We start from the raw sequence: 288,358 nt of genomic DNA on the forward strand, positions 1-288,358 counted from the left end.
GTCAGGCATCAGCACTTGTGCAGGCAACCTAGATGGGATGCTAAGATACCTCTCAAGTCTTCCTCCTTCTGCACAGAAGGATAAGCACTTTCAAGATTCAAGGCTGAAGACTCAGACTGAACTGTCTGCAAAGGCTGTTACAAGCATGTGATACTGTCCGGAATGCCCTCCACTCCTGCATTCCTATCCCTATACACATTCTGTATTTCCTTTCCCTATCTCAGCAGCAGCCCTGTCCTCAGACGTGGGTTCAGATATTCCAAGGGTGGTACCTACCAGTTGTTTTTTTTTTTTTTTTTTCCTCAGTATTTACCCTTTCATTCTTTGTGCAAACATTCCCAATCAGTTCTTTTCACGCTGGCTTTATATCTTTGTTACAGGGTGGTGATGGATCAAATGAACTTCCCGCCTCTGAGCTGCCAAGAAATAGATGTTACGTCTCAGTCTCCTCATTGTGCTGCCCCATGCGTGCATGTGAGTAACGTGCCAGAGACAGGAAGTAAAGCTCAGGGGCATTTCAACAGAAATATATTTCAGCAATCCTTAGAGAAGAAAAAGAGTTATTAGATACAGTACTAGTGACTAGTACCAGACCCACTGGCAGAATTATTAGCACAGTTGCTAACTTCTAAATGAGCATGTGCTACATGAAAAAATCCAACACAAAAAACCTTACCCAAACCACTATAGTTAGTGTAAATGTATAATGGGCCTGAAGGTACTGGAAAACAGGGACAATTTACAGAGTATTAGGAAATAGTTCCCAGGACCCTTGTCAAGTACTGAGCCTTGATTTTCAAAGCCTTATTTTCTCTCTTCCCTAGGAAATTACTGAGAGTTAATACATCAAATAAATTGATGAATAAATTGAGTTCAATAGCAGACCTTAAATTCAGATATTTATAACGTACAAAAAGGTTTAAACTCCATTAGTGTCTGCTGTATATTTGGATACACTGCTCCTCTATATTTTAGGCCCAGATCATGTGTGCCCCCTCGGTCAACATCTAGGCTCAGCTCTGCCCTTGTTTCCCAGTTCACTGCAGTCTCTGACTCACAGCTCACTCATTTTATAATCAACATTCCCACAAGTTCTGTGGTATATTAGATTTAAGTCATGCAATGGAATAGGACAGAGAAAGGAATGGACCTTGTATAACCAGAGAAAATATTTCAAATAAAAATAATTATATTTAAACCACATTGGCAGCAGAGCTGTTGTAATTAAAGTAAGGTTGATTTTGCACATTAAAACCCCTGCTCTTTATTTTCATTGCAGGAGACCATCTACTCTGAACATTAATAATACCTTTCAGCTACTGACCTGGATGGAAACCAACATGCAGCCAACCTCCACAAGCAGTGAGCGCTTGGCTCAAGAACTTTCACCAGAGTAGTACTCTGCTGCTCAGCAGATAGTGAACCTGAAGACAGACAGGGGATTATCATAAGGAGCGGGACCTCCAAACAAAGCAAGGGTTGGATTCTGGGAATTTATTAGAAGCAGTACAATACACCATCACCTGCCTGAATGCATTCTTCTGACAGTTCTGCTGCACACAGAAAACAACTAGTGAAAACAGTAAATAGTGCCAAAAGTCCTTTAAGAGTAGAAGTGGTCACAGGAGATGACAAATTTTCATTTTAAATGCTTATAAGATATCCATACTCTGTGTTGCTCAGACACACATACCTGCCTAGGCAGAGAGAAAGAACAGGTCTGGTTATGTAATTTTTGTTGTTTAGGTACCCATGACAATGGTAAATTGAAAAACAAACAAACAAAACCAAGACATAGAAGTGTTATGTCAAACTGATTTTGAAACATTCAAAAATAAGCACCAAAAAAGATGCTATGCTCTAATTTAAGACAAAGTTGGGCATATTTACGGCATCACTGAACTGCTACATCTTCTCTAGAAAGAGCAGGAGGTTCGTTTCCCAAGCCTGTCTTTAGGGTGTCATTTCAGCAGCTAAACCGCTGTTCTGCCTTCTATCAATTTTTCAAACGATAAGGTCCAAACAAACCTATTCACTGTTTGCGATGGGCTTTAAGAAACATGTCACAGAATCAAATTTGAGTGCTGTAGCTAACTTGAGAGGGTACAAAAAAATCCATACAGCAGGCAGCCTCCCTCCAGGATTGAGGGAGGCCTTCTCATGTTTCTGCGTGCCCCGTGAGATACCGCTGGGACCTCCTCACACCCACAGCCCTGCCAACCGCCCGCCTTCGGCAGTCTGTGACCGCAGCACTTCCACCTCCATCGCATCCCCCCTTACTGCCCCTTTGGAAAGGCAGTCACCCCTGCCCTGCAGAAAAGAGGGAGGCACCCAGGGCTTCTAGGGACACCGTGCAGCCACAGTTACCTACCTCCCACCCCCAGCGACGGGAAGTTGCTAAAGAGCCTGGAGACACTGGGCGGGCAGCTTGGAGAGGACAGCTCCTTGCCCGCCTTCCCCAGGACACGCTCTGCTTCCCGCGTGTGCAAGTGCGAATCACGGGCTCTGCAGGGCCAGAGCTGCTCCTCCTGGGAGAGCTCGTATGCAACCTTCCTCCGCAGTGCCAGATCCAACACTCTCTCCTTGCCTACACCTGTGGCCGGCACGTGCCGAGTGCCAGTGCAAGAGCCAGCAAGGGCAGCAAGGTGGATTTCACGTAGCCGCAGCAGAAGCGGCATGCACTCAGTGGGAGGGCAGCACGACCGAGCGCTCGCCACCACCTTGCTGCCTTCCTCAGAACTGGCATTTGCCTCTCCTGTGCTGCCTTGCAGATCCGGGAAGATACTGTGCAGTACTAAACCCAGAAAGTCTGAATGGGATCAAAATAGCTTTGACATATCTGCCTAAGCCTGATGAATGCCATTTCAACTCATTTCCATAAGATTAGTATCTTGCTCTATAAACGACTTTTCAGCGTTGGAAAAATAGTTTCTACCAACAGTGTGTAGTGCTACAGATAACTAACATGAAAAATGTCATGCAACGCAGGCACCGAATAACAAAATAATCAGTTTTTCCACTCAGATGCTTTCTAATATTGCTTATGCTTTTTTGTGAGATGTGGTGTTCATAATAAATAATTTAAAGACTTGATGTTCACTGGCTCCTTTGTCATCGGCAACTCTTGAATTGCCAAATAAAAATATTTCATTTTTTGGCATTCTGTAAAAAGACCATATATTTGTCAACAGTTTTATAACTCTTAGCAGTGCTCCATGAATATCATCAGCATTGGATCCTCTCTCAAAGGCCCACTATATTAAAAAAAAAAAAATTAAAAAAGCAAGTCTGATGATTCTCTTTTTCTCTTTATTACAGCAGCACTATTTGTGCTGCTATCATTAAGGGTCTGTCAGCGTTTTTATTAGAAACCACTACTCCAGGGGTTTATAACTCAGCAGTAAAAATTCATTCCAGAATGAAACTTGTCATGCAAGGGAGCTCTTATTTAAGCACAAATGTCAGAAGATTATATTTATACATTTTTAAAGTTATCTGAAAGCACTTTCAACTGTTCAGGCAGTTGGACTACATCACTGACTGATAATTTGAGCCCCAGCATCACAAAAGAACTTGCTGAACATGACATTCAGAAATCATTTCCTAAAGCTTGTGGCCACCATATGACTACAAGACCAAAAGCTATGTGTGTCCATTTTTAAGGAGTGCCTTAAGACAGACAGTATATTAACAACAGTACTTAAATCTCTCACCAACTTCAGTTGCTGTCTACTCAGAGCTAAAGCCAATCCTTCATATCGTTCTGGTTATATCAAAGACGACCATTCAGCACAGTTTCACACTGTTCAGAATTTCAGAGCCTCTTAGGGAATTCAGCACTCAGGTCCTATTGCATTTCAGCACAGGCTGCAGCAGATGCCCAGCTTTCTAGCTTCTTTGCAGCCCCTAGCCTAAGCTATCCAAATACATATTTTCAGAGTGCTACAGAAAGCAGGGCTAAATCTTCCATAACCTTGAATCACTCCATGTTTTCTTTATTCTTCTTCACAAAACAGAGAAAATAAAAAAAAAAAGCAACTAATTGCAACACACAGAGTAAGCTATACTTCGAGAGCTACAAATGGTCAGATCAAAATTATTTCAGTGTGTAAGTTCTGAACAGCAATAAAATCCCCCTGCCAATAGCATCTGTCACCTTGGGAGGCCTGCAGAATGAAAATTTCTGTAACTCAGTGGCCAAACTCTGGTCCATAACATACACACAGCTTTCAAGCAGTGTAAGTATAGTTCAGCCAGTGGTGCACTCCACACCTCGGTCCTCCTCCTTGACGTGGCTCTGACATACCATGTTATGTGACAAGGAGGGGACATGATGCTAGCTAGGTCGAGGTCCACCACACAATCCTGTCAAGTAACTACAACATTCCCAGCACCAGCTAAACCCTCAAACTACTCGCACCCTCCTCCACAGCCCCCACTGCTCGGCACAGTCTGCAAAGGACGATGGAGCAAGGAATCACTGCAGGCAGAAGAGACTGGAGCACTGCAAATGTGCAAGTTGTGGCCGAAAGTGCAGAGAAGAGATCTCACTCCCAGGCCAAGGTTGGAAACCACTATACTCAGCAAAAGCCATGGTAACACTTGAAGCTGAATAAAGTCAGGGTAAGAATGAATGAATCGAGGTGAGAGCAGGAAATACAGCAGGAGAGGAGATGTGGGATCCCAGGCTCAGCCGTTTGCGAGTGCTACACAAAGATGCAGGGTAATCCTGGAGATACAGGGGCAAAGCAAGTTTTCTGAAAATGAGGAGTAAAGATCTGAAAATAGAAAAACTGGAAAATGGGAATGTGCACCTTGTTTGGGAAAATTTAGGGATGGAGTAAAGGAATACTCCTTGCCATATTGGGATTTTGAAATGTGGGTCGTGGATTACAGAAGTATGGTCACTCTGTATTATGTGGGATAGACTGGGCAGACAGGGGTTTTGCTGGACAGAACAGTCAAACAAGAGAAACAGAATGACAGGGCAACACTGAAATACTGCTAGTCAAAGAGGCACATAACTTCCTTAAGAGGACTAGTTAATAGTTCTGTAGCTCTACTGCGAAATTTCAATATTCAAACTGCTAACTGCATTCCCTAACCTTCACTCTGAAGGCAGCAGGACACACTTGACAAAAACTTCAGATGGCTCCCATTTCATGCAATAACGTCTATTTGATGAGCTCATATTGCACACTAAGCTCTGTATTATCTCTAACGTGCTTTATGCAAGTGAATCATTCCAGTTGGACTGTTAGAAGGGAGATTGCAAATTATGGAACAACTACATTTAATACAAAATGCCAGTTCAGCCAAGGTCAGGTTTTGGAGGGTAATGGAAGAACTGGCTTCTTAAAAGATGCCTGATTTTGAAAGGTGGCCAATGACATTCATTTGCACAAATCCTCCAGAAAAGCTTTTTGCTCTTTTCAAGAACACCAGTTTCTTTCTCAGAGTTGCACCACCTGTGACTTAATTAATTCTCTTTATTGCTCATTAGACTAAAATCTAGTAATTTTAAGTGGAAGTGGGCTTTGAGCAAACTATCACCTTTTTAGAGCAATTCCTGATTTGTCTTTGACCAAGACTGTTTCTTATGCAGCTGTAATCTACAGTAACTGTTGTCTGACAAGAGCCTTTTAACTGAAATTGCTCCTGTTACAGCTGTAATAAAATCAGTTTAGAAGATGAAGCGGCTGGCTTTATGGGTTCATCCTTCACTCCCCCCTCTTTAGGTGAGATTTCTATCATTTATCATACTTTGTAACACATTAAAATATTCAAAATCATCAGAGGTTTTTATGCTAGCTACCACAGAATCAGGCACCACCTCTGAAAGTAGACAAGGTGTGTGAAGAAGCAGCAGCTCAGGGTTATAACACAATGCCCAAAACATACAAGGCAAGAAGGCTGGACGCAGTATTTAGCTGAGGGAACACCGGTGAAGTGAAACACTCATTTTTAAAACTCAGACCTAGGAAATAATTCAGGAAAAGTAAGCACTGCGGCAGCTTTCACTTGTGTTCTTACTTTTTTAACACAAACTAAAACATGGGCTTGAAGGACAGTAACCCAGAGCACTACTGTCTTGAGAACAGAGCGGGATCCTTTATTCCTAGCTGTCCATGTTCAGAGGAAGACTCCAGAATACCACTGGGATGGTCAGGAATTGCATTTCTGGCTGAATTTGTAAGACACTAAATGTCATTTAAGTCATTGGCACTCATTTTATGGGGCAAACGGATTGGCCTCCTAACACTGATTATAATTATTGTGGTACCTCTATTGTTGCTAACCAGTTTAGCATTTCAGTCACTTCAACAAGTCTGCTCACGGTATGCCTATGAGCATCATTAAAGCTCTCCCATTCTTCTCAGATTTGTGGCCTTCTAGCGCCAGCATTTATGCCAAAAAGAGAAACACAGATGTGGGTTTCCCACTTCTAGAGCACGGTCATGCAGCACGGTGGAAATTACACACCAGCATGACACAATCTCTTTTGGGAGGGTGGATGGTTTTCCTAAGACTCTAGAACAGCATATGGAGAAGCCCAAGCCCATTCAGATAAAATCATCTGAGCCATAGCTCCAGTCTTGAACACAACTAAAACTTTAAAAGAATGAAACGCCTTGTTGTTTAACCCCAGCCAGCAACTGAGTGCCACACAGCTCCTCTCTCATTCCTCCCCCCTCCCAGTGGCAGGGGGGGAAGAGAATCAGAAAACGTAAAAGTTGCGGGTTGAGATAAGAACAGCTTAATAACTAAAATAAAATAAAGTAATATAATAATGATGATAATAATAATAATAATGAAAAGGAATATAACAGAAAGAGAAATAAAACCCAAGAAAAGACAAGTGATGTACAGCGCAGTTGCTCACTGCTGACTGATGTCCCAGCAGCGATCCGCCCCTCCAGCCAACTCCCTCCAGTTTATATACTGGGCATGACGTGCTATGGTATGGAATAGCCCTGTGGCTAGTTGGAGTCAGCTCTCCTGGCCAGGCTGCTTCCCAGCTTCTTGCACCCCCCTCGCTGGCAGAGAACGAGAAACTGAGAAATCCTTAATTTAGAATAAGCCCTGCGTAGCATCAGCTAAAACAGCTGTGTGTTATCAACATTATTCTCACACTGAATCCAAAACACAGCACTGTATCAGCTACTAGGAAGAAAAATAACTCTATCCCAGCCAGAACCAGGACATACTTCTATCACAAGGAAGCTAAGCACATGTTATAGCTTTAGGTATATGCTCAAAACTCTCTAGCATTGGTTTAATTGCTAGATTTAACAAAATTGATTTCAGTACATACTTAAATATTTTACTGAACTGGGAATTTCACAGATCTCATTTAACATGAACAGGTTTTAGAAATGAGCCAGGTGTACAGTAGTTATGAGCTTCCGAAACTTTTACCTACTGATGTGGAATTTACAAGAATGAGATTAAGATTGCTACAACCCTAACCCGCCTTTGACTTCCACTGAAAATTCAACCCTTAATAAACTCACTCACCCAATTCACCACTTTGACAATGACTTCCATAATCTAGAACTTGGCAAATGAAAACAGAGTCTAGAGATCTTCCACCTCCCTACAGAGCTGCAAAGCTTATTAGTCTGTGGGTGGTATCCTAACAGACCTCACAAAGAAGTGCATTATTAAAACATTTTGAAAAAAATTATTTGCAACAAATGCTACAGATTAAGAGCAAGTCTCAGACAAATGTTCAAACCCACAGTGTCCTCACTGAAACAACTAAGTCTTCTGAAAATTATCCTTACTAGGTGGTCTATGCCTTTTTCACAGACAAACTGTCAAGTATCTAATTATTTGGGTATGTATTTGAGGATCTGCCTTTTAATCCATGAAGCAGCTCTGTGTTCTTACAATGGTGAGATGTAATAGTTGTCCCTGTCCCATAAATCAAATAAAAGCTTCCCAGGTGTCCACTTAACGAAAGCCTTCCCGCAGTAAATTCTTCCACTATGCCAATTAAACTCCTTGTAAACAGCAGCGCTGCTGATTTGCCACTTCAGGTATCTTAAAGCATTACAATAAAAAGGAGGTAAACATGACAACCCACCCAAGTTCTCACAGTCACAGGTCTGGGTGGGCACTGCTATTTCTCTGGAACTCTTCCGCAGGGGCTTGCCCAGCAGCAGTATGAGCTACTGTTTTTTTCACTGATCCCTTTCCACTGGAGCGGGTTGTACCTGACTGGGTCACTTCAGACAGTCCCATTGCCTGTGGGTGAGGTATTTATTCTGTTGTGCTTGTGGCTCTGTCCCAACAAAGGAATGGCTACCTGCTTTTTTTTGCACTGAGATGGTGATAGGAAAAAGCTAAGAAGAAACTCCAAAGGCAGAGTAGTTAAAATCGCTGGTGTTGGCAACATGCTCCTAGACACTATATTCCTTCTGCCCTTCCCTGCTCAGGATTAATGTTTTGGAAGAACATATAATGTACAACAGGCTGCCAACATTGAGTGATTTCAGCAGGCCCACAAAACGTTCCTGGGCTGGAACAGAAAGAAATCCCCAGTGCTCACCAGTCCTAATTCAGACAAAACTCCCTTTCACATCCCTGGGAAGACAGCCAGAGGGAAAGCTGAACACTGACATCCACTCCCGGGGCAGTAAATGTCCCAGAGGAGCTTGTCCATTGCTGTTGGTGATTTCCCTGGGCTCTGGATCAGATCCTGAACACAGTGAAAGCACTGCAGCTCTGCATATCATGCAATAGCTCTTTTCACAGCAAGCCAAAAAGGGAAAGCATGAGCAGGCAACAAGCTTCAGAGTGCCTGGCCAAAGTCCACTTGGCTACAACCAAAGCTCCTCCTGTACTCCAGAGCACCATGAAAGAGGTCCGTGCATTCTGGCTCCTAGCAGCTGTAGCCATCCAGAAAACTCATCTGCTCTCCTCTGGTTACAAATTATTTCAGTTTTGAAAAAATACTTCACCTTAATTTATATATAATAAAATTATTTTTTGTGTTATATATACACTATCTATTATTATGTATATTGTATTATTATAACTATTTTGACCATTTACATATCATATATATAAAAATGGTTAAAGAAAACCACCCATTTATCATACAGAGGTATTCAATGACAAGCAATTTTTTCTTCCAAAAATATTAAAAACTGCCCTTTTCTTTCACTGATCTATAAGTCAGACATTTCAAAAATATCAGTAATTAGGGTTTGTCTCCTTACTGGTAGAGCTAGCCACCTACTATAATTTTTTTGTTTTTTAATATTAGCAAGTAGGTCATCAAGTAGTTTTATTTTTAGACATATTTTTAAACAGTCACAAGGGGCTCAGCAGTTCCGCACCTATAAAAATTCCTGACACTTCCATGTTACTGCTATCAATTAGAGACATTTTCCAAGTGCATAAGATAATTATAATTATTAGCATTTATAATAAAATGACTAAGCTGGAGATATTTTTGGAAGGGTGCAAACTACAATTGATCAGTTATCTCTTCTCTGATCACTCAAAGCGTGTGTGAAATGGGAACATCCAGAAAGGCTGATAACTGTGTGTTACAAAGATATATAATCATCTTTTTGTTTGACCGATCTACAAATGACAGTGCCAGAATGCCTGCAGATGCATGTTCCTGTTCTGACACCGTGTTGCAGACAGTGGCTCAAGGAGAACATTTCTGTGACCAAACTGAAATTGGACAATCTGAATTCAAAGCCCAGCTCAGCTGAAATGCCAGCTTTTTCCTGTGACCTTGTAATACCAATTATTTAGTAAAACAGTAAATAATTACCTACACTAGATCTGCTTTGTCTGCGTAGGGTCTGATCCAAAGTGGATGAAGAGAGTTTGATGAAATTGGGATTAGGCCCTTTGACCAGACTGCTTGAGGTCAGTAATTTATTCTGCACTGGCAGAGTACCTTGTACAACAAAACCTGCACCAAAAGGTGGTTTGAGAGTCTAAATGCTGCCTTTCTGGTGTGGAAGAATGAGATGGCGACCCTCCTGCTCGCATCTCATTCATTTCATCCATTCTTTCCCCACGGATATGGTGAGAAAGATAAGAGGATAAACAAAATCCTGCAGAGAGCTACAAGCAGAAAATCCAAAATTCTCATACAAAGTTAGTTCCCATACTTAATATTTACTTCATTTGAACTCTCTTCCCACCAAGATTGGGACTTCCACACGTGTAAGCCCTATACTAACTACTTCTTACAGAATAATAGATAGAAAAATGAGCACCAAGTATTTAGGATGCTTATTCAGAATATATGATGCCATAAATATTTTGATTAAACAGTCCTGGAAAGTCCTATATTAAGAACATCTTACTGAAGTTAGGTCAATAGTCGATCTTTTCATTCTCCCTCACACATGTCTATCTGACAGTGGTGTCTATTAACAGCATGCACAGCAGTCAGCCATCCTCATGCTCTGATACAGGCATACCCGAAGACACAAGCTTGCAATTTGGAGTGGAGGTACGTTTTCTTTGTGCTGTATATTTTTCAATTATTAATTTTTCCTAACTGCTCCCTCTTTTTAGAATATGCTAGACAGTGTCAAGAAAATGCATTGCTCCCACAGTTCATGGTAACAAGCAGATGGAACATTAGTAGGCTAAAACCTCAAAATTTAAAACTATGAAGAGAGATGCATCTGTTCTTATTTTTTGCTCCTATAAAACATGAGGAGAATGGGAGGAATTTGGAGGATGAGAACCAGAATCATATGGCATCCATCAAAATGCATATGGTTTCTCTCTTATCTTTGTCTCTACAGTACATAAATAAATAAAATCGATCCCAGTACTGCTGCATATAAATAACTGTAGGATGACATTATTAAGCCAATTCCTATGACCAGTTACAAACTAAAAGAAGGTGGCATTTTTCTTGTTATGTCCTTCGGCTCTCCAGTAATAATACTGGCTCATATCCAGCCTTTTTCAGTTACAGTTATATCACCAGGCGAGATGTTGGGTGGTATGTAACACTTGCATCATTCTTCTAACAGGATGTTGATCTTGTTATTTCAACACAGTCAGCTTTGCTCCTAAACCTGCTTTTTCCTTCAAGTGTTTGTGTGCCTGTTCAACCTCACGCTACATCAAGGGCTGAATACCTTGTGAGTTTAAATGAATTCAGCAGTTACACTGGGCCTGTCCAAGTGAACTGACATTTTCATTCCTAATGATCACCTTTACAACTAAGACAACAAGCAAGTTTTCATTAGAGGTACTCTGTCACACTGGGAGGTGGCCTGAGCTCCCACCTTGAGTTACTCTGCATTGAGTTTCATTTACAAATTTGCTGGATTCATTTACCCCCTTTTGTGCTTTAGCTCACTCAACTCTAGGAAATGCTAAAATCAAAGGGATAACAAAACATTACATAATCTCGATACTTCCTTCCCTTCCTATCCCCCAAAGTTTGGAATGAGCTCAATGTAAACTCAAATCTTTTCCTCAAATGTAGTCCAATGTAATTAGATATAAGTGTTCACAGGATGGTACAAAGAATTTCTACACATCTCTGGGAAATCCTTTACTGAACTAGAATTCAGTGTTTGGTTTGCTATGTGACCCCTGCCTTTGTCCTCCTGTTGTAATTGCCTCCCTAGTCAATGTAAATTTAGTTCAGTTTTGAGTTAGTTACTAAGAAAAATCCAATTACCTAAGTTACGACTGCATCCCGATTCGTATTGAAAACCTGATCACACTAGAAACACCAAGTTCCTAAAGATACTTTCACTAAATATTTTCAGTAAAATGAAAATATCTGAGAGGGAAGTTCAAGGTTGTCAGGGAAGAACTGCTAAGTAATGTGAATCTACAGTAAGTGCTTGGGACTGGCAGAAGAAAAATCAGAGTCCATTACCCAGCTTTGCTATGCTACTAGCTTCTGCTTCTCCATTTCAAAAGCAGTCCCGAGGTGCTTTCGCAGAATCTATACTCATCATCACAATGACACAGGTTAATGAAGGTATCCCACTATGGGGAACTAACAAGTTTTTAAAAAGTAGATTCACCTGTTGATCTCTGCTTTCTTGTCCATGTTTGTCTCCTACTCAACCATCACTCATCAGAACATTTTTCTTGTACATATGACAACACTTTTCGGTGCTGGCCTCCAAGGAATCTTTAACAGTGGAGCAAGACTGCAGGATTAAAGAAAAAAGATTATTGCAGTTTTAACCCCTATTCTTCTTCCTCATCCACCCTGAAATATGACTTGTTTATGCATAAGTTTAAGTTACTGCAGAAGTTCGAGTTTCATTTATTCCAGAATATACTTGTGGGAACACTAGTTGAAACCTGGTAATTCCAGCTAACAACTCAGCTTTGGATCAGAGCTCTGTGTTTGTTTCTCACTCTGCTCAACTGTCAGAGTCCAACAGATGAGCCGATACAACCTGTCTTCCCTGGAACTGCCGCGAGGGCGAGGATCACAGGATTTTCATTACAGAAACCTGCACTTGTGGCAGTATGACACCCTTGAAATTAGTACTCCATCTGAAAGTTTCCAATAAATTCTTCCCCACTGAGCAGCTTGGAGACTGCAAGAAAATTCCCTAGAGAAGTGAAAAGTCCTTAGGGGAAGGTTTTATTCACAGAATATCTGATTTGAACCAGTGGCATCCTTCTCCAGCTTCACCCTCTAATAGCATTACTTACCACAGAAGGGGCCTTTTACAGTTTAAGCAGTAGAGTTGTATTAGGGAAGGAGTTTGGACTCTCTATGTCCTTCAAATATTTAGCGTTTCAATATTATATATCACACTTTTCAGTCATGCTTTTAAATCTTTCATTATCAGAAAACTCTATATATCTTCCAAATTCACTCCCACTGCTAAAATTAAGCATATGTTTTTGGGTAAGAGAGCAGATTTGCACAGTTTTTACATGTTTAATTATTCCAAAAGGCAAATTAGAAGACTCCAAGGGATTGCTAATTTTTTTCCATACACAAACATTTGGGTGCCCAAACAGAAATCCAGGGTCCTCCTGTGCTGAAGGCTGCAACATATTCAGTATTCTGATAGTGTCTCAGTATAACCCTACTACAGCAGAGAATCTAATACCTGATCTTTCACAGCCTTCCACATGACAAAAATTTTAATGTAAGACTATGCAAAAATTGAAGATTAAAACATTCAGCATATTCATAGACACACTTTACCTATCTCTGCTAACCAACAGTAAAAATAGAGGTCAGTACTTTGGCCTGGGCAGGACTACACCAATTATTGCCTTATTAGCGTTTACAAAGAAAGGATAAGGCCAAGATGAAAGAACATCAATAACAAGGAGGAAAACTGAAAAGAAGGAGAATTGCAGTGAGAGGCTCATATTCCACTACATGCTGAGCTAGCTATTGAGCTACATTCAGCTTTGGTGAATCCCATTAAACTGAACTGTGTTTTCCTAGGAAGGGTTGCAATAAATGTATTTCTGCTTTGGTAAACCTAAAATATAGTTTCATAATGCCTAAAGTACTTGGTCCATTATCCATGCATTGTAATTCTGACTCATACGAACATGCAGAAGTCTAATAACCAAACATGCAAAATGTCAGCAGTTTTATACTGATAAAATCAGGGCAATCTGGTATATGAAAAACTGAGGGGAAGCCATCCCCGTTACACTAAGGGTGTTCTGTGAGCTGGGCTCTCCACCCCACTACATCAGTGTTACTGCATTTGACTTGCAGGTAATGTAGAACTAATGTCAGTGCAACAGGAAACCTGGGATTTACTTGGGCTCCTCTCAAGGGAGAATTTGGTTCTGCTAATTTGCTTATTCCATGGTAAAGCTTTTCAAGTAATCCAAAATGCCTTCAGATTTTCTTAACAGCACAAACTAAAAAGCTTCAGATTCTTAGACACATAGTCTTTTAGTTTCACTTTCAGCAAGCAGCACTTGGAAAACTTGTGATCCAGTGCTCAAGGTCCCACACCTGCACCCCGGTGTGATAGGCACTAATAGACCCTGTCCTGCTTCAGCCCTGTTCCTGTTCTCAATTCATGCAGTTTAATCTGAGGCCATCTCAAATAATTTCCTGAAGAACTTCCTGTACAAGTTACTGACACTCACTTTTATGGGTTAAGAAAGTAAAGGAGATCCTTCAAGGACACAGCATTAAAATCTCTCCTAATCACCCCACAGCAAGTGTACCCAGAGTACTGAAAGTATTTCCATATCCTCACACTTTAAAAAAACAAACAAACAAACAAACAAAAAAAAAAAAAAACCAAAAACCAAAAAGAGTCAAAAATAAAAACCAAACATGCTTAAAGGTAGCTTCTAACAAAACATATGTGAGAAGGCATGAGGCCCTTGTAAGTGCTTCTACCACCCTCAGTATAAGACAGCAATTAAAGGCTGTGCCATCATACAGCATAATTACAACATGACAGCTAATGTTTATTTTATTGACACTGCAGAATATGCAGACAATTCTCTACAGGCACGCATACAGAGCCATAAATTAATGTCACAAATTAAAAGCAAAATCAAAACAAGAATATTTAGAGAATTCAATCAACTGCACTGAAGGAACTAAACCCTCCCCCCAGACTTTTTACCTGTTCATAAACAAAAAGCTTTACTTTAAAAAAAGCATCATGTAACATGGCCGAATGGCCAAGAATCCCACTACAAGCAAAATCAAAGGGAGAAATTAATTCTGTAGACAACAAATCTCCACTGAACGTGCTACGTCCAAGCTGGATATTCAGTGACAGTTTCCTTCTTGCATCTCAGACACAAGAAATAGGCTCAGATGTAAACCAGACATCATTTATAAGCTAGCTATTGCCCAATAAAATAAGAGGCTATTGTAAAGTGATGCATGAACCCCATGAAAGAAGTACTTCAGTAGATGCTCACATTTGACATCAAGGCACCTTAGGAAGAAAGCAACATATAAGCAAGCATTACAAAGCCACTCTAAGAGACCTAGCAATAGATAGCTTTCTTCAAACAAATCCTCCTGAGGTATGGGAAATATACTTATTTGCAGAAATAACAGAGAAGGTCATAAAGAGTCAAATTCAGCAAGACCTTTCACCCAGGCTTAATTGTGAGGCTGTGCTAGAGTTTTCACTGATTCCCTAGTGTTACTAAAGCTCTGACAGAAAAGCAGAATTTTCAGCTCTACAGTTGGGATTAGCATTTTGAAGAATAACAAGACAATAGTTTTCTGCTGGAAAAGCCATCGGTTTAGATCTCCAATAAGAATTGCATTTTGCTTGTACAGTGTATCTTACCTCAGACATTCTTGTCAAGAAAAAGAACTCATCTTGTTTTCAGACAATCTGTAGGGTTACCAAAGAGTTATTTGAAAAACAGATTTTTAGTTGTGAAGTAGTATGGGAAAAAAAAAAAAAAAACAAAACAAACCCAAACACATCAGTGAATGAAAACAGGAAAAGTCTGGAATTCCATTATGACACTTTTACAGTCATTCAAACTACAGCTGCACTGATTAGTATTTATGATCAGATTATCTTTCTCCTCCAAAACAGTATATTTTGCAAAAATTCCAGAAGACAATATGCAGATACCATATGGTCCCGTGAACATCTGCAGCCCAGAGTCATCTCTGTCAGAAGCACAGAATGTCAGTGTGAGATTGCCCAGGAGTTTCCATCTGATCTGCTGCCTCAGGGTTTGAAAGAGCAATAACAATAAAGGGAACCGTGAGCGTTGTTTAATGTTTTCCAATGGATCGTGCACATTAAAAACAGTAATTAATGATTTGGTTTATAATGCTTCAGGGAATTACTGTCCAACAAAATAATGTAAGTAATTTGAATTTGCAATAAAGTTTAAGCGTGCAGGCATTTCATGGCAGCGTACAGCACTGATTTGCCAGAGGAAAAACACACTGTTATTGCAGCCACATCCAGATAGTCCACAGAAAAAGCCATATCAACCCCTTAAGTGATTTGATTATACTCTCTTACTGTGCAACAGTCCTCAAAGGCATATTCAAAACCAAATACACCTCAGGAGCAAAAACCCAGCACAAAATTAAACAGCTCTTTTTTCACTCTTTTAAGATATAACTGCAGTCCTCTCCTCCAAAAATTTATCTCCCAGCACCTGCAATTGTCATTATTATTCTATTTTTTAAAATGCCTGTATCACTTAACCCATGGAACCATAAGAAATTAAAAATCAGTTTAATGAAATAACCTATATAAGAAATAGTCACCTTTGCCCAAACTTCCTCTGGCCATTTCCTATAAGGGTAAGAATACTTCAGAGCTGCTAGTAAAAATTCCAGATTAAAACCTCTCTGTCTGCAGCCCTAAAACTCTTAATCTTTCCCTCCTAAAAATGCTTGCAAAGACAATATTGTACATCATGCCCTGCAAGTCAATACATCCAGGCTTCGTCAAAACCAGTGAATAAATGAGTTCTGGAGGGAAAGACCTCTAAAACAGACCTACTCTATTACAGCAGAACTAATCTAGGTTTGCTCAAGTTGCTGCATCTGCCAATTAGTAAGTTGAAGGGAGAGCATAGGTAGGCAGCATCCCTTACTCAGACTTGTACTTTGACTCAGTAGGTTAAATACACCTTTATGGATTCCATTTACACTGATCAGAAACTTGGGGAGATACCAGAGCATGGCAGGGCTTCACTTCTCTGACGGTGACTTCCCAAGCAAGCATCTTCATCCTGAACATTCAGGCTTCTGAGACACAGGCCCATGGCATGCTATGCTCCCAGGTAAGGTAAGTCACTACCTTTAAGTGAGAAGCTGTGCTGTCAGAAGCAGAAGCCTTTCACAACTGCCTCCGAAATCCTGATCAGCAGCTCCTCTGGCCCATGGCAAAGACACCCAAGCACCGCAGCAATCTTCATTTCAGCCCATTCATTACTGCTTCATCAGCAAAGCACATCTGCTCTAGTCCCTGGGCTTCACAAAGGCTGTTTCCCTTGCTCAGGTTTGGCTTCTAGTAACCCAGGCAGAAGAGCTGTTAAAAGTAAGTGCTAGCTCAGTGGAACCACCTTCCCCCCTTATCCCCACGCAGAGGGCACGTCCCGGCCCAGCTGAGCGCTCCGGAAATCCCCAGCATCGGTTCGTCCGAGTCTGCTCCTCTCCTGCCACTCTGGGCAGTGCATTTCCAGGCCTGCCAACATTTGGCATAGCAATTATAAAAGTGATCCTCGTAACTAGCTGGTGATTATCAGGCATCCTTCTTACTGGTTTTGCCCTTAGGTTGAGCAATGGAAAGGCATTTACACCAAACACTTTTTCAGGATCTTAAGCTTTACACCACTGAAGGGATGTTGTCAAGTTTGGCTGTAAACACGCAATGATTTCTTTAAAATACCTACCCAAACACAAAACATAGGTACTTCATCTCAACATCTCAGATCGATGTGTAATTTAGTGTTTCACATTTCTACTCCACATTCATGTTGCTTTTTTGTTTTGTAGTTTGTTTGGGTTTTTTTCCCCACTGCGTTTCTTCTGACCCGACCAGGAAAGTCCCTCAATATAGCTGTTTAGAAATGGGTAAGCATAATCTGAAATATTTTTAGAGGAAACTAAATATTTTTCAGTCATGTGTAAGAATTTTATTGGAATGTGTTTATGCAAGCTTGGTCAAATTATTTTTAAACGTCAGGTAGATATTAATATTTTTATTGAAAAAATAACATGAGTTTTAGTGAAAAGTTTAAAACCTGCAGAAAATTCTTAAGCACCTTGAAGGGGCTTCTATTTGTCAACACCATCAGAGGTGACATACTCAGACCTGCTTTCTTCTGATAGTACAGTGATATTTTCAAGAGATCTCTGAATAAAATTACCCTAGTGTCTCGAAAAGCTGGTAAAAATGCACTGATAGATTAAAAAACCTAAGTATTTCTCTCTCTCAGGGTAATCAACAGGAAAGTTACTCTTCCTGGCATGCCTTGCCTGCAGCAAAAGAGCTTTCATCTGGTTCAGCTTTGTTGGAAGAGTCCTCATCATCCTGCAATATGAAGTCATTCCCATATTTCATGTGATACTTCTGTCTCCAGCAATTTCCTCAAAGTCAATTCATCGAGCTGCACTATTTCAGTGATAGTTATCTAGGCAACTGCACTTACATGCCAAGAGGCATCACATACTTCTCCAGGGTCTCGTCCTCCCAATGTCCACACATGCAACATCATTCTCTTCAACAGCTCCAGGCAGGACATGGCCACGCTCCCCTGACCAGCACATCTGCCCCGTGAAATAGGCAGCGTGATTCTACAACTAATATGCAAAATGATAGATAATTGGAAAACACTGCTGGCAAAAGCAAAACTACTTTTGCATTGTCCTCTATGGCAAATGGCATTAAAAAACCTCTTCTTCCACGCTGCAAGCCCCAGGAGCAGGAACACCTTCCATGGCTGTATTTAATGAGTAACCTTGGGAGCTACAGTGAAATCAAGCAAACAAGTCTTTACCCTAAATTCGGGCATTTCTGAAAAATCAGTATCACTGAGTTGAATGCATAAATTAGAACCCTGAGCACAGACAGAAATTCACTTTGCTCGTTCCCATGTTCCAATTGCAGTGACTTGCATCCTGCTCCAGAACAGCAAAAGCTGAGCTACGTGAACACACTGAGCCATAGTGCACGTACCTGCAGCCTTCTTCACTCAACTCTCAGCTTTCTGCTGTGATGGGCATCAAGGTATTAGCCTGATACAACACATTTTATAGCCTAAGTCCTAGCAGGAGAATAAGATCTATCTCAAATTCAAATAAAGTCAAAGGAAGTTTTCTCATTTGTATAAACAGGACAACACTGCCGATATTAACGTTATAGGGATTGTGGGTCTACTTAACACCACAGAAACTCAGCCATATGTAAGCAGAACATAACTACTATTATATACAATAGGCACCTATGGACAGGCGATCAAGCATATTTTAACCTTTAATAGCACAAGGAAGTTTAGTCAGTAAAAAACCCCAGTAGTAGCAGGAAACAGCACCGACACAAGGGCAACATTATTACAATAATGCGCCCAAGGACCGTTAGTGGCCTAGTTCTCATTTTAAAAGGTATGCACTGCAGGAGTGGGGGGGCAGAATTTTCTCCTCCTTGATTCTTGAGAGAGAATCACTTATCAGAAATGAAGAAATGCCTGGTCCCTGGAGATCCCCATTGTAGTGCACAGAAGAAGCATCTGTCTGTGTTATCCCATACATCCAGTATCTTCTTCCTGAACTTGGATGAGCAAACCAGAGCGCAGCAGCTTGCCAATAAATGCAACAGACAGTTAAACTTTGCTGCCTCACATGTATCCTGCTCTGCCTATAAATCTGATGTTGCAGGGGATGTATTTCTGGAGACTTCTTGCAAATCACTGCAGAGGATCCTGCTTCTTTCTTGTGTCAATGAATAATTGTGAACATCCATCAAAAATTAGATGGTATGGGAGCTAATCAGGCATTACTATCACTCAGATAGTAGCAATTCACTTTTGTTTCTTAAAAATCTTTGCTTTATAAAGTATGTATATTTTTGTGCTTTATGTCTACAACCAATATGCACATGAATTATTAATGTGCCATAAAATAAGTATATTTTTTGGGGAAAAAATGAACTACCTAAGGCATTTTCATATAAATGACTACAATTTAACATTCAAAAACATTTCCTTTTTCAACACTCCGCCCACTTCAAATTGAAGTCTGTACATCGGATTTGGCCAAGCATGTCACAAGAAACCTCACCCTTATAAATTATTAACCCCTGAAGATCCAGCATGGATTAAATATAAAAGAAGCAGCCATGCAACACCAGGTAGATAGCACTCACCCTCCTGAGTTTTTAACAAGTTTTTGCATGAGTAGCTCCAGAAAGGTGAAGTCAATTCCCTTAATGCTTGGATGGTGTGTTTAGCACAAGTACATCACTGCTCTTCCATACCACCGCTCTAAGCTGAGCACGAGGAAAACTGCCCGAACACGATGTGCGTACGCATTGCCCGCGTGCTGTCACTACGGGAAGGCAAGGGTGGCTCAACTGGGCTGACAACTGCAACTCCCTCTGTTCTGTTGCGTTCAGCTCCCAGCACCAAACAGTTTACCTTGATTTGGGGGAAAGGATTTCAGTATCTGAAGCACCCTCGCATTCCCGAGACACTATTGTAGGTGACATGTTCTTCTTCTGGCCCTCCTTATGTCCATGCAGGTTCAGCAACCCCATGAATCTCAGAGGAAGAGGAATCTAACCTTTCCTCAAAAAAAGCCCCAAATCACCAACTTTGTTAAAGACTACTGTATATGTAATAGGAAGACTCTTGTTGGATACTAGGTAAACTAATTCTCTTCCTCATCTTGCCTTGCTTCTTTCAGCTGAAAGCTGGACTGGGTAACTGATGACAAAGTATCACCACGTGCTGTCAAGAAAGCAAGCACAATAGGAAAAAAAAAGAAGTCACAATAAATAATTGCAGATTAGTCTATAGAGAAGTACTGAAAATGGATTAAACTAACTCATGCAAAATTCACACACTACACTTGCAGGTGAATGCTCTAATTCAAAACTGAAGTAAATCAAACCTAAAGAAAAACTATGTCTGCAACAGCAGGAACTGAGCTGTCCAATCTTAGAGGTTCTTCAAAGAATTTGTTTCAGATAGAAGGTGCAACAGTGCTCCAGACACCTCCACTTTATTCAGTTAAGATTTCCTGCAGATTATTCTGCTCAGTTCCCACAACAGGCTTCTTCCTTCAGCAATCTGTTATTCCTGTGGATGCCATTCCCAAGATCCAAAGATGTGATGCACATCTGATCACAGCTGTGTGAGATGGAAGCATCCTCTTTTAAGGCTTTAAAACACTCCTCTGATAGAGGAAACATGCAAAACTACATAAGCAAGAAGTTACTTCAAGCAAGTTGCTGTCACCAGAATGAGTATTCAACAAGTAGGAAGCACTTCAGCTTCCACAATGCAGCTGGTTGGGGAAATAAATGAAAAAAAAACCCAAACTCACTTGAAAAGTCTAGTTGTTAGAAAATTCACTGAATGAAATTTAGTGGTTAAAAAAAAATCAAGACATGATTCAGTAATAATGGTGACATAAAAATTTTATAGGCAGCTTTAGCCGTCAGAAGAATTCCTACATTATAAAATCAATGTTCAGTGGGATTTTCAGCAGATAAAGTAACACTTCTTCTATCTATAGGGAAATCTTTGTCCAGTTCAATTTTTTAACTAGTTCAGCTTACAGCTCTCACTGTATTTCTTCTCTGCCCTTTAGCCTCCAACACAGAACCACTATGTACATATAAATGATCTATCCCTCAACCCCAAATTATTAATGTTTTAAAAAGGTAAAGCCTGTATCTACGTAAGCCTCTAAAACATTAAAACTCCTGTCTTCTGAGAACATCATATATACAAAGCCAAGCTATGAATGTAGAAGATTAAACAAAGTCAGAGAAATTGTGATTCTATGATTAAAAATATGCAAAACTATCAATCTCCACTCTGCTGTTTTTTACACATTAAATCAAAGGACTGTAAAATGTGAACTGCTTCTGACTGAATGTTTACAGCCAAATACAAAACTTTGCACCAACACCAACGTGAACTGTGAGTAATTCCTTATCAGAAAAAGAAACCCCCAATGCAGTCAGGAACATCCCAGTAAGCACCCTATTTGCACAGAAAATAAAGTATTACCAAGTCAAAAGCACTATTTTCAGAGGCTGAAGAAAATACATTTTCTGTTTGCATGTCCTCTTTTCTCTACACATTCAAACAACCTTTTTATTTTGCTGTTTGACCTTCACAGCCACGGAGGCAGGGATCATTTTACACATACACACAGCAGTCAGTACAACTAAACCTGATTTGATCAAGACAGTATGCAAAAGTTCTACACAAGTTATCATATATGAAATATGTCCATTTTTTCCGGGGGGGGGGGGGGGGGGGGGGAAGTAAGAAGACAATTCACTATTGCAATTCGTCTGCTCAGGAAAGAGGAAAAGAGGAAGGAAATGTGGCTTTCATGATTTTCCCCCCAGCAACAACTGGGGACACAAGGGGCGTCATATCAGCATTTCCCCACAAAAGACAGAGCTGGTCTAATATACTGCTGCACAACTCAGCAGAGCACAGAAGCTAAAGCTGTCTGTACTCCCAGCAAAGGGCTGGTGATCATTCATCTAATCCTCAAAGGGTGACAAATCTGTAGATTTCCTCTTGAAAAGGAAACAAACTGTTCTGAGGAGCAACTGCTAAGTGATAGGTATGGGAATACTTTGATTTCTGCAGGTGAGAAAAAGAGAAATCAAGCATTGTTAGAGTGAAATAACCTTGTGGCTCACCGGTAAACCAAGAACGCTGTGATATTTCTGACTGAGGCTTGCCAAAGGAACGTGTAACACCACGTGCTGAGGAGAGGCAAATTCAGCCAAAAGGGGTGTGCTGAAAGCAACCAAAACTCCCAGGGCCACAGAAGAGCTGAAAGTCCATTTGTATCCTGCTTTGTGTGTCAAGTTGCATCATCTTTTTCGAATGCTTTGATACTTTTAAAATCCGCTGTCTTACCAACAAAGCTTTCTCCTTGCCAGTGTCAGACATTAACTTCTCAAGGGAACTTGAACTTCTGACTGCAAATCGGCTCCTTAGTTCTCCTAAGTAGCCACGGGGATCTACACTGCTCTCCTACCTTAGTGATGCAAACCCCAAGGGCTCTTGCTGTTCGCAGCGATGCACCTGAAGTAGGTAACACCTTCTTACCATGGGAAGATACAGAAGATACGTGCAGAAAGACAGCAGCTCACGGTTCACTCCTCCAACCTGAACCGAGCCCACCGGGACGAGCAACCAGCGTGTGCGCAGAGGTGGCGGGGGCTCTCAGCAAGGAGGGGGACGGCGCAATGGAAGTGTTACCAATTCCAAGTTTTCCTTTGAGTGACATTAACAATGTGCATGGCATGCTTGGTCACCCTCAGTGAGCCGAGTTTAATTTCATGAAATTATTTCTCATTTTAATCGAATGCAGCAGTCTATGATCAGTAAAGGAAAGTGTTATCTTAACTGCTGATCACTAATTCATAAAAACACTAGTCTCCTCCCAATAATAGTGATGGGCTGGTTTGTCTGATTGCTTTTAATGTATGCTAAAAAATGGAAATTGAACAAAGCTCTTTCTCCATACCTTGAAATAAGCTGTTAGATGACTTCCATTCGTATCTATGCACCACGGTACATCCAGATCTATTTGGAGATTGTGTAACTGTGTAAGAAATTCCACACTGAGAACAGCTCCCACAGAGACACAGGGTAAAATGTGTGCTACAACATGCATAACTCCGTATTAGAGCTTCATTCAGCAATCTCCAAGTTCGATTCAGAACACAAAGTTTCACAGGATTTAGAGACTGCGATATCAAACTGTCATTCTAGGAGAGAGTAAATGAAGTTACAGATACCTAGTATGAAATCAGAAAGCTCTGGAGTCACAGATGCAAAGCACAGAATTGGCATGGTTCCATTCTGCCAGTTCACATAAAAAAAAAAAAAAAAAAAAAATTATTTTAAAGAGTAACTTTATACCAACTTTATATCCAGTCCAGCACAAAACAATTTAACATAAACTTTGTCAGAAGAAACACCATCAGCTGCTTTGAATAACCTCACAGAAATATGATAATATACCCAATACCTAAACTAGAGAAAGTCAGTACTGTTGAGTGAACTGCTATCACACAAATACGGTAAAAATAGCAGAATTATCGTTTCAGAAAAACAAAATTAGGTGCTAACTACTAACTCTGCTAGATAAAGATTACTAGGCAAAATGCATGGAAGACTCAGGACTCGATGAAACTGTACTGCATGATCTAAGGTGGCTTCTAACTCACTTCTCCTAGCTCCTTCAGCATAACATAAGCAAGGCTGATGTAGCACGGAGCCCAAACAAAAAATAAACACCAGCAAGACTGGCACACGTTGAATCTTCCATTCATGGTGACTGGACTTAATGCGCACCACTCTCATAGATGAGTTAAGTATGTTTTTCTCTCAGATATCCTCCCTCAGGGGCTCTTCATCTTGTGTGTGGTTCAGAGAAAATGTTCTGAATGCATTTGAGAAATACTGATTTGAAGAGTATTTACAAATATAGGACTGAATTCAACTGGAAACAAAGTCAAAACTTTCCCGTGGGGACTGGATTTAGCTAGTCCTTGTCAACAATAACATTTCCTATCCCTTTTTTCTCATTTGTTATAAATTTCAATTCATGTCTGTATACTGTAAATAGAAAGATTTGGAATTAAGAAGATGAAATAAAATAGGATCTTTTAAATATGCAATATTGAGTTAATTTTTTTTTTTTTCCCCCCTCTGGCATCTTGTCAACATAAAATAAAAAGGCTCAGGAAATCTAAATGAGAAAAGCCTCACTCATACTTTATCAGTGAAGAATTTCCATGGCAATACTGCTTTGAAACTAAATGGTTTTATTTATAGACGAAGCAGTTTTCGTAGTTCATTTGCATTTTCTCCAGATTACCATAACCATACATGATCAGTTGTTAAGATCTACAGATATTATCTGTGCAGTGCCAGCAATTCACTTAAATATTTAAAATATGAAATGATAAATAAATTAAACGCTCATGCAACTTGCCATATTCACAATAGACTACAAGGGAATGCAGTCATCTCCACAGCAGGGTACAGCGCAGTGTAATAGCACAGACTGAACTATTACGGTCACTTTGTAAAAATAATGTAATAGAAATGTTGAGATCAGTATGAATGGGGAATGAATAGGAAGGCACAGTGTGGAAGCACCAGAAGGAACAGCAGAAGGAGGAATGTAAGGGTGGTGGGTGCTGACAGCAGGTCATGATGCAACAAATCTACGATCAGTTTCTCAGGGATTCCCAGATGAGAAAAATAAAGGATACTGAAAGAGAGACTAAACCCATTAAGAGATAGTGGTGGGAAGACACAGAATAGGGGAAGAGCCAAGACAATGCCCAGATAAGGTGTTCCTAATGATGGAGAGAAGCAAGACACAACAGACAAAAGGATCGCATTTACCACGAGCTGCTGAAGGATGCAGAAGAGGCACATTCAAAACCAGCACATGCTCAACCAAGCTTGGAAGGATGCAGGATACATAACAAGCACTAGATAGCCAGCATACCTTGTCCTCCGCTTTGTCTCCAGGAATCCTGGCCAGGCCACACGGGAAACATGCCTTGGTGCCTGGATGCTGGCCTGCCCGTTTGGACACGTGCATCTTGGTGCTTATGAGAGTGTGAGTGAACTTTGTTTTAAAATAAAATCACTTTATTATCCCATTGATAATTATTACATTATTATAACATTAATTGCTACACCATCCCTTGGAGAACGATAGAAGGTAGTTCCAGTTTTTGCCTTTTACCTTGATATGGGGGAAAGCAGGAAAGAAGGAAGAACAGTCAACAAGTACTCCCTCCCATTGAAAACAAAAGCAATAAAGATGTCGAAGTCTAGCAAGGAATGTGTTTTCAGTGTTTATTTCCTGGCAGCACCACTGTCAGTTGCTCTAGCAGAGGCAAAGAACATGTAGTGTTTTATTTGCAGAGACCTGTAATTTAGCTCAGATATTTGACTGTTGCTTGAAGCTTTGCAGGAAAGTTCTTTGCTAGTAGTCCTAATAAATATCCACACATAGTTAATCTCTCATCAGGATAACTCTGTCACTGAAGCCCACAAACAGACGATTTTTTTTCAGGAATACTCTGCCCCCCAAAAAATGAAGAAGGCTCAAGAGCAAAAGGCATCAGCTTCCCCTGAGCTGGACCACAGACTGGGCCACCCGGGAGAGGTGGAAACGCAGCATACTCCAGTCTTTACTCCGTAAAAGCCAGGACTACAAACTCCACCAGCCACAGTGGAAAGGCAGTTGTCACCAGGAATACATACTCCGAACAGGACTCACCAGGAAGGACACAGCTACAGCAGCTGAGCTACAAATGTACAAATGTTACCGCTAGCATCAAGCAAACTGGGATGCCTCACGGAGCAGCCCAGTCCCACGCAGAGACACTCAGTGCAGATCCCACGGTAGCCTGCTCTAAGTGATCAGGCAGTCATACTCCATTAACATTAATTTCTCTTTGCTTGCTGCAGGTCCCCCAGACAGAAACGCTGGAGTCATCCAAGTGCAAAATTAACATTTTGCCCCAGCCAGCCAGCAGCACAGCTGGCAGACAGCTCTTTGAACAAGGCAGAAAACTAAGAAGAATTCTTGGGCAACCTCTTGTTTACTACCAGCATAGATACCACTTACGACAACTCCTGGTTAAGTGCTCCCTCTTTTACAGCAGCTGTAACACACTTCAAGCATTTGCTTATGGAGTTTAAAACCACAGCTGCCTTCTATTTGCCACAAAGAGGCAACAAGAGAGTGAGAATAACAGTAGTATTCTGGGTATCTCAACAAGAGAGCAGCCAAATGGCGGGACAGTTAGCCCCCATCAAATCAGAACACACAAATACCATTTTCTCCTCCCTGCAATACACAACTTTCAGTCTCTGGTGTTTTACCCTTGATTTGTTAATGGAGGAAAGGTTGATGCTGCTGACTTTCTGAGATCAATGATTCTCCCACGGGTATTAGACATGTCAGAAGAGGCAACTTGGACTGTGACTCTTGATGGACATGACAAACACAACTACCTTTCTTATAGGCAGCATATGGGACCATTCAGGGTAGTAACAGCTACTTTGTTTACTGTATTTAAAGCAGTATCCAAGAATCAAAGAGCTGCTTTCGGTTTTACCAAAGAGCCAAGGATCACACATCTAAAGATTAAGTGAAAAACATCAACTGCAGAAATCGTACAATAATTTAATGCACACCACAGGGCCATCCAAAATCTCACAAAAACAACACATACTCTTTAGCTCCAGTAACCATATTACTGGAAATAGATTTTGCACAATCCTCCTTCAAACAGCCATTTAAACCCCAGGTTTAAAGGAGATTATGCTGTTTGCTGATTTAAGCTGAAAGGGAAGCTTGTTCCAGTCATCTGGGGGCTCCAGAGGCAAAAACTCATCTGCCAAATTCCCTCTTTATCCTAGTACAATGTACAGCATCTAAATTGTGATGATAATCTTGAAGCAAAATGACTTTCATTTCAAAGATAATGTTTAAGTCAGTTTCTGAAGCTTTTCAGGCTTTTCTAGGGATTGTTTCAACTTTGGTCTACAGTGATATGATGTTGCCTGATCTGCCTGATCTATGAAAGGCGATTTACTTCAGTATCAGTAGAGATAACCCTTCTGGAAATGTTCATCTTATACCCAAAATACAAAGGACAGTCAGCTTCTTACAGGTATAAGCTGCAGACAAGGAAAAAAAATGAAAGCACAGTCTAATGAGGTATTGCTGTGGGACATAAATTCAGCATTTATCTCTAGTTCTGCCGCCCACTCCTTGCATTTCCCCAGTCACATCTTCCCCCCAGCTTGCAGAGAAGTGGCTCGGCCCAGGCATCGCAGCTCCCTGTGATGGATTTTGGTACTTATGCAGCCACGGTGGTCCAGTTGCTGCCGTTCGCTCCAGAAAAGCTGAAAGACCACCATGGTTCCACATAGCAGAGGTGGCCAAGTCAGCTGGAGCTGCCCTGGTCGTACTTCTACAAGCACCAGCCCAGTTTGATGGCCACAGACCAGTTTTCTGCATCATGCCCTGTCTATTAATTTGGGAGGCAAAACCTTTTGCTTTCAGGCAAATTAAGGTAGCTCCGCACTGCTGAGTATAGCAGAGCCCAGGACTCACGCAGGTTCTCCTCCTGCTAGTGTCACAGAAAGGAAATGAGACAAAACCCATATGAATCCCAAGGGCTGATGGACACCAAGAACTGTTGAGACAGACTAAAGTGGGAACTACAGCCTACATTGTGCCTCACACCACTTTTAAGCAATTTCCTCTGTTATTTTTGCGATTTAATACTGTGAAAATTAAAAAGCTAAGGAGAGATTATATAGTGAATCTTAACAAGTTCACTTCTCAAAATATTTCAGATACCATATATTTAGCCACTGCCATACCAACTAGGGTCTACAGTGACACACATGATTTTCCTTGCTGTTATCGCAGTTGGGATATTTCCTTTTCCAGACTCTAACCTTTATTTTCCACAATTATTAACACTTGATGAAAAGGCAACAAGAATGTATAATACACTACATGAGAACTTAAAAGGCAATGCAGTGGAAAACTGTTAATGGTTAAATGCATCATTATGCCCAGCAATATTATACAATTAACAAATTTAATCATTTAGCACTCTAACACTTCAAACTTCCATTAAATGTGTAATTTCATATATGAAATAATTATTCATTTATCAATAGGAGATGACTCTACTTCAGTACAGAAGTAAAAAATACAATTAGATGCAGCAGGGCAGAACGAATTTCTGGTAGCAAGATGGGATGGAGCCGTGTGCGCAACTCTTCCATAAGGCCTCACAGTCAAACTCATAATTCTCATAGGACAATGCCTCTAAATATCTTGGGTCATTAGCAAAATTACATAGCTAATGAAGGGCAAATTAATGGAGCTCTGGAACATTTTATAAGCCTGTAAGAACAGCTACTTGTTATACATCACTAAGAAATAATTGCAGCAGAGTCAATCTCATGAACTCATTAAGTTTTAACAATACAAACTGGGCAAGCTATTTCCCAAGGAGACTCTTCTCTGACTGTGGCTGGTATGTCCCCAGGCTCGGGAGGTGATTGGAAGACGGGTTAGGAAGATAAGATTTCAAGTTTGCAGTACAGGCCAGCTTTGGGCTAACAGTCCCCACTGTTCAGGGCAGGGAATCTGAGAAACCCAAGTTGCCTGCCTTAGGGCAAAACATTCAGAGCCTGTCAAATGGCTCCACACAAATGCTGAATGATATCTCAAGAAATCAATCATTTTCCTACAGAGAAAGTGCAGGAGATAACTTGAGGGGATGACACTGATACAGAAGAAGTAACTGGAGATATTTATGAGGCTTTGACATATTCCCCACTAGGTCAATTTTGGGAAGGCTGTTTGCAGTAAAGGTCTGCAATAGAGACCATCCTGTGGTTGACATGGTGCACACTTCAATTAAGCATATGTTCAAGAGCAGGAGGTCCTGAGTCATATTCATTCAGAACAAGCACTGCATGTGTCAGCAGTAAGAAAGTTTGGTAGAAAGAGTAACAAAGGAGCTGACAGTTACTGCTCTGTAACTGCTCCTGAAATAAATAGTTTCAGTATCAATTCAAGAAGCAATATACAAGTAGATGAAAGTGTAAACACAGAACTTCCATCTAAAAATAATTTTGTTCGATTCCCCCTTCCCCCCCCCCCCTCCCCCCCAGCCTGTTTCGCTACAGCTAATTCTAGAGGGGGCTCATTTTTTCGCACAGTTCTTGGCTGGGGTGGTGGTGTTCGCCACTGAAGTTAGCATTTTCATGATTTTAAACTCACTTAAGCACCTAAAAAAGCGGATCTTCATCTGACATACTCCCCTATGAGCCCATTGTAGAGAGTGATAAAAGTAGAGTTCAAAACCCTGCTGTGTTGTTTTGAACCCAAATGAAAGCCAAGCTCTTGAAATTGCGACCCACAAAACCCGATCCACTAAGATCCATTCAAAACGTGTTTGGATTAGAGCTGTACTGCAGAATAAGTATAACTGCCAAACTCAAACTTCCTACAATATTTGCCTTTTCTCATTATCCTAACATCCAAGCTGCATCATTGCTATTACCGCAAACACCTGGTCAAAGCAGCCTCACAAACATAAAGTAAAATATCTTCTAAGTATTTTTTTAGTGTTCTCCTGCAAGTGTTTTCACATGTGGCCCCTACAAATGTATTTTTCCAAATATCCTCTATTAAACCTAGTGGTTCTCAGAAATATATACCCTCAAAAAACATTAGTAGAGAATTCATTTTTTTCCATTTCAGAAAACCAAACCAAAAACACTAGCCACTGCTAGTGACAGCAGAGTCTGACAAACAAATATCACTCTGAGGAACACTTATTATTTCGCTCCTGGAAGAAATACAGGCTGTCAGTATAAACCATTAAAGTGATCACTAAAGCTGATCCAAATTTCTTCTAGATTTGAGATACGGTTATACTTCTAAAGGGAAAAAAGGAAAAAAATATTAATTTATGCCATTCAATCTAGCAGGAGGTTGGAACAAACTGCTGGATTGCACAGCCTCCTCGCGTACCAAAACTGATGCTTATGGATACAGGAAAAAGTACGCTTCATGTTCACTGCCTCATGACACTCCAGTGAAACTGCAGTAGACTGGCAGATGGTCAATAAAGTTGAAAAAAAACAGGTGAAATGGCGAAAGTCTTAAGAGTTTCAAGAAAAACAAGAGATTTTCACAGGACGAATATGTAACATACCACGTGTGTCAAATGCAGCACTGTCTAACTAGACTAGATCTAAATGTCTCAGAGGCCCCTACTGGAGTCCTCTGAAGAAAATGTAAGAAATTTCAACTGGAAAACGAGGAATCTTTTGCTTTCTCCATATATGTCTACCAATTCACATATATCCATTAAAATCCCCGGTATGTAGCCTAATAGCCCTCTTAAAAAAATTAACACCACAAGCGAATATATTCTGCAATCCACATCAATGGCCTATCTCTAGAGCTCCCAGCTTCAACAGCTCCCTGTGGCAATAAGTTTCATAGTCTAATTCAATACTATGTTGTCTTTACTAATTTCATTAAAGCTCCTTATTGAGTTCATACCAAAACTGCCACCTCCTGCTCTCAGCACTCCTCCTGAATCTCATGCTGCTTTTAAATGTTAGACATTACATAATTTCATCTTAACCACATAATGAACTGTAAAGGACTCCTATATAAAACAGTCCTCTGCGACTAAGGAAAGACTCCATAGGACCATTAAACAGGAACCATGGAAAATAATGATTCATTTTTCAGCTTCCAGAAACATTGCTGGTTTCACTGCAGTCCACAGAGGAGTCATACACGCTGCTTTGCTAAATTCCTGACTGACTCCGCAGTTAAATATATCACAGTGGGCAAAGGTGAATTCCAGCAACATCACTGGATGCCTTTGCTTGACGCACTGTCATTTCCAATTGCAACTTGAGGTGGTTTCTACCAGCCTATTTTTTCACATTGCATTGTATTTTATTAGCTGCAATTGAGAATAATGCTTTTCACATACTGTGACAAAGAGTTGCAGAGAATGAATGAATAATTTTCTTGCTGGGCCAATATCAGTACATCTCAATTCAGTTGGGACTCATAACATTTATAACAGAATTGAGTAGTTCAAGATCTACTACTCATATAGTGTGGCAAGAAGGTCAATGTCTGGTTTCATGCTCTCTCTCTAAGGCATATATTAGATCTGGAATTTCCTAGTCCCTTTATCTTGGCCCCATTATGTGCTGGCTGCTTTTGTTCCTGCATATGCAGTATAGAAACACAACATGGGGCTAACATACACCTGTTAAGTCCATGATCTATTTCCAAGGTTTGTAATGCTATCTATTGGTATATAGCACACTGTCACCTTAAAGGATGACTCGGTGAATAGAGGCAGTACATGGAGTTGAGTTTAAGACTCAAACCTTACATGCTGGAGAGCTGTCTCAACTCCTGGAGTAACTAGAGTGTAAGTGACCACTCAAGTTATTGACCTGGACCAGGTTCTTTAAAAAGCCTATACTTTTTTGTCTATTCCCTTTTATGCTGTATTCTAATAATCTTTTCAGTGCAAGGATTGTCTCCTATCACATATTCTCTGATAGAGGTAATTCATGTGGCATTACTTCAAGCATTAACCCTGAAAAATTAAGTTGAGTGCCTGGTCTCTCTGCATAAAGGATGGAGAGCAGCAGACTGCTCTAGGGGGCAAATTTGATTTTGACCAGACAATAGGTACTTTATCTCTGTCTCCACACATCACGTTTCTTCAAATGAAGAGTCAGATTTTCAGTGAGACTTAATTACAAATTGAAATTTGCTTTTTATTAATACAGACAGTGCAAGATTAAGTTAAATTAGCTGTTTTGTTGAACACTTATGCTAGCAAATTCTTTTTTTTTTTTTAGAAATATATTAAGAGAAGATTACAATCAAAGCTGAATTAATTTCAAAGATGAATGCCACTTTTCATACATCAAGTATTAATCTATTAGTAGTTCCTGTGAAATCAGTTGGGCTTCTTGTAAGGTATAGCAATACTCTGCAGAGTGTGATAAGTATAGCTGGATCCTTTTAAACTGAGTACGTATTTGTGAAGAATATTTTATGCTGCTATACAGTTATACTAAGCTATTTACACAATTAGTAAGAAACTCAATGGGAATTTTTTTTTTCCCAGCTGCAGGATACTGAGGAACTTTCAAATATATCCAAATGTAAATATAAGAACCAATCTTATCAATAAAAATCCAAACCTACCACTGATTGTGCAAAATATTTGGTATACATACTGACATCTTAGCAGTATTCCCTTTTCCAGATTGCAGCAGCTATTGCAAACACCATTAGCAGGCTCAAATTAATTTCACTGCACAAACACTGTAACAGAAACCTAACAAAGCCTGCTAGACTGCAGTTGTTAAAAGCAGCTCCTGAATGCCCCTAGAGCGCCTGAGCTGAAAGCACTCCAAGTTCTCTGCTTCCAGCACAGATTCTCTGACCACTATGTTCATCCACTCCTATGTGCCTTAAAAGGTTGGTGACTTCTGTATTTTGTCTGTTATTTTCAATCCGTGAGGCTGGCATCCCTAAAATGACAACATAATTGGTGGAGCAGAATCCTAGCCAAATATAAATCAAAATAAATCTATTCAGATGAGCTGAGAGAGAACATGGCTGGGAAGTACAAACCTTCTTTCTCATGGAGGTTGCATTCACTTTGCAGAAGGAACCCCAGCAGCAGAGAAATGCCAAAGGCATGTAAGAAACCACTACATTTCTAAATCTCTGCACCTCCCCATAAAGCTACCAGCACACAAGCAGATGCAGCTGCCCCTCAAAACTAGGCCCACTTGATCATTATGAAAACTCTTGTCCAACAAGATGAAACACTTCCTCCCTTCTATTTTTCAATATATCATGATCTTCAAAGCCCTTTTAAGAATCTACCCAGCCCTTATAGCAGCCTTCTGTAAAGAATGGTTAGAAGAACCCCAAACTGAAGGAAACTGCCACAAATAGCTAAAAGAAAAAACAAAGACACAAACAAAACAAAACAACAAAACAAAAACAGAAAAAAACAACCAACCAACCAAACAAACAAACAAAAACCAAAAAAAAACCATAATGAGCTGAAGTGACACATATCATGGAGAGGTTTATTGCAAGACTGGGCACAGAACTGAAAGATCCTGATTATGGGCAGTGTCTAACATCCCTCTGTATCACAGAAGCTATTCTGACCTGACCATAATAGTTGTATGAAGCTGCATTTTTAGACCTAGGTAACCATTACTACATGTGAGGTATATCTTTCAGACAGGGGAAAACAAAACAAAACAAAAACAAAACAAAACACCAAAAAACAAACAAACAAAAACAGCAACAACAAAAAAAGAAAACAAACAAACAAAACAAAACCACATCCAGCTTTAAGGCCTGAAATCCTGTAACAAGCCTAAATGCAGACTTGTAAGACAAACTAGTTCCAGGGACTGTTTCCCCGCTTTGAAAGCAAGGCAGACTGAGTAGATACCTGCTTATGCACAGCACACTTATTCCGTGGACCACGATCTGCACACTCAAAACACAGCAAAACAACTGGGCTTTTTAAAAAAAAAAAAAAAAAAGATTGTATGAAAATATAGAGAAGAGGCTTGTTTCCAAGTCAGTAAGAGAATGTTTTTTCCAGTCCTGACACAGAATTCCCATCTGACACTGGGTAAGTTTCTTGTATAGTGACACACTTCCCATTTTAAAAATGTGTATCTTTGTCTGGTCTATAAAAATCAAGGTTCCAGGACAGGTTATGATCTAAAATGTGTCCGTGAGCGTCACTCTTCCTCCCCATGGCCCAGGTAACCTTGAGTTTGGATTGTTTGTTATCTTATAGTTATCTCCACTGGCAGTGCTCTGACTTGAGATAAGTAGTCATAACGTGTTCTTATGATGTACAGGGTGTTCTGAACGGTCAGCAAAAATGTTATGCTGATACAAGGTTTTTCTAGAATAGCACTAGGCATTTAAATGCTGGTTCAGGAAATCTGAGCATGAATTCAATTTTAGAAAGCAACTCTAAAATCAGTGCCTCCTTACACAACACGTCTGTCAAGTGTTCCAGAGTTATTTTTTTGACAAGAATAAACTGGGGGGGATATCTTCTGCTCCTGTCACTGCTGTGCAAAGCTTTGGGAGAGAGTCAAATGTCACCTTCTGCCAAACAGTTTGCAAATGTGTAGTTCTGTCACAGCAGATAATAAGGGAATCACCCAGGATATCACAACAACTTCATAAGCCATCTGGGAGAAAATATAACTCAGTGAGATGTGGCAGTAGCTTTCTGCAGAGCAGCTGTATTGGAATAGGTGTGGTGCTTCCACTGGGTTCTACGCTTCTGTGGTGACAAGATACCACTATACTGTAGCAGCCCCAGCCACATCTTGACCTGGTCCCTACCTCGGGCTGCCCTTGCACCTCGAAAGCAGCTCTGCTGTCTCCAGCAATGATCGGACCTGGCCTCAGCAGCTTGCTGTTTGTTTTTGGCAAACAGGCCACTCACCTGCTTCTTGTCCTGAGCAGGGCCTTTGTGACCAAACATGTCAAAGGGATTCCTTCACTCCATGAAATTTCTTCCCAGCTTGGACTACACCAGAGGCAGATTTAGGACATTAAGCTGCCACCTCTGTTTCAACAGGGAGACAGGGTAACTTAATGGGGGCTGGACCATAGCCCAAGGCACCTAGTCATTTATATAGGATGGGCTCTTCCTATATAAATAAGATGTTTTATATAGGCTCTAGCTACAGAAGTATAAGTCTCTAGGGTTGGCACCAGATGGTTTAACTATTAACTTTAATCATTAGTGCACCCTCTAAACTGTCCAGATACAAGATGGGGACAAAAACTCACATTCAACATGGGTGACTTCAGACAAATATCACTGGACTTCACAAGGAGACACACACACACAGAGCAAATAAATTTAAAAAAAAAGACCAGAGGCAGGCCTGTCTCACAGTCCTGACAAAGGAATACCATCCATCTCCAGAGAGACATGAGGTGCTGCCATCTCTCTGCCCCAGTTCTGACAGTGCATCAGACCACTCCTAAGGTAGTTTTATTTATTTCTTATCTCTTACCAGCAGTCTCCAGTCCCACGTAACTGTGATGGTATCTGCAAAATCACCAAGCTATGCAGGAACTACAGCAGCAACACGGAGCCCCTTTAGGGGCTTCTCCTGTGGTACTGTGTGAGCCAGTCCTGTCAGAAAGGTTAGCAAGAAGTAAGAAAGACATTTACCCAAGGTACACCATTAGGTGCAATAGACAGGATTCGGCCAAAAATCTTGTGTAAAGTAGGTAAATGTACCTGCCTTGTTCCAGGACAAGCACTGGGAATTGGTAAACTCCACTTCACCTAAACAAAAAGCAGTAAACTGTTTATCTGTGCTGAAACTGCAGCTGCTCAGTAAGTGTTGACTATGCTTGTGGGGACAGGCTGAGCAAGCGCTAATGAATGGAAGAAAAAGCCGTCTGAGAAATTCCCCACATGCAAGTGTCTCACTGGAGTGTGGAGCAGCTTTGCTCTTCAGCAGCCCAATATCCCTGGCAAGCAGGTTGCTTCCTGCTAGATCACTCCAAATTCTCACCCGGTGAGATAGTTAAACCTGCTCCCTGAGTTGCAGTAGTGCCCACCTTAAAGCCTGGTACTTGCACAGTACCAACTTAGCTTCTGTGTTGCAGTCATCTGATCTATTTTGCTATCTTTCAGCTGAGAGAACAACTCCAAGAAACAAGGCTTTTGCCTGAAGGTACCAACTCAAAGAACCACTGCAAATCACTGCACCTTCTTTACTTTCTCCTGTATGGGAATAAATAGCCAGTTGTGTCCCTCAAAAATTCTTCTGTGTATCCCGATCATCAATTTATAGACAAGAGAAGTTCCTTCAATGTAACCGGAGCTGCACTGCCACGTCAGGGGTAAGTAAGAGAGTCAGGTCCACTGCTTTCTGTTCTGTACAGAACTGAGGGTGGCTGACTGTGGTGTAAGGTACATATCGTCACCTATGCTGGCTTGCTTCATCTTTTTGCAGTATTTAACTCTGGCTGAACCAGAAAGAAATATTGGTGAGGGTACTTCTGCATGCTGGGATAATACAGAGAAAAGGAACTGTAAACAAGGCAACAGGGTTCAAATGTGTAGCTTTTCTGACAAATGCCAGATCCATTCCAAGGACTGGTAAGCATGACTATCTAGCCATCTGGAAAGTCGGCACCCAAAAGTAAAGCAGATCTCCCAGGGTATGCCTGTCACAGCATTCTCAGGCAGACTTGTTCACTGTGTCCATATTCTAAGTAAGCTGGACATGAATCAAGGCCTGAAGGTATAAGGTTTACAGACGCAGATAATCAATGCAGAGCCTTGATTAACAACTGTTGGATCTATCTGCCTGGCATGGCATTGTGTTGATATGGCTTCATGACTTCTGGGCAAGTTTGGCTCCAAGTAAAGCAAACTCATAGCTATCTGCAGAGCACTGTGCAAATCCCACAGCAGTGACAAGAGCAAGCAGTTTTCTGCTTCAATGCACTATAGTGCCCAGAAAAGCAAAGGTCCATTCTCTCCCAGCCTGAAATTACTCAAGATCCTTCTTGCAAACAACCATAGTTCTATTATTTTAAAGAGAATTTGCTGCAAATTTTGCTGTGCGGTTCTCCTAGAAATGAAATAAAACATGTAAAAGCAATTTCTCCTGCGTGGGAGATCTCACCTAGCTGTCAGTTTTATTCATTTCTGAACCATCTAGCCTCTTCAAAAAGTCAAGTTCAACACTAGAGTAACACCACACTTACGTGTCTGCAGGATTTGTTCATAACTATGAAATTCAGAGAGCAAATGTGAAAGGCAGTTTATTGCCTAAATAGGCAGTTATATGCCTACTTAGCATCTATTTAGTGCATGACTTCAGCTGTATTACCATGCTTTTAGTGTATTGGTTGCCAATTTGTAGCAATTGTCATAATAGGAAAAAAACAAAACAAAACAAAACAAAACAACAGGAAAGAATTAATAGCTACAAGAGCTGGCTCAGAAGAAAGATTCTCACCGGACAATGTAGTTATCAGAAACCATTTAAATTAAAATGGTTTCAAGTGGGCTTTTATCCTTTTAACTTCTTACATCTTCCTGCATCCCATTGTTAATTCAGAAACCCACACTGCAAGGCTGTTTACAATTACATACAATTTATTTTGCTAACACATTAAATGAAGTGTCTGAAATAAGCTTCTAAATTAGTTTCAATAGAATAGTTGTTATATTATCATTAAATTTCAGCATATTCCATAGCAGAAAATTTGCTTGATATTTTGACTATTATCCCCAGCATAATTTGCAAAAGAAATGGAGGTGTGACTTGATTAAACACATTTAAATAGCTAAGATGTTTCTGCACTTAATTTCATTAAAGAAAATAGCTGTTAGATATTAATTAGCATATCTACTACATGCCATTGTTTGACTCAACGATCATCCTTTACCCAAATGCATTTGCTTTTGGCAGCAAAGCACAAATCCAATAGAACTTAAATTACAACTGAAGCATAGATGAACTACAATACAGTCCTTGCAGCTGCTAAATTTGCAATGTCCAGCATGACTATAAAAGTCTGTCAAAGAAAACTATCATACACTGCTTCCTACAGAATGGAGAGTGCTAAAGGTGTGTTGAGGGAGAGCACAAGTTGGGAACAACCCTGAAAGAACTCTGTTAAAAGCCTTGTTAAAGGTTTGCCCCTCTAGAACACTTTATAAGCATCTCTGGGAACAAATTTTCCAGAGGTCAGCTGTCATTCAACTATCTAACAAACTTTTTGTTTCTAAAGCTTCACAGCAGCAGCCTAAAATAAAAACCAGATCAGATGAAGTTATCATGCCAGACTCTTGGGTAGAAGCAGAATATCAGTTCAGAAGCAGGTCTGGGAGAGAAGAGTTAAAGTCAACCCCAAATACTCACAAAAATCCCATCTGTTTTATTGTCACCCTCATAATAGGGCTCTTACTCCCACAGCTTTCTCTCTCTAGTCCTGTTGACCTCATCTCCAATAGAGGGGTAGAAATATTTGGCAGCCCTTGTGGAATAAATTGGAGATGTTCAGCTCCAGACCTCCACCACTGGATACACATACAGTACAAGCCTTCTGCACTGATCACTGAACAAAAGTATTGATGTGGCATCAAAAGTTGTTCTACAAAGCTGACGGCCATAGCATACACAGCAGTTGTAAGCAAAACCCATACATCAACAGAACTAACAATGCAGTCTGCACGTATAAGGCTGAGAAAGTGTCTACTCTGGCCATGACATACACAGATCTCCCCTAGTTGTACAGGATCATTAAATGAAAGAAGTTAAACCAGGGTTTGGCCAGGCCAGGAGTCATGATTGGCTGTGTGCAATACATAATTCAGGTAGCTTGGCAGCAAATTGAAGCTTGCTGTATTGTTTCAGTTGCTGGACGGCTGAAATGTTAGAACAACATGGAACTGGGAGGCAGCACTGCCCAGCAGATTGAGCGCTGATGTGGAAGTTTGAGCAGGAAAGCTGGCTACTTACCCTGGGTTTTTCCAATAGAGGGAAGCTTTTGCCATGTCTCTTCCCCAGGGCTACAGACCAAAACAGTTTCCAATTTACTTCATATGGGCTTCACAGGTACCCCATGTTCTCCTTGCTATCTGTAATCTGCCTTTTACACCTCAACTCTTTCCTTCTATTTGCATTTCAACTATTACCTCTTTACCCGGTCATGGAAGAAACAGGACAAAAACAGCCTGTCCATACCACTGTTTATCCCTGTCTTCCCCTCAGCCAGAGCTAAAGCCAAATCTACTGGCCCTGCACTGACCTTCTTTCCAATTCACTTGCAATGAGAGACAAGAGAATGGCCCAAAGAAGAGGGGAAGGATGGAATATGGGGCAAAAATCCCCTTGCAAAAGAATTAAGATCCAGCAAAAAGTTAGTGTTCCAAATTCCCATCAACGTCAGCATGAGAAGGGACCCAGCCCAGCACAGAACCAACTCCTTGATTAAGACCATACCATCACAAGCCACATCAAACCTACTTTACAATGCTGCAAATGAAAGAGTAAAAGCAAGTTTTCAAGTTCCAGCCAACTCTAACTCCAAGTGTGATTATAAAATAATCACCTTCATAGTAACTAATATGGCAAAAGAAGTGGTGAGGGAATGAGCAAACCCCTCCACATCAGAGAGAAAGTAGGTCCTCTGGCTGGAATTAACCATCCAGTAGAATAATGCACACCATTTACCAAAGCATCAGGTTGAGCTGCTATTTTCACAGATAGTTTCACAGCGATAAGAAAATCGCACTGATTATATCCCTGCACCATTTTCTAGACAATAATATTCACATTTGCTTAATACCAACTGTGCTACTTAATTGTCAGGGAGCATCATTCCATACAGCTAAATCGTAACCACCACAAGGCATCTACAGCAGCCAACAACCTGGCAGCATCTTTTGCTGCTCACTGATCACGGAAATGGGGCCAGGCTATTTGCACCATCTGCTGCAGAGGGGAGGTGAGCACTTGGGACTGTTGGTTCAAAGCACCGTTAGAAGACATGCAATTCAGATGTAAGGAAATAAATCAACTTTAAAAATGATCATAATGGGAAATGGAAGTCAAGAGAAATCTTCACTCCAAATTCAAGATCTTCCAGTCTCACAGAACAAGTCCTGACTTTTCTTAACAAAGCACTACTTTCGGTTACTTGTACTCATTTTTATTGTACGAGGGATTGCCAACACTAATTGCCAATATTAAGAAATGAGCTTTAACTGGAGCTGAGTGGGAAATCAGAAGTATTTTTGTTTTTACATCAGATTAAAATGAAATTCTTTCAACAGGTAGCGTGAAGCCCAGAAAATCAAATAGTCTGAAGCCTTTGATTCCAAGCCAGACTTGAACATAGGCTTCTACTATCATGCAATAGACATCACTAGTTAGCAGCTATTCTCCACATCACTCTTGTTATCCCCTACTCTTAACCTTCACAGGAATGTTTCTCAGGACATCTCAGCACTAACTGTGTTTCCACTAATGGCAGGGGCAAAGCTGTTGTTTTCCGTGGGAATAGCACAGAAGTCAAACCTCAGCAGCTTCAGTAGCAGTAAAATGCTACTCTGTTTCCTTATATGGGTTTATCCTCTATGCAGTTCTACATCTAAAAGCAAATCCAGGCAGCTGTTGCTCATAAAAGGCCCATCTTCTACAGACAGACCTTGGGATGATGTTGACAGGTTGTAGCTGCACTTGTCAATAAACTGAACAGGACCATTTCCAGTAGCATCATTTGGTCATGCCCATACAGTCTCACTCAAGACCTTCTAAATAAGAGTAAGATAGCAGGCATTTTAATTTGACCCTAAAGAAACTTGGCTCCTGGCTTCATTTACAGTCTCTATTAAATATACAAATAGTACATATAATGTAACTAACTTGTTTGCCTGTCTTCCATGCCAACTCTCAGCATAGAATTAATGTTTTGATGCAATAATAAACCTCTCAAAATCTGAGCTGATAATGGACAGTCACGTTAGATGCTTAAATTATAGCAGCATGAACAGCCTTGCAATAATCAACCCTGCAACTGCCAAAATGTTTTCATTGTTCATTAACTGGAACCTTTTTTGCATTGCTAATCCTAATGAACTGCCATTCTCATTACCATTCTAAGCACTGTCTGTAGCACATCTCTGGATTTCTTTTCCACCCAAACATACAATCTTATTCAACTGGCAGCCTGTTAATGCATTAAAAGGAAAGAAATGGCTGCTTTAACGCAACTGTAATAAATCCATGGTGCAAGCACCTTTAGGGGGAAGTTCAGTTCAGTCTTCAAGAACTTTCATTTAAGTAGAGAAACAGAAGGTCTTTTATTAAAGAGACTGCATAGTGGAGTTTAAGTTCCAAATCCAAAATCCACTGATGTTAATGGGAGTCTCTCCACTGACTTCTGTGTACACTGAGCAGCTTTAACTCTCTCCCTTCCCCTTCTGCTCCTCCCAAAGCATGAATAAGTGAATCCACTGACAGTGGTGAGATACAGAAATTTCTCGCAGGGAGCACGAACCATGTCTGTGTAGGAAAGGTTCTGTACTTTAATGTACTGCATTACCAATGGCATTTCCTCTACTCTGTACTCCACAGTAGCGGAGTTCAAAGCATCCAGTAAACCTTCTTAGTCCATAAGCCAGGATCTTCCTTTGCTAAACTGGTAATAAGAATTTTGCACAAAGTTTACCACAGGCTTTGAAAAGCTGCAGTTTACTTCTCCAAATGTACCTTGTTTGCAAGAAAGAAGGAGCAGCCCAAAGCCACTTGCTTACATAGCATCCATTTTCTGTGGATAAAAAAACATTCAGAAAGCATCTTCTATAGCAACATACCTCAGTTCAGGATCTAAGTAGCTTATTCACTAAAAGAGAGCAGAAAACACAGACTTTCACTTCGCGCTCAATCGAGTAAGTAAAAAAATGAGTCACTAACTTCTTTATGTTGGACAGCTCACTCACGTAACCTATAAGAGAAGTTTTATGAAAGAAAAGCCAGATGTGCAACCTGGTTTATTTTCAGTGTCACACTCTTGTTTTCAAGTATAACAGCCCTGAAACAGAGGAGGTTAATAAAGGATCAAGCATCTTCAAGGGATTTCAGCCCTGAACCACTGTTTTGTTCTAGAGACACAGTTGTTTCCTTCAGCTGTAAAGCAGAGAAAATTTCTCTCCCCTTCTCAGAGACTGCATCTCCAGAGAACACCACATGTGAAGAAGCTGTATGTGTTGTTCAGAGACTGAGCATTTTCTAAATTGTTCTTTGACAAAAACCTTCACCATTAAAACAGCTCCAAATGGATGTATGAACCCCGAGTTCTCATATTAAGCAGAAGCAAACACATAGGTGTAACATTTCAGCTTCTCTTCTTCAACATCGTTTCATAATCAACTAAATACACATTCCACATTGACAAAGTATTTCCACACTCACAAAGACTCTGAACTCACTAATTAAGGAGGAGTTTTATATTTGGAGACAGCTAAACTGTATTTCACTAAAGCCCACATTATTTATTTTATTTCATCTGATGACTCTTAAAGCAGCAAGAAATGTTCTACACAAGCACAGAGAATAATCTTTGGTTCTTGTTCTCACTTCTCTCACCTCCAGGGCTCAACTGAAGTGTTTCTTTATAGTTTCCAATACACAATTCTTGGAACAATGCAGCACACTGAGTATCATACATACACTGTCCCTGGAAAATCAAAGAATAGCAGGTCCCAGGGACAGAAGGGTGAAAGGCAGTTACGGAATATTCCTTTCCTAAAAAAGCTCTTTAATTTTTTTTAGGCTATGACACAAGGCACTGGCTTATGAAATAGCTATTTGCAAGAAATCAGTGAGCAGTTGGATTCACACACCAAAATTCCAATTACAAGAATTGTTGCACAAAAGCAGCTAATGTCAGTAAGAGAGGCACAAAGTACTTCCTCTGCACTGATCACCTCCAACTTGTACAAATTCCATTAGTGCCAATACTCAAGAAAAATCTTTTTAAAAGAGAATTGCACTTTTAAGCTGGATAAAGAGAAAAGAATTCCCCTCTGTAAGTCAGTATGACTAAACCAGAAGAAGTCACCCAGAAAGTCCCATAAAACCTCACCCCAAATCCTCATCAACTCCCACAGACTTTGTATGAGACATTTTGGCACTTAAACTATTTAGAAATTTTCTAACCTAGTCCGCCCATTTCAGTACCCCTCAAATAGCATGTATGAAGAAACAGCAGAAGATATTTATCTAGAAAACTCTCTGTTACTGCCAAGGTCTGAAACACTGGTGATGACCCAGTCTTATCCTTTTGAAGCAACCCATCCTTTGTACTACAATCTTAAGTTCCTTGGCACAGTCTTCCTAAAATAAATCTAACAGATTTTCTACCACCTTACTATAAAACCTCAAAAAAACAGGAAAGTTGGTTTTGAACTAGTCAGAAGACAGACACTTTGAGACCAGGCTAAAACTTGCATGAAAGAGAATTTTCAAGCAGCCTCAAAACCACATGCAGAGAATGGTTTATATTCTCTTCCCCAGAGATCTTTTAGCTTAAACAGGCAAAAGTAAGGTTTGACTTTGATTTGGCCAAGGCCAGACAGACATTAAACACAACTTTCAAGAATGTATGCTTATGAAATTAATTATGAGAATGTATGGAATCTTTCAAGGCCTTAAGAAATTCTCTAGCCCAGTTCAATTTCAGACCAGTTTCTACCCATTCACATCTAAGTTAGTTTGTTATGCAAACCTGATAACACGTCCATAGCAGTACCAATATAACCTTAACAAAACAATATTGCTACTAAGTATTCATCATATTCCCACACATAAGCACAAAATTGTATCATCTTTAACCTGCACTACACTTCCGTAGTTAGTTAGATTGCGGTTTAAGTGAGGACAAGACTAGCCCTTAGCAATGCTATACTCTTTAACTGGTAGTTATATATTTCCTAGATGCTAAAGAAACAGGTCAACATTGGGTGTAATTCATTAAAATACTTTGGAGACCTTTATTTTCAGACAAAGGATTAAACCATACTCTCCAGAAATACTATGGACGCTGGCTGTTGAGAAATACAGGACTTAACAAACTGTAATTATCTTTATGTTTGTTTAGGGTTTGGGTTCTGCCCACCCCTTCCCCCCCCTTTTTTTTAACCAGTTACTTAAATGAATTCTAGAAGAACTGAAAATACAGTGATTCCAGAATATAAAATCTGTGGACATTTTGTTTATGCTGTCAAGGGTAGACAAAGCCTGGCCGCACTGCAGCAAAAAAACTACTCATTGAAGCAGAAGGTTCCATCTCAGTGAAACTCAGATGATTATAGGCCTGAATAAACCCTGTAATAACAGAGTTGTATGACAAGCACAGGGTAGGCCGGGCAGAGTCCACCTTGACCTTCACTAACTGAAATCCAATAGTCAATTATCCATCCTTTTCTGCTCATCTGATGCAGTCGCTCAGGGAGAAGATGGGACAAGAACTGATGAGACATCTCTTGGAAAAGTTTGACCATCAAACTCGGGGAGAGAGCCTATAGAAGGGAGAGGAAAATGACTCATTCCACTCTTTAATTGGTCAGAAGTGATACATGTAGTAACACTACTTTTTCAAATAGTTTCAGTGCTTGTCCCAAGTTTCCCAGGGTTTTTTCCAACTAATTTCCTGTCAATAAGCCTGACATAAAAATTTCTGCCAAGTAATTAATACAGCTTTTGGATGCCCAGCTTTAAGTGTGTAGCCAGTACATATGGGAAATGAATACTTTCTGTACTTGAACCAGCTGCTCAGAAGTGGGGAGCAATCCAGTATACATAGTCCCTTACACTTCTAATTTAAACATCAACCTCACTGCTGCTAATCTTCTGTCTCTGGCTCTTATAACATAATCATGAAAAGGCTATGCCTGGCTTCCTCAGTTAAGTATTTCAATTCCCAGTCATATTAAAAATACAGCCATTTTCCATGGCATCGTAGCACAAGCAAAATTGACAATTACACTAATGTTCTGTTTATCATACAGACATAACCCCTAAGATCTGCAGTTGAGAAAGGAATATTTTGTTTCTCATGCAGAGATGGAAAGCGTATCATTAGACAATTTATGGCTATTGACAGATACTATATGTATTAATCTTTTGCTAAAAACACTGAAATACACACTCACAAAATAAAGGAGAAATCCTGCCAGCTCTTGAAATAGGTGTTTCATTCACATTATTTAGACAATAATTCAGATCTCAGTTGGGGAATGAACACCGATTTGTGAATTTAAGCATACATTTCCCTTGTCATTTTATTCAGCAAAATGTTTTATTATTGGAACATTAATAGAGGGAAAGAAAGAAAGAAAGAAAAAAAAAAAAAAAGAGAGACAATTATTTAAATAAAAGCAGGACAAAGTGTATAAGATGTGATTGTCTAAATGCAACATGTTGTCAGCTTTGTTCTGACATATTTTAAGGATTCTTCTTCCGTAGCTCTCTAGTCAGAATTACACGACCTCATTAAAAGAGTAAATGGGGGAGGTATGCCTTTTTTAGTTATACTGTTCCCATATCTAGAAAACTTTCACACATTTTTTTTTTTTAAATCAAGAATATAACCTCCCCTATACCATACATGCAGTTTCAAAGAAGAAACCAAGCACATAGCAAAATGCAATGTGATAATTACCTAAGGGTTTTGGCAAAGGATGTCTTAGGATATCTTCATAAACACTCAGCATCCAGTGAGATCACATAAATCTCTGTAGAAATACAGAAGCTACTTGAGCAGGTCCGGAGGAGGCCACAAAGATGATCAGGGGCTGGAGCACCTCCCTGATGAGGCCAGGCTGAAAGAATTGGGGGGCTTCAGCCTGGAGAAGAGAAGGCTCCGGGGAGACCTTCGAGCGGCCTCCCAGGGCTTAAAGGGGGGACAGGAAAGGTGGGGAGGGACTCTGGGTCAGGGGGTGTGGGGGTAGGATGAGGGGTAACAGTTTTAAACTGAAAGAGGGCAGATTTAGACTAGATCTAGGGAAGAAATCCTTCCCTGTGCGGGTGGTGAGGCGCTGGCCCAGGGTGCCCAGAGCAGCTGTGGCTGCCCCCTCCCTGGAAGGGTTCAAGGCCAGGTTGGACGGGGCTGGGAGCACCCTGGGCTGGGGGAAGGGGGCCTGTCCTGGACTGGGTGACCTTAAAGGTCCCTTCTAACCCAAACCGTTCTGTGATTCTAATAAATAAAAGTCTTCTAAGTACAAATGAGTAAGTTATTTTTTTCTCATTCCACCGAGAGATCTCAGAGAGGCCTCGCAGGTCAGTGATAAGAGACCTGAACTACGTCTTAACTTTCTACATTGGATCCTCTTTCTTTCTGGTTTCTCTGGTTCAAGGTACTTGCTCTCTCTCATTCCACCTATATTTTTTAGTTTAGGCTGAAGCAGATTCATCTGCACAGCTACCAGAAACTCCTGGATTTCTACACAGTGTTTATAACAAAAACACTAAATCTACTGTCTAGACTTTTCATGTAAACGCTAATAGCATCAGGTTACAGTTATATAAAGGGTTCGTGGGCCTACATATCTCTTGTCACTAGGTTTGAAAGAATGCTAAAGTGAGCTTATAATCAACACACTGAGATTCAAGCCTTTCTACCTTGCCCTCAGTTTGATACAGAGCCAAACAAAAAAATTCCCAAACCAAAAAACTGCTGGAAGTCAAATAAAAGTTGCAAAGGGTGGAGTCCTCTTCTTATTTTCATCATTAAAGGCAACACAACAGAAGATGCACATGATTTCATTGTGGCAGAAGCCATGTATGTGTCTACTACTAGCTCTGATCTGTACTCTTCAGCACTTAGAAAACTCACTAGAAACTTTATGCCTATGCAAAATGTTGAATAGGTAATATATATCTTTAGGCAACGCAGACAACAGTAAGGGGAGTTGTTGGACTCTCATCACAGCAGCTGCATGTGAATTTAACGATACAGTGAACAGAATAGAATTCACAAATCATATTGAGTTGCTTCTCATGTTTACAGCCCTGGGCACCAAGATGCAACTTGAAGCAACTGTGCTCATGTTAATAAGTTGTTTGACTTTGGAGGACTTCAGAAAGCATTGAATTCTAATGCACAAGGATAAGGAAGAAGCACTGGCTTTAAAAAGTCACGTTGTATGCCAAAAGTAGCACGCACTGACCTAAACCTTTAAGACAGGAGCATATATCTGAAAACAAATTAGTGTCACTCCAATTTACACTGAAGTTATGACAAGTCCTATCAATATCAACCAGGGAAGCAAGAATCTTCTTCAGGGTCAAGGGAAACTACATACCTCCTTGAGCACAATTTGCTTTCAAGCACTGCAAATGCAAAACACCAAAGGTGGACAAAGAACAAGCTTGGACAAAAAACGAAGCAAACAAATTCCATCCATAAGCTTGGAGATACCAGATTATCTGGAAGGGAGAACAATTGTGTCCTATAAAGGAACTCCTCAAAACCAACATGGAATGGGCTCATATCTGGACAGGGCTCCAATTCATAAATTGTGATAGCAGTGGCTAGATGAGACTGAGAAATTTGTTTGCAGTCAATACAGTTTTCTTCCATTAAAAAACACAGCAAATTCATGTTTCTATATAAATGTGCTAACTCACAGCACAGAGAACTACAACCTCAAATACCATTGGGTAAAACATACTCCAGAGTTTTGTTTTGCCTTTCTTTGTTACTTCCAAGTGCACCTCTCAAAAAGCAGGCTTTAGACACCATACTACAGAGTAACAGGCAGACAGAAGCTCCCAATGGTTAAATACTGCAGAAGAACCAGGACCAGACTGAGGAAGAGGGATTCAGAAACAAGATGTAGAGAAAGCAGAAGTAATCACAAGCCTAACAGCAACAGGCTGCCGTTTTAGAAGGCATAGTAGCCTTGGTGGGGCAGCTGTTGAATTTCCTGTAACACCAAGTCTAGGGACAGCTGCTCAGATGGAAAGGGTACATTACTGCCCACAGAACTTCAAAGCTTTCCCAGACAAAGGTGATGAGCATTCTGGTCACAGTGTGTGCTGGGGAGGGAATGGGAAAAGGGGTGCTGCCTACTCACTTTCACATCCATAGCGCTAAGAACAAACACAAGCACACAATTTCTTTCCCATTCAGCTGCTGAACTCTAGTAGTTAAAATTACTTCCACATCAGTACCCAACACGACCAAATTCTCTCCTGTTCTACCTGATCCGGCAGCTAACACCCAGAAATCTGCTCATGGGATACCTCAATCAGGTGGCTAAGAGATCAGCACAGAAGTCTCTGCATAACCCATGGCATTCAAAAGTGTTAGATGAGAATGTAGCATGTATTTGTTGCATACATTACTATATAGAAAAGGTGTACAGATGCACAGCTAGATGCCTCCAGGCAGAAGACATGTGGATCTCAGGATGCACAAATGGGCCACACATTCTCAAACAATTAAAAATCTTCATACCACCAGCCTATAATTGTCTCCTCTGATTATGAAACTCACTCATCCATGCTTTTTCTCCTTTAGATGAGTTCAAACTTTAAAAAAAGGACCTCTCTGTAACTATGTAACACTTATACAGGAAGATTTAGGTCTGTCTTGATTAACAGGAAGATACTGTGGGATATACTAGGAACTGGTTATTTTTAAGAAACATCAAGACAAAACTACACCTTTAGGACCTGACTATTAGTCTTTTTCAGCAGTTTTATAGGCAGTGCACTTCCACTATTTGATATCAGAAGCAGGGAATCCCACATTATATACCATGCAAGGAATATAATCAATTAAAAGCGTAAGAGCAATGGTTTGGTTTTGCTTGAGATTAAATAACTTTGCAAGTAAAGTTCTAGAGATCTGAGGAATATGAAATAGCTCCTAATCTACCAGTAGCTGTATTTTTCAGTTACTGTCAGTTCTCCTCAAATCCCAGCGAAATGAGACACTGACACAACTGCAAATTATGACAGAAGTTCTCATACAGCTAAAATCATTCAGAGACCTCCTCAAGTGCTTTTTTCTCCAAGTTAAAACATTGTGTTCTACCAGTCAGCTAGAATGAAAAAACAAGGAGCATACCATATGTCTGTAATGTAGCCCTGTGTACAGAGCTTCCCGTGGAGGCAGGTCCAGCTGGAGGGGATAACTCCATAACAGACTCTCCCAAAATATAAGGATCACCATACCTGCCAGCAGAGCGTTTGTCTAACTGAGTGATGCTGCTCTGAGGGAATGCAGAACCCTAGCCACCGTCTACAGCTGTGAACATCTGCATCACTAACAGCAGAAACAGGCCCTCACCATAGCTATAGCAGAGGGCAAACTGAGAAGAAAACCTACCAGCCTTAAATCCAGGTTCCTTGCATGCTTTTGAGTACTGATACCACTGTTCAATTACAATGCACAATGAGTGCTGCTTAAAAATTATGCTGGAAAAAAAGACATCCATTGAGGGACCTGACCTAAACATGATGAAAGCAGAGCATTCCAAATCTAATCTCCATTTCAGAAGCTGTCCAGATTAGGCATGTAAATCTTGTTTTCACGGTAGTTACAAGTGGCCCCACGTCAATCTGAGTTCTACAAGTTTTCTATTAAAGACATGGTAAATGAGTTAATTTGGCATTTAGAGCAAATACTTGTCAGAACTCAGGCACTATGCAAACTTTCCCCTCTTCCCCATCCAGGGCTTTTGATTGCTTCTGTTCTCAAGTTTAGACTCTCTCTTCCCCAACTGCCTGCTCCAGGAGAGTGTCCCATTAAACACTCTTGGAGGTCAAAGACATTTTACTAACAATTTGAAACTAGGTCTCATATCTCAAGATGTGGCAAAGTTGCATAGTGCTACTCATGAAGCTTGAAAGCATGGCCTTAAAGCTCATGTATGTATAATGATTAAGATAGACAAGGTACAGAAAATCCAAAATTCTGAGTGAAATTAGGGTCTACCTTATCTAATATTCCAAGAACAGACAGGACCAGGCACTTCATATGATCTGCTTTAAAAAGGTGTAACTCTAAAGTCAGTTTTATCTGTCAAATAATGTGTGATGGTAGAAAATGACACTCTCGACTGGAAAGACTGGACTTAATGAATTGCCAATAGTAAGACTACTTAACAAGAATGGAATTCTTTTCCCTCTGACATTGTCGCAAATAAAAGAATTACTGTTTTCACAATCATTGGAAAAGTAGACTTCATTATTCAATGTATAGAATTGGAGCGCTTACTTTGTTGGGAAACATATGATGGGATTCAGAGTCATCACGTGGATAATGTGTTTTAGAAATTCTTGTTACAGTTACCCTAACATTAGAATCAATATCTAGTCAGGGTAAACTATAAAACTTCTTATTTATGTTTGCCTTTTTTTTTTTCCTTGTTTTCTACGCACATTTTAAAAATTCTAACATTTAGATACACGTCTTGCTTCAAACAAACTCCGGGTCCTTCCAAAGCAGAATAATACTTTAAAAAGCACTTCAAGTTACCACAGAACACTTACATTCAAATGTAGCATCTGTTTTTTAAGTAGGGGTCCAGCTTTGTAACTGAGTTTGCCAGCTGTGTTAAATCAAGTGACAGGAGTCAGATTCCCCCTAGTTTTCAAAGAACATTTCAAATGACCCTGCACGTCCAACATTAAGAGTGTGCATAAGTTTAAAGGACAAATTATTCACAGCAACATTAGGAATGCCAAGCACCGTAAGCAGTTCATTTCCCAATTTACAACCAGATGGTGTCTTCAGGCCACCACAAGGAAGAGGCTGCAAGGCACCAAGAGCCCCACTTGGAACCCAAATTGGCCGGGGGACCCCAGGGACCATATGCTACAACAGCAGCCTTTTAGAGAAGTTTGTGTGTGCTCTGTCTGATTCCCCCCACCCCACCTCAGTTTCACATACTGTTGAAACTGACATTAAGTAGCATTGGCAGCCTAGAATTTTGAGGTTTCTTCCCTGTTCTGCTATTCAGTCCATTCCATGGAACTCCAATTTCCACACTGATAAGGTAGCATCCCTCATTTCACACAGAGGTTAGTGGCTTCTTTATTTCAAACTTCGGTGGAAAACTCAGAGTCCTTTTATACTTAAGCAAACAGTTGCACGTCTGGAGGTCACAAAGTGTCCATTTCTCCAAATAAAATGGATGGCAGCTCAGGATTTCTCAATTTAATCTTAGGACTGGGGCAAGTGATTTAATCTAGTGGCAAACACCACTGGCAAAATAGCTCCTAAAAAATACAATCATGGAAGGATCGGCTAAGACATTATGTGCCTCCCTTTAGTAGGCTAAGCCTCTCCCTCCTTTAAGCATTGGGTACAGACTTCAACCTGTTACCTGTACTATTCAGACCAGAGAGATTATTGTGAGTCAGATGTGCTGCCACAGAACAGGACTCCTTAGTCACTGCCAAGCAAAGCACCTCTCCCGAGTATCAACGCAAACAGCAGCACTCAGTTTGAAGCTTCCTCATGAGCCCCGAGGCACACGTCCAGAGAACAGGTCCCCTCTGAGCTTGCACTTCTCAGTCTCTCTAGGCAGAGCTAGTGGCCTCACTTCGGGCACTTGCACTTACTTGTTCAGAACCAGTTGTGGATCTCTGTGCAGCACTCCACTGTGCAGCTTGTGGTCAGGCAGCTGGACTAGATGGTCGCTGTAGGTCCCTTCCAGCTGGAACAATTCTATCCTGCATCCACCAGCCTTTGCTGAGGTTGTATTCAGACCTTGCAGGAACTTATTCAGCTTCTTTGGTTGAGCTTTAAAATCAAGGTGTTTGCAAAAGACAGCAATTCAGTTGCACTTGCACCTTTGATAAAAGAACATTTTGTTTTCAGCCTAACTCAAAGTAAACTGACGTGTAAGTGAAACAGTGACATTGTACAGATCCTGATGGTCACATCCATTCAGGCCACCTGACAGTTCTATCAAGTAATTACTCTGATTTGCATAATACCTGCTCTGCAATAAATCCTTAGACCTTTAACAGCTCGTTGACTTTCTCCTGTCCCACATCAAACACTGCAGCCTTGTGGAATCCATTCCGTGAGACTCTTACTTCATGAGAGAGAAGAGAGGAGAGATGGATCACCTCTATTCAGTGGAGCTCCCAGTATCATGTTTGGCCTACCTACCATATTTTCCCATTCAAAACCAAACTAGAATTCCACAGTGAACAGAACACAACACACTTGCCTTGGGCTCTTTCACCACCTTATTCCGCAGGCATGCTGTTAGTGTTCTTTTGGAGGTTCTGCACACCTGTGTAGGTGGCCAAAGTATTTACCCTAAAAACACACATTATATCACACCCAGATCTAATCTGTCTTAATCCAGGAAATCACTGACTAACAGCAGATCCAGAGCACAACACAGGAGGCTTTGACTTTAGCCTTTTTGGCAAATGGACTGAACCTTTGCAATTAAGCTGAACATCCATGAGCAGGTTAGTGTTTCTAAAAGGATAACATTGTCTTAGCTGGCATATTTAGCACAGTTGCCGAAAAAAGACTGCTGTTTACTGTCTTTTGAAATGCTGAACTGCAGATCTATTTTGGTGTGGAATATATTATGCTTTCCTCAGTTCAGCAGGTAGAAAGCAACAACATCAACTTTCCAAACAATGTTCAAAATGGAAATTTAGCCATCAACATGCTTTGGCTTCCTAAGGCTGTATCTCTAGACTTTGAAGTGGTGATTACTTTTGCAAAACCTCATTTTATAGGCTTGCCAACAGATCTCCACATAGATTGCAAATTAACTAGCACAGAAAGCTGCTACTAGGGTCCTCATTAGCACACAGTCATTTCCAGTACTTCTCTCCAGCTTCCTAGATCATTACTTCAGCTCTGAACTAAATCCAGCATCATAATTAAGCTCCCTCTTTTAACTTGAGACCCTATAAAATTGTGGTCTAGTTTATTTCAGCAATCTGTTTGTGCCTTATGTTCTGACTGAAGGACAGATTTGGTTTTTCTAAGACTTTGTTATTTGAATTTTGTTTTTACGACTCAAACTCAGCAAAGTGTTTCGTTTCATTTTATCCTAGACTGAGCTTAGCTTTAGTCCTTTGATTTTCAGTGTCAAATATGGCAAGACTGTCCTTACGGATTATCAGAACCAAGTCAACAGACATTTACTAGAGGAAGAGGAAGGAAGAGAAACAAAGATAAAGTGCAAACACCAAATGCAGCACCTTCTTCTATGTAAGGAGTCTGAATCTAGATCTCCCATTTTCTGGAAAAGGAGGACAAGCTCCTGGATGTCTAATGAGTGTCTGGAATCAAACTCCAAAACACTTCATGTGAGTGAAAAAGAACCACCACACAAAGAGTAAATATATTAAAACCACATTTTCAGCAGCTGAACTGAAACTTGCCATATTCCATAGCACCACATCAAACTGCTCTAAATGCTTTCAAGTTCTGGTTAGCACAATCCACAAGACGGTTCAAATACCTGCCAAGGTAAGAAATTGCCGAGTCCAGAGTAGCAGTTCCAAAGGTCACACACAAGCTTGTAGATGCCTTCATATCTCACACAAAGCTATCACTTGGTGATCCATAACATAGGCCAAGCAGCATCAACTTCTTTCCTGTTTCCTCTCAAAGTTATGTAGTCTGCTCCTTTAAAAGTTTTTGTCCAGCTCTGCAGAAAAAAAAAAAAAAAGGCAAAAAAAAAAAGCTGGATTTGGCTCATACTGAAATGATGCTTCCAATCAGTCAGTGAAAATCTTTAACTCTTGAATCTGGCTCATAACAGGGCACTAGTTATAAAACAACATGTTGTGTAGTCAGAAGGTAAAAATAGGAGCTATAGAAAAAGCAACTTCTAGCATATGCAGAGAAATCTCAGGGCATGGTTTTGGAGGCTACTGCTGGGGTAAACAAAGGTTTTGTTTCTGCATCATCTCATTTTTACCACTTCCCATATTGGAGGTAGCAGATGGAAAGTGAGCCAAGCATTAAAATGCTACCTAAGTCAGGATTTTATGCTTTCATGTAGTGTCTAAATTAATCAAAGTTTTGCTATAAAATTCAAGCGGCAATGCTCAAAGCCAAGACAAGTCATAGAATACGAGCTGATTAATTTTCCTCTAATTTGTATGATAATTAAAATTCCAACTTTTAATTCTGTTAATTGTCCTCCCACAAGGAGGTTGATTGGGCTTTGCTAATACATGCTGTGAAAATGCACTTCCCACAGGTCTGTCTTTGTTTCCTTTAAAACGTAATGCTTTTACATAATTATCCCCTAACTTCTATAGATAAATGTAAGCTTATCTCTGGACTGTTTTGACACAAGGCCCTGTGTAACTTGAGCTGTGTCCATAAATCAAATGCTGAAAGTCATTAGGTTTTTCATCAGAACATTGTGCCAGTGTGTGGTTCTCTGTGCCTTTTAATGAGTAATTGGACTTGCAAAAGACAGAGGGGGGAAAAAATGTGGAGTAAAAAATAGACACACATCCTCCCCCAGAAGTCAAGTATCTCTGAAATGAACCGGAAAAAGACAAAATACATGGTATAAAACATTCTGCTTTCCACAATCCCAACCTGCATAAAAGAGCAGTCAGAGGAGAGGTGAGCAGAGCCGGCACCTGCACACAACCCAAATGCTCACTGGGAAAGAAAGTTGAAGTGCTAAAGCTGCAGTCAACCTACATTGTTTGTGTTTCCCTGTCTGGCTACAAAATAACCTACTCCTTTATTTGATATTCCTGAATGGAAAGTCTTACCAGTCCCTTCCTTGGGGTACAATAGTTATCTGTGCACAGGACACACCTGACATGTTGGCTGCCATGAATGAGTATAATATGGCCATTGCAGAGAAGTCAAAAAACTCTAGGGTCACCTGTGGCCACTGTTTAGCTTTGGACACATTTAAAAGTCTAATCTGCAATAAACTAAAACATACAAATACACAATCAGCACATTCTAAAAATCTCAGCACACTGGCTTCAGTAAATGTTCTAAAGCCATGCACCTAAGGAAAAAAAAAATACATTATTGTTGAATGTGAGAGTATTCAACAGATTTCAAGATTGACAGTCATATCCTTTACTTGCACTTCTTCCTAGCTACAATGTTATGATTATTTTCCATTTCATTTAGCACTGACTCACAGTTGCATTGAGATTAGAGACAGCTAAATAATAGGAAAAGTATTAGATAAGTATGCACTGCCCATCAGCAGAGTATTTGGGCAGTTATAACACTGACTAAATACAAAAAAGGAATTGTCAAATAGAGCAGCATTTTTTTAAAAATACCTTATAGAACTAAAAGGTTTTAATCAGTTCTTTATATAAACGTTTTGCATAAACAAAGACTGAGATGAGGCTAGTAAATCCATCATCATTTGCAATTTAACAGTTTTGCCTCGCTATCAGTGTTCACGCAAACTCTTTTTGCTCCTCAGAATAAGAAATAACAAACCACCTTCTGGCTTTTCATGTGCCTTGAATTTTTTTTCTTTACTCTTTCCCTGGCTTATGCCCTTTACTGTATAAATGGACATCACATCATATTGACACCAGATCAAAAAGCTTCCAAAAAGTTGTCTGGATTTTCACTGCCAGGATAGATGCTTAAACTTCCATTCACAAAGGGGACACATCTCTGTTCCTGAGTCGTTCCTCCACTCTGTAAAGCCCCCAATTACTATATTTCTAACAGAACCACCAGTGAAGGTGGGGCTCAGGTGATGGATGCCAGACATGGAGAAGCAGAGCCAAAGCCCTTCCTTCCTCTCTGCCTTCTCCATGCAGCAGACGGCACACAGCAATCCTCCTTTCTCTTCAACCTCAGTAGTATTGCACTTTTATATTGTCTAAGAGATCTAAACAGCTTTTAGGCCTGAAATCCTTATCTGGGACTTTTTCTGTCTTCCACGGACATTCTTTTCACAATGCAAAATCTATTAAATCTTATTTTCCATTGAGAATTACACTTTCTGTACACTAATTTACCCTCCATTTAACATATCATGCGGGTCAACAATATCAAGACAAAGCAAAAAGATAAAAGGGGCCAAGGAAGCTCTTGCATTTATTACCCTTTGACTCAAGCTAATATAGGAATATGCTAAGTGCATTACACTAATCATATGGCCCAAACCTTAATAGATAAGACAAGAAAATCAATTGTAATTTCTTTGGCTGTTTTCTCATATATTTTCAACTTGTTAGCAACCATTTCTTTTTAGAGAGCAGTCAATGAATATTTAATGTTGGAGCACACTGCCAGTTTTATCTGCCAGCTAATAAAAAGCTGCTTGGTCATGGGTGTAAGAGAAGAGGTTTATTTTAGCCTGTGTGGCTGGCTGGCTGTAATAAGAAGGATGACAATTTTAAATTGGGAGATTAATGGATAATTTGGAATCACTGTCATTCTGACACAGCCAGTGACCTTTTCAAATTGACAGATAGCTCCATTTCACCCCAACCAGCTACAACAAGAGATTGTTTCAAACAATTGGACCTAAATGCCAGGCTTAGAGGAGGCCAGGCATAGGGATATGGCAGGGCAGTTTATAAGTAAAATAGGCCTCCCACAGATTAATAAAATAGTTAGGAGGGCCATCCATCCAGCAGTTCCAATTCTTAGGTTTTAGCTACTGCAGAATTAGCAAGGTAAAAGGGACTGATTCTAGAAAGAAGAATGCTCAGCATTATCTTTTTCCAGCAAGGAAAAGGCTACAGCTGAAACACTGAACCGTCTAGGGTCTGTCTAAAATTATATTACAAAAAGATCTGAAATAAGTGAAAGAAAAATTTGGCCAACATCTGTACCCATCCTGTGATATTGGGCAGTATTGCTTCAAAAGTAGCACATAGAGACATATAAATCACTTGTGAAAAAAACAAACAAACAAACAAACAAAAAAAAAAACACAAACAAAACCAGAAAAACTCATTTCCTGCTAGAGGTGATATTTGCTCAAGAGTCGTGAAAAAATGGACATTAGAAATAAGTTACTGCTAAACACCAAAAAACTCTTTTATGCAAAGTTGTGAGACCTATCTCTCACTATGTTTTCTCCCTGAACCTTTCACAGATTGATTCAGTGTTAAAGTCAGGTCTTACAACATGATTTTGGAAGGGAAGTCATGTTTATAAAAAAGAAAGCCCCAAATGAGTTAACTCTTGACGAACTTGGCATGCCACTGTGCATTAAGTACACAACATGAGCATTAATTTATTCAAAGGGTGCACTCTCACATTAATTTAGAAATCTAATTTTTAAATTGTTTCTGTAGGTAAGGCTTTATTTTAGCTTACAGAAGTCTGCTAGATGTGGATTATCACTTGCTTTCAGTGATACATCAGTTGTCACACACCATCACCTACTAATTTTTTTAGTAAGAGGAATAGGTGGCATCTCAGGCCAGCCAGTCCACCTTTCCAGTGATCACTGCCAAGAGATCTACACTCAGCTCTCAATTTTCTCCAGCCTCTCACCCTTATTGTCACAAGTTTCTGAGCAGTGATTTTAAAACACTGAAAACTTATTAGCCATTTTCTAAATGCAGTATGCCACAGAGCACTGCTCATAGAGGGAAACTGAAAGCCTGACTTGGAAGCAAGATGGGGATGTTGCAAAGGAATATACTCACTTTCCAGCTGATGGAAAAGGATGTGTGAGGTGGATGCGTGCCAGCACCCATACTGACAAAAGGTCTCACAGTAATTCCAAAGTCAGCAGTGGTCATCATCTTGTTAACAGCTAATTTCAGTTTGTGTCCTCCAATCAGGACACAAGTCCCAAATGCGGTACAAGATAAAACTCATAATACCATGCAGATTACATTGTGCACCCCAAAACCCCTTATTCAGTTCAGTAATGGGGTTAACCTGAGATGTTGCAGGCTGCAGCATACTTTAGATTCACTGGAAAAGTTAAGTTTAATAATAGACACTGCAACATACTCCAAGTGCTAAAATAGAATAGACTATTTCAGTTGGAAGGGACCTACAGTGATCACATCTAGTCCAACTGCCTGACCACTTCAGGGCTGACCAAGTTAAAGCATGTAGTTAAGGGCATCCTCCAAATGCCTCTTAAACACTGACAGGCTTAGGGAATTGACCTCCTCTTCCAGGAAGCCCATTCCCAGTGCTTGACCACCCTCATGGTAAAGAAATGCTTCCTCATGTCCAGTCTAAACTACTCTTGGTGCAACCATTCCCATTCACCCTAAACCTGGATCCCAGGGAGAAGAGCTCAGCACCTCCTCCTCCACTTTCCCTCTTCAGGAAGCTGCAAAGAGCAATGAGGTCTCCCCTCAGCCTCTTTTTCTCCAAACTAGACAAACCCAAAGTCCTCAGCCACTCCTCATAGGATAAATAAGCCTTCTAGACCTTCACCAGTTTGGTTGTCCTCCTCTGGACATATTCAACAACCTTCACATCCTTCTCAAATTGTGGGGTCCCTCTTAAATTGTGGAAAATCCCCTCTCTTGGCAGGCTGGCCATGCTGTGTTTGATGTACCCCAGGATGCGGTTTGCCCTCTCGGCTGCCAGGGCACACTCCTGGCTCAGATCGAGCCTGCTGCCCATCAGCAGCCCCAAACCCCTTTCTGCAGGGCTGCTCTCCAGCTGCTCCTCTTCCAGTTTATCCTTGTGCCCAGCATTACTTGGTCCCAGGTGCAGAAATAAGCTAAATGACCGTAAGAAGGTAAAGCAGCCATCCCATCCTTTCAGATAGGGGAAAAAATGCCAGCAAACCTGCAACGAGATCAGCACATTTGAAAAGTCAAACTACTTATTTACTAGTGCAAATATGGAATGAAGCGCCTGTGCACAAGCAGTATTTCTCCCCCAAAAAAAACCTTTAAAAATTGATAATGCGCTTATGAAATATACATAGCAGATTCCTAGCTAGCTATATAACATTTCATCTGGCTACTACAGAACAGTGATCAAGTGTAATATTTATTAGATTGAGTCAAAAAGGACAAGTGATGCACATGTAGTTCTGCAATTAAGCATGCCAAGTCTACTCTGCTGTATTTATCAAAGTCATTATTATCCATTATTTGTGAGCACACTAGGAAATACCAGCTAACAGACTGGAAGTCTTGTAGTTTTTCAGAATTATCAGAGTATTTTAAAATTTCAGCATCATTTCTGGAAGTAGGAAATGTTTCATAGACAAATAAGGGACTATGGGGTAAATCCATCACAACATTGTGATGAATGAGTTACATACTCAGTATGCACTAAATCTTGTAGGTAAGCTAGGGATGAGTAAGTGCAGTAATTATGAGGAACAGAAGTGGGAAAACTGCAAATTCTTGATTGTGACAAGCTCTGTAGTACACAGATGAGTAATCAGAAAGTTGCACTGGAATTGCACCATGCTAGATCTCAAAATAGAACAACATATCCCATAGAAGAAATATCATGGAAAACACTCGGAGCCAATGCATTTGGCATTGCTGCTGTCAGAATTAAACAGAAATCACTATGTTTTGTCTCACTGATACTATCCTGCCTGTACACCTGGGAACGGAACCCACACAAGGCACCTATAGAAAGCCTGAAATAAAACAACTGAGTTTGTCATTTCAATACTTGTATTTAAATGACAGTCTTATATTTACTAAAGACTGATAATTCTGAAATCAGAAACAGTCAAAACTGATGATTTTGTTTTCATCTCACAACTAAAAGCAGGGAATTATTTTCAAATTTATACTGAAAAAAAAAAAAAAGATGAGTAGTCATGACACTCCAGTGTTGTGCCACTAGAAGCATTTATTCAAAGTCAGGCAACTAGAAAGTAGGCCACTACAGCCAAACAGCTTCTTTTAGAAACATAATGGTTTGGAGACAGTTGGCTGCTAGTAGGCTATAGAATTACACTTTTCATTTTATTTTAATGAGACTGGAAACTCTCTACTTTGCTGTTTCTGTAATTCATTAAAGCATTTTTACAATTTCAACTGAAGTAACTTTTGCATGAGAGCTCTATGGCATAAAATTACTTCAGATTGTGAGGATTCTTTCATTTGATGGTCACTGAAAATAATCCTGTCTCAAATAGGCTGGATTACCTTGAAAGTTTGATTTTCTGTTATCAAAGTACCAAAACAGGTTTGGATGCAGAAAAAGTTGAATGAATACTCCAGGTCAGACAGATTTCACTGTATTTACAAAAGAAAAAGGGAAAAGTAAAAAAGAACAAATGAAAAACCAAAACAAAAAATGCAAACAAACAAACAAACAAACAAAAAACCAACAAAACAATCAAAAAACCCTCCCACTAGGGAATACTGGTAACTGTCTGGGATCTACCGAGCTCCATCAGCGTCCAAGCCAATGCTATAGCACAGGGCAAAACTGTAACTTGTATCACACAAACACAAATCCATGCTCACAGGGTAATAGCCCCAAGTTTTTAAATGTCATAACATTGTTACTAAAGAATTAGTTGATCTTAAATGCTCTGACAAGATCATACAGCAAGCGGAATTTTTTTTTTCCCATAGGATTTCTTTCCTCCTGTTTTGCATGAACCTCACAGACCATCTGGGTCAAGGGCTGAAACAAACTCATGCCTTTTAAACTAGGATAATTTCTTCCACTCCCCTCCCCCCCTCCACTGCTTGGGGACCAAGAACACTTATGTATTTGGCAAGACCACTGCCTAGAATTTTAAATTGGGTATCCAAAATCAGAGGAAGTGGAATATTTTGGCTTTTGTCTAATCCTGTCTGTAAAATGGAGAAAATCAGCACATAATCAAATTAGCCCCTGCCAAATTTAACAATGTAAGCTGAAGTACTCCTATGAAAACAGCACTACATGAACTCACATAACAGTGGGTTAATTCTGTATTATGTCTCCTCAAGTGAGCAGAAAGAAAGGCTATGCAAAAGTTAGATGTGATGATGGCAACTGCATATCATTTATTTTGACCCACTTCCTCAGGCACGTTATATCTGCATTGGCAATCCAGAAAGTGCCATGTTCAAACCTGACTGTGTGATGTTGCAATTTCACTTTCAGGTGCCATGTTAGCATGCAACAACTCTTCTCCGGAAGTCCACAGCTAAAAGACATGTGGCTTTTCCTTTCCAGTACTTGATGTAAAGAAAACAGCATGTGAGAAGTATCACACTGCTAATCAAGCAGCTGCTTTCATACCCTGGGCACACCTCTTTGCTATGTGAATATAATTCCTCAGATAGGAAAACCAGTTTTTCCTAACAGACTAAAATAATGGAGTTGGATGTAAAATTAATTCCACCATAAATGTACCTAAGAGATTCTATACATATATTAAAGTACAGCAGCATTTTAAAAAATATAAAACAACAAAAGGAGAAATTAATTTGTTTTGTTTTTTGTTTGGTTTTTTTTTTGTAATTTTTGAAAGCAGAGAACCATGAGATTTGTTTCAGATCTCACTTTTCATGGGATGTTACCAGGGTTTTAGCAATGGATTTGAACCCAATCAGTTATCATTCCAAGGGAAGGCAATCCAGGATCTACTAATCTTTAATTAACATTCAGTTGTGAAACACAGCAAAACAATTTACTTCATGGGTAAAAGAACAACTTGCTAAGTCTTAGAACACAATAAAATGTTTTCCTAGAGAATTAAAAAATTGTATATGATTTCACTTACACAAAAGAACAAAAAAGAAAACAAGAATATTAAAAATGGTTCAAAAGGTTTTTTTTTTCCCCTTCCAATATTTCATAGGTATTTTTATTGCCACACTGAATATATGTCACTCTCTGGACACATGTGACAGCATGTTCAATTATATGTTGCTAGAAGATGAAGCTTCTGACTTAGAAATCATAAAAAGGAAGGTTTTCAGCACTTCTGTGTGGTATTTTATCATAATATTCCAAAAGTAGACTTTTTCTTCTATATGGCAAAATCACCATCTATTTAGGAATCAAGTACAAGCCTCAATTTAATGACAAATCAGGAAGGCTTAAATGTTTCAGACACTATATTTGGTCTAAACTTTGGCTCAGATGAAGCAAGCAAGGACAAAGTTCTGGAAAGCAATTGAAAAAAATCTCACTTTCATTTTGAAAGGTGAATTAGGCAGTAATAAGCCTCCATAAAACTTTCACAAGGTTCACTGGCCAATTTCCAGAGGAAAGCTAAGGTAATATCCTTAGTAGAACAGGGCAGTAAAATGGAGGACTCCAAGGAAAAGTAGCTCTTTTATAATGCTACTCCCCTTCCGCCCTTAATCTTAAATATTAGCAAGGCTAATGCACCTTTTTCCCACCAAAAACCCAAGTCTGACACTCAGCCTGTCATTGAGGATTTATGTTTTTAAGTTGTTCATTGACAGTATTTTTCTTCTTGTGTAGAAACTTCTCATTCAACTCCTGGCTAAACCCAGATCATGGCAGGTGAAGCCCCGGGGAGCTCTTTTCAGCTCGGGGACCTGCTCACTCCTCTACAGCCTCCGCACTGCCGAGAGAGGAAACAACATGTCCTACTCAGGACAGGCTGCTTTATTTGAAAGGCAAAAAAGAGAATCCAGCTGAGCACCAGTAAATTAATATCTGATTTGCCTTTGTCATTGCAGTTTTCATGTAACAACTCTGCTTTATAATGAAAAACTTCCATAGATAATAAGAAATGCAACTAAGCAATTAATAATTTTATTATTATACATATTATTTAATTAGCATTTTACAAGGATTGTTTGTTAAGAACAAGAAACATCTTTCTGCCCCTCTCAGAATGAACTATGCTTTCATGTGGGATTTGGAAACACAAGCGAATCCCTCAGCATTTTCAATGGCAATCCGTAAGCGCCACGCCAGGGTTCCCTCCCAGCCTGGCTAAACTGCTTTGTGTTCTAGGGGCTTGAGTAAAAACCTGAATCAAGTCAGAAGCACATTAGATCCTAATTTCAGCTGGCAGTTTGCAAGACTTGGATAAGTCATTTGACCTCTTCATGCCTCACAACACAGCTTGAAAGATTCTTGGAAAGCCAAGGTTTCAATGTAAAGCAGATGTTTCACGTAAACAGGTTTCTCCTGGGTAGGTATGTGTGCCCATTAAGACTCATTCATTAACTGAGAGACTATACTGGTGGGAACCAGCTTTGTAAGCTCTAAAGTCAAAGTGCAGGATTTCACATTCTACCACAGTAATTTAAAACAAAAAAAAAAAAAAAAAAAAAAGAAAAGAAAAAGCACTCTGGCTGGACAGATTTATTACTTTCAATTAAATGAATTACAATCACATAGTTTTTGTACAGTAGCTAATACATATGTAAATAACAACTTTAGAATTTTCAATCAAAACTATGTCCATGCCATCACACAACACAAGTCATATTAAAGTCAACAGGCTATACCCTCAGAAATCCCTTTTACTTTGGCCACATTAGATTCTTCTCATGAGATTCTTACTTTTGTAATCCCAGGACACTTTACTGTCTATTTAAAATATTCTCCAATGGAAGTCCTCTTAAAGCAATTCTAGAAGCATGCGTTTTCCTGACCATTAGAGAGAACATGTCCAGCAAAGAGGGAAAGAAGTAAAAGCTATATTAAGGGGAATAAATTGGGAACACTAAGTTTTAATGCATGTAAAATTTTTTAAGCTATATGGAAAATTAATTGACAGAAATAAGGTAGTCTACCAGGAACCAATGATGAAGTTAGCAAAGGCCAAATCAAATTTGGCCCAGTTGCTGGCTAATACTGTGTGCCCTTTTGCAATGGATAATAATAGTCTTGGTGGTATGTAGGAACCCTTGCTTAACATTTCTTCCTAAAGGCCTTCCCACACTTCATAGAATCAAAGGAGACAATCATATTGATAACATGTATTGGAACAAAGCCTGTAGCAAAAAACCTCTCACCAGATGGAGTGGAAGTAGGATGGGTATATAGCCCATTGAGACGGAATATGCATCAAAACTGACCAATAAAAGTGACCAAGGGCCAGTTTAGAAACTAGAATACATAAAGCAAAAAAAACAAAAAAAAACAAAAAAAAAAAACCAAAACCAAACCAAACAAAACAACAAACAAACAAAACCAAACCAAACCAAAAAAACCCACCACTCACAAAACAGGACCCCAAACAGTCATCAGTTTAAAGATACCAAGGAGCTGACCATCTAAACAGCTTTGTGGTTTGGCCTTTACATTCCTGGCTGCCTGTACCAAACCCACTGATTTCCAAGCACAGAAGAAACTTTCCCAAATAGGTTACAGAGCAGAAGAGCAGTAACAGAATTCTGGCCTCTCTTGCATCAGCCCCATATTGGACAATAAATCAGCATGTTGGAGCCCAGAAAGCTTCCATAACCCTGGTGACTGACTCTGCAGGCAGTGAGCCCCCCCCCCGAGTTTGCAGGGTCACCTTCATCTCAGGAACTAATTTGTGCCAGACATTCTGGAAGAGTCACCGAGATCACAGACAAACAAACAGACAAACCCACAGAGCACAAGGACTGCCTTCGAGGTGAGGACTCTGCTGTCCAAGGAGATGTTAGACCAGAGCTAGCAGCTCTTGCCAGAACAGAGTTGACCACAGCATGGACCCTTCACCGCATGTACCAGAGGCACCGACAGTGCTAACTGACTGTGCTTCAGTGCAAGATCATTACGGACACTGAGCTTATTAATCAAAAGATATTACTTGGCAAACCATGCAGCTTTATCCCAGTTATAGCAGTACTATCTGTAAAATCAAGATGACCATCTTTAATCAAATATACAAATACATTTTAAGTACACAGTCACCTTGTAATCTAATCGGAGTAGATGTAGCAGAATCAAACAAAAAAAAAAAAAAAAAAACAAACAAAACAAAACCCAACACATAAATAACAGAGCAGAATCCATCAGCTTTCAATAAAATACAACTCCCAGATCCTACTGTCAGAACTAGTTGCAGCAGATGTTATCATGTTCATTAGAAAAGAAATAAATTAGAAATCACTACCTTATCCCAGTTATTTTAAAAACAGTTATATTTTTAGCAGGGGACTTCAAGCTTATTGGAGGAGGTCAGGAATTTTACTGCCTCTGACAAAGTATTCACCATTTTCTCACTGCCTTAGTTCTAATTATCAGCTGAAGAACAACCGGGGCTAAAATTATTATAACTATACCCACTAGTGAATTCTCTCTGCTGACTCATGAGAGATGCCTGCACTCATTCCACTCTTCATGCAAACATAAGTCCAAAACCAGACCAAAATACACTCTGGATCTGAGACTTTTGCCCCAGGAGCCTCATGACATGCTAATGAAATCAGTGAGAAATTCACCACTAACTTCAAACAAATCTAAGATCAAGTACAAAATTTTCTAAGACTTCATACTCATATAGAAACTTGCAGAAGATCTGAAATTGCTTTACGACCTTTAGTAAATTAAGCCCTACATTATTCCTATGAACTTGGACATATCCCATCTGAGTGATAAGGAAGCAGGATTTCAAAAATATTTTTCAAAAGCAGCTACTAATTCAGTACCTGATTGTGCATAAGACTTTTGCAACAACATAGACTTCATTTTTAATAGCACTGGCACACAGAAGATGATTGTGACATAGTGGTTTCCAAAAGATCAAGTCCAAATTTTCTAAAACTGTGTCCTCTATAACTACGTATGTCAACCTAGAAGAAAAATCAATGGTCACACTTGGAAATGCAGTTGTTTTCAACTTCACCAAATCATGCACAAAAATATTTATGGCAGATGTCAGACATGGCAATTACTATGCTCTCTGTAGAGGTCATTTTTCCTTCTGATACAATGGAATTTGTGGTTGTTACTTTGCATTTGCACTGTATTATAGCAAATTCAGGACTGCCTGTTTTTATAGGGTTTTTCCTCCCCTAAGGTATGCCTCTCTGTTGTTCAACCAGCTTCCATGGCACTGTAATGATTTGGGGTCATTCTGTACATTCTTGTGCTAATAAGATTCAATTCATTGTCTCATAAAATAATATTTGACACCGAATTTTATAAGCCCCAAATGGGATGCTTAATAGTAGATATTATCTATCTGTCAAGTTTTACATCATACCTGTCATTAACTATTGCCCCCAATATTGTAGTGGAATAGTGGAAGGGCCATGGAAAAGGATAGACTCAAGATAGGTGCTTCGTAAAGTAGATCAAGATCCAATTCCTTCAACTGAGATAAAAGCTTTTCACATAATCTCCATAGGATTTGTTTATCACTTGGACTATACAAGAATTAAGGCAGAAATCATAGTTAAAGTGTAAGAAATGATCCAGCATGAAACTGAGGCATTTGCCAAGGAGAGCTTTACTGACAAGGTTCCAAACTATGAGGACAGATGTTAGAGACCATGATAAATGTCACAGGGCCACATATAAATAAGATGAAATTTGCAGGTATTTTGCCAGACACTGCTCGTTCCCAATTTACTTTTTTATAACTTCAATGACAGGTTGCTCCTCTTCAGAACAGAGTTAAGAGCTCTGTCATATTACTAATGCGCATGGTGCTAATGTCAAATCTGGTGTTTAAATTTTTGTCCAACGCTTCACAGTGCTTAGCAAGCTTAGATAAAATCCTCTCAGCCCACCTTCAGGAATACACCTGCATCTGTTGGGCCCTGAAAATACAAGGCATCTAGCAATAAAAAGAGCAAGGAGAGCCCCAGAAGACCTAGAACCATCAAGGGCAGCCAGAGCAGCATCATACCAGCAGATCTCTGCAGCCATACGCAGGTTATTGCAGGACTGCTGGGCAGCCCACCAGCACAACTGTACATATCATCCAGCTATTGCCAGCTGGGAGTCCTAACAACATGACACATCCCTCACCTGATTTGTTCACCAGTGTAGAGACTGAGCAATGAGCCAGGCAGGAAACTGTGGAATCACACATGCTCACACCCTTCTGTGTGCACAAACTACCTGCAGCCTCCCGTGCTGGCACAGGCTCCACACTCATACCATTTTCATCAAGCGCTAGTGCACTTCAAATGTCCCAAACACAATGATACACTGGGATTAACATTATCAAATACCTCCAACAGCCCGGACAATGAGGCAGAGCACACTGTCAGCATGTTTGCAGATGATGCCAAATTGGAGGGATGGCTCATGGACTGCAGATCAGAGCTGCTGCTCAGAGGGGCCTTGGCAGACAGGAGAAATGAGCTTATGAGCATCACGCACTTCAGGAAAGTCAAAGGCAAAATGCTGAATTTAAGATATAACCCCAGGTACTGCTACAGGTTAGAGATGGGCTGGCTAGGTAACAGCAGTGCAGAAAAGGACATGGGGGACCAGCAGTCGAGCTATCAACACTTCAATACATACAAAATGTAAAATACTTTCTCCATAAAACATATTCTTTAGCAAATGATAAGCAGGTGGCCAGGTCACTGTGAAGAAAAAGTTTCCAGCAGCAAACAAGATTTTGCTGCTGATAAATAACTATCACCTAAAGTCAGCAAAATCTCATAGAAAATTTTCTGTTTCATATAAAACTAATGGAAAGTCCTAGTTTTTTGCTTATCTTTTGGAATTTCTTATATACAGCTCCTAGACAAGGCTCACAACAAGACAAGAAATATCCTGCCTCAGAAAAGTGAAGCAGGCTTTCCTTTTGTCGAAACCATGCTTACTGTTTGCTTTGATAATCCACCCCCACAGTCCCTCTTTGCCATCTCTCAGTTAAACAGTGCCAGAATAGGAGTTCTAGCTTCAACTAACCAAAGCTCTTCCATCTTTCAAACACATAAAACACCAGTGCAGCAACAGTTGTGCACAAGTAGCCTGTTTGTAGCATGAGTAGCCCAAGGTGATCATTGGCAGCATGCTCCCATCCCAGGTATCGTACTCACTTCAGCAGAGTCACAGGCACTTCCTGAGGTGGCCTGCAACCTTTCCAAAACAAAGGCTTGTAACATCCTAAAGCTGGAATCTCCAGATAAGAAAAAAAAACAGAAGGAAAAGGAAAAAAATAAAACCAAAACAGTCAATCAACTATTATTTTTTTTTTTTACCATCTAAGGAAGAATTACATGAATCATCACATAAATCATAATTTCAAATAAGAAATGAAACACTGTAGGAATTAATAGGAAATCTAGCTGCATGTGCATATTTGACATCTGCCATTTGTTATATAGAAGGAAAAAAGAATGACGGTATTTCAGACTATACAGAAGAGTACATACTCCACTAGCCAGATTTTGAACAACTATTAGCTGATAATCTGAAAGAAACACTACCATATATGGATAATTGGACAAAAGTTCAATGTCACAATATTAAATTAAGCCATGTGCATCAGAAAAACATTTGATTATAATTAAATAGAGCTAAAGTGCAGAGAGGTGATTTCCTTCAGCTCAAGAAATCATCAGGTCCACTACATTTATAAGACATAGATATCATCTACTAGAAATAAATATGCATAATTTAGCAGCTATATATTTTGAGGGCATGCCTTCCTATGCCATTTTATGCAACTACAGAAATGAAGTAACAGTTCTGAACACATATACTATACTGGAAATATCTGAAGAACAGGAGAAGCAAATAAAAAAACGAAACAAAACCAACCAAACAAAAGACTACCAAAAACCAAAACAGCAGAGTGAAGCAGCTTAGTATGCTTGCTGACTTGAAAGCCTTGGTTCAGCAGAGAAAGAACCATCACCAGCTTTCACTATGAGAGATGTCCATAATGCTCCAGTGCAAGACAAATTGGGGCAGTTAAGACTCAGTAGAAATAACAGTCAACTGCACATTAATTCAAGAGGTAAGAACACTAGATTTAGGTTGAAGTATTTTTGCTGCAGGGTAGGGAGAAGGATGGGTTTAGTCTGTAGGCAGGGAACATCACTTTTCTGTTCTGTAGACTCTTTTATTCCTATATTGATAGGGAATGTAATACTGAAAGACCCAGCCATTTTGCCTTCTGTTCAGAGATAATCCTAGACCACTGCTTCGGATCATCTTGTCTGAGCTTACACAAGACAGACCACAGGACTTGTCCAAATTACTTTTTTTAAATCTCAAATACATTGTTAGATTTTGCATTTTACAGCTGCCAGCAATTAACATCATGTCAACATTTTTAAGGTATATTAATTTGCTATCAATTATTTTTTTGCAATAGTATGCAACCATAAGAAGTCTCAACCTAACTACAATTAATTTTAATGTGACTTAGTTGAACACAGCACTGCTGATGAAGCTTCGAGGTACTTCTGGAGAAACAAACTTCTATTTTTGTAAAAATGCATTTTCTTCAAATGATCCCTGCCAGGTTCTGTAACATTTCAGGTCATCTGTCAGCAGGGAGTACAGGCTTGGGGAAAACAGAAGTCCTGTGGTGGGGGAAGTCTTTCCCTAGGTAAGTCAAAATGAACTGAAAAAATACTTAAAAAGAAAGTGTCCTGGATAACAGTGCTGCTCTTCAGCATTTTTAGCTGTTTTCTGTATTTAATTGCACCTATAAAAAGCTATAAAATATCTGCAAAACTACAGTAAGAGCTGATTCATGTGGAAAAGATAAGCTACATCTCATAATGGAAATTCTCTCCTTTTGCAGCACAGAATACGAAGTTGGTACTGTGGGCTTGGATGTGGCAGTCCTAGCTCTAGCTCCTGAACTGGTGACAGATTATCCTCCCTGTGCCACTCAATACATTACTCAGTAAACTGGACACTCTTCTCATTTCTCCTCCTAGTTTCTCATGTCTTCAGTTAGGAGATTGTGCTGTGGGGTTCCTAAACCTTCTACGATCTACCATGGCACAAATATACATATACACCTTCTATTCTCTATATAGTTACCTTCACTTAGTAGTCATCTCTTTATAGTAGATAAAGTATGACACATTATCACTACTTGCCTACCAGTCAATACCATGTGTTCTTACCAGAATGCTGAAGCACTCTGTTGCACTTATATGCTAAACTTTCTATTTTCAATGTCAAATTGGGATTTGAATTTCAGGTCTACAGAATAATGGGATCTGTGGGATATATCCTTGAAATAGCTATTTCATTGATTTCTCAGGAGAGAAAATATCTTTCAGTTTGAGAAAGATAAGAAAAAGGCTCCCTACTTCCCCCAGCACCACAATTCCTACTTTGAGAATAACATGAAAATTCATTACTGCAAGTTTCCACTGATTCTCTCACTCAGGAAGTAAAGCCTGAACCATACACTGCAATACGTCTTGTCCTTTCAGTCTTCCTGTAAAGATTTACTGGATTATTTTTTCATTCTGTCCTACCGTTGCCATATCATCCCAGAATTCAGTAGAAGAGTGCACATGACATACCAAACTGTCTCTTTCCAGTTTGGGATTAGATGTGCTTAAAGGCTTATATTTTTCACTAGTGGAAATACATCATGTTCCAGTTGTGCCCAATGAAATGCTACATAAACATACAGAAGATTGATGGAGATCCAGCACTAACAAAGTCCAAAAGAACAAATAAATGATCTTTATATTTGGATGGAAAAAAACTCTCGGGAGAGGAGACTTGGACTGTCATTCTTGGTTGATCTCAGATATCTTATATTCCAGTGTTATTCCCTTACCAAATAAACATATTTTAGCACATTTAACAGCACATCAGGGTAATAACCTCATCCCAAGTTTTTCTGAACAGAAAAATTAAGTGTTCTTCAACTCAGAAGAATGCTTTTGCCCCCCTCATTTCCTATTTGGCAAGGATCATGCCTACCAAACCAACTTTCCACTAATTCTGCTGCCTCAAGACATCTTGAGGCTTCTCACTCCTTCAAATACTAGGTTCAGAGAAACACACGGACATAAACTGAAAAAAAAATCATATTACAGAACTGACAATCAGCTGAACTGAGGGTTTGTCTCTGGTTAAGAGCAGTATGGAACAATATAAATTAACCCAAGTGATCTGATATACTTTAAGACTGCATATCAGTACTTGTGCAGGATGAAGTAACCATGCTTTCTACATTCCTCCGAACTCAGTTACCTAAAGGGTCTTTGGTTTCACATTTTTCCATGCTCAGCAGTCAAAAATCTCTCTCTCATCTGCAAGCTCAAAGCTAAGACTGATGCACTTCAGCTTGCTTTCTGCCATATGTTTCAGTTTCACAAGTTTGGTCTTCTATTTACAGAGTCTGAGTGTGGGGCTTGCTATTCTTAGCACTTCTGCCTGATGAAAAGCTTGTTTGCTGTTGAGTTGTAGCAGAAAGATCAGAAAAGCTCCAAGACTGTCAGATTACAAATTCTGCAGCTTGCACTCCTCCGATGACTTTTAGCTTTGTATAGCTCAAAAGTGCAGATCAGGCTGTGGGTGCACATGCTGCACTGACCCAGAGCTTCACATATGCACTGAAATGAGCTCGCTCTTCTGCTTGACAACAATAAATAATCTAATAAAAAAGACACAGCAACTTTTAAACAGATAGCTATACTTTCGCTGAACTCCCCAAGGGCCAGCAAATTTTGACCTAGCAGACTGACATCTCCAGGCTTAGCAAATTTTAAAATAAAATATCCAGCACCTCTATCAAAATATAGATCACTGCCTTACACAAACCACATGCCACCTCAGCCATTTCAGAGCACTCTCAACCCCAAGTCCACCCAAATGAGAATGTAGATGTTCTGAGGTGGCCAGTGGCAGGGTGACAAGGGGCAACTTTAAATGAGGCCGCACTGTGGTTGCCAACGGGAAAATAGAATGAATTTATGTGTTTTAAAGCAGACTCAACTGCTGTATTTGTTTTCTATTTGCATAAAATTGCATATACAAGTAGAAAAAAAAAAAATTTCCAAATAGAAAAAAATATGTAGAGGAGTATGACAAAATTAAAAGCAGTATAAAAGAATAGGGACCAGTTGTTCGCAGTCTCTCCCAGTGCAAGAGAAGAGGGACACCAAATGAAGCTACATGCTACAAGTTAAAATAATCAAGTGAGGGGAATATTTAGACAACATGCAATCTAACTTAGATAAAAGTTACATTAATACAACCTATCTCAACCATTCATTCTTGTGCTTTTATCCAATTGTACTAGTGCAAGTCCATTAAGTTAACTAGGTTTACAAAACCAAGAGCATCTCACTTCCAGATGAATCCAATGAACCCATGTTGAAATATCTTCAGGGATCAGCCTTCTGTGCATTTGGATGATTGTCTTTGGCCAGTGCAGGATCTTTCCCCAAAGCATTCAGACTCCCTAACTATTATGCAGTACCCCTTCACAAAACAAAATATTCATAAACTGCAATTATGTACTGTAACTCATGACCCAGCGATGTTAGTTATTTTTTCAATTTCCGAGAGTTTCTAAAATCAGTAAATTTCCCAGCTTCGTCATGACAGTTGCTTTGTTTTGTTAGACCTGTAATTTCAGAACAGAGCCCAGAATCTCTACCCCTTTCATGCCTCAGAGAGGTCTGATACCTTCCTGTTCAATGGCATTATGCCCCCTTTAAAACAAATGAAAACCATGCAGAGCTGCCAAGTTGCCTTCTCATATTACAAATTCAGTTCCAGATTTCTGTCCTTCATCATATCCAGCTCTTAACATTAGTGATTATAGGTCTCTCTCCTCTCCTTTCTCCTGCTGTTGAAAGTATGTTTCAGATTATTTTCCCTATAAAAGTGTTAGCTGTAGAAGAAAATACAAACTAAAATTTTCATCCCCAATTTCTAATTACCGGAGACATTTCTAAACAATGTGGTAGAAAAGTACATTTGAAATAAGAAAGAGAGGTTGCTTGCATTCAGATTACCATTTGCAACTTTGAGTTACTTTTACAACTCGCTTCACCAACATGCTGCAGCTGCAGAACACACCTATGCAATTGTTACACTGTAGAATCTAAAAATCCAGCTGTATACATCAAGACCCAGGTGTCAAGACATATTTAGAAGGACAGCAACTATTGGAATTGATGGAGTTGCACACTGAAATACTGCAGTGAAACTGGGGTCAAATTTTAGACATGAATTAAGACAATGCAGAGGCTAAAACCACTCAAGAGGAAAGTTTTCTATGGTCTTGGCTCCACTGCCACAGTGCTGTGACCCTTTGGATGTTGTCAATGCTTGAGAATGTCAGGATAAGACTCATTACAGAGCAATCTGCATGGAATTCAGTGACCTGTGACACCAAGTGGATCAGACTAGACAAGCTGATTATGTCTTCTGTGAACCTCCTAAGAGAGATGGATTAGATTCTCCAATGAAAAAGGCTTGACAGGGCCCCCCACTGCTTTTAGACCAGAGGTCTTGCCATCAGTGCTTCCCAGAGATAAATGGAAGTCAACCTCTTTCGGTTCTCAGTATTTTCACTCTTGAACAGTAAGGATCAGAAGGAAGCTTGGAATTTTTGTTCTTTGTAATTCTGCTGGAATCAAGGAGTGAAGAAGCTGGAAATTTGTGTTACCTGAAATTTAGGCATGAATCAGCAAAGGTGGGATACTGCACTTGGCAGAGTGGCCTTGAATTAGAGGGAACCTGTAAAAGGAGTATTTTGCACAGGTCAGGTTTGTGCCCCAATTCTGCACAGCCAGGAGACGCACATTTTGCTTCACAATTAACAGATGGTGCTAGTGATCCTTGGTTCTCCCATCATTAAGTTTTATCCATCACAAACAGAGAAGTTTCTACATGCAGCCCTATTTTTATTGCAAGCAATATAAAAGAATCTTCCTGAAAACAGAAATAGTGGAACAACATTTGCTACATTTGGCACACTGGAAAGATGTGACTACACAGATATGATTTCAAATGCATTCAAAGCAGAAAGAGATAGGCCAGTACACTAAAGCATTTAAAGGACAACAAAGTATGAATGATCCATAGAGCAGAAGCTGTGACTTAGGACAACCACCTAGTTTTAAAACACTCGCATGAAAGAGATGCATGAGTTTTCTAGGATTCTCTAAAAATTAAAGCTCAGCAAAACAAAATAACCTGTATTTCTATGAGACAGAAAAATTATCCTGTTCCACTTAGACTGGTTCTTTTTTAGAAAAAAAAAAAAAAAAAAAACACTGAAAATGAGGTCTGGAATCAGGCTACTTTACAACTACAAATCCAACTCTGCATACAGCAGTAACCTGTAGGGGACGGAGGACTTTACACTGGGCAGTGGGCCTCAGGCAGAGGAGAGAAACTGTTGCTAGATGAAAATAAAGCTTCTAGTATTTCACAAGGAAATCCACAATAAAGTGTGGCTGCACAGACAAAATTCCTAATGCAGCCTTTCTTTCAACAGACGATAACTGCACACATCTGACATGATTGGGGATCCACCCAACAAACTGCTCCTGCAATCTGGGTTAATTCCACCACTTTTAATGGAGCAATAGAACAGTTCAGAGCTCACAGACTCTCTTCAGTCAAGTTGTCTGGAAACAACTTGACTGAAGGCAATCAAGAATAGTTTTACAGACAATAACTGATTACAGGGTCCCTCAGATCTCATTTAGCCTGCCTACAAGGATTGGTGGTCAACAAACCTGTTTCTCCCGCCAGAAAAATTCTAAGGTTGCATATCCAGTTAACTGTACAAACACAAACATAACGAGGCAATATATTTCATAGGGGGAGTAATGTGCAAAATTTTTTCTCTGTGACCAAGCTGAACGTGCATGAACAGCCTTTTCTTTTGGTAGCAAAAGAGAAAAGGGAAAACTATCCCAGCTCAATGAATAAGGCAGCCCAGTTGACTGTGCCTATGCTGGTACTTTGCCAAGTGCTGTCAGGTGCTCGCCACACTGATGCTCTGAGTCACCACAAGCCAACCATTCTCAAGGCTGTTCCCGCCTGTGACAAGCAGGGCAATTTATCAGTGTGAGTCCAGCTGTGCTCTAAAGTTCTTGTTTCATCATCATGGACTACCAGGGAGTACCAGGCCCAGCTGTCGCACCTACCTCCCAGGTCCAGGCCCACCAGGAATCAAACCAGGCCTCTGAACACTGCAGGAGAAGCATGAAACTGCTCTGACTTACTGCTGCTTGAAGTTCCTGTCTCCCCATCTTCTTGAGATTATTGTTCTAAGTGATGCTCCTACCCATCCCTAACTCCTGAGAAGCGGTGAGGTACTCAATGCTAAAAGCAGCTCTGTGTGTGTTCCAATTTAGCTGTGGTGCAAGCTGACCAGACGAGGACATGGTGACCAGGCCCAACAATCCACATCCAAACCAAAGTTCAATTTATGGCTTGGATTCTCTGCCCTTTAAAGTATTTTCCTGTATCACTGTGCACCAAGAAAATGAGTGAGCAAACGGAGAAAGGCAAACAGTGGAAGCACTAATTACAAAAGTCTATTTCTGATATTCCTAATGTGCTTAGTGACATCATCCATCACAGCCAGATGTTAGAGATTTAAGTTGAACAAATTAAAAGCCTGCTTTTTGCCCTAGGCATATTTTGCTTTGTAGCGCATCTCATTAGTGTGTTTTCCTTTAATGGCTCATTTAGTTTTTGGACTGAAAATCAGAAATTAAGCAAAAGCTAATTTAAGCAAACATTTTTGTACAGCCACTTGCTGGCACCTCAGAATTTAGGGGACCTGAGAAGGGTAGGGAAATAAGGGCTTTCTGTTTATCAACCTTACCACAAGCTTTTTGATGATAAAGTGTTTAGGTTCTAAATACTGCAAAAGGAATATTTATTTTCTTAAGAAATACTTCCATGAGAATTTAGAGGTCTGAAGTTGACATATCTACCCTTGGTGGCCAATTTTAATTGGCAATATCCCTTTAAAAACAAAGGGCCCTAGCTCCAAAGAGGTGCTTTGAATGAGAAAACCAATTTGGTTTTGGGAAGTCCAGATGTCTGGAACCTGACATCTTCAAAGCAAAAAGCTTTCCCCAAGAGAATAAGCTTCCAAAGTAATTGAAAGAAAGGCCAACAGAGTGTGGGGAGGGAATCTCAAGAACTGAACAGAAAGCTTCAAAGGTCTGCCTACTTGAGAGAATCAAGACTCAGGATTATGAAACAATATTGTCATATAAAAAAAAAAAAACCCATACATTTTCCTCTGTGAAGCTAATCAAGCCTTAAACTGAAGATGCAGAAAATGCTAAGTGTTTGGGTTAAGCAATGAAACAAAGCTCTCACCGTTCTGTGACAGACAGACACTAGCAACTACATTCTATATATTTCACTCTTACATTAACATCATATGATCCTACATCCCAAAGATGCTCGATAGGACTTAAGTGTTTAATGCTGCCATTGCAGAAATTTTTATCTCATTAACAGTTTAAATGATAAAAGCAGCAATTTTGGAGGTGGACACCAAACTATAATCCTCTTAAATACAAGTTACACAAGTTGTTCCAAGTTCCTTATACTATCCAGTAAATTCCACAATATTATGGAAATCCAGTACAGGGCCGATGCTCTGGAGGATCAATTAAAAACAAAACAGTTAATTGCACAGAGTGATGTTTTCCAATCCACAGCTTCCTTAAATATGTAAAATTGTTTCAACTCCTTCCTACCGAAAGTCATATGTGAAAAAAACATTTTCACAGTGGTGCAAAGTTCAGAGGTATCTCTCACTGTGCACAACGGATGTTGCTCATTTGGGTGTGCATTACAACATTTTCAATCTGCATGAATTCATCCAAATCAGGAAGCTACCTGTAAGTGGTCATAGCTATCAGCTCTCCTCCTCTGCCTCACAAATCTATCTTGGTGAAAAGCAATTACTCACTTCAGCAGAAAACTCCTTCAAAGAGACACTCCTGCAGCTGAAATCCTACTTGCACAATCTCCCACTTCTTCAAAAAAGGCTCAAACACTTGGCAGATTCTAAGTCACACAGAGGAACAGAAAAGATTAAGTCAAAAGCCTTTAACTGCTGACTACCTTTAACACAGAGGTATTGCAGATACAAGAAAGGACTGATTTACAAAGGCTTTTACACAGTATCAGTGCAGTATTGATGAAACATCTTCCCACACATCACATGCCTAGAGGCACCATGGATTGTTTTGTAATAGGCTGAAAGGATGCTATCAAATTTCATAGCTGTGAGTTATTCTTGAGTTGCCAAAGGGTCCTCTCCCAGAAAATAAACTGTGCATCACCCTGAGCTGGTATGAAACTTCACTAAGGAGAGTGGAACTTAAGGAACCCCTGATGAGGAGCTGGGCCCATTAACCTATCAACGTGTCAGCTTCCTTCTCAGAACTCCACGTACTGAACACAGGAAGTGATCTGCAACAAATTCAGTCTTGAACTTTTTAAGGGGTAGCTCTTTCAAGCCAGATTTAGGTATCAGGGGTCTGCAACATTCTCCCAAAATTCCATTTTAAGCTGCAGAGGGCATTTCTATGCACAATCTGAGAAAATCAGGATCCACAGATGAGCAAAATAAGTTTAGATCACTTTTTGTCCAAATTTTCTCTGCTATGCTCAAAGGCATAAGACAAGTAGAGCTTGCCAAGATTTTTTCCTTATTATATTTGCTTTAAAACCCCATAGTTTGATATATAAATTATTTACATATTTGGACTAAACACAGAGAGTTTGAGAAAAAAAATACAGTTTAGAAGTTGTGGGGTTTTTTCCCTAAATAAAACATTTTGCATATTTTCCTCAAAGCTGTTTATACCTTAAAAACATAAAAGGAAATGTTTTTATTTTAAAAATATTTCTTTAATGTCTGAACATTTTGGATTAACTAGAAAGAACTATCCACCAATTTTATAGCCAAATAATAACAAAAACCCCTGCTATTTCAATAGCTCTAAAGAATGTGGATTAGAAAGACAGATCATGTACAGTACTTTATAATTTTTGGAAACATGTTATGAGAAAAGCTGTAGGAGAGCTACCTACAAGTAAAGCCATAAATAGGACTGGCAACTTATCCATCACTGCTGTCACAGACTGACAGGCTGTTTTCACGGGTCCCTGTGAGTAACACTTCATAACACTCAGGTTTTGAGCAGGGAAGTCACTGCACTGAAGCCATCTCAGAGAAAAAGGTACTTTCTGAACATTTCATGCAACAAGTTTCCCATCACAGAAGGGATTTTATTTTTTTTGATGGTTCCAACATTTTGGTAGCTTCCTACAGGCACTGACAGACTAAATCAAAAGGCTCAAAGTAAATAAACGATGGAAATAGAGTCTGAGAATTGATTCAGGAGTCTTGTTGGTTTTGTGGTTTGGAAAAGTATTTTAGAGGTTCCAGGCAAAGTGCCCATTGACTGAAACTTGCAAGTTAAACTCTGTAAATCCAGATCTTGTGCTGAACACACAAATGCTCTTTAAAACATACTCCTGTAACTGGAATAGTGTTTAGGTATAAGCAGCGAGTTCCCCAAAGGCTGTTTGATTTATTATGACTGTATCAGTTGCATAAAAAGACTCTCCCTAAAACGTTTTGTCATCTTTAAGTTTGAGACATGCCTCTACTCAAGGTAGCTACATGAGGAAAAAAAAAAAACAAAAACCCACAATAAAAAAATTAGGTCACATTATTCACAAGTTTGAATTAAATTCAGTTCTGTGTTTGCTGTGGGATTTAGTTGTAAAGTTCCCATTAACAGTAATGTGAGCTATGGGGATAGCACAGCACATTGAAAATTTATCAGCCACTGTATCAGCAGAGATGCTGGAAAATACGGGTGTGCATGACATCCCAGTCTGAACCAAAACCCCAAATCTGCCAGTTGCAAAGTAACTGCATGGATGACAGTACAAACAGCAGCAGCAAACTGTACGGCTGTTCCAGATTCAAGGTTAGGCTTGTGTGCTACAGTTCAAAGCTAGTGCCACAGAGCCCCTTTGCCTTATTCTTCTCCTCACATGGTTAAGTCTTCTTCATTAATATATTTGTTGCCAATAATGCCACATAACTCTGAATGTTCCTCTCCAGCATCTCCAAGTTGCACAGGGCAGAAACAAATAAATGCCAACAGCTGGTAAACTGACTTTCATTTATACTGGTGAAAAACAGGGGTAAAGTTTTAATGTGGAACAAGAACAACTAAGAGCAGAATTACATCCAGTGTCTCCAGTGCCTAACTCCTCCAGAGTAGTGCCACGTGTGGTGAATGGTTTTGCTACAAATTTGTTGTGGTATTGTGTGAAGATAAATTTATAGGAATAGCAGTACTTTAGAAAGGTTTTTTAATACCTGTTTTCAGAAAGTGTTCTTTTAATTCATTTTGGTCTATATCTTAGGAATCTGCAATTTTACACACGGAGCTATTTAAAACTCATAAACAAGCTATTAATCTTAATTCCACTGAACAGAAGGGAGACAACTTCATGTTAGATCAAGGAGATGGACCTATAAACACTAAGCAGCTGAAGTTGGGTGTTGTTTTTTTTTTTTTTTTAGAAACATCTCTTCTGTTTACAGCTCACAGCTTCCTCTAAAAACATATCCCAGCTCAATTCCCAGTCTGACTGACTTCTAAAGTCAGTTACATTAAAGGTTCAGATTTAGTTAATCAAGCAGAGAGCATCACTGTCCCAGTAGCCCTTCTAACTTCTAATCAAAGCCATTCCATCTTCATCTAGATACAGAAGAAAATGATCAGATTTCTACAAAACCAGAAAAAAACCTCAGCAGCTGTTAGTTTCTAGATTAGTAAAATGTAATTGGAAGGTAGGTGCTGATCCTAACTCATAAGCAGAACATGCGCAAATACTGTGGATGTCTGCCTGATGTGCTCCTCAGTGCAAATGTACTATTAAAGAAACACTTTCTGAAGACCAGAGATAACAGAGGTCACTAGCATTAGGATCAAGGTTCCAGATAATCTCCAGATTAAAGGCCTCCAGGTGCAATCAAGTCCAGCTGGCACACATCTGAGTGATAATCTAAACATAATCCACAAACTTGCAAACTGAATGCTGAATTAATTATAACACCAAGGGACTATGTAAAAGAACCAAGATTACTGAACTCCTAATTACTGAATTTGATTACCCTGGAAACAGGGTAGCTATTCACTTAATCTTATCACCTTCAATTCTGCTTTGGACAGACACCATTTTGTTGAACGGGTGCTGTATCTCAAATTAAGCCTCTGCAAGATTTGGCATGTGGTAACAACATTGGCTGAAAAGCCTGGAAAATTGACAGCTAAGTAAACTACCCAAAACTTTTAGTTCCTCAAAATATCAATTTCTCACAATAGGCTGCCTCACAAGTATGCTGCCATGCTTCACAAAGTGCTACATAATGGAAGAGTAGTCACATTCTTACAGTGCTCTGGGTTTTTTATTACTAGCTCCACCTTAAACAGACAGTATTAGAAAAGAATAAGCAAAATCAGCAATTTAAATAAAAATCTAGGAAGACTCAGGTTTGATTAACAATTTATTTCGTTTATCACAAGTGGTTTACCCAGGCCTAATGCAACTAAATTACCCTATCAGAACGTTACCCAGTTTCCTGCTAGTGAAATTCTCTACATCTCCAAATACAAAGACTGTTGCTCGTGCATTCCAGAAATTGAGAAGCACACTGCTTAGAAAGAAGTGATCCAAAAATACAGCAATGTTCTGTTCACTTTTGTAAGTTAATTTGTTTCAAAGAAACTCGTTAATATATTTAAAATAAACCCACATTTGATTCATGACATTTATGACTTGTAATATAGAACTATGCAGACAAAAATGTTTTGTGAACACATTACAGTGATGCATTAATCCTCATTCTTCCATCAGAAATTGAAGTGGAGCCCTCCATTGAAAATTTCTCATTGCATACTGTATTGGGATTTACTGTTCTGATCATACTCTCCTCTTCCAATAGAGAATTTTTAAAAAACAATTTGCTCCCCAAAACACAGCAACATACCATGATATCTCCAAGTCCTCTGGGCAACAGCATGGCAAACACATCAGCTGATCTCCAGAAACTTAATCATTTCCTGCATGTTTGACAGGAACATTTCATTAAACAAAGATAGAAATCTGCCTTGATTTGTTACCCAAGCAGTTCTTTTGCAGGAAACATTGATGAGGACTTTATTAGCAATACATCTTCGTTTGAAGCACAAGGTGAGCAACACTGAAGTACTATCTTGCTACACCATTTCAACTCAACATTTTTCCCTAGTTCCAATCTCAGTTCCCACTGATTTAAAGCACCTCCTTCATCATAGACAATATGAAACACTGTCACAAAAAGTACACTGGAAGAGCTGAGGGATGAAAATGGGACTTCCTAATCAGGTCCCAGGGATGATGAAAAGTCCTACATTCAAATGCAAGAGATTAGGACTAAGATTTTGGTGGAGCTGCACTTGCACATTTTTTTCAAGAGTACTATGAACTGTGGTGTTCATATTCTGCTCATTTCAAGGCATCCTCCCTGCAATTTTTTCAGAATAGTAGCAAACTGGTTGATATTAAGAAGCAGCTTTATTAAAGTCTGAAAGTTTTCGTCTGAAATCACCGATTTTCAAAATTCATTCAAGGCAGAATCTGAAAAGTGCATTAAGTGCCATAGAAATGTACAGTTAGAAAGTCTCCCTCTCAAAAGTTTATTGTCTTAAAAAAAGACCAAGGAGGTATCGTTTCTCAGAAATCTACAATTATTCTTTTCACAAGCAAGGAATATGAGCATGAAGAAACCATGACTTGTCTGAGACTATGAGAGGTTTTAGAACAGAGTCAAGAAAACAAGTCAAATCTCCCGAGACCTAATTCACCAATGAATTGTCAGGAAACATGTTGGTAATATACACAAACACATATTTTAAAAACACTTCAGAAGACCATTATGGTCTACAGCCTTCAAAGGAAAAAACAGTGAAGATGCTCCCTGGCATGGCAACCCACTTTTTTTTTTCCCCACCCTGTTTATTAAATTCAGGAATTATCCAATTTGAGTATTGTTCACTATTTAAGGAGAGAGAAAACTTGGTCACAGTAAGTATTCTCAGAAGGAATCTCACATACTTTCAAACTAGAACAGTTCATAAAGTCCCCAGGGCATAAACATGGAAATAAAATGCACTTTAAGCAAACAAAAATACAAATGCGCTATAAAATGAGCATGCCTTTGCAACAATTGTGCACATAAAATTAAAAAAAAAAAAAGTGAGTGCCATCACCAGATTCATCTCCCTCACCTGATAAAAGACTCCGCAGCTCTGAACTAACAGTCAAGAATTCACAGCCCATCTCTGAACTCCATGCTGATCCCTTCAACTTCCTTTGCTGATATTCAATACCCTTCACAACAACTATAGGCCTGAGGCTCCAACATCTACCTACCACCCTCAGCAAGGGAAATCCTGGCAGGGGACCTGCAGGCCAGGCAATTCACCTCAGTCTACCACAGCTACAAGTGGGACAGATGACAGGAGATGTGTACGCACACAAGGGCTGTAGCCTTACCCTTTTCCTCTATAAGAAGAGCACGTGCAAGTCACAGAGGTCCCTGGAGGTTAGTCCTGGTAAGGTATAGCAAATTTCTGAATCCAAGAAAAAACGCCCTCTGGGTTCAAACCCTGTTTCTTTCTCCCCTGACCCTAGGGGTCCTGTTGGACATGAAGCTGAACGTGAGGCAGTGATGGGCTCTTGCCACCAAGGCCAAAGGCGTCCTGGGCTGCATTAGGCAGAGTACTGCCAGCAAAGCGAGGGAGGTGATCCTTCCCTTCTGCTCAGCACTGGTGAGGCCACAGCTGGAGTGCTGGGTCCAGATCTGGGCTCCACAGTACAAGAGACATGAACATACCGGAAAGAGTCCAACATAGGGCTGTTAAGATGATTAAGGGACTGCGGGACCTCACGTATCAGGAAAGGCTGAGAAAGCTGGGACTGTTCTTCCTGGAAAAGAGAAGGCCCAGGGGGATCTTACTAACATACATAAATACCTGAATGGAAGATGTTGAGAAGATGAAGCCAGACTCTTTTCAGCGGTGCCCAGTGAAAGGACAAGTGTCAGTGGGCACAAATGGAAACGCAGGAGGTGCTGAACATAAGGAAACACTTCTTTACTGTGAGGGTGACCAAGGGTGACTGGCACAGGTTGCCCATGGAGGGTGTGGAGTCTCAATCACTGGAGGTAATCAAAAGTCATCTGGACATGGTTCTGGGCAACCAGCATTAGGTGGCCTTGCTTGAATCCCCTGCTTGAGCCCCCTGCTCAGAGACGAGACGACCTCCAGAAATCCCTTCTGGCCTCAGGCACTCTGCGATACACCTCAGTATCCCTGCTCATTCCAAAGCTGAAAAAAGGAAATCACACCCTCAGACACTTCACACTGAATTACTTCAAGAAAAAAACAATTTTGGTGCCTGATGCCAAGAGCTGTTGCATGTATTTGAAGCTCTGTTGAGGACAACAAAAGGTTATGTGGGTGCAACAACCCACTTTCACTGACCTACAAGCTTGAGGCCTCACCCACAAAAGTGCAATTAGGAACTGCACAAGCCTTAATAAATGGAAAGGAAGGACAAGGTCCTGCCTTGGGCTCTTGCACAACCATGTTAGGCAGTGAGAAGTTGACAGCTAGTTAGACCCAAGATATGCACCATGAGTCCTACACAGGGGAAGCAGTTCACTGCCTGAGGCTGGTCTAACGATCTAGGAGTATCAGAACTCAAAAGAGAACCAGCCAGACTGCAGACTACTCTGGCCTATCTGGAAGAACTTGCCTTTCCTACACTAGGCAACTTAAATGAAATCACATGTAACTCACATAGAGCAATGTCCTTTACCACAGAACTTCACAGATATTAAAAGTGTCAAAGTGTTTAAAATTATAAATTCCAGAAACAGTGTAAGGCATTATATATTCCAGAAACTGTGTAAAGCATTTTGCATGAAAAGGCAAAATTTTTCATTGTCTTGCATGTCCAGCAGCTACTTAAGCCAGGACAAAATAGAAGTATCTATACTAACTTCATATATGAATATACATTACAAATTGAGTCCAGTAAGGAAAGGACTGTAAGGCAGTAATGATCAGTCTGAACAATACATTGTTTGTGCTCAATGCTCATTTTGTCCCCATTTGTCATTTACATGCTTACGCAACCAGTGATAGCAACATATCTGAGTTCTCATTAAACAGGAGCAACATCCTCTTCAAACCTGAGCAAGATGAAATGTCAACAGGCTAGTGAAATAAATAGAGACTGCAAAGAAACACACCCCTATATACACACACTGCCCCTAAGTATTGGTTAAAAAGAGTTTTTAAAATGCAAATTAGATCTCCAGATAGTAACAAATCATTACAAATAGAAAACCTTTCAGCCCAGTACTTTAATTTGAAGATGACATATAGTTTAATGTTGGTGCCATAAAACATCAGTGCTGTTTTTAACTTGCCGTTCTGCTTTCCCATCAGATTTACTGCAACGGAACAGAACCAGGGTTATAAACAGCATGAGTAGTTAAAGAAATTCTATTTGATCCTGGAAACAGTTTCAGAATGGACAATTAAACCCATATTTCCAGCAACCTAGATAGTCTCAGCAGTCAGTGTTGTAATTTGTTGTAAAGTCTACCACACATGAAATATCATGGCTATCAGCTTCTAGCTTTTTAATGGTGTGATGCCAACCACAAGAGCTTTTTAATAAAGCAAAGCATAAAAAGACCAGAGAACATTTTTCTTCATTTTTCAAAACTGAAAAATCCTTAGACTCTTGAGATGAAAGGCACCACTAAGAAGACTTTTATATTAATTGTCTATGATATGCAATTCAAACATTCTGACAGGAAAATGCTAATCTCAGAGTGACACTAATATAGGCATGACTTAATGACACCAAGTAGGACTGCATACAGCTCAAACGACTTTCAAAGAAGTCTTCTTCTGTGGTTTGGGGATGGGAATGGGACAAAATCATCTGACACTTGTTTGGTTTTTTAAATCTGGAAAAAGCATTTTGTTCCTCCCTGACATAACCTCTGCTCTCCTAACAAGGGGTTGTATTTCTTTTCTTGCATATTTTCTTTTACCTGGAGTAAACTCAAGACATACTGTGAATTCCTGTACGCTATCCAGTGCAGAGAGCTCCTGATCTCAGTTGCCATGTGTTCATACTATGACAATGAAAAATAGGAAGAAATATTCTAAAAGGGAAACACAAAACTTAGTGTATGAGGAAGTAAAATCTCACTCATATATATACACACACGGACACTTATAGAATCATAGAATCATTTAGGTTGGAAAAGACCTTTAAGATTATCGAGTCCAACCATTAATCTAGCACTGCCAAGTCCACCACCAAACTATGTCCATAAGTGCCACATCTACATGTCTTTTAAATACCTCCAGGGATGGTGACTCCACCACTTCCCTGGGCAGCCTGTTCCAGTGAAAAAATTTTTCCTAATATCCAATCTAAATCTTCCCTGGCACAACTTGAGGCCATTTCCCCTTGTCCTATCACTTGTTACTTGGGAGAAAAGAAATACATCCACCTCTCCACAATCAACCACCTGAAAGGTCTCCCCTCAGCCTCCTTTTCTCCAGGCTTAACAACCCCAGTTCCTTCAGCTGCTCCTCGTAAGACTTGTGCTCCAGACCCTTCACCAGCTTCAGTGCCCTTCTCTAGATACGCTCCAGCCCCTCAATGTTTTTCTTGTAGTGAGGGGCCCAATTCTAATTCACTGTCCTATTTCAGAATACTGGAACATCTATTTTTAAAACTAACAAACTAACCGCACAGATTCAAAAACTCTAATTTACTGTGTCATAAAAATGCCAGGATCTACTCAGGCTTAGATTCTAGTGCTCTACAGACCATACAAACAGTGGCCAGAGTACTGAAAACTGTGGGCAAACAAAAAGATGAGGAGGAATCAAGGAATGGGGAAAACTACAGCAGCCAGTCTGACACAGCAACCTACAAGCCAAAGCATTGCCAAGAAAATTTTTTAGGCATTGAGTTTTTCAAGGCCAGAACTCAGAAAGTGTCTAAACGAGGTTGTATTTGGATGAGCTACTAGAAAAACTGTTTGACAGAGAATGTGCAAGGGATACTTTTGTCAAGTTCATAGTTTTGCTGGAGGATGAAACTTTGCAATGACTATGTGACTTGAGTACTGTTCACAGTGGTGCTGGGGAAGCTGAGATGACACTTTACTAATTTTATGCATTAAATTTAATCTTTGCAAAACTCTTCCATTCAGAGTATTTGTTCTTTACAAACCCCTCCCCCTGTATGGATAAAGATTTCTGTCGAAGGCTGAGTTTGTTCTGTAAGTTGGCAATAAAACGTTGGCTGCCTTGTATCACGTGCAACAAAGATACATGCTTAGGCTGTGAAGCATGAGAAAATTTCCATCAGAGACAGGGCCTCATCTTACTAGACACAGCAGAAAATGTTTAAACAGTCCCTCGCTTGCTGCTTCAATGTGCTCCATAACTGAATTCCCCTTCCTCCCACTTTACATTCACTGCTCATTTTCTTTCGAAGCTGATCACATTAATGATGTTTGAAGTCATATCACGTTTTTCACCCTTGTCTGTTTGTGTGGGTTTGAAATTGGACAAAGAATCTCTCATACCTACTTTAAGAATATTTTATTTCTCTTATCGTAGTAGCATGCATTAGGAGTGTGATAAAGTAGTCTCTACTATCAGCACTTTCCTTAATATTTAGATGAGATCATTTTGACTGACAAGGCAGAAGCAGAACTTCCAGATGAGATCATTAAAAACGATGTTGTTGAATGCCAAGGAAATCCATTCTAAACAGGTCTCATTATCACACAGGCTATGGACTATGAGCAAATCTAAACTATATACATTGCCAGGTTTGCTTTTTAGTAACCTAGATACTGACTTGTCCCTTTGCTTATCCCTTCCTACCAAAGTGCTCTATTTTCCAATGAAATCCTACCTTATCCCAGAATTCTTCCCATTTCTGGCCTCAGTCCATTATTACTTTTAGTGAGTTTAGCAACCTGCAATGTGTTAGACTGACAGTCCTGGAGAATCAGCCTAATACATCATTGTTTAGGTGCACGATAAGCAAATAATCATTACAGCCAGGTTTAGCCTCAGCTATATTCCAAAATATTATCTTCTGGGCCATGTTCTCTACAGGTCTTCTGTTAGGTGGATTCTCAGAAACCCACAGAAACAATGTAAACAGAGTAAAAGCAAAGCAAAACGCAGATAGTGTGCAGTCTTTAGTGTTGGAGTCCAGTTTGTGCATGTCAAATATAAATTGAACTACAAAAAAGTCCATGCAAATTGATGCTATAGAGCAAGGCACTCACAAGACAAGAAACTAAAAACTAAGGTCAGACTTAACCCTAAGTATGTAAGTCACAGCACTCATCATTAGGATTCTATATCCACATTTGGCTGCCAGGCCAATACTGAGCCAAAAAGGGACTTCACTGAGGTACTACATTAGGCACAGACTACTATTGTGTTTGCCTGGATTGTGTTCTATTTGAAGACTGCACAATTCCTTCACCTTCTTAAACCCAACAGAGGTGAGCAGCTGCCATTCTCACCGAGGTCACTGAAAACCACTTGTACACACACGTGCAAAACAGCACCACATCCAGCAGACATCGTTTTGTGCGTTAGCATCACAGCTGCAGTATGAGGTTATCTAGGATGATGGGGAGAAATATCATGTGAGAAAATGTAATATTGTCAGGTACAGCAGGGACCAGGGCAGAGATTACAAACTCAGCCTTACCTTTGCCACTTACCCAGTGCTTTTGACAATCCTTAAAATAGCAGTCTTTGGTGAAACGTGTAAGTCTTTACCTCTACAGAAAGAAAAGCACTGGTATTTTATTACCAATGTGCTTTCCCACAAAAGGTGAAGGAATGTCATGGTAGATCTAAATACATTCTGCATGTAACATAATAGCTGTGCCATTGTACATTTTATAATTTAAAGAACAATTTTCAGCAAAATTACACCTTAACTATTCCACTTTTTCTTTATAAGGAAAGAGCTCCAAACCGTGTGCCTGCTTTTACAGAAGTAGTTGATATCAAATACTGTATACAGAAAAGAATTTGTTGAAAAAATTTAAAACACTTTAAAATATAAATGCCATTAAAGTATGATCCTTTGTCTTACTTTGTAGTGGTATGATTGTGTCAGAGAAGATTAATTCCTTTCCAAATTATTTACTAGTACCTTAGCAGATTTTAATTTTGTTGACACCTGCACCTAAAAATGATAAAAGCATATCTATTCTGTTTCTCACGGTAGCTTATTCTAATGCATATGAGGGCAATTACTTCTTGACAACTCTCTGATGAATAACTGTGCTCTTTGCTAAGCTTGTCACATTGATCACCGGCCAGCAATACAATTAATAAAGTATTGCTGTCCAGATAGCACATTAATAACTAGCCTGAACTAGAGGTGGCAAGTCTCATAGATCCAGTTCATTTTAATCTTTCATACCCTGCCAGCACAGAAGATTAAAGGAAATCTCCAAGACAATCTCCACATGCCAACACTGGGTTCCATGACATCCCAGCCAGGGTTACAAACTTGAGACCTAGTATTTCATTAATGCAACTCAGTTGGACATTTCAAGCTTAATTTCCAAACATTGCACTGCCTTGTGGCCAAAGCATTACTTATTTATTTCTCCTTCCTATTTATATATCTGAAAGGTAGAACTGATTAAAATTGTCAGTTCAACCAGAATTCATTAGAAAATAATGGCCATAAATTCAGTGCACTCTGAAGCGTTGCTTAATAATTCCATAACATTTAAAATGGAAACAAACAGTCTAGGAAAGGTCCCACCTCTTCGATACAGGAAAGGATGAATTAAATCTTGGTCATGAGCAGCAAGTCTGGAGCTTTCCCCCAACAATTTATGCTAATTTTAATTGCTGCTTTTAAAGTTGTGCCAACAAACAGGCTTCAAGCAGAGTATTTTTTGATTTCTAGGATGTATTGTGATCTGTACTTTTAGTCGTGTCCTCAGAAGAGAGCAAGCTCATTTGCTAGAAAAATATTTTAAACAATCCCAAGAAGCTGCTCTGTCATCCTTGGAAATATCTGTGCTTCCATTTTACATTATGAGAAAATTCCAATTACATCTCAGACCTTGGACCAACACCCACAATACCCACATCAGGTTCTCTCCTATTGTCTGTCCTTAGCTTTGCCTAGCTTCCACTCACTTGAGGCTGATCTAACAGCCACAAGGAAATATGACACAGTAGAGATTCTCCACTAAGATCAAATAAGCATCCTTCAATTATATTAGCTTTACTAAGCAGAAACAATACAGGGGAGTCAAAACAACATAAGAAAAAAGAATGCGCTGTCTCTTTTCTTTTAGAGATATGAAAGACAGGGAAAATGCTTGAAAGCACCTCACTAGTCCTAATCACTAGTTGTCAGCCGAAACTAGTTAAAGTATGAATAAGTGCCATAAGGATCCATATCTCTACCAAAGCCCACCATGCGTAAGAGCACTGATTCACACACTTCCTGGTACAAAGAAACAGGTTGTCCCACAACTAAGACTCTTCCCCTTCAAAGGGCACTTCGTATCTTTTGCATTTCCTTTCCAACTTTAGAGATTTTGTAATACCAATACCTGGCATGGTCTTATCCACACTGTTCTACAGAGAAACACAAGGATCTTAATAGCTTATGAGTCAGTAAAAGAAATACCAGAGGCCGCAAAAAAAATACTAGTGAGATTCAGAATGTCTAATCAATCTACTTTGTTGAAATTCCTCCTTAATTGTTTTGCTAATGTGAAGCAATAAAACTTACTATGAGAATATCAATTCCAGAGAAAATACATAGCCACTTAAAGATTACAAAAATAATAAATGTCAGAAGACATTTTCTTTCACAGAAAGATATGCCAAATATTTGGAACTGTTTGGTAGGAATTAGACAAAGTGGTCATTGCCTCTGGAAAAACAAGGATATCATATTCAATATGGACTAAGGACTGTTCCCAATATACTCACTCAGTACTTCAAAGGTGCATTTTTCAAAGCTGAAGAAAAAAAAAAATAGTGCAATGACGAAAAGAGAACATGCAAGCACAAGGCTAACTCGGACCTCTAAGTCATTACTATAATCCAAAGATTAGAATTCCACGCTCAAAAGGATGAGTTTGCCCAAAAGACAGAAAAAGCAACAAAATAGGACAAAAATAAATGGGTGTGTGTATGTAGTAAGATATGTTAAGTCTTACACTGGAATACTTGCAGCCTACCAGAAACACTTATAGGAACTTGACAACCGTATATCAATACCGTACCTACAACACCACACCAAGCACTAGGTTAAAAACTCTTCAGTGGAGGAAAATTAGAGCAGGAAAATAGGGGAAGGGAAGGTGAGTCCAAGGAGGAAACAATTTATTCCAACAGTCTGAGTAAGAAGTCACTGACACAAGTTACCAGTTGGAAACTCTTGTTTATCTGGTATAAAACCACGAGTGGTCCCTGTGCCTGGCGTGCTTCAGCTGGTCCCAGTGCAGATCCCACACGATGCTGGCTGGGCACAAGTGTGACACCAAGGCAGTATCCTCATGTGCACTGAGCTGATTAGCTCTTGCAAGCACTGGCAGTTTGACCCCTCAAGTAAATTAAGATGCAGAGAGGACACCTAGGGAGGCGTAATTAAACCCACTGTAGCGTTTCGCTAATGCAACCATCATGCTTCCAGAAACTGAGGTAGCCCCCTTGCTTGGCACTGCACTGTATGATGCAGACCATGCATTACTTAGATCTCTACACAAGTCCCAGGTGAGTTAGACCTGCACTGTCCTTCATCACAGATACTCTCTTATTGCTCTCCGAGTTACAAGTGGTCTGCCTGGAGGGCCAGTGGTCCCTGTGAAGACAGGTGGAGGGGGCTATCTGACATGCCACTGCAGGCAAACTTTCCAACTTTCCCTCAAGCATTTCATAAGAGCACCAGGACTGTTCAACACACCACCTCAGGCAAAGACCAGATCACCACTGAAGTCTCTGTTCCAGCTGATAAGCACAGACCTACTGAAGAACCTCCTCCTACTTCAGTTGTCAAGGTACAGAAAGCCTTAGGATAAAGCTTCCTAGGCAACCTGAAGTGCTGCAGCCCTGTCTCAAGGTTATGGCTGACAGCAACCTGTTCAGCTGGAGAGAGAGATTTGCCGTCTATTAGACTACCTCATTGTGAGCTAAGACCAGCTCACAGCCCTGGAATATATTATAGCCATAGGCAGCTTGCTAAAGATGTTCTCAGCCTCCTAATAGCCCTTCAGTTTTCAATACCTTGCTTCACATTGCCAGGAATGGAAGCTGTGCCATTGGGCTGTCTTGCTATGAGATTTTTAATTATGCTTTATTTTGTCTTTGGTTCCAAGGGCATGTTTAACACCCTTAGGCTAACACAAGGGGCTATCTTATTTGTCTATTTACATTACATTAGAATAAAAGTGACATAGCAGAAGCAGTGTGGATTTTGGAAGCTTCTTCACATTCGGTTTTAATAGAAAAGTTTAATAAGGGAATCTTGACTTTCAATAATGAAATGAAAGTTTATCAAAGTGGCATAATATACTGGCAGTGGATTGGATCACAGTTTGCACTTAATTACAAAGGTGGCTTTCATAAGATTACCCATGCAAATTAGTTGCTTCTTCTCTATATGTTTAAGGACTGAAGGAACAAAGGACATTTGTAGTGTAAATTGTGAACAGAAAGACAGCAGCACCCAGTCGTAACACCAGTTAAAATCATCTGTTAGGAGTGTGCCTAAAAGCATTTTCCTTATAACACACCACTTTCCCAGCTTAATGTACCAGTTCAGCTGTAGAGATTCATTCTACCATGAAATTTAACATGCAGCAAACTCATTTGGGGAAAATAGTATGCATGTAAAATGTCACCAGGACGGACATCATGGGAAGCAATCTTATAATGGCCCACTGAGGATGGACAGATAGGAGCCGGCAGAAGGTATATCCGAACTGACATTTCTCTAACATGGCAGAAGCCTCGGGAAAAAGGTATAGAAATACCTGGAATTTAATGCCTAGAGATTGTGCTATCAGTGCTCTCAGCAGAAGCAATATAAGGCCAGCAGGAACTAGTGAGACAGCTCAATGATAAATGCTGGAGTTAAGAAAGAGGAAACTGTTGGTAGGAACCATTTATCCATCTGCCTGAGAGTTATACCATCAAATGAAAAGTGGCAAAGACCCATATCCAGTTTTATATAGTCTATTCACATTTTTTGGCCAATTTTCTTCCCAAAGGAAGAGGAAGAACATTTTACTTTAGGGAACTAAGCACTAAAAGCAACATTTAATAACTTTTTCAAGGAAGCAGTTAAAACAAGCTCTTTCCAAACACATTTGTTCTTTCAGTTTACCGAAAACTCTGTTGAAGGCAGTTGTCACAGCAGGAAAGTCTCAAAAACACTGTCTAGCAGTCACCCTTCGAAAAGTCAGAGGAAGAATTTTTTCAATAAAGACTTCAGAGTGAGAAAAAGGTATGATGCAGTGATGACAAGTGAGACTGAACTGAAGGGTGGTGTTCTACCTTCCATCAACATGGTCACTGCAAGCCCCAACATAAATGGCTCCTATCAGCTCTTAGGGGGTTTACTGCACTGTCCCACTCAAGATGTTGGGGTTTTTTTGTAGGCACACAGTTTTTAATCAATGAAATATGCTCACAGAAACCAAAACCAACCCACTATTACTGGGAAGGCATGCTCTTGAAAGGAGTTTATAGGCATTTTCCAGAATGATTGTGACCAACTTGAGTTAAAGCAGGCAATGAAGGAGTGGGAATATATGTTCTGCGTTGATTTAGCTCTTCGTTTGAATCAGTTACCATTTGTTCCAAATGAAAATACTCAGGAAAACAGGGTAATTTAATAGCAGAACCTTTGTCAAACATCCTCTCTGTGCAGGGAAGTAACAGATCACAGCAACAACACTGATTCCCACTGAGCCACTTGTCCTGTCAGTTCTGTGGTTTGAAACCGATGCCTGAGGCACCTCCATGTCTGAGGTAGCTTCGACACTGTTAGGCATTCTGGTGGAGCTGCTACAAAAAGCATATTTTCACGGCTGCTGCCATATGCAAAGAACTGAGAGGCAAAAGGTACCTATTCCTTGACTGGGACCTGCAGTCGCTAAGGGCCACATTCACAGAAAGTATTAAAATGCAGATTAGAGTCCAGCATATTTACCGCCATGGGACTTGGTTCCCAAATGGCTAGACTAGTCTCAATTTCAGCAGGGCTTAGTGAAGCCTGATATGAGGGATGACTGACAGGACCAGAGACAATATCCAATAAAATGAAGGTGTCTGGATGCAGCTGGGATGAGAGCAGCATGTGAAAGGAAAACAAATTTTTCAGATAACATGCTTTTAATAATCAGCTGAAGTAAATTGGTGCTAGCCTCCAAGGGTTCATTCAAGTGATTTTTGGTTGAGCAAATGCTCATGTAGATGACAGGAAGTCTTCTGTCTGGAAGAATTCCTCTCTGGAGAGGTCACTGGAAAAAGGTCTTCAGGAGTCTGTTGCAATTCCTACTCTGGGACACTTTGGTGGTGGCCTGAACAGCCAGGCATGTTAGCTCAGCACCCAGAACATGAAAAAATGGGAGCAAAACCCAGGGTCAGTCAGGCAGACTCTGCCTGAAATCACTGCCTTGGTGTCTTGGGAGGAGGGAGGCTATGGGTAATGTTCGGAACAGATAACATTTCTGAAAGGAGAGGAAAGTGATGGCAGCCAGTTACTCAAAAGCAGTAACATCAAGTGGGTGTCTCACCCTGTGATGTGTACCATTCACCAAACCTCTGTTAATGACTGGGGAATGAAGAAGAAAACTAAACCAATATGACACAAAAGCCACAGTTTCCAAGAAAAAGGGGCATGTGGTGGTTCAGATACCTAAAAAGAACACAGCACTCACGCTAAGGACTGGAATTGCCTATTCAGTCATCCAAATTTAGCTCAGCATCAGCTAGAAGCAGTAAATAAATGCTTTATATTTAGTGCCAATGACTCACTATAAATTGTGATACATTTGTTTATGTACACTGCTCACTGTTTTATAGAGTTGCCTTGAAAGTTGTCCCTACACACACTAAGATACCTCTGCAGGAAATCTGGCTTAGTTAAAGAAAAAATATATACCAATATACAGGCAGACTGCCCTTGGTGCACCAACACTCCACCTCCCCTCCTCTCCCAGTCCATTCTCAGGAGTCTGGGAGACCCTGGCACACATCCTTTCCAACATCACTAGCTTGTCTGTCTTGTCCCAGAGAGTACACCACTGTGTCGCAGGGACCTTTTCAGTACACAGCCCAGAACATCACAGCACCTCACTGCAATGAATCAGGTCAAGGCCATGACTGACTCTGTTTTTTTCCACTGCTTTGCTCATGCTGCCCTGTTTTATACCTTTGCTTAAAAAGCCTAAGGCACTATGGAAGCACTGCAGTCAGGAACAAAATCTCTACTACAGATAAATTTTCTTTCAAACAAATTGAATGCAGTACTATCTTCAAGAATGTTGGGGTAAAAAACAGAGCAAAACTTTTTGGCTGTTTGAAAAAAAAAAAAAAAACAAACAAACAAACAAAAAACGACAAACCCGAACAACTTAAAAATGCATACAGTATAGGTATTGTTTAGAACAACCCAGCAGCTGCAAGTTGACTGCAGGCAGACAGCAGCTGATCCCATTTCTTTGCTTGTGTCCTGAAAGTCAAAGTACAAAAAAACCCCAAAACAAACCATAAATAAGAAACTGAAAACAACTCTAAAAAGCTCCTTTGATAGTCTAGACAGCTATCCAAGCACACTCTTAGAGTGACAGGGTGTATAAGCATCCATTTAAGTGCACAGTCTGCCCAATACTTACAATTCAGTAGAAAAATAGAACAATGAAAGTATAGTATGTAGAACATGAGCACGGATAACTACATTATTAAGGAGGATAATTAAAGTAGAAAAAAATGCCAGAAAACAAGGTACATATACTGGGAAGACTGTAGTAGAAAAGTATCCACTTCACTTTCTTAAAAGACTTTGGTATTTGGACAGAATGTTCAAGCATCACTGCTGACAGGCAGTATGGGTTTGCAGCTGGTACAGCAGGCTCCTGCCCCCTGCACTCTGGCTTAACAGCATTTGTTAGTGAAGGGCTGGACACTTCACCTACAGAGAGATGCATGTGAAGGGTACTGCAAGGATGCTGGTTACACAGCAAGACAGTGTCCTTGAAAACTTACGGGATATTTGTTTTTCTCTAAGTGAAAAACTAGGATTTAATTCCCAGGGTTCTTGCAAATCAGCATAACTGACTCATACCTTAACCTAAAAATCTTGGTCTTTGACAAATTTTAGATACTTGCATTTTGGGATGGACCATCTGCCAAGACAATGAAATTTAAGTAATTAAATATGAAGTTACAGATCTCTCTCATTTGACAATAACATCATAAATATGAAATTAGTGGAAGCAAAACAGAATGAGGAGTGAAACAAGTCAGTCACAACTACTGATGGCTAAGATCTAGCACTTCATTCTGCTGCACTATTAATCATTTAATTAACAACTGTTTAGTCTTTGCAATAGCTGGAATCACCTCTACCTGCCAGTGTGCCACAGCCCAGCAACCCCCAAAATATTAATGCCCAGCCCAGAGCCACAGATTATTGCTGCTCACTCTGCATGTAGAGATGGCAAGGAAAGCACATGTCATGGATGGAGCCTTTGTCCTTTATCCAAATGGAGCAAGTCCAGTGCCCAGAATCTACTATCAGTTTAGAGCATTTTCTATCACTATTTTTAACACTTGTTCCCTATAAATACATTCACAGGCACTATTTAAAAATCACTTCTTTGTTCAAAAAAGTGGAACACAACAGCAGGAAGACATTATGCAGTAATGCACTAGGGCAAACTATATGTAAAAGAAGCCTGCCAAAACTAGTTTTTCCTCCTTTTCTGTAAGGTAGCGATTTTTTTCTTAAGCTGTCTCACTTGAGGGCTTACACGAATATACAGTAAAGAAACAAAAATCTTCATTTTATTTTCCACTCTTTCAGGCTGTCATCAGCTTCATTGCCATGGCATCAAGCCTCTTTTTACGCTGCTTTGTGAAGACACAACTGTGTCATACACTTAAGGCCTGAGTGGCAAGGCACAGCATTCCAGCATTATTTCCATGGCTTCGAGCTCTGGTGCTCTTTGTGAGGAATGGAGACCTGACTGCATCAATGCAGAAGACATTTTCCCTCCTCTTTCCCAGGGCTGTAGCCATCAGAATTCACAAGTTTTACTTTGTGTCTCTTCCATATGTGGATTTCCTCTCCAATTTATCATTCATATAATAGAAGCATGCTCCCAAACTAAATACCTCAAGTCAGATAAGGTAATACAATACCATACAAATACAAGTTGTCTTTATCTTCCCAGGACCACACAATGTATAAAAAGTTTTTATAGATCCAGATGCCTATATTATTGAATTTTAAATAAAAGCAGCATTATTTCTAGTTCCACTGGACAACTGACTTTATGTGATGTATCCTCACAGGAAACACTGGTTTTCAAAAAGAACATTTTCACTTCAGTCTTAAATTAAAAAAAAAAAAAAAAAAAAAGGCAAAGACAACAACAAAAAACCCATCACACTGATAAAAATCTGTTTTGAGGCTCTGCAACATAAATTAAGTTAGCACAGCAGGGGTTTCACTGTAATAATTTAACTCATCAGTTCACATCACTGACTGACTTGAAGAATTCATGGGGCTTAACTGATCAATATTATAAATGGTTTGGATGGCTCTGCAGGAATAGCCCAGTCTTAATTTGAGGTTAGTTTTTTTCCTTTTAAGTCTCATTAGCAGGAGCCAACATAAATCCAGAGATGGGAGGACAAGAGCGGAAAGCTTTGTATCAGCAGCAAGGCCAGCATGACAAAGCAAAAGAATGCTGTGTTCAGTTGAATTGTACACATCCAACTGCATTCTCTTCCAGGTCTTTGACAAGGAACAAAAAAGCCTGTGCAATCACTGGCGATAAGGAGGAAGAGTCCTAGTTTCTAAGAATTATATATTTTCTTTAGTTTGAATTGAAAATGAATATCAACCACAGGTGTACCAGACCAGACTCTCAGCTGGCACAGAAAGGCTTCATTCTAATGAATTTTGCAGAGAAGGCCAATTTCCATCAACTGAGGTGTTGAAACAGCACACTTAAACAACTGCTGCCCTCCACCTTTCATTCTCTCAAGCAAGTCCCTGAATGCCTGTCCCATCTCGTGACTTTGTACAACACACTGCAGAGACACAAGCCAATTTTGTGTGAGATGACTACCACCAGGAGCAGCAGAGCAAGACCAGCTTTGGCACAGAGCCCCTGGCAAGCCCTGTCTCTGTAAGTCCAGCCATGCAGACCTATCTCTGGTGTCCCAGCCTCACATGCTGAAAGGCAGTGAAGCTTTAGGGAAGCCAGAGCTACACAGACGGTGTGAACTGGGGCCCACTGCCCTCTTAGCAGCTTAGAAGTTACCTTCAGAAGAGGGGCAGTTTCTCCCGAAGTCCCTTTAAATACCGATCTATTTATCCAGTGTGCAAAAGACTGAAGAGTGCTGCTTTAATCTGTACTGTCTCCTTCGAAACAGCTATATTTAATCATTCCCAAAGGAAATGAACTCCCCAGGCCAAAATGTCTAATGGCTTGCTGAATAACTGAGCAGAGTAGCAACATGAGAACTGAACTAAAATTGGTGAGAAAATGGAAGCTGTGGGGTAATTAGTGACTGTTCTTCTCCCTCTGCCTAAGATGTCAGAAGCACCTCTGGCTGGAAACACTCTTAGAGCTAGAACTGATAGCCTACTACCTTTACCCACACCATGCAATCATCCTTAAATGGAGTCCAGCCAAAAGGAAACCAACATACCAACTAGTTGTGAATGGTGACTTGTAGGAAAACCTTACTGCGTATCCAGAGGAAACAGTACCACATGCACCCAGGAATCAAGTTCAGGTAGGGTCATCAGCCTGTGGACAGATTCTTCCGTAGCAGAGTATAAATGTAAGAAACATGCACAGCACTTCTATTTGAGGAGCCACTTGGGGGCCAAGTCTGTAGGCTAAAGCAGCTGTAAAAAAAAATAAAAAAAAAAAAAAAAAAAAAAGAACTGAACTCCATATAAATTCAAAGACATTGTTATCTCTAGGGGGAGGCAGTAAAAAGCAATAGGGCACAGTAGTGACAACATCATGTTAGAAAACTGAATGTATCCAACAATCCTCTTATTTTCCCCATTTACTTGCTCTGTCAATCTACGTGAAATAAAAGATCTGCCTCACAGCTGAGACAGCTCCTGAGAGAAAACGTCCTGAGCCTGATTAAAATACAGTTGAACAGGCTGGAAAGGATGACTTCCATGGACCATTATCAGGTGCACAGGCAGTATTAAGTGACGGTTACAAAAGTGGCTGAGCTTCAAAGGAAGAGAGATTCCTAAAAAACGTAACAGGACATCAGCTGCAGCCACTCAAATCCAAGAGAATACTGTAAGCATCATTGTATCCCAGCTCTTGATTTTCCAGTGCCCAAGATTGAGTTAACATTTTAACAGGAAGGCCACGGAAGCATTCAAAAAAAATCTTCTAACTTTTGTAATTCCATATGTATCAGAATCAGAAGCACATTCAAGATATGCTTCAAGGTGCCTGCTTCCAATTTCAACTATGATAGACTGTTTACTCTGTTTCATCTGTTGCAGACCAACTGTCAAGCTACAGAAAGATTGCTGAAGCCAGTTCTGAAATATCACTTTGCCCAGCTAAATCAAACATCATTTGTTTTCTGAAGTAAGGCTGATGAAATCATTTTGATGATCAGAGTGGCTAGTGCTGTAAATGAGCATAGTTTCAGTCCTTGACATTACAAATGTGGCTTCACCCCACAACAGTATTCACAGCCAAAGAGTGTGTGATTTTTCAACTACACAAGGACAAAGAACAAAGCACACAGCTTAGAGGTGGTGCAGAAAAAAAAACTTCTGAGAAAGCCAGATCTTCATAACATTCAGACAGGTACCATTTTCACTCAGGTAAAAATCAATGCTTTGATAATTAACTTTGGATCATCACTACATCCATATACTTAGAAATGCCAGTTGCTATTCTAAACTGTTTTCCTTTTTAACATGATGTCTACATCTGACAATCTATTTCCTCTCTGTTTATCACCACAAAGGCCATTCCAGTCACAGCTCATCCATACTGCACTCTCAGCCCCCACTGATACCTGTACACAAACTCTTATCTTCATACAACATATTCACAAAAACATGTATTATTCCCCCCTGCCAAGTGTTAAGACAGTTGCTCCAAATTTTGAACAAAGTATACCAAACTCAGTGCCTCAGCTCTCCTATAAATTCACATGCAATACAGGCATAATATGACATGGACTGTCACTTAAACATTTAGCAATACGTGCAACAAGAAAAGTGCATGGGGATCTCATCATAAATCTCTCATGATTAAGATGGAGAAAAAGGCATGCAGTAACCTCTTATACATCCACTTTTCAGGTTAAACAGTTCTGTAATGTGCAGATTTCTACTCTTCCACATAAATCTAGGGCAGCATAAAGTATTTAACTTCTAGTTAACATTACAGAATAGAAAGTTCATTTGAAATCACCATTCAAAGCCAAGTTTTTGTGAGGTATTTTGCTCCCAAGGAAAAAGGCTTCTCCCGGTAAACAGTGCTTTCCTCTGAAATTCATTTCTCCTGAACTGTACATTGCTCTTAGAAAAGAAATCAGAACAAGGTATCTGGGAAGAAGTTATAACTTCTCAATATGAAAGCTCCTAGATACACCATTTAAGACACAGAACCACGACTCCTAGGGTGTAGGCACCTCTACAGAAATAAAACAACTTGCACATGGCCAATTTTCACTGTCTGACTTGGTTCAGAAAACCTCTATTGCGGAAAGACCCACCAACACATACCTGCTGTGATGTCTTTTGTAATGGGGTGGGTGGGAGGGGGAAGGTGACTTTTTCATTAGAAATATCCCATATCCATAGCTTTCATCTTGATTTTTATTCCATCAGTACTAGAGAATGACTCAAAGGAGACATGTTATGATGTAAAACAGGGGAGTATCTCCTGACTAGTACTCCCAAAACTACAGGACAACTCTAATATTAAGACTGCTTGCAGTTTCAAAGCAGTGTGAATATATGGATCAAGTGTAATCAAATCCCTGGCAGTACAATTTTCATTCCGAACCACTTCAAGCCCAGACACTGCTTCTTTTTCAAGATACTGTACTATCCATCAAGCACTAATGTGTTCTGCCTGATGTTCTCAGTCCTTGTATATGGCTAGCACTAATGCATTCCTAGATCACTAGCATGTATGGACAGACTCATTCATGCAGGTGTCAATATTTACACAATCATCTCCACATAATGCTGCTGACAGCTTTATTCACTGTCAATACTGTTTACACAAATTCCTTTTCAATGAATAATATCTCTTTTGCAAGTTCCTATTCAGCACCCTTAAAGTCATAACACAGAGGAGGTAACAAATCAATAGCATCTAACTTAAGTATGGCTCAGTTTTGTGCTTTTGGTTAGAGGAAAACGAACTAGTTACCAGCCATTTAGTTTTAGATATGCTATCAAACATGGCTAAACAGAGTTTATCTTTCAATACAGTAAACCAGTCCCAATAAAACACTTAGAAAAAAATATGATAGTACAAAAAATAAAAATTCTATTCATTATATTCTATGGTATAATCCGAAAATAAAGTAGTTCTACACATAATTACCAAATTTCCATATTTATAAGAAGATGGCACATATGGGGATAATAGCAAAAATGGAAGTACCACTTTTCTATTAATATGGAAATTCAGAAATTATTGGAGTTATCTGTTATAAATCAACCTTCTCATTTTTTGCTGATGGAAATGCCATTTATGCACTACATTAAATTCCAAAATTCCTTATGCAACTCCCCTTTTACTTTGATAAATCAGTGTAATGGTCGCCATGCTTATCCTCAATTTTGGCAGGAGTTCTGCCCTTGGATTAAAATGGGCCAAATCAATACTTGGTGCAATACCACTAAAGGTTTTATAATTAGAGCGAGGAAGGATTTTCTCTCACAACCTTCTTATTTGCTTAGTTCAGCAGCCCAGAACAGACTCTGAAGGGCCACAAGGTAGCTGCATTATTCACTTAAACAGACCAAAGCATGCCATGGGATTCTGAAGCAAAATTTCATGTGTTTGCACTATAGGAACAACTTAGTGGAAACTGTCAAGAACATGTGATTTTTTTTAAGGATTTGTTTTTATAACAAGAATCGCACATTCCTTGATATTCAGGGTAATGGTAGCCTATCTTCTTCTATAGAGGAGTGCAGCAGTGGATGCCTTTTGTGGAGCAGAAGAGCTGTCTGCCATTATCCAGCAACCAGTTGGTACATGTTGAAATCAGTGTATTTTCAAGTGTTGGCCCCTTAAAGACACTTCCTCTTTCCCAGAAGTTCTGTAACACCTCTAGAAGACATGGCAGTTGAACCTGAGATAAATTGCTTATATCAGGACCTGACACAGGTCTCCTGATTGTCAATTAAGTTAATGTAAAAAATTCTCTTTAACAGAAAGGGTAATCATTTTGACACTTAGTGTTGTTCCCCTAAGTTTCTCTATGTGTAGAATTTTTGCTTTCTCAAATGAACATCAGAACCTATCTGGCTTATTAATTTGCTGCTCTAAATTAAGGTGGATACTCAGCCTACTGACATCATGCTTGTATTTAGCTATTCATAAGGTAAACCAAAAATAGGGCAACAAAAATTTTCAAGCTTCCTAATGGGTTTTCACATACATGTAAATAACATACCTCCTGAGATGATGCTACTTTAGTGAAATCTCAGAAGAGAATCCCATCAGGCCTTTCAGGTACCAGTTGCTTGCTGCACAGTATGTAAGTCACTTAGCTGAACTGACATTACAAAAGTGCTGCACTGTTGGAAGCAGCAGCAACCAAATGTGAGCAATAATGCCCTTCCCCATTTTTCCATAGCACTAATTCACACATAAATGGTGAAATGCTGAAGCTGCATCCATCAACATCAGCTCCACATGTCTCTATGGGGGACTTTTTCACCTTGAAAAAGCCAAATAGCATGCTGCTTGACTACTTAGCAGTAAGGCCTTGGTAAGCATGAATGAAGAAAGATGGCTTTCAACTGTTACGAGGATAAATTTATTCTCATTTCTAAGTGCATCCCAAGATCTTTACAGGACCCTCAGTCTACCTTGTGATGAACAGAGCTTTCCATCAACACTTCCTTCTCCTTGCAGACTCCACAGTCTCTTCTGCATAGTCCACATGGCACAGTGCAGGTGGATGGGACAGGTGGCCTGAGAGCACTTTACAGCACTGTACAGATACGTTTCCCCAACTAAGCCAGTTCCACAGGTAAGGCTGCAAACAGTACTAAAGCCCAACCAGCCACATGGTTGTCACCACTCCATACCTTGGTCAATAATCCTGTAAGTACCCTTTATACTCTTGCTTGTCACTCTGGGTCTCTTTCAACTGTATGACTTGGTGTTCAACCATTACCTTTCCCCAAAGTCACTTCAAATGCTTTTAAATCCATGTTCACCTTTGAAGCAGGGGAGATTTAGAAAATCACCCATGGACAGGTTAATGAGGAGCCATAAGCCCTGCTGATACCTCCTGCTCACTGTGCTGCTCTGCGTCCTGAGCTAGAGAGAACACTCAGCCACAATTAACATGGCTTCCCCTCCTACCACCGCACTCTACAGAAAAGCGTATGACAGAGCTTAAAGGTCAAACAGAAAAAATTGCAGGATGATGACATGAATAATTTGTTTCAGTAATTTAGTAACATTGGTTTGTTGTGATTATTGCTACAAACTCCTTTCATATTTACAACTGTGATCTTTTTAACATCTGAATAATTTATATCCAGTGATCAGTGATGCGTGTGTCAGAGAAAATCAGGAAAATTAGCTCCTCTAGTGTTCCCTGACGTTAAGAGGACATATTTTCCTATCCAATTACATTATTTCTCTGTGGTTTGCATTTTGAATAAACAGAATTACCATGCCAAGAGATTTTGAACATCCATCTTGAATGGAAGCAGCAAGATGATCCGCACTTAAGATGTAGCCGTAAAGACACATCCGTAAGACATGCCAATAGATGCCACCTTCCTCACAAGAATCCAGAAAATGTCAAGAACAACTGAATTTTTCACCACAGTACCAATTCACAATGTGCTGCAGTTAAAAAAAAAAAACAAAAAAACAAAACAAAAATAAACACCACAACAAACCCAACAAAGAAACCCCAACAAACAATACCACCAAAACCACACACAAAGAAACAACCAAAAACACAAATAAAAAAACACAGAGACTTTGCATATACACACAACAGCTCTTTAGCACATTATACAACAGACTGAAGAAAGAAAAGAAACTGAGGAAGAAAAAAATTACTCCTTGGGATACTCACTTAACTCAGCCATTATAAGCAACAGGGATCCTGGAGAAGAATTTCAAGGGAAGACTTGTAAATTCACAGATCCCGAAGTAAGTGACATTCTATGAATATTGCAAGACAAACCCGTAGGCAGATGGGAAATTGGTAGTATTAAAACTGAAAAAAAGTAGAAAATTTGGGAAGTTTTATAAAAGTGCATTAAAGCCTAAGGCAAATACCAAACGATCTTCCACTAGCCATCCCATGGGCTGACATGCTCCTATAAACTCTCTTCAGCAGAGATGAATATGCCCAATGCTTCCAAGTAACTGCACTCTACGAGTCCAATACAGTTTGAAGACAAGATAACAGAAATCAGTGATTTCGATTTAACATGAGGCTTGTCTGACAGACTCACTTTTGCACAGGAAAGGTGATCTACCAAATCAGGGACAAATTTAATCAAGCTGCAGTCATAGCAAGCAAGGCTGGAGGGGATCTTTCTTAAGAAATGGCAATATCTGGAATGAAGTTGACAGCAATGTGCTTCAGGGACTCAGCAAAAATGCCTATTCCAGCCTGTAATATTAAGGCTTCCACTAAACAGCTAAAATGCAGTGTGTGCACTGCATTACAATTTAGCTCCTGCGAGATCAAGATAGGTACAGAGACAAATTGACCTCCAGGGAACTCTTGCAGGCACAGTGCCTCAGACAGGGTAGAATCTTCCAAGATCCATCAAGGTGTTTAAAAAGAAAAAACAATTAAAAGATCCCAGGTCTGCTTCCCTCTCTACCCATGCAGAAAACTAGATCAAGGTTTACGAATCATACCTCAGAAAACAACGACCTCAGCAAAAAGGTTGCACAATATTCCCCACTCACAACCAAGTGAGAGATCTGATCCTGTGCCAATCCCCTCCTTTCATGAAAGGCAGAGACAAGAGACAACAGTTGCACTGAGCAGGCCCATGACCCTCTCAAAGTCAAGATGAAGCATACAACTGCCTTTTGACTTGAGCCTCGCACATATTCCTGGAGTCTGTTCCTCTCTCCCAGGCTTAGGTCAAACCTCAGTTGCAGATTCTGGAAGGCACTTGTCCGGTTAACACAAAATTGCTTTGAAACAACAACGCATTACGAAGGGGCCAATCCAGCTCCTACAAGCACCATTTCCAGAGACTAACGAACTGGAGAAGGTGCTCTCAGAAATTCCTTATACAGATATAGTAGAGGAAGCATTAAGGTATGATCCTGCAACATTTGCAAAACAGGAGAGTGTTAGCATATTGCAAAGAAAGCAGATTAAGATGCTTATGCTTTAACGGATGAAAATTGGAAAAAATACACTGATCCTACATAATCTGCAATATAACAAATAGAAAAGCAAAATACAAGATGTGTGGCCTAACAGCTGCAGTACTTTGAGCTGCCAGAGCCAAAACTTATAGAATATTCCTTTTGCTGATTGAAATCTGTAAAACACACTTCAACATCTGTTAGAACAAGATGTTTGTTTACCACATTCCCCTACAAAATGGAATGATGTTTCTTACCTAATGTACTGAAGAATTTTTAGATGAAAGAGGGATGTTTATGAGATCCATGCAGGCTATAATTGAAAGAATATTTCCGGATAAAGATACCATATGTTTTGTATTTCCATTGAACCTATAAATATCTCTATAACAGTTTGGGGCCATAAATACCATGATTGGGAAGAGTTTTATGCATTTGCTTAAGGCTTTTATTACTTTCAATTATCAGTTTGCTAACAGCGTCTCATTTTCCTCCCCCTACATAGCAGTATTCCCAAGGATAAATTCTGAGATGCCAATAAGATCACTGAAATGTGTACAGAACTGAGCAGTGCTGGGGCTCATGAAACAATCTGGCTTCCACAGGGCACAGAGAATAATCCCTCCCCCACACCCAAATGTCATGTGTTCTCTACAGTATGTGACCAGCAAGATTTATTTGCTGCCTCAGTTGCAGGGTATGATGGGGAAAGCCTTAAAAGTGCAAACCTCCAGGAAGTCCCAGCTGCACAGCAGATCTATGTAATGTAATTCTTCCTGCACAGCACATTAGCAGGAATAGTGGAATGCGAGCATGAAGAAATCTAAGGTCCTAGAGAGACAGAAATTATGGTACCTTACCAGTGACCACATAAGAAACTCTTATTTGCTTTATAGAAAATAAAATAAAGATATTGAAATGTTTTCCAGATCTTACCATTAGAAGAAAAATTTTTTCCTCCCTGTGAACAAGGGAAACCATCAGTATTTTAGGGAAAGATGCCATTTTCACTATCTTTTCTTTTTTTTTTTTTTTTTTTTTGCATTGTGCTAGTACAAGAGCTGTCTGCCCTTCCTTCAAGAAAAAGTATTTTACTGTCAGTCTTGTTAAAAACTGATTTCTGCCTTACATTCCTGTTCCCTCAGAAAGATGCTCATAAGGAACCTTTTCAGCCTTTGCCTATTACTCTTTCAGCTTAACTTACAACAAGATGGTTTTATTTTACTGATGTTTGAAAATTGTTAAAAAATTAGAGAATGACTGCACAATTAATACAAGCCTTGCAATTTATATGTGCATTGTTCCATGATGCCCATATTATTCAGATACATGTACATTAAAACAGGGTTTAAAAGTTGAAGAATTCAACAATATGCATCTGCCCGATACAGAAGCTATTGAAGTCAGCTGAAAGAGTGCACAGTTGTGTGCTTCACTGAGATTTTACTAATGCCACTATAATTTGAAGTCTTTGGAGTCCTGCTGATCTCTCTATTTTGCACAAACATCACCACATGGCTCAGACCTTTACCAGATGAAAACCAAAAGCATAGTGGCACTCCACCAGCTGACAGCTCTGAGTGAAATCAAGAACTCTGCCAGTCACATGTTCCTGTTTGGGAACAATATGTTGTTCCCAAGCAGTTTCATGATCAGAGTTTTACAGTAATTTTCCTTAAGCTATGAAGGAAGAAAAAAAAAAAAAAAAAAAAAAAGGTAAGAAAAAAATTTCTGGAATTGAAGCCCAGGTTAAACAAATTCTTCAGCCAAAATCATTGGCAAGTGAGGAATTTAAATAGGATTCAGAGTTTAAGAACAAAATTTTCTGAGCCTGTGCACTACAGTACCAGTTGAAGTATTCAGAAACTCATGACTGAATATGCAAGCTCTTTTCCCAAACAGTGCAAAACTATGTGCAATGTCTTGGTTTTTCTTTCTTCAGTAATGCTTTTTTTCAGGTAATAGTGTAGCCCTACAACAGGGATCACGCAATTTATACACATATGTGTTTCTAATATAACAATTATTAAACAGTTACTCCCTTAATGTCCTGCCACCAATGCTCAGACAAAAAAGCAACTTTGTAATTAGATGTTAATTTGTTACTGCTCAAAGGAGTACTGATCCTGAGGACACTGTATTTCCACCTCACCATTTTAATTATATTTTTATCAAATGTTTAGGTCCCATTAAAACAGAGCTCCCCTACAATCTGAGTTTTGCAGGGTTATGATGCCACTGCCAAGCAATAATCAGTATCCTAGCCTAGGGTGTCCACCTTTCTGGAGTCCAGAGGAGCTATCAAAGCAAGACAAATGCCAGTGGGGTGTTTTGAAGAAGACTGCAAAGTCCCTGCAATGGAGAAATAGCATCCATTTTAGGACAGAACTCTTTTCTCCCTGGTTTACAAGAAACTTACAATTACTGCACAAAAAGCAGAAAAGCCCTTTAGAATAGTGATTCTCCAGAATAGCCAAAGCTTCCTAGGAAAAATCAACTTCACTAAACTGACCTGATAGCAGTAAATTAGAACTGGGTTATTGCTGAGCTCAGTGAGGTCCCCACTGGGGCATGGGAGCAGCTCACTCTCTGCACCTTTTGACTCACAGCTTCCAAGGAATTAGATCTGCAAGGTCTAGAAAAGACTGCTATCGGAGTGTAAGGCAATCCCCACAGCAGACCAGGTCCTACAGCTTTCAGTGAGTCAACATCCTCCAAGCTCTCAGAGAGCAAGTAGGAATCATCTGTGTAAATCAGCACTTCTGGTAGAGTCAAAAAGGACAGTCATACAAAGGGTGAGGAAGCGGGGCAAGAAGTGTAAATGGGCTGTGCTTTATCTTGTTAGATGCACAACTACAGTGCAGTGGGCCAAGATGGAGACACATGTACAGAAATGACTGAATGTGAAAAATTCAGGAGAGCAAAGTCAGCACAGCAGGCTGGACCCACACAGGTTAGAAAACAGACTCTTCACAGATCTCGGGCTAAAGTTACACAGCTACTCTTGGTCTCTTCCCACATCTGAAGGCACTTCTGGAACTACTTGCACCAGCAGTGAAGCAGTGGACTTTTTCTATTTTCTAACTGCTCACTTCACATGACTGCTGCAACAAAAACACCTGGAGACTATTTGCTCTCACAGGAAAGAATGACACCAGCAAAGAGACTCAGAAAAAGCCCTTCCTAAATGAGGTGTTTCTGACATTTTCCCAGTGGCCTAGACCAAATGGGAGAGTTATGAGAACACAAGTGACAGCCCTGTTGCCTAGCAAATGGATTTCAGGGGACTGGAAACCACCACCAGCAGCTAGATACATTCTAGACATGTGTGCGACAGCTGCCTTAGCTAAACACCATTCCACTCAGCCCTTCCCTGTACAAGCTTGCATACAGGCTAAAACTAACAGGATCTTTTCAATTCACAGACAATTCTGAAGAGGAAACGAGTCTTGGACACCTACAGCCAGGCAGAGCTCACACAAAGGTCAAGGTCTAGCGCAGCTCTGAGCCACTGAGCTGATTTGCTGTATTTTGGTTTCTCAGACACAATATTAAAGAAGAGTTTTTATACTCTGCTTTATATTAAGCCCACCTCAAGGGATTACAGTCTTTTGAAGTAGGCTGTTTCAGTGTAATATTTCAGAAAATTTTCCCTCAATGCTTAGATCTACTTCATGTTCCTCCTCTGCCATATTTTCTAAGCTTTTTTCCCGCCATGAGTTGTTGCAGTCCCTTATTACAAAGTCCTGTATTCATACCATTATATTATGCACCAAACTTACAGCTCCTCTATGCTCAAAGGACACAAGCAATACTACATACTTGATCAGCATCTATGAACAGATATACCTACCTTATATAAAAGAAACCCAAGTCTACATTAATCAAACTGCAGGTGATGAAGTGTTTATCAAGAACTGGTCCTTTTAAGAAAAGGTAAGTTATTAAGAACACAGCTAAGAACCTTGGTCTTCAGGCCCTTAAAAGGAGCCCCAAATGACTCGGCACCCCAGAAAGCGAGTACCACTCACTGCACAGGATTGTAAATTAGCCAGGTGCAGAGTGGTAACAATTCAACAGGATAAGAAGGAGGCTTACATAGAAAGGTATGAACAACAGAGAAAAAGACTAAAAAAAATTATACTCACATACTATTATAACTGTCCATCCCTTACAGTTAAAAAATACCTTTTTTCCTTATGTGGATTGCTATTTAGAAAAAAATAAAAGATAAACTCAGTGCTATTTTCCTTCATTTTAATTTTGGGCAACAGCCATACACACACACCTCCTAGAAACCTCCCCACTGTGGCAAGGGGAGAAAAAACATAGTGAATTATTTCCTTTGGAAACAGCACAGCAGATGGGAAGGGAGGCAGCCTGGGTACTGTAGAGACTAGCTAATTTTCTCATCAGTGGAGTTATCATTTAGGTTTGCTACTTTAACTTTTCTAAGCTACTGAATAGCTGTTATATTAGGAACATACACATGTATAAATTGTTTTATCCCTGTTATAGGTAGATATTCTCTTCCTCAGTATAGAAAAGATGGCCTAACACATATTCAACATTAGCTGCAAAGCTAACTTTCTATATTCCCTAAGTAGAGGTCTACCAATCAACACATATCATAGACGGATCAACAGCAGGTTTGTCAAGTTCATTTGTCTATGGGCTTTTTCTCTCCCAAAATCATTTGCTACATACAGTCTTCTTTCATTAGATATCATTGGGCAACAGAGATGTCATCTTCTACAGGCAGAATGCAGAGGAACTTCTGAAGCATTAGTAAGCCAGGTTACAACTGGATCATAGACTGGTTAAGGCAGGTTTTCTATGTACCTATGGTCATATATCATTAAATGCTCGGTGTGTACAGGATTGGTGTACGTAGACGAAATACCTCTCCTTTCAGTTACTTGTCCCAGGACTGATAATTGGTGGTATGTGCATGCAAGGATTGAGCCTGGAACTTCCATCTCAAAATTTTATCTTTACTTCTCAAGCTCAAAAACAAACAAACAAACAAACTCACTATGCCAAAAAAATCACAGAAGTTTGTAGAACTTGGACATATCAACAAGCTATTAGAAAACAGATATTTTGAGTACCCAAAGGTTACTCTGTCTAGCTAAATAGGACTAGTTTAGTTTTCCTTAGGCTGCTCTCATAAAGCTGTGATTATATTAGAGATAGTTAGTAACTTCTGTACTTTTTGTAATGTAGAGATCATACCATGCTCCAAAAAACAATCTGGGCATTCGAACTCAGAAAAAGGATTGCACCCCATGTGTGAGGAAGCTACAGATTACCAACCAGATGTGGGCATCTGGACCTCAGAACACGATACAGCTATCATTCAGGAAAGAATGCTTCAGTGTTGTTTGCCAGGATAATAATATGACTCTTTATGTGCTTATTTTTACCAGGACTGCATTACTGAGAATGCTTTGGTATCATTTGACTACAGTTCACAGGAATAGTTATCCCCTCATTTTAACTGACTCCTAACATCCCTCCTTAGAAATAACACTAGAGAGAAGCTGAACAGGAAACAGGATTTCTAGATCTGCCAAAATATCATTTCATTAGCTTGGGTATTGAGAAAAAACAGCCATCTTGTTTTTCTCATCTGAAGCTGTTACACAGTTCATACACAAAAAAGTATATATCCTTTAAAATATGTGCAAAACTAGCAACAACAGGAGAATGGCTGTTTCCCATACACATTTTTATGGTAAATCTGAAGTGCACACATTTTTCAGGACATTATTCATGACCGTGCAAGACGACATTGCAATGACTTAGTATCCCAGTTGCCTCAGTGTGATGCTAGCCCTAGGGCACATTACCATATTGTGATCCATTATGCCAGGTTAATAAACTGGAAGGAATTTCTTCCTGTAAAAACATCAGAATAAGGACCAAACTCTAATAGTTATTTGCTGCAATTAAACTGGAGATGGAGTTGGCCTAGAAAATTCCAAGGCCTGAGACAGAAAAGGAAAGAGTATTTTTGAGAATTCTTTTGAACTGTTGTTGCACAGCAATTCTGGCTTCTGTGTGTATGGCTTCAAAAACAGTGTTCCTTTAAGAACAGTATTTATGGAAGCTGTGAAAGCACCAGTTCAACAGTACAGCTTCCAAGTACATCACTGACCCCCTGCAAGAGTTTTGCAAAACTAATCTACTCTGTTAGAGAGCTGCATGAAAGAGGTGGAAAAACTTGAGCTTTAAAACATACCAAATGTAGAATGCGCTTTTCTATTTCTCCACTTTTTGTTTGTGGATCAGGAAGCTTCATGAAATCAGAGGCCATTTTTTATCAGAATTTATCTGTCTACCAACTACCATCTTGGAATCACAATCAGTTGTATGCTATATCATAAGTAATTACATTGAGAATACAAGGGCAAATAGATGGTCAGGATAGTAAAAGAACAAGCAGAATATATAACTGTTCTATAACTGTTTGAAAAAGGAGTGCTTTCTGTAATTACAATACTGTGAATAAGAAAGGATGCTTATCTTTTCCCATTTAAATCTGGAAGCTCCTCATACAACCTTTTTTAGTGCAGTATAATATTACTTTTTAATGGCCAATACCTCTTACTGCCTCTAGTGAAGATACAGTTCCAGTACTGAATATAAATTTAGGATGGCATGAGAGATACTACCTGACTCAGTTAATGCTCTAAATATCGGGACAGACAAGTGAAACTTCCCTTTGACCCATTTTTTTCCCAAAGAATTACTCAGTACTGAATGCATTCATGTAGGATGTCATTAGCTCAAATGAGTTCATCACTACTGCAGCTAAGAACGAAGCACTTAATTAGGGAGCAGACTTCAGCTTTTCCACATGGAGTTTAGGCCCTAGCCTAAGAAATAGATACTTACTGTCATGATCAGTAGACAAACCAAAAACACTTGCTCTTACCTAAAAGTAAAGCTATCTGATTTTTAAAGGCTTTTATTTTGAGAAACTTAGATAACCAATTCGGAAGTCTGAGGAAAAAAGAAATAAAACATTTAGAGTCTGTACACTCAAGACTTACAGTACAGAGAGGTCATGCCAGGATGTAGATACATAATACACTGAAATAAGCAGGCTTACACCAACAGACCTGTATCTTCCCTGTGCTAGCAAATCCGCCTACGAATATGCAAAGATCTTGCTTTGCAGGAGCAGGTTTATGGAGCAGCCCCAAAAGTAGCAAGGGAGGACAGACAAATGCATAGCACTCTGCTACCAAGTCTGTCATCTGCCTGAACACAGTATCTTGCATCTCTGAGGAGCTAAAGGTAAGATAGCAATATGTTCAATAATTTCAATGTGCAGTGAATAGATGAGCATCACTCATCTAACATTTCAGAAAAGCTAAGCTAGAAGTGTTCTGAACAAGAAACATTCATAGCAGTACAAATGCAAACATCCTGGGAAACCGAAGGGCATCTCAGCCTAACCCAGGATAGCAGGGGAGAGGCAAGCAGTCAGGTTCTGCTGTTCCCAGCTTCAGAAACCCGATCCTGCTTTTGCTCATTTGTCTTTCTACAAACATACTGGCCAAGGAATAGAGAGTCAAATTGCACTAGTGGCAGCCTTTCCTAGAAATAGCTGGTTGCCAGTGCAAAGAAAGAACTGAGCTGTTGCTGGGAACATAGTTGTACTAAGGCTTTTCACAACACATTTTCAACTTCTACAGAATGTTTAACAGTCTCAGGACTTGCATAACTCTTACTAATTTCAGTCTGCCTTGGAGACTGCAATTCACTGTCTGAGGAATAATAGGAGAAATTAAGAGAAAACTTGAAATATGAAGTTAGAAAAGAGACAAATGCAAGTTCCACCCTGAATTAAAAGGGAAATTATGTAGACACACAGAAGCACTAAGCAAGGAGCTAATGAGCGAGGTTAGATTGCTAGTCCTTACTATAGTTCTGAAGTTCACTGTGAAAGTTTGTAACAAACATGAGCACTTCCACATCATGTTCTTCACTTCCAAGGTCCAAGACAAGCCTTGGAGAAATCCTAAGCAAACACTAGGAGAAAAGGCTAGTATCAAATACATTCTAAATTACATTTTTTCCCCTCTTCCACAGGTTTCCAATTGCACACAAGCATTTTGCTAGAACTTTCTTAGAGCTTATTGGGTATTTAAGATGAAACCAATAAATTGTTATGAATTTAAGAGTTATTCTTACTTTGGAGATGGAAACAAAAAAAAAAAAAAAAATCACATACCTTCATGTGTTTGGAATCCAGAACCAATATAAGAATATCAGTGAATGCGTTTTTTCACATAAAAATGCAGAAGTCAGCCCTTTAGGACTGAAAATAGAAATTGCCAAATCCTGGGAGAGATGGTGAGAGAAGCCATGCCTTGGACAACATTGTGTTTCATTCAGTCTGACTGGCTTTAATGGGCTTGCATTGTTGATGCTGAAGATAAAGCTGTAATAATTTCTTCTCAGCTGGAGGTCACCAACAGAGTTCAGGATTTAGCACTGACTTCAGAATATGCAAGCTGAAGAACTTTTAGATAGACATGGTCAAGCATAATTTTAAAATGATTGCTTAATGTATCACACTCATAGCTCCATCCATCCTGTAATTACAGGGGAGTCAAACTATGTATAAATACAACACTGACTGATATAGTCAAACATTAAGAGCTGAGGATGCTTGCCTTGCTTTGCAACACACCAATGTATCTAAAAGTATTATTTAATCTATTAAACATCTGGCTCAGGTGCAAAGGAGAACAGATTCTCTCTTTTTTTGGATGACACTATACCTCCCACATCAGTGATTCATTACTCTTAGCCTTGAGGGAAGAAGGATTCTTCCTTGGCTTATAAACAGATTTGTGAAGTAGCTGGCAATACTGGTGATCTCTGCTCAGAACTCCTTACCTTATCCTGCTTCCTCCTCAAATCAAACAGGTTCTTAAAAATATCAGTAGCCAACCACAGATGTATTTATTATTGTTTATAACTCTGTTGGAAAAAAACTTTTCAATCCTTAAAAGATTTGTGGAAAGGCCACACATTTAAATTCTGTCTCTTCAAGAGCTAAGTATGTTTTCTGTGTTTTCCACATTACCTGCCAGCTCAGGAATTCATTAGTACAAATATCTCACCAGTCACAGTAAAAAAAACAGCCACAAGATTTTCACCACAAATTAAAGGGAAGGGTTTTTTAAGCACTATTTCTTTGTAATTCAAATGCTAGACTAAAAGTGCTTCTTAATGGCATATTTACATGCTTGATGCTAAAATAAGCACTAGCCAAAATGTCTGCATTTTTAATTTAAAAAATGATTGACCCAGTTTTTAATCACACAATCTGGTTAAAATCTCCATGCTTTTCAAAGGACATTGTGCTTTCTTAAGCTGTTTAAATTTACATTCAATTTGGTTGGTTATTTTTCCTTTCCTTTTTGGCAGTCTTCCTTTCTACTGTTTTCCTTTAAAAGGAACTGGATGATGTGATAAATGCAAAAACCCAAACAGAATTTCAACCTGAAACTCACTTGAAAGATTTATCAAAGATTCGGCAAAAATAAATGGTTTATAACCACTTTCACAAATTAATTTAAAATGTTTCCTCTCTATATATTTATATACATGCACACACACTCTATATAGTACAGACCATATGGTTGAAGGTACCTCATTTTCTTAGCTCCATCTCAATAGTACCATCTTCACAACTTCACTGTGTCACCACTGAAAATCACAGCAATATATCTAACATCACACAGGATTCTTGAAAAGTGAACACTGAAGCCAAGTATCAGAGACATTAATGCTCTCTTGGACACTTCTTCCCCACTGATAAGAGACATATTTTCATCCTGACAATCCAAATAAGTGAAAGATCTCCAGGAGCAGCTATTCCAGGGAATACAAAGAACCTCACTCTGAATTTATCAGTTAATTTGCTCTGAAGGTAGTTTCTCATCTTTAAGAGCTTTGCAGAGGTGTGTTAAAGCTTATACTTTGTTTTGGATGACATACTTTAATCCTTCTCTGCAAACAGAAGCGTAACACCAATGGCAGGAATACAAATGCCACAGGTTCTTTCTTGTATCAGCAGCATCTGGAGAAGCTGTTAAAGGCAGAGATTGTAATATCAGCACTATCAGGGACTAGATTTCTGCTGCTTTGGAGCCCCTGTTTCAAGTTTCTTCATAGGAAGCAATATTTATCAAATGCTAAAGCCTTTTTTAACAGGTTCAAGTTTGTCAAATTCTGGATGTTAATGACAGCACTTTTTAGCCTGTTAGCCTGTAAAAAGCAAACAAAGCTGGGAGGTGATCCAGAATATAGGTTCTGAGAGCTGGTTGAAATTTCCTCAGCCAAACTGGTTTCATCATGTGGGACACTGAAGGATCACAACTGAAAGCAAGAAAAAGCAGAAACAGTGACCAGCAGAAAACAACAAGATACTTCTCCCAGGAAAACAGTTTCAAAAAGAAATCAAAATTTCTGAGAGAAAGGAATTACTAAACACAGATGTCTTTCCAAGTCCTTCAGGACAGATGACATGATTAGAAAAAACAGTCACTCACTAATGGTAGATTATATTCTGACCTTAATGTTTATCAAAATCAAGATAACTGAGGTTTGCTTTCAAGTCAACATCCAAGCCACTGAAAGGATGGGATCTGTATATCCCTGGCCAAACACTGTACCAGCCCTGATCTTTGTGAGGTGTGATTTTTTTTGCTTTCTGTTAATCAACCTCCTACTTATATTTAGTCCCAAATGGAAGAACTGAATTACAAGACTACTGCTGTTCTGCAAAAAAAGCTAACAACTAAATAGGACAGTGGAAGCCTGCCTCTGTGACATGTATAGTCAACATTTACATATACTACATATATACATATATTAGACAGTAAACATATATCACAGACAGTAAACCCAAACACTGTAGTATAAACATACACTTGAATATTTAATTCATACAACTTCAGTATTTTTCCCCTAGATGCCTACAGTAGGAGATCAGAACTTATTGCGTGGCCAAGCAGGAACTGCAGCCCATATGGACAGAGAGATGCTCCTTGCAGCCTCATGATGTATGCCTTTACAGAGAGGAGGAAAATAGGGCACGGTTCCCTCCAAGCAGACTATGTTTATAGTGCATGAAATTAAAAGAGAGGCATTGTCCTTCCTTCATTTGGAGATTTTCTCAGCTTCTGGGGGAACAATATAGTCTTCAGCCAAAGCTGTGTAATGGCATGATCTTTTCTTAACTTGCTAAATTCAAAATACAAATGCTTGCTTAAAGTATTTGCTTAGATCATTTAGCACCCTCTTGTTATGACAGTTGCTTGCTATGACTCAAATTACTGTCTATCTTCTGCTTTTCTTCGGGTTGTGTTTTTTTTGCTTTAAATCATGCACTTTACCAGAGCCAAATTGCAAAGAAACAAGTATCTGCTTCTGCCACCCTTGCTCATGTAGCGTTTACCTTGTGTAACACAACGGGATTGATGGGATAGATTGAGATCCAGTTGAACTGGACTCTAATACAACTTAACATGAATGAAAATCAAAACAGTCACAGCTGGATTTCAGTTCATTCCTCATTCAACGCTCGTCAAGCACAAACTGCAATGTTTTTTTAAGGAGGCTATAAAAAATTCAAATTGTTTTTGTACTGTAACTTCATCACACTGAATATTTAATACTCATAGATAAACTTCAGGTAAACAGTCATGAAAGATACTTACGTTTTCTATGACTGTTCAAGAATGGGAGATGTTCTGGAATGTGCCACTCCACAAGTATATTTGAGAAATTAATAAATAATAACATCATGCGTGGCTAAGCTACACTTTCTTTCAAGATATTTATGAATATTATTTTTGCAAAAGTTTTATGCATTTAATTTGAAATACTAAAATATTGGGTTTTGTTTGAAAAATTTTAAATATATTTTATATAACCCTATTTTCATGTATTTTAATATTTTCATTTGCTCTTATACTATTAGGATCTTATACTAAGAATGTCTTATACTGACATTCTGCAAAGGGCACTCACTGCAATCAAATACAATGATGAAACAAAATTTAAATCTTATTTCAAATACTTGACTTCAACTTTCTGAACTTTGAGATCCAGAAAGACGTACCATTACTGGCCTGGATACACTATAGCTATTTTTATGGCTTCACCATGGTAAAGTCATGGTATCTCCCAAGTACACAGGGTTTCTAGATGCACTGAAAAATATCAGTGTTACAATTTTTTTACAGTCAACAGATTGTAAACTTTCTAATATTAGTGTCATAGCTTGAGCCTTAACGGCAACTGAGCACCATACGGGTCATGGGCAAAAGACAGACTTATCAGGGGAAGAAAAGAAAATATAGCTTTAATTCAAACACTAACAAAGACAACATTTAACAAACAAGGTGGGAGAGTGAGAAGTGCCACCACATCCAAAAACACCTCCCCTCACCCTTCCCTTCTTCCCGGGCTCAGCTCTGCTCCCGATCTCTCTCCCTCCTCCCCCAGCAGCGCAGGGGCAGGGGATGGGGGTTACAGTCAGCTCGCCGCTCCTCCCTCCTCGGGAAGGGGGGTGAGTGCCACACATCCCTCCCCTGCTCCATGGGGATCTCCCCCCTCACTGCAGACAGTCCTCCACGAACCTTCTCCGCAGTGAGTCCTCCCCACGGGATGCAGCCGCTCCCACGCTGCTCCAGCGTGGGTCACCCCCGTGTGTTGCAGTAATCCCAGTGCCGAACCACAGCAGCGGGGGCTGCTTCTCCCCTCAGAGTCCCGGCCTCCTTCAGGTGCAGCTGCTTGTCCTGGTGTGGGCTCCTCCTCAGGCTTCATGTCGGCCTCTGCTCCATCACAGGCCTCCATGGGTGGCAGGGGGGCGGCCCTGCTGTTTCCCCATGAGATACAGGGGGGCTCTGCTCCAACATACCTCCCCCTCCTTCCTCCTCCTTTCCACAGACTTAGGTGTTCACATAGGTGTCCTGCTCTCAACTCCTCCTCACAACTCCAACTTCTCCTACCAGGTTCCCTTTCTTAAATACTTTCTCACAGAGGTGCAGCCACCATCGCTAATTGGCTCGACCCTGGCCAGAGGTGGGCCCAACTAGGAGCCAGGGGAGCTTCGAGAAGCTTCTCACAGGGGCCACTGTTGTAGCCCCCTCCCCTGCTATCAAAAATCCCTGCCACACAAACCCAGCACAATTAGCTACTAACATTCATAATTATTTTTGGTATCAATGTGTAACAAGTTAGACTTATAAATTAAATATTGAATCAACTGAAGTTCTCCTGCAGAACAGAGCAGGACATTCAGATATACAGCCATCACAAGAGTTCCACTCTTTGCTCTGCAGTTTTTGTCTTCAGATACTAGAGCATGCATACATACCTTTTGGATAGGCAGATTTTTAGAATAAAAAGGAGTTTTGCCCTGCCTATTAAACACAAGGGTGCATAAATAAAAAAGCCCTTTTCAAATCCACATCAAACAGAAAAATAAGCTAGTTTAGACTGCAATTATTTCCTAGCATCGTCAAGCAAGAAATGTGAAAAACGGCTCAGAAGTGTCAGTTTGCCTCTACTGCCCCATAACATATGGAATGGCACAGGGTGCCTGATCCAAAGCTCCAATCAGGTTATTTCCATTGATTTCAGTTAGCTTTGAATCATGCTCTAAACTAGGGAATGTTAACTGCCTTTAACACACAATACACTACAAAGGCATTTAAGTAGCAAACAAAGAACTGCATGGAGAACTTGCTGTCAGATTTCACAGAACATGCAAAAACCACTGAGAGTTTTATTGCAAAGAAGCTAAGGATATGTTTCTAGATCTTAAATTATGCTTGCCTTGTTAAGTAAATAAAAACAGACTGTTAGTACAGAAACAGCTGGGGAACCCATCAGCTCTTCAGGAGTTCTGATCTGAAAGGCATGTGCACCTGGTTGAGAACTTGACACGAGGCTTAAATCACAAAATGGCCTTCTCCTCCAGTAAAATATTTACTTCCTTCTGAGTGCTCTACTGCAGGTTTGATTTAGAGCATGCTTTACCTGGCAAATTCAGGTTGCAGGCACCTCACCTGGGTATCAAACAGCTTCCTTTAATCTTGTTGAAGTAAGTTTGTCTGGAATATCTTGCTGTTAAATCTGCAATTGTAGCAATAAACTAGCAACTCCTGCTGATTTGATGGAGCACCTCATCTCATGCTAGGCTATCCTGGGACCTGAATTTTGAAGCACTTAGCTTTTTTAGCAGCTGAGCACTGTTCAGACTTTACTTGTTCAACTCAGGCTCTCCTTGGGAGAATTTGCAGTGAGTGGCACCACACTAGTATCCTCCCCACCCATAACTAGCATTTTAATTTCTTGGATGCTATGGTTTTTGAACGCCATTTCACCCTGACTGAACATATCTGCTACAGTCCGAGGACTGTGTGAAGTATTCTGAAAATGTTCACTATTTTCATAGATATTGGCCTTGTACAGATCTGCAAAAATAACAACTGTTCTTTTTCCTAAAGTCCTTTCAAGCTTTTCAGGTCCTCCTTGCTTGCTGCTCAGCCCGAGGTTTTTCTGTCCCTAAAACACTTTGACTACAATATGTGAATAAAGCATCTAAGTCAAAGTACAGGTCCCTTTAGCTGTCACTGTCCTAAAACTTGTCTTGTCCTGGAGAGAATTAGTTGATGTTAGACCACCCCATTCAGGCAGCCTTGGACAATGAGTTGCCTTTAATTCAGTAGATTATCTTAATATATTCCTATTTATTAATATAAATATGTTATATTAATGCCTGCTTGGATTGTCCATTAGCTCCCTCCAAAGATGAAGTGTGACATGGTTCCCATCAGCTCACAGCCAATTAAAAGTACAGTGGCTGTTTGTTGTACATGGCTCAAAAATCAGCAGTTTGCACAAAGATTCCATTAAGCATCACAGCAGGGTGATAAAGTTCAAGCAGCAAAGAAGAAAGGAGCATCCTTGCCTGCAAAATGGCTTTGTTGGCATCCTACAGTCTGATTCAGATATTAAGTATTTAAAACAAGTTGCCTTTTAAATTGTTTTTGGTACAGTATCATGCAGCCATGTAGGATATGTTGAGAAGATGAAGAGAGTTATATACAACTTGCTAGACTTGGCAATCTGATCCCTTTTACACTTGTCCATTGTCTTAAAGATTGAGGTTAAGCTAGATGGTGCACTGGTAGTAGAGAAGTCTATTGTTGATAGTCTTGCTTAGAAGGTGTCTCAAAGGAAGCATCATTAAAATAACAGGTCAGCTAAAAAAGGCTTGCTTTAAAATGTTCTCAAGTCTCCTTATGTAGTTGCTTTTTCATAAAATACTCAATTCATTTTAGCAGGTGGTTTACTATATAATCAAAAATTAAATTCTGATTGAACATTATCCAGAGAAGTCACTGTTTCTTATGCAAGATCTCAATGTACCCATAGAAAAGGAAAGACTTGGACTTTAAACAGCTAATCCCTGTTCTTGCTATTTTATTTTGTAGCATTATTTTCATACTGGTCATATTAGTACAAACATTCAAACACGAATTTCTGCCCTGAAGATCAGCATTATTTGTAGGGGCAGTGGGAAGTTCTCAGGCCATCAAGTGAACTTGATAGTAATCACAGTTCATGTCACAAAGCTGTGTGACGCAGACTTCAACCAAACTGATAGACAGCACTCTCTTTACTTTGTAATTAACCACCTTGTTACCCTCTTGCTTCGAGGCTGAAAACTCCTTATGTCAGTGACAATTGTTTCATTACATTGTACATCCTACAGCTCTTCTGAAGTCCTGCATGAATATCAACTACTTCAATCAGTGCTGATCATGTGATATTTGATGCCTGAGGCAAACAAGGTAAATCACATGCAAAGCACAATCATTTTTTTTATGGTTTTGGGTTTGAAGCCCTACATATAGCACCTGTGGTGGTGTGTCCTGAAATGCTGTTCTTGCCCCTGCAGAAAACTAGAGAAGGTGGAGTATCTTGTTTTGGAAGGCAGAAACTAATTTTGTCATCATGGGGTAATCCAGTTGGAAGGGTCTACAGGGGACTGTGAGGCATCACTGAATGGGGATACACTTAGAAAGTAGGTAAATTCATCACTGTACCAAACATTTAAGTGCTTACTTTACATATTAAACCAAAGGATCCAGTCACAATTCCTATATCTTTTCCAAAAATGCATTTTTGAATTGGCACTATGGGGTGAATATGGCTATTTCTCTAAGTTTAAGATAAACAGTAAACAGGTGGCTCTTCTAAATCCCCTGATTTGGGTCCTCCATCATATAAAGACAGCATCTGACAGTGCATCTGCTCCACAGCCAGAACGTGCTATGAGAGCAGCCTAGCTTTGGGTGAAATAGGCTGGACTTCCTGGTGTTCTCTGCACTTGAGGCAGTTTCCAAACCAGGATGCGAGCTCATCCTCATTAGAATGCCTTAGCAAAATCTCCCTTGGATTTAGTTCTACGGAAGGAGTTACTCATTGCATGAATATCTTAATCTTTTAAGGCATAAGACTATGTCCATACATTTGCACTCGCTTTTTCTGCTTAGTTGTGCCAAAAGCCCTGAAACCTAGACCTTTAACAGAACAGGTAATTAATTCTCTTGCACAACAAAAATCTAGTATCTGTCCTGTTTCACACTCAGCAAGGCTGCCATTCCACATCACAACACTGCTTGGCAATCGACCTAAGACAGCTGATGAATAATGAATGACTATAAGAGCTTTTGAATAATAGGACTGCTTAAGTGAGATGATGAAAGATAAATTTGCACTCCTGCACATCCTTTCAAATACCATCTGTTTAGCAGTTTGTTCTATGCAGTTTTCTTAGCCCATATGTAGGTATTTAGGGAGAATGCAGGAAAAGGCATGGTAAGGACAGTGGGGAATCTTTCAGTCTGACAAAATCACTTAATGTATGTAGAGGTCACTTCGGGCATCACCTTTGAAGAAAACTAAATAACTTTCCTGCATTCAGAGAAGGGGAGGCATGCCAGTATCTCCCTATGTTAGAAATAGTTGTAAGCTAGTTAGAAGCTCAGGCTCCTGAACAGAATCAATTTTCAGAACTATAAATAGTTCCCAGATTTAAGGACCTATTCAACAAGTCTCCATTAATCTTTTAGCTTATTTAGAATAAGCTATCAAAGTGACTTCCATTTCACTGTTTAATACGGTTAATGTGGATCAGTTTTGATACGTAGCAACCTCAATCATTTACAGCCTTTTGAAAATCAGACACGTTACTTCTGTGGTTTGGAATGCAACTGCTGTCCATACTGAAATCTACCCTTATTTCCCGGAAGTCTTCTCTAAGTTCACCTTGTCCATTAATTACTCTTCTAAGCTCACTTACATATTGCAAACCTAAATTTGCTATACCTACCTAACTGCCAGTTTTCTCTGTAATGGATGCAGATAGCTGTAGCTGCAGAAAGTAAGTGACAGCCCTTCCAGGCTCTTGTCAGACTCCGGCACCACCCAGGCAATTGGACAGAAGCCAGCCGGCCTGTGGGGATGTTACATTGTGCTGATCCTCATATGCAAAAGTTATCAGCATTTCCTCACCTTTCTCTGGCTTGAGTACAGAGCATTTGGTCACTGCTCCTACTTGAAGACTACGGGGAAAACGTGCCTTCGATCCAGCTGACGGCAGGGATGCTTTCAGTCCAAGGCTCCGATATGCTAGACAAATTGGGAATTATTTCCCAATTTCATTATTTAAAGAGACAAGTTTATTTTGGAGAGGAAGTGACATCTTTTTCCAACAAAAATCATAGAATGGTTTGGGTTGGAAGGGACCTTAAAGGTCATCCACTCCCAATCCCCCTGCCCTGGGCAGGGCCCCTTCCCCCAGCCCAGGGTGCTTCCAACCTGGCCTTGAACCCTTCCAGGGAGGGGGCAGCCACAGCTTCTCTGGGGACCCTGTGCCAGCGCTTCACCACCCTCACAGGAAAGAATTTCTTCCTTACATCTAACTTAAATCTGCCCTCTTTCAGTTTAAAACCATTACCCCTCATCCTATCCCCCCACCCCCTAATCCAGAGTCCCTCCCTACCGTTCCTGTCCCCCCTTTAAGCCCTGGGAGGCCACTCAAAGGGCTCCCCAGAGCCTTCTCTTCTCCAGGCTGAACCCCCCCAACTCTCTGAGCCTGGCCTCCCAGGGGAAGGATATATGGCACAGTTGAAGGCTTAGATTTAAAGTTTATTTAAGTGGCCCCTGAAGCTCTGAACACAAGACTACATGACTTGACCATAATCTCTGGTATACTTAAGCACAGAACCATAACTGAATCCTCCCATGGTGCATTACAGCCCTGGTCCATACTTAGTGAACTGAGCTCCTCTACGTAGTTCTCCTAAAGCCAGCTTGTGGAAGACAATACTGACAGACCAGTTTTGAAACTGTATCCTACTAATGCTGGTTACTGAAGCTATCTGGCCTGTTCACAACTTCTAGGACAAGTGGTCTGCAAGACCTGGGTCACAGGTGTGTAAGAGAAGACAGACCAGTTTTGAAATTACCCAACAGTTACTTGTGCATGGAGTTTATTTGCACAAATCCTTTCCAGTGTTATACTACTAGTGTAGCAAATGTTTGCCAGAGAACAGCAATATTCATTTTCTGAGGTCTTCTAACTCAGTGATACCTACACCAGGCAGAATATTCTACCAGAAAAATAATTAACAGTAAGGTTGGTTTAGACTCATTTGGCAAAGAATAAGTTTTTAGGAGTCTACTGTTTGGGTCCTCTTTGGAGGTAACTACTCCATAGGAGTAGGATAAGCCCTCAGCTTCCCACGAATAAGAACTAAGTTGCCTTTGATGGGTCCACACAAGCTCTCCCACCACCAGGGCTAAGCCTCGCACTGAGGTCAGCTACCAATGGATTCATTCTTTCAGCACAAGTGGGCTTCGCATTTGTGAAGATAGATGGATAGAGATCCCTCCAGCAAGGTAACTGGAATTCTCAGCACAGAAACAGAAATAGAAACACCGTACTCTGCTAATAGGCATCTCTGGAGAAAAAATCAGAAGCTTCTGCCACTGCAGCATCCTACAGTTATTCTAAACAAGGGGAGCTCGTCAACAAACTCTTCTTGTTGCCCTGTCATTGAATAGCTAGCGTATTAGCATAAGACAAGACACATCTTAGAGCCCTGACTGTTGGAAGCTGTTTTAAGATGATCCCTGTGTCGCTCTAAGTTACTGCACAGGCAAAACTATACACTGAAGATATTTGCTCCTTCTGGGGTGCATCTTTCAAAAGGACACTGCATTTAATTTCCCCATTCACTGGGACCAGCATTTAAAGAGTTTCTGTCAGCTAATAGCTGGGATATCACAGAGTAATTTCAGAGAAATCCAAAGGCTGCCATCAGAGTTATCACAAATATTAGTCACTCCTGACCTGGCTTGATTGAAGCCAGTAACAAGAGACTGATAATCTTAATCCCTTACCTCCAAGCTGCCTGGTTCTGTGTTAGAAAGGAAGATAGAAAGAACAGTCAGACTGACACATTTTTGTGTGGTATTCCTCAGCCTATGGTTTGTTTGCATACATCAATTTTTGTTTTGACTGTTGCTGCACATGCCTCATTTTTATCCTAAAGTACTTCTACTTTTCCTTTTAGTTTCCTGATTTCAGGGTATTGTCCTTTCATTTCTTGTCAGCAGATGAGCTCACTTTTTTTTTTCTCCCCAGTTGCTAATTTTTAATTTGTCCTTTCTTCTTGCAGGTGTGTTTTGGGCTAGTTATGTGCTACCACCTGACCATAAAATTACCTTTTTCTGTGCTATTTCATCTCCAAAACAATGGTGTGGGTTTTTGTTTTTGTTTTTGTTTTTTTTTGGCAGGAAATGAAAAACCTAATGACAGGTAATAGTAATATCTTTTGATACAGCCAGGGCAAAGCCAGCTAAACACGGCTATTTATGCTGCCACCTATTTGCTTCTTGTACAGATTGGAGCAGAGGCCGTGCTCCTATTTCCAATTCTGTACTACCTTCTACTTGCAAACTGTGGCTAGAGGGAACATGTACTACCACAACACATAAAATGCAACAAACAGGAAAACTGACCAATAAAAGCCCAGAGAATCGAACTGTTTCCACCAAAGAAACAAATTACATTGGAAAAGCCTCAATCAACCTAGCTGTACGTTTACCTTTATCCAGACTTGAAAATCTCCAGTCTCTTAATAGATTATACAGCAGATTTCTACATTTATTAATAACCCTGCAAAGCTATCTCAACAGGACTGTGCAGATAACTGGCAAAGAAAAGGTCCACTGCAAAGAAGCCACAAATGAGAAATCTGATCTCCGCAACATTAGCACCCATGGAGCTCCACAATCAGTGGCTATCAGCAGCTCACAGGTTCCAACCTTAAGGTTCCCAGGTGATAACTGCACAATCTACTAAATGCACATTCCATGTAATTAAACATTAACAGATAACCTAAAGCCTCCTACCCACTGGGGTCTAAAACCCATTAAAGCCTGCCTCTTACAAAGCATGGCCAGCACACATTTTACATGCAAATCTACAACCAAGCACCCTGTAGCCATTATACATGCAAAATGACTTTTGCTTTATGAAATAGTTTTTTTCTGATTCTCTATCAACACAGCCTTATGCTGTACCTCAAACACAGAGCAATTATGGCATCCTCTGCATTTGGACATCCCACACAGAGCAAGGTGCTTGCACAATGCATTACAAACACTCCTGTAGTGTCCATTCAAGTTGAGGTAGAGCATTCCGTATGATACAATTAACAGACACGTGTACAAAGGTCAGCATTATAAGTGTAACAACTAAAACAGAAAAAATATCTTATACACTAAAAGAAGTTCTAGAGCTGACATTTAAAATAACAGGTAAGCTGACTTCAAGGAATCAGGTCATGATTTAAATATGTCTTTATAAATAAAATGAATAGCAGCTTTAAGCATATCACAAACACAGGTAGCAGAAGTTAAAGGTGGTGTGTAACGAAGGACTAAGTGGTTATAAACCATGACTGAACTACTCTGACTTGAAAAGCTATTTTAAATACAAGGCAGCATCTTTTAATACATTTTAATTAAAAGCATTAACATTAGTGTCCATAAATAATAAGACATGTTGTCTTGGGTGACTTGCATATGGATTAGCCCAGTCCAAGTGGTGGGCATCACCACTTTGCAAAGTCAGGCTAGAGAAATTGGTTCCCAAAAAGTGCTTTCTCCTATGTATCACACTGATTTCTGGGGCATGTCCCAGGACAGGTTGTGCTACAGGAAGCTGAACTATGGATTTTTCCTCCAGAAGAATGAGAATAGGAACAATTAACTTTTTTAAGCATATGAAAGGACTATAGAAGTCATCAGATTATCACCACTTGAACAACCTCCTCTTCATCTTCAGGGCAATGTGAGAAGGTTACCAGCCTGCAGAGAAAGAGGACCCAGGCTCTTACCCACACCAGCTAATCCAGACTAAAGCCATCGTCAAGCTCGGAAAATAGTTCTCGGTGGATGGAAGATGTTCAGAAACAGCCATTCACTGGGATTAAAGGAAAAGGGGACACGTGCTCAAACCATGATATTTATGCATCCATGCTCTGAAGGGCTGAACAATTAACACTTATAAAAGTTGCCTTCATGCCCTCACAGCTTTCACCTGGTACACTGTGTGGTAGGGAAGCTCATTGCCAAGAGCAGCCTCATGGCAACTGGTTCACACTGGAGATAAAGAAGCTGGAAAGGACACAGATTATTGCTGAAAGCAATGCTCTAGGTGCACTGGCATTTAAGTATATGGGTCAGCCTGGCAACAGCACCTCTCCAAGTATGACCTTCTCAGTGTTGCATAATGGAGTAGAAACATCTCTATTTTTATAAGTAAACAGAAATTTGAACTCTGTGAAGTCTATGCATATTATTTTCAAGCTTGTCAAATGTAAAGCCACTTAAACTTGCCTGCGGCAACCTAGCCTTTCAGTGCTTTCCAGCTAAAGGGTGAATGTCAAACCAAGATCTTGGTGGTGTTTTATCCTGCATGCTTCTAGCATAAAATACGATTGCTTTGTTGGAAAGAAGGTGTAAAATTTTAGTTCCTCTTCAGACATTTACTATAGCTGAAATACTCTGCAGACAGTACACACAGACCTCTTCAAAAACTGTTCTGGAGACTTATTTTAAAAGTCAGGATAGAGCCCTGTGCAGTCATTTGAGCTCCTCACTGATTGCTTCATAACCTCTGTTTAGGCTTTAAAAACCCCAAGGAAAAGATACACCCTTATTAAGAATCAGCTTTAAGTTGTAACACTAAATACAGCTAAGTCTCTTAACTAAGTGTGGGCAATTAAGTCTCTGAATGCTCTCACGCATCTTACCATAACTATACCCATCATCATCTTTCAGACTAGCACAGCAAAACTACTTCTATCCATCAGGATACCTCATTTGTGAAACTGCTTCTCTTAACACAATACAATCAAAAAAAATGTGTTCCTAAGAGCAATGGAAAGGGGTAGCTGGGTATTTACACAAGGAAAGTAATCAACAAAAAGGGCAAAGTTAAGGTTGCAGACAGGACACCAAACCACAAAACATGATGAAGGTGTGTTGAACAAGGAGCAAGAAAATACGATTTCTTTTACATGTTCTTGGAACAGAACTGCTATAGCATTCATTCTATATGTGATGATTTAAAAATGTGTGTGTGTATCATGAGACACACAAACATTGCGATGAGCACAGATCATGCCAAGAAGCTCTGCGCTATCATTTTGGGTTCCATTAGATTAAGAATTTCTGTGAGGAGATAACAGCACTAAGAACACAAAAGAAGGATGGAAAAGAGAAGGCAGCAGTTGTAAGGCCAGCCTGGGAGCCTCTCCTCTGGCTAGTCTCTTTGCACTGAGGTCAAGAAACTTCCCAGAAGTTCGATCCAAAGTCAGAGCATCCTATTGCACTAGCACTGAAACTCATCTGGCAAGGACCAGACCTCAGCCTTCAAAACAGCATAAAATTTTTGTTTCCTCAAAAGCACAGCAAGCCATTATAACTGGACTCTGTACCCTCCTGAGAAATCTCCTAGCCATATTCTTAGAGCAAGGAGAAAACTTTTTGTAGCTCCTATCATTGCACATTTGCTTCTCTATATTCATCACAAGCAGTGCACAAACTCCTGAAAACAGACTGAATTTAAACTGTACAGCACAGGAAGAATACAGCTGTAAGAAAGGAGCCTGTGTATCTCCCTGCAGCTGGACTTCACCTACCTGAGCAAGGACTCACTCTAGTGCATCCCTAATTCCCCCAAGACTCATGAGTAGGTTCTGCCATGACTTTACAAAGACTCTGAGAGGAATTCATACTTTCAAAGCACATTTCGAGGCTGCATGAAGCTTGGGCAGCTATGGCTGCAGCTACATTTGGAAAGCTCTTACAACTAGGATCTAAGAGTATTAGTGTTTAAGCAAAGACTGTAATGGAGTCTTTATTACAGAAACTGAGGATTAGAAAGATACTGGTCGTGCTTGAGCTGCTGCTGGTCCTTGGGATATACAAAGTGTTACTTTGATCCTTGGGGCAGTACATTTGCTTTTTAGCTGGGGCCCCACTTCCATCAGACCTGTGACACCTCACAAGAGCAAGCAACTCTCAGAGGAGGAATGTGAGAAGCTTCAGGACTTCATAGCAAAGTTTCATGCCTACTCATGAAGGGGCCCTCACCAGTTTGAGTGCTGCCTTAGGGAATGTCTGCTGCAGTCACAGATACGGGTAAGATGAAGATATCCAAGTTAAATTTAGGCTGCAGTTGATACCAGACTACCTAGTTTAGCCACAAGAGCACAAAGCTCTGCATGAGCTAACTTGCCTAGCAGGCCTGCGGGTTATGCTTTTATTAGCACATCTTATGCTCTCTTAAAATACACCTCCTCAATTCTTCCAATACACTGTGTGGGAAGAATATGCCTCACAGTAACTCAACTGTTAAGTGGATTTGTATGCATACCTCCCACACAACTTGAACATTTAGAGCATTTCCCACCATACCCTCTCCTATATATACATATATATATGTGTATATATATATATCTTGCTGCATTAACTCAATCACAGTTTCAGAGATTCTCCTTTCTCCGAAGCTGTGCTAGGCCAGCCTCTGGTTTGTTGCTTACTGGCTATCCGCTGCAGAAGAGCTATTACAGTTTTATCCTTTTGAACTACTTTATCCACAAATGCAGAGTGGGGAAAACTTTCTTAAAATTCATCCCACTATTCTTCCAAGGTTGAAATTTTATAATAATGTAGTGAGCACATCAGAGAAGGTAGAAGGCTTCCCCTTCCTCCAGTGTCCATTCTGGGGATTGCAACTTGGACTGTCCCTATTTCAAATGGAAATCATGCTAAAATAGGGGTATATAGTGCTCTCCCCTCACCTCCTGCGTTGAGCAGGAGAAGGGAATTGGTTCAGTGGTGGTATCAAGAGAAATCCAATACCAATACAGTGGCTTTGAAAGACTCCACAAGTGAGCCAGGATTAAATGACAGAAAGTATGCTATAAAACAATTGGAATACTCAGGTCATGGGAAAATGAGTTAAATGATGTCACCACGGCAAATCATCTAGGACCAACTGAATTATGGCCTCCCATCTTCTGCTGCTCATGCACCTGTAAAAATTACTTCCTTGAGACATACATTTAAAGGGTAGAAAGCAAGTCATATTTTTTGCTCTTTATATGTAAATTTAATGCATTCATTTAGCAAACTCTAATCATGTAGCTTGCAAAGATTTTATCTATTTGCAACACAGCTTACTATTACGTTTCTGGATCCCCGGTTTTGGTAGCATGTATGCTGCCAATACACATCTGGCAGATAAACTGCAGACGAACATTCACAGATGGCATAAAATACCTAAGCAAATGGTTGCCCAAATATAGACGTGGATGAAATGACTCAGTGCATTACTGGCAAAGTTTTGCAAGTTTGTGAAGCTGTACAAGAAATTCCTATGCAAATAACTTTCAGGCTAATGCCTGTACCCAATGCTTAAGGAAACCTTCAACAGCAATTGATCATTAACTGGATTAAATTCATATGACTTTACGTTTCATATGGTGTCTAGATATTAGACTTCTAAAGACAGACTTCTGAGGGAAAAATGTTCATAACTTATGTGCTTTTTTTCTTGCCATTACACATGCATTTACCATAATTACAGAGCGAACAGTTTCTGTTCAGATGACCAAATATGTGTCTGCATTTCACTACTGTACACAAATTGTACGTGCCTTACATTATCATGCAGTATTGAACAGTGTGTCCCAAATGTTCAACCACACTTGAAAGTAGGGCAAGTATAGTATGTAAACATTAATTAAATATTTTCACCTGTGCTAACATGTGAAATGGATGAGGAAAGCTGAAAGCATGAGGCTAAAAAAATGTAAACATCAGTACCTTTATCAAAGAATGATGTTTTGAGTTTACTGTTCACCATCTGCTGTATACCCTTGGTTTATTCTGTTCCTTCATCTCTTACAAGATTAAAATAACTTTATTTTCAACATAAACCCTATTAAATAAACTATCCACTACACAGTGTCTCTAATAAAAATATATTGACAGTCAAAAAAAACCCAAAACAAACAAAAAATCCCCAAACCAACACACACAGTGGGAGAGCCACGCCTGAGGTTCCAGTATTTTGCCCTTAATGCAAAGCCTTACTCAAAGTGTGGTTCATGCTTTAGGAGATATGGCATAACTCCCATCTGGTTGCCATACTGCAGCCATTTGGCAGAAGTGATAACGGATGCTGGGACTTCAAACTGCTCCCACACTCTTTTCCTTGTCTCGAAAGGGAGTTGTACAGAGCCATGGCTGAACTGTTAATGGGTGCAAGATGCATATTTCTGCAACACTGAAGACTATGAGCATGTTCAGGAAGTGAGGGGTGGCAAAGTTTTTACAGCTAAAGGAACCACTTAAAATTCTGTCAGTATTCAACTCGTGTATTTTCCTCCCTTCTCTCGCTAGTAAGGCATCTGTCTTCCTTCTCGTCCTCTCAATGTGGCCATGAAATAGCTTGAAGCTCAAAACAGACTAGTGAATCCTGTGGAGTGAGCCATAATTGTTCCCTATGCACTAATGGTCCCCTGCGGAAGATTCAGATCAGACATGGTGCAAACCTGGCTGAGCAACAGCTCACAGTAATCAAGCAGCTTCACCACACAGAACCAGACACTAAATGTGTGTGAGCTGAGACACAAGTTAGTAGATTTCTCAGCCAACCAGATCTTCATTAGGCATCATAATCTATGCTGGATCCTCTTTACAGCACCATCTCATTACTTATCAGCCCCGAGCAGAGGGGACATTGAAGCCAGGGACTGATGACTGCACAGAAAGCTCACTGATTTCAAACACCGGTGTAGGAGATGAGAAGGACTGGGGAAGAAGCACAGCAGGTCTTAAAGGCCTGCCAGGGAACAGTGAGAACACCTGGGCTATACAAGATGCTGTTAACTAGATTTATGCAGGTAAAAGCAAGTTAAAATCATTAATCCACCCATCACCAAAGTTTCCAAGGGTACTCCCTCTATGAATGCTTTCATAGTGTCCGATTATGTTTTGCAAGAAATAAAATAATTTGAGTGTCTACTTCACAGGTCTCATGAAAGTGAGAATTACACCAAACTTGGAAGGAATAGTTTTAAAGAGATCTAAGGAGGCATGTGAATGACACAGTTTCAGGGTGGAGGGAAACTTGCTGTAATCCTTTGAAGTGTAAACTATTTAAACTTTATGTGGCACAAAAATAAATGTTGCACATGCAGAGCAATTCCATGTGAATGCCCCATGCATCCTGGGTTTAAGGACAACACCGAATAGAAGCAGTTCACTGAGGTGTTGGTAAATTCTTGATTCCAGTAATAATGACTCCTTCAAAACAAAGCCACTAGGTCCTAGGATAAACTTATCCCTAAAGCTTTCTCCAAGTAGTATAAAAAAATGCAGTAAATTTAGTTATAAATTCTGGGTATTGCAAGAAGAAAATAATATCAACTGTTTATTCCCAGAAGGGATTAATGATATGAGCATGGGAATTTTTTGGCATTGATGTGGTTTATTCCCTTAAAGCAGGGAAGAAATTAGGATTGGATAGAAAAAAAATGATTTTTTCTTTCAGTGTGCCAAATACTCTGTTAAAGTTGATGTAAGGTGCAAGTTGGTTCAACCACATGCAGCATCTTTTGGATAGATTTGACCCATACATCTGCTTCCCTCTAGTTGGTGAAAGTCAAGAACACACTTAGTTCTGTGATGAAAACAGTGACAAGCTGTAGCCAAACTCGACTCCCCTTGGTGCTAAAGCTAATGGTGGATTTCCTCCATTTTCCCCAGACTTGGTCTATGATGTTACTACTGTTACAACAGAAAAAAGCCCTCAATTTTTCCAGAATGGACCCCAACTTTTGTCATGCCTATAATAAAATTAAGCACCTAAAGGTTCCTCAGGTTGAAAACAAGGAATGATACAGTTAAAATATTGCATGTAATACAGTTGCTCACCCATGCTTCCTACTTTCTGATGTGACAGCATGGTGTGTAATTTAAACTATGCTGTGTGTTCTTAGCAACCAGATGGCAGTAGAGAATCCTGCAGGATTTTGTGCTATTTCAGCCTGGGGAATTACATTTTTGTGCCATGAACTCTACTTCCTTGGCTCCAGCTCAGACAGTTCTGGCTCTTATGTGCTTTGCAGTGTAGAGCACTTTGCATGACCTCCTTGAAAACCAATGCTGTATCACTGAGCACCATCTGTTAGGAGGTGCTCTTCCGAGCACATGCTGGGTTAAATCTAGCCCACTAATTTTGCAGTGCTATTGCTGGGGAGATCAGTAAGCCAGTAAGGCTTCCCCATGGACCACCTTGCTAAGTGGCAAAGCTCTGCACAGGAACACACATCCCAGGAATTACCTTAGTACCACGGTTCATCAGCTGCTCTGAGCTTCCTGGGAGGCCAGCTCTGGAGAAAGGCTGAAAACTTCAACAGGGAACATGCTGGGACATGGTACAGCTCCTCTGCCAAACAGCCTCTTGCTGTTCTCCATTAGCATTTCTAACAATACAATACTTTTCTGCAGACACCACCCGAAGTCACCAACATTTTAAATAAATACTTGATATTGCAGCCAAAGCTACCAGATTCCTGACTTAGCTTGGTTTCTGTGTGTGAACACAAATCTAGCTTTGTAAGGCATCCAATTATTTGTAGAAGAACAAGAATTTTGTGCGTGCGGAAATTAAAATGAACACACATCCTCTGAGACATGAGACAACTGCAGTGGAATTCTACTGTGTAGCTAACTTTTCTCAACTATTGTATTACAAGCTAATTATGAAGCCAGTACTTCAACAGATGAGAATCACTGTCTCAAATCAGCACAGACTTGATCTTTTCAGCCAGAAGTCTATCTTGGATTTTTAAAATTTTAATGAATTATTTTGGAAAACTCTTCATATATATGTACATTAACATTTCCTAATGCCTGTATGCTTCAAAACTAAGAAACAATTAGTGTGCAAAGAACAAATCCAGTTAGTTCTATTCCCCAGTCATCTCGGGCTGCCTGAAAATCTTAGTCAAGGAAATTACATTCTGTCCAGGAGTGAATGACGTATCACACTTCTTTGAAAGTAGCACACAACCAAATTCTACCCAGCAGCAGCAAATACATTTCTGCTAAAACAACCAAGTTTGTCTCTAGATTTTTCACTACAAATTTCCCAAGAGATAAGTAGATTCATTGGTATCTTGAGACTCTCTGTAAGACAGTAGGAAAAACTTGACCAATTAATTATGCTGGCTGCTCTGTATTGCTGTAATCTAGTCCCAGTGCAGAGACATGCCATCAGATTCCCCAAAAGTCAAAAGTATCTATGTTCAGGTTAATTCCTCATAATCCTCCAAGTACTACTCCCTGGACTGCCAGAGCTCCTCCTTACAAGCCTGTGCCAAAAGCAGAGAAGCTCAGAAATGCCATCCGCTTCCACCATCAAATCACGTTGACAGGTTTACCCGCTGACATCTGCCAGTACCATGTTTTAAGTGGTGCCGCTTAATTCCCTACTGTTCCAGGCATTAAGGTTGGAATGAATAAAATTTACAAAAATATATTAAATCCCTTTGCAATGCCCATTATCATATTAGATCACTTCTACCACTGCAATACTCCTACAAAAGAACATTTAGAAGAATAGAGATTACTTTAACCCTGAAGAAACCCTGCAAGAAGTACCATATAAAATAACACATGGGAAAGACATCTTGTTAGGAAGAGAAGCCTGTTGAGGTGACCTGGCAATAGTCTTGGACTGATAATTAGCAGTGAGAACAGAGATGAAGCCAGACAGTCTTTTCCAGCTTTTACCAGGAAAGTTTTCATTCAGGAGTCACACAGGAGTCCCTAAGGGTTCTCAGTCCCTTGGTGCAGTTCAGAGGGAAGAAGCTTGTGGAAGTTACTGCAGAGTTTGCACAGGTTCTCACATCTGGGCTAGTTGGGAGAAGCAAGTGATCTGCTTCTCACAGAAATGCCACGAAGATAACTAAAACACTGGTAAAAGATTGGGATTCTTGAAGTATCCCACAGTCCAGAACATCAAGGGAGCTACACACTATCCTCTCCCTATACTAGCAGGATCTTTCTACTAAGGGAAGGAAGCCTGACCATGTTGAAGCACACAGGCCATATACATACACATATATCCATATACAGTGCAAAAAACTCAAGGTATTTTGTGCACAAAGATTTCCTGCACTGCTGGTGTATTTACATGTATAAATTAACAATAACACTTTGGAATACTTGAAATTAAGGTGTAAAATTCTGATTTACTTGTTTAGCTGGTGAGATTTCAGTCTCTTAGCTACTTGCACTAGCTGCACAATTAATTGACTGTACCTTTTCTTTCCTATTCCTGAAAATCTATACCATTATGGGTTTTCATTACCCTATCAATACTAGCTCCTACACCTGTAGGTCTTCCCATGAAACATTTACTATCAATCTTCCTGTAACATTACCTCCACTCTACCTCCTTCTTGCCACTAAAATAAATGAACAGATTAATAAATGAAAGAATAATGCAGAATCTGAAAGAGGCAAGTAACTTGTCATCTGATGCTGTCATTAAAATCACCAATGATAAATGTACTTAATTCAGTACTAAGAGAATAAACAGTAACAGAGGTAGAAAAGTTTAAATAAACCTTCAGTAAGGCTTTCTGCTATGTAGCATTCAATGTGCTGAAAACAGAAAAGGAAGATTGCAGAAGCTATTAATTGTTTTGTCCCAGAATCCTGCATAGTTACTGTAAATTATTTCTAGCTTCTTCATTATAGCATCACTTCAAAATTCCAAGTTAGGAGTAGAAACTATGTAGAACTATACAACTTTATTTTGGATGGCAAAAAAAAAATGAGTGATTGGAAAATATGAAGGGAAGAAAGCAGATGGAGAAAAATGAAAAATGAGCTCCAAAGAATGCATCGTTTTCCAAAGCAGTTCTTATATTTGTTCCACAAACAATATAGTACTACCTTAGGGTTTGCTTTATGTGCACTGTTACATTACTTTATCATCAAGAGTGTTAACGTCCCTTTTATGAAATATTCAGAGAAAATTATATTGCTGCAGCCTACAACTGGAGGCTATAAAACTTGCTAATGTAACAAGGAATATTGCAGTTGTCTTGATAATTGTAACTTCAATTAGCATGTTAATACAGTTAACGGTAAGCTCAAAACTTGTTCAAACAAAGGAAAGTGTAAACAAACTATTGGGCTCTGCTAGAAGCGTTGCAGTACATTCTGAAGGTCACGCAAAAGGGAGGAGCTACAGAGTCGTGAAGCTTTCTCCCACTCAGCACTGCAGCTGCCTGAAGCCCTGTTATGAAAAGGCTGTACCAAAGGATTACTGTTTACAGTTGTATTTATTTTGTTTGCTTCCTGTCTTAATAGCTTACATCACTGTTACTAATTTTCAGCCCAGCACTCCTGGAAACATGTCTAAGTTTATGTGTCTTCACAGAAATAATGTTCTCTAGAACTATCACTCTTTTCAGAAAGGTTGTTTAGTGTCAGTGCTGAAGAGAGATTTTGGGTTTTAAGAAATATCTGAAAGCAAATGAGCTCCAAATATGTAAGACCTTTACACACAGCTACTAGCTGAAAAAGTGTGAATGTGGACTCATCTTTTCACAAATTTTGACATGTGGCTAAGCTGGTTTAGCAAGTGCTCCTTGATATTTAGAAGAATTTAGATTGCAAGGCCAAGATGCAAAAAAGTTAATGGCATCACCCACAGCAAGTGCAATCTTCCCACTTGAATATTCCTGTGCTGCTAACTGGCTCTAGCATTTTTTACCATCTCTTGGATTTAGAGCTACCATGTTATATTTCTACTCCTGAGGATAAACAAGATGAATAGTGCTCAGTCTTTTCTTTCACTGCTTCATCTGTGTCCTCACAGTTTTCAGCTCTGTATTCAAACACTGCTTATTCTGAAACAACTGCAATGGCTGAATTTTGTCCAGAAAAATCTTTAAACTAGGCCAAAGAGTTAGAATAAATATCCAACCCTGAAAAATCAACATTTGATTGTATGCCATGCTACTGGTCCGTGTGGAAGCTTTACCATACCAACTAACTTTTACTGAAGCTCTTTGTGGCTGGCCCCTATTTTAAAAGGGAAGCTGGTGCAGTTAATTTTGGAAGGGGTACACATCAAGATCTAGCAGTGGTAGGAATCAAACCAAGATCTCCTGTACCTCAGTTCACTCCCTTCATCCCAGAACATCAACAAGAACTCTGCACAGAGTGCAGGACTCCAGCTGTGTCAGCCAAATGTGTACCAAGTAGTATTGCCAGATAGCAAGACTCTGGCACCCAGTAACACCTCGGCTTCACGAACAGCCCTGTTGACTTCAGCACGGGACTTGTAAAATAAGAGAATAAGCACAGGATTCACCATCTGGACCTCTGTGAATACCCACAAAGTCGTAAAGCTGTTCTTCCTGAGGAAATTTTCATTTTACGACTTGTTAATGGTTTTAGATCTCAAACTTACCATTTGTACTAATGCTTATTAAATTCAATATTAAACCTGGCTTCCTAGTTGTATTGCCACCTTTTTACTTGTCAGAAATCAGTCCAACCCTTTCTAGCTTGTTCAGTTCCCATCCCCCGGGCCAAACAGTCTTACTTGTAGGCATTGCTACCTTATAGAACAAGCATGCAGAGCTGAACCCAACTATGGAAGTAACTTTCACATAACAGTCCTACAAAAATGATGAGGGGTGCAGCTTTATAACACGGGGTCAGGGAAGCTACAGGCTTTCTGTGTAAACATCTGAAAGCAGAGTTTGTATGTACAACACCTACAGCATGCCTGGGTTTTAAAGTCGTTTCAGCTGACTAGACAATAGAGCTGAACATACGATTTAAGTAAAGAACTGGAAAACACCTTTAAACCATGGCTGTCAAAGCAGTGACTAATAAAGCCACTTGAATGATTGCACCTCCCACATCTCTTTTTTTATTATCTATTCCTCAGAGGCTGTCAATTAATTGTTCCTTGCATTGATCCAGTCTGTTTCTACCACCCTTGCTTGAGAGGCTGCTACAGCATTGCCAGCATTTGGTATGTTCCCAGTTATACTCAGTTGCCCTATTTTTGCTTTGAATGGGCTTGTCTGTAGCTACCATATGCATTTCCATCTTCAATTTCCATTGAATAACAGAAGACTAAGTCAGGAAGATGCTGGCTTCACATTTTTCTCCTTCCTGTAACTCTCTTGAACACTGCCCCATAGCTTCACCTGTAAAAGCCATTGTTTTTATCTACATCAGGAATGTTGTGTCAGAGCCTACTTCTGAAGTGCAAATGAGTGACTGATTCCCTGCTATATGAAACCCCCTGGGAGTATAGGATGAAAGTTCTCAGGAAAACGACCTGCTAATAATTTCATTAGTAATTCATTAATTCCCATTTAAGAAGAGCTCTTTCAAAATTCAGCACACCCGTGACAGGGGCTTTCCCATCTCTCACTACAGTCACCACGTACAAGTGCAGCAGAATCAACTTTTTGGTAAGGCTGAGCAGAGAAAGACCATTCCTTGCTCCTTCCCAAGGACAGGCACAGTCTTATGGGTGTGCTCCAAAAATAAACTCTGAAACTACCTAAGACTTCACCCAATTTGTGTCCTTCAAACTGGAGGCTGAAGTAAAACATACTGCCACATGCTTTTCCAGCTACAAGGCCTATACTCAACCTTCTCTTAACTTCATTCCAAGTAGAGCAATCCGCAACAAAAAAATTCTGCTATCCAACTTTGCAGAAGCATGAAATTAATATCAATCGTCTGGGTTTTTAAGTAGTTGGTCTTCACTAAATCTCTAGTAGCCAGTGACTATGAATGGCTCTCTACAGTTACCTTGATCTAGTCTAGCTTCCCAAGTGAATCCATGAGGAAGAAACTATTAGATAACCAAGATATCAACTTCAATTTCATCACTAGTTTGTCCCTATCATTGCAGGCATACTAAGAATGTGAGAATTAAATCATTTGGCAAGGGTACCATGGAGACCATCAGCAACGTTCAACCCCATGGATACCTCAAGAAAGAAAAATAAATTTGCTTTTTATTAATACTTGCTGTGCGCTATCTCATACATCTTCAACAGCTCTAACATTGCTATTTACCATTACTTAGCAAGATTATTCTTAAGAATATTGTACAAGTTTAAGAAGAAAAGGGTAGTGGTAGCAAAAGGAATGCCTAAGTGTGTAACATTTCTTCATTGTAAAATATTGCCTAAAGTGCTACAATCTAAAAAAACTAAAGACCCAAAGGCCAGACTCCCTCAGAGCTTATTCTAAAAATTGAGTTTCTGCACCCATCATTCAGCTTCCACTACACAACTGGAGTCGTTCAAAAATGAATCATCTGAGCAATTCCCACAGGAATATTAGAAATAGTAAGATTTGTTCCCTCTGACATAAACACTAACCAGAGCTGTGACCTAACCTGGCCTTCTTGCTTCAGTAAGTGCAAACAGACCCATTCTTACTAAAAAATACAAACTTTTCTCTCCAGCACTTTCTCCCAAAGGACACAGGCCATGGGGGAGGGTGAGATAATTTTGTCAGGTCTTCACGACAAAAAAGTCAAGGTCATTTCACCCTGCACAGATGCTGCAGAAAATGTCTGGCAGTACATGATTTCTGACATTTGAAGCAGCACTCTGATTCTGTTAATGTGAGCAGTTGTACTGCATTTTTTGCCAAGGCCTGAATTTGGCTTTGCATAGACCAAGAATCAGCGGCCAGCATGGGAGATATAGCAGTAAAGTTTCTTCCATTTCCTAACATCTGCCTTACCCAGTCTTTGCAGGCCCTCCACATCTGAACCAAAGCCTGGAGACAGACTCCATATGTTCAACACAATGTCATGTTAGAGCACTACCCCACCCATTGATAATCTGTCACTTGAAACAAGCCAAAAAGGAGCTCACTGATTATATAGCTCTCCCCACTGCAAATCACTCTGTTCCTCAATTCTGACTCACTTCATTTACATCAACTTGTTTATATTGGCCTTTAACTATACATTAAAGTGATGCAAAAATATCCATCCATATCCCACAAGTCATCAAATGTAAAACCAAATTACGATTTATAATTCACATACAGTCCCTGCACTGTGTTAAGCACTGAACATCCTATTTTACTGCAGGCTGGCAACTGAACTTTTGTTTCAAATGCTGAGCTTTCTGCAAGTAAGAATACAGCCAGTGAAGGAAGGCAATTATGACTTGCTAATAGCAGAAACCTTTATGTTCAGCTAATAGCAGTTACACCAGAAAGTAAAACCTTGTCTACACTATTAACACAGTGGAGTAAATTTTTTGCTAATAATATAAGTCTATACAACATGTTCTAATATGTAAACGCAACTTGTTACTAAGCTCATATCTCCCTAATTTAGAGAAACTAAAAGTACTCAAATGAAGCCTGAAGTCAAGGAATGCTGAATTTTAAACTTTCAGTACCATAGTAAAAAAAAAAAATGAAAGACTGGCTTTTATTTAAGTTAACTTCAATTTGTAGCCCCCTTCCTCTTCTGTAAAATAATAATCCCAGAGAAGCAAAAAAGTATTTAAAAGATTATTTTTGTAAGTGCTTCCATGGTGACATGTTACAGAAAGGCTGTAGAGAAAACCCTGTTTTCAGAACAAGCTTGAAAGGCATTAAGTCAGAAAGCTACACACTGAGTATTGTGATTTTAAATGGATACCTAATTCAATGAGCAACACTTGACTGAAGCAAAGCCCTCTAACTAAAGGAAAAACTTTTCCTTCAGCCTTCTTCTCTGTAAAATACTATTCCTTTCTTTAGACTGAATTCTCATTACTAAAAGTCACAGCACAAGTGTGCCCTATTCTCATCACATTGCACCTAACCCCAAAAGTAGCCTCTAACAACCTGCCAGCTTCATTTACAGAACAGAAAGCTAATTTCTAGTTTGTTGCTCCTTAAAGCAGCAATGCTAATTGAGCCAGCATATAAAATTCCATTTCCACACAAGCCTGTATTAAATGCCCTTCTGGCTTCCATTCCTGGATATTTATCAAAATACAGTTCAGGGCAATGTAATTAATTATACTCTCCAATACAAAAAAAAGGAAGGTGGTGAGAGACATGCCCTCATTTTATCAACCACATATGCTGAAAGGTATGATAATGTTCCGCCTCTAAAAGCCACTTCTGTCTCTGGGTGGCCTCTGCCCTCAGAAATAAAGGGACATTGACTCCGTGTAATTGTTTGCACAGGCACACTATCAAATTCAAGGATGGATATTAAATGGTTCCCTTAGCAACGAACCTTATCAGAATTCTTTAAATACGATGAGTGGATATTTTTTCCTATAGAAAAGTTCCTTCTGCTTAACAGCAGCAGGCGGAAGACCATTTTCCAATTCCTGCTTTACAGTGTTCTTTTTATTAGAAGCTACATATTAAGAAAGTAATGGTACAGTTCAAGTACTTTGAAAGCAAAGATAGAAGCTCTCAGCTAGAGGTTACCAGAGTCTTGCTGCACCATTGTCCCCATTTGTGGCGATGTCTTAGGCCACATCATTTCACTCAGCCACTGTACAGCACAACCCCACCTATGCCGATAATGAACAGAAGAGAAGAGGCAGGAATGGCTGCGTGGAAGGAGGGAATTTCTCATGCTGGTTTTGCTGTTGGAGACATTGTAATGTCAAACTGCACCTTGATCAATTCTACCCTTGAAGACAAAGCCTTGCATCAGACTGAAAGCCCAGAATTCACATCAAGCAGAAATGTAGATTTTAAATCAAGACAGCATATATCCTTGCAGCATCAACTCCATCTTTAAAAAACTAAACCACGGGTTCTTCCTGAATGATACTGCACAGGTGCCATTCAGCTTTAAATTCTTGGCACACTCCCTCCTTGTTTAGGTATTTGATAGAATAGCTCTCATCAGCAGGCCACTGCAGTGGCTTATGATTATACCTCTTTTTATTTCTTAAACTTAATTGTAATTGTGGCTTTTTGTTTCTAATGCACAACAGCCAAACATATGGACACGTCCTTTAAGCAGCTGGGTTAATGTTGCTTTCACCTCTGTTTCACTCTTCCAAAGCATCTCCCTTTATAACTGATGGAAATGTACCAAGATGCTGTTCTGCACACAAAGCCCTCTTCAAAGCTTGCTGCCTAATGTTGCATTGCTAAGTAGAAACTATTTGTGACAAAATAAAGACAGATTCTTAACTACTTCTGAATGCTAAGCCTCATGCTGGGTGGAAACATTCTGTGCATCTGCCAACATGGGTGCTTTCTGCACATTTTAATTTCAAGAGCACTTAAGATGCAAGCCATACCTGCAACTTCCACTGTCACTGAGTGCACTGATCCCTTGGTCCAGAGGCTGTCACCCATGACGCTGGGTAAACAGACAAACTCATCACATAGCATCAGTGCATCACTGCCATGCCTCCAGATGGAGACATTTACTCCCTCTTCCTACACAGAGCATGGCTACTGACACAGGGAACATCAAATGCAAAGAATGGAGACAGCATTCTTCTGGCCAGGTAGCCAAGAAACCTGTTCTCTGACACTGGAAAATATATTCTCCCTATGTTTCAGTAGTTTTACTGCTTACGAGAACAAAACATACTGGCAGAATAGGGAAGGAGTTGTATGAACTCATCGTTGACCAGAAACCAAAATACAGCTGGCCAGTCTAATTTTAGTCCACCAGCGCTGACAGTGACCTGTTAAACCACCCGGCTCTTGTGCCAAGGAAAATAATGCAGAAAGGGCTTTTGCTAGAAGCTGACATGAGCTTTGCATTGGAATTAAAAAGGATGTAAAATGGTAGAAGGCTGATTAAAAAGAGCTGGGGCTAACCTTGACCATATTTAGCAAATGGACATACAAGCAGAAGTTGTGTAGTTGGCCCTCGACTGCCAGAGCATCAGCAGATCCTCTGCTTCTGCTGAGGGAAGTCTGAAGTGAGCATTCTCTTCAACTCTCATATCTGAACTTTAAGATACAGTTACAATATGTAACATGCTTCACCAAGGCCTTACTAAAGTATAGTAGATACAGAGAAAAACAGGATAGGAAACAGAATGTTACAAACTAAGAGCAGTGCCCAACTTTCCCTTTGATCAATTGACATTAATTGACTTGAACTCTCTGCTGCACATACCACCAGGAGTCCAATCTGGCCCAGTGATTTGGAGATCCAGAGCTCAGAGCACAGTACCAGCTCTTCTAGCTTTATAAAAAGGCTGATTTTGACAATAGGCATCAAAAAGCAGACCTTGCAGTATAGCACAGTTGCTCAGAAATGAGAACTCAAATAGAAGTACTAGAGCCATTCTTCCTAACAGAATATATCTGTATTATGTAACTGCTCATAAACGAGGTCAGCCAGCCCTTCTTTCCTTCCAACATGCAGTCACTAGAACACATTCCTGATGGATACTTGTCTGACATCCTCAAAAATACCCATGATAGATCCTCCAGCTTTCTTGAGCACTGTTTTGTGTCTTTCTCATAGTATTAGGGATCATCTTCCATAAAGTTTTAAGTTTCTCTTTTGGCTGTGTAAATCCTCTACAAGATGACTACTTAACCTAGCTAGCATGTAATACTTAGACTTCTTCACAAATTCTGTAGGATATATTACTTCTAATAAACCTACTTTCAGAACCTGGCCTTTTCCACATCAAAAGCAGGTCTAACATACTTGATTAAGCTAATCTGAAAACACAGTCACTGCAAATATGTCAGAGAAAAAAAATTCTCTTATTCCCAACCTCAGCTGCTTCTGAAAACACAAGTGTGCCCCAGACATTGCTGATTCACTAAGCTAGTTCCATGTCATCAGTACACAACCAATGGCGAATAACCACATTACACAAGTAAATCAAAATTTCAAGCAGCTTTCTATATTTATCAGATAATAGTAACACAGAGGTTCAATACGCAACTCCAATTAGTAATAACTTTCAAAATCTAATCCCATCTCTACCACGTTTGAGGTACAGGACTATGATACCTGGTCACTTATAAGACCTGTACTAGTCTGCTGTGCTACTGTATTTTTTTTACTCTTTTGGTGAAAATAAAGAGCATTGGTAAGAAAACTGCAAGTCTTAAAGTTAACTTTGACAAATTTGCATCTTAAGCTATCTGGAGTTTTTCCTAACCACATACTGCTAGAGCTACATAAGATTCACCTTTAAAAACAGACAGGGAATTCTAATTGATGCAGATGAAACAAACTTAATGTTTAATTGTAAAGATATTTTGCCATTTCCTTTTTCAGGCAGCCCTTTTCCAAGTGTAGAGCTTAGCAAGCTTATTTGGAGAAAAGGTGCCCAACTCTCTCATATATAACACCAGTTAGTATATATTTCACTTGATGTAAAATAAAGAGATTATATGGTATGATTTGTTTCGTTATCCTATTTGCATAAAAATCTAATGGACTTGAGGCTCAGTTTGTATTACATCTGTCATTTTCAAATAAAAAATTCTTGGATTAGCGTCTGATTTTAAGAAAAATCCTTTGCTGTGTGGTGTATAAAGTTGGTTTGATTATCAGGTTTCTATTGAAGCTCAATTAGAATACTGTAGATAAATGTATCCACTGACCAGCTGTTAGTACATATGCAAAACCAATGCAATTAGATGATATTAAATACTTTCCTTTTTATAGTAATCAAATCCAAAAATATCTGATTTAGCAATTATATTTTTCATTATGAAAATATAACACTAGAAAATATGTTGTTTCTGCAAGGGTATATAAGCTAAACAAAATTACATATGAAACTCTGGGTTTCTTTATAGGCATTGATTTTATTAGACCTCTTGGCTTTAAGAAAAATGCATGAATTGGAATTAAATTTGCTTCACTTACAGCATAATTGATTTCAGAAAAGTATTGAGTTTTGTTTGATACACTCTGACTTCCAGATAAACCTGTTAGTCCAAACTTTTAAAAATGTGCAAATCAGCATGCTGGCAGTAGCTCGGCTGAACGCCGCTCCCCAACAAAGCACTGTAAATAGTGGGAGGTCAATACAGAACTGCACAACTTAAATGAAAATCAGAACCCATGAAGACCTATTTCATTCAGATCTCAGTGTAGATTTTTTTAATAAGTTAGATATATCATACTAAATGCAGGTTTAAGAGTTCCTCTCCTTGGCTGAATCTATTGGTACCAAAATTGTTATTAAACAACTTGGACACAGAGAATCTTTTTTTCACAGGAAAAGCACAGAACAAGCCACTTTATGAAACCTATTCATTTATTCAAATGTGAAGGTTAATATAACCATGTATGGGCACCTCAAAAGTGAAGCTACAAGTATAGTTTGTCATGAACATTCCTGAACCTTCTAGGTATATTTTAATTGCCTCTTAATTTGCTCCAAATATTAAGGGCTAGCAACTTTCTGTAAAGACATCATTGCACATAGCAGTTTTCTACTCAGATTACCTGCTTACATAATTTGTAACAGTAACGGAAAACAGAAATTACAATTTAAAAATCGTTACAGTGGTTCAACTTCAGTATATAAATACACAAGACAAACCACTCAGACTTCCACAACTTCTTGTCAATGTTACATTCAGTAATACTATATTCCAATTGAGTAAGAGCTACAAAACCTTCCTAAGTGAGCTACAGATGCACTCAGCATAATGTGTCTTATAGACTGACACTTAATGACAGCCAGCATGGCTTCACTAAGGGCAGCAAGGAGCTTGCCCAGGGTGCCCAGAGCAGCTGTGGCTGCCCCCTCCCTGGAAGGGTTCAAGGCCAGGTTGGACGGGGCTGGGAGCACCCTGGGCTGGGGGAAGGGGGCCCTGCCTGGGGCAGGGGGGTTGGGACTAGATGGTCTTTAAAGGCCCTTCCAACCCAAACCATTCTATGGTTCCATGATTCTTCAGTGTAAAGTTTGGAACCCACACCTAGCGGCTGTTATTCAATGACAACTTCTTAAACAAAAAATGCATCCCACCCAATCACACAAGCCTCAAGTTTTCAAGTTATCTTTTAAACAAAGCAACTTTCTGATTTCTAACAAAAGCCTCCCAACTCAAGTCCCGAGTAAAATTCAAAAAGAGCTGAGTGATCTACACTATGCTGTTTATCATCAGCTATTTTCTACTTACCTTTTCTTGCCTCCGTGCAAGACCTACAACACAGAGAAATTACTTTTTTCAGTTTATGTAATGTGCACAACAAACAACTCTCATTCTTTATGTATGCAATTTTCAGCCAAAACTGACCTGATAGAACTCTTTCAGTTAATCAGTTTCTAATATGGAGAGAGATTTAAATGTTAACCAAAATTTTTTCAGCCTGGTAAAAATACTTTTCCATATTTTTTTTGCTGAAAATCTTTAGATACATATACATCTTGCCCATATGCATAATACATACTTTGCCTTACTGGTATTTACTGTAAGGAACCACTAGAAGTTGCATCCACCCCATGAGAAGTCTTATATTGAAATTCTTCAAATTAGGGGCAGCAAGCCTAAACTTCATTTGAGGTACAGAAGCATCACAATGTGCTTCCCTGACAAGCATTACACTATAATTTTATTTGCAGCTAATCCAAAACATTGTAGTCAAAAAAAAATTAACCCCCAAATTTATACAGAGATGAGGTATCTGTTTTGCTTGCTTACACATAATCTCAAAGATTGCATTAGTAGCTATAGCGCCACGGAGGGACTCCACTGCACTAATGGCTTGACCGTCCATGCCTCAGAGAGCTTACAAGTGTGAAGATGCTACTTCAGTAATTGTTTCCCAACATTACTTTTACAAACAACTGATCACAGAACACTTCTGAGTTTACAGAGTTAATCTTAATGTCCTCTGGTTAGAAGAGGAAGGATATCACTGGTATCATGCCTATTTTATTTCTCAAAATATTTTGCTCTCACCAAGATATATATGTATTGGAAAACAATAGCTTCATTGAGTAAACTACATTACTATTGCAAGCAATATGCAGTGTGTTCCAACCATCATATTTATATGGAAATTAGACTTCCTTTCAAAGAGGCATGTTTCCATAAACTCCAGTCCCTGTCCGCTGAACCTAGACATTTCCCTTAAAATCAATGCATTTAAATTTGAGATAATATTTTTGGCTTGTGCCTTTCCTCTCAAGTTGTTTTACTAAAGCAGGGGCTGGTTACTGGTTATAGACTGACCTTTTTCCTGAAAACAAAGTGAAGCAAATGCAATATTCTTCAATTTTACATTGGACAACATTCTACAATGAAAGAAGCTCATCAGAGTATGAGTGAATCTTAGCATAAGCAATTCATTTTAATCCCCTGAAAACTTCAGCATAGGAATAACATTAAAAGGGCAGTCAGGCAAGCAAACTAGAAAGAGTACCAAAGACCTCTCAAGCTTTTCAGATTACTAGAGAAATTAAGTTTCCCATTTTTACTTAAGAAAAAATTCACAGATCTATTAAATTAATTCAAAATTCAGCCCCTTGAAAGAATAAGAAAGATGGAGCAATTCTTTGGAACCACAATGAGTTTGAACAAGACCAGTGGTAGCAAAAGGCAGCTTTAAAACAGAGTGCATTTCCCTCATTCTAAATATTCAGGGCCTGATACAAAATAGAATAGCTCTCAGCTGCTCCATTCAGAGACATGCCAGCAGCACAGATAACCCCAGTTTAGGAATATCCAAGCAAAACATCTTTCTCACTTGACTTAGAGCAAGCAGATAAAATAAGGATAGTCAGTGTTTTATAAGGAGAATCGTTACACTACTTGAGTTCTGCATAGGGAAATGGGAATCAGTTGTCAGCCCAGCTACACCAAAATATTAGAGCAGTTTTGCATCTTCCCAAGACAGGTAACTGCACTCAGTTGCTGTTCAACTTAACCATTAAAGCATTTCTCTGGTAACTCTCAGAACACAGAAGTAGATTTTTACAATATGATAGAGAAAACTGTTCCTGCTTCTTTTTAAGAGGGAACATCTTAGGAAATGACTTGAAGTCCAATTGGGTTGCTGGAGTTTAATCAGCTATGTCCCACTGCTGCAAACAAAAACTTGACAGAAGAGCAGTAAGCTGAAACAGGGATAAGCGGTATGTTGCTTTTCTCCTCTTACTCTGTTTGACTGTACAAATGAAAGAGAACACATTTTTCTTAAGTTTTAAGTCCCTTGCTATTCCCTACCTTCCTTCACAGTGTATTCGTACAAGTGGATTTGCCCAAGAGCCATGAATCCTACTTCCTGCTATTTGTCTTCCTTTTGAGATCAAAACATATCAATACTGCATGAAGAGCGATTTTTCCACTTTAACAACTTTGTTTATCTATTTCTAAGGCAAAGGAGTAAAACAAAGCAGAGGCCTATATACAGAAATCTTGCCTAATTGGCATTATGATGGTGGAACAAACATATGGCAATGTGTTTATACCAACCAGGTACTAACTGCACAAGCAGAGGGCTTGTAGACAACTCATATACTTAGAAATAACTTCTTCATGTTTGGAAATTCAGGACAGTACCAGGAAATTATTACAGCCAGCTGCTTGGCAAAGACACTTTGCCAAGTGTCTCAGTAGGATGGGAATATAAACTATTCTTATTCTGTACAACAGCTTCCCACTTTTGAGACCTATTTGAGGTCACAGGGAATACTTTGACATTCACCACAGAAACAAAACAAAACAAAAAAAAAAAAAAAAACAAAAAACAAGAGATCACTTGTATTAACAGCATTTTATTCATAGAATCTTAGAATATCAGGCTGAAAGGAACCTCAAGGATCACCTAGTCCAACCTTATTACAAATCATTTACTGTACTCCACTCAGGGCATCTTTTAACACTGAAGTAGAAACTACACTGTGCTCTTAGTCTCCCTGAAAAGACTTCCAGGATTCTTGCCATCCTTGTCATCTCTTTCCCAATATCCCAGTTTGTCAGCATTCTCTGGGTGTTTGGAGACACCACCCACATTGGGGGCTAAGTTCTAAAACTCACTTGCTACATTTTCCAACAGGCTAAACTTCACATCAGATAACTACTGGATTTAGTACTTACACGACACATGCTAGATCCATGACATAATACACACATACTACTATTCATATGCATATTACAATAACACCATTTTTGTACTTAGGCTGGAAAGAAAGCATAAACCATGCAAGAACATTATGACAGATATTTACAAGCAGATTTAAATTATACCAACAGACACAAGCTAGTAGCACACACAGAGCAGTGGTAAAGGCCCACAGCCACTCTTAGGCAACAGGGCAGCCCTCCCCAGTGGAAAACCTTAACTTACACTTCAGATGAGCCCCTGTGTGAGCAGGAATCTCCCAAAAGGGAATAAATGTGCTCACTCAGCAAAACAGAAGTCAAAGGCGAGCAAAAAATCTAAAGGGAACAGAATTTATAGAGGTGTGCACCAAATGGGAAAGGCCTGCAATCAACTGCAAGAGTGTCTCCAGCAGGAGAACATGGCAAGATAGACACGGTGAGGATAGAATGCAGATTGATTTTTCTAGAAAAAGCTGAAAAGGTAGCAAAAAGCCTAGCACAAAGGCAAAGAAACAGCTGAGTGGGAGTGAGAGGAGGTATTTAGGATCGGGATGGAATCTAAGGCAGGACATTAGGTTAAAGACTCAAAAGAGCTTGAGGGAAGAGATAGCACTGAATGTGGAATAAAGGTTTGGACCTTGACATGTTCAAAATTAGAATTAAACCTGAGATATCACCACCATTCAGTGGTAGCTATTCCAAAATTCAGCTTGTCCACTAAGAAAAGTTTTTGTCATCGCACACAACTATTCCCCTGGCCTGGACATTAGCCAGCCAGTCCAAAAGCAACAAGCTTATCTACTGTAATTTTCAACCACTGACTTATTGCAACAACAGCGGGAAAGGAGTAACAGAGGGAGAAATCACTGAACAGTTTTTCTTGTGATAATTCACAAGCCTTTTGTGCCTTTATACAGTCCAGCTGCTAGCTGGAATATATACTGCAGCTTGTGTTACCGGAAAGTGGTAATTAACTCGCTCTCTAAGACTCAATTTTGGAGTTTTATAAAGCAGGCATTCTTTATTACAGCTCCAGACACACAGGGGATACCTCCTCCTAATGTGTGTGTGTGTGAGAATGAAATCAACAAGCATTTATACTACCTTAATCATACATATTCACTGAATTTGTATCATATTCCTAGCTTTTCTGGGAACTCATTAGCATATGTTAATGTCTCTTGCTCATGTCTGTTGGAGTCTTCAAGTGGTCGTCAGGGTTCTACAGATGAAGGCTCATAGTTCTTTTCACTGTGTCCACCAGTTGACCCTTACTTCTGCACAAACTCTGTCCTGTGGTCACATATATCTTGTCCTTCAAGGCTGGCCTGGTCTGATTTTGTTGCTAATTTGCAGCTTCTTTATCTTTATGTTTCTTTGCACCTGCCACTACAAGGCCAAACCGTCTCCAGTATGATTATTTATGAGTTCCTTCTCCTGCAGTTATTCTAACTATTCCTCAAAAGATCAGTATTTGTTCTGCAGCACAATTGTTAAATGGATAAAACACCTTAAATTGATCTTAGTAATTCTATTCCACAAATACCTATTTTCTAATAATCTTAGTTCACAGGTATCACTAGTACTTGAGTTTCTGGCCTTGTTAAACTACCCACAGCTTCCATACTAGTTTGCATGAAAATACCCCATAAGCTGGATTTAAAAAAGGGCTACATAAAACCCAGCTGAAGAAAACTTGCACTTGTTAAGAACAGAGAGATCATTTCTGTTCTCTCAGCTCAGTGCCAGTGGGATGCTGGTTTTAACAACAAAACACACTTTGATGTTTAAGCAAAACATTAGAGCATAATCAGATGGTGGGGGAAGGGAATACAAGTGTTATACTCCTACCATTTTCATATGGAGTTTATTATGCTTAAGGAAAAGTATGTTTTGCAACATTGACTTTAAGTGACCTTTCCAGAAGACAACAGCCATTGGTCAGTGAACCACCACTATCAAGTACATAAATGCTAACATCTAGCTAATTCTGCTCAGCAAGAAAGCGCCTTATCTTTTCAGAAGCAGAAAGCTCATAACTACCAGAATACAAACCCTTCAAGCTTCATTATTCTAGCAATTGATGCTTCATTATGGTAAACATGTTTAATGTTTTAATCCTTTACAGAAACATTTTATTAAAGGGTGAGAGAGTATGCATATGACAGCTTAAAACACTTCATCAGTCCTAATCCATAGGGTAGAAGCAATAAATTTGTCTTCAAAGTGACTCAGGCTTTCAAGAGAAAGACATGAATCTTGCTTATGCCCTTATCAGAGCATGGCCAGACAATCAGCTGCAACTCTGCAGGTGTACTGCATTTGACACCTCCAGACACAAGGGCTCCGTCTGGCCATACAGGCCATCCCTGCAGCACAGTCTCGCTTCCCATGCTCCAAGATGAGTCACTTTGAAATAAGCAAATAAGGGAAATGCCTTCCTCCCAGCAAGGCATCATGGCACCTCTCCCCATATGTGGCTTCTTCCAGCACTTCTTTGATATTTAGAGCTAAATTTGCAGGTTGGTTCTGCTATTGCAAAGCACAGTATTTTTATACATTATCCAAATCTCCAGGCTAGTTTGCCAGCCTATTTTGCTGGAACTTGTGCCCTTTTTTATTCAAAGAAAAATACTTTCTTTAAGCTAAGAGGAAATGCATGCCCTTTCTGTATTTCTCTGCTCTTTGGCAGCAGCATGAGTAAATGGTGGAGTCTTTGAAGCACTTAACTGAAGTAGGAGGAAAAAATGTGTTAAAAAACCCTGATCCTTCTATAAACAGATAAGAAATCACTATTTTACTTCACAGTGAAAATGGTCACCTTTATCACATGTACTGTTTCATTCCCTCATTGGAGGTTATTTTATAGAATAGCATAACACAGGCAATAAAACAGCCTTCCAATGTCAAGACTACCCTGATGCACACCCAACGGAATGGATCCAGAATGCCTCCTATGAATCAGTTCTGTTTTAATATTTGAGAATTCAAAGTAAGAATTCATGAGCCTTGTAAATACCCCTTTGCTAAATAGGCTGGTAGTAAATGAGGTACTTTTAGCTCTAGACACAAACAATTCCTTTTCATATTACTTTGACTAGTGTTAACGAAGCACATAACTGAGATTGTTAGGCATTTGATTTCAATTAGAAAAGCAGCTGTGACCCATTCCAGTACTGATTATCAAAGGTCAAATAACCCATATAGGCTAATGCTCCCAAACAAAATGAAGGACCCATCCCACAAAAATCAGTGGACTCCAGATATAAATCCTCTATCAACAAGTCATGTACTCTGAAAAGTACAGAATACTCTGCTTTTGGCTGACCTATAGCCAAAATTCAAGGTTCTGAAGAACTACTTGCATTTGAACAAGAAATGCACAATGTCTGGATTCAGGTAAAGCAAAAACAGTATTAGTGCAATTAATTTCTCTGGACTTAACTTACAGCCAAGCTAATGCTATTCCTAGTAATTAAAAAAAAAAAAAAATCACTACAAAGGTGGTTATATATTGAAACAAGGGCCCAGGGAAACTGTATGGTCTCCATCCTTGGGGATAGTCAAAACCTGACTGGACAAGTTGCTGATCAGCCTCATCTTACTGCATCTGCTTTGAGCAGAGGGCCAGAGAGGATGACATGTAGACATCCCCACCGCTTAAATTTACTCTACAATTTCAGAACTGAAAGTTACTGGAGCTCCAGACCTCTAGTCTGGGGATATTTATGCGTAGAAGCAAAACACAATCAAGGCTAAGAACCTTCCATCTTCTCTTTCCAGTCCTTCTACCAGTCTAATCAGTGCTATACACCACAACACATAACACATACCTTCCCATGACAGCCACTTCTCTCTCTCAGACTCTACCACTCCAGTAAGTTGACAAGGCCTTTGGCTTTAAAAAGCAGAAGTTGAATGGAGGACTCTGCTTTCACAGTGAAAAGCCTCATGCTCAGAACTCTGGGGCTGCATGCCCAACAGTAGAGGTAGGATGTGTCAGGTATACATGATAATACTCATAACAAAGACTGGCCTCTGTAGCACCTTGTTACACATCCTCATTAATGCAATTATCCCACACGATTCAAAGGTTATATGAAAATACACTTCCTGAATTGTAGAACAACAAGAGACAGGAAGTAAAATGCTAGCATCATTAGCCCGATCAGATGAGTAAATTTCATGCGAACAAATGCAAGTGCCTTAGGCCAAACTAACACAAAACCATTTTACAACTTGCACGTCCCTTAAAGGATAGTGAAGTAAGTCACAAAGAACACTACAATGTGAACTGAATTGCAAGTTTTGGCTAAGTTCAGTGTGAACCAAGACTAAGCAGGCAGAGGTACCTGCCTCCTCATTGTACACTGATTTATAAAATATCTTGCATGTTTTTCATGTTTCATATATTAACTGTGGAGCTGTCAAAATAACAGCATCAAATAACTTTTGTGTTTCAAGAGCAGGTATGTTGCAATTCAGATTTCAGACTGATGCGCAAGGTATTGGATCTCAGTCACAAGCAGAGGTAGTTCTTTCCACCAATCCCAACCAGAAATATACTGCAGCTTCACTCAATTCTTACCAATGAATTAAGGCTGCACCACTTCTGGAAAGAATCCAGCTGGCAGTTACACAAAGAAAAAATTCTTTTTGGTTGTTCTGAACAATTCCTCTTACCCTTCAGTATTTATTACTCTCAAGTACCTGAAAATAGCTACTACTAATACTGATTTGAAAAATTACTTTGCTAGGGCAGCTTTTGAGAGGGGACTGAAATTGCCATTATGATACGTCAGCTTTGACATGGATACTAGGGTTGAGTAAAATTCAAGTTGTGATTGTGATAGATCTTAAAGCATAGGTTATACCAACTGTAATGATCACTATCACAAGGTGGCATTGTTCTGCAGTCTTGGGTTTTTGATATTTTTTTTGGAGGGGTGGAGGGATGGGATAGTTTGGTTGTGTGATTAATCTACTTTTTCTTTTAAAGCATCTAAGTGAAGTGTACGCGGATATAATCCTAAAATGCTGATCTGCCAAGATGTTTGACAACATTTCCATGACTCCACACTCCAGATTTAAAAGTAAATAAATAGAAACCTGGCTATAGCTTGGATAAATAAATATCCAAATTTAATAAAGTTCTGCTGCACGAGGTTAACCAAAGGTCCATACAGTATATTCTCTCCAACATCAGCCACTAGCAGACACCTATGAAGGGACTGGGAAAGTATGTAATTCCCTACACAGTCTCTCAACCTGTTGGAATCTTGAGGCCCAGGGGTTTCATGGAATACCCTAGATAGATTATCATTACAGATGTAAGTGAATTCAGACGACTCTTACAAGCTTTTGGCACCCATGACATCCTGATGGCAATTTTTCTGTTTGATTACCCTGAACAGGCTTTTCATCTAAAAAAATAATCTCTTTTTCCAGGGCACTGAAGCAAAATACTGTTTTAAAAAGCATGGACACTAGCAGAACGATGTGGTATTTCACTAATGATCTCTGTTGACAAAACTGGTATTTGCTTTCTGTTCTTTAACTAGACATTTATTTACATGAAGACTAATCTCCTTACAAGGCAGCAGTTCTAGCAACCCTCGAATGGCTTTGGCAACAGCATTTTTGGACAACCCAGCCATCTATAACAGCTAAATTCCCCTTGCCTATATAATCAATCATCAGGATTTCCAAATGTAGATGAGACTTCAGAGACATGATGTCTTTCCTTCTATGCTACAGGTAAGTCTACAAGTATCAGAAAAAAAGTAAAGAGTAAATAGAGTATTTAAACACAGGAATAAAAAAGGATGTTCTGAATGTCCCAGGTCCCAAATACTGGAAAACATTCTTCATCACTTAAAGAAATGAAGTGGAAGTTTGAAAAACTGAGAGAAGCAAAGGGCTCTGAATAATAAATACAGAAGTGTACACTACACAAACCATGAGGCAGTGGGAAAGCAGTGTGAGAATGACAACAACTTCTCTGCACAGGCAAGGAACCTGTGTGTATGGGTACAGCCAATAGTATCACAAGTAACTCCAATAAAAAGCTTATGTTCAACTGAAGTCTCAGCTCTTCCACTTTCTAAATTAAGCCTTAAATTTCAGAACCTTGTAAATAACCAATTGTAATTATTTCCACTTGTTAAACTTTGCACTGGATATCCCTACAGACCCATGTTTTCTGTAGTTGAATGAGCTTACATTAATTCTAGAAAATTTTTGCCTTGGCCTATCACTATTTTTCTTACATCAGTCAACTTGTACAGTGGATATGTCTGCTAATTCACCATCTCAATATCATTTGATTAGTGCTAACATTGGACACCTACAAAAAGTTCTGCAGTATCCTACTTGAGATACTAATTAGAAGACGGCATCATCATTATTTCAGAAGTCTTCTGAGCACATGGAAGCACAGAACAAGAGTGGGCCTAGTAGGGAACATTTAACACTGACATCTGCAAACCTGAGTGCATAATTTCCCTTCTTTCCTCTCTTCCTCTGCTGTTTTAATTGCATGCTCTTCCAAACAACCACCACACCTTCACAGGACACCTGTATTCACCTTTAGCTGAGACTTCTAGGACAGCAAGAACTAGCACTTGTCTGAAACCTCCTTGTGCTGCAACTTACACAGCTAGACCTTAAAGGCCATTAACTTATACAGCTTTTACATGGAGATTATTAAAACCAAGATGTCTCTTGTTGAGGATAATTAAGACACTCTGCTAAAGGCCTATCCACCTGTGACCCACTGCTGAATCTTCAGTGGCAGTAACAGGTATACGTTACAGAATACTTGGGGGGGGGAAAAGAAAGAAAAAAAACACACCACAAAAAAAACAACCAAGTCAACAGCTCAAATCTTCCACAGCAGAACAGGATTACATCATGGTTCAGTACAGAAGGGGCAGTTTCACCAACAGTGTGATAAGGCCAAGAAAGAACATCACATCTCAGCATATTTTCAGGAAGCCCTTATCTCTCTGCTCAGAACGTAACAAAAACATTAATTTTCTGCACTCTCAGTAATCAGCTTATAGCTTTCCCTTTGCCATACAGTAGCTCAAATGCCCCAGTGATTAGTCAAATCTCCAAGGTAAATGGAGTAGTAGGGACTGAATTTTGCCTGAACCATCTTGATAAAGCCGACTCTACTCAAAGAACATTAGAAGAAAAAAAAATTGTGGCTGTTTTATTATCAGAGGAATAATTAAATGCAAGCTGGATTTAGCTCTACATCTGAAATCAATTCAATTTTTTCATTTTCTCTCTATTTACTTTATTACATGAGTGCTGCTGAATCCAAGACATCAAGGTGAAGAATTAAAGGGCAAAAAGCCTTCATTAAAGTGGTTTAAGTTAAATCCTTACTTCTAACAAAACTAAAAAAAAAAAAAAAAGGCAAGAAAAAAAAAATCAGACAGGAGACTGCTATTTGTTTTCTATCTCACTTTGTAGTGATGCAGTGTAACAGCCAGAAAAACAAGGCATACAATGCATCTACCTTGGTTTGTACCCTCTCACAACTATTTAGGCATAAACTCTAAGAAATGACAAGTAGACAACAGATCTGCTCAGAGATGTGAAAGATACTTCCAGAAGTGTCCCCATCTCCTTAACTTCCATGTAGCTGCTATGTCTCTCCCCCAGTGGAAGCTGACAGTTTAGGGAGGCCTTACAGTACTGTAGTGTCACAGCACAGCAAAAAATAGTTTGAGACATAAATACAAAGCTTAAAGAAGAAGACAGTAGGAAAGTGAGCAGCAGTCCCACTGCTTGGGTAAGTACACAGGGCAGACCCACATGTCTGTCCATATCACAACCTTGAGGGAGGGACGAATAGAGAAGAAGATTCCTCCAACTCCCCTGTCTTCATGCTCCTTAATTCCTTCTGAGCCTCAACACAGCATTACAAAGCCACTAGCTTCCCTATTCCTATCCTCTCTGGATTTATCCTCCAGGCTTTTCAGTCCTCTCCTTAGACTTGCTTGCTTGTTTTTTCCTTCTCTTGCAGTTGTGAAAATTTCACTCCTCCTACCCCATGTTCTTATTACATCTAAATATGTGCAGCTGGCTACAGACAACTGAGCTTAGCCCTGTGCCTGCCTGCTCTTGCAGAAAGACCTGACACTGCCTATGGGGAAGAACTGAAGAATCTGGACACCAGCAGTCCCTGCCAAAAAAATCTGCTCAGAGCTGTACCTGAAGGCAAAAAGGAGCCCTTCCACAGGAAACCAGATGCGATAGCTTTTGTTTGCTGCTTTTGTTGGTTTGTTTGGTTTTTTTTAATGCTCTTTCCCCTCTTTGAGTCTGACCAAAGCCCTGATGTACAAGCAGGCTTTATTTCTATGCAGATACAAACTACATTCCATTAAATTTTGCACTCTCTATAGGCAACAACTCATTTTTATTTGAAATTATAAACCATTTGCATTGTGTTATTTAAAATTGGCTTTATTTGACTATCTAACCCTGAACTTTGCTGTTTTCCATCTTCCAGTACTGGAAAAGAAACTTACTTTTCCATGGAAACATATCTCCTGTAGCTTTTTGCACAATTACTCTAAGGTTGATTTCATAAACTCTAAAGGACAGGTCCTCAGAAAAAAAAATTGCCTTCAATAGCATGCGTATGTCCCTGTCTTTATTTGAAGACATAGGAATACATGCACAGGCAAAACTTCTTATGAACTACCTGAATTTTGTTCACCAAATTTGGACAATCGGTCAATTTCTAGCTGAGGAAAAGGAAAGGCAGCAAAAAAGCTGGATTCCTGTTACTTTAACATAGCTTGAACTTTCAGCACAGTTAAAAGACTGAACAATAAAAGTAGTGGAATATTCAACTCCAGTCATTCAAGCTGAAAACCAGACCCAAATCCTGAAAGGGCTTCTTACCCAAAAGATCCTATGCCTGCACATAGCAGTTAATTAAGCTTTGTCCAAGTTAGTGCTCATATTTGCACTAGAAAGGCTGTATGAGTCTTCCCAAGGAAGCAAGCTAAGCTAGGGGGAAAAAAAAAGCAGCTCCCATGTGTAACAAAGGCACAAGATTCCCTCTCTGAGGTCAGGGCCAGGGCCCCAGTGTTCTTGTCCTACTGCAGCACAAAGCTCTCAAGAGAATAACTTTCATAGCTTCACCTAAGGCTAGAGAAAACAGGGCTCACATGTGCTCTGCTCTCTGGGTTATGCTGTCATCAGGGGCTGTCACATGGAAGCATGGCATCAACTTCAGATGCTGCCCCTCATTATGCGTTAGTATTTCCTTATGAGACATCTCTCAGTACTGCTGTGAAAAGATAACCAAGACAACTCCAACTGCATATTGAAGGAGGTACAGTAGTAAACCAATTGTAGAGTAGTATTGCCGCAGATATGCAGCTCCCAGGAACATCGAGGCCCCTTTAGTGTCGTATCACATAAGGTAGATATACCCACTGAGCCTAGAGCACCCTGACATGTTTAAACTAGCTAAAACACTAGAAGATATTTAATCTCCTCTTATTGGGTATGTCAGATGTTTCCACACAATAACAGAAGATTCCGCTCACTCATTTTCTGATCACAAGTGATAACGAACAGTATGCTAGCAGGGTCATTTAGTTAAAAAAATACTGAAGCTTAATTGACTTGCAAGCCCTTGCAATGCATCTGAACTGTGCATTGGTAGTTGGATGATGGGCACTTAAGCACTCCAAATAAAATGTGCTTCAGATTCAGGAACTAGATTCTCCATAAGGTGTATTATACATCATCCAAACAGTTGAAGAATAAGTAATATACAGTTATAATCCTACCTTAATTCCCCAGAGTGTTTAGACAGCATTATCCAGGGTGCTGCATACTTAGGTAACTCACAGATTAATAACCACACAAGAGGAGGGATAAGGTTGATAAAGCCAGTGATGCCTTTGCATAGTCGGTAAAGCTACACTGAAAACAAAAACTCTGATTTTGAGGCCTTTCTTGCTACTTCATTTTCAACTGGGGCCAGGGGGGTTATTTCATGCTTCAATAGTTGCACTAATAGAACTGCACTGTGCTAGCTGAATGCGATTTTCCTAGTTGTGATCTCCAATGTCTGGAACAGTTGGGCTAATCTGAATTAACCTATAAAGCATAAATACACTTGAGTCCATGAATACAAGATGACATTAGCATAGATTCTTAGTGATCTAACTCAAATTTAGATATTGTAAAAGCCCAGGGGAGTAGGGAAGAGATTTAATTCAAAACTTCAAACAGGAAAACCCACCCAAACTACATTCACATTTAGAGACAGCTGTAATTTGTGTGCATGAACACTAGCTAATTCTGTGCTAAAATTGACAGGGAAAACAAAAACCCGAAACAAGGCATAAAGATTACCAACATAAGGATACCAGCAGGAAGTCAGACTTCTTCAGGTAGAAATTCTGGGTGAGAACCAAACTTTGCTGGAAGGAATTGAACCAACTTAGACTTGGAATTTAATTGTTCCATGTTAAACTTGAAACTGAAGCAGAAGCATAAAAGGACGCTATACCTGCTGAAAAGAACAGTGACAATCCCTTTGCTTGCAGTGAACAAGAAAAAAGCCAAAATATCTGCTTTTGCAATGGCTTCAGTAACAGTCTATTATTGTTTTACAACACATAAAACAAGGTAGATCCTGGTAATTAACTACATTCTCAGAAAAAAACACCATAAAAATACCAACTCTGAGCAGTATAAGAATAACCAGTGCTCGTTGCTTCTTACTTCAGAGCCTGTCTTGCTGAGATTGATGACACAGCAGTTGACACACTACTGCTTCTAAAACTATACCTCACAGGGAAAAGTGCAGGAATACAGGCACTTCTCTGAGTTATCTTTTTCAAACAAGAGCAACCACTTCTTTAAACTGAGACCCTTTTCCTCCTCTCATGAGGAAATCCACTGTTTGCTGATCTGTGATGACCAAAGAAGTCCAGGACCTCAAGGGTGATACTGTACCACAAATCTGCACACTCATCTCTTATCCCTTAAAGAACCTTCCCTTCCATCCTGCCTCTGAGGACTGAACATTCCTTTACTCAGCCCTCAGATGAGCTCTTTCCTTAGAACTCCACTTAAAATAATCTGAACTGCTATTCTGGTGATTAACTGCTGCTGAGTTCAATTGTCCTTCGAAAGATGATTCCTCCAGTTGTGGAAAAGTAAGTCCAGGGTGTTCACTTTGTTCCAAGGGAACATTTGGACACCTAATTCTAAAAGCTGTCACTTAAGTTTTCACAGCTGAGGACACAGTAGGAACTGAACAGCTTACTGTCCACAGGTTCGTCATTAATGCATATCTACATTCCCATCGGCACAGACAAGCATTTTGTGTATTAGATACTTCACAAATACTCATTTCAAGTCCTATGATCAATGGCCTGTATAGGTATTTCAGGCTATGAATTTTTAAGTCTCAGCTGCAACTGATGTTTCTATTGCCATTTATGAGTTGTGAGGCTTTTTTAATTCTGCATTGCTTACAACATATACAATTATCCCACCCTTCCTGGATGACTCCTAAACTTGCTAGGATGATTCCTAAACTATGACGACAGTTCAGCATAAGCCTTTGCGTGAACACAGTTGCAGAAACACTGGGTTTATTCCATCTGGTATGAAAGTGTGGTTTCTTTGTTTTGGGCCAGCTACTAACAGCTTTTAAAACCCAGGTGAACAGGATGCACAGAAACTCGGCCGTACACCTAGTATTAACGACATGAGTGGAAGCAAAGAGGAAGGAGAAAGGTAGCGGAAGGGTTGTTACACTCTTGAGATACCTTCCAATATTAGAATGACTTTACGCAGGCAGCCTTACTGCAAGGAAGAATCTATATGTACATTTTCCCCCCTGCTTTAAATTCAGCTCAGATCACCTGAGAAAGATTATGTAAACAGAGAAGTTTAGGATATATAAGTTGGAAACATGCAACAGGAGAGGGCTGTAATGAAAGCATGTGAAGTTACACCTACTATAAGGGGTTCAGTGTAGCAATTATAAAAAGATGTACTTTTAACTAATGAGAATTTCTGAAAAGGAGGAACTTGATCATGTTCATGATACAAAGTGGGAAACTGATTATGATTTGACATTTACTTACTCAGCATGAGGTCACCGATGAGATTAAGCGACAATGAAGGAAAGAAGAAAGGGAGAAAATTAAACTGAACTCTGAAACATCAAAAAGCTTTAAAATTTAGAAATATGCAAATAAGTTTCTGAAAAATGTATCTGGATAGTATTAAATCTACACTACAATATTAGAACTTAGAGCCAAGAATTCAGGAGTCAGGAAAGACATGGACTGAGTTACAACCACATGTGCAACTACAAATTACTCCTTGTCTGTTTGTAGACAACAAGTTAGTCCTTAATTACATAATCAGTTTGTTTTCTTTTTCCTTAACAGAAGCCATACCTCACTGAGTGTGCAAGGAATAGATATGAGCCTAGACAGTGTTCCATCTTAGTTTTCAGTGACTTTGGTTTTACTCAGCAATAACTAAACACAAGTCCATCCCTTTCAATACATGAATTCTCTCTAACCTAGCACTTTTCTTATCTGGGGACATGGGACTTGGCTTTTTCCGTACTACTGGGCAACAGTTTGCTGTACAGAGAACACAAACTGTCTGCAAGTCAACTTATGCAATATGTAATCATAACCCCAAAAACTTCTGTGTTCAGTATCAGCAGAAAGTGAATTCAGGACTCCCTGCTACTGTGCTGAATAGATTAAACTCTACACAGTGCAGTAGGGGTTCTCATTCACTTCCACTAAGACATACTTTAGAGAACCGAATATTCACCTAGCATATCAGGAAAGGGTGAACCTCAAGGTCACTTCCACTGTTCTCCACCATTAGAAATTAGGTAGTCAGCATCTTCCAGAATGAAGACTGCTAATATTAGTTACATAGCTAGAGAACAGAAGGGATGCACTTGTTTCTGTCTGTAAATTGAGCCACAATCAGCACAAAAGTCTTCAGATATACAGAAGTACTGCATTTATCAACCTAAAAAGAATACTACTATTCTATTTTGTGGGGAAGCCATTACCCCTTAATTTCTAATCTGCACTTTTAGGAAAAACTGAAGATTTCTTTGACAAAACTACTTATCCTTTTAAGAAGATTGAGAATAGGTACAGTTGGAAATGTAATTATGGAGAGGTACTGTGGTTTTCACACTGCTACTTTGTCATTTCATTAGGCTTCCCTGACTTATTGTACCATGACAATTGTCCTCTACTTCAAAGAAGTAAGGCACCTAAACAAAGAGCACTGGTCCTAATTTATTAATCTTATTCTCATTTACTTTGTTTAAAGCACAACTCTTCAGAGCAAAGACTGTTATGCATATCTGCAACACTTAAAGTTCGAGTGTAATTCAACTTGGAGTCAAAGTATTCTAGCAAAACAAGTTACGTTTCCTACCTTGCACAGATGGCACACCACAGTAAATCTCACCCTTCTTTGTACCACAAAGATGGCAAACATCTTTGGCTTAGTAACAAAATGTTGAGAGCAGAACTAACAAAACTTTGCCATGGCTTATCTTTCACCAATATGGAAGTAAAACTAGTTTTGATAACTTACATGCAGAAAGTGTTCAGGAAGACTGCCAGCACAGGTATTTGATCTTTTCCCGCAGTATTTACTAAATCACTGGGTGATCACACAAGCCTTACTTAGCAAACCAGGGCCATTTATATAAAAGGAAGAAATAACAAACTAAAAACAGACAAATTATGATGCCTCCTTTATTGACTCATCCAGCACCTCAAGGAGACTGACAACTTAAACAATTCCTGGATCATGAGTAATCCTGGTTCAGAGTAATTAAGGGATGTTTACATTTGTTCCACGACCCTACACGTCAGTCATATTACACTCAGAATTTGCAGTGCTGTACTGATTTGATATAGGGCCCTTACAAGCAGTTGACCTACTCTGTATGAATACGGAGGACCCAAAGATAAAATCCCTGATCAGTATTCTTCAGCAGAGTAGGCAAACAATGCCTCCCACAGAAAGACAAGTTAAAAGAACTATTAGCCAAAGTAAACTGCTTGGCAACCAAGTCACAATCCCTCTTCAAAATAGATTGTTTAGAAAGCTTAGGTCAACATATTTCCCAGCTGAAACTATGTCACCTTGTAAGTAGATGAAAAGCAGCCACCTCCCTTCACTGCAATATATGTTTAAATGATGTAAAAAATGCTCATAATATTTGATACCAAAATATACAAGCTGCTTCTGGTATCAAAAGAACATTCCCTTTCTTCCATGCAAAGTACAACACACAGCAAGAAATTCATTTGAAAGGAGACTGCATGCAGGACATAAGTTTTGAAGCGCTTGCCATCTCAGCAGGCAGGTATGAGACTGGAGTATTTCATTTTGAGTTGGCAATTGTGATGTACACATGTGTTCAAGAACTAATGTTGAAATGAGACATATAACCTGAGTGTTTTATATTCCAAGCAGCCAGTGTTCAAGTGCTACCATTTATCTCTCCAAGCTTTTCATACAGACAGTTTTTGAGCCTTGACTTGTGCAACATCAAGTGTTTTATACTCACAGGTACGGTGCTCAAGTCTTGATTTATATCTCAGTATTTTATACTCACTAGTACACTATTCAAGCCTTGATTTATAGCAGAGTTGAGAGAACCAATTCAGATAAAATACTGTTCAGCCAAACCTTCACCCTTTTCCTTGAGCCAATACAAAGACTAACCTTTTCTGTAGTCTCAGAGAGCTAAGCCCAACTTTTTCCCCACTTGTGTGGCAGCTACTTCTTTCTGAAAAAATCTTAGTTTCTCTCTAGTTTCCTCTCAATAATCTACAGAAGATTTGCTGAAACTTCAAGGAGCTGAATCAAGTTCATTGAACACAGGTTGGCTTTTATCCCCTCACAAAAATGGGGTCCATTGGTAAGGTAGTATTTGTGTAATTCTCAGCATTTCCTCAGACTATCTCCCAATTTTGGATGTTTTAAGAAACATAATTGCAGCCAATGTCTTCCAACATCAATAGTTACAACTTTCTTATGGTAAGACTACCTGGGTTTGCAAGAAAAGCCCAAAGCTATTGAACATCATGGCTTTTAAACCAAAATAGTATTTACTTGAAAATTAAATAGCATTTTATATCTGTCATTAAGCCTTTCACTTAGAAATTTCACTTTCAGCCAAAACCAGAGAATTTGATGAAAACGTGAAGAGTTGTTATGCAGATTTAATGCATTTGTGTAACCATGAAACCTTAACCGTAAAACCGTTTGACCTAGAAGGAATTCACTGTGACTACCAGGTGAGTACTAGCACAGATTACCAACACACTCATAGCACCATGACCACACACACAGCCCATATTTGCTTTCAGCACAGTTTCTCACTTCAATCTCAGGTAAGACAGGCTCCCAAGTCTGTGCAGCAGGTTTCTGAAACTGTAAAATGGTTAAGAATTGAGTTTTACCAGACACTAGTATTTTATTTATAGAAGCAGCTAATGTGAAGCCTCAAAATGCTTATTTTAAACTATGGGGGACTGATAGGAGTGGTGTTAACCAACAGGTCTGATTGTTTTAAAAGAACTGAAGAAACGTGCTTCTCCAGATAGAATTCCTTAAGCAAAGGCTTTCTCAAGTAAGATGATTGATTACAACATCCTAAATCTCTGACACCACTTTTGCTCTTTTTGTTGGAGTGACTGAAAAAAGCACAGCATCATGCAAAGAAATGAGGGCAAGGAAAATAAGCTTCAGGAAAAATAGAGAGACTCAAGTTTGAAGAGAGGAACGTCTAACCTTACAATAACTTCCCCAGCTCTGAAATATGGCATAAAACCATTCCAGCAACCCTGCAACAAGGAAGAGGTGAAAGAATTGCAGACACACCTCTTCAATCTTACTTCAGTTTTTCAGGAAAACTTGTCTTACACAATCATCCCATGTCAGCTCCTTATTACTGACTTCCACCCCCACTGGGGAATTTCTGCGAGGTTTGACAAAAGAGGAAACATCACCAAGACATTATGTTCCTGTGAGTTTCATGTCCATAAGCGGCAATAGGGCTGATATCCCTGCTGAAGGGAAATCTGCAGTCTCGGCCAAACCTCTATGAGGCACAAAACATTTTTATTTCAGGAAAAAAAGAAAAAATCCTGCTTAATTAAAGTGGAGACAGAAGGAAGATCTGATCATGAGAACAAAGCCACAAGACAAGATTTCACTAAATCTGCTCTTCAGAGAAGTGCTTAAAACAGAAAAGGTCTTAAATCAACTCCAGAAGACTGAGGTATGGGGATGAAAGTTATGGAGCCCACGAGGAAGTCAGAGAAGTTTTTTTCCAATCACTGTTTTCACACAGAGCACAGCTGACAACCTTGGCACAACTAGAGGGTTAGAAACATTCTTACACTAATTGGCCTCCACCAAAACAAAAATTTCAACTCCAACCCGCTTTAAGAGACTTCCATCTCTGTCTTTTCACATGAATTACATACCAAGATAGAGTTGTGCTCAGCTGTACAGGGGAGGGTAAGAATGACAGTAGAGATACTGAGTTGCCAAAGTCACAAAAAATGCAGCTAGCCAACCTGGGACATGAACTAAGGCCTCCTAAATCTCAATACAAAATTTTAACTGCAAGACTATTTTATTACTTTTCTGATTCCCCTCTAGCAGTTTACTTCTCCAATTATGGAAGCACCCGTTACGTTACGGCCTCCTCATCACTTTCTCCTGAAAGTGCTTCTGAAGCCGTTTAAACCTATATTCCATAAAAACCTTTGAATGAATTCCAGGTCATCACCACAGAATAGCACTGCATTCATATAGCACTGTTTCCTCCAAGGTAATTTTCATACTTTAATTATCTCATAGCTTGAATCATCCTCTATAAGCAGCCCACAACAGAAGCACAACTCATGAAGCAGAGCATTTAAATAAAATAGAGAATAACGCAAATGGTATTCACAGGAGTGTCCTTTGCAAATTCTCATTTGCACAGACTCAGAGGGTGAAAAAAAATATCATTTTATTTTTGTCTTCCCTAGTCATGTTAGCTCCTTTTAGATATAAAATATTCACAATTACTCAATTGCAAGATCCCTGCAGGCAATTTTACCTTGATTTAAACATCCTGAAATACTTTCCCTTACCGAAGTTCTCAAATTTGCACTTTGCTGGGGACAACTGTTGCAAAACGTATGGTCTATTCTGCTTGCTCATTTTACCTCTTAGAGCATACATTAACAGGGCCAGACATGAACCCCACATATTAAGAACAGAAGCCAGGAGGTAGGCAGCACCTTTGGGAAAATAAAACACACCTGAAAACCGGCTGTAAGGTTTCAACCAGTTAACTGTCACTGACAGAAGATAACTTGCAAGTTGTTGCAGAGCTACATGAACAAGCAGAAAGGAATCAAGAAGTACCCAAGCCCTGATCTCCAGACTTGTCTGACTCAGCTGACTAGTCATTAATAATAAAAGATATGAGAATAAGCCTGATGTCCACCACCCTTTATGCACATTTTGATATCATTATATATCAATTGTACCCTATTTATTGATAGTCTGGAGACTCCTGACATGCTAGAAGGACTACTATGTACAAGACACTTAAGATTAGGCCCACTAGATTTTTGGAACTTTTTTCTGTAAGACATACTTTTAACTATTATAGGTAGGCCATAACCTCTCTATATCCAAGTACCTACATTTTACCAAGAGTCACGTGCAGCTGCCAGACAGCACATTTTGATCCCCTACCTTTGGTACACCGATCACTTCTTGCCAGACTATTCTACCCTCCTCTGCTAGTCTAAAAGCCTGGCTCCATCTTTCCAAGGCCTTAATGTTCTGCAATAGAAGTGAGATGGCAGCTTGTAGGCCAGTATTGAGGGAATGAACCTGGGAATCTGCAAAGTCAAAAGTCTGATTTACTACAACTCCAGCAAAGATGTAACCAAGCACAAGGAGTCAGAAAGTGCAACTGCCAGGGTGCTCCGTCTGGAGTGCAGAGGGGAATCCTTGCAATCTGAACACCCCAGATGGAAGGCTGGTTACATAAGGATACCTGCCAATAAAAATATTGCTAAATGCAGCTTGCCAATTCCAGGGCTACTCTCCGCCAGAGGCAGATCCCCAGCTGCTGGGGCATGCGATTGCACATCTGGCACTGTGACTAGCTTCAGTGGAGCTCGGCCACTTCACAGCAGCAGCCGCAGATCTGGCCCGAGGGCTACTGGCAGGGGAGAATCGCTGCCTACCCCCTGCATGGCTATTCTCTTCATCTCCCTCCTTGCAGCAGGGAAGCACTGTTCTTGCACATTTCTAGGCAATACTGTACATGCAGTGTTTTGCTCGCTAGGCCCTGTGCTACTACATGCTCTGCCTCACATGTGCTGGCAGAGATCAAGGTTACATCCAGTGGGGTCAGATTGTTCTCTCACCCACACCAGAAGCAAGTTTCAAAGTTTCTTGGGCATGGGGCTGTCTTCAGGACCTCATTCAACTGCTTTATGAGTCTTGAAGGGGATCTCAGTATTTCACGTGTAACTGTAGTTACATTTCTTTCTGGATTCTGCCATTTACCAATGGGTAAAAGAGGGCTCGGCCAAAGACCTGACAAATACCATCTGACAAGGCAGTACTCAAGGGCTGGAACCTGGTAGTCATATGGTAACGGGACACACATAAAACTGTAGATTATGCAAGCACAACAGCACTTAAGACAATTAATGTCTTAAGCAGCAGTCATGGTTTTTCGTAACTGCAGACTGGCTGGATTTCCTAGATACCTCAAAACCTGTAAAACATCATTCTGGGTAGTTTGACACATTTTTGCTACAGACCATTTCAAAATTTCAGAGACCAACCAGTCAACAAGACAGAAGATCTACAGAGAGGACTGAACCCTGCTGACACCAATTTAAATATTAGCAAAGTCTCCTGAATTTCTCTGCCTGATAGGAAAATTTTCCATGTTGTATTTTACAAAATATTTCACATGGAATGATTCCCCTTCCAAGCACTCAACAACAGAAGCAGAGGCATGAAAGAATATGCAGACAGAACTCAATAGCAAGAAGTCTAATAACCTAAATTTTTTTGCACTTTGATGTTGGTAAGCAGACCATTCACACTTTGCTTTGCCCATAGATCTCTGAGCACAATGACTTTCATGACAATGAATAAATACATCGCAGAACAAACTGCAAATTGAAGATAAATAAAAAAATACTGTATCAGAGAAAAAAAATGCAGTAATGCATGATTTAATAGCAGGAAACTATTTCACCCTGTGGCTTACCTTTGGGTTTCCTGTATAAATTGACCAGATACTAAACATCAGAAAGCATGCCCCAGGGCCAGAAGTTTCCAGATCAAAGATGCTATAGAATGCTCCAGGGATCCTGCCTTGCTAAGAGCACTGGAATTTCAAAGGGCACTAACAGACTGGATTTGAAGAGGCTGATAGATGAATATTTATCTGTATGAAAGTATGGGATGACTCAACCGTAGCTGCAACCTGTTTGTACCATTTCAGAAGTGCAAGGCAATAGTGCTACTCCTTTCACAGAGCTGAATCCGAGACAAGGTCTAGCCTCATTTGCGTATTTAGGTAGCTTACAAGAACATCCATTTATGGGTGGTACTAATGATAGAAACCATGAATATGTTTCAATCTGCATAGGAGAGAAAATTGTACAAACCAGTCCCAACATTGAAAAAACAAGGCTTGTACAGATTCCCATCTTTCATCTATGTCCTCCCACCTGCACCAAACTTGATCTTGAAACTTTCTGCTCCCCTTCTAGTCTAGGGGAGAAAGCAGTAACAGCACACAGATATCACCATGAAGACCTAACAGGCTTCAACTCCTATCTTGGAGTCCCTCTATTTTAGACTTCTGATTAGTCCTAGGTCACCTCCCATATTTAAACAGCAGCTGGTTCTTCTCATGCATTCCTAAGAGCCCCTTCCAAAACTATCCCCATGAAAAGTGCCCAAGCTCATGTTCAGCAGGCAGCTTCTAATTAGCACTTCACCTTCATCAAGCTACACAGACATTTTGTCTGAGCCAGAGCCAAGTCTCCCTGGTGTATCTTTACAATCAGCATGTTAATGTATACAGCTGTACAGACATTGTGCTTCTTTGGGGTCAGTTATGAATGTTTACTGATCTCATCTACATGAACTGCTGTTGTAGGAACCTCTTACAGAAAAAGGCTAAGTAGAAGATAATGACATACTTCAGTCTCACTTGTTTCTTAGTCTTCCTTTAGAAAACTCCCTCTGACACTCAGCTGATGCAATACATATATTGAGAGCAGAGTATCCAAGCTACACTCAAAGCAGCCTGGTTGGCAAATCACATTTGACAGCGAGCAAGAGATGGACATACAAGTTCTTGCCACACCAGTTTCCCTATGCTGACTATCATACAGCCAGAAGTGCCACCACTAACAGGCAAAGCAACCTAACATTTTCCGTGTTTAAGACCTCATTTAATCACTCTTCCCTTTCCCAAGTCAATTTGGATGATGTTTCCCACAAAGACTGTCTCAGATTGGGGTTTTTTCTTCAAGCAATGCAGAAAGAACTTATTTGCTCAATGAAAAAATACTGTTTTGTCAACATTTTTAAACAACTGTTAAGTCAAAAAGCTTTTATATCCATCTGCTTTTGAGCAGGGACTGGAAATTATCAAGCTGTCAGGAATGTTTCTTTTTCAGTCCTATAAAAATCCTTCAAGTTTGGCAGTGTTAAGCCTCTGTAAAGCTGCAGCTTGCCCATGCTCTGAACTGACAGGTTAGAATCTGGCAACTCGATTTCCTGAAGTTACCATCTGCCCTGATCATTCTTCAATCCAAGACTGTATAGCATTTTCCTCACAGTTGCTGCTTTCAGTGCCTATCAAGCTGGACTAAGGAAAAGAAAACTGGATTTATGCATTTTTGTACTCATATCAAAGACCTGGCTGGTTGTGCACAGAAGAAAAAGTGCAAGCCCATTCAAAAACAGGCTTAATGAACTGTAAATTAGAGTCTGAGTACAAAGCTAACTTTCTCAATTGCACATTTCTGTTCCTTTGTGCATTCCAATCACTTTAAACACCTCTAAAGACCAAGAGAGACTGCATTTAGCTACTAGCTGTCCTGCCTTTATGCAATGGACATCAATACAAGGCTGTAACTCAGCAGGTAAATGCTGAGATATCTATTTCATATGTTTTGATACACAGATACCAGAGCTTTGAAAATGCAATAAAATTCTAGGAAAAAAAAAAAGCAATAGTCAGCCTTTTTATTTCAGTTCATACAATTAAGCCCAGTTACATGCATGCAGTTTCAGGGACAGAATTACTAATGGCAATAACATTAATTTCTAATTACACAATTGCTGTAATTGTCTCTTGTCAGCTGATGTTTGTATCGCTCAGCAAGTCTGTCAGCTTAGCATCATCTTAAAATAATAATTTATTTAAATTGTACCTATTTTTACTGGAGAGGAAGGGAAAATATGTTACAGATTCAAACTGCTGCACTTCAGCAATCCTGAAAGTATGGTATTTTCTGCTTAATGAAGATATGGGATATTATGCTAGCCAATAAGCACACGTAACAGTCACATTATATACATGTAACATGAAGAAAAAAAAAATCAATCTATATGCACCATGAGCAGCATTAGGCATCATAGAGAATCCTCAGCAAACCAAAAACTTCCCACAGAGCAAGGCTGCACTACCTACAACCAGACTTGCAAACAGCTCAGCAAAACTGATACCAGCACAAAAACTATTAAAGTATCTAGAAAGTCAGCAGTTGCCTTAGCAAACACTTCACCACCACCCCTCTTCCCACGGGGCTGTCTGATCACTTGCTTGGGAAGAGCCTGGCGGTGTCAGGAGCAGGACCTGTGGGCAGGCCAACAGCTCTCTTAAGGCTCTGTCGGGCCTCTTCTGTCTCTTGTAACTCTGTTTCATGTCCAAGACTTACTATGTTGTGACAAGACCAGCTAGCTTCATTTCTAGGTTCAATAACTGAATAACAGCATTTCTCCCCTCCAAACTTTCAACAGGGTATTTAAGCTGAATAATGTGCAAGTTCCTTCTTGTCCAATCACATATCTTGACAAAATTAGTAAGGTCTCATTATATAAAATGAAATAACAGCACTTCATCGCTCCAGAGTGAATCTTCAGAAAAGATAGTATTTAAAAGAGCTATTCCAGCTGAAGGCTCAAATTTGTCTTCTTCACACCCTAATAATATGGCTAGAGTCTCATCTTGCCTTCAGATACCTCCTGAGAACATGGTTTTCAGTTTTAGGAAGAAAAAGGCAGAAGTGGCTAATAATGAAAAGTTACTCTAAATCCACAGGGAAGAAAGGACAAAACCTAAACTGAAAGCCTGTATTCCAGATGTTAGAATTCATTATTTTATTTTTTTTTTAATAGAGACCATAAATGAGCAGCCCAATTCCTTTTTACTGTTACGGAATTCCCTTGTCAATACTGAATTCAGGTAGAACATGCAAAAAAAACAAATAAAAGTAATCTTGCAAGTCAGCTGTTCTTATGACTTTACTGCTAGAACCATGCCTTCAGCTCCTTTGAAATGAGATCAATGGTGCCACATCAGCCCCTTCTAGATAGCAGTTATCTTCCATCGTGAAAACAATGCACATAATTAAGCACAGAGTTTGCTTGCAATGAGTAACATCTGCTGATGAAAGAAATGCCTATCTCAGCTAACCAAAATGCCTCCTGTGCTATACTAAAATGTTTCTACAAGGTTATCATTTTCTAGCTTTGAATAAATTGTGTTTCCTATCATACCTTCTCTTCTCTCCTCCACATGGATTCAGATTAATCAAGGACACAAAATACACACGAAATCTATACAGTCTACAGTCTGGTTGAGCATCTGAAATGAAAGGTTCTCCTCCTTGCATCACTCTGTGTAGGATTAAATGTGTACCTCACTCTGTGTAGGATTAAATGTGTACCTATCTGTTAACAAAAGATCTACAGCTCTTACCATCACATCTGTTCAGAACAGGAAAGAGCTCAGGGGAAGTATAGCCTTTAGCAGTCAGCATGAAGCATAGAACATTTTTTGGCCTTTGCTTGTGGCCAGACCAGGGAACAAAATCTGAATTCAGTGTTGTCCACTTAAAATACACAGTCCCTGTTATTCTGAACTCAGGTGCTAAACTCATGGTCCCATAACCCAAAACATTTCAACTTAAGACATCTTCCTGCACCATGAAAATTTATCCAAAGAGTAATCAAAAAAACTAGGTGAAACGCTCCTGCACCACTAAGGGCCCATACTAAGTCTGCCTGGAAGCTCTAGAAGAACACACACAAATGCAAGCACAAACGCATACAGCATGCATGGCTGGAGTGCTTGCACTGACGATAAGATCAGTTAGTTGACCCACACATGTGGAGAAGCTTCACACTTTGGGATTCGTCTTTTCTGAAAATAAAAAAAGCAATAAAAGGCAAAAAAATCTGAAATTTTCTGGATATGTCTCAGATCGATCTTTTCTGGATTGGAGCTCAGGAAGTGTCAGGTTTGTCCTCGACATGGCTACTGACAAGTTCTGTGACCTTGGGCAAATTTACTTCACTTTCACACCTGTGTCTTCATATCACACATACTTTTTAGCTGATACATACTTCAGAATTTGTTCTTTATTCTGCCTATATACAACATCCCAATCAATCAGGTCATCATCAAGCTCTAACATCAACTTGAGCCTTAAGGCACTCTAACACTATTTTATTCAGACAAATTCATTTTTAGTTTAAGAGTGCTGGAAGACTATTGAGACCTATTGAACTACAAGAAAATGCAAACTTGCTTTCTTGAGCAACACCTGCAGTTTATGATTTGAGTACAGAGTGGTAAGAAATCCCCAAACTACAGTGAGTTGTAAGATGAAATGTTTCTTTCATTTGTACATATGTTTAAGTATGTTGTCTGATAGTGTAGCAGGTTAAACTGTTCCATGAAACAACAAGTTCTTTATTATCCTTTTGGAATGTTCCATAACTACTCTATAGAGGTAAAAGGATTTATTAATCACATGTAATTGCTTTTGGTGCAAAGATGTAGTTGCATAAATTAGGAAATAATTTAAGCTATTCAGAGAACATATTTCTTTTATTCCCTTACTATCACATTTACAGAGCAATCATACCTATAATAAACATAAATCCACTAGAACAACAGGTACTTGGATAGGTTATTATAGGTATCTCATATGATCAAGTCAAAGACCCTTAATCTTTTATTGGATCTCTCTCACAAATCCCTCTGAGGTAAGAAAGTGCTCTTATGCCAGTTTTAAGGGTCAGAATTTGAGGCAAATAAACTAAATTGGCAAATCGCACCGTGGCTGTCCCAGTCTGATGCACTGACCAGGATGGAAAATCTCCTTCTGCCTTTTAACAAGTACTTGTGCACAGGATCCTGAGACTGCTTGCCAAATTTCATTTGCAAATCAGGGCCTTCAGCTGACATCATGAAAAAGTTTACATATTTAGTATATACACAAGCCCCCCCCCCCCCCCCCCTTCAGTGGTATTTCCTAGTTCTGACTGAATGGAGGTTGAATACACAAACACCCTTACGCTCTTTCTTCAGGTATTCCATTAATCATTTTATACTTAGGGTGAATCCCGAGAGCATTTGAAACAAAAGGAGGAAATTAGCAAGAATATTAGCAAGATACATCACACAAATTCCTGCTAAGGTCTATCCCCTCAGAAGGAACTAGTATCAAATCAGCAAGGCTGTGGTAAGCATGAATTGTACCAAGGTAGGTACTGCTAATAGCACAGAATGTTCCCAGCAGTTTAACATGGCATTTCAAAAAGCTTGCTGTTCATTAACTCCAATACCTGCAATGCAAGGCAACAACAGGAGGACTGGCCTTAAGCTATGTACTCAAGGTCACACAAAAAGATTTCTGAGACTTCAATTCAGATCTCTTCCGATTCCAGGATCACAGGTCTTGTTCTTAAGAAGGCACTTTTTCTAGAAAATGTGACCTTCAAGGAATCTCTTCTCTGCAGTTTGGAAGGCTTCTCATTTAAACTCTTGAAATATTTTAGAAACACCACGGGCAGGGAGCCTTTATACCATAACCCAGCATGTTAGACTTCACGCAGTCAGTAGAAAAAGGCTACTGCAGAGAACCAATTAAAGTGTTCAAAACTATTCCCTGAAGAATGTCTCTCATTGAGATTTACAGGCAGCCCAGAGCAGGATTCTCATTCCAGCTATCCCCTCCATGCAACCAGGAAAATGACTGCACAGAGAAAGCATGCTGCATTCTGCAGCAAATACAGTGGGGAACAGGCAGCATAATTGGGCTATCGTTTTCAGTGCCAGGAATGCTCAATTTCATTTTGCTTAACTGACAGAAATCAGTGCTGATTCAAAAAAGTAGATTCAAGCATTAAGTTTGATTTCCACTCAGATTCTGTGAAAGGAGAAGGGGCAAGGTAATAATGAATGAAAATAGAGAAACTGAGAAGCAGCACAGCAGAAAATACACAAATAGGCAAGTGATTTGTCTCTGTGTCTTATCACACTACCTTCTAATATCACAACACACAAAGCCTCACAGTGTTAGTCATGGTCATACATGTGAAGAACTTTCATCAGATGATGTCAATCTTATTCCCTAACGTTCTTTGAACTCATGGAGACCCTAATCATTTGCCCTGCTACTTTTCTTCCTTCTTTGTGGGGGTATAAGGAGCAATGCAAAATTCCCATGCCTCTCTGACAGTACAACACTGTTCTTGCTTTTTAAATAATAGTAAATCACTCAAATAGCAGCATAATAGAGCAAGACCTTGGTGACAGAGTCAAGCATTCCAGCAACTATTTTTGTTGCAGAGATTCATTTACCTCCTCATTTGAAACAGCTTACCATCTCACTGGGACAGTATCACATGGTGAAAGCCAAATTAGCAAAGAAGTCTCGCCAACCTCCACATGCTCCGAGTCAGACTCCAACCCCAGATAAACAGGCACAGTTCCTTTAGAAGTCAAAGATCAGCACCTTGGCAGCCCCAGGGTACTTCAGGAACTGAAGGCCCTGCCGGTTGTCTAGAAAACATTCCCTACAAAGATAGGCATATTGCTTTGTTCAGTATTTATGTAACAGTTCAGAGTCTTTGTGCTTTTCTTTGGTCAATTACAACAAAGCCAAAACCCCTCAGTTACAATGTGAGTTTCCAGACCACTTTACAGAAGTAGTCTGAAGAGTTCCACTGATTATTTCAGTCAGTCTGGTCTATATAATTTGTACTGTGAAAGCCTGAAGCTGTTTCAGAGCTTTGCTTAGAGTTCAGTGGTGAAGGTAATTCAACAAAACATCAGAATCTGGTAATCATTTTGGCCAGGACAGTTTTAATAACTTAACAGATTAGCTTTTACCTATTTATTACTACTACTCCCAACAGTAGCAGCAAAGGTGATTTTTTTTAAAAGCAGTAGTTCCTCATAGGCTGGTTTAACCAAGGTAAGTGCTCTTTGAGATAGAATATAGCTATTAGTTGTCAAACGGGACTCTACCATTAGTACAGTATATGGGTGAAACCCCACTTTTTAAATGCTAGCGAGCAAAGGCATTGTAAGGAAGTGATAAAATCTAAACCACCATTTAGTTTTACAATTGCTTCAAAAGCTATACATCTCTAAAACAACTGAAGGTTTCCAAACATGCTCAAAAGTCAAGATGTAGAATCCTTTTCACATACCCTTCCCCACACTCAGAAGTTTCAAATTCATGTTTCATACCATCACAGTGAGAAGACAAATTTACATTACATATCTGATTTACATGTCAGAACATTGTTGTTACAACTTCTAGATTGCTAAAAAAAGGTAAGAGCAATAAGAATAGAATAAAACTTTTTGCTATTTTAATGATGAACATGCTCATGCATATGTACATTACTGTTGCAGAAGCAAAGCTTACCATATAACTTTAGAGCACAAGTCCAACTAGACTATTTAGAAGGTACATTAAATGCTTTCATTTTCATGTATAGTTCAAAGTTTGAGGACCATTGCTCTAGACTGAAGACAAATTGAAAAGCATTGAACCATTTTGTTCATTCATTTATTTATAAATGAATTAAACGATGCCTTTTCTGCTCATTTTCTTAAGTGACATTTCTGTCTCCAATTCTCTATGCCAGCAATTACAGGTCACTTAGGGGTTGAAGGGAAACGTGATTTGTTAAGAGCAGAGGAAACGGAGGGCTAAATCTACTTGTTTCATAGCTCTAGCAACTTCTGCTTGCCTGCCGAGTCATATACTGTGGACTTTTCTGTTTGAGGTGATGTTTACAAACAGCCCACCTCTTACAGTTTTATCAGTTTCCCATATGTTGTTTCTGACTTCACCATTTTTATCGCCAAACTTCTAGAGATTTTAGGATAGCAAGAGTTGCACACACCACAAAACATTCTTATTTTACATCTTTTCTCTTCCTCCTCCCCTGGTACTTTTGGATAACCTCCCTGCCAGGGCTTAATCTGATGGGGGCTGCTGACTTGTCTCAGTATATGTTGGTCTTAAGGTGAGGTAAACTAAACAATTGCTTCTAATATAAATCAGGCAACAAAGAGAATTGTACTTCAGTGATCTGAGAAGGGGACACACCAGAACTCACCACTGCTGCCCAGGTTTTGTGGTTAGAAGAACATGTACACAAATTCCTCAGAAAAGAAAGCCTGCCTCGAAGGCATTGTTCTGTCTTCTCATGAAGGCTGACAACAGCTTGTTAACATGAATTGAGCAGAACATGAAAGAATGTTGCAGAGCTGTTAAGTGTTAAAGCTGGCAACTCCCAAAGACAAATGCTAAAACAAGCTATGGATGAATGGTCACATACTATACTACATAGTTTTCCCTCATAGTAACACTTCCCAACTTATTCTTGCTGCTTAACTCCCTTATTGCATGACATATGAGAGTGCTGTTGAATCTCTTTTCTCAGATGGTTTTACCAGTCCCTTGTAGTCCCACATGGATGATCACCAAGTATTGATATCACCAACACTAACAAAATGAAGTAGTGTTCCTCTTTAGAAACGAAACAAGATAGAGGTGGGTAGTTTACAGGGAGACCTAGGACTTCTGTGCTATCCTGGGGTAATCAGTAAAAGATCACCAAGAAATACTCAATTCCACGTATTTAAAACCCTTTATCATAGAATTATTTAGGCAAATAATCAGAAGTATTTAGAACCCTGATGCTGTTGCTCTGATACACGGCAGTGCTGTAGAAGCTGTCTTATTAAAAACTTCACATATGCCCAAATACTCAACATCTTACTGTTGGCCTGCAGGCAGTTGTGCCATACAAGCATGCCACAGCCAGGCACTAAGCCCAACAGAAGGCTAAGCCTTCTTCACTTACCTTTACTTCCACACAACCGGCCATTCCACCTGGCTCCTCAGCGATGAAGAACTCCTTTCACAGCAGTGAGTAGCACCACACTACTGGCCTCCGACCTCTAGGGAGAGAAAACAGCAGCGTCAAATCACTGCCTACTTAGTATCAAGGAAAGGCAGAAACATGGAACTAGGTAAGATGTGGCCTTCCAACCAAGATAATGGTTACCTGTGTTCTTTCCCTAGCTACAAAATGAAATCTTTTATATTAGCTGAAGCTGTTTTAACAATGGCCTCCCCTTCGGAGAAACTTTCTTGCTTAATTTTAAGAATTCCTAACAGACTGCTACACTGAAGTTTCCAGAGGCCAAGGTTTGCGCTTACTGGAAACGCTTGATCTCTTTTCAGACCAAAACCCAATAGTTACCAATTTCTATGCAAATTCTCAGATTTGTTTCCCTTGAAATTGTATATATAAAAATATACCAATAGAGACTACAAGTAAACTCCAGTTTTTATCCCTTTGCTGTCACTCTCCTAGGAATCAGAAGGGAATCTTTAACTGTAATCAAATTAGTTAAAAAGCATGAAAAAACATTTTTCTCCCTGCAGAGATCAATTTTGAACTGGCTTTGACATCTAAATCTTATGGGAACGGAAAGGTAAAGCTAGGATTAAGATCTAAGAATGTGTGACACGTTCCCTTGTTACCAAAATGCCGTATTCTTCAGCCAGCCAGGTTACTCTCATGGCAATACGGTCTCCTTGGGGGAATAATCCAAAATGAATAGATACTTCATAAACAGCAACAGCTAGATTCTAAATGTAAACAACTATTTCCCCCAACCCCTGCTTAGCCTCAGAAAGAAAGGACTACTACCTTCAGAATATTTTTCTATAAAGGGATAACGTGCATTAATACACAGGTAGAACATCCTAAAATTGTGATTACAGCAACAGAACAGCGTCAGACCCCAGCAGGTGGTATAACTTGCTTCTACTGACACAGAGCCTTATTAGCTCAGCATATGAGACTGGACTCCAGTTAGAACTATGTTCTTGCATACAAAGAAAGATCTGCAAATGTATAGGCGACTAGTTGTATTGCTATGAGGAAGCTGATGATGATTTATTATTACAAGCAGTTTTTGAAATAGCAAACAACGTTGCCTATCATCCAGGAAATTACTGTTAATACATGAACTGTAGTAAACTCTGTCCCTAGGCCTCCTTTGCTTCTAAGCTGAAACAACGGTTTGAATTTACATACACACAAATTAACAAACTTTTCCTACAAGCATATACAAGATGCAGAAAGAATCATCATGGGTCCACTGAAAACAAGAGTTTATTTCTATGACCAGTGTTAATGTTAATGGTAGACATATCAGAAAGAGGAGCTGTGAACCCTTGACTGACTTTGCTGTAGCACCAACTCAGGAAAAGCCACAGGAAGAGAAACTCCCACTCCTAGCAAATCCTGCAGCATGGTGCTGACTGCAAGCAACTCAGCTGGACTTTACAAGGGTTTCCCTTAACTGGGCAGACATTGCTGGCTTGGGTGCTCACTTGAGAATTGTCAAAGCCCACATTCATTAAGGGCTACTATCCTTAGAAACACCTGGCTTTACTGAATCATTGCTAAATAAAACCTCAGAGATCCCATGAAAGAAAAAGATTCTTGACAAAATACCCTATGGTTTCAGCATTCTCAGTTCATTCTATACAGTAAGACCTAAATCTACTTTCTGTAGCACAGCATTCCTGATTCAGCACAATTATATTCCATATACATAAATAGTAACACTCTTGATACAAGTGGATTTTTCTGAGATTCTTCACTGATGCACAACTGATTAGGTCCACTGCATCAGAAATCTTTTACCATACATAATTACCACAGTGTAGTATCTTCCCTGTATCATCCCTCAAGTAGCAAGTATTTTCTTAAAGAGGAGGTTTGGACCTTGTACTGTGAAGCCAACCTAATTGTGGCTACTCAGAATTAGCACTGTAAATCTGCTTTCTGATTCACCACAGAAGCATTTCTAGTAATTTGACAGCTAATGGAATCATGCACATACTTGAAAGCAATCTGAGCTTTGCTCCAACTGCTGCCAAAAACACCACAGGTGAAAATGAAGTTAGCATATCTTAATCCAGCTCACATTAGCAGCAGCACAGAGGGAACTAACAAGTTTTACTAGCCTATGTGTAGCCCAGATTGTTGTAAAGAACACACTCCTCAGACATCTGTTGAGGATTTTATTTGCAATGCCTAGGGGAGAACTAGGGGAACACAGCAGCAGACTATTTTTTACTTCTAGATCACAAAGGTGCTCCACTCATTCAGTCTGATAAATTAATGATAGACCAGCTTATCTTGAGGGTAGGTGGCAAGACTAATGACAGATACAGTAGGAGCACAATTACTAAAATTAATGATAAAGAGAAATGTAAAGACCACAATTTGGAAGCCTTATTTCAACCATCAGGAAATTATACACTTGTAGTCATCTGAACAGTGAGTGATTGAGGTGACAGCAAGGCAGAGTTCAGAACTGTGGAAGGTTCAACAGTCATGAAAGCTTAAGAATGGTGCCAGAGTATAAGCATATGATGTTGACATAATTCTGGAGACAGTTTGACTTAGATGTTCAAAGAAAGCATATGGCTATGATGAAATCTCAAGTTAAACCCTGAATTCCTGACCTCCTTCACAGGTATTAGTTGCTCTGCAGCAAGCTTTGTTGCAGCTATCAGAGTGTACAGACTGAAGTTACAGTTGTTTTAGAAAAATATCCTTGATAGATAGCTAAAGAGAGTATATAGTGTATATGTATCTGACAATGTATGAAATAGCAAGGCAAATACATGTCAATTACAGTAGTTAAGGAAGGAAGGTAACCTGGAAATAGAGGAATAATTTCCACAACATCCTTGTGATGGATTATTGAAATATTTCAATAGTATGATCTGTACAGGGAAAAAAGTAGCAAAATACCTGCAAATTCTATGCAGTCTGAGGAGAGCGAGGCAGTCCAAACCCACTAAAAGCATACTCACTGTTACAAAGGTATACGTGGCTTCATACAGATAATAAACTTGAATAAACTTTAATCTGCAACCAAATCCCAGCAGCCAAAACCAATGAGACAAGTGAGGTAACCAAAACAATGCTTTGATAACATTTAACAAACTATTGATTCAGTGTACCAGCTCGGGAAATTATTACTACACAGCAACACAGCAGGATAACCACACATAAGAACAATGACTCCGAAGCATGTGCACACACTCACTCACTGAAAGGGAAACCTCTCACTCAAGAGTACCCAGAAAATGCAGTCCCTCACCCCAAGGGGCAACAGCTAGCTCAAGGATATCCTGAAAAAGCATTCAGTCACCCAGGGAGAGGGGGAGGACACTCAATCCCATTAAGTTTCCTTGGGTAGTAGTGCAGTCTCAAGGGGACAGATCCCCATTACAGCCCCACCTACTCCAGAGAAAACGCCTCACACGTAAAGAGTCACTCCCGGGCGCCCCTTTTATAACCTAGGCGGGTCCGAGCCATGGCCATATATGGTCAGCGTTCCAGAAACTTCTCTCAACCGACCTGTTTCGTTGGCCGCGGGCCTTGTCTGTCGACCGGGGTCCCGCCTGCCTTTTCCCGCCGCGGCGCGGGGCTGCGCCCTACCCGGGTGCGCACGTGAGAGCCGCCGCTGGGAAAAGCCGACCAGCGCCATGTTTAAAGTGCCAGCGCCTGCCGGGGCTTGGGGGGGGGGATGCAGTTCCTGTCACAATCGCATAGAGTTGTTTTGAGTTGCTGTTTTTCCTAGATTTCAAGAATGAGCACATGAAACCAGAAGATAATTCGGCAAGCAAGGGTTAGTCAAGTACATCTTACTGCATCAACACAGCCCAAGTATCTAGCAGATGGGACAGTAGGAGGAAGAGGTGCTGGTTGACTTGGGATTCTACTGGTTTTCATGTTCCTCTTGCTCACAAAAGCAGATCAACATAACAACAGGTAAGTGTCTAATGTTCATATCAGACCACCATTGTTTGGTCCTTGTTTCTGTCCTGAAAGCAGAAGATGAAGAAGCTTACCCCTCTTTAGTTTGTCCTACACTGGAAAAAAGTTAGGGGAAACAGAACTAACTTATAAGCTCTTTCTTCTACGAGAAGGAAAGTAAGTACAGTGTAAGTACAGCGGAACTACCCAAGTAGCTTTTTTTGCACTATTTGAGCTATATATTAACTCTGGCTACAACAGGGTGATAGTCTTGATATGTCTTAAATGATATCCTTGCTAGAAGACAAGTTAAACTATCCCCTAGTTTACTGCTCATACAACAAAACTAACTGTAGTCCAGGCAACAGACATGTCAAGTTTTTAACTTAGTGATGTAAAACTCATAGCCAAGAGCCACTGATAAAAAACCTGTACTATGAGGGCCTCCTGGATTACTAGTCCTGTTGTTAGAGGCAACCATGAAATACAGCTACTTCTCTAAGTGTTTCACCACCTGGTTTTGTGCCATTTTACCATGAAAAAATTCTTCCAAAGTCAACCAACTATTTGGTAGGAATTTCCTAGCTTGGTAACACATGTGTCTTTGTACTTGTTTGCACGTGCATGCTCTTGGGCCATGTCTCGCCAGTTCCCTCCATTACACCTCTTCCATTCTCAGTTATCCCTAATGATTTACAGTCCACAATCCAGCATTCATTTCACTAAACTAAACATTCCAACAAACAGAACTACCTTCTCTTCATTAGTCTGATTTGTTCCCTGTATCTTAAGAGCTTTTCTCATTTATTCTACTTCACCTCTTGAAAATAGTTTACCAAAGCTTGTACATCATATTCAAGATGAGACTCTCAGAGACCTTAATACAACTGCACTAATTCTTTCCACTCCACTATAAGAGCATCACCTAGATTCAGTGATGAATTTAATCTCAGCCAAGTTCTACATCATACTGACTGCTTAGACTCTTCCACTTTAGAAACAAAAATGCTAAAATCCAGCTCAATTCTTTCCCTAAATTCCTAAGTTTTCATTTAAAATTTGCATGATGAGAGATGTTCCCATCCCCATAATTCATCAGATTACTTGGTTCATTAGCAAAATTCTCTACACTTACACATGCAGACCTCCAGCTCAAGAAGATCTTTTCCATCTCCCTCAGTATATAGCCATATGGAGTGACAGTATCCCTGGTGCTGAACTAAGTTGTTTTCATCAACAGCTGTCCCAGGCTCACTACATAGCCAGCTGGCACATTCAGTGGGCAGTATGACGGCAACATTTTGTGCTGTGGGACAGGAGGATATGCTGGCTGACATGGTACAACATGAGAACTGCATCATGTTGGACCCAGTGGGAGGGAAGAATAAACAGCTTTCTTTCCTAATCAGGCAGTAACAGATAATTACTCATGATGAAGATAAAGGGCTAGTGGTAGAGCACTAATTTCTGCCCATGGTCAAGCTTTCCTTTTCTGAAAATAATTATTGTTGCTCTCCAGCAACAGGGGAAATGCTTATTTAATTCATCTAAGATCAGTAACTTATCACAATCAATAAGCTTTTTCCACAAATGAAAGAGATAAATGTGACTCCAGGCCTACAGCGAAATCTACTTTTTCTTATTAAATTTTTCGCATGTTTCAACTCAGTTTCACAGAGGAAAAAAAAAAAAAAAACAAAACATATTACCAGACCTTCTTTCTATCCAATGTAGCTATACCACTTGACTAAGGATACAAGCATTCCTGTCTATTGTATATGCAAGCAAATGGTCTTGTAGCTTGGGATCTCAATCTGGCCATTTTCTGCAGAGGCAGTATGCTAATCCAGTAGCTTAAATTCCTGGCTGTCTGTATGAAAAAGAGACCACTACCAGGACCATTGTTAACCTGTGAAGTATACTGGCATTTAAACGAGCATCAGAGGAAACGTCTACCTTTAGTAGGCCTAATGATAGTGCACTTTCAGTTTCTCTGATGGCATAACTGGGGAAAAGCAAGTAGTAGCGTGTTTCTGCAAATCACAAGATGAATTAGAGGTGCTGGAGCCAGACAGTAGAACATTCGTAAATGCTAGCTACACTCTATTTGTTATTGAGGAAAAGCAACCTCCACTACAAGAGAAGGTAGTTTTAAATTTTCCAGTTAAGAATTTAACAAATTGAGGAAGAAGCAGAACATAAACTAGAGCATTAATATTTGGAATACAATTTCCCAAAGAAACTTGCAATTTTTTGCTAACTCATATAAGCAGATACTAAAGGAAAACCTGAGAAATTCATACAGAGCCATGAGGCAGAGGAGCACAGGACTACCAGCTATTTCCTCAGTCTGAATGCCCTGAGTTTGATAGCCCACAATGTACACGCCGAATGCAAATGAAATAATGTCTGCTTCATCCAGGGAAGACTCAAAGCATATTATCCTGGAATTGAGTTATCAGCAACTTCTGAATGTGTTTCCTCTGAAAACGAGCTCTAGGCAGCTTTAAGCAGCCAGCGTCTGATCTGAACTGGTAGGACTTTGCGGTTATACTCACTAAAAATCTAGAGCAATGAATTTACCAAAGTGGACATTCTCAAACACATTAAAGGTCTGATCGTATTTCATGTGCTTATGTACAGCAAAGACAGAACTGTTTCACGCCTCTGAAATTTTTACACAAGCAGTTTGAAGAAAAATATTTCTGCACAAACAGGTGTCTATTAATCCCTGGGTCAGCCTCCTAGTTGGTGTGTGGTAGAGCCACCAAACAAGTTAGCTCAGACACTGCTCTTAGGCCAAATGGTGTACCAGGTAAAAATTTATAATACCAGAACTATACTAAACAGTGCTAAATCATAACAGGAGGGATTTTTTCCTCTGAATTTACAAAGGCATATTTTCAACAAAGGCACAGCAAATACAGTTCAGAAGATACAGTGAACAGAGTTCCCACAAACTGACTGGCTGTTCATTCTTGCAAGTACAGACTCTGCTCTGGTACTGATCCAGACAGGAAGAGACCAGGATGGATTGACTTTGACAAATATAAGCTATTCAACATATGCTGGCAGGAAGTGTTTACATCAGTCAACCGCAATTCTGCCAGGACTGCTAAACATCTTGTCAGTCTACACCGTGAATGTAGTTATCACAAGGTAAAACAGAATGCTGGGGAACAAATTTGAATAGATCGCTCTAATTGGAACTAACTTTATTTTCAAAACCTAGGCAACAAATGCTCAGGCAGATCGAGTTCTCTGACTGCTCACGCCTTTCTCTCTGTACCACCATCCTCTCACACAGTGAGTCAGTAATTTGGATATCAACCTCTAGACAAATCTTTCTAAATATAAGTGCCTCAAACTTTACTACTTTAAAAATACTCAAGCAGCTACATTAGCCTATTAGCCTTACAAAGCAGGACAGAAGGCCTCAACATAGATTTTACCTAGTCTGCAGAGACAATTATGCTGTAAAGATGCTCCCATCATCCAGCGGTAAATATGCTACCTTTACTGGGAGCACTATCCCCTCTCTGCCAAGGGCACTCTGCCTGAGGGGTGCAAATTTATTTCTCCAACACTTGATCTAGTGGTGTATATACATGTCCCCTCTTCCTAGCCTCATTATACGAAAAGGTGATATTGCAAAAACTCACTGCAGCACCAAGAACAAGACCCTGACAAAAGTAGATTCCAGATCTATGGAGCTGTACTCTTCCCAACAGAGCAGGATGTAAAAAGCTGACATGCCATTTCAGGATCAGGCCTCTGACATCATCAGCAAGTGACCTAAGGCCTCTGTCTCACACAATTGAATGAACTGACTTGAGGTGCTGTCTTTAAATAGGAAGTACTTGAGGTTAATGGCTGGCTGTATCTGCTGTCAGCATTAAAAAAAAAAAAAAAAAAAAAAAAAAAAAGGCATAATGCACGATAAGCAGTGTTCAGAGGAAGACAAAAATAGCTCTGTATCAAAGAGGCTAGTTCTTCATTTGCCTCCAAGGGCAAATGAATATGCTGGTCTTGCATGTAAGCAAATCACTTTTTCTTCTAGAAAGATGTTTCATCAATTCTCCTGCAGATAAACATCTGCCAATATCAATATCCATTGCAAAATACACACACAAGAAATCCTCCTTATCCAAGGTATAACAACTTACTTTTCAATTAAAGGTCTATCTTTGAAATAATAATATACTTTCCTTTTTTGTGACACTGGGCAGATGTGACCATTTGCCAAGACTCTAAAAGACCTTAAAGACTGTGAAATCCAGCTGTGATATATTTGATTAAGTTATTTCTTTTATATGTGACAAGGTGATGTTACAGTGTGATATCTCCTCATGAGATGAGCAAGAGGAGTGATCAGAACTCTGGCCATTTACATGACAGACCATTTGGTGAGTGTAGCAAGCAGGCAAGCTCAGACCTCTGACCACTGTCTCTTAGGGAAGAAGGATCAGACTCAGCATCTGAAGGTGTTTTAGGACTTAAGATAAACACTGGTGAGAATCTGACCAGAAAACAGACTTTTCCATCCCAGAGCAGACAAGGACAGAGTCACTCTGGAGTCTCCAGGGAAACAGTGCATCATGCCAAAAATAGAAAGACATGATATGCATGACAAATCTGATAGGGAACTACATATACTACTAGGCCAATATCACCACAAACTGATGAACTAACGGATAAAAATCCACATAAAATAAACCTGAGTTACGACCATTTTCAAATGAGCCTCAAATGCCTTGCTTTTGTGCATCCAGGTGTCTTACCCAGCCAGATACTTAGACTGAATTTAAACTTGCAACTGAAGCCTGATGCTGTTGAGGATCAGATCTACTCTTCAGCGGACTGCTTAAGATGGCAAGTTATAAAGAGTCAGGCACACAACTAGGTACTTTTTCTTGAGAGTTACTACTTTTCAGGTTTTGGGATTCTGCTGGATTGACAATCTAAGTATATCACTCAATAAATGCAGTAATTTTTATTAAGACTAAGTATAACTGCTACCCATGGCTCCATGTTCTGGTAACAGCACCTGAGATTACTTTCTCTAACACCCTTGAATTAACTCTGGTTATTTATTCAGCTTGCAGAGAACATACCACTATGAAAGCAGGTGTTTCTTCTGCATTACAGTGTTTCTCAGAAGCTCTTTGGGGGCTACCCTTGGAACTTTACAGCTGGTAGATGACGAGAACCTGGGTAACTATAGAGAAGCCCATAAAAAAGCCCTCCCTAGAGTGCTTGGCTGCCTCACAGATGGAAGGAAACAGCCTGCTATATGACTAGCAAGAGGTCCCAAGTAAAGGTGCTAGCAGAACCAAAGCTGCAAATCATAATGGTAAGGGATAAAAGGAAAGAGGATCAGTTGAGTTCTGGCTGCTTTTGTACAGGCTTTGATCAGATGCTCACATAGTCCAAAGGATAAGACTCCGCACTCTATTACCAACTCTGAACAGTGACATAACACTCTATAAAGCTTCATATAGTAATTCTGCGCTCTATCAGACATCTTGGCTAAACCAACTTTGAAAAAAGAGGCATACTTCTGCCAAAGGAGGGAAGCAAAGTTTTGGGGGGTTTTTTTGAAGGAGTCAGACAGCATGTGGACAAGAGTAAAAGCAAACTCAGATTTTCAAAGAGTGGTGTCAAGATATCTCCGAGGCTCTTAAAGAAGTATAGCTGTTACAGATAAAAGGCAACAGCCTTCAAGCATTAATAACTGACTAAAAGATAAGCAACACTGTATGAAGGAAAGCAGTTTTTCATGATAAAAGAAGTTTAATAGTGTGGTCCCGGATGGACCTGTGTGCAAACATGCACTATTCAAAGTATTCAGAAGTGATCTGAAAAATGCTGTAAGTAATAGAGAACAATGGAGAATAAAGTGACATATTTATGTTTACTGTATAAATTCATGGAGCAAATCTTATATTGAGCCTTCCCAGTTCTCTTTACTTCAAAATGGGTATAACAGAACTAAGCCAGTACAGGAAAAGCAACAAGGATGAAAGATATGTATCAATTCCTGTATGAGGCTAGATTATAGACTAGGAACATGTCATCTGAAAAGAAGAGGATATGAGAATGTAACACCATGAACAGTTTCAACAAAGCACAACTAGTTTTTCATAATTTTACTTCATGCTTTTTATTCTTCCTGTTATCACAGAAGGTTTCAAAAATCAGAAAGCACTTTTTGACACTATCTATAACTTTGCTGAAGTGTATTTCCATAAAAGGTTGTGAATATCAAAGGCTTACATGATTATTTTTTTTCTCTTCCACTACTTCGCCTAAATACCATCTCTGCACACTCAGTCCTGACATGCAGATTAAAGGATGTTACTCTTTTACAATGGTCCTAAACAGTTTGGTCTGAATCACCAGAACTATTCTTAGAACAGTGTTGTCCTGTAGTTAACATCCATAAACTGGCTATAGTTGGAAACCTTTAGTTTCTACATTAAATCTACCAATGAAAACTGAGATTCACAATTAAGCTTCCTAAGAGATCAGCACAAAGACACCAAAGCTTCACCCAAAGGCTATGCATAGGAGGTGGATATGGATGGCTGCCTGCAAAGTCACCTTTGCTCTGACCACACAATTTTCAAAGGCTCACTGGGCAGAAGATGGGTCTACATCTAACACTTTCTTCTCAATTTTTCCCTGATCTGTAGCAAGTACTTCAGGATCTAGCTGCAAATTAGCTGACAGATGGCTTGTGGAGGAGTTATGGGTGGTTACTATGGAACGGCATGTACTTATCCTCACAACAATTTTATCTAAAAATCCTCTGGGAATGCTATGCGCTTCCAAGATGTACTTGCTTCTGCTGCTGCAATTACTACTAAGCTGGGAACCAAAAGTATTTTCACTAGTACATTCATGGAGCATGATAGAGAAGTTTGATAAATATAACAGGAGGAACAGTGCTCTTCTCTCTTTCTGCTAAGCAGGATATAGTATCTCAGCCTAGTAGAACACACATGGGACTGATGCAGATGAGCCTCTTCTCTCAAGTGCTTTTCTCCAGAAGTGAGGTAGTCCTAGTAGAAAGGTCTCCTCTCTACTTTGTTCACAAATCTAAAAGGCAGAAGGAAACATGGTAATACAGCTGCACTGTTCCTAGGTCAACAGCAAGGTACTTGAATACCACCACCTACCTCTTGAATAAGAAACATGAAAACAGTTAGGATTTTTGAATTTTTGTACTACCTAAGTGGTTTGACACACAGCTCTAGAAACATTTCAGTCCACCTGGGGACCACCTCTCCTCTTGACTCTTATTGTTCAGTTTATGTCGGTATTTCTTCTTTCTTCAGCAATAAGTCTTGCTTTCATTCAGTGTAGAGTTTGGTAAAGCATTCACATTTCAACATGCTTTTCAGCAAAAAGTGTTGAGAAAGCTTTACAAATTAGACTTGCTGCCTTCAAAACACTGACAGCCTTTAAGCCAGCCCTACTACCGGAGGTGAATTCTGTTAGTAAATGTAATTTCTGTAGTGGTGTCATGGTTTAAACCCAAATGGCAGCCCAACACCACACAGCTGCTTGCCCACCTTTCACTGCCTGGGAAACAGGGGAGAGAATTGGAGGGGCGAAGGTGAGGAGACTTGTAGGTTGAGATAAAACAATTTAGTAATTGAAATACAATAAAATAATAATGATAATAATAATAGTAATAATAGAAAATACAAACAAGTAATGCACAGTGTAATGTATCACCCACAGACCGATGCCCAGCTTGCTCCTGGCTAGTGAACACAGAGAAGTGAGAAACCTGAAACCACACTCCTGGAAACAAAAGCGAGCTTCCCAGTCAACCCTCATCTATATCCTGAGCATGACATTATGGAAAATGCTGTTGGCCAAGTTGGGTCCATTGCTTTGGCTGTGCTCCCTCCCAGCTTCTTGTGTACCTGCACACTAGCAGGACATGGGAAGTTGAAAAATCCTTGATTTTTTAGCAACAGCTAAAAACATCAGTTTATTATCGACATTCTTCTCATACCAAATCTCACTTTGAATCCAAACTACAGCACTGTTCTAGCTACTAAGAAGGGGAAAAAAAAATTGGCTCCATCCCAGCCAAAACCAGGACAAGTAGGTAGGAAGTCACTGGTATAGAACTTGTCATCCTTCTTTCTGCCATTTTGCAGGCTGCTTTTCTGCAAGTTTGGGTTGGTTTTGGTTTTTTTTTTTTTTTATATATACACACACAGTGCAGTCATACAACCAACTCTGAGCAAGCGCCCTGAGGTACTGGTGCAGAACTCTGTGATGGCTACTTTGCCTCACTTCCAGGGTCCTTCCTGTTAGAAGCAGTCCTATGTAGTCAGAGAGGGATGTTCACAGACCTTGTTGCTAAATTACAGCAGCATTAACATGCCACTTTAACCTAAGAACACACATTTATGTTCAAGCTCTTCTTACACAAAATCCTTCAAATTAAATCTCAAGCACTACAACACAGGAGGTAAGGATTACAAGCAAGTTGGCCCTCATGGTTAAGTACAACCGTGCCAGATCTCCTTTGTTAACATAAAAGTGTGTTCATTGACCAGACTTTTTGAAGTGAGAAGTAGCCAGAGTAATCATCTTTCTTTGTTGCTCATATGTGGCAATACAGTAAAGAGCTATTGTTTATTTTCCAGAAGTCATGGAAGCCCAGCCCACCTACAAATATAAACACTAGACCTTAAATACAGTCATTCTTTAAATACCTGCAAAGAATAGTTGCAATGATCTTTGCTTCCCAAGTACTTGTCAAATCAAGAGAGATCTGATTCTAGCACAAAATCCCAAGCCATTCAAGACACCAAGAACATTTCAAAATAGTACAAGTAGTAAGTATTGGTTTAGGATACGGCATGTTGTGCTACCAGTGCTGCAGTACAGCTAGCTTTGCTCAGACACTACCAGCAGAGCACCCTGTTCAAACTTACCTGGCTCCATATTTCCTCCAGTATGTAAGGAGTTAGTAAGGCATAGGGAAATGGAGTTTCACTGTAAAGGTGCTACCCCAAAGCATATATTTAACATCAGGGTAAGCAGGATCTGACCAGATCTGCTGGCCTTAGAAAAGTGAGGTTAACATCACCATTGCTTGTTTTTTCATCCTGTGTACCCTTTCCTCACTACTTTTTCATATTCATAGGAAAGGCTGGAGGAATTTTAACGTATTGGGTCTCTGACTTTTAGCCAGGCTTTTCCTAGCTAAGAAAATAGTGGCACATGGGAAAATAGAAGCAGTGAGGGTGAATATGTATCTCCATCAGGAAAAGTTAAGACCTTGTAACAAAAACTTTAGCTCAACTGAAGGCAGCACATTTTCCTTTAATTTAGACACCAATTTCCACCAGTTACAGATGAGCATTTATGCCCCTTTGACATTATTTCTTCCTCTGTTAGATTCCCTACATTTTAGTTCTCTAGCTAATGTTTTTTCAACATGGATGTGGAAACAGCAAGAGTTCATATGGGTATTTCATTCAATTTTCAGGGCCACCATTAGCCTGGATTTTAACATTCTTTATTAAAAATGGACTTGCCACAGGTCAACTCCATCAATTATTTATGAGTATCAGTGTAGTCTTCTAATGTCCCATACTCCTTTGCTTTCATTCCTCCAGGATAAGAAACGCCACCTTCCCCAGAAAATCTCCCAGGTTCAGAGATTTAATTCACGTAAGACAAGCAACTGCACAACTCCTGTTTGATATCCTGTGCTAACACAATGTTCTGCTTTACCTTTCAGGACTGGAAAAGGCCAGAGGGGCTTTAGGCAAATGCAGTAGCAACAACCCCCATGTGGTGGACTTGTCATTGCAGGACACTTCAAACCACACTAATACAGTAACTTTTCTCCTCCCAAAATGACACAAAATGTGCCCATCAGTAGAGCATGCAGCCGTGACCTCTTTTGCCTAAAGGTGTCCTGACCACAGACAGGCATTCAGCACACATCTGGTCACAGGGGAGTGACTGCTGGAAACATAATTAGTGATCTTCTAGGTATGTCTAGATTTAGAAAATACGCCTCTTGTTAAGGTAGGGGCTACATGACCACTCCATACTGTCTGTTATCTACTGTAATGCAAAAGGTGCATCACACCTTCACTCCTTGAACATCCAGCTGAAGGCATCAGTAACACACCTAAGACAGCACTGGTATTCACTGCAGCAGCTCTCACAGTTGTAACTATCACAAGACATAATAACTGCAGAAAAAGAACGTTCATCTTAAAGCCTTTTTTCATTTGAATAATAAAGGTAAATAAAGGTAAGTTTCCCTTTAAATAAATAAAAGAGAATCAGGAATGATACAAGAGAAATTCAACTGCATTCTGTAGTATAATGACAACTTGTCCGTCTAGTTAACAGTGCTGTATCAACTTGTAATAGCACAGGATTTTGAATAATGTGGTCACCTCAGTTAATTAGAACTGGGCTGCCAGCAAATCTACCTGTAAGCCTGCTTTTACATTATTGTGTCACTGAATGACTAACCCAAAAGCTCCTACTACATTTAATGTGATCAGCCAGTTAACAGTAAAAACAAAAACAAAACCGAAACAAGCAAACAAACAAACAAACAAACAAAAAACAAACCAAAAAACCCAAACCAAAACAAAAAAGGCAACAGGTCATTTTGTTCTTGCTTGCAGTTGAACTCATTATCTGTTACACTCTTCCTAGCCACCACCAGTCACCTCTTCCTAAAGGGTATGTCCATACTCGCTTCTGGTAAGCAGTCCAAATATTAAGCACAGTATACAAGCCTAGAGCCACATCTAAATCCCCTAAGTGACTGGGGAGGCTTCTTTATTAAAACCAACTTTCAACACAAATCAGTGCAGCAAGCCTGCCACAGTAAAATATGGTTTCCTGCATATCCTGCCGTCCACTGAGCAGTCTATTACATGTGGATTTGTTTGCTATTCCTATGGGCTTCCAATCCAAACAGGACCAGGCAGCAGCTAGGCTCCATTTCAAACTCTGCCTCACTAGGACAGACTCCAAACCCAGGCTTTTTATTTAGCCACCTTCCTAGAAAACTCATCCCTGTGATTTATTATATTTGTAATACACAAAATACATGGGTTTATATTTTTGCTTCATATATTTAACACAGTATGAGAAAAACCTGTGATCCCAGCAAAACAGTAGGATCGTTTTAACTGCATTCACTAAGTACCCAAGTTATAACATTAAACTAGTTATGAAATGTACCTTCTCCTTGCCTAAATTTGCCCTGGTGCGGCCAGCCTGTTTCAAGCTGGACAGAGTCCTCTCACAACTCATCTTTACTCGTGGTATCAAGGAGCTTGCTCTGGTGAGGGGCACAAACTTCTTTACCAAATTATCAATACAAGATTTTTAATCCACCACTTACCCTCCCCTCCTGCCCTGCTCAGTACTTCATATGTCTGATACCTAGAAAGATCATTATGCTTCTCTGTGTGAATACCTCTGTGGCCTCTCAAGAGACATACTATGCACTGCAGAAGCTTGCAGACAGGTGCCACAAAGGCCAACCAGTGCTGGTTCCTCCTTCTTGACATCAGCTTAGCACACTTAGTTTCTGACATCTGATACGATTTACTGGCTTGTGCTTTAAAACACACAGGATTTCAGGTTATTGGTCATCTATATACAGGGCATACCACATGAGCTTTCAAAACCAGGAGTAAACACTGTCAGATTAGAATGTAGATGCTCAAGATGAACCATTGATGAGGCTGCAAGCCACTTTCTTGTACCAAGCCAGGGGGTTATGAAGAGCAGCATCTCTACAGAACACATGACCAGCCTCAAACTATGACAGCCTTACAGGCAATCCTGTACAGAGGCCAGGCCGACCAGGCAGTAGCTGTTGGAGATCTGTTACCTGATGTTATGAAATACTGTTTCCAAATTACAGCAGCAGCCACTCATGCTGTGGGTAACTATAAAATTTCCACTTAATGCATGTTAATTGGATTATTATTTTAAAGACATGCTTACTGCCCCCATATTAATAACAAATGAGTTCTCTCTAATAATTATTAGAGTAAGTCCCATACAAATTAATGATTAGGCCATTAAGACTGTGCAGCTGAATTGCCATTAATTCTCACATTTGAGCAAATTAGCTAATAAAGTGACATTATAAAAGGAAATTCCCTTATGCATTAGTAAATTCCTTCACTCATACCAAAGGCATACAACAAATGTCTGTTAAGCGCTTTTTCCTTTTATTAAATGTTAAGCTGAAATTATTCATTATGATCTGGAAAAAAACTGACTACAAAAAGCTGCATTTTTAAGTTTTATGTATTTGTAGGTGGTGCTAAAGTGCAATTTCTTTTTTAATCACTGCTGGTACAGCATAGTATAACATAGACAGTCACAGACCTAATATCATCAGAATAACTCAAAATTTTAGAAATACTTATACATCCAACAGTGCCAAATGATAGATGTCATGTGATAGCTGATGCAGGATTTTCTACATGTTTAGGACTTTCAAATCAACACAAATTATAGTTTTCAAAAGGATATAATCTTATCACCATTTACAGTATATTAAGATTATACCACTGCACATTTATGAATAAAGGACTGACTTTCTAAAGTTGCATAAATGCATTATAATAAAGGTAGAAAGCCCCTTCCTTACTGCACTGCACACATCTTTCTGACACAATTGATAGTTGTTTACATGACCTGTAGTCGTTCAATAATTCAAAAAACAAAACATGGCTTAGAGCTTCTTTTCATATAGCTCACAGCTGTATGTCTGGCCCCCAAGCTCCTCATATCTGCTTTGGACTGAGCTTCCCTACCCTCGTAATCACAGATGTTTGAAAACATAATGCACTGAAAGAAATGGAACACCTTTCCCTCCACCATGCCCACATTCAACCCATTTCTTTCTAATCTCAGTTTTAAATCATGATTTGTGTGTTCTGAACATAGTTGCTAACATTACTTTACCAAGCACATCCTATTATCTTTACCTTTCTATATTATGAAAATTAGAACTTGCCAGAAATATGCAGTTGCACTGCAGAAACCAATATCCATTAATTTTCCCAGGCAGGATACCCATGAACTAGAACATATAAAAGATGCATAGCTCTGGATATGATTACTATGCATTTTGGTGCAGAGGGAGTAAAGATCTCCCCAGCATTAATTTAAATGATCGTATTGCTCACAGTAGTAAAACTACATCATTTGATATTAATACCCTTAACATTGATATTAAAATCACCCAACTGATGTAATTGAAAATGTTCAGTACCTCCTTCAAGAATGAAGAGTAGCAGTGGCCAACATTTTCTACTGCTTTTCAGAAAGATATGTTTATATGTGGATTACCTAGTAACGCAATTTCAGTTTAGCACACTATTCGTGTGCATGTGTAACTGTAGCCATATGGGTAAACCAGTGAACTATATGCATGGTTTATTTGATCTAGCATGCTCAGCAGTTTGCAAGTCCAGGCATTAAATGTGTAGGCTATCTTCCTAACTAGTCACCACAGCAATAGAATAATAGACATGCTTTATAGACTCTGACTGGGAAAATCAGAAAAAAAACATACAACATTAAATGGAAAAATGTAGGTGTTCTGATTTGAGTGACACACTGGAATACATTCAAATCATGCAGTGCCAACTGTGGTTTAGTTCATTTGCTCACATGTTTAATAAAGGTACCTCAGGAGTCTCCAACTCACCTGAAGCCCTCAAGGAGTTTAGATCAGTGCTAAAGAAAAACATCCTTATTACTGGTTTGGTTACAATTACTACTTTAAGGTTTTATTTCTTCCCTTTCCAGAGGACATTGGCTGAAATACACTGCAAGTTCCAGACCCTTTTAGTCACACAGCTACACCAGTGTCTTCTGCTATTCCTCATGAGCTGAGCGAGACATGCTCAGGAACTCTGGTCCAAGTACAAACTAAACACTCAAACCTGAAAATAAGTCAAAGGAACAGCAGCTCTTAATCATTGTAACTTCCTTTCTTCATCTTGGAGGAAATAACCATCACTCCTACATGGAGTGTTTCACATTCCTAGGTGTAAAACACTTTACTGCTTCACTCTGCACTATAGCGAAAAAGCTGAAAAGCATCAAACATTACAGTGCTTCAGCCACAGCTCCTTGTTACACTGCCTGCAATAAGCTTGGTACAATAAATACCAACTATTCATCCCTCTCCCATCATCTAAACAAGACAATGTTGCAGTTTACCCCAGCACAAGCCAAACCACACCACTGACTCCAGGGGGACGCACCTCTGACCACAGAAAAAGGCTGTTTGCACCTAGGCCCTGCCCTCTCTCATGGGGCTTTCAGAGGAACCTTAGCAGCAGCCCCAAGGCAGCTGGTAGTCCTTTCCCATGTTAGCCTTTCTGCCACATCACAAGAAGTAAGCACGTTATAGCTACAGGTCAGAGTTTTCAGGTTCACAGCTGTGGCCAGTGTGAGGACATGGACCCCCCCAGGGAGCAGCAGCCACATGGCACCCAGCTCCCTTGGGACAATGGCAAGGATTCCTCTGGTGTTGGCCCAGGATGAAAAAAGAAACAAAAAATAAAAAACAACACCAAAACAGTAACCAACCAAAAACCCAGAGAGGTTCTCTGGACCTCTTCCTGCCTGCCAGAAAACTTGAGTGGAGACTTGAGGGTAGAGGTTCTCTGAAAGTAATACAACCCACTTGCACACAGACTCTCCTTAATCCCTGCCAAATAGCAGTAATTGAAAAGCAGAGCTGACTAAAACTTATTTTTGAGAGAACTATTTCATACATCTTTCTTTTACATGTAAACATATGATAGGGAGCTTTTACAATGCAAAAACTATAAAAGTTTCTGAATTCTATCAATTATTGTATATTATTGCTATCTTATTGCTAGTTATACCTTGACTGTGAAATTATATATGTGATTCAAATGAACGTTTTATCTGTGATTGTTCAGTTATCTGATGCCATGACAGCCCTCAGACTTTATATCCTGATGGGAAAAGTTGGTGTGACTATGGAAGAGGTCCAGTTTTGATTTGCTCAAAATTTCTCACACTTAGATTAGAAATGGTGGCTATTGTGAATGTAAATGTCCCACATGTGGGTTGTGGGATTTCTCACTATGATTGCCTTTAATGCAAGCCCTGTTAAAACATCTATTTTATTGAAAAATGGAAGCTTATTTATATAAAAACTGCTATTTCTTTTTAGTTTAGTAGTGTAATATATTGTGTTATGTTTTTACCCTTCATCTCTGGCTTGTAAAGCTTAGTTTTCTGAAACTTATTTTTGTACTCTGTCTACATCTGAAACATTAACATCCAGTGCTGATACGTAAGAACAAATATCTGGAAATGTGAAAACTATCGAGTCACAGAGAGTAACAGGTTGGTTTTTAGGTGCTTAATTGTATCACAGATAAAGGAAGGCAACTGTGATTCTGAATGTCACCTCACAGGAACTGGGTCCTGTAGCCAGGAGGAAAAGTCTTAGCTTTGATTCTTTTGTAAACTTTATACCACACATGGACTGGATGCAGCAGGTCACAATTTGATATATGTGTTGTTCTTTTATAGATGTTCTTATGCAAAAATTACATTAAACAATTACATACAATTACAGATCACAAAGAATGGGAAATTAAATGCTCTTGGTTGAGAAGTGCCATCTACTCACTTAGCTCTTTATAATACAGTTTTACTTACATGAACAAATTCTGGCCCAGTTAGCTAGTTGCTGGTTTGAGTTTAGTTAAGTGTGTAAAGCCACATCATCTTCCCGATTTCACTGCACTGTGCTTCTCAAACTTAGCCTAGCTTTCAGAAAGTAGTTTCCCTTTGGCTTCACAGTAGTGATAATCACTGAAACATGAGCCCTTATCCAGTAATGAAGTTGTAGCCAGAACACTTCTGCAAAAAACATTATTATCCTTTTTTGGTGTCAAAGAAATCCCTTATGCTCCATGGGATGGTGCATGACTAGAAGAGCTTGAAGCTGATTTAGGTAGGATTTTTGTCAAGCTGGACAAAATGCCGTTTCCCCCCCTCCTTGATCTTATTATTTAAAGGGATCAAACTTATTTGCTAAAACGTTCCATAATTTTTCTAGAAGCAACAACACAGCAGGAGTGTACACATCTCAACAGCTTAATTGGTTTTAAGGAAATGTAAACATGCTATACAGGAATGTTAGGTAAGCTTAAACAGGATAAATTCCCTTTTTAGTAACTCTGGCTGTATTTTTAGAGTGCAACATGAATAATTTGCAAAAGGTACTCATTTGTGACATAGAACATACCCTTAACATATTCTAAATGTAGAGTACAGGAAGCCTAAAATAGCATAGAAGCCTTCTTCCATGAGAGCACATAAGGCAGTGGGCCATGCACATGCTCACACGACCGGGCCCTGTGTGGATCTTGCATATGAGTGGCAGCAGATCTGTTGATTTTATGGTTGGAAATATCTCTGTCACCAGGTGGAGAAGGTAAGGGAGCCCCTTACACTGCTATTCACCTCACTATGAAGAAGCACATAGAATGAAATAGGTCCACATATCAAATGCACCTTTGAGCCTGAACTGGTTACAGTGATACTGAATTAACTTTTTTGATGGCCAAGGAAAAACTGCGCAATTCTAGACCTATGGTCAGTAACAGTCTTTCTTGCTTTCCAGGTGGCAACTACTTTCTTCTGCTGAAACTAGTTTCTTCTCTATCTCCCTACCCCCACAACCAAGCAGTTATATTAATTTAACATCCAGGGTTTAAGATTAATTACTGGAATTCCCTACACCTCAGAGGTTAAAGTTATTCTGGCAGTGTCAGTTTAACTGCTTTGCTTGTTTTGTATGTTTTAAACCTGTTTGGCTATTTAGTTCTATTGTGAGTGAAGAACAAGAGATCTCTTTGGAGTCCGAAATAAGAGGAGGAAAAATAGTGTGTGAACTATTGTGTCCTCCTGTATGATTAAGATCCAATTTCTTCACCAGATCTGCCTTACAATAGTGTTTTTCTACTCATAATTCAATATCGCCTAGAATAAAGTAATGTCATGAGAAATAACTGACCCCTCTTAACCATGACTTGCATCTAAATAAATATCCTAATATTAAAGTCTTTCTTAAATGGGGAATGGAAGAGGTTGTCTGGAAAATGCTGACTTCTTAGTGATGGCCAGTTTTTTCTGCAGTACATGACAACACAGTTGGGGGCTATTGTCTGTCTTCCAACTGCATTGTTAGTGGAGCTGATATCTGGTATTTTGCAGACGATGTTAGAATGTGCATCTGCCCTGCACAGGCAGTGGGGAAATGGAGAATCCTGCTGGGAAGAATGGGGTAGGGGGCAGTGAAGGGTTCAAAGCAATCTTCCTGTGGAAAACTCATCCTTTTTGCATTAATTGAAAAGGAAACACAGGGAGATTATCTTTTCTTCTTAAACTTGAAATCTAAATTAGTACTCAGAGCTGGATGAACTGAAGATCCCTCTTCAGCATCCTTTCTTCAGTAAAGGCTTGTATTTGGTATAGTTGTTACTTTGGTATAAATTGTTCATTTACTTCTCACCTACCCTCTCCTAATCACAGTCAGCATCCAGCCGCACGAGAGCTGAGGAAATAATCAAGAGCTCCTGCAAGTGAAGACTAGTTAGGCCCCTAGTACTATACCCTGCATGACTAACTGCAACTAAAGTTTTGCAGCATTTTTTGTGTCTGCCTTGATATAGAATGTCATCATTTGATGGTATTTCTATATCTGTTGTTGAACTAACATGCCTCATGTGCACCTAAAAGAATGAAAAATTAAAAGCCCTTCAAGGACAAACAAAAGCATAAGACTCCAGGGAGTAAAAAGAAATGTGTTCTGTGCAAAATAGTAAAAGTATTTTATTTTGGATTTCTGAAAGCCAGGGTGATGGAAGAAAAGAAGGGATTCTATGGGGAGAACTAAAGAGGTCTGCGCATCCCTCATAATGTTTCCCCAAACCTATGGAAGGGAGAGTGTAAGGCTGTATGCAGTGGTCCTACTAATAGACGGGAAGTTTGATGTAATCTACCCCAATGCTACCTTTCCCAAAGCTAAGATTTCCTCCTATTTTGTTGATGAATGAAAGGATTCATAAGTTTGGAAAGAAGAAAAACACACCTTTGTTTTATTTGAAGATTGGTAGATCCAGCTTGAAAATTCATTGCTACTGAAACATTAATGCAACTGAAACTACAGTATTTTAGAATGAGCTAGTCATAAGTAAATGCCTTGTTTTGTGAAGGTGTTTTTCAGAAAGGGTTCTCTAGCATTTTTTCAAAAAGGCTAAAACTGGGTTTGGTGAATCTATATTTAGCTGCATTTAATCTGTTTTAAAACAGAGTTGCCTCAATTAAAGAATGTGTCTTTTACTGTGCTAACATATGGTATGTTTATTTTAAACTCAGACAGAAACTATCAGGAATAGGAGTCTGACTTCATACTCCTAATGGGATCTGAGCTTCTGAATCACTTGTTTTCAGACTGCGAACCCAGTGAGTATTTCAGCTTTTTTGGAGAAGTTCTGTGTAATGTAAAACACATTAATTGGAGTTTAATTTTTCATATGAAGAATCTTACCTGCTTGAAAAGGCCTAGGGCCTTGCTTTAACCATTTAAGTGTGAAAGTTTGAAGAAAATAACCTTGTAATATTCACAGGCCTGGATTGGCGCATCTGCTGTATTAATAATGATATAAGCATCAGAGAACCACCAGATATCTAGGCCCTCCATTGTGATCTTGGTCTTATGTGAGTGGTTAGCATGTAATAGTTCTGTAGTTCCAAGGTATTTGTAATTTAGTGTTAAAGGTACCATGAGGTATTATAGGGCAAAATAAGTTCTGGTCAAGGCTTCTAAAGTGAGGGCACCAATAGATGACAAAATATATTTTGTTAATTTGAAAATTCCTGTCAGAATTTGTGTAATGTAAGAGTTTAATTTGAAGTCTGAACTACTGAAGGATTCTGTGTTTGTTAACAGTTTTCCCAGCAAGTATCACACAGCAAATATTCTCTCTTATTTGAAAGCTAAAGCAGCTTTCTGATTGTCCTTGTCAATTTTGTAAAAAGCAAGAGATGGTTCCTTGATTGAATTACATCTTGCATCTTCTGTTTCAGGGCCTCTCCCACTTCTTGGAAACCTTTTGCTGAAGACTAGTACATAATGACATAAGCAAGTACCAGCCTGAGAGGATTGGGTGATTTGACCATAGCATAGGTGAATGGTGAGTTTCCATAATGGATTCCTGGGAGGGGATTTAAGGACAGCATTCTAATCTGGGAAGACTTGATTTAAGAGCCAACAAATTTGCCAGTAGTTGGCAGGTATCAATAATCAAGATAGTTTTTTACTTGAACTTCTGTCAAAATCAAATCAATTTCACACTCAAATGGCTATCTGTGGCAAGAAAAAGGCAAGCTGGTACTGGAGTGGCTTTGTGGGTAGGTGCTGCTTTTTCTCTGGACTTTGGCTTTTACTCACAGAAATGTTGGCCAACTTTTAAGCCTCTTTATAGAGGTGATTTTGAATTTGGGATGTGGCAGAGCTGGTTTCAGTGCTGCCAAGCTGAATACAGTAAAACCCCTTGCATATTTTCTTGTTTTAACTGCTCATTAAATATTGGTCTAGGATGTTTGTGCTCAGTATAAGCAAGCTTTGATTTGGCTGGCATCTCTATATGCAAGCACAATATAAGTATTATCAAACTCTTTTTCTTGACCATAAATAAATAAATAAATGCAAGAAATTGACATCTTAAAGACAGATAAAATTGAAAAATAGGGAAATGGAATTTTTTAGAACTTCAGATTAGAACATGAAATATGAGCCTTATTCCTCCCAAGAACTGCATTAAAGTCTTTTCTGCTTTTGCACCCAATACATCTTAGTTGCTGCATTCTTTCTGGAATTTTTCTAAGACTTACCAAAGATCAGAATCTTGCAGTTGCCTTAAATAATATTCCCTGCATGCTGTTGTTACATTGGTGAGAAAAGGAGATGATGCTTGAGAAAGGAGTGCTCAGGGTGTTTATTTGCAACAGTATTAAATCAGTCTTTAACAGTACTAGAGCAAACAAGTTCTGTTAAACTGGGTTGTAGTATACTGTATTATAAAATTCATACTTTCATTCTAAGTGTACAAACAAATGTCTTATTTGAGGCAGATGTTTCTGGAAATAAAGCTTTTCTGAGAAACAAAGGAAAGCAGGTTTGGGGCATAAGAGGTCAGCTGAAAAGAGTTCTGAGTGCCAGGAATGGGATATTGATTTTTTTCTTATCTATGTAAAATCATTCTTAATGTGATCCCTCCAACCACTGACAAGGCTTATTCTAATCACTGTCTGAAGAAAATGAATGGGAGGCTACCAGAGATCTGTAATATGGAAAAAAGGTTCTTTCTTCAGGGAAGAAAAGGTTTTGATTGTGATTAAAGGTGCTTTTACTGACTGGGTGTTCAAGTAGGTGTAGTTTCTAATTACTTTAATTATCTCATCAGGATTATAAAGCTGGAGCTATTTTAATTATGTGTATAACTTCCAAAATTAATTTTCAAGATTCATGACGAAGCTTATAACCAGGTATATAAAACTATATTCTGTAGTTATTACATATAGTTATTTTTCTGACATTAAACTTTGTTGACTCCGTATGAAACACCAATAACACAAGCTTATCAGATGAAGAAATCTGTTTATTTTTAAAGAAAGAAAACGAGCAAACGAAAAACCAGAAAACAAAACAAACCAACCAACCAACCAAACCCCCTCGTTTTTATATCCTTTTAAGGTCATAATAATCACATTCTGATATCACTACTGTAGCGCTACAGAAACTCACCTAGTGGTTCCTGACCCAAACAAGTACCTTCTGGTTATATGCTCTGCAGATATTTTGGTTTGCATAGTTTATCTTTATGCATGTTCCTGCTGCGAAGTTCAGAATGAGGGGGCAGTAATTGGTTACAGCCTGGCCGCTCTGGAGTTAAATTATTCCTTGTTGTGTCAGGTGCATTTTCATACCTGTGTTCTGACAAGTGAGGCTTCTGGGGTTAGTTTAACAGCCTGAAGTTAAAGCATAATGCCACCCAAAGACTGTGTAGCTAGATATAATGACTTGCTATAGAAGAATTTAGCTAAATGTTAGATGATAAGCAAAGTTCAGTTTCAGCAGGCTAGAAATAATGGTTGGCAGATTATGTAGCACTAAGAGGTGTGGGGAGCAGTGTTAAGAAGTAGGAAAACCCAAGTCTAACTCTCAGAACTGTGAAAGTTTAGCTGTAAAAAAGATCTGATATCGTGGAGGCCAGGGCTGAGCTTCAAATAGGTGTTACACGGCACAGCAGTCTTTATGTACCCGAAGTTCTCGTTGTGCTAATACAGTCGGGTTATGCAGAGAGTACTTGACCTTTTTTACGTCTACAGCCAAGACAAAGCAGTTGCATTACAGGATAGCCTAAACTCGTAACTTCGTCTCTAGGCTGCTAGAACAAATGTGCTCTCATTTTCACAGTACAGGTTGCTTTTCAGAAATTGAATTTTAAGTATTATGAAGTCTACAATATGGAGCTTAAAAAAAATAGAATATTGCGGTATACTTTAGCTGTTTGTGGTGTTTGGATTTAAGCCTTGATTCTGCTGCTATTTGGTTAAATTGTAAAAAAGTCACTGCTTTCAATAGACAGGATTGGTCCTTTATATAGTTGAGAATATTATACTCATACTGATGATTCTGTAGAAGAATATGAAACATTTATGTGGATAATTAAATCATTCATCATGATTAATGATACTTCCATGAAGACCCAACAATTTCATTGGTTGGACTAAGACATTCCTAGACTGCAAGAGTAATTATTGGGATTTTGCCAATTTTGAGTAGATCTGGAGAGCTCTGAGGAAGAAAAACATGAATCCCTGTTTTAATGGAATCCATTGGATGGCTTGAAGCTGTCAGAATCCTGGTGAATTATGTTTGGCAGAAGAGTAAGTGATTCACTGCCAATGCATTACAGAATGTTATATTGATTCTATCACTGGCATATAGAATCTATAAAACTTCTCAGTAGGTATGGAAATCTACGTTGCAAATGTAGATTTAATAACTGCTATGCAGAAATCACGAGTGAATTAAGCTGCTCTTAGGAAGATTTTAAATCTCAATTGACTTCTGCTTTCTCCATGGCAGGGTTCATGCTGTATAGTACTCCAAAATACCAATTAATGTTTCCCCTTTATTACAGTTGGTTCATATCCATTATAAATTTGCCAAATGATTCTTAAATTATCTGTCCCAAATACCTGTGGCTTTGAGTAGGAAAGAAATCTAAAATCACTAGATAAAGCAAAAGCACACGGTTAGACATCCACTCTAAGATAATGCTTTCCAATGACTACAAAACCTCAAGGAACAATGCTTATCTGTGTTTTTGTAAGCATGCTGACATATCTGTGGCTTCTTGAAATAATCAGATAGATATTGCCTTACTGCTAATTATTGATTTCACAGCACAAAAAGATGCTTCAACAGAGAAGGATAACTTAATTATTTGTTTTTAAAAGGGAGGGGATTTGGCTTTGTTTATTTGTAGAGACCCTTTCAACTGTAAGGAAGAACTTTTGCTTTAATCAGTACTGTTAATGAGGACCACTTAGAAGTGTGACATCTGGGTTTCCATTGGTAAGGAAAGAAGCTATGTTCACCCTTGGCTAAAAATAAACTGCCTGTTGTTCAGCAAGGGTTCATTCCATTTCATGCTCTCTTTCAGACTTTCTTTGTCATTAGGAACATCTTATCAGGTCTGTATGATATCTGTGGTATTACAGGAGGATATGGTTCTGCAGTACCTAGTGAGGGTAACATGGGGTTAGTTCTAAGCTCAGATTTTGAATGTGCTGAAGTTTTGCTACAGCAGCAGCCCTCCCTTTCTACAAGCACCATGCAACAAACTCCTGAGTCTTGAAGAACCAGAAATGGAAAAAAAATATAGATTGATGGATCGATGGAGTTTGTATGGGTATTGGGTCTGTTAGACATCCCTTATATGACCTTAGAGACTGTGATTTTTCTGCATCCTTTCCTTCTTACCTGTTCACAGAGGTAGGATCCTTCATTGATTTCTTACACTTCATATTTAGAGATTAAACTTCAAGAGGTGCAGAATCTTGCTGCCCAAATAGAGCAGTGGTGTTTTAATCTGAGGCATCTGGTTACGTAATATGAATGATAACAAATTGAGGTTTAGGTGAGCCAGTCTGAGGATGCCAGTAAGAACCAAGGACCACTTTTCTAAGGTTTGCAGAGTAGAACCTTGCGTGCCTTTGTAAATGCACATTTCTCTTTATCTATTTTAATACCAAGTAAGCTTTATTTCAGTGAATATAAAATTAAGTACTACCTGACATTCCTGAAGCTTTAAGAAGTGTGCATGCTAATAACAGTAATGCCAGAGGATTACTTATTATTTTTAAGTTAACGTCAAACAAATCCATTACCTGCCAGTTTCTTTTTCTACTTAGTCACTCTTATAACAGAAGTCTTCTAATTGTGTGTGTTTATAGACTGAATCTTTTAGTCAATAAATGTTTTTATTGACTTCCAGGGAGTTCAATATTTGGTTAATGTTAAAGTGGCTGGCTTCTGGGAGAGCTCTGAGAAGTGACTGAGCCCTATAAAATGAGTAGATAAATGTTTGTGAGCTCTGAAGTGCTGACAAAAATACGATGAGAGGTTTAGTCTGCTATGTTTTGACTCTCCATTTGCCCCTGGTGTAAGTCATCTCTCTGCCTTGCTTTGTCAGAAGGATAAGGATTTTCAATCCAGTATTTTTCTGACATTAACTCTTTCAGAGTAAGTGAGTTTAAGTGTGACAATTTGTGGTAGTTTGAGCATTAGGTGGTAAAGATACTAATCTAGGTCACTTTGGGAACCAATAGCTGCAGGATGAACTCTCTCAAATAAGAGTGTTCTCTGGAGACAGCACTGATCTAGGATTTAAGCTTGAGGCAAACTATTGAAGCAATTGTTCCACTGGACAGCAGGGAAAATAATGCTGATTCCTTCTGGCAGAGCATGGTATTTCCAGAAAGCACAAGGAACCAAACTAGAATTTCTAGTGTTACGTTAATGAATTTCCCAGCTTAAATTAACAGAGAAAAATGATTAGTGAAGAAATATCTTAGCAAGATGTATAGCATATTTGGAAAATAACATTAAATGGACACCAGTATGCAAAAAGGAGTGTTGAGCTTTCTGAGTAAATTAATTCAAGTTTGGCTATTTTTATATTGAGGGCAACTCATGCAGAAGTTAAGGTCTATGTCAGTTCTGTTTTTTACGCTTTCAACAGAGTGATTGTAAGTATGAGTGAACAAAGCAGGTACTACATTACCAGCTGACAATATGAAGAGAGAACCATGTAAAAGCCACAAACTGGCTTTGTCTTAGTTTGTGACTTAGCCTGTGTCAGGATGCAAGATGCGTCCTTAAGCATGTGCATCTTGATAGGGTGTAACAGGAAAGCTATAGTGTTATAGCTGGCTCAGAGACATGGAAGGGCAATAAATAAGGCTTTATAAAGCCTAATTTGAAACTTCATTTAACGGGACTTAAATTTAGAGATGCCGGTTTCTTCCTTTTCCACAGCTGAAAGGTTATCTCAGCTGGACTTTACAAAACAGGTCAAAGTAAACATTCAAAATTAAAATTATTACGTAGTGCATGGATGATTTTGATAACATCAAGAACATTAGTATTTTAACGGAAATGCATAGATACTGAAACAGACCATAACAAATTGAAGCTACATTATTCAGAATTCAGCAGCACTACAAAACAAAGTTGCATCAATGTTAATACTGGCTTAGATTACAAATTTCATGAGGTTTAAACAAATTTTCCTTTTTTTTTTTTTTTTGTGTGTTTTAAAAAAAAAGTAGCAGTAGCTTACTGAAGTGCCAAGAAGTAACAGGGATATTTGTGGCCAGGTTAAATCATTTTATCTTCCTTGATGTGCAGAAATTGAACATGGTAAGTGACAGCAGTTGTGAATAAAGCATTGGCATGTAAATCTTTAAACCTTTTAAAAAGTATTAAAAAATGAGATGAGCTGTCTCCTTTTCTGTGCAAGTGCAACTAGAAAGGGTTGAAGGAGGTAGGAGTTCTTGTAAGATAATACTGAGATTTTCTGGCTGAAGGATATTTAACCTTTACTTTGGCCCCTTCAGTGTGAAAAAGATTAAGTTAGGTTCTGTCTTACGACCACCATGTGCCAATATCAACAGCAAATTAACTCTAAAATCTGCTTAGTTTTTATTTTTTCTCTAAAGTAGATCTTTTGTGTCTCATTGTAATCCTAAACACTTCATTTTGTCAGTACTGTTTCCCCAGTGTGGCCAACAGAACTCAATTATGGAAAAAAAGATGGGCACTTGAAAGTTTTGTCACTTCAATATCCCAAGATACCAATGAAACCCTTAAATTTTCAAAAGATTTTACTATGACTTTCCACTGCGTGTCTGGCATTTGCTGTTATAGGCAACTGTGCTGTATAACTATATTGGTGTATTTAGCACAGTATCTTAAAAGCTCAAATAACTTAATACAATTTAACATGAAATCGTAAGTTCTGACTAATGTACGATATTTTGAAGGTTAGTTCTGAACAAATCATTGTTAAGGTACAACTTATTTCATATATGCTTTGTGTATTTTTCAACCTTGCTGCTCATGAGGACAGATTCAGAAGAGCGCTTCAAATAGATTTTATTACTGCCGGTAACCATGGGGAAATATAGCCTGAGCCAGGACCATTCTATCCAAGCCGTTATGGGAGATTCAGTTGTGTGGCATTTCTTCATTATATGTTCCTGAATTTCCAACTTGTACTTTCTGCTAGAAGCCACATTCACCAAGTCATTGGAAATATATGTAGGGCTTATCTATTATGCCCTTACAGCCCTATTCTGGTATGTCTTCAGCATGCCTCACTTAGAGATGGAAGTGAAATATTTTATCCCAATTAGCATGAAAGAGTGATTTTTACATCTGAAGGAAATACTGCAGTGTGAATTCTTGTAGTTCTGAGTAATAGCCTGTTTCATCTCAGCCAAAGAAATTAATTTTTTTCTTATCTTGGCTGCTCTGGTACAGGACAGTGGCAAGGTGAAAAATATGCCGTTAAATATTTGTATTTGGAACCCGTGAAGGACAAGTACTTCTTTATCCTTTTCTGCAGGATGATCTTTGGAAAATTACCTACTGTATCTGTGTAGCTTTTTTAAAGCGGTGCCTTGGCCCACCTGCCAAGATAGCTTTTGCACTGGAGACACTGAGTTGGCTTGCTAACTTATAAATTTTCCTTGAACATAATAGATCGGGTATTTTCTTTGATTTCCTGTAAAATCCTCAATGCAACCTCAGTCTAGGCCTATGTCATTTGATGAAGTATTGATAGACCAAATTCAGCAGTTACCACATAAATAACAAAGTTCAACTAATCTGAAAATCCTGTGCAGCATTCTGGATATTCTTAATGTGAATTTTTTTCCTCCAGGGATTTGCAGTGCCGATAAAATAGTATTATTTGTCAGCCATGAGTTGTGTTTTGAATTCTCTGCCAGAGCCCTTTTTTGCTGAATCTCTGGAATGAAACAGCTGAAAAACATAACTTAGGTTCTAGACCTTAATTTTAAAAAAATATTGAGGCACCTGAATCCCACTGATACCAGCTGAGTCTAAATGCCTACAGTAATGATATTTTCTAGACATTATTCTAATTAGTTATTTTATATGACTTTTTTTTTTTTTTTTTTTTTACATTGTCTGTGCCACTGGATGCCATCAAGGTGTGGAAGGTTTCCTGCCTGTCTCATTTACTTTTGTACTCCTCAGCTGGTAAAAATAGAGACTTGCTAGCTAGAAAGATGTGCCTGAGTTGTGCTTCCAGCACGAAGGCTTCTGTTTGTAGAGTAGTTTCTTAGGGAAGGAGAGTCTTCAGATGTTACAGGTTAAAGCAGCTGTTGACAGTTTTTGCAGAATCAATACTAACATAAGGAAGATCATAATAACCTTAACTTCATGGAGTTCTCCCAGTTGCCAAAGCATATACTTAGTATAGCCAAGAATCTTGCTTATGCATGGGCTTCTCTTACCACTAACCAACAAAATAGTTGTCTGAGTCTGAGCAGAGAGTATGGTTTTTTGGGTAGCTGGGGCCATGTCACAGACAATGAACAGGATAACCGAGAACAGAGCGTAAAGAGAAAATTGCCATGTAACAAGCCACTGTACCAAGATGTGGTTACACTCTGTGCTTGAAATAAGGATTTAATTTAAACTTAATGAGTTTCTTGCATGCCAGTTAAAATTAAATTGATTGGAAATATATGTTTTGGTTTAATAACTGTGCTGCCTGAGAAGCATTTATTACATAGCTGTTGAAGTGACTCTTTTCTTGATCAATTGATTATTTCATGTTCAATAATAAAAATGGATGTAATCTAAATGCAGAATCCATCCTACTTAAGACTCAAAATTAAATGCCTTCTAAAAATGTTTATCAGAACTTCCCACTGTGGCTTGTGGCTAATTTGATCAAATGGTAAGATTTTTCTCCTCTCACCTGTGTCTGCAGCAGATAAAATTGTGGGAGGGATATCTTGCTTAATTAACCCTGTAATTCTTACATCTGGGCTAATTAGCATCTAAATTAGGGTTTCTTGTGTATTATATCTTTGGTGCTGTAGTCTACACAATTTATTTTTTCTGCAGCTAAGATATTTCTGTTTGCTTAAATGGTTTGATTGTTTTGATATGAAAGTATTATATTTTTCCTAGTTATGTAACACTTCACCTGATAAATAGTATATCAGGGTGTTCAGAGAATGAACAAGATCCTTCTTGCCCTGGTTATGTATTTGAACAAGCTTGGAATCCTGGTTTGATTACCATATACGTTACAGGGAATGAGTCCCCCATCCAGTTACAGTTGGTAAGATTTAAATGTGCACAAGTGTTTTCTTGATTTGGATGCTGTAGTCGGGAGACATTCAACCATTCTAACCTGCCATCTCTACTTACTCATGAACTATCAATTTAATTACGAGTTGCAGAAAAGTAGACTGGAAAATGTCTGGATACTTCAGAAACAGCTGTATTCATAATAGAGATGAGAAAAAAATAAGACTTTAAAAAAATTAAGTTACAACCTTTCTGTCATACCAGAATGTGAAATCTACAGATGGAGGTTTCTAACATTAGGAGACCATCATAGAGAGGTATAGTCTTTGACCACCTTCATGAATTTAATCTCAGCTTTTTATCACCCCTCTTATGGATAGTTTGGAGATGTCCAAGATAAAAAGGTTAAATAAAAATCAGTTGATTACAGTACAGAATTTTCTTACCTGGTTTGAATTTCCATGAAGGATCTTTGCTCCAAAGGAAGATAACAATTTGAAAACATTTACATTGTACGTGTAGGATCCATGCACCTTGGACTCTATTGTGTTTGAAATGTTGGATGGCTGTAAAGAATTCGGTTTTTCACTGAAATGTAGAAAGTCTTCAGGATTTTCTGGGGTGTGCAGCACTTGGTTAGGGTAGTGTCTTGTAAACTCCGGTTTATTCTGTTATTTATGGCAGCCAGATCAATATATCTGTAGAAATTAAGGCTCTTTTTAATATAAAGCAGGAAGTTGTTAAAAGTCCAGACTCAAAACTGGGTGATATGCAGCGTCCCTGTAGGCACTCCATGGCAAGTCATGAAGTCCATATGCTAGATGAGTGCTTCTGAGAGGTATGGAAGAATTGTTTGGGGAAAATTATTTGAATGCTGAGTGGGGAAGTTTGTTTTTTTGTAATGAACTCCTTGACTAGAATGGCTTAACATGATTCCCTTCTGTCAGTTAAATTAGTTTAGCATTGTTGTTCAGGCACAGCATGCCGAGCAGTTTCAAGAAGCTGCAGCCCCTCTCGAGTTGAAGAGGGAATGGGAGGGAGATGGGAAGACTTTCACTCTGTGGGAAATGAAAGCATATTATCAATTACTGGAAATTTAGGGCAGGGCTGCTATACCACAGGACTGTCTGCTGGGTCACAAGGCCTGTGTTTGGGTCCTTCCTTACCACGCAGCATTTAGCTAGTATTTACTTTGGATTTTTAGACACTCATACAGTAGTGTCTTTTTGCCACCTGATTTCTAAAGCTGAGGCACTTGCAGCTAGCCACCAGTTTCAATCAAAATGTCTAAGAAAGACCGTATGAGAGATTTAACTTTTTGTTTCTATGGTGTCTTACTAGCTATACTGACTTTCCAGAAACAGAGTATTTTGCCTGGAAACAGCTTGGTTCAAACAAGGACAGAAAGAGTGCTTTCTTGACAAGCTCTTCCTAATTTAGGAGTACTGTTGGGAAATCTGTTACCTGAGTTGTATGCTGATAAATTTCCATCCCGAAAACAATTCTGCCATGCTGTTGTCCTTTCTAAAATCAGTATGTTTCTGAAGACTAATAACAGATACTACAGTTTTGCAAACATCCTTGTTAGAAGAGGAATTTGTCGTGTAAGATGTGAATACTCTTATTTATTCCAGTCTACTCCTAGTGTATATTGGTTAAGAATTTTGACCAAGAAACTACCAGATCATGAAAACTCTTTGGCTTGGTTTTGGTCAGTGGAATCTGTTAGCAAATTTTCCTACATCTCTTTGGAACTCATGTCAGAAAAAAACAAATAGCTTTTATTCAAGCTAGTGCATAAAATTTGGCTGCATGCATAAATTAATGTTCCTTATTGTAATGTATTGCACTAATATAAAGCCAGTCTGAATAAAGTGCTTAATTCAAAGAATTTGTAAATCAAATGCTCGTTATGTCTCTGACACATACCTTTAAAGATGGCCAGCCAACACAATTTGCAATCGCTAGTTCTTCATAAGTAGATACTAAAAAAGGTAGGAATTAAAATGTTGAACACAAGCTAAAAAGTGGCTTTTAATTTTTTTTCGTTCCAAATAATGTGTCAGTCTCAGGTCAAACTGAACTGTGATGAGCTGTTTCCTTACTTCCCTGTTCATCACAAAGAAAAACCTTTACCACAGAGGCTCCTGAAAACAGCTTATGTATTATTTCACAAGCAAAATAGCTGTTTTCAGAGCATGGTTCAGAATCAGGAAGCCCAAATCTGTGTTCTGAGTTTCCACCAATGAGAAGGCACAGACGTGGTTTGCATTAGTGGAGTGGTTTTATGAGTTACAGGATTTCATGCATAGAGGTCCATGACTAGAAGCCTCTACAGTCAATTCTTAGGAGCTTACCATGAGTGTATAGTTTTCAAACCACAAGCCTTCGGACTGATTCAGTTGAGCTCTGTGTATTGTCATCTTGCAACAGAGATTTTTCTTTTGTCTTGTTGATGCTGCAATAGCAGAAGAAACCCAACTGTGCAAAGATACTGAAAAGTCTACAACAGTGCTCATATGGAGTTAAAATTATTTCCTTATTGTATCTGTGAAAAATATCCTTTCATAATGCATTATTCATTGTGAACACATTAACTCTGGATGACATCAGACCAATTGAGAAGCAATTTGTTGGAAGGATTGTCTAGGAAACCACACACTATTCCCCTTAACCACAGAAATGAAATAAGCTAGCAGACAAATATTCAACACAGGTATTTTATCCACTTTTCTGTAACTGATCAAAACCAAGCTGTGAAGCATGGGGAAACTGAAATTAATCTATTGTGCAAGAAATCTGTGCACAGTATGAAAATAGATGTGTGTGTGTGTATGCACAGCACTACTGACGTACTTAGTATTGTTGAGGTTGACTGAATTGCTTATTACTGCTGAGACTTCCTATTGTGAACAATTAAAGATAAGGTCTTTGCCAAAATGTAACTGTTTGAGCTGAACTTTCCATGCCTGAGCATCTGCTTGTGTCTGGTTTTTGGTTTTTGTGTTTTTTTTTTGTTGTTGTTGTTTCTGAGGCTAAACTTGGCAACCTTACTGTTCTTGTAATGTAGTTCAGAGGTGGGGGGAGAGATGCAGGTGATGGGAGGGCAGAACAGGGAGGTGAGCAGGGAGAAAGAGCTGATGGAGCAGTGTCTAGACAAAGTCATTGAGCTGCTCATTCAGACTTGGAGGAGCAAGCTGTGAATCCAAAACACGACAGATCTATTCCGAATTCTGCAACTCAGTTCGGTTTCAGATTGGGTATGTCTGCTCAAGGGGGCTACAAAGCCACCTGAAATACAGGGATAAATGTTCCTGCCAATGTGAGGGAAATCCCAGATGGTGAACAGCTGGCTGTGATGATGCCCCAGGTTTTACTTCCTTTTCAGAGAGATGCTAGAGGGCTGTTACCAGCTGTTGTCACTGGGAGCAGCTGACAAAATGTTTTTCAACTCATATTTTTAGCTTTGCCCTGAATATAGCTTAGCTGGATGCAAGGACCAGCTTAAACTCCTCTCTCAGCATTTTCATTGTGACTGTGAATCACAATATACTCCATTAATTACAGAACGAGAAAACGTGCATTGTTAATTTCTAATGTAGAAGTTACTGTGCTAGAGCCTTAGCAGGGATAAATTGCTGTGGTATTGGTGAGTCAGGTTGCATCAGCATACATATGTCACTGCTTAAGTCAGATGAATTGTCTAAAGGAAAAAAGCTGAAGTGAGGGATAGCTAGCAACTTGAATATTTCTGCATAAATGGAGCTTTTGCATGCTGTAGTTCACCACATTTTTGGTGTAGTTGCAATGGAGTAGCCAAGACTGTTGTAAGTTACTAGCATAATTAGTTCCTCTGTCTTATGCACCTGGGAATCAGAGTATAGTGAAAAATGATTCCCTTAAGCAGATTGAACCTAAAATCAATGATGATAAGACAGAAAAATTGCCTTATGCCTGAAGCTTGAATTAGAAAAGCATTTTTTGGGGGGCGAGCTCCTGTAAGGCAGTTATGTTGAACCACAGGCACTAGTACTGTATTTGGTACTGAATGTTTGGGAAGATAAGAAGGTATAATGCTTTTTAAGGTTAACACCAGGTATTGTGGTTTCTAGGGAGATACGAGCTTTTGAAGAGTAAAGGGGGAACAAGTAAAAAAAGTCTGATAAATGGTGTTAAAAGGTTTAACCAGCAGTTGTACCCTGCAGTATTTGGTAGCCTTTATTTTTATAATCTTATTGCAAAGCTGAAGTAAACATGAAAACTACAGTGTACATTATAAAAAGCATGGACAGCATAGTGGTAAAGTACAGAAATAACACAGCGTAGCTGGAATGAAAATTGTCACAAAAATCTGACCCTGTGCAAAGCTTGCCCAGGAGAATATAAAGAAACTGAAATCACTAGTACTATGCAGATTGCTGCTTTATCACATACAGCAGTAGCTAGAATTAACTGTCATGATTTTGCATATCTTCGTATCTTATTTCCAATATGAGATTGGTCATTCAGACCAGACAGCATTAAATGTCAGCTTACTTTTCTACTAGGTGAGGATTTGACCCCCTGAGCATTAGTTCAGACCTAGAACTTTCACAGAGGATAAAATGAAAGGGGATATACCAGGAGCTGACTTATTTTCTTAGAATAAGAATGAAATATCCACAGATCTGGTCATAATACCAGGGTGGGAAAGTAAGTGAAAAATAGAGCTGTAAATCTTTTGGCACTCATGTCTTTTCACTGTGTAATTACTGTGACTTGCTGCATATTCAGTGTATTTAGAGGAATCAGATAAGGTGGTTAGTGTTGGGGTTAGGTATTTAAGCGTTACCCAAGGAAAGCTTTGATCTATTGAGAATTCTTTTGTACTACACTGGGAGTTTGTGCTAGCTTTCTGTGTCCTGGTTTTTTGCTAGTGAGGGAGGGTGCTACTGCAGTGGCACCTGTGAGAAACTTCTTAAAGCTCCCCTGGCTCCAAGTTGGGCCCACCTCTGGCCAGGGCCGAGACAATCAGATGCACCTCTGCAAGAATCTATTTAGGAAAGGGAACCTGAGAGGGGGTTGGGACTTGTGAGGGGGTGTTATGAGAACAATGAACACCCAGGTCAGTGGGAGGAAGGGGAAGGCCATGGGGGAGGTATGCCAGAACAGAGACCCCTGTATGCCATGGGGAGACAGCAGGGCCGCCCCCCTGCCACCCATGGAGGTCTGTGATGGAGCAGAGGCCAACATGAAGCCTGAGGAGGAGCCCACACCAGGACAAGCAGCTGCACCCGAAGGAGGCCGGGACTCTGAGGGGAGAAGCAGCCCCCGCTGCTGTGGTTTGGCACTGGGATTACTGCAACACATGGGGGTGACCCACGCTGGAGCAGTGTGGGAGCGGCTGCATCCCATGGGGAGGACTCACTGCGGAGAAGGTTCGTGGAGGACTGTCTGCAGTGAGGGGGGAGATCCCCATGGAGCAGGGGAGGGATGTGTGGCACTCACCCCCCTTCCCGAGGAGGGAGGAGCGGCGAGCTGACTGTAACCCCCATCCCCTGCCCCTGCGCTGCTGGGGGAGGAGGGAGAGAGATCGGGAGCAGAGCTGAGCCCGGGAAGAAGGGAAGGGTGAGGGGAGGTGTTTTTGGATGTGGTAGCACTTCTCACTCTCCCACCTTGTTTGTTAAATGTCATCTTTGTTAGCATTTGAATTAAAGTGATATATTCTTTTTCTTCCCCTAATGAGTTTTTTTGCCCTTGACCATTATGGGTAAGCACCCCTCTGTCTGTAGCTGGATTCCTGAGCCATTTTTGCTTCATTTTTCTCCTTCCCATTCCTGAGAGGGAAAGGGGCAAGTGAATGGCTGCCTGGTGCTCAGTTGCCCTCTGGGCTTGACAGAGTTGCAGAAAGATTCATGATGAATCCTCTGAGTTGAAGCTAAATATTCATGCATGATGTAATTGTTGCCCTTGACCACTTCTTAATCCATTTATTAATTAAAATGATACAATATCCTAATACCTGACTGGTAGCCGTGTATTTTAATATGACAGTCAGATAGGAATCCAGCAATGGCATTGAGCTCTTCAGGCATGCCAGAATACTGCTTAATGGATACCAGTAGGATGGTTTATCCCCTGGGATTTTGTCTCCTATAGCTTGAACTTCCATAGCTTTCTGAGTATAAATGTGTGAAAAGACTTTGAGGAAAAGATGTGCAGATTTTAACAGGACAACATGCCATTCACTTTTGAAACAAAGTACAGAACTAATGAATTGGCCAAGATTTGCTTGATCAACCCAGTAATATAGGATTGATTGCTGAAGGTGATGTCATTATGTTGGTGTGAATGAGAGTATTACCACTTTTTAAAGTAATATTTATCTAGCAATGAGTTTCACTGTATTAAAATCTAATTTGGGAGCTAAAACATTGTCGTCTTGCAGTGAAACTATTGAGACAACTGTGGAACTCGTTTTCTGTGAAGGGATTTATGATTTGTTATCTTGACTATAATAGGAACAATCCTATTTACTAGAAAGATTTTTGATTATTTTTTTTTTAAATCCCAGGATACAATAATTTAAAAGCTTTAATATTATTAGAAATAGAGGCAAAGTCCTTCACCTGATAGAAAAACTTCATAGCAAAGGAGCTTCCTTCATTTTAATTTTCGCAAGTTAGGTATGTGTAATTTGCTCAAAGCCCTTTTATTTGCTGACTGTTCTTATATACAAGATAAATTCTGAAGATCATTAAACATTGGAGATATTGGAGATTATTTTTGATGCCTGTTGAAGCAGTTTAGAGCATTCCATATATCTAGTTAATACCAGTAGGCTCTCATTTACTTTAAACTGTGTATGATACTTAAGTCTTCCAGTAAGCTTTAATTATCAAAGGAAAACTAATGGAAGTGACCTGCACAAATTGGGTCTCTTTTCCTAAGCTGCTTTTTTTAGTTCAGAGGAGAGGAGGCTTTTTTGTGGGTCAGATTCTGGGATGGATTCTAATGATTAACATATATTGAGGAAATGTAAATTCCGAGTATGCTTACAAAAATAGGTGTATGGCTTGATGTCAAGTTCTGATCAAGCTTCACTGTGGTGTCTAGGTAGCCAAAAGGGACCATAAAATACACTAACTGGACACTTACAGGTTCTTCCTCTTCACCAACCCTCTTTCACCTAACACTATGAGAAGTTAGGAGAATGGGTAAGAACAGGGAAAAGTGGAGTTATGAAAGCAAGATGGAGCAGGATGTGTCACTGGAATTTTGCTTTACCTTGAGAAAAGAGTCACATTTGGCAGTGGAAAGGAGTCCTGAAAATGTTCCAACTTGAAGTGAAACATTTGCTTATCTGTTCAAGCTTAATATCAAAAAGTGGACCCATATGGTTCATGCAAATCAGAAGCTGACCTTCCTGATGAAGCTTGTGAGTGTGTGTAGCCTCAGGCTAGCTTCATAACATGCAAAACAAAATGGACAGGTCACTTGAAGTGCTCAGAATGAACTCCCTCTCTACCCCATTCTATAGCTGTGTCATATTCAAAGTCTGAAAAAGTCTTTCCTCCTCTTGCATAGAACAGCTATTTCAGTGCTCTATACCTGTTTACCTGGAAAGGGGAACGTAAAAGGTGCTATCCAGTATTTTGAGGCAGGAAAGAAGTGTAAACTGTATAGTGGGAGACATCTTACTGCATGAGTAGGCACTACCAAATAGTACAGCCTCAGTTTTAACCATGGCCTTGTGCTGTCAGAATTTGGATTCATCAGAAGTTACCTGTTAGGAGTGCCACTCTCACAGCTAATTTCCACTTGCCCTTTAGCAGCAAAAGAGAACTTAGCCTCATGTTAGTATCAATCCCAAAATATTTGAGTAAGCCATGACACACCTCTTACAGATTTTGTTCTTGGTTGTTTTTACTGTAGTGGCATAACCAGACATCTGTTCAGGAAAGTACTTATAGACATGCCCAGCTTTAAGTGTGCAACTAAGAAGTGTTAATGGGTATACTTAAAAACATGTCTGAAATACCTTTCTGAATTAGGATGTTTAACAACCCTGCTTAGGATGCAAAAGGTATATTTAGGGAACAGTAATATAGGTAGCAGTGTACATGTTTATTTCTAAGGGATGTTAAAGAGAATTATTCTAATACTGTTTTAGTGATATAGTTTTGATGTCCAAACTTATATTATAGCACTGAAACAAAATATAATGCGATCTGCATACACATTTGCAAAATACTAAGTACAGAGCTAAACAAAACAGATACATACTTGTCACAGTGTACTTGGGTTTTTTCTTAACAAGCATAGATATGTTTTTAAATGCTAGATGCATACTGTGTGCAACTATTGCAATGATACTTCATCCTTAAAAGCAATAACAGAGCAAGAGGATAAACGAAGTGAAGTCACAGCATACAAATGAATTTTGTGCATTTATTTTAGAGAATAATTGAATTTTAAGAAAGTAATTAAGTTTATTACCTACTGAATAGTCTTGGAGGACAGACAGCCAAAAATTGAATTATCAGCTGTTTTGACATTTGTGCTGGCACAAAATCCCAATTAATTAGATCTAGTGTTACAGCTATGACTCAGTATCATTCCCTTAAAGGAAACTGAGGAAATGGATTTTATTAAGACAGTTGAGATTTTCATTTTTGCAATGGGATACCTAAGTGGAGACCCATGAACTTGAGAGTTTAATAGAGCTATATTAGTAGAGTTCTCCGTTTGTTCAAGGCCTTGGAACAGAAACGCACCAGGTTTTTGCACTGTTCACTGTGTCAGTTTATCTGACTGACCTTCAAAAATATCGCAACAAAACAGACATGGCTGAGCAATTTCCATGTGCTTTGGATTTCAGTTGTGCTACCAGTTCTTGACTGACAAACTGCAACAAATCTGAGTTGCACTCCACCTCTCAAAAAAATAATTTTTTGTGAGTTTTTTGAATGTAAGTTTCTTGAGCCTCTCTCTCAAAAAAAAAAAAAACAAAACAAAAAAAAAAAAAAAACAACCAACCCAAAAAACTAAAACAAAACACAAAACACAACAAAAAACACCTAGGCTTGAACATGCTTGAATAGCTATTACAAGTTTTTTCAGCTTTCTGGATCTCCTGTTAAGACATTGGTGTGTTGTACTGCTTCAGAGAAGTCTTACATGACAGTGAACCTGTCCCATGGGGTTAGGAGTGTGTCCCACTTGAGTTCTGTCAGAGCCCCAGTCAAGCACTTCTACCATATTTTTCAGCAACCTGCAGCCTGACAGTCACACAGCCATTTTGAAAATGAAGCTGTATTGTCTCTAGTCAGTAAGTATATAGCTGAAAGGCACAAAGATGACTCTTCAGGCCTTTTCTGATTTCTGTGATCCCGGAACAGCTGATCTGCAGTGGCCCTTGTGTCACTGATCTCAGACTGCTTTGAGCTATGCACCAGTTATCTGAAGCACAAAAACGCGATCACAGGTAATTAAGGCATAAAATGATGCTGCCTACATCACCTGCAGCAATAATGTCTTTAAAAGACTCAACTCTGTGCCAGTTTACATGGCTTTAGAGCTGCTTCTTAGCAGTAGGGTATCTGAGCTGTTGCCTGCTCTCCCTCTGCTCATCTTTAGTTTCGCTGTATGGATCAAGCCCTGGAGGCACACAAGAATTATAGTTAATTGGTAAGGAGATCTGTTGTTTTGTCCTTAACCCATTTATTCAGGGTACAAGTTTTTGTCACAGATCACTTCTGCTGCAATTCCCAAAATTTGTGTAAGAGGGTAGTCAGGGCTTAGTGGCTGCTTTCTGCCAAGACACAAAAACACATTCAAGTCTGTACCAGATTTTCTCCGACCTGCCTGAAGACCTGCAACAATTTCATCTTTTTATGTGCTGCATACCTTTGGTCATGCCCACAACTAAATATACAGTGCCTAAGCTTGGAAGCAGTTAAGAGAAAAGGGCTACAGAAGCCAAACTCCTCAGCATCCCCCTTGTAAATCAATCTTGAAACAATGTTTCTCCACCATCTGCCAAAGTCCTGGGTGGAGGTGTAATATCTTCCCTAAGGGATACAAAATTTAATAGGAGCTACATAGCCGAACCACCCACTAGCTTTGCAATCATCGGCTACTTCTCCAGGAACTATGTGGTTCCTCGATCATGCAAAATAAGTAGAGCAGATATTCCATTCCCCATCCTGCCCTTCCAATTCAGCTTGAATTGGACCAGTGTGTATCCACAGTTTAAGAACCAAACTACAAGGAAGCAGAGTCCTCTTTCTGTATTAAGGGCTTTTGGCCAGACATTAGTGGAATGGTGTCCTGGGATCTGTGAAACACATTTTGATCAGCAGTTTACTAAAACCATGAATTATTAATTTACTCATCTGAATAAATGTTCATAGCATAGCGTATTTAAACAGTTATTCTTATCCAGGAATAGGTGACAGTAGCTTCACTGGAGTAGCAGTGGATTCTTGAGCAGCAAGAGTACAGCTGCCTAGCATAGTCTTTCATTATGGTGTGAACTCCTGAGTATCTTTTTATAGTGATAAGGATTTCTATACTAGTGTAAAATCCAAAAGATCTTAGTTTCTGGAGATGACAGCACTGTTGAGAGCCAATTCAACAACAGTGCGATCAGTTTGGAAAATCTCGTTACAGATTAAACAAATGGAATCAGACTTTCTCCTGAAATGTTCCTCATTTTTACCTCTGTCGAATTGGACTCTTTGGCAGTCTGGGAGGATTCTCACCTGAAAGTGCTTAACGTTATTAAAAATCTGGCTACTATACTAAATAGGATACATTCTCCATAGTGACCAGTGGAATTTATCAATTAGCATTTGTGTAGCACAAAAGCCACAGATTTGGCTTTGGGGCTCTGCTTTTGCAACTTTTTTTGTGAATCCTTGTCCAGTTTGTGTTATTTCAAGTTTTCAGATCCAGCCAGCAGTATTTACAGTAACTCAGTAAGAAAGAAAATACCATCATTAATCATTCTTGTAAAAACAGAGCTTTCTGAATGCGTTTAGTCCATTTCTTGTCTAAAAGACAGAGTTGCCCTTGCTACAAAGGCAAATTAGTCTTGTCATTCTTAGTTTTTGTTTTTTGTTTGTCTTGGTTTATAAAATTAATTATAGAACTGATTCTCTTATCTTTATGGATGACTTTGGTCTGCTAGATTGTTCCAGATCATGCTGTGAGCAGTGCTTACACCCTCTTTTCTCTAGAGCTAGAGCATAACCTTGAAAGGGTTGAAATTATCTGTTCTCACCAAAATTCTGAAGGAAGAGAACATTGTTGCCTAGTTTATTTGTAACCCTATTTGCTTGGGAAAAAAAGTGGATTAGCAGATTGCACTAATTACCACTGTAAAATCAAAATATTTTCTGAATTGGACAGTTAGCAACTGGGTCACCTGGCAGTAATTTAACTGTATACATCCCATCAGAGTATGTGGCGGAGATCCTCTGCCCAAGCTGTCAGGTTTCTGCTGTCCTCTGGAAATGATCACTTTTATAGCTGACCCCGAACACAACTTCTTCTGTGTACTGCAAACTGAGATTGAATTGTGAATCTGTTTGGTATTTGATTGATATATGGTCTTCCTTAAATAATAATGAAAATGGTTAAAGTTCTGTTCTTCCTGCTGAGTAGAGGTCTTGGAAACTTGCTATTTTATTAATAATTTCAGCTTTCACTTATTTCTGCACCATAACGATTAGCCTGGGTAGAAAGAAATATGCTTCATTTGAACTCTCATTGATTAATTTACTGTTTGAAACTGACAGAGATCTGCCACATAACTTCCAAATCTGTATTTTTGGTAATGATTAGCCTAAAACCTCTTAAATGGAAAATGCATGCTAATGAATTGACTGGCCAGCTTTAGTGTCTGCTCAAACTGTGGATATAGCATATTCTGCAGTGCTGTTGCATCATGGGAGCTGTAACAATGTTCCTATTGTGTTCCACTCAAATATAAAATTTCTCTCCATTCCCAGGCTCTGTGCTGAAGAGTTGAGCAGGAAAGGTCGTGCAGCTGTGAAAGGGATAGCAGCCAAACTTCATTCTGTGCCTGAGCTGATTAAACTGCTGCTGCCTTCAGAGTACTCACCCCCTGGCTCTGAGACCTATTTGTTCAAGTGGTGGTTTCTGGAGACCTTTAAAGGCCTTTTAGTTGTGTGCATGGAAAAGAAGTATTAGGAAAGTAATGTATCGGAACAGCTGGAAGCTAACCAGCTAGAGTAAGCCTCCTTTGGCCCTGACAGTTCTCCACAGAGCCACAGCAAAGTATGAAGCTGCTCTCTGGTAATTGCTGGTGTAGGCCACTGAAGGAGGAGATCCCTTTTTTTCCTTAGGAGTGAGAAAAAAAGAAAAATGGCAACCAAACTTGCATTTCTTTTCAGATTCCTCATGTCTCTGGAATTCAAAGAGAAGGCCAATACATTTTTTGATCTACTGAGATTGCATGCCCAGCTTGGTAGTAGTTTCCTCTACATGCAAAGACTTTTCTCCATTTTTACTAAACATCAAGGAATCCCTCTAGCTGGCCTGCGGATTATAGCTGCAACTATAGTTGTTATAGTTCAACAGTCTTCCAAAGTAGAGACTTTGGGAACAATATAAAGAAGAGAAGAACTTAGTTAATATCTTTTCATTAGTAACACCTTGAAAAATCTATCTTTCTTTTGATGGTGCATAAAAGCTTCTTTCCCTAACTTCCTGAAAATAGTTCAGTGAGGGACATAGTCTTACACAAACTATTAAATGCAGGCATGATGCAAAATATAGATTCAATATTAAGAAAGGCTATGGTCCCATCCTTTTTTACCAATAAAAGAATCAGTTTTGTGTACACGTTGTTGAATGCAGGCTGGCTGACAGGCAGGTGGGGACAGCAGTTGGCAGAGCAAAATCTTTTTTCCATGTTGTCTTAAACAACGCCTAGTAACTCCCTCTAAGAGTTAGCAAGCAGTTTGGAAACTGGGCACCTAATCTTTAGAGTCCTTCTCTAGAAACAGCATTATGGTTCAAATAGCAAATTTTTCCTTAGCAATTGATAGATTCAGTTGTCTCTGTACTATTTGTACTCCTCTGTAAAACCTGTTTTCATTTAATTCCATACTCTTGTGAACAAACGTTATGGTCTCAGAGTAAAAGGACTAGAAGATAGCTCTTGGTGCAAATAATACATCAAGGCTGGATAATTATCTGCATGAGGGAGCCAGGGTTTTCTCTGCTCCAAGGGCTGCCATAGATTGTCTTGGAAATAATCCTGAACAAGGGTGCACAGTAAAAGACCTACACATAATAAAATGGATCATACATGTTAGTCTTCCTTACATGCCTGCTTGTTTTATCTTCGTGATTCTTTAAGATCATGCCTTTAATCCAGCTTGCAATCAGGAATAAATTTTTTCCCAGATTAAAGTAGGAGAGTCTCTCCTCTAAAGATGCAAGGAGACTAACTTGCTGGAAAGATATGGACATTCTTTTGTAGATTCAGCCCTGTGCAGAGTCTAACCTTGGCCTCCCCTGCTCTCTCCTTCTGGTAGAAACTTGGTAGTCCACTGAGGACTGGCTGAATGTATTGAATTCCTACAGTGAATACAGGAATGTGTAGAAGAAACGTAATGACCTGTGCTTCAGCAGGTTGTTAGATTTATTGGCTCATGTTGACCTTAAAACCTGTGAAACTATCACATGTGTCTTTGATTAAAAATTCTACATGAAAATACTTTATCTGACACTGTCTTCTCAGCTGTGTTCATGTATGACTTCTAGAGTCAAACTGCCTCTGGATGAAGGCAAAGTTAATCTTTCATTATCATTAGGCTTTATCTACTGTTACCACCCTTCCTGGAGGAGCAGTAGGACTTTCCAGAGTACTGATAAACATCATATTTCCTTAGGAACTGTTCAATCCTAGTTCTGCAAAAGAGAAATTTGAAATTGAAGTTTAAATCTTATGATACTTAAGCCTCTGATTCAGAGCAGCAAGTATTTTTAACTAAAAGTTATGTCAGACTAACAAGTAGCACTTCCCAAATTTATCACATACCTGTTGATTTGCGTTGATTTCAAAGAGAGATTGGCAAGAAACAGTAAAACAGCACTAAGTTTTCTGAACTCAGGGATGCCACATATTGTGACTTCTGTCATCTTGATTATGAACTGAGAAAGACCCTTCTTGTTCCTTGTTGGCATCTAGGAGTTTGGCAGGTACAGAAAAACAGCCTGAACCACAAGGACCAGGTTTAGCAAACTGATTTACTCAGTTATCACTGTTTTGGAGAGCTGCCAGAGGGCTTCACAGAGAGAGAAAGGTAGTCTGGAAAATGACCTGGTGAAGTAGCATGAAGGTCCCACGACTATGTTGCTGTGTTCTTCCATTAAATTTAGATCTGCTAGAAAGCCTTTCTCTGTACAAAAAGCTGAACTGTCATAAAGATTCTAGTTATGTTTTAAATAATGGAAAAGCAGCTTGCTTCTAGTGTAGGTCTGGGCTGGCATGAAGCAGAATGAACTTTTCTGTGCTGTCTGATTACTGTTTGGCTCAAAATCATATAGCACACTTCTTTAAAGAAGACTGAGGACAAATAGCTAAGCTTGCACAAGTTTTTTTCTGCACATCAAGTGTATAAAAATTAGCCTGTTAAAATAGATCAAAGTTCAGGTAGGATATGAAGCTGTATGTAAACTTAGTAAGATAATTCTTCCACCACTGAGCTTTCTCCCTTCTGAGAAAATGAATACCCTAAAAGGAGGGAAGGAAAAACCTAGTATTTTACACTTAGCGGAAGGGGAGATGGGGCAGAAACCTAGTGATAAACTTACACCACGGCTGGGATAAAATCCCAATGATGCAACAGACAGCTTTATGTAGGGTCATCTTAAGTATGCTAAATGTGTCCGTGGTGGCAGTTTTTAGCCAGCAGACCCTGTAAAACCTCTGCTGACTTGGCCCTTGTAAACAAAGCTGTGCATGCAGTCTGCAATCAAGTGAGCACATGTGCACAGCTGTGTTTATCTGACACTTTGCAAATCAGGATTTTATTTCTAAATAGCATGCTGACAAGAACAAGGTCATGGAAATCTTCCTATTAGCACTTAGAAAGAAATATATAATTTCAGAATGTCACCTTAAGAGCTTGGAAATTAGGATTCTAGTTTCTCACAAAACATTGGCTTTTTTAATGTTTAAATCTTCACTTAAATGTACCCAACTACAGAACCACAAAGAATATGGCTAGAAAAAGCCTTACTTAGATAATGACTTGACCTTTAGTAAATAAAAACTTGCCTAACACTCACCTTTATTTCAAAGCAAAGTGTTACCAGCCAAATACATGGGCTTGATTATGACATGTCCAATTCATTGCAGAGGGCTTCCATTTCCCATTGACGTCACTGGAATTGAAGGGTTACAATCTCTATTGAAGTTGAAAACCTTGAACACTGGATTTCAGTCATGTCAATAGGGGGTATGTAAAGAGTGTCTTGAGGGTTCTGTTGTAAAGTCAATTCTTAATTGAATTTTCTGAATCTACTTTGGAATGAAAGATGGACCATGAGCTTTCAGAAGTTGGTTTAAAAATTGCACTGCCTCTAGCTGACAGCATATCAGCAATACAGCCGCTGGATGACAGGTATGAGGACTCCTGACAGCCTGAAAGATATTTTAGAAAGCTTATTCAAGATATTACTCCAGAAGGGTGGAACATCATCTTGTCATAGAATCATAGAATACAAGTTGGAAGGGGCCTCAAGGATTATCTGGTCCAAACTTTCTTGGCAAAAGCACGATCTAGACAAGCTGCCCCAGCACCCTGTCCAGCTGAATCTTAAAAGTGTCCCATGTTGGGAAATCCACCACTGCCCTGGGGAGATTATTCCAATGGCTGATTGTTCTCATTGTGAAAAATTTTCCTCTTGTGCCCAATTGGAATCTCCCCAGGAGTAACTTGTACCCATTACTCCTTGTCTTTTCAATGTGACTTCTAGTAAAAAGGGAGTCTCCATCTTATTTGTAGCCACCCTTTGAATACTAGAAGATGGTGATGAGGTTTCCCCTAAGCCTTTTCTTCTCAAGGCTGAACACATCCAGTTCTCTCACCCTTTCCTCACATGCCAGGCTTCCCAGTCCCTTGATCATCTTTGTGACCCTTCTCTGGACCCTCTGGACGCCAAAACCAAACACAGTATTCCAGGTGTGTCCTGACAAGCTCTGAGTACAGTGGGATAATGACTTTTTAAACTCTGCTGGTGATGCCCTTGTTGATGCAGCCCAGCATCCTGCTGGCTTTCTTTGCTGCTGCAGCTCACTGTTTACTCATGTTGAGCTGCTTGTCCACCATGAACCCCAGGTCCCTTTCCACAGAACTGCTCCCCAGCTGGGCAGATCGCAGCCTGTGCTGCACTCCTGTATGATGTTTTCCCAGGTGCAAGACCTTACACTTGTCCTTGTTGAACTTCATAAGGTTCTTGTGAGCCCACTCTTCCAGCCTATCCCAGGTCTTCCTGCAGGGTGGCTCTCCCTCCCAAAGCATCCACTTCCCCACTCAGTTTGATATCATCAGTAAATTTTGTCAGGGTGCTCTTGATCCCATCATCCAGATGAGATCATATCTGAGAGTCACATTTTATCTATAACTTGGGGTGCCTTATCAAACTGGAGACAGCCAAAAGTCAGGACAATTGGGGCGCAATTCACATAAAGCAAACTTCATCTGCTGCAGTATTCACCTCTCTAGATAAGTGTTTTCACTTTAATAGATTTTGAAGGATGAGAAAAATCAGGATGAATCAGCATTTGGACAACAAATTAAACATGTATTTTCTGTCCCTGTAAGACCTTAGTACATCACGGCTTAGAATCCAGCAAATTTTATAGTACTAAAATAATCTGATTTGCATTTGGATAATATTATCTACCACTATTGGCTGTGCCTTGCAGAAAAGCTCCTTTGTACAGAAGAAAGATTACACTGCCTGTGTAATACTGAGTTGCTACAGTGGTACTGTTTCTTTTGCATTGCTAATGAGGTTAAGGGTTTAGAACATCGCAAATGCAGACAAGCATAGATTTTCACCTTTGTTCAGTATAGCTTCTGGGAATGCAGGACATAATCTGGTCAAGTAATAGAAAAGCTGGGGAAGAGCTGCAGGCTGTTGGGTTTTTCTTATCCCAAGTCATTGTGCTATTAAGTAGCCAGCAGTCCTGATTTGTGGTATGCCTGACTGCAAAGTTGCCTCCCTAACTGTTACATGCTCATGGTTACACCGTATGGCACACTCACGAGTAATCAGGAAACTCTGGAAAATCTGTGTTGTTGTATAATACGCAAAATGGTACCGTTAAATCCTTTGCAGAAGTACTGTGGGATTATGCTAACTGAAGAAGTTGTTTGTAAAGCAGCTAGGAAAAGCCTAAATATTTATTATGAACTCATGGCTTTGGAGAAGTTGGCTGGGGAGGCCACCCAGACAGAATGAGAACCAGGAGGGCTGGCAAGGGGCTCCTCTGATTAGACCAAAAACATGACACTGGATAATCATAACTGCCTTATATGGAACCTAAAAGAAACAAATATGGACTCTCAAACTAAAAACAAATGGTCCGTATGGCTTTTAATAAATTCTTCCCCCCTCCCCTATGCATATTGGATATGTGATATCTTCATATCTGTGCCGTAAAAAGTTCTATTTCAGCTCTTTTAGATGTTCACATAACAAGACAGAAAAGGCCCTTTAGACTGAAGGGGATGGAAACCATATGGAATGGCTGGTTGCCACCTCACTGCATAGCACAATTCTCAAAAGACAGGAAGATTACCCAAGTTCATCTACTTGCAAAGAAGTGGCTTACCAAGCAGAAAAAAAGAAGGTGGTGTTATTGAGCAAACATAGCCTGTGCGTAAATACTCTATTTTTAAAATGGGATACCATTTGCCTGGAGGTATTGAAAATTATGTATTATGTACAGATTCCAGCTTAATAAACAAATGCTTGCATCTGTCTTTCCTGGGCATCTACCTGTGAAGTAAGATCTTCTTTTCTATCAAGTAGAGAATCTTTGGTCGAGAACTATCCCAGGTAATTCCGTGCAATGAAATAACTACATTTGCTGTCTACCTGTGCTTGAGAAGAGGGGAATGAGTGAACATTTGTTTCCTATTTAAACCTACTGTTGTGCTACAGTTGAATTTTCCAGTCTCTTCCTTTCTCCAAAATATCTTCTTACTGAATGAGAATTAAAGAAAGCAGACTTGAGAAAAGGTATCTAATTTACTTTTAGTCACAGTTGTAAGTCTCCACATCAATCCTAGCTGGGCAACAGGAGCCTTAGTACATATCCAACATACTAGTGGTCACATCATTCAAGAGGGCTGTGCTTGCCTTCTTGTGTTGAAAAAGTCTGCACTGAAATTAATGTTCTCTCTCCTGCTTCTTCCCCCAGCCAGTAGAACCCAATGGCATTTCAAAAGGTGAGGTACTTAGCCAAGTCTGTCTAGGGAACTGGCTTTGGAAGTTACAGCTGGTCTTTGGTGAGAACATTTTAACCAGGGAATTAAATTTAAAGGATGTAACTCACAAAGAAAACATAACCTTTCAAAGTCCCATACATTAAAAGCAATAATTTTATGCAGTCTCCCAGTGATTGTGTCAAGGGGTTTGCTAGTAATTTGGGATAATTTAGAAAACTTGAGAACAAACTGAAAAACATCCTGAGTTAAACTTGTGTTAGGTTCCTCTCATGAAATGCCTGTATAGACTTTTAAGGGCACTTCTTCAGATCATGTTTGCCTTTGCATCTGTAATGCTATAGCTGATATAGGTTGGAACCTGAGATGGTGTAACTTACCCCACTTTAGTAGGGTGGGCTTAGTTTATACCAGATGAACATTTCAGTTCATCTGTGCTAGGCTTACAGGAGGAAAAAGTAAATCAACTTAAGGACTAGAAATATTAATGATGGCACATGCCCTTGTGAAGGAGCTATTTTAGATCACTTCTAAAAAGTTCAGTTTCTCAGTTTTTTCAGCTTGAGCACAGTGTAGTACCTCTTGCTGGGGAACTGTGAATCTTCCCACTTTTTGATAATGAAGTGTCTAGCCCTGCAGGTTACAAACTACTGGCAATTAAATTGGATTTTAAAATATCTGTCCCACATGCATATTTTCATCTTGATTAAATATTTGAAGTTTATTGCATTTAAAATAGCAATACTGTCAGTAACTGCTGGAGAGGGCTACTCACTGTGTCAGACTGGATTCCAGCAAGTGAAGGTAGCCCTGAAATATCAGTGTGATGCCAAATGGAAAAGTGAAGTTCCTGACTTTTGGAGAATGTACTGAGCTGTTTGTATGAAGCAAAGTGATATTCTTCGATACAGAATAGAAACTTTCTGAAAGGCGGAAGGAGCACAGTGTGGGGCCTCTAGCTATAAGCTTGGGAAAGCTCTTGCAACTTTTGTTTGTATCTCTTATTTCTGCATCCTTGGCCAAAGTTACTTTATTCTGATCCAGCTTCACTGCTCTTCCTCTCTCCTGCCCTTTTTTGCAGTCATCACGGTGGAGGCCAACCACACAAGAGACCCCTGCAAAGGAGCAGCAGCAGCTCACCCTTGCTCTTCAGATGATTTATAAACTTCCACCTTCCCCCCTCACAGCAAGTTCCTATGTCGAGAACAGCACGTCAGTTCTCTGCTGCCGTGGCTGTGTGGCTTATTCCCTCTCTGAGAAGGACACTGACAGAGAATGAACAGCCCTGCTTCCTTCCCCCCTTGCACTGCCGACCGTAGGAGAGGGGCACACGTGGACTGATGGATTTCTGATGTATTCACCTTGACTGGTCCCTAGATAAGTGTAATAATCTAAAAAAAACCCAACACCCAAACCCCAAAACTATAAAGGAGGCCATTCGGACTGCAGGGTCTGTGCAAAAGGCATGTATTTGCATTTATGAGAGCAGGAAGATTCCATTTGGTTCGGAGCCCCTGCTCTAAGACAACGAAGCTCTCTGGGCTTCTTGAGGAAGAACAGTTAAGTATTTAATACTAGAGAAACACAGTAGAACTCGGTTTTGAAAACAACTCAACTCAGTTTTAAAAATAATTCAGGTTGAGCAGCTTAGCAAATAAATAAATAAATAAATAACCAAAACAACCCCAAAACGTGGGGGAAAAAAAAAATAGCAAAAAAACTTCAGTTATACTGTTTAAAGTCTGGATAAATTTTATAAGGAAGAGAAAAGCTTTGCAGTGCAAAGGTTTGAGCGGATTATTTCTAAGTGTCTCTTATATAACTGAGAAATCCCTAATGTGTCACCTGGAAACTTAAAATGCTGTTGTTGGTATCTTCTTTACTTTGCAGCTGTGCGATAGACCTGTCAGTAAAGAATCAGCACTCTAATTGCAGTTACAGAAGGTCTTAATGTTTGAGCTACAAGATTTATTACTGCTTTTTGGGGTTAATACACAAAAGCAAGAAACAAAGTAATTTTTGCAACAGATTGGGCAGAAGGTTAATAGCATACTGAACGTGCAGGCAGAGAGAACCTTAGATTGTTCTAGAGTGTGTGTTGGTTATAGGAGCATGGGAAAATGTTTTTGTACAGGCCATATTGTTGCTGAAAAAATACATTCTTTTAAAGTAGCTGTGTCAAACTAGATGAATGCTGTAAGGATTGAATAACTGTACTGTCTCTGCTCTGAATGTGAATTCGTGCAGTTTTCATAACTCTTTAATGAAGTTTGTTCCTTCTTGCCTGACCCTATATTGTCAAGTGTATGATAAATGCCAGAGTGAACTTTGAAGTTACATAGTTAATAGAAAAATGGATTAATGTAGTCCACAAAGACTTCTCTAACATATACTGTAAAAACACAGTAAATATCACGTTACCCTTATTCAATGTTAAAAAAAAAAAAAAAAAAGATTTTGAATAGCCTACTCTGTTCTCTTGTAGCTGATTAACAATATTGAATTTTAGTAAATCAACAATTTTTGGCAAACACATAGAAGCACAGGTCAAATATAGACTAAAATATCAGCCATAAGAAAAAAAATACTTTTTTTTTAAATACCACTTTCCTCTTATATTTATTCTGCAGCTGTGGCTATATTTAGTAGTAATCCAGTACATTTTGCATATGGTGAATGATATTTTGATCCAATTTCTTTCTGATTTAGAGACCAATGGGTCATTCCTGTATCCCCCATTCTGATGCTTCCCAACACCTGAATTACAGATATTGTTTTATGGCAAAGTAATTTGCCTGTAAAATTAGAACCCCCTGAATATCTGCATTTCTTATGAAGAGCAGCAAGTAGAAAAGTATGCCTGATTCTTTATTAAGAGCTTCATTTTCATGCCTTTCCAAATCCATTATGAGAATCAGCATCAGTGAACTCAAGGGAGCTGAATTACAGGTAAGCCACCCCTACCAAAGCCTTCTCCTTCTTCAGAAACCACAGAAGGCTCTCCCACAACCTCATACTGCAACAACTCAACCCAAAACATTATACAAAAAAACACTTCAGCATCTTTTAACGTCTGTATCCTTAAAGCAGAGATTTTTTTTTTAAACACTGCTCAGGAAATCAGGTATAACTAACTCAGTGAAGTAAATGTAGTTGCTTTCTTCAGTGCTTGGTCTCTTGTATACCATTAGGAAGCTGAACTACTTACAAGAAACTAATCTGGGGATATATAAAAATGAAGAGAAGAACAATTCAGAGGACATAATAGGAGGAGCCTGTAAGTTTGGGAAGATACATGCGTGCTCTCTAGTTGCTGTATGAAGAACACAAAGGCAAATATCAGAACATCTTCAGTGGAGTCCTCCTCAAAAGGGCAGAGAGTCATAAATGATTGGAACCATGAGCTCAACAGGAGGAGCAGGAGTTCAAGTGACCACAGGTTCATGAAGTCAAGAGAACGCTCTGGAGAAGGTACTTAAACACTGTCTTCAGATATGTACCTGAATTTCAAAAATACATGTGTCATGTTTTGAAGAAAATTTAAATGAAATTTTACTAACCTATGCAATGCATATCTGCATAGATTAGTGGAAGTGACTGAAACATCATTCACAAGGAGAGTTTATAAAAGGTGTTTCAATTCAGTTTTTCATTCATTTCAGTTCAGCTCCCCTGGGGCTTCTTCTGCTCTAGAGAACACATTAAAATCTAGGTGAGTAGGAAAACCCTGTAAAATTTTCCATGCCGCTTGATATGCAATCACAAATAAAGTAAAACTAAAAATTAAATCATTCATTGCTGAGGCAGATGTCAAAGCAATTTTACAGATGTTTCCTTGTGTCCCAAACAAACCAACCATGCTCCCTTCCTTCATGTCAGTGGGACTGCCCATGGGCACTGGGTGAATTTGCACACTTGTGTAGTGCTGAAGCTTGATGAAAAGGCCAAACTGCTATACTGATCAGTATTTGTTCCTGTGTGAACAATGGCAGATCAGTTTAGCCCTCAGAGCACAGTAGATGAGAAATTCAGTTCAGCAAGCATCCAAAATAGATTAAAGCATGCTGAGTTCTACGCAGAGAAAACACTATGAAGAGTGCCCGATCTTCTTATCTGTAAATCCTGGAATTTAATAAAAAGTGACTCCCATGTGAATTAAAAATCTCCATGAAAATCAAGCAGGCAGGAGAGGAAAGTTTATGCCAAACTGTCCATCATGTGGCACTGAAAGATGTCTGGACAAGTAGTAATATTTACTGGCTAATCCTTAACTCTGTATTCTCTTAAAAACCATGAAGAGTGGTTTATTACAATACAGAACTGTATATGCTGCCATAAAACGTAGAAGTTGCTACGTTTTGATAAGCAAAACCTATCAAGAAGCAATACATTAAATTTGGTCCAACTTTCTTGTGGAATATTAACTTCCTTAGTACCAGAGCCTTGGTAAAAAAGGGAAAATGTTCTTCAGAAAGCTTTGGTGGAGAAGAGCAGTGAAGAAAAGGAATTATGTAGGAATTGGGTACTTGAATTCTTCCCAAAGCCTCAGGTGGCGCAGATAAGTAACGACAAGTTATCACAAGTAATCAAAGTCTGGGTGCCTTGTGCTGCAAGATTCACTGTTTGCCAGTACCTGCTTGACTATATGTTTTCATTTTACAGTCAATGCAAAGTAATCTCCTATAAAAATGTTATTAAACATTTAATATGTTAATATGTATGTAAGCACTGGAATGGCTTAATAGGTTCTCTTTTTCCTGATCTACAAACTAGATTTTTAAAAATTAAGTCAGTTTCTTAAGTACTGATGTGGTTTCCTACAGATACATTCCTTGTACTTTTCCCTGTAGAACAAAACAGTTGGTTAACCTGCCACTTTTCTAAGCAATGTAGCAAAACATCTCAGAAGAACAGCGTTTTTCTTAATAAGCAACATCCCGAAATGGACAGAGTATTTCAGTTCTGTCCTCCTCACTGTGGATGCTGGAACATATATTCTCTGCCTTTTATTATGTTAATACTGCTTAGAAATGTTTGCTTTTATTTTAATCTAAATTGTGGTTCAAGGAGAAGAGGTACTTTTGGGTTCTGGTCCAGGCATCACTCCCTTAATGTGTATCTAGTATATGATTTTCTCAAATAACAGGTTTAAAAAATGGATTTGTTCAGCTGCTGAAGTCTGAATGATACTGCATATTGCTTTTTGCTGAAAACTTCTATTCCAGCAAGCAGTCAGCAGCTTCTATAGCCCTGTTGCCTGAGAAAATGGCCTGGACCACTTGTTTTCTTGGTTACTGTTAGAGAACATGAGGAAGGCTTCAAAGAGAAACCCAACTTTTTGAGGGGAAGTGTTTCTTACGTTAGTGGCCTAAAGAAACAAAGCATGCCAAAAAGACTTATTTTATCAGAAATTTTGCTTCTTACCAAGGAGGAAAGGGAAAAATTATGTTGTTGATTAATGTTAAACACTTTTCTGACCATAAATAGTCCTGATCTTTTTTTCCTGCCTCTCCTTTGGCCTGTCATCTATTCTTTGTCTGATCAGCAGAAGTGTCAAACACCAGCCATGATTTGGGAACTGTGAAACGGCTTTAGAAGCCTGAGCATGAAGGAAGATACCTGCTTTAACATGTTTCTTTTATTGGTACCCATCAGTACCATGTCAGTGCTGTCCTGTGCTGATTCTTTCTATTTTGTGTGTATTTTCTAGTAAGGAGGGTAATGAGATCAATGTAGGTTTTTTCTTAAGCATTTGTTCAGCGTCATTCTTCACCATGTTATAGATACTACATGCTTTAGAGCAAACAGCGGGACCATTCTCCAGCTAGCCAAAGATTTTGGGGATGGAAGTAAGTTTTATCTAATACAGTCTCATCAGACAGTGTACTGCTGCTAAAATGGGCAAAATTAAACAGTACACAGTACCACAGTAGTGTGTAGCAGCAGGCTACCTTTCCCTCTGCAGCAGTAAATTTTAGCAGTCAGAGCTAGGCAGGAGATCTCTAAATCACAATTTAACTCTACTGTCAAAGTACTGTTTCTGCCAGATACATTCTGTCTCCACTGGGGGCATTGCCTGTACAATCGTACCAGCCTTTCCTCCAAGGTATGCAGTTTGCTTTTTCTCAAGCAAAGCACCCGGGCAGACCTCTAGCTTTCTGATAGCAAGGGTTCCACAGTAGGTAATGCTGATCAGACCTTGGGAAGCTGCTATTATTGTGGGTTTTCTTCCTCCTGTACAGTTTCTGCCCCTGCATACTGCACAATGGAAAGTGAATGTCACGTAATAATGTTGTCATATTTGGCCAGATGCTGTCATTTCCTCATGAGTATAAGGATGTGAATAAAATCAGTGTTATCAAGTCAAGGAATACAAGAGCTTTGTCACATCTGCTTAGAGAGCTGGAATTGCCTCCCATGACTCTCCTGGACCCATGTGTGACTGTGGAGGAGCACGCAGCCAGTGTGTGAATTTGACCACTGTGTTGTTATTCATGTGTGGGACGGACAACAAAGACCTGGTTGTTTGCATACAGTGTAACAGCATGTGTCTTGCTCACAGTGTTTTGTATGAGCAATTCTGTTTAGAATTTTCTTGGAACAAAACTGTTTACAGCATAGTGTGGTTCTGGAAACCACTTCTATAGTACAAAATATGTTTTGGGGCATAGATGTAGCTGAATGTAACAGTGGCAACCTGCAGGAAAAATCAGTCCACAGATAGGAAGTCCCAACTTGGATAACTGATGATAGGCATTGTAGATGTCCTCCATTTCCAGAGTCACTCTGTTGCTGCAAAGAAGGGTCCTGATCCTGGGTATGCTGAAACAAAGTCAGCTTTACTCATATGGGGCATCACAGCAGAAGCTAGATCAAATTGGATAGGTTAAGGAATCACAACTCACACAATACACCTAGAATGAAAACTTCAGAAATGTGCTAGAAGTATGGTGGTTTTGGGTGGAGGAGTTCTTATGCTTTACTCTTGTTTTAACGTTAGCAAGACCTAACTATAACCTAACACCTTAACAGAAGGAACTGCTTTCAGAGAGCTTTATTCTTTACAAGAAATATGGTAGTGAAAAAAGCTACTCTGCAGTACTTATTCTTCTGTCAAAATTTCCTCTGAAATATGTTAGGTCCTGGAACAGTGATCATTTACAGGGATGTTCTGTGTGCTAGTGATATGATTAGGAATATTTTATACGGGTGGGGTTTGTTAACAGGGCCAACATGTCAAACTTTAAATTCATTAATAGCATTCACATTATCTTTGTATTTCTACCAAATGGCAGATAGAATCCAATTCAGCTGCTTTTATGTCACTTTATTTTCTTTATTTCATAAAAACTGGAGTGCTGCCATTGTTCATAAACAAGGCTGGAAAAATCAGAGTAAACTGTCGAATACCATCAAATACTTGGCTCGAATTCATTTTGGCCAATAAGCAAGTCCAAGTCAACTGCCAACACTGACTAAAGTTCTACTTTGTTTTTAACTGAAAACATGAAGTAGGTCCATCTAAACTAGTATTCAGCTTCACTGTACCTAATTTCTAACACCATTGTAACTTCTAGTCTATATGTAACTGTTAACAGATAAACTTGTGTCATTTAGTTTTGCGCTGAGGAGGACTAATAGCAAAATTAGTTTAGCAAATTTTTCTGGTTTTAATTCTTACCCTCTAGTGGCTGCATTATACTGCTCTTACCAACTAGCAGGGGCAAAGTGTTAGTGTTTGGAGACATTGTACTGAGGAAACTTAAAAGTTCTAGTAAAGAAACAATCTTTATGCATTCCCAGATCTCTTTATTTGACGTCATGTGATACGGATGTGCTTGGGCTTCTTTGCTCACTTCGGTCCAAATCACTGCCAGAAGTTTTGTATTTTTAGTGATGGGTGACAAGTGGCATCACAGAAAAGATTCTAAAAGAGACTGGTTCAGTGGTACTGAAATGAACAGATACTACCGTGATCACAGAATGGTTTGATACCTGGGTTGTGCCGCCACTGCCTGGTGTGGTCCTACCTCTGCCTTGCTCAGAAGCTGTGAAGGTGGTCTGCACCGGCAGTGTCCAGGGACACAGCAGGGTTGGCACCTTTCATCCCCTTCCTGGCTGGTGGCGTCCACCTCCCCAGCTGAGTTCAAGTGCAGCATTGCTATTTGAGAAGTCTGTGCAATCCTCATTTTGCTGCTGGGGTTTCTCAGGTTACATAAACCTGTTCTTACAGGAGAATATGGGAGGAGGTGAGGGTCGGTATTCCCATCATAAGGTCACATCTGTAAGGAATAACTTGTGTATCACACAGGCAACCAGAAAGATGGTGTTGGATGAACTTTCTCTTTTCCCAAGAATGGATCCCAAAATATTAAATAAAATCATTGTTTCAGAATACTACAGTTTGGGATGTAATAGCGCTAAATGTTTTTGGTGCTTATTTGACTTTGGGATGATAAATCTGCTATCTTGACTGGATTCTTTGGAGTTTTTGTATTTATCTTGTCTGTTTCGCTTCTGTTGCCCTTAGACACTTCCATTCAGGATGGCATTTCATTGGCACTTTGCTGACAAATGCCAAGTCAAACAAGCAGCAGAAGCATTTTGATGTGAAATTAGTGGTTTAGGTATTTAGGAATAAATCATTCTTGAAGTGACATACTGTTAGGGTGGGAGAATTCAGAACTGTTCAGTAAGACATCTACAGGGTGCTGAGACTCAAGTTTCCTATAAATACATTAATCTAACTTCTTTTTCTAAATATGAAAATATTTGATAACCCTACACATTGTAGTTTGGATTCTGGGGCTAGACAAATCATTATTCAGGAATCAGGCTTTCTTGCACAAGAACTTCAGAACATTTTCTTTTTATTCCTCCTTACTATGGGCTAAGAGGACTGAAGTTAGGGACCAAGCGACTGCTGTGGTTCTGCCTTCCAGAACCTGAGGTACTGTTTGTGGAACATGCATGGAACAAAAGGTGTCATGTCCCGTTTGATTTAGTGGTCGCCAGCACTGAAATCTAACTTTGTACTCTGGAGAACAGTGAAAACCTGGAAATGTGAAGGTGATTTTATTGCAGCTGTACTGAACGTATAACCTTTAAATATGAATTCAGTAAACTGATAAAGATTAAATTGTCCAATTAGTTGTATCTTGCTAGAATACACAGGTCTTTTTTCTCCCAGAAACTTCGAGTAAGTTCTGATATTTCTAAATATTTTCATGGTTTTTATCACCATGATATCAGAATGCTTGTACACTTGCTTGAATAGGAATAACATTTTGGGTAGGACTTTTCATGTTCAATCAGACTTTTCTAATTTTTTCCTAAATACAATACTGTATAGAATAATTGCTGTCTATGTGCATATTGCACTACATATGACTTGGCATATGATTCCATATGCAAGAGATGCTCAGAGAGGGTGTCATGTCAACACTGCATGCAAGGTAAAACATACTAAGCAAATAAAAATGTCATTAAAACTAGACTTCTCCGAAAGGTAAGCTAGCTGCATATTGAAGTTAAGTGTTTAAGAGTTCCTTAATGTACTGCCATTAATATACATAGTTTGGGGGTGGGAAGGGGGAGAAAGCTCTGTGATAACCCACAGACAGTATCGTAACATCACTTGTGCATTTAATTATATCCTGTTAACCATCAAGCTGTTTGCATTTCTGATTCTACAGAGTCCCTCCAGCATTCCTAAAACAGCTTTGAAGATTTCTCCCTGTCCAGTAATCCATCAGTTTAATTAGTACACAAGATAGCAGATGAGATGAGCAAATACCTTCCCAAATAACTAATGTGCCAGTTTTGCAGGAATAAAATCCTCATACTCATCCTCTTCTCCACTATTTACTGTAAATCAGAAAATCTGAAGTTTGTTTCTCAAGCTAAAGGAGTAGGAAAAAACGAATAAAACCCATAAGCTATTCTACTACAAGACTCTTCCAGGACATAAATGAAATAATGACATAAAATACAGTAATTTAGAACTTGATGGAGAGTTGGTCTTGATTGTATATGACCAGTTCATTGCCTGAAAAGCTTCAGAAACTCTGACGTCAGTTTTCAGTAGTCTGGGCATTTTTAATGTCTTCTATTTGTATCAACCGTATTTGATTTTCCTTTCACTAAAACACAATCTTGCATATGCACACAACTGATTACAACTTAGTTATCTGGTTTTTCAGCATCACTCTTGCCAACCAACTGCACAGTAATTAAATCATTTTGCAAACTGTGCACATATTACTTTTGCCTTTGGTAAAATTTCAAGATATCTTTCATGCCTAGAGGAGAGTTCAACAGCAACTTTTGAAGCATGTAAACAAAGTAAGATGGCTAAGTATAATTCAGCAGCATACATGATTCTCCAGGTGTTTGTGCTGCCTTTCAGAAAAAGGTCATGGCAGTAAACGTTAGGCGTGTAGGTCACCTCATTCTCATGTTAAGAATTTTTTTTTTTTTTCACCTTGTATTGAATTATATATAGTTTGTGTCTCAGGATTGATCTCAAGTAAGAGGAACATTCCAGAGCTCTTGTATAGTGGTTTGAGCCCAGAGGACAACTGAGCACCACCCATCGGTTCACTCACCCCTTCCCCTCTCAGGAATAGGAAGGAGAAAATGAAGCAGAATGGCTCCGGAATCCAGATACAGCTCACCCATAACTGTCACGGGCAAAAAACAGACTTGTTGGGGGAAAAAAAGGAAACGTCACTTTAATTCAAACACGAACAAAGACAACATTTAACAAACAAGGTGGGAGAGTGAGAAGTGCCACCACATCCAAAAACACCTCCCCTCACCCTTCCCTTCTTCCCGGGCTCAGCTCTGCTCCCGATCTCTCTCCCTCCTCCCCCAGCAGCGCAGGGGCAGGGGATGGGGGTTACAGTCAGCTCGCCGCTCCTCCCTCCTCGGGAAGGGGGGTGAGTGCCACACATCCCTCCCCTGCTCCATGGGGATCTCCCCCCTCACTGCAGACAGTCCTCCACGAACCTTCTCCGCAGTGAGTCCTCCCCACGAGATGCAGCCGCTCCCACGCTGCTCCAGCGTGGGTCACCCCCGTGTGTTGCAGTAATCCCAGTGCCGAACCACAGCAGCGGGGGCTGCTTCTCCCCTCAGAGTCCCGGCCTCCTTCGGGTGCAGCTGCTTGTCCTGGTGTGGGCTCCTCCTCAGGCTTCATGTCGGCCTCTGCTCCATCACAGACCTCCATGGGTGGCAGGGGGGCGGCCCTGCTGTCTCCCCATGGCATACAGGGGTTTCTGCTCCGGCATACCTCCCCCACTTCCTCCTTCCTTCCACTGACCTGAGTGTTCGTCCTTCTCCCAACCCCTCCTCACAAGTCCCAACCCCCTCTCAGGTCCCCCTTCTTAAATATGTTCTTGCAGAGATGCAGCCATTGCTGAGTGGCTCAGCCCTGGCCAGAGGTGGGTCTGGCTTGGAGCCAAGGGAGCTTTGAGAAGCTTCTCACAAGAGCCACCACTGTAGCCCCCACCCCTGCTACCAAAAACCCCACCGCTCAAAGCCATCACATCTTGGTACTCCACTTGTTACAGAAGAACAGACTAAGCACACGGGATGCTTACAACTTCTTCATCAAAAGTGGCGGTTACCTTATCATCATATCATAAGTAATGTTTGTTAGACACACAAAGAACTTGTATGCCATAATGCCTGCAATGCCACCTCCTGAACTGCATGTGAATGATAGTATTGAAAAGATTAGATTAGTAGTATGATTAGATCAGTAGTATGATTAGATTAGTAGTATGATTAGTAGTATGAGTAAGCAGACTTACTCCCTAGATCTTACTTTGTGAATACTTCTGTATTTTAATCAGGAATATATAATGGATTTATCAGGATTATCAGAAATATCAGGAATATACTTGTTTAAGTATTGCAATATTTGTTGACACAAATTAGGTGCTGCAACTTTGCAGCTGTGTAGACCTGAAGGAACCACAGGTAGAGACGTTCCTGTATGCTTGTCTGTGCTTCTCCCACATGTGCTTGGCAGTCTTCCTGGTTTTACCCATTTCATGTATGAAACAGCAAAATTTTGGCTTGTAGAAAAACACTTTTACCCTAGAAAAGTCATAGTTCAATGAATTAATGCAAAAGAGCATCTTTAAAAAAGAAATAAAAAATGGTAGTAATGATGTCCCAGCCTCAGTTACTATATAACTGCGCTTGAGGACATGCATCACCATGTCAGACTACCCCTTTCAGGAGGTATCCTACCAGTAATGCAGGAGCTGTTTCTTTAAACATAGTTTTTCTCTGTTTCCAGAATATAAAAATGGAATATAGTTACAGAATAATTTCAATAACATTTTCAACTACTCCCTGAAATTGTTTCATAAGACAAACATCCCTTGGTGACTTTTTTTTATCTTCAGTCATTGCTCAGTTTCTTATGAGTTTGCAGAGATTTTTATCATAGAGGATCCCATTTCAGGTGCCTGGAAGAAATAATCTGTTTCTGATTCTGATACTTGAAGCATTATAACATCTTGCAGCACTGCATCAGCCTGAAAGAGATTGCCACAGAATCCTACTTATTGCTCTATTGTCCTCACTGCTCATTGCTTCCTCATCTCCTCCCAGTCCACCCAAGTGTTTGGATAGTTGGAAGGTGAAGTTCACTTGCCATTTCCTTGGCTGGGCTGCTAGCTCTACAGAAGCGTCAGAAAGTTTTGTGGCACAGTAATAAGAAAATGGAAAAGGGCACAATGCTATTGCTTGCAACCCCATAGACAGAAATCAGTATTGATGAATTCTCAAGAGCACTAGCCAGTTTTTTCCCCCTCAGTCTGTCAGGAAAAAGTGCAACAGTATTAGACCTGTCAAGGAATGGCCGAGCAAACAAGGAGATCACTCATCAGTGTTAGTGACAAGATTCTGAATTTGACGGCAAAGCAACAAGAGGAATAAGGATGACTTGACAATGGAAGTGCATAAGCAGCACTTCAGATCAGAAAAGCACATGGGAATGAGAATGAGCTGCTGTCAGTGTATCTCCTTCATGGTGATGAGAAGGAGGGAGTGAGACTTGGAGTTTCATAATGACAAGCTTGAGAAAGTGTTCCAGGCTATGAGCTGCAGAGAGTCAAATCCCCTGGAAATGTGAACACCATGCCATAACCCTGACGGTACCTTCATGTTAAAAATATAATTATATATATATTATTATATATTTAAAATATATAAAAACCAGTTTCTGGAAGAAGAAAGAATACATGGACCACAGGCCACCACATTGGCAGCAGTATGGGCTTTCAAGGTACAGCTAATCTTTTAAATACAGGAACAAATGCACCAACTTTTACAAACCCTACCTTTAATATTTATCTTATCTGGCCAACGAATGTATAAAGGTAATAAACTCATTCTGGCATCAGAGAATTTTCTTAAAGTGAAGAGAAATCAATTTAAAGATCTACAGTTCAGTGCAACACATTCAGCTAAATTAATTCAGCAAAAGTGAGGCTGTCTCATCAAAATGAAAACCTACTCTACAGAATATTTTTAAAATAAATTGTGATAGTATTATAATGATCTGAAGAGGCTATCTGGTATATAGAAAACCCAGATTTAAGAGCTGCTTCAGCTGATTCAGCCACAACCAGACAGAAAACAAACTCCAGTCCAGAGCAGGGACTCATGGCTTTTGGAGAAAGCTAGTTCCCACAAAACTATACTTTCATATACCTAAGCCATACTATGAGACCAACAAGATTCACATTTTCATCTGCAGGATCAGATCACTCAGAATGAACGAGCTCATTACAACCCAGGAGACTATAGGCAAAAACTGATTTACTGAAGGATTATGAATAATTACTGTCAACACATTTTTCATCAGTTTGTGGAAAAATCATTTTGGGACACAAGACCACACCCAGTATATAAATCTTCCTGTAGGCTCTTTATGTTGTAACTGCAGACTGGAGGAGGGATGGCTCAATGCTAACTTGAGATCTTTATATCTCTTGCAGTGACCATATCTTGGTACCGTTTAATTGCAAATAGTATAACGTTATACGCTGTTACATTTTTGGCAACATGTCAGTCCAATGTCCTAGATATGTGCCAGGATTCGTGATTTTACTCTTAGAGCTACATGTGTAATTCTGGAGATAACATTCTGTTATAGCTGAGTCTTACAGCAAAGTGTTTCTGCAAGTAGACTGACAACCAAATATCCCTGAAGGTGAGTGACAGGAGGAGCTGGCGCTGCCAGGAAATGCACAGAGCGGGTGTTGACAAAAACTAACACTAATCGTTGCATTTCATTCAGAGGTCAATCGCATTTGTTTAACTTCTGAGCGGTTGGGCTATGTAGTCTTGAATGTTGAGTCTTATGTTGAACAGTGCAGACATGAGATCTTTTGCATACCAATTCAAGGTATAAAAAAAGAAGTTGGAATTAAGAGCAAGATTGATGTTTCATTAATAAGCCCAGTCCTGGCAGGTTACCCAGCTAATGCTGTACTGCTGACAGTGAGACGTGGTCAGAAGAATGTTTACGGCTAAAAAGTTGGTTTTTTCTATGAATTGCATATTTTTGTGAGCAATTACAAAGCAGAATTAGGCCAAGGATCATGTTACCTTATTACCTTTACATACTGCAAATTGTCATTAAAAGTTCCAAGGCTTTTGGAAATGGATAAGCAACTTGGCTTCTTGCATCCAAGTTCTGGAACCATTTTACCGTAGTTAAATTGATGACTCATGCTATAGTCCTTAGAGTCACCACTGGTATTTGCCACAATTTTAAATCCATATGGCTCAGGTTGTTTCACTCTGTGAAGCAATGACTAAGACGACCGGCTCTGCCTCATTCTCATCTAAGGTAATGTACTGGCACCATGACTCCCTCCAGAGAAAAAAACGTTATGTTAACTCATAGTGAGTCAGTTAGAACCTTTTATGTTCCATCTCTTTTGGAGTGAGTCATGGTGCTTGGATCCCTCCAGTGTGTATGTGTCAGCTGGCCTGCTGCTCAGAGAAACTTTTAAGGGAAGAGTGGAAAGGGTTCCATTGAAGACAACAGTGTCAGGAGACAGGATGGCTCTTTAGTCAGGAAACAAGACAAAAAGTGACAGTTTATTTTAATGGCAGTTTTATCAGTAGGTGATAAAGGACTTTGGATAAATTTCTGCTAATCTGTGTCCATATTCCCATCTATGAAATGAGAATAGCAGCGTATTATTTAACCAAGTTAAAGCAGATGAAGAAACACAGATATTTCTATCTCAATAATTCCTCCCTGATTCCAGCACCATCACTTGGAAATCTGCAAAGCGTAGCCCAGTGAATACCTGTCCTTCACAGCTGTATAGAGTTACAACTTCTATTTTTCCTCTTGATTTTTTTAAGTTGACGCATTTGAAAAAAGAAACAGGTAAAGAAGCCAGAAGGTGGGGTGTGGCTCAGATAAACTCTGCCTTTGGTCTCAGCCACATTCCTCTCCAGTGACTTGAATGTCCTGGGTGTTTCTCTGTATTAAATGAGAAATAGATGGATTGCATCTATCACTTGCAGACTAATAATATATCTGCGTAATTGCAGGAGGCTCCCTGCAGTGATAGTGAGGACTTTGAGATGCTGATACTGATAATGGCATCTTAAAAGATCAGAATGAAGAAGTGAATTGGATTTCATATAGGCTGTTGGAAGGGAAAGAGGAATTGTCGTGAATCTTTCCAAGGTGCCAAAAACTCCCACACTTGTGGTGTGTTTTCACTAGGACTGAGTCTGAGTGTTTAATAAAAAAGCTGACATGCCTCTAACGTGGAAGCAGGAAGTAAGTGGCAGGGAAGTGTAATTATCTGTATGGATAATACAATGCAAGAACAAAGTGAGTGAACTCAAAGAAAATTTGTGCCATACTGTCTTCCCACTCCCTTTTCTCTTAATATACTTGTAAAACACATACTGTATATTTTGATGCCTGAAAAGGGAAAGGGCATTTATCATCTTCAAGTTCCACTCACCTTATTACTTTGTCTTGTTTCTGTCTGTGCTCCCCTTGGAAGCTACTTAAGGATCTGTGAAAACAGCTACAAGAGAGCTTTGCTGGTAACAACCATGTGATCCGCTACAGACGCACCCCTGCATGCGTGCATGTGCAACAGGAGATCTACTGCAGATACCCGATACATGTCTGTCTACCTCCCCCAGCTCCCTAAATCTTCTTGGCTGGAGTAGTTGCTGCTTTGAAGATGAGATCATGTTTTGTGTTTCTCAGCTTCTGGTTCCTTGCTAATTCTTCAGTTAGGCTCTCTTTCAGCAGTTGGTGCTTGCAGAGCTTTCAAAGTTTTGTTTCATTTTCTGGATCTTTTGTTTTCTGCTTTCTAAAGTGGAAATGAAGAGAGTTCTGCATTTCTTTATTGCAAGTAACTCTTTTGAAAAAGATAGAAGTCAGTGTATGAAGTTTAAAAACAGTGTAATGAGAAGTATAAAGGGAGATGAATTATCTTATTTGATGATTCTTTCATGAATTACCTAGAAATATTCCTGTTGTTGGCTCTGAACAGCAACTGTTCTAGCTATGACGATGGAGTCCCCCGCAGGAAATGTAAGCTGCATCCATGCCACAGACGATGAGGTCGTGCTGGCACTGCAGGCAGCAAAGCCAACTTGTCAAGAGGGTTGTCTTTTGACAAAGGTCTTCTGTTGACACCTGGGGTTTTGTTAAGCACTGCAGTAGCAGCCAGAGCTGTGTGTCATTTTCATGCTAGGCCACCACTGTTAGACTGGCACAACTTTGTGGTGGTGACTTATTGCAGTGCAGTGATGTTATTGGCACGGGTCATTAGCTGCCACTGTAGTATTGCTGTTTTCCCAAAGTAGAACATTTGGTAAGTTAGTGGAGCTGGGAACCCTGTGGCCACTTGTAATCTTCTCTTCTATGTATGTCACAGTGTAAATATTTGAGGTATAGTTGTTATAAAGCACCACAACTTGCCTTCACTTGGAAAAGAAAGTTTCTGAGAGAAAGTAAATGCACAACATGCAAACTTAAATATAACCCATTTTCCCACCATAGTTTTGTTTCAGAAAGCACATTAAGTCACTTCCAAGGGAATAACACACAAAGAACCAGTTTTATTTAGTTAGTTAGATTAATTCCATTTTAATATTTCCATTAGCCATTTTAAACTTGGCACTGCAAAGTAATAAAATCCTCCAAATATTGACAGATAGAAAAGTAAATGCCACCCAGCCATGACAAGCTGTTTTTCAGCCAACCTCCTAGAGATAGAAAGGCTGCTATCATAATTTATTTATATATTAATAAGGCACATGATTTTTATCACTAGTTATTCCCTTCTAGCAATTAAGGCAAAGCTGATAAAATCTTCACTAAATCAACATTTTTATTTGTTAACTTCGGAAAATTCAAAGCTAAAAATTTTTCTGGCCTGCACAGTGGGAAGAAAGGTATAAAGCTTCTCTTGTAGAGCATGACAGTGAGACAGGAGCGGAAGGCAAGGCGAGGGTCAGCAGGGCTGTGTGGGCACCAGTGCTGGCACTGGCCGGCCCCCGCTTGGTGACTGGGGGTGCCTGCTTGGCTGCTCGGCGAGTGTGGACTGTGCTGGCCTTCTGCCTGTGGTCAGTGGTGCTCCTGGAGCATCGGGGGTGGGTATCTGAATGAACTGCAGAGTGAAACAGTTTGGACTTTCCTTCTAATTAGGCTTTGTATCTTTAATGTAAGCTTAACAGCTAATCTATTCAGGATTTGAGAATACAGTTGAGTCTATGTGCAGGAGGAGGGACAAAAGGCTGGACGAAACCTGAGAGATTTAGTGCACTCAACTGGTGATCTTACATGTTCTGCTCAGTAACTTTTAGCCGCAGAGGAAAACTGACTTTTCATATGCCAGTATCAAGGGCAAATTACCGCTTACCTTGTGTTGAAAGACAAAATCTTTCATTTTTCAAGAGGAGGTCCTTACAGTTATTAATTATGGACCCCACCTTTGGCTGCTTGATCTTGCAGTAGATTTAAAATATTTAAATAATGAATATTCATGGGTTTTATACACACTAAGGAAATATTTTCTGAATTGCAAATATTTGAAAGATAGAACACATCTTTATAAAGGCACTTCACCTTTTTCAGGATTTGTCCCTCTCTGGATTCAAGGCTAGAACTTCAGCTGATGACAACACAGCTCCAGAGAGTCTTAATCACTGGGGAAACTGCCCTCTTTAATTACAGTGTTTGCCTAAGAATCATAATAATTAACATTTATTGTATAGTATAAATGCTTTCTACTGTATAATTGCATATGGAGACAACTAATACTTGGGAAATACACACTTGGAAAAAGGGTCTATATAGCATACATGGGGAGAACAGTTCCTGGCCTTTGGTCAGTGACATTCACTCCAACAACACCACTAGGAAAGTAGTTAATAATCTCAGTTTTGAGTAGTGTGTACGATGTTTTGTCACATGTCCAGCATGCTGTGCTTTCTATGAAGATACGTCATTCTGCTTAATATGATTACCCAGGAACAAATGTAAAAGTATCTATGTATTAATAAAATGTTTTAGCAAATAATTTTTTTAATTCTTTACGGGAAGAAAATAAACTTATATGCTGGAGCGCCTGGCAACATATAACTTTGTTCCTTGACAACAAAACTTGTGACTCAAATAAGGTGAAGAGTCTAAATATCAATGGAAATCCTAGGATAAGCCTTGCATTATATTACACACTTGCCAGCTGAGCAAACCCCCTGGTAGCAGCTAAAACTGATTCAGTGTGATATGCATATGAATGCAAAAGGGATGCCGCCTTTAAGTGTCTGTCTTCACTATTAGGCCCTGAATTTCATAGTAGAACTGAGATACTACTAAAACAGAAGTTGTTTTAGCTGTGGAGAATTTTATGGCTGTTTCTGGTTTTAACCAATTATTTCAGCCTTGCAAGCTATGTTATCTTCAGTAAAAAAAGTAGTACCAAATACAGTTTGGTTAACGTACTTAGCACTATTTGGTTTCCTAATTACAATTATTATTCTTAATTATACTTTTCCCAAATTTTGCATTTGATTCTGCTATTCACTGTGCTTCTAGTTTTTAATCAATTTTAAGGTTAACTATAAAGGATCCAATGGTTTCATGTACAAAGAGAAGGCAAGGCATAAAAGTGCTATCTCACTGCTCCAGAAACAATTTTGGAAATTTGTTCTCTACACACTGAATCCTTAAATTATCTCAACAGGCTCTGCTGACTTCATAGACTGAATTAATGAAACTCTGCTTAACCTGCAAATCTTACAGCTAGCAAAACCCAGTTATATTTTCTTAGCCAAAATAGAACTTCATAAAACTACTGTTTTGTAATTTACTCGTAAGCCACAGTAGATCAAGTCACTGTAGAATTGTAAAATATTGTATGGCTTAGGTTCAATAAAATAGAGTGGATGAAGTGTTAATTTGATAATTGTGTGGTTCATCTGAGTACTAAAACACAATAGGGCATGCCTTATTCCACCATAATAGGCTACCTCAGGGGTGTTAGGACGGTCTCATGCCTTCAGCCGCCCAAGCAGCACAGTAATGTGCAGTCAAGTGTGCCCAAAGGGCTTTGCTGCAACTATAATGTAGGTTTCTGTCAGAGCTGTTTTCATTCTTGGAGATGGACTGTTTTGTTTTAACCATGCTTTGAAAAGTATTTTCAGTAGGCACAAATCTTGTTTAATAGAGCTATATATGGGGACAGAGTACATATGAAGGAAGTAGAACCTATCCTTACTTTTTGTTTACCACCCTTTCTAAAGGTTCTTAATTTATTATTATATTATTATATACAAAAAAAAAAAAAGGGGGGGGTCAAAAATAAGGCCTTATTAACTGAATTATTAATAATAGTAACAAGGGAACAGAATTAATTGTCATAACTAAGAAGATAGTAGAGACTTTCCATTGGTTTTACAGAAGAGGCCCATACTCCAGGAGTTTAGTCAAATACTGAAGTTTTGGTACTAGTTTTGGTACTATGTTTAGGAATGGTTGTAACACAAGCATATTATTTCCATAGTCTTAAAGTCCTGATTCTTCAGTGCTATTCATATGAGTGGCACCTGTCAAATGGCTGAATCCACTGATACCTTTGGGACTTTGTATAAATCATGTATCAGGATTGTAGCCCAAGATTCATTGATTTAGATAGTACTTCCCCGCTTCAAAATATTAAGTGTGTCCTGACAATCTAGATGTGTAAGTAATCTTTTTTTGCTTTTCTTGCCTACTTTCAGTCTGCTTTTAGCATTATTTGTCTTTGCTCTTTGGAATTTAATGTTCTTTTCACATTTTCACAGAAGTCTCTTTCTGTTCACTGCTACCACAAGCATCTGCCTGATCAAGCTCTTAGTCTGATCCTACAGAAGCAACTTAGCAACCTTCATTTCTGTTCCTGTGAATAGGTGAGTTGCTAGCAGGGACCTGTGAAGACAGCCCTCTGCTCTCAACATTTCTGAGGATCGTATCTTGCTTCATGATGACATTCACTAGAATGGAAAGCTGGGGCCCAGCCCTTGGTCTCTTGAAAAGACTGTAAGACACAAGACAGTTGGAACTGATAGATACTAAAGGACTGCATGGTGGGTCTCTTGTCTGAAGACCTATACATTCTGTAAAGAAATGTTTTCTTTCGTTGCATTTTAGCATTGCATCCTTGAGAAGACTTTTGGGCAATGTCCCTGGCACAAGCAAACTGCCTGAAATCCTTAATTGGAAGCCTGAGAAGATCTACAGCTGAAGTTCTGCAGTGAATCAGGGCAAGGTGGATGCTGTTAAGGATCATAGTATTTCTTTGGATTAGTGTCCTCTTTAAGATTAGAAGAGATATTCCAAATCTAATGACACCTTTCTTGTATAGTATTATCAGGGGAGAGTGAGAAAGTTGTATCAAACAGTATCTACAACTGTTTGGAATGCAACTGTGTATAGCTCCTGCTGTAAATGAGTCATTGGCCTCAAAACCAGATTGGAGTCTGAAACAGCAGCATCTCTTGTTTCGAGACCTCTGCCCTCATCATTCACTCCAGTAGCGCTGCTGCTACTAGCTGACCAAAGACATTTTTTAATTACAGCACTAAATTTGAAGCTTGGCCTATTATGTTCTAACAATACGATTACTAAACCATAATTGCATGACTGTTACCCACCATCAGCCTTACATGTTGCTCAGTGTTTGAAATGAGATCTTCTAATTGAGTAACAAAGCACAACAAGGCAAAGTATGTGCTGGAAAACTCCAAAAGCTATGATCTCATGGCTGCTGTGATTCCAAGATGAATGTTCTTCTCTGAGGTTGTCTTGATGCTATTGTTAAAAGATATAACCATGAGAAGTCTGGCAAGAGGAATTTAGCTTATGTTTCTGAGCAATGAAGTCAGCCTTCAACTGAAGGTGTTTTTTTCCTAACAATGTTTTGTGGAGGTTGCTAGTGCCTTTTGTAAGGCAGATGACTTGTCCTAAGGCTCCCATTGGTTGGAGAGCTTCTGCAAAAGTTCAAAAAATAGCTCAGTTTTCAGAAGACTGTTAATCCCAGTATATGATGTCTTCATTGTGCTTTTGACAAAATTAGTGTCTGATTTTGTAGCTGCTTTTACACTAATGGATCTGTACTATTCACGAACCCCCATTGGCTGTATCATTTATTTCACTGCATTATCTAGAATCTTGACTGTGGACAAGCCTATCATGTCAAGCACTTTGCAATCAGAACAAAAGGACTGTTTGGGCTCACAATGATTCACGTCAGCCCTTATGAAACAGCCACTTGCTTTACTGTTATTGCGATGGGAATTTCTCCAGTCACAGGCCAGCTCCATACAGGCATAAGGAAATAATTTTCTGTTATCTCTTTATACAGGCAAAAAGAGGCAACCACCGAAGAGGAAACATAAGGAAGAGGGGGACAGCTCAAGATACTCAGCCCCTGTTATGATGCTATTTACCTGTGTCATCCTCTTGCTTTCTTTCTCGTTCTTCTCTTCGTATTAGCAAACCACCATCCCTTTAGCCATCTTCAGCCTTGCTAGCTTTTTGTGTTCACACTGTTTCCATATTCAGCTCATTGCAGTTTCTTGATGCAAATGCTAACTCAGATTTGTAATTCCATAGCCATTAGGCTGCTTCTGTCTCACTGGAAGAAGATGAAACCAAAACAGCGTAGACCACCAATTCCTTCTGATGGACCATGAAAAATTACAGGAAACATGCTAGCAGGCAAGATTTGCATTCAGGTTGTTGAAGTCTGACTCTTATTCCCAAACACAGGTGATGGAAAACTCTTACACCATGCTGTCCACTAGAATTGCTCTCGTTGCATCGCAGCCTTTAGCATGACATAAGGTTTTCTAGGGTATGAATTTGTGTAGCTCAAATGATTGTGTATTCCCTAATACTGTGAAAGTCAAGTGTCTATTCTGTCATTGAGAAAAAATGCTAGTCAAAGTAAGACTGGTATAGTTGGCAGGGAAGTGTCAAAAGGGGAGGTTAAACCATGGAAAATCTTCTTCCAGAAAGAACAGATAAGATCTTTGTCCATACTTCAATCTCTGGAACGAATCACCAGCAAGCACAAGGTGAGAAACAGTTCATTTAAAAAACATGTGAGGGGTTTAACTAGTTGACTTTTTTAATGAGATGAAATCTGAGATAAAGCATCCATTGCTTCACCAATTGCATCAGTGGAAATCTGGCCTTTTCCATGTCCTGGTAGGCAGCTACAGAAGCAATGTATTTGACCAACCTGAAATGCTCACCGGGGAACTCCCTAGAAACTCATCTTGTGGTTAGCTGATGCAATATGTGATTGAACCGTATGCTAGCTTCTCCCTTTTCCTCCTTTTTGAAAGAGAAAAGAAACAATTGGAAAGGTCCACAGACAACTCCCTGTGGCCATTTTAAACTACTGAACTAGTTCAATAGTGTATCTGAACTAGAAAGAATTGTTATTGCATACCCAACACATCGGGGAAGGCAGTGATAATACAAATACTGTGCGTAGTCTCCAGTATTTGTAGGAGGCTGTGCACCCCCACTGAATGCTTATTTGCTGATGAAACCCTTGCAAGCCAAATGCAACTTACTACTGTATTAAAATGACTGGCATGAAACTGTATTTTCAGAGTAATGAAGTGATTTGCTTGTCATATATCCATCTCTTCAACTAGAGATTTACATTGACAGTGAAAAACCTCTAGGGATGTAACTGTCACCAGGAATTTTAGTTGCAAATAATTTTGGCAACAAGTGTTCAAGCATTGAACTCCCAAGTGGCAACAAAACCCACGGTTTTGTCATCAGAGGTACAAGTCACTGAAATACCAAGAACATCTGTTTTGTGATATGTAGCGTGGTATCCACGGTCATCAGCTATTGCCTCGAAATTTCCCATGCCTCTAAAAACAGTTGTGTTCAAAATCAGTCTAATGTATAACTTAAAGGGGAAGTAAAAAAAAGCTAAAAGGGGAAGTAAAAAAAAGCTAAGCACCTGTTTGATTTTAAAAGGAAATAGTCTGGTTCCTTAAGGTGCTGGACAAAGAAGAGAGACCTGGATGAACTGGAAATTATTTCCAGCTCAGCTGCAAAATGAACAAACTCTTTGTGCTCCCACCACTCTGTCCTGAGTGGTAACCTTGGAGAAGGTGTTCTTTCCAGTTACACCATGTAGAGGACCCTAGCACAGTAAGGCACTGAAGGCAGTCATACTATACCATTTCTAGCAAATGGGGTATGTCTGCTGAAGTTTATGGTTATTCCAGACAGGTGTGAGTTGAGCTCACGTTCTAGGCAAACACCCCAGTGATGGGGAGAAAATACCTGAACTTATTTATTAGTGTTGGAAGCATGTTACTGATTTTTCTTACTGGTTGGCACACACTGGTATCAGGTATAATTAGGAAACAGTTTTGAGTAGCATTTTGGAATATGTGCATATAAACATTGATCTATTGAGTCTTTCAAAAAGGGGAGAAAGTTGCATTTAAATTGTACATCAAAGGCATGAAAAATAAAAGGAATTTGTTGGATGCAGTCCAACCTGTTTCCTCTTACCAACATCCACTTTTCATTCTCCTGCAAGAAGCAAGGGCAGAGGCACAAAGAACTCCTGTTTTCCTTCTTTGAGGCAGTTCTTCTAAGGCTTTGCCAATGAGCAAGGTCAGTTTTCTCAGGCTGTAACCTCTTTCACATCTGAATTATGTTGGCAGATAGCCCTGGACAGAACCATTTGTAACAGAGCTCCTCAAATTATAAGGTCTTTGTCCCAAGTCTGTTAAAGTCAGTGTGAAAGTGTCCACTCGAGTCTATGGATTGGTGTTAGGGTCTCAATGGGGAATTTTTCTTTAAAAGCATGGGTTTATAGATGCTTAAACAAACAGGATGCAGCCTATGGCACTAGCACAACCCTTGAATTTTTAAATCAGCTAAAAATTATTTGACATTTAATTTCAGAAGTGGAGCAAAACTATTAGTTTTCTAATTGCTTTGTTAACATTTGAGGTTTGATCTAAAGCTCATTGACATTAGTATCACTTTATGCTAAATAATGAGTTTCTGATTTGGAGTTAGAAGTATTTAAGCATAACTAAAATGGAAGTAGAAGACAAAAGAAATCAGGAAAGATTTAGATTCTCATGTTTTCTCACTTCTAATGGGGGTGGGGGAGAGCATTAAACATCAGCATAGCTAGCGAGAACCGGAGTAAAGATACAGCCAAATTCAAATTATGAAATTATTCCTTTGTGTCGTTTGCTTTTTATACTTTGGTAAGAAAAGTGTTCTGTAGATTCCAAGTGTAAGGAACAAAAAGGATGTTAGGGAGGTAGGGTATTATTACAAGTATTGCAAGCTTGCACCAGGTTTTATAAATAACATGAAACTGGTTTCTAAATGTGTTGTGAATGTGAAGGCAGAGGCAGAGGTAGCATGTAATTTGTCAGTCTCTTTGTGGTCAACAGGAGTTGCAGCAGGATAAGAGCACAATTGTCTGGAAAGTAATTAATGCCTTTTGACACTTTTGTTAATATGCCTCTCCTTTTCCAAAACAGATTGAGGTGTAATTGCTGCGAGAAGAATCACGAGTCTTACACAGCCTTTTAGAATTACTAGATTAAGTATGTCATTAGAAAACCTGAGTGGTACTTCCTTGCAGTTCCCCTTCTTTTCCAGGAATCAATACCAATAATCCAATAATCTTGATTTGGATAGAACCACAGGAAAGAAACTGTTGCATGGTAGTAATATATAGTTGCATACTTGGCTTCACTGCAACCTCGGCTGTAAAAGAGCATGTCAGTGATTAGTCCTATTGCACAGAACAACTCCACTTCTGCTGTAATGTATCACTATGTCATTAACCTTTTGATACCTCATAAGAAAACCTTTTTGAAGGAGATCAAAGTAGGCGCATCTTGGATTCTCTCTGTAGTTTCGTCGTGAATATCTGCTGTGAAATCCTGTGAGTCACCTCAGATGTTACAGTTATTTCTTCTACCTGGTATTGGTGGTGCGGATTTGCACATACTATTTCTGTCTCTTTATTTCAGTATTGTTTCTGGTACTTTTCTTGGCCCTTCCTGTGTGCAAATGGTCTAATATTCATTCTAATTCCTAGAGAATCCTAATGTAAAATTGTGAAAACCAGCAATACTGTCCAAATGCACAAGCAGTTTGTTGAATGGAGTATTGATATATGTACCCTTAAGATGGTCTAAGGTATTAATTCATAATTAAGTATTCTATTTTGTTTTCTTTTTAAGATGTGCTGTTTGTACTGAATTGCAGATAGAAGCAAACTTTCAATAACCTGAAGTATTTGTAACAGCATTAGTTTCCAAGCAGTTTTACTCTTCTATTGTATTAGCTTCCCAAGACAGCACCTGCTCTGGACTATAAAATTTGAGATCGAAACATTTAACAGGACAGCCTGAAAATGCATTCATATTAAATTTTGTGTATATGTGGAGATCTATCTATACCACGTCAACAGGAATTTGCACTGTGTTGCTTTCCTGTTCATCACACTTAGGAGTAAAATAAGTCATTGCTTCCACTTAGATGTGTTAGTATTTGGATTAAATAACTGGATGAAATAGTGCAAGTGTCATTTCCTTATAAAAGGAGAGCTTGTCAACTTTATACAGATAGTAAGTGGAGACAAAATTCAGCTTCCAACACTGACACATACTGAGGTGCTGTGCAGCTGGCGTATAGTCCATGCTGGCTTATTCTGGAAAAGCATTTGCTGTTCTTTTACACTTCTTGTGTCATCTCCCCTCACATGAACTTGAGAGAAATGTCTTGCTGCCTAAATACGTAAACCTGTCTCACCGTGACAGTGGAGATAGATACTTCAGGGCTTCTGCTGCAGGGCAGACTTCACATTAGCCATTCCTCACCACGAGACCCTGGCCTTTGCAAAACTGCATGCAGTGGTAGAAGAACAAGAGTCCATCCATTCCTTAGCCTTTAACGGGGCCAGCTTTCAGGATGCTGTACTTACCATAAGAATCAGTAGAAGGTAAATATCTTATAATGAACCTAGATGAAACGAAACAGTTTTTCCTCATTTTATCACCTTTTAAACATTATTCTGGTTCTAGCTTCATCAGTGAATTTGACATAATATTTAAATGAAGCAAGAAATAAATCAGGGTGGTGTTATCTATTCAAACAATGAAAATAATCTTTACAGCATGTAGTGTAACATCTCATGATGGTATTTCAAAACCTTGGTTTAGGGCTGAGTGACCAGATAGCTGAGGAAAAAGATTTTGAAAAGACAACACAAGCAGACAAGACTCTTAATTCATGCAGAAGCGTGAATTACTGTCACGGGAAAAAATAAATGGAAATAGTTTGAGATATGTAAATTTACTTTTAATTAGCATCACAAACTGCCGATATGACAAAACGTAGAATAGATGGTGAAGTGAGTGATAGGGGTATGATGCAATTGCCATGGTGAGAGCCGAGATTCCAGGTGTGCAATATGGCTGCTGAATGTAGTGCTGGAAAGCACTTCGAAAGGAGTTTTTTTACAGTTGAAAGAGCTGAAACAAGTATAATTATTTTTATTTCATATTGATTTATTTAGCATGTTGACTGTGGAAACATTATTGGCAAAGCCCTAGTGTTTTCCAGTGGCCATCCTCCACCTAAGTTCTTGTATTTCTTGGAAAGATCTTGTGAAAATCTTGAGATTGTTTTAAAAGTTCAGGATTCCAGGTGGGGGATTAATTTGTGTGACTTCCAAATTATTCTGCATGTGAACAACTTCAAGCTTTTCTCCAAAACCACAAATGCTGGAAATGTACATAAAATAAAATGTAATCTGATTATGACCCAGCTCTTGACATCAAGGAGTATCTCCCAAAAATTTCAAGAATCATTATAGAACTGGGAGGTAACAATGCTAATCTAATTCTTTTTCCCTTCTCTATAATCATAGAAAACCTAGATGCAGTGAAAATACTTGCATAGGTTCTAGGTTGGTAACTGTGGTTTTCAGGTAGGTTATCCTTCAAGTTTTGATTGTGTGGCTGCTCAATGCACTAGATAATTTTCAATTCTAAATACATTGTTGCATTTATTACAAATAAAGTTCTTCTGCTGACTATCTTGCAGGTATTTTTAGTTGTCCTACCAATGCTTTTCAGAAAAAAATCAAGAATAAACTTTAAGAAAGAAACACGAAGTCCTCTGTAACAATCCCTTGGACAAAGGAATTTATATGAACTAGGCTAGAAAAATAAATATAACATCTTGACAATCTGTGGAAGTAATTAAAGCAAACAAAGCACATCCACTAAGAAGTAACGAGCTAGATCACATGAACTAAGAGCACATTAAGACATGGTGTGGGAAATTGTGAGCGGCTTCTGCAGAACTGTTTGCAGTTCTTGGCCTTGTACCTTTCTCAATTATGCTCTCCTGGGTAGGCAGCATTACGTGAATTATATGTGTACACACACCCCTCAGTGGATGTTTTACTACATGATGAGGTTTATGCTTTTTTATAAAGAACAGTTTTGTGTTTCTGTCCACACTCCTGCTGAGTTTCCAACCATTACTACATCTTGTTTACTCGGTCTTACTCTCAGGATCCCACCACTCCAGTAACAGTCAGCCCCTTTTGGGCTGTGGGAAGTGGCCTGGTAGGGCTACATGAAGCAACAAATCCTTTTTTGTGATAACTGACAGTACACACCACCCAGCCTCAGTGCAGTGCTCCTGTTAATGAAACCTCTCTCAAATTGGCTGCAACAGCTGACAGAAAAAGCTTTATCTTCCCTTCCACAAGAACCTTTAAACCTCCCTTTTAAATAAAAGCTTATCTGCTAATTGGTTTGACCCCAATTCACCTGTTCATTATAGGACTTCATCACTTTCTCCAGACTGATGGCTAAAAGGTAATGGTAACTCTCACCTGGGAGTGTGAATGAGGTTCTGTTTTTTATTCCTGGGCAACATGCTGTCGTATTTTTTGTGAAACCCCTACAATACCATTAATAAAGAGATTTTGAATCCTCAAATCGAACAGTGCCTTTATTTGATATTTAAGGGCAAGTCAAGGATATTGAAGTATCACTGCAGATAGTGATTAAAAAAAAAAAAAAAGAACAGCTGTGCTTGATAATCCATTTAAAGGCTTGCAGAAAGGATTGATAATTATCCTGGCATTATAATAGCTTGATTTCTACAGGTTTTGCATCTCTTAACTTTATATTGCTTTTTCATCTATGACTTTTGAGGTATTATTTTTAGGTTAATTTTTTTACAAGATTTCAAAGTCTCATGCCTGATGACAAGTCTCTACAAGTCTAAATGGGGTTGCAGTTCCCAAGGGGAGACTTCTTAGAAAAGAATTTATATGGTACTATCGTAACTAGAATATTCACCTCATCTGCATCTCACAGAAACCTCTGGAGTCTGTCATGAAGAAGCCTCACTCCTACCAACTTATGAGAATGATACATGACAGAATTAACCCTCTGATGTTGGATCTTCTTAAAAGAAGATACAATTTATGCTGGCTATGATGGCAGATCAACAAAGACGGTAAACCTGCAAGAGCAGACCTTGGATACAATCAAAGATCAGTGTCTTGCAACACTGGATTGTGACACTTGGATAAAAAGAGACAGAGAGTGTGTATGCATGTGTGTGAGGGTGCGTAGGTTCATAGAATGGAATCAAAATGAAAAATGGGTTAAGTGGCCTGGAAACAAAAAAAAACAAACTTTTTTTCATTTTCCATTGCCCTGCAGCAGTCTAGCTCTGTAGAGAAAGTATACACCTACTTCATACAGGGAGAAACAGTGATGTTCACCTTACCTTACCAAGTCAGAATTGGAGACTAACAGAGCTGGAGATGTATTTGCGTGTAATCATAGAAGAAACAACCTGCAGTATGAAAGTTTTGACAAGTCTGGAAGAAATCAGTAGAGATTCAGATGATGGGACTGATAGTTTTATACAACTCTTCAGATTAATGGTCATCTTGTTTGACCTTTGGTAAAGCTAAAAGTTCTTAAGGCCACAGCTACTGTTCCTTAGTACTCAGAGCTTTCCAGACACTCTGAAATACATTTGGCCTCTTACTTAGAGTTGGTCCCAATTCTTTACTCTGTATTACATCCCCAGGGAATGGACAGTCTATAAGGCTGATAAATGAAACAAGTGCTTCCATGATAATTTTTGAAATCACTTCTGAAAAATCTTGCCCATTAGAAGTCAATGCTAGCAATTAACCATGTTGGAAACCTATTGTGTGAGGTGTTACAGAAACACAGGGTAAGGCTGGCCCTACAGAGTAGCACAGAAAAGCTTCTTTCTTTACATGTTATGTTAAATAGCAAATAAAAGTATTCATTCACATAGCTGTAAGTCCAGCTACCAGAGCAGTAAGGGCTCATGCTGATGGAAGAGACACGAAGTTCTTTAATGCACGGCATAAACTCACAAGAAAGTACAAATACTAATTTAACAGCAGCAATGTTCCAGATCCTGTTATCGTTTATATCCTTTATCTTACCTTTCCATTATATTGACTGCTGTCAAAGCTGATGTAAGAAAAGCAAATTTCCCATAAACATGATTATTCAGGAATTTGGAGGCAACAGGTCATGCAAAAGATGCCTCCTAGTTCTAATGTACTTGTGTCTTCATTTTTGTACTTTAGGAATGAGAGGACTCGTTCCCCAAGTTCTCCGAGCATGTACTCAAACCCAGAGCAGGTGGAAGGCTGGATGAGTGATCCTAGCCTTGTAGTTAGAAGCATATGGGCACGAGCCCATTCTGTGTCAAGCTGTGAACGAGAACCTCAGATACAGTCTCCCATGTGCTTCCTCTGACAGTGAATGTAGTTCACATAGAGGAACCACTCAAAGCACATGATTTTGCGTGATAGGTGTTACTGGCTGCTGAGCAACTAAAAACAGGAAGAATCAGAATGGTTTGGGTTGGAAGTGACCTTAAAGATCATCCACTCCCAACCCCCCTGCCCCGGGCAGGGCCCCCTTCCCCCAGCCCAGGGGGCTCCCAGCCCCGTCCAACCTGGCCTTGAACCCTTCCAGGGAGGGGGCAGCCACAGCTGCTCTGGGCACCCTGGGCCAGCGCCTCACCCCCCGCACAGGGAAGGATTTCTTCCCTAGATCTAGTCTAAATCTGCCCTCTTTCAGTTTAAAACCATTATCCCTCGTCCTATCCCCACACCCCCTGATCCAGAGTCCCCCCCACCTCTCCTGCCCCCCCTTTAAGCCCTGGGAGGCCGCTCGAAGGTCTCCCCGGAGCCTTCTCTTCTCCAGACTGAACCCCCCCAACTCTCTCAGCCCAGCCTCCCAGGGGAGCTGCTCCAGCCCCCCCAGCATCTTCGTGGCCTCCTCTGGCCCCGCTCGAGCAGCTCCGGGTCCTTCTGCTGTTGGGGGCCCAGAGCTGGCCCCAGCACTGCAGGGGGGTCTCCCCAGTGCAGAGTCATCCAACTCCCTTATCAGAACAGGACAATGACCTGTTCTCCCAAGCAAAAAAATAACAGGACTAGAATGTATTGAGGAGCCACAATAGGGGAACATGGGTTACTGTCAAGGGAGCGCACTGAAGCCCCGTGTGCGGGGCTGGTGGGGCTGGCGGCAGCGCTGAGGGATCCCTTTCCACAGGGCGGCTGTTGCTGTGTGGAAGGAGCTACGTTTTGTTCAGGTCCCTGCACAGCTCTGTCACGTTCCAGGACTTTTCGGTTGGTGAAGGAGCCTAGTCCTCCTGCTCGTTCCTACACTCCCTCTCTTGCCAGATAGAACACTGAGGAAAGAGGAGAGCCTTGGGGTCCTTGCAGGGCTGCGTGCCGGTGCCTTTACAAGCCAGGTACTGAGGCGACACTTTTTTCTCAGGTCATTCTAAGATGATTTCCCTTATTCGCTTTGAATTGAAAACACACCCAGCCCTTCTCGGATCGCTCGGAAAAGCGCAATCCGAGGCGCCGGAGGGTTTGTGGAGGGGCGGGTGGGTACGGGGTGGGGCAGCGGCGGGGCCCTCAGCGGGGCGCTGCGCGCGGCGGCTCGCGAGGGCGCTCTGCCGCCATCTGTTGGCGCGCGGCGGCCCCGCCCTCGCCCCGGCGCGGGCTCGAGCCCGCCGAGCTGTGGTAAATCCTGGGAGCGGGCGGAGAGAGCCGGGGCGGGGGCCTGCGTTAAACCGGGATTTCTGAGGGGCCGCCCCAAACCGGGAACCTCGGCTGGGCTCCAGCATCCCCTCAGGCCCCCGCGCTGTTGGCGGTGTGATCTCCGGCCGCCCTCGTCACCCGTGGAGCGGCGCAAGGAGGTGATGGAGGGAGAGAAGGGGGAGAAGCTGCGGCGTTTCCACAGCCTGGAGGCAGGCCTGCGGGCTGAGGGGCCTCGGTAACTGCTGGCAGCTAGTCCTAAACGGAGCACACACCGGACAGGCACATGGAAAGGTGTGTTGCTGCCCATATATTCCTTGGAGTGTGTCAGGAAACAGGCAAAGGACTTCTCCAAGGATGTTGCAAGAATATAGCAAGATTATGTAAAAATACAATCTAAATATTTTGTTATCATATTTACCCAGATTACCTGGTGACATCCGAAGTGTAACTCTGTAAACTGTGTTTATTTACATTCGCATACTGAACTAGCAGCAGAGGCTTGCAGCGTTACTGTAGGTACCGAAGGAGGATATTACGCTTCCTGTGTTATTAGGAAAGAAGCCAGAATCACTTCCCTCCCTGCTCCCCTCAGCAGAGTTGCTAGGGATTTGAGTCCTCCGTACTCCTAACATTGGCTAAATTGGTTGTATTCGGGGAAGGTTTTTAGGTTCCAACTTCAGGAGAAAACCTTTTTTTACCATCAAACTACTCTGCAAAACAGAGCTAGACAGCTGAAGAGAAGTGGAAAACAGAAAAGCAACAGCAAAAGACTGCTGTGAGAAAGATAAACAGCAAGGAATGAGGAACATCAAACAGCATGAGAACCACAAAGTAAAATGAGTGTGGGTGTCCAGCAGCAGTGGAACAAGCAGCAGATATGGACAGACAGACTGGGTGGGAGAAAAGATCAGATAGAGAGTCTACCTGAGAAGATAAGCTTGCGCTTGATTCCTTCTCTCTTCACTGCAGGTGGGTGAAGGATTAGGATGACTTTCAGTCCATTGGTTAAAAGAAGCTACAGTTCTTGTTTCCTGGCTGAGGCTTATCTTGAAAATAGGAATTAGTTGGCTAAAACAGAGTGAGCAGGGCTAGTACAAAGGACGTATGACAGCAATATTTATTCTTTTTACCATGTCATATAGAATATTTTATCAGTATAGGCATCTTCTAGTTATCTGTCTGGTTAGGTATTTGGGAGTCCTATCCTAGCATAGCCTCACTATGAGAAAAAGAGACTTCATTGTACCCATAAAAAGCATGCTTGTGAGTTTTACTGTACTTGAACGCATATTTTATTTCTTGTGTGCAATTTCTTTGTGACACTTGTCACTGAAAGTGTTCTGGGCATAAGTATGATTTGGTGAGCATAACTAAATGTTCTTTCCAAATTTAGTCATGTGTTTTGTGACATGACAGTTTTAAATATCAGAGTGGACAATTGTACCAAAGTACTCTAAAGTCCTCCTGTTATGACTTATGCTCTTAGTGCTAAACTTGGGACATGGAAATCATAGGAGATGAAATAATTACAATGTAATTCAGGAATATAGAAACAGTCAGGGAAGTGGCAAACAGACTTTTGGGAATTAAAACATAGTTCTTGCATGTTCCTCTGCTAAGGGAGAAGAATAGAGAAGCTGAAATAGCAGAAGTTCTCCCCAGTATGTTGGTTCTTAGTGCACTTTTGTAAATTGGAAGTCTCTTTAACCTTAGGCACAGATTAATTCAGCAGTATAGTCCTTGTCCAGTGCAGGAGACAGCATTGACCCTGTTCTTGGCAGATCTCTAGCATGGAAGCTGCTAATGGATGGCATGTCTGGACCTTGCTGAGGATACTTGCATCCTAAATTCATCAGTAAATGAAATGGTAACTCAGTCCAAATTAGTAAACAAAGGTAATGAACAACTGAGACCCCATGAAAGATAATATAATCTGGATTGGCTTTTGTTGGCTGTGTGCTAGTAACGTGGAGACTATTAAACCTAGTGACTTGCATTTCTGGTATAAAGGCCCAAGCTTTTTAGAATTGTCCCTGTCCTGAGAATGTTTTTTTTTTTTTTTATGGTGTAAAATCATAGAAGAGCATCAGATCTATTCTGGCGAAGGATCTAGAGTCCTATGAGGAGCAGCTGAAGGAACTGGGGGTGTTTAGCCTGGAGAAAAGGAGGCTGAGGGGAGACCTTATCACTCTCTACAACTACCTGAAAGAAGATTGTATAGCGAGGGAGGTGTTGGTCTCTTTTCCCAAGTAACAAGTGATAGGATGAGAGGAGACAGACTCAAGTTGCACTAGGGGAGGTTTAGATTGGGTATTAAGAAAAATTTGCTCACTTAAAGGGTTGTCAAGCACTGGAACAGGCTGCCCAGGGAAGTGGTTGAGGCACCATCCCTGGAAGTATTTAAAAAACTTGTAGACTGGGTGCTCAGGCACATGGTTTAGCGGTGGACTTGGCAGTGCTAGGTTTATGGTTAGACTTGATGATCTTAAGGGTCTTTTCCAACCTAAATGATTCTATGATTCTATTCAACAGCAATTGAACAGTTTCAGATGAGTAAAGTTATTCTGAAAATTTCAGAAAAAAATAAGGCAGAGAATGTTGTATTTGGGAGAGGCTCAGCTAACCCTAATGGTGCAAAGAATAGAAAGGAATACCCTGATAATATTTTGAGATTAGTTTCAGGTTCCCCAAAAGCGTTGTGTTTTGGCAAGGCAAGAACAAAGAAAAGTCAATAGCATGAGAACTGTATAGGATTAATGTTTACTCTGTTTTATTGTTGCTGTACCTGATTGCTGAGGGCAGAGTTGGGCTTCTCAGCAGCATGTGGGAACCTATGTTTGCATCTGAAGTTCAAGCAAATTTTGCCCAACTAGTAATTAATTTAAAACTAAGCTCTGTAGGCATATGACTTGGAGGGGCTATTAGAAACTGATGTACCAGAAAATCTTCCAAACATTATATTATATTTTCTTACTCAGTAAAGCTTACAGTGCTAACTGGATGATATTTATATTAGATTTAAACAGTTGCATTTTGTTTGTTCTTTCTGATCATTGCCATTGGGAGGTTTTAGTCCTGAAGGTAGGCTAGACAATCTAGTTTATTCAGGCACTGAATTTGGGAGTTTGGTAGTCACTGAATTATAATGAGTCATCCCTAGGAGATGTCATTCACAGGATGTGCCAATCCAGTGTGGTGCCCTGCCTCAGAGAACCTTAAATGAAGATGTGATTTGTACAGTAAGGTATGCTGATGCAGATGATGAGGTTTGATGATCAAATCCTACTAGCTGCATTCATTCTCTTCTGACCTTCTTCCTCAATCTTTGGGATACCGAGTTCAAATTCAAAGTTTTATTTGCAGCAAAACAGAGCGTGTATATGGAAAATGCAACAATTTTCCCCCTTTCACCTGTAATTCTCTCTCCTTTTTTACTTTCTCTTTCCTTCCCATTTCTTTTTGCTGCCTTTCCTTTATTGTTGGCACATAAAATTTCTACAGTGACTTAATGAAGGGATGCTATCTCACTAGGACAACAAAACACCCTTGTCCAGACACTACTATCTGGCATGCTAGAAGTCAGCCAGCCTTTCAAGCTACAGGCAGATGTTTTCAAAATCAAGTGAAAATTTGTTTCCAAAAAAGAGGCACAGTGTTAGTAGAAATGTAGTAGTAGATACAATTTAGTATCTCAGACCTTCAGCTCAGCTGACAGTCAGTAGCTGCTGTAATGGACTTAAAAATGGAAATGAGATTTATGATGATTTATTGATTGAAGAAGTGGTGAAATAAATGAAAGGCTGGCAAGACCCTCAGGAAATACACTGATGTAAAGTATAAAATGGGTGCAGGTTAGAAGTGTATTTTCATTGTCTTGCAAAAAAAAAAAAAAAAAAACCAAAAACCAAAACCAACTTATTCTGACATGTGTTCAACCGCTCTTTATTGGGAGCAAGTAAAATGTTTTACCAGGAGGCATTGTGCCACCTGATTTCAGTAAAGTTCTTTTTTCTGCAATTTTCATCTCTTACTGAATCTGCTCACTGTCAGCATGAGCAGTTCACTTCAAGTTGGGCACAAACCTACAGTCAGTGTATTTCCAATTTACCAGAAAGTGTTGCACAAATTAAGGTAAATTGCCACCTTCTGCCCAATTTGCCTTACCCTACCAAGAAGCGTAGTTGTGATGCAATCCTGGTTCCTGGTCCTACCTGTCCAAGCAGACACTGGTGTTTCTTTTATCACTCTGAGAGTGCCTTGCCTTCAGATCAGTATCTGTTCACAAATTTGTGTTTTTCCCTTGTCCTCTCTTTAGGAGGGTGGAATCTGGTAATGCTACTCTTGTTGGAATACCAATTAAACATGCCTGATTTTGTATTAGAGCACAGGCATGTAAGGGTTGGCCCAGCACCTGAGGCGGTAGCTACCTCCTGGGAACAGCACTCAGTGGCCAACAGCTACCTTAGCGTTGCTGGCAGCAGGGTTCCAGCTCATTTTTTGACACTTTGTAATTCCAGTGAGGGTAAAAGTGCCTGTCAAGGCCATAACCCAGGATGGGCAGAATATACCTGTCTTGGTCTTTTTGTTTTGGGTTTTTAGTAACCTCTTTTTTAACAGAAAGTCTGTTGCTTCATTGGAGGGTTTAGTCAACTCAGCAGAGAATGGTTTGGAGCCTGAACTGAGTAAGAGGGAAGCTGAGGCAAGAGCACTATCAGACTGCATTGCTGGAGAAAGAAGTCAAGGAACACCTGATTTTCTTTCCACAGACTGTTACTGTTTCCCTGCTTGAACAAAGAAAAGAGATCACTGAAAACTGGTCCGTATGAAGCAGCATAGCTTGAAGTCCCTTTCTTTTTCTTTATTGTGTTAATTAACACTTGAGGAAATGCTGATGGTGACTTGCTGCCTCCCTTCTCTCAAGAAATAAGATTGCAGGAAACTACTCCCTTACTGAAGCAGGGGTAAATGCAGAAGTGCCAAGCAGGATTATGAACCCTGGCTATGTAGAAAAATAGTAAGAAAGACATAAAGAAAGGTATAGAAAATGTCTGGGGAAAAAAAAAAGTTTTCCCCACTTTACCGGTTCCATTATGTTCCTCCAGTTCTCATCTCTCTACATCCAAATTTCCGTGTCTCTGGTGTTTCATGAAGCTGTTGTAAATGCGGCATTTGTTTTGTTTTGCTCTCACAAGGTTTCCAGCAGCCTTTGCCCCACAACAGATACAGTATCTCCCGCAGAAGAGCTCTCCAGACTTGCTGTGAAATCTTGCTCTACTCTGGTGAATGGAACAGGATGTTTCTCCGAGTATTTTACAGACCTCTGTCTTTTCCAGGCTTTAAAATACTTGGTTTGGAATGCATTTTCCCCACATCCTCATGGAAATTCAGCATATGTGGTGGCATAAAAGACCTGCTTATTTCTCTGCTGAGTAGAGTGCTAAAGTGCATAATACCAGCAGAACTTATGGCAATGTGTCAGAAATGGCAAGAGCTGAGGTGATGTTGCTCTCAGTGAGCAAAACAGAACCTTCACACAACCTCTGTGCTATCTGCAACTACTAGCCAGTGTTCCAACCTCCCTTCTCCATGTGAAGGGAATTGGTTGGAATAACTGTCCCCGGCTTTGATTAGCTGTCAAGTTTAGATTCATGTAGGTGGTGAAGAGAGCCGTGCAGATGGAGAAGGAGATAATGCAAAACTACAAGTCAAGCTTGTTAAGGAGAATCTATTTATCATTAATACGACATCACAGCAAAGACACCCTTCTGCCTCTTGCTTCCTTGCCTCACCTCATTCCTTTTTGCCTTTCTTTGCTTTCTCCACCTGGTCTCAATGAAGCAGTAAGGGTGAGTGCAGGCCCCAGCATCCTTAGTGGACGGTTGAAGTAAGCATCTCTAAACTAAAGGGATTGCTTCTGTGAAGTGGTGCAACACCAACAGTTTCAGCAAAGCTACACTAACACTCACAAGGAAATAATGAATCTTGGTCATTTCCCTAGTAGGCAAGGAAGAGGAAATGTGAAGTAGTTCAGTTTCCTTTGACTGCACAGACATGACTGTACCAGGTATGAGGTCTAGGTTGGCTCTCACCATACATATACTGTCATATGAATTTACTACTAATGCACTTCTTCCCTTTCCTCAGTAGTGGGAAAAGACCTTTACAAGCATGGCATGTTGAGTTAATTGGAATCTTTTCAAATTACTGTAAAGAAAAAATTTCCCTGTCTCGTAAATTTATGACCTCACTCTAAGGTCACTTCTGTGAGAACTGGATGGCATCAATTCCTAACAAATTCAGATGCTGGGTTACAGACAGGCCAAGGCAAAAGTGGGTGGTGCTCTTGTGTTATTTGTACTGCGAATGAGGCTGCCAGTGGTTTCAAATCACAGCAATTTCTAAATTTGCTGTGAAATACACTAAGAGCCATCAACTCTGAGGTTTTTTATTGCTAATTGCAACATTCGCCTGTGCAAGTTTCTCCTCAGCCTCAGACACCTGGGATTGCAAGCCAGTGAGTGGGGCTGGGCTGAGCGCTCCTTCGTGGTCTGTGCTGGGAGTTAGAATCCCATGGAGAAGGTGGTGGATGCTCTTTAGCTTTTGACCACTAAAGCTATTAGCCTGGATGAAGTGTTTGTTTTTGTTGTTTAGCTGCCAAATGTGGTAGCCAAGAGAAGTCAAAGGGTGCTAAATTTGGGAATATCTTTAACCACACATCCATCACTGGTCTTTTAAATTGGATTATTGTTTTTTCATAGAAAAACCTCTCATAAATCATATACCTTTTCCATTCAGTAGTAGTTTCATTTTTGCATTGCAGCAGCATGAGGCTGAATGGCTGGCAGAAAGACTACTATTTGTAGAGGTGGAAAGGATGATTTTGCATAGGAAAAATGTGTGGGGTCAATGCGGTCACTTCATTGCTGCTAAATTTGCTGGCTGCCTGCAGTGGAAGGATTTTCTGCCAGCAGATCTCTCAAGCATATTCATTGCCATGGTGGAGGAACCTGTCCTGTACTTTCAGTCATTGGAAAATGGAAGGGCTATATTGTAAGTGCAGAGGGTACATTCCAGTACAGCCTCTTTCAATTTGATATTCCTTGAGCAGCACAACATCCAAGAATGTTGTAGTATTTTAATTTCCCTCCTCCTTCAAGATTTTGCAAAGAACATGCCATAAGTGAGAGATCCAGCTGGCTGGTCCCATTCAGTGTGTAGCATCCCAGGTTAAGGAAAGCGACCGCCATGGTGAGCTGCATGTGTCTGTGCTGAATGAGATTTGACAAGTTGTGGTGGAATGCACACACATATTTGAGGTTTTACAAGTCTCTGTCTTGAGCATCTCGTTTGCTAGTCTGAGGCTATGGTTAGAAGTGTCAGGTGAAGGGGCAGCTCAGGTGTTTGAAATACTGTCCAGAAAAGCTTGGATTATGTTCTCCTCAGAGCAAAATGTAGACGTTAAAAGCCAGTTGTGTTGTGCTCTACTTCCTTTTCACCACCGGGAGGAGCTGGTACAATAGGCTCCCTAAATGCCCCAGGTGCCTTCGCTCCAGACTTTTTGAGATCCAGTAGAAGCAGGGATGCCTGTGAAATGTACTGGGTGTGTGTGTGGGTGTGTGTGTGTGTGTAGGATAAAGAGCAGTTCCCTGCATGCATGTTTCCCACTCAAACTGATCTCTTGGTACAGAGAGAACAGATACTCCTTTCAGCTCAAGGTCATACATTTAAATAGCATATTACATTGGACTAGGTGCAGTAGAACAGCCAGAAACCAATCTACATGGAGTGATTTGTAAATATCAGAGACGTGTCGAAGCCATCCAAAAGCAAAATTCTGCCTTCAGCCAAGAGGGAAATGTAAGAACAGGCCTTTAGGCTGTTCAGATACTTCAGGCATTCTTCCTGTTTCAGCTAGCAGGCCCCATCACTCACTCCATACAGCATGACCAATGAGTACTTGTCAGAGAGGTCAAAAGCACTGGGAAGAAGGAAGCCAGAATTTTTAGACCTTTTCCAAAGTGTCATGGCTCAGTTGTCCCATGTTTCTCAGCTAAGATGAGGGTAGTGAAGAGTTTCTGAGAACACACATTTAAAAAGCAAAGATAAGGTTGGAAGAGTGTGATAAATGTGGACTCTTCCCTCTCAAGATGGTAACTGACAATAATGATAGGCATGTCTGTGGCAGAATTAAGTCAGTCTAGTGATTCTTTCTGGCTTACTTCTTGGTAAGTTTGTAAGCAGAATTGACTTCTGTGCAATATGAATGAAATACCTACATGGTATCTTTGATCTTTGGCTCAGAGCATAATGACAAACATTGTGTAGACCCTCACAAGCTCACTTTGGGGAAGTCCATCTTAAAAAAGCTGTCTGGGGATGGGGTAGTCAGCTGTACTGTACAGCAGTGTTATCATGGAACAGGCAAAGAAACATGGATACCTTGAGCAGTGGGTAGGAAAATGGAGGAGTGCCAAGTACATTTCCCTGAGCTAGAATTTGCTTATGATATTATAGCATCTTTTGGTTACCTTTATGGTAATTTCAATAACCACAAATGGTCACTGTGCTTCATAGCAGGGACACAGCACAGGTCCATTACTGAACAAAGAGAGGGAGAGCATCGTACCAAAATACCAGTACCACTTCCCATCAGCTTCACCAGGCTCTTGAGCACTTTGCTGTTGTCCTCAAGTCTTGAGGACTGTTTGTCCTCAAGATTTTCAGACTGCACAGAGCAGCTACTCCCTGGGTAACAGCTATAGTAAGCAGATTTATGCAAGTTTTATTAACCTATACTACAACTTTGAAAGGCTAGAACAGTTTATGAACTTCCACCTCTACTTAGATACTGAGAGAATAGTTGCAGAATTCGATTTAAAGAGACCACATAATCCACACAGTCTGGAAGTTAGTGGGGTGTTTCAAACGTATTGTATCATGTATGGCCAGCTAATCAAGTGATAAGATTTGGTGAACACCACTCGGGCTCTACAGCAAATAAAAGAACTATTTGAGTGATGAAAGAGCATGTGAGCTACATGAGTGATAAAAGAGCATGTAAGTAATTTGAATATTTTCCCCCTCAGATGCTGGATTTGGGACTTTTAGCTAATCACTTACATTGCACAGCATCCAAAGTCCCTGGAAGTCTTTAAGATAAGGAGGAGGGGAAGAATAGGTAGCTATGAAACATTTATTTTCTTGGCTCCTCAGACATTGCCTGCTGCCAATTTTCACTGCTCTGCACACACAAAGCTATTTGTCTCTTAATGCTAAATCCCATAGTGGGATTCACAAATGCTTCTTCCACGTGTCTGTAGGGATCAAGCAGACGTACAGAACTGCCATCAAAGAAGCTATGTGCTTTGGAGGGAAAGAGAATGGGACCAAATACTTAGTGTTGGTATTCTGCGTTCAGCTTTGGAAGGTAATCCCAGTATTAGGACAGAAGTAATCTGCATATGTTGTCTGCAGTTCAGTGTTATGCCTACCCCAGAAAGCCTCAAAACTCAGCAGCAAGACAATCTCATGGATGAAAATACACTGAAGAGCTTAAAAGCCCAGACTGTCCCCATGAGAAACCAAGTACTGCTCCATAGAGGCTGTCACTGGAGGTTCAAGGCTGCAGAACTAGGCCAACGTAATTTATTCTATATATTTATCTAATTTTTGCAATCTAGTACCTAATAGCATGCCTCTGAGGTAAAGCTCATAGCACATCTCATAAAACTGAACTCTTTGGCAAACCAAAGGCCTTTTCCCAAGAATAACGTAAGCAAAGTTGCAAACATCATGAAGGAATTCCTTGGCACCTGTAGTCCTACAGTTTACTGTCCCTGTGAGGATCTGGGATAATGACTTTCAGTTCTATTTCTACTAGCTGCTGTGTTTTCTATTTGGGTTTTGTTGTTAATTTCTTTTTCCATAAAGGAGTTGCATATTTCTCAGCTACACACATGAAATTTGAACATGTAGTATAGACTAACAATCAGCAGTCAAGACTTACTTGAATACTCACAAAGTCAAAGGAGATGTAGCTAAACCAAAAAGAGTCTTAGTTTCTGATATATTGAGAAGGTTCACATTTGAATTCCTCCCTAAGGATTGTTAGTAAATAAAACTTATGAAGCAAGCTAAATTTAGCAAAATGCAGGACACATCTCACACACCCAAACATTTGAAAACAGGGACATCAGTTATTGAAACTTATGCCTCTCCTTGTTCTGTCATATGGTTACAAAAATATTACCACTTCTGTATTCTGCTGCTGCTCTTACGTCCCCAATAAATATCCAGAGAACTAATGCTATTCTTGTTTTAGCCTGGAAATCTAACAGGATATGATGTGCTTTTACACCAATTCATCCGAGCATTACAAGTTCTGTATGTTCAATGGAGTCTTTACTGCAGAGGTCATAGTTACTGTTAGGCCCCTCAAGCCTCTTCAGAAGTGGCTGAAGGTATACAGCAGCAAACTTAGCATGCTAAAATATTTAGTGTGTTCACCTCAGGCTACATTTTCAGTTCTGGTTAAAATACTTTCAACAAACACCACCTCTTACATTCTGGAAACCAGGATGAGAAGAGTATAGTATGACCAAGGGATATATCCCAAATATATGTGACACCATTCTAAGAGGTGAACCAAAATGAAAAAATATTGACGCTTAGAAATAATTAAAGCTTGAGTTTTCATCTAACTGGCTTTAAAAAAAGTATCCCAGAAGTGGCTTAATTCTGCTTTGCCTTTTGCCATTTCAGTGACATTTTTGAAAAAAATAAATTCTGGAAGAGCACTAGAACCACACTATAATGTGGCAGGGCCTGCACCATAATTATCTGAATTTGAAAAATGGTGTCTGCCTGCCTGAGCTCCCCTTATAGAAACAATAGTTAAGATAGCAAAACTCTTCTTTCATTCAAAGGTTCAAAAGGAAGGAATGTGTCATCTGTTGCCTTTAAATTTGGACAACCTAAAGAGCCAAGAGAAGTTTTTCATGCCAGTGTCCTGTGTCAGCACTTTCTGATAGTATTATGTTGATTAGGGTATTAGGTTACATATACATTTTAGATCTAGGTCTAGGTTGGATGAGGACAAGCAACTTTTTTGTCTACTTTTTATTCTGTGTTTGGTGGAAGGAGGAATGAAATGTCTTTGTTTATCTGGAGAATACTTTGTGGAACACGCATTGCGGTACTACCATTATCCTTAAGTAGCAATTCATGACGTGACTGTTTTTTTTTCAGTCAAAATAGCTTCCATTTTTCTCCATGATCAGTGGAAAATTTAAATCTTCAATGTAATGGTCTAATCCACCTAAATCACAAAAATGTTAATGTTTCCTGTCTCTCCTTTTTTCCACTATGCTCCTTCTCCCCCATTTTCTGTGAGCTGCTATCCTAAGTTATTTGCAACAGCCAGGAGTGCTGCTTTTTCTTGCCCATGTTCTTTCTCCTTTTTCAGGGCTGCATGCCCTGTGAGAATTAGAAAAGCATTGGTCCAAATAATGTTTGCCAGAAGTGGCTTGGAGTACTGTAACTTCAAGAAATCTTGGCCTCTCATCTCTAAATACTCTTAAATATATTTTGCATTCAATGCTGTCTCACTTTTCTTCCACATAAGAAAAGCAGTGATAAAGAAAATAGTACTGTGACTGAATGTTGTTCTGCGAGTGACTCAGTAGTGATCAAGAATGTGTTTTGGAGATGTTTGTTCTACAAAATCAAAATTAAAAGAAAAAAAAGAAAACAGTGGCATACATAGGGAGATGATCTAGAAGGCCTAAATTGGTAGCTTTAGGAATACATTACATGGAAGCAAAATGAATAAATGCTAGTCAAAAAGGGTAAAGGGAATAAGGACCCTTGTCTCTAATCACTCACAAAACCTAGGAACATAAAAGTAAAGAAACAACCAAGGACATCACAAGTCTAAGCTTCCTCTGCAGCAAATGTTTTTTTCAATCATATAGGAAGAAAGGTCTTTCATCACAGCATAAACATTAGTGGTACATAAAGCTCTAACAAAATAGTAATTATAAAGTATTTTTAATTTAAAAATGCTTACATTGCCAGATGTGAAACTTGAGACCCCTCTTCCTTCATTGCATAGGAGAATGTGTGACATGTGGAGGCCATATCCTGGTTTACTGCAGCTGAACATGTGAGTCCAGCTTTTTGTGGGAACCAGTTTAAAGTGTTAGCTATGCAAAGACTACCAGCTTTTCACAGCATCTGAAAGCTGATCTTATCAACTTATGGAGAAAATACAGAGTAAAAAGATAGTTCATAACAAGTAGAGCCATAAGCTATAAGATAGGATTTTTTATCCCATAATCCAGTTACAAAGTAGTGGACTCTTTAAGATTTTTAGATTTTTGTGTCTCCTGAAGAAGAGCCTTCCTAGCATGCCAAGTCATTTTGATATGGTTTTTTTTTTTTTAATTCTTCTGGATTAGAGAGACAGATTTACCCGTTTTATTGGCCCTCTGAAGTTATCCTTCAGACCTTGACATCATGAGAACCACCAAGCCCTCCTTGCAAGATACCTCGAATAAAATAATATTTAAATTACTGACTAACAAAGGGAGGAAAAGGATTGAGAGTTAGTTGCTAGTAGCTCCTTCATGTAGCAACCAGATGATTTCAGTTGCTTCTCCTTGTCTCGGTCGTAGCAGTATAATTTAGCAGTTCTTCAAGTTAAAGGAAATATTGGTGCCAAATATCCATGTAATGGCACGTTGCATTTATGGCCTAGTGATAAGTGGCAGCTGCAACATCATCTTGTAACAGACTAGTTTGTCTGGGCTTGTGTCCATTTTGAGCCATAACAGCAGAATAAACCACCTATGTTACATGCGTGTCTATAGCATGGGTTTTAACATTAGGCTGCTTCTTTTGCCTCTGTTGCCTTCCTTGCAATTCCAATTACCTTTTATAGATGGCCAGTATTTTCAAAGACATGAAGTTCCTACAGGCTTTCTGAAAAATCTTTAGCTGCCTATAGGAAGGAGACAAACTACTGACTTCTGCAAGAAAACTAAGTTGGATTCTACCATTCTGATGTATGCCGATTCTTAAACAGAATATTAAATACTCTGATATATACAGTTATATATAGGTATACACACACATATTCTTCTGATATATATATAGTAGTTAAAGATGATGAGTCACACCTGGTATAGCTTGAATGATGTACAACTGCAGATACAGGATGTGAGGGAGGCAGTTAGCACTGGGAACATGGTAAAAACATGGGAGTTATGTGGAGAGGGAGTGAATTCAGGAACATGGTGTACAAATCTGCACAAACCCAGGCTTTGTTATTTTTGCTGTTCACGTAACAAAAAAAGTGTTATTTGTCCAGAGAAATTGTTCACGTAGCATAGGAGTACATACAAACTCTGAGTGGAATAGCACTAAGCATTAGTTCCTGGTGATAAAATTTAAAAGCAAATCTTTTTTTAGTCTTTGTCATTATTAGACTCTTTTTCAGATCAGGCAGTTATTGTGAATCCACGGCAACTTTTCCATTAGACTGTTAGGTTAGTATTTAAGTGAGCTATTAGAGGGACAAACAAGAGACTACATTAAGCAGCACAGCTTCAGCAAGACTGGACAAAGGTCAGATGTAATAAGGGAGTATTTTCTTAAGAAGCCATACCTAGGTTTTTCTTATTCCTTTGTAAGGCAACTAAAGATGGCAGAGATTTTCATGACTGAGAAACAGAATGAATAAAGACTTATTTTCACAGTTCGTAGTTGAATCAGCAGTAACTTATGGTCTTGTTGCCTGCTTTTGCAAGTCAGTGGCAAAGTAACAGTCAAATTCATTCATGCCACATAAAGTTAACTGGCCAAGAAACAAAAAGAGAAGAAAGAAACCCTTTCATATAGATTTACTCCTAATTGTTTTCTAATCAGTTTAGGATCCATTTGTAATCAGAGAAGCCAAATCAATATTCAGCTAGGCAAATGTGCTATGGAGATGATCTTTCCTGATGCCAAATACAAAAATAATGCCAGCATGCAGTGTTACGACCTCTCTAACCTCACTATATTAACAATGCTGAATTTTCAATTTTGTGATTGCCAGGTTGTCACAGCACGTCTCGCTGTGTAGATGTTTTACTGGGTCCTGACAGTAACTGACCTACCTCAGTAATGGTGATAAAATTTCTTCTTGATAACGCTCACATGTTTTTGAAGTTATTCTTAATTTACCAATTGAAAAACTAAGAAGAAAGGGAAGTTCGATTACTTGCTTAAGGCAAAAATATAACCAAGTTGCAGAATTCCAATGTCTTTGCTGTACTCAGAATTACAAGTATGCTCCTCTTATTTTTATTACATCAATTTACTGATTGTTTCAAGTACAGTGGGAATGTTTTCCACACACATGCTTTTCTATAAATCTGCTCATCTGAAGTAAAACACTTTAAAATCTTTGTCAATATTATGTTTTCAATAGTATTTATACTATTTAATAATTAGTATATTTAATAATGTGTCCAAAACCAAAATACACAGTACTGATATTTGTGTTTCTTTAAGATTCTTGATGTATTAAGATATCCAAATCCTCTAAAGTTTTCCTGGTAATCCAAATAATAATACAGTCTGTCTGGCATCCCAGAATTGATGAGCTCCAGGTGCAAAAATCTGCATTCTTCATTTACATTTTTTATTTAACAAATTTCTATGATATATTTTTGGGCCCAGAATCTGTATTATTTCAAGCATTTTTGAGCAGCAGTGTTATATTTGTAATTGCTAAACTCACAAACCTCCACCAAGTAGAAGTAAAAACTTTATGGAGCACATTTACAACTAATACTATTGGGTTTTTTGGTTTGTGGGTTAAACAAACTTTTGTCTTATTTTGTTGTTGAATAGATACTAATTCTCTAATATCAGAAGTGTTCAGGGAAAGGAAATATGACTCTCTGAATTTGTAGCCCTAGAGGGATTTGTCATGCTAGCCTCATCTTTTATTCTCTTAGTGTTTAAAACCTGTTGGAAACATTTTTCTGTAGTTCTCAAAGTGTGAGGGACCTCAGATTAGTGAGATCACTGACCTCTGCCTGTCCTGAAGGCAGAATGTTACATCTGGGTTCTGAGTTGGTTTCATGTCTTGTATACTGCTAGACAGCTGATTCATAATTTGTGGTAATAGTAGAGAGAATTTTTTTCCTGTGGCCCTTGCATCTGGATGCCATTAATCTAGTACTTTGCTCAAGCATATTCATTTTCACCTTCTGAGGTAGCTGTTGACCTGGAGTCTCATTCATAAGGAAGCTAAGGCCAATGATTTTAAGAAACATTCTTGCAAAGTCCTCAAAGTAAGAAAGAAATTATTACAGGTCAGAGTCGAGAGGTAAAAGATGGCCAACATAATTGATGCTCTTTTATTGATGATGCTGATGTTACTGATACTCTTAACCACTGCTAATCAGGACCTAGGCCATGAAGCTCACAAAACCATAGAAGATGCTAGGCACAGGAGGCTGATAGTTGTGAACAACTGTATGAATCTACTCAGCCACTGAGTAATTTAGTTATTTTTACTTTGCCTAGACCCTTGAGACTATATTTCTTTTCTCTTCAGGCAGCAAAATCTGAGGCATGACCAATGAACAGTGGTGTGCTAGGCACCTCCAGGACCCAGGGTTGCTGAAGGTACTCAGTAATTCAGCCAGGAGCCCACCTAGGAACAGGATTGTGGCAGTCAGAATGACGGCCAAACGAGGATAAATGGACTGTGCATCAGAAATAAATCACCCACGTGATTGTTCCCAGACCACTCTTTGATGGTAATATAAACATCAGTTGCACAGGGCATTTTGAGAGTTATTTTCTTATTGATGAATATTGTATGAAGCCTTTGCATAATGCTTCAGGAGTCACATATACATCTTCATGGCTCCTGTAGTTTCCTAGGAGAAGAGATTCACTCTAATTATGATGAAAAGTTTGAATTAGGACACTATGAACTTTTTGCACTGAGGTCGCTGGATATTATTTCAAAATTTTTCTGGATAATGGGTGTTTGGTAGCATCACATAATCAGTCAACAAGAGATCTTCTGTGATGATAGGCACATGCCCAATTAAAAGTATTAGTAAGGTTGAGAAGTCAAACACTTCAGTGTTAGAAACTGCACAAATCATTGCTTGACCTAGTCCTTTAGGTAATAACTAAATGCATGTTCCACTCTTTCCAGGTGGCTAGCTGAGATTTTGAGGCATAATTACAGAACTGTTGTTATGCCTTAGCAAATGTATTTGTAACACAGAAATGTTCCTAAAGATAGGCTTTTGTCATAATAAATTGCATATTTAATATTGGGTGATGTGGTTTTACCTTAACCTGGATGTTTCTCAGATCCTGTCTGTAATGTAGGTAATGTCCCCAGTCATCTCAGTCAGGCATGTGAAGCTATATTTTGTTCATGTATACAAATGCTTTTTATTATTTGAAAATATGGAATAACAGAAATTTCAAAAGAGCATCTTTATTTTTGTCTTCAGATCAGAAGGAGAGTAATGTTCACTAAATAAGGTCTTTTACCATAATAACAAAGATTAAAATTATTAAAAAGATATTTCTTCAGTAGGCATTGTCCATTCTGTGTACTGGATAAAATGTGGCTCTGTGGTAAAAAGCATGTCTGTAATGATGTAATTCAGTGCTGCATCCTTTATAACAAAAAAGGGACAAACTGAGATTACACAAGCAACTTTTATTTCTGGTATTTTTCAAGTTTCAAGTGTTTGACTTTGTAAACATAAGGATCTTTTCTTTCTTAGATGCAGTTTTAAATGGGGAAATTCCTGGATTTGCAAAATAGTAAAGTGACCCCTCGTCCTCTCCCTCCTCAAATTCCATCATCTAAGTATTGACATAATCAACAAGCACCATTAGAAAGTTTATCACCTGAGCTGGTACTTTACAGTAGCATTCCCTATATAGCCAGACAGTATAGAAGTGAAGGGGTTTTGTCTTACCTTTACAAATTTTTGCTGCCAAAAAAGAAATTGCACTTTAAGAAAATATTGGGTATTGTTCCAGACTCTGTAAAAGCTCTGGAAAGCTTTTGTGCTTTTGTGAGCACAGATACCTCCTAAGATACAGCAATGTCTCCTTCATCTTCTCAGACCTCTTGTTATCCATTTGCCATTCTGTCTCCATGTGCTGGGTTTGTCTGTAGCGGGGTTTTGGTAGCAGGGGAGGGGACTACAGTGATGGCCCCTGTGAGAAGCTTCTTGAAGGTCCACCAGCTCCAAGTCAGACCCACCTCTGGCCGGGGCCAAGGCAATTAGCAACAGTGGCTGCGTCTCTGCAGTAATGTATTTCAGAAGGGGAACCTGGGAGACAGAAGAGTTGTGAGGGAAATACCTCTGCAAACACCGAAGTGAGCTGAAGAAAAGAGGGGGGCGAGATGTGCTGGAGAAGAGACTCCCCTCAGTCCGTGGTGAGAGCAGGCTGTGCCCTTGAGCCCATGGAGGTCACCAGTGGAGCAGATGCCAACCTGCAGCCCATGGAGGTCACCAGTGGAGCAGATGCCAACCTGCAGCCCATGGAGGGCCCCACACCGGAGCAGGGGGCTGCACCCAGAGAAGGCTGGGTCTCTGAGGGAAGCCCACACTGGAGCAGGCTATTGCTGGGAGGGCTGCAGACCACGGGAGGGACCCACGCTGGAACAGTTCGTGAAGAATTGCAGGTCTGTGAGAAGGACTCACATTGGAGGAAGTTCACTGAGTGTCTCTCGTGGGAGGGACCTAGCACTGGCTCAGGGGGAGAGTGTGAGGATTCCTGAGGAGGAAGGAGTGGCAGAGACAATGGGTGATGAACTAACCTCAACCCCCACTCCCCGTCCCCCTGCACCAAGGGGAGGGAGGAGGCAGAGAAACCAGAAGCAAAGCTGAGCCTGGAAAGAAGGGAGGGGTGGGGGGTAGGTGATTTTAAGGTGTGGTTTTATTTCTTACTGTCCTACTCTCTTTGATTGGAAAATTAAGTGGTGGTGGTGTTTAAATTAGATCGATGTTCTTTTTCTTCCCCTAACAAGTCTGTCTTTTGCCCAGTACCATAATTGGTAAGTCCTCTGTGTCCTTGTCTCAGTCCTGAGCATTTTGTTACATTTATTCCTCCCCATTCCTGAGGGGGAAGGGATGAGCGAGCGGCTGCGTGGTGCTCACTTGCCTTGTGGGCTCAAACCACAACACTCAGCCACTCTTGTCACTAGGCTCCAAGCTTGTGCTGTTCTGCTGCCTTGCTCCTCCTCTGTCTGCGTCTTTTTCTTTTTCTGCAAGCATGGCTCTTGAATCTGATCAATACAAGGAACTGAGAGTGGTTTGAGCATGATCAGGGAGGAAGGAATCATCAAGAACTCTATCTGATAAAATCTGACTCTGCTGACACCTGTGTCTTGTGACTTGCATTCCCTTCTGTGTTTTCTTTCCTCATCCAGTAACAAAGTGGTCATTTTAGGGGGCAGACAAGTGAATTATTCTTCCTAAACTAGTAAGTGTAAGTATGTAATGATTGCAATCAAGAAATGAGCTTTGATAAATTGTAGTGCCTTTGAATGAGAGCAGTTAGCACAGAGGTAGAGACTGTTTTCTGAAGAGATTTACAAAGCCACAATCAAGTATAAACTCTGATAAATTAAAAGGTAACCTAGTTTTTAAGCTGTCCCCTTGCTACAAAGATCCAGTTACAAGTCAAAAGTATTTCCTTCTTAACCTGAAGGGTTTTCCATGCATTAGGAAAGACACTTCCGAAAATTCCAGGGCACTCTTATTCAAAATTCATTAAATGAGCATGATAAAAATATTTTTCTCAGTACCATAGCAAGCTATTCACATGTAAAGAAAGCTGTACTGGCCTTCTTTCTTGCCTTCCTCCAAACTTCCAGTTAGAGTCTTTTTAATTGTCTTCCAGTATTAGCACTCAATAGGATAACTCCAAATCCCAAGTGCTAAAATGCAGTGTAACAAACCACTGTGCTGTGAGCTGGTCCAAATTATGCAAACATACCAGCTGTTGCCAAACAGTTAGCTTGGCACTGGAGCCCAATTAAGTATTTATGCCCATGTAAAACACTTCCCAGAGCTCTGGCTTATATGTACAAAAAAGCCTTTGATTTAAAGCAAAAATAAGCTTGTGAGGCGGAGGGGGTGGGAGTGGGAGGGGTGAGGAAGAAACCTTGCATGCAAACCATGGCTTAAGCATAAGGAAATTCTATGCTTTTAAAACTGACATTAAATCAACACAACTCCCATGAATGAGGAATTTTACCACCTTCTTTACGGCAGCAGTATTTAATATTAAAGGCTGTGCCAGGTATGAAGGAGAGATTTCTGTCTCAAAAGAAAAGGTTCTGTGTTGTCATTTTCATTTTTCATCAGGAATGTCTTTTGGGAATAGGAAGTGGGAAAAAGGCATTGGGGAAAGTAGAAGGGAACCAAAAATGGGATGATAACATCAGGGTGTCCTTACTGGGAGGAGTACATCTCTGGGCCTTGGTTCCTCGGTTAGAGAGTACAACTAGCATTTGCTTTGTGCTTTTTTTCTAGAAAGTCCACAAGTTTGTGGGTTTTTTTCCTAGAAAGTCTGCAAGCACCCTGTGCCTGTACCCATCCCCAGGTATCCATCTGTCATATAGTGCACTGCGGTACTGCTCTAAGGCTTTACCTGTAAACGGTACTATTATGGTAACACTAAGTAGGGAAGATTGATACAAAATGTATTCAAGAGCAGTTTGAGGAATAGGGTGAGTTAGAGAAGGAGAAGCATAGAAGAAGGGAATTACAACAAATGAAATGAATGTGGATTTTTTAAAATGAAAAAGTGTCTCAATGTGGTGTGAACTACTCCTTAGAGACAGAGACAGCCCATAGAAGTGGGCACTACAGCCAAAGAGTCTGTTCCTTTGCACTGACTCTTTTATCTGTGGAAATATAATAAAAAGGGATAACAAGGATTTTATTTTGCTTACTACGTAGGAACACCTTGGCCATGCCTTTAAGTATCTTGTGTCTTCTGAAGGGCCTTTTCTGTATTCCATGTAAGGTGTCTTGGATATAGGCATACTTCAGACTGTTATAACATCAGGTACAATTTTAAACTGATGTTGTTACAGATGTAGACTGAAATACGACTGTTTATTTATGGGGGAAAGGTGGAGTATTTTTCCTATCTGCTTTAGGCTGTTAATGTATCTCAGAAGCAGCTGGCAGCATCTATGTGCAGACACCTATGTTTATGATGTAGTCAGAATAGAAACACCCAAGGTTGATGTAGCATGCCTAAACTAGGCGTGTAGTTAGAGACAGTAAATCTTTCCTACTCAGACAGGCAAAGAGGAAAAAAAAAATCATATAACTGTCTTCATGGTGGGTCTATACTATTTTAACAGACTCATATAAGGTAGGCTGGAAGGGACCTTTGGAGGTCATCCAGTTCAACATCCTGCCCAAAGCAGGGCCAACCTCAAAGTTAGAACTGTTGGTTCAGGGTCAGTCTGGTTGAGTTTTGTGTACTTCCAAGGATGGAGATTCCACAGCCACCAGCCTGTTCTAATATTTCACCATGGTCTTTCCAATTTTTTATAATATCCAATTGGAATTTCCCTTGTTGAAACTTTCTTTCATCAATAGATATGACTTAGCTTCATTCATAGCTGTTGTGCTACAGTATACCTGCAGTATAGATATATTAGAGTTTGCTTTAAATGAGCTGGGTTTGGTATCACAGCAGCTGGTTACAGCAGTGTGGAGAAAAGAATAGCCTGTAAAATCCACCTGAGAACCATGGAGCGGACAGGCAAGGAAAGGACTGCATAATCTCCTTATCAAGAGGGCATAATGGGACTAAATGGATACAATTCAATAATAGGGAATAGTAGGAGAATACTGGGTATTTCAAACACTGTGTTAATACACTGTGTTAAGTCACAGCTAATTGGCATTTTATTGCCAAGTTTTCTAGTATCTCAAACTGCTGCCTCCTAAATTGCATTAAGTGTGAAATGCAAGTCATATTCCATTCATCAAAGCACTGCTAAAAGGCCAGCCTCAAACTGATTCCCTTTCAAAGTGAGCAAGGAATGACTGAGGCTGAACTAATGCAGTCAGATTCAAGAATGGAGGGAATGCAACATGGAGGATGGAATTTGGTAAACTGACAATATTCAAGCAAGGTTGAAATGTTATCTAGATACTGTAACCATAAAGAACTGGAATCAAAAGAGTCGCAGACACAGCAAGTCTGTGCAGAGGGGAGGGATGTAAGAGTTACAGGTTCATGGTGAAGAATTACTGTTTGATTAGCAAAAGCTCAATAAAACCGGTGGCATAGGGAAAAGGACAAGTTTCCATTATTGAGAGGAGACGAAGTGCTCACTTCCAACAGGGCCCTGACTCTTCAAAGCCAGAAATACTGAAAAGCAGGAAGGAAGTAGCTGTATGTAAATGAATGCAAGCAACTTGCAGCAAGTCAGGTATACAGTTTTAAATAAGTGAATGTGGTGGTATTTTGGAGCCCTCTCAAATCTTGTGTGCCCTTGTGCTTTGGTGACCATATGTTCCTGAAAACCATATGGCATTGGTGACCATATGACAGAAGACCCGAAGTACTCACAGGGTTAGAGTCCTGGGAAATGGAGTTCTGAATCTACTTGAGAGTAGCAGAGTACCATCTAGGCAGCAGGGTCCTCCCTCTGCAAAGGTAAGGGAGAAAGCTGTGCCCACGGTGCTCAACAGAGAGTTTAAGGGAAAGGCTAGTGACACAGCTAAGAAGAGCAACTGAGGAAAGCTTAAGGGCCCAGGGATTCAATGTGATGAGTCCCTGACACAATAGCTTCTTAAATGTTCAGCTTTCCCAATAATATTTTGAAACAATTAAATGCATTTACTTCTAGTATCAGCATGACATCTTTATTTGATGTCTATGGCAGGAGGGCTTATAATTTTAAAGAAATACAAAACATAAAAACATTTATTAAAAATAAGCAACGTATAAAATCTTGGCATCAATGACTTAGATCAGTGTCTAAAGTTATATGAGCTGCTAAGAAAATGCTAAGAATATTCAGATAAAAACTTAACTGATTCATGATCTCAGCTTAATATATCAGCAGGATGTACTGTTAAAAATGATTAGTGATAGAAAATTCCAGATAACAAAAGGGAACTCTGTTCTTTTAAGAAATAACTTTTAAGAGAATTTAGAACAAGATCAAAAGCGATGAGATTTTAAGGATTGAAGAGTTAAAACTTACAAAGCAAGAATAATAACAAATAAATTTGCTGAAACTGTATGATTGCCAAGCTGCTTAACATAAACATGTATCTTACTTGGCTGTATTCACACAGATCTGTTAATTTGGGATGGCTTCATTTTCTTTTTCTGGAAAAAGGATGATTGGTATGATAATATTAAGAGCTGAAAGGGGAAACAAGCTTGCTGCATCTCAGTTAGACACAGGAAAAATATTTTTCTTCAAGAACATCATATCAGAGAGCATTTGCTTCTAATGGTTTAGTTCACCATACTGTAAAGAACATGTCAATTTATAGAACTCTAGTATGTCTTGTTATAACCTAAATTTCATGTGTGCTCAGTTTAAACTTCAGCACAGATATTTTCACTGTTTTCACTGGAGTTAATTCTTCTATTCAAGTGACCCCTGAGAATCTTCCACTGTCTCTTTCTTCAGTGAGTTACATTACGTACCAACTCAAAAGATGGGATGAACGCAAAGTTGAGTGGACGGGATTGCCTTACATTTTTTGACTACGGTAACAGCTTCTGTCTGTTTAGAGGTAGCTGTTTGACGAAAAAATATTAAATACTAACTAACCTTCCCTTCCTGCCCATGGGTTGGGGCAATCCCAAGCACAGACACAGGCTGGGTGATGAGTGGATGGAGAGCAGCCCCAAGGAGAAGGACTTGGGGGTGTTAGTGGGTGGAAAACTGCCTGTGAGCCAGCAATGTGTGCTCACAGCCCAGAAACCACCCGTGTGCTGGGCTGCAGCCAGAGCAGGGGGGGCAGCAGGGCCAGGGAGGGGATTCTCCCCCTCTGCTCTGCTCTGGGGAGACCCCCCTGCAGTGCTGGGGCCAGCTCAGGGCCCCCAACAGCAGAAGGACCCGGAGCTGCTCGAGCGGGGCCAGAGGAGGCCACGAAGATGCTGGGGGGGCTGGAGCAGCTCCCCTGGGGGGCCGGGCTGAGAGAGTTGGGGGGGGTCAGCCTGGAGAAGAGAAGGCTCCGGGGAGACCTTCGAGCGGCCTCCCAGGGCTTAAAGGGGGGACAGGAAAGGTGGGGAGGGACTCTGGATCAGGGGGTGTGGGGATAGGACAAGGGGTAACGGTTTTAAACTAAAAGAGGGCAGATTTAGACTAGATCTAGGGAAGAAATTCTTCCCTGTGAGGGTGGTGAGGCGCTGGCCCAGGGTGCCCAGAGCAGCTGTGGCTGCCCCCTCCCTGGAAGGGTTCAAGGCCAGGTTGGACGGGGCTGGGAGCACCCTGGGCTGGGGGAAGGGGGCCCTGCCCGGGGCAGGGGGGTTGGGACTAGATGGTCTTTAAGGTCCCTTCCAACCCAAACCATTTTGTGATTATTCTCTCCCATTACAGTCTCTGTAATAAGACAAAAGTAAATTCAAGTAAAATATGATCAAAATTGGATATTCTGAAGCTAAGCCATGTCTGTATATGTGTCTTCATTTTCCATCCACACAGCTGCTATAGTGCAGGGAGCAAGGGCTTGTGCTTTGTGTAGGACTGTGACAAGATCACGCAAATTCTGGGACTGAGGCAGTTGTTCAGACTGTAGGTAAAGATCATGCCTCATGGCCTAAAGTTCATAAAATGTATGAGTTTTTAAACTTAAGAGCACAGTGTCCTGTGATTATCAAACATACCACAGTGTGAAAAAGGGAGTCATACAGGATATGGCAGTACACTGTGATATGGCTTTAGTTCAAATATTTTTCTGAATATGATACTGTCTCAAAACTTTCCTGTCTGTTACTGTGATTATAATTTTTTAGCCAAGGTCATAAGCCACTGATAATAGATTTCTGTTCTCAGGCACAATTGTTTTTCTAAACCCATTTCAGAAAACAAGCTTTTTGATCACTTGTTAGTGGTTGCACACTCTCGTGTCAACACATTTAAAATGTTCCTATATGCACATTACTCGAGTTGTAGTTTTTGAAAAGCATACGGTGAAGTTTACTGCTGAGAATTGTTAGTATGTGGATCTACAGCAAGACCTTTTCACAGTTTAATGTGTAGCTATCTGCCTCGGAAGTAGTGAGAGAAGGGAGATGTGTTGCAGAGCATCAATATCCTCATCTTGGTCTGGGGATAGGGTGGCACAGGACAGGCACAATTTTTTCATCTCATGGAGGCTAGCGTCCGGGACCATGACCCTGTTTATTCCTCTCCATGGATGATCAGGAGTGGGAGGAAAGTGCTTATTTTCCTTCCTGTCTCTTTTCTTCAACACGACACAAAAGTTGTGTCTGAATTCTTATTCCCTAGAAAGAAATTACTGTACTTTTTAGGCTTGTCTTTTGGGGCTATAATTCTTAGGGGGGTGGCCTACCTAGGGAGAGGTCTGATAATTTCTACTCTCAGTTTGCCCTTAATACCTTTTCCACAGAGGTTCCTGCTCCACCGCAGTGCAGGAAGGCTTAGTTATGTGAATAGCTCCCAAACCATTGCAAATTATAGCTGACATAATAGAGATAGCTAAAATAAATGCCAGTTTAGCATTCTGTAAATTATAACAGTTCATCTTATATCTCTTTAAAAATCTAAGGGAACAGTTAGACAGGCACTGTGTATGAAAACCATAACAGCTATTCCTACCGGTCAGTTATGTGTGTTTCTTGCACCAGACCCCTTCCCAGAATGACAGTCATTTCTATAAAATAGCCTTGAGTGACCTAAGAGGGGAGATAATGGAAGAGTGTTTTGCTTTTCCCATTTTGACATTCCCCTCCACAGCATCTTGCAGTTCAGCAGTGCAAGAGTACCAGAAAATAGTACATCTTCCTCCAGTGGCTACCGCCAGAGAACATTGCTGGTCAACATGCACATATGCTGCCCTCTGACTGCTGCTGGGCCAATCTGTGCCTGAGATCTAGCCTTCCACAGCTGTTTTCAGTTCAGTTGCTATAAAATCTGCTCTGAGTGTTGTTGTCAAGCCAGAGACACTCACCTACTCAGGCTCCCAGTGTGCCTCCATGAATGCTAGTAAAGGTGGAATTTTCATGGTGTAACCAATATTGTTAGCAAAGAGACCACATCATTTTGCTGATTTCCAGTTGCTGTTGTTGGTCTGTTGCTGGAATATGTGCCCTTTTAGCTATTTTTTCTAAAGCTGAGTATCTTTGTCAGAGGTTGCATTGGCAAAAGACATCAGGCACTGTCAGTCCAGGGCTTACAGCTGCTGACACGGCTGTGCTGCTGGACCACATCCACTTTGGCACTTCACTGGTATCTGTGTGTCAACTGTGGCCATGCATGCTTCATGCAGACAATGGGAGGCCGGACTGTACCAGTTATTTCACCCATTTTTTGCATGTCTGTATAAAAAGCTGTGGTAACAAAGCAGCGCACACTTTTCATTCTCCACTGACCAGAATTTGTCCTACATCCAAACCAAAGCAGTCTGCTGACCAGCTTCATGCATATCCATTTCTTGTATGGTTTCTAGAATTTCACATATGGAATTGTTGACTCTCTTGAAGTTATCTAAGGGAATTCTTGCCAGCTCAGTGGCAACAAACATTATACAGTGGCTTGACCTTATCAGCAGGCAATTGTCTGCTCCTTGCAGCTATGAAGAGTAAAGTGCTAACCACAATTTACTTGAGTTTCTGCAAAACCAATACAAAACCTTCTCCAGGATTTATCTCCAGGAATGGTATGGAATTTTTTCTAGTATATTTTGCTGTATTATCTGAAGAACAATAATGAAGTACTTACAACCTCTTTTAGTTTCTGCTTCACTGAGGACATTCGGATTCCTTTCATAGGTCGCAGCAGTAGTTATCAGCAAGATTCATGTATTTCTCCAAGGGATTCTATGGGCAAGTGCACTTGTACTGCCTTGTTACAGCTTTTGCTTCAATATAACACACATTTTTCCAATTTCCATTTCTTGATCATGGATAAAGTTTAAACCCCTTCCATCCTATTGCCTCTTCCCTCAAGAAAAAGTCCACTTTTAACCTGGCAAGCCAGCAGCAGGAGCAGAGGAAGTTCTACTCTGCTCCAATGCATTACAATTACTCAGCTTGGCTTTTGCTTTTCAACAGCTCTAATTTTGCTTGTTGTTTTGCATTTCGATGTTTAGTAATGCAAATATCTAGCCAACTGTCAGTCTCTTTTCTGAACTGATGCGATAGTTTAAAATTGATACAAAGCCCCAAACTCTGGGCTATTCTCCTTAAAACAGAAGACGTGTCGCTCATAAAGTGGTTCTCTCTCAAAATGGATCACTTTTATAATTTCTTCCAATTCCTAAATATGGTAACATCATGTCTATGTAGGTAGTAAATGACTACAGTAAGAATTCCAGAATAGTTCTCTGTATGAACATGGCTCTAGAAAAATAGCCTGGGGATGGGAGGTTGTACCAAAACAGACAACTCTGCATTTGAAGTAAACTGATTATTCCAAAATAAATCAGTTTTATTATAGAAGAGTGTCCACACTGGGAACTATTATAATACATTTCACTATACTGCCAAGCACAAACTAGAAAGAATAATACTTTTATTTTAAACAATATCTAGCCTGTGCCAACTCCTTTTATTTAAGGCTATTTTCATTGTAAGAATAGTATTAGACTGCCTGTTTCTGTTCAGAGATTCTTATCTCAGTGTTCTCAAAAGCTGTTTTCCAAGAGGTTACCAAAATGACAGATATGTAGAAAGCTTTAATATTCTGGTTGGAAAGAGAAATTTTTCTTCTTCCATTTCTTAGACAGCATACTTTCCCTTAAGTTTGTTTAGTCCACAGCAGGATCTTACATACTCTTGGGAAGTGCTTAAACCGTACCTTGTCCAGCTCCTATGGAAAACACAACTGTGTTGCTGTGAAACAGATACTTGTATCTTTTTCAACCAGTGTTAGAGCAAACAAATGCTTGCCGCTGGCTTCAGTAGCCTTTTCATGAAAATTCTCACCAAATCTAGGAAACTAAGTTTGAAACAGTCATCGTTCTTGAAAACAGTGTTCCATATTTCCATAAATTCAGCCTTTTCCATTTTTTAACTAAGAATATTCCTGTAACATTTTTCCAAACAAGAAGAAAACATTTCCTTTCACTACAAATTAATACTATTCAAATTAAGGATAGAAACATTAGAGTTAGGGTTTCATCACAGACCACAGAACACTCACATCAGCTCCACCTGAGAAAATGGCAGGGACAAGCATCTTGTATTACAGCAGCATGCAGAAGCCCCTATCACCTGTACAGTCCCATTGCGCTGTCTGTAACAAAGCCTCAGCAAGGTAGCCTCTGTTACAAATATTTTAATCCTCTCTGCATTTTAAGTAAGGAATTTAATTGGTGATAAACAAAACTTAACCAGCTTGGAGGAAAAAGGAAGAAACATAAAAAGGCTAATTAAAAGGCCCTAGTTGTATTGTTTTAACAACTATACGATAAATATATTGGAGGGAGAGCTTAAAACCTGTGAAATTAATGGAAAATTGCTATCTATACATTTGGTTTCTTTCCTTTTCTGGGATACATATTTTATAGGAAAGAGGTTGTTGGGCTTCCTACAGCAGAGAAGATGTGCTCTGTGTTTTTCCTTAAAACATGCACAAATTGGCAGGACTGGCTGGTCTTGTTTAGGTCTCATTTTACTGTCAGTGATGAAGAAGTCTTGGAACTTCTACTGTTTCCATCCAGCATCATCCAGTGGTTAGAATGTGGCACAATAAAGAAAGTAGCTAGCACTGCATCCTCTCAGGGGATGGTGTGGAATTCTCTCCAGTAATTCTGGCAGTGAACAGTTGTTGACCATAACCTTTCTTCCTCACGACAAAAGATAATGAGGCAGGAGTCTTTTTTTTTTTTATTGCAGCAAACATTTAAAAATGGAAGTATGGAGCTGGATGAATTGTAGTGACAGAGAGAGGAATCAATTAACTGAAATTGTCAGTGTCTAGCAGTCAAATCTAGGACAAAATTCAATACAAGTTCAGTGTAGCTGTTTGGCTTTTTTCAGCCGTAGAGAGTTTATGCTTACCTGCCTTGTGAGACTTGATGAAAGGGTAGTTGGGACTTCTCTGTTTCCACTAAAATAAAATAATGCATTTTTATGGTGTTTTAAAGTTTAGTTCTCTATTTCTGCTATGTATAGACTAGTAGGCTTAAATTTATTTTGGTTTTCCTCTTATTGTTCTTATGAGTCTTTCATCCCAACCAACTGTCATTCCAATGTACTGCATTTATATGTATTAGGCTTATTTCTAGGACTTTTTATTTATAGAAGAATTTGAGAGGCAGAAAATTCTGTGCCACCATGTATCACTGATGCTCAGTGTACAATTAAAAAAAATAATGAAGAGATTGATATACTGTGGATAATGCCTTAAGTAGATAAAGCTTGAAACACGTAAGCCCTCATGCCAGAGACTGTGCTGGGTCTACAGTTATTTCCCCCACATGCCTGTATCAGGCTTAACTGATGATCCACCCTGGAACTGGTCACTCTGTTATCTGATGCAACTTTAAGTCGCTACTATGGGTAAGGTTTGGGTAGATCACTGTTCTTATCTCTCTGGTAAGTCAGCCTGTGGGAAGGTTCAAAAAGGGATTGAACTGCCACCTAGGACTTAACAGCCCAGAAAAGTAAACTGGAAATTCAGTCAAGGAAAACAGCCTCAGACTACAGCCCTGGTATGCTACACTGACCCCACCGTATTCATTTTAACAAAAAACTTGTTTGCCTGGTGGCATTTCAGCCTTTTCTCCCAATTTTCTTGTTGCTGTGTCCTAAAAATGCTTAACATTCAAGGGCTCCTTTTACGGTAGCTTTTCTTTAATTATAAATGTTGTGGACTTCCTTTTGGTCTTGCAATCTTTATGAAATTCCTTTTCCTCGTGCTTTCAAGTGTTGACATGGTATCTTTTATAAAGACTGTTTCGGTAA

The sequence above is a fragment of the Tyto alba genome, unplaced genomic scaffold (genome assembly GCF_018691265.1).
Source record: "Tyto alba isolate M040663 unplaced genomic scaffold, T.alba_DEE_v4.0 Super-Scaffold_10, whole genome shotgun sequence".
Lineage (NCBI taxonomy): Eukaryota > Metazoa > Chordata > Aves > Strigiformes > Tytonidae > Tyto > Tyto alba.